At 36.1% G+C, this 272,686-nt stretch overlaps 1 protein-coding gene across 1 annotated transcript; it reads right to left on the minus strand.

Annotated features, from left to right (window-relative positions):
• Positions 1–45,801: 45,801 nt before the first annotated feature.
• CDH7 (cadherin 7) lies at positions 45,802–162,590 on the minus strand. Its single transcript, XM_021686406.1, is given in 12 exon segments — positions 45,802–46,295; positions 72,866–73,117; positions 76,326–76,443; positions 77,103–77,224; positions 78,054–78,190; positions 89,744–89,859; positions 89,861–89,998; positions 104,964–105,151; positions 107,719–107,886; positions 116,001–116,120; positions 119,575–119,869; positions 162,381–162,590. Coding segments are annotated over 12 exon segments (2,358 nt in total).
• Positions 162,591–272,686: the final 110,096 nt, after the last annotated feature.

Here is a 272,686-nt window from a genome sequence, read left to right on the forward strand (position 1 = left end):
AAAAAAAAACACAATATTTTATTAATTTCTACCACAAAACACAAAATCTTTTCCCAATTAGTTAAATATATTAAAAGAAGGGCTGGCATATATCTAATTTGTCAAGATTAAGTCTATTTCTGAATAGAGAGACCATTTCTGTAATGTCAGACCAAGTGCCTTGAGTCCATATATTCATGTTGGACCACACATGTTGGGTCATATGGTGTATGTGCTGACATGGGAAGGTCTGGAACTGACCATCACTCAGAAGGAATCTGAAGACCTTTTTCCCAAGTGGCTTAGCATCGGTTCAGCCTCGCTTACCCCTCCAACCCTGTATTCTAACAGTAATTGAGTCCCTGCTTTTTTTCCTCTTTGAAGAAGCTATGCCTTCAAATTATGAAAGACCAGCATTTCAGAATGTTTCCTCATGCTAGCATCCTACCTCGATTAATTTCCCATTACTGCTTTAGCAAATGACCACAAACATAGTGACTTAAAACAGTACTAAGTTACTATCTTGCAGTTCTGGGGGTTCAAAGTTCAAAATGGGTTCCATTGGGCAAAAAATCAAATTGTGAGCAGGACTACATTCCTTTCTAGAAATTCTAGGGGGAAAATCCAATTATTTTCTGGGCTTAAGAGGCAACCTACATTCCTTTGCTCATGGCCCCCACCCTCTGTCTTCAAAGCTAGCAAAGGCCAGTCATGTGAATCTTTCTGAGAGCACATCACTCTGACACTGACTCTCTCCCTCTTCCAAATCGAAGGACCCTTGTGATTATATTGGATCTGTCGGTATAATCTACAATAACCTCCCTATTTTAAGGTCAGCTAGTTAGCCACTGTAATTCCGTCTGCTGCCTTAATTCCCCATTGTCATGTAACTTAACACATTTACAGGTATTGGGGATTTGGACATGGGCATCTTTGGGAGACCATTATTCAGTCTTCCATACAAGTGGTAGAACACTTTAGGGTAACAAATGTATCTGGGGGCACCTGGGTGGCTCAGTCGTTAAGCGTCTGCCTTCGGCTCAGGTCATGATCCCAGGGTCCTGGGATCGAGCCCCACGTCGGGCTCCCTGCTCAGCGGGGAGCCTGCTTCTCCCTCTCCCACTCCCCCTGCTTGTGTTCCCTCTCTAGCTGTGTGTCTCTCTCTCTCAAATAAATAAATAAAATCTTAAAAAAAAAATGTATCTGAAGCTATCACTGTGAATAAGATAACTGCCTGAAATAAAAACAATGTATTCAAAGAAGAAAAATAAGTAAAATTTATGTTAAAAATCTACCATAATTCAATGCCTTGTCTGTAATCATCACTTAACACTTTGCCTCATTTGGCTTTCTTTCAAGGTTAGACCAGCATCCTTTTTTACCTCCAAACTATCCAGCTCAGTGTCCTCCCACACACTTGAGGGAACAGACATTTATCCACTCATAAACTCTGTAAATATATTTTTTGTAAAAAAATCAAAACTTGGCAGTTTTTTTTATATTACTTAAAATGATTAAAATTGAGCAGCTCTCTTGGGATTTTCCTTATCTTCCTAATTTCAGATATATTCCTTTCTCTGTCATTATCTTTTAAACACTGAACCATCTTGATCCTCTCTCACATATGCCTGAAGCTATTTTAACTCATTCTCTCAGGGGAGGCAAAAAAGACCTTTTAGAACACAGACCACTCTTTTTCATTGTTTAGTAGATAAGAAATCAGTCCTAATAATGTTTTATACAGTATATTTGGATAGGAGGATCAGTTTACAATGACTAGGAATAGAAAAGATTTGTATTTGAACTGCAATTCACATATGCGCTAAAATCTACTAATTTTTTTTTTTTTAAAGATTTTGTTTATTTGACAGAGACACAGCGAGAGCAGGAACACAAGCAGGGGGAGTGGGAGAGGGACAAGCTTGCTCCCCGCCGAGGAGGGAGCCCTATGTGGGACTCGATCCCAGGACCCCGGGATCATGACCCGAGCTGAAGGCAGACGCCTAATGACCGAGCCACCCAGGCGCCCTAAAATCTTCTAATTGTTAAAGTATAGGCCCAGTGCACCGTTCATAAAAAGATGAGTTATACATCGCATAATCAGCAAAAACCATAAAGACACTAAAGTTTTAATAATTATATTTCACCAATGGTAATTATCATTTAAAAAGCACAAGTAGAAACATTTTAATAAACACTTCAAGATTATAGTTACAGTGCATCCATAGGAGGAGTTCCTAAAATTTCTAGGGTTTGCTATCTAGCTATCCATCCAACCAGCTATCCACAACAAGAATCACACACTTGCTAATGGTTGTATGGCAATTAAAAATTCATAGAAGAAAACTGCTTTAGAGTCTTCAGTAAACGTATCTCTAAACACTCTAAAATTATGAACACCTAATTTAAGTGACCTTTAAAAACTGATTTGCTTTGGACTTAGGAAGGCCAATAGTTATAGGAAAAAATGAATTTTTGTGAATATATTCAAAAGAACAAAAAGAATGAATTCATAATTTGGCCACTTAATGGCATAGTCACAGGATATTCATTACCAGTTGTGTGTAGGTAAACTGGTTTCCTGAAGTATAAAAGGCCTGATTTGCACCATTTACCTATTCCTGTGATATAGTAGTCTTACCAGGGCCTATTTCATGCTATCCACATGACATCATGGAACAGATTGCTGAAAAGACAGGCCCACAACCTGCTCTCCTGAGCTGGCTGCAGCCAACCTGTAGCTAGGTTCACACTTTGAAGAAATATTGTTCCGTGGTTAGTGTATATCCATCACAATCAGATCCCAGTGTCAGAGAGACTGGATCCATAGTGTAACTCTCTTCTTTGATATCAAACAACTTAACACCCTCTACAAACCAGATAACTCCTCTGTTAAATGAGGATAATTATACCTTCTTAATAGTTTTGTTGTGAAGATTCAATTATATAACATGTGAAACGTAATGTCCGCTGAATACATTAACAATGTTGCCATTGTTGCAAATCTGCTCTAGAGAATCATAGACTGCGCTACCTCAGATCTAGCATATCAAAGATACGTGCTGCACAATATGAGTCTCCTAACAGCATAGCATGATGTACAGAAAACTCATGGAGCTTCAAGACTAACACACACACTCACACCTACATATACAGCCTGGCACCTTCAGAAAAACCACTATACAAATGCCTTTATTAGCTAATTTTAACACTCGATAGAAAAGGATGATAAATATAAGAACATGGTTATTTACAAGCATCTTGTCTCAGGGCACCTGGGTGGCTCAGTCGGCTAAGTGTCAGACTCTTGGTTTCAGCTTAGGTCATGATCTCACAGTCGTGGGATCCAGCCCGTATGCGGTTCTGTACTCATCCTGGAGTCTGCTTCAGATTCTCTCTCCCTTTCCCTCCCTCTCTCTGCCTCCCTCTCCCTCTCCAAAGCACACACTCTCTCTCTCAAATAAATAAATAAATAAAATCTTTTTAAAAAATAAGCATCCTGTCTCTACATAGTTTGACTTATTTTTCTAAAAATACATGGAAATTTTACTTAGCAAAGACATTTAGATTAAATGCTTCTGAAATGATTTTCTACAAACCACAAAAATAAAAAAAAAATCATGAAGTATTTTGAAAACCATCTTTTAAACAAAGAACCTCAAACACTATTATGCTTGCAAAAAAATAGTCTACTTCATGAAATTGAGTAACTTCTTTGCTTGACAGAAAATGGCATTTTCTCTTATAAAAATAAGTGTGACGTCTATAAAAATGTTTAAATTTCAAATTATCTCAACTTAAATCTGTATGCCATCCACATAATTATATATAGCATTTATTATTAATCTGTATGCAATATAAATATATATTAATATGGTTGCTATATATGTAATTATCTGGATGCTATAATATACCATATTGGAATATAATAAGCATAAGAGAAACAGATACTTATTTGTTGGTGAAGAGTGGAAGACTATGTTCTGTTTTTCTCTGAAATCTCATTATGTGGGTCTAAATTCATTTCTTTTTCCAAAATTTCTAATACATGATTTGTAAGGTTTATTTCCTTCCAGAAGGAATAGGCCTGGTACTGACTAGTTGAATAAAGCCTAATATCAAGCCATTACTAATTTTTCCAATACTCTTAATTGAAGAAAACATGTACTTGTATATACATATATCCATCACAGTCCAAATCTATTCCATTTCAAAAGCCAAATAATGAATTCAGATGCTCTGTTTCGATTGCAAAGAACATTGTTGAATTGTCTTTGATTCCTGAATTATAAATAGCATGTAGTGAGAGCTGAAGTTATCTAGCAATTCATCTAAAGATGTATTTGGTTCCAAATTTGAATTGTGGTTCCTGGAACTAGAGTAATGATGATAATAACAGCAATAATTGCCCTTATTATTACTTGCTCTGTGCAAACACTATGTTAAATATATCTTTTAATTCTCTTGGAAATCCTGTAATTTACTGGTTATTGTTATAGCTGTATTGTAGTTGTGAATACAACCACGAAGTAGGGTGAAGTAATTTTTCATTCATAACAGACAAGTGGCAGAGCTATGTTTCAATACTCAGGTGTGTGTAGCTTCAACATAATATAAAACACTATGCTGAGTTGTCTCTAGTTTCGTCTGAGTTCTCTGAGTCCTATTTCTGTGACATAATTTGAAAGATTCATGTCATGTGGTAATATTCCTCCCTTGTGAACTATAAGCACCAACTATGGACCGATTATCGTTTAGTGCATTTGGCACAGTCTCTGCTCTTCAGATGCTTAGAACAACATAAAGAGTAGACACAAGTTAAGAAACAACCAAAATTCCGTATGATGAGAGAGAAAATCAGGTTGAAATGGGAACATCTTCATCAAATTTATAAGAGAATACTCAGAAGTCTCCCTAAGAAAGTGACTTTCCAGCTAAGTTTTGAGAGATAAGTAGAAATTAAGCAATGTAGTAATAGTAGGGGACCTCAGATAAAGAAAATCAGAGACAAAAATCAGAAATGTATGAGATGAGATCACCCGACTCATTTGTAGATTGCCTCTGTGAAGAAGCATAAAAGCAGAAAACACACTAGAGATTTCAGTTAAAATATTTAATATAAAGAATAGGTAATTACAAAACGTTTGGACTGAGTGAGTTTCCAAAAGGACAAAGAAGACTTCCAGTGATTTCAGAAACTTAGGATGTGATAATATTTGCAAAAAACTAACACCAGTGAATATGGCACTGATATGTACGGGAGACATCGTCGTCACTAGTAAATCTGTATCTGTTTCAGTCACTATTAAATTTCTGTCTGAATTTCACACACCTGTCCACTGGTGTCAGAGGAACATTGGTGCTTTCTGTTCCTAATCCACCATCCAAATCTTTCACCAAGGCCTTACAGACATTTTCTAAATTGGAACTCTGCTGACAATGGTGTCTGAGAAATGTGGTCTCTAGCCCGTGAGTTATAGAGGAAGGGTTGATTACAAGTGTGGGGATAATTCTGAGGAACTAGCAGATGGCATCCAGCACAGACGTGAAGGGTGCATGTGGGGAGGTAGTGGGTGAAGAGGTAGAGAAATGGCCAGATTGCCTACCTAATGGGCACTAAATATTAAGGAGGTGAGTTTTGGTGTGCCTGGGTGGCTCAGTCATTAAGCATCTGCCTTTGGCTCAGGTCATGATCCCAGGTCCCTGGTATCGAGCCCCGCATCGGGCTCCCTGCTTGGCGAGAAGCCTGCTTCTCCCTCTCCCACTCCCCCTGCTTGTGTTCCCTCTCTCGCTGTGTCTCTCTGTGTCAAATAAATAAAATCTTAAAAAAAAAAAAGGTGAGTTTTATTTTATTGCAGAAATTACAAAAGCCCTTGGAAGGATTTCAAGCAGGAAATTGCCATGCCGTGGTCAGATCTGCATTAAAAAAATAATTACGGGAAAAGATTTCAGGTTCAGTTGGTTGGGCTGGGGTATGGAGAAAGGAAAGCAGATGAGAGATGGGAATATTAGTAAAGATGCTATTATAGTAATTTAATAGGTACAAACTACATTATCATTCATGGTAATAGAGAAAAAACATAACGGATATCCCAGGTCTTATCAAGGAAGAATGTGCCTGACCTGGGGATTGGTGAATGAAGAGAAGAGTCCATGTGAGCTCCCAGTGTTCAGGCTGTGTGTTGGGTTCAGGTATGTTTGCTGTGTTTCTCATGGAGTTAATCAGGCTGAAGGCGCTGTGGCTACCTGGGGCATGTCCTTCTCTTGACTAATTACATGAGCCATACAAGCCTTTCTCAGCCTCTGCTTGTAACCAGACCACTCATATTACATTGGCTGAATGAAGTCACATGACTAAGCCTTTAATTAATAGATGAGTCATATATGCTTCTCCTATTTTGTGAAAAGCACTGCCAAAAATCCCTGGGCAAAGTTATGGGTATATAATTCTACCAAGAGAAATTGAAGGTTCGGAAAAATGACTTGACAAAGAATTAGCAGGTTGCTCTATAAAATGGCTATACCATTCCCATGATTACCAGCAGTGCTGTGACCTCAGCTTCCCCACATTTCTAGCAATACTTGACACATCAGTCAGGTTTTGTTTTGTTTTTTGTTTTGTTTATACAATCTGAAGACTATGGGCTGGAATCTACATGTTTTAGCAAGCATTTGTTAGTTGAAAATTAGTAGCAGTGATCTTTATATTCTTTTGAATCATTTTGAGTTTGCCCATTTATAAATTTATGTTTTGTCTCTTTTCTTGCTAATTTTTAGGACTTCTTTTTTTTTTCTTTTTTTTTTTTTGGTACTCTAAATATTAAATGTTCCTTTACCTTGCATGTGTGCACATATCTTCTAATCAGTCCTTGATCTTTTAACCTTGTCTATACTATTCTTTTAAACAGAACTCTTTAATTTTGATATAATCAAATCCATTATTTTTTTAACTTTATGTTGTATTTATGTTGTAGGTGGTTTTTGTTATTTTTTTGGTTTGTTTTTTGTTTTTGTTTTTATCTTGTTTAGCCAGTTCCATGTGGAGCACAATGACATTCTTCAAGTAATATTACCTGTATGCTAATACTTGTCACATTGAGATTTTTAATCCATCTAGAGTCAAAAGTAAGAGTTAAGTTTTATCTTTCTCTTTTTGACAAACTACTTTGCCCCAAACATTTACTAGTTCATTCTTTCCTTTTGATTTGGGGCTACTTTGTCATAAGCTAAGTTATTGTAAAGTTGTATTTTCAAGCTATGTCATGACTTCACTGATGAAAACCTCCAAAGCTTTCATATACTTTAAATGACAAGTTCTTTAACATGTAATTTATTCTTTATTTATTCTGAAAACATCTGTTGAGCTTCTATGTGTTAAATACCATCTGTGCCTTCATGCATCTTCCTGGCAGGTATGACTACCATGGACTGAGTGGTTACCAATAGATGGTGTCAGGAAAAAGGAGGACCAGAGTGCTATCAGAGCATGCTGGGGCACCAATGGCAGTCTGGGGTCAGGGAAGACCACACTGTGGGAATGGCACTTTTACCTGAGAGGCTAAGTAGGAGTAGGATGTGGCCAAACATAACACCTATGAAGCAGATTTCAAGAAAACACTTCAAAAAACACTTTTGAAGACCCTGGGGTGCATGGAGGCTGTGGGCTGCTTCTCTAGCACAGTTGAAGTAATGAAAATGACTGAAGTCTCTTATTGTACAGAAGTGAAAGATGTCTTCTTTTCTCATGGGCTCTGATCTCAGTAATTCAGGTGTATTTTAAGATTTATGCATTTGAGGGAGAGAGAGCAGAGAGGAGGGGCAGAGGGAGAGGGGAGAGAAACTTCAAGCAGACTTCGGCTGAGTGCATAGCCCCACACGAGGCTTGATCTCAAGACCCATGAGATCATGATCTGAGCTGAAACCAAGAGGACACTTAACAGGCTGAGGGACCCAGGCGTCCCCAGGTGTACTTTAGATCTCTGGCTACCATGGCTCATGAGGTACCAAACTCTCTCATTTCAAACCAAAATTCATCAGGATTGAAGTCAATTACTTGAATTATGCTGAGTGATAATCTAATATTTTCTCAATACCCAGGCATCTAGTCATAGGTTCCTTGAATAGGTAAATCCATATTTATTTTGCCATTTGATTTTTTCCATAGAGCAGTTAAAAACATTAGTTTTAAATAGTAAAGTATAAGACTATAGAATTATAAAAAGAAATTTATGAAAAATAAATTCTAGTGTTGAAGTACTTTTAAAGGAAGCTTACACAAGGGCAATATTTAGCCCTTAATAAATTCCTATGGTGATAATGAATAGATTAAATGAAATAATGGTAACTCAGAGATTGTGAACCATATATAATGTTAACAAATATTTTATCCCCAGCCAAGACATAAGCTAGAACTAGTTAAAAATCTTTGTATAGTTCAATACACTATATGTTTATAGTTCAGATTCTAAAGAGACATATCTAGATGACAGTCAACCATATGCATCCCTTTCACACACTCTTCTCCATTTTGATGCTGTGTTCTCAGTAATAAATTGATTGCTGCTCCGTTCAGCCACAGAATGGAGCACCAAGGGACCATGACTACAAAGTGATGTGAGAAGGTCAGCATGAATCATAGCAGCTAATTTGAACTTCCATACATGGAAAAAGATAAAAGCGACAACCTATCCATAATTTTCATATTATTCCAGAGTGCAGGACTAACAGATAGAGACAGACTATTGATGTCATGCCAAGCATTTATTTTTCCAATCCATGAAAGTTTATGTAAGCATAAGGTATCATTTTATGTCGCTATGGCAGTCTTTGGAGAATGCACACAAAATGGGCTGCCAAGCCATACACAGAAGAATTGAACTTGTGCCCTTAGAGGGAGAGAAGATAGGAAATGTGGCAATTGGCCAGAATCAAGAGTACATAAGGTTAAAAATAAAAATACAGGATTGAAATTTTAGAGACTTAAGCATTTGACAACATTTAGATGATCTTAATTTTGAAACAGACTAAAGAAAGAATCCATCCAGTGCCATTATTTATACATCACACTTCAAGGAATAGATAAAATTTAGTAGTTAAAGAAATATTTGAGCTAACATCAAACATGATGGTCCTTCACTAGGGATTGGAAGGGGGCTGAAAGAATGTTAATTTTTTTTTTCTTTTCAAATGGGAGCGGTCACCCTGCAATATAAATGAGTAAGAGAAGCAATTAGCATAGAGTTTTCACCTGTTGTTAAATGATCATAGTATTTGAAGGAGTCATAAAGTTTGGATCATTATATACGGCTCTTACATATTTTCAATGCACTTCATGGTCATTCACTAGCAATTAGCAGAGAAAGCTTCTTACTCCAGGGAAATAGATAAAAATATGTTGTTTGCCCTCCTGACCATATGAAATCTCCTATGTAACTTTACTTAGCTTGTAGTTGATTTAATTCCTTGTTTTTCTCAGTATCTAGTGAAAGTCTAAACCTCTATGATTTGTACTGGTGTATTTACAGAAAGATTTAAAACATCCTTAAGAAGTTAGTGTTCAAACATTATTAAATATTTAAAGGGATGTTAAAAGTTAGCTTCTGTTCTATGAGAACAGCATTAAAAAACACAGCAAAAACCTATTAAGACTGCAGAACCCAAGCGCCACTAAAGTAAGAGAATCAGAAATTAAAATCATTGTCCCAGGGAAAACAATGACTAATGAAAATGTACTGATCATTGTCTTGCAAGTAAACTGCTTTTATTGACAACCACATAAACTCACTACAGGAGGTGGTGAGGGTTAGAGTAAGGACAGAAACCAACATGAACATTAAATCTCACAGTAACCATTTAAAGTAAGTATTATTACATTAATTTATAGATGAACAAACTAAGAGATTAATAGTCCAACAAAATAGAGTAAGTGAACATCAGAACAAAGATTCCTAGTTTATCTGATTTGAAATGGGCTCCTCTCCTCTGTCTTCTGTTTGCACTGTATCAGCTCTGCTACATGCATGAACAGAGTTAACGCTGGGTCATGCTCTAAGGATTCTGTCCCCCGGAAAACATGGCATGTCTCCAAGTTCCTGTAATGTAAGCTTCCAAACAAATATCCTTCAAAATGTGTGGAGTGATGGAATAAAAAAGAAAAGCCAAAGTTATATTGTTATTGAAAATTCTACCTTGTAGCAAAGCAGAAGTGATTTTCCTATACTGCCTGTGTTCTTCATTCAGACAGGAATACAGAGGCACATTCAAATAGAACACCGGAATAGTATATAGTGCTTCGGAAATGATTAGGCAACTGCCATGAGTAATTCATGTCTATGAATTCTTGAACCTCAAACATGCCTTAACTCTTACTGTCTCTGTAGATTCATGCCCATGCCATGTATCTAAGGGGGTACTCTGATGGATTGATCAGAGCTCCAATTTCTATTGCTATTACTTCTCACTATATTGAAAGCTGCTAAGTATTGGAATCAACTGTACTAACATTACCATTTTATAACAGTATATTGAATTGGATTCTTTGAGATTCTTGTTTTCTAAATAAAGGAATAAATATAAACTATGACAGATAAAAGAAAGAACAATAACTTGTTAAATAACTTTGCATAAGACTATCTTTAAATAAAAATTGTATGGAATGATTTAGCTTGGTCACCTTCACTGGGCAACATTTTTTTTTTTAAATCCTTTCTCATTGAGGGCATATATATTAATAAAAAATACATGCATTTTAAATTGATCAGTTTTCACTATTAGTTATTTCTAGCTCAATATATAAATGCACTCAATAGAGGTTGATAAGCAGGTTGAAGAAAGTAATTCATTTTGGGGGGAAATATCATGGTTATTGGATCATTCTTTTGCTTAAATTTTTCAGAAACAACTATTTAAACTTATTTTACAAGATGCGGTATTTACTGTATCCTTAGGTGTCTAGCCTACATTTGATATCATACAGTTTCATCTTTATGAAGATCTATTTCAATCATATTTTCATATTGTTTGATACAAGGAGTTTTGTATAGGTCATCAGTTAAATAGACTCACAGGCTATTATTTGAATCAAGTCAACTAATAAATAGTAGACATTTCCTATGGTACTTCACTTTATGGCAGTCTCAAAACTGTTGAGTTACAAAGTAAGATTATATATAGCAGTGGTCCTCAAACTTTGGCTTGCTCAGAATCACCTGAAAGACTTGTTAAAAGATTGTTGGACTTTGCTCCAAGTTTTTGATACATTAGATTTGGAACAAGGTACAGGGTGAGAGGGTTTGAAGCAAGAATTTGCATCTCTAACCAGTCCCAGCAGAAGACATTGAGAACAACTACAGTTGAGAAGCCACTGAAAGTGTTTAGCCACCAGAGTATTCCACAAAATATTTCATAACAAAATTCACCAAACCTATCATAGTAAAGTAATTGTGAACCCATATTAGAAAAATGTGATTATAATTAAATTAAAATTTACAATGTATTCCCACTGGGTGAAGACATTTTATGATGGGAACGTATCAACTAAGTATTTCTTTGAGCTGACCAATCAGATTTGAGGGGACCACACAGATGAGTCTTCTCAGGCCATGAGTTGACTCACCAATGTAAGCTAGACCTAACTTTTAAGCAATGAGGTTAAAACTTTGCTATGCATGGAACCCAGAAGCCCAAGTGATATTCTACTCAACCTTTAGTCATTATGAAAAAAATAGAAAACAAAAATGACAGTTATTCATTTATTTCTATTCTCTCTGAGATTTTTACCTTTTTTTAAATTTTTTTGTTATGTTAATTACCATACATTACATCATTAGTTTTTGATGCAGTGTTCCATGATTCATTGTTTGCATATAACACCCACTGCTCTACTCAGTATGTACCCTCTTTAATACCCATCACCAGGCTAACCCATCCCTCCACTCCCCTCCCCTCTTGAACCCTCGTTTGTTTCTCAGAGTCCATAGTCTTTCATGGTTCATCTCCCCCTCTGATTTCCGCCCCCCCTTCATTTTTTTTTTTTAATCTTATAACCTGACAGATTTTGGTCTTCTGTGACCTCTTGTATGACTCACTCACATCAGATAACTTCTTGATGGGAGATAAAAATGGTGGAACATAGAAAATAGATGAGATACAGGTGTTAAGCCAACCATTCACTCTTATGTGTTTGACCATGATCAGAATGACAGAACTTGATGAAATAAGACTTGCTCAGCTTATCTTTGTTACAATAGAGGAGGTGATAGATTTGAACAAAATATACTTGATTCATTAAAGGCAAATATTAATGTGATAAGTTTATTACTTTAAGGTGAATTTCTGTAATTGATTTTTGTTTATAAACTCAAGGGTAGCAAATGGAAAAAGAAAGCCTGCTACAACCATAATTCAACACAAGGAGGAATTAAAAAACTAAAAATTCCCTTTGACCAAATAAAAGGCAAATTATGAGTTAATTATCCAGGAACTAGACGCAAAGCAGAGAGATAATGTTTAAGACCTAGAACACACCTAACAGGTAGCTGATCAGTATCATGGGAAATATAATTTAGAATCTTAATGTATAATTAGGAAGTTTCTAGTTGATTTTCAACCGTGTTCCTCTCTTCCTTTTACTTGTGCTGATAGCTTCTATTGAGGTTGTAGTTATGAATTCATTTCACCAGAATCACCCAGCTCCCTTTTTCACATAGTCCTACAATGTGAAACACTTTCAATAGTGTGAAAATTATGGTGATAAGGGGAAGAGCCCCAGGGTAGGTATCTGGGATTCAATATGTATATATATTGCTCCCTTAAATTAAGGCACTCCATAAGCAGGTTAGCCACAGATGCTAATTATTAATTCCCAGTCATCTGCCTGGGCCAAATGGGAGTACATCTGACAAAACACCAAACTCTTCAACTGTAGCAGTTAGAGAAGATAATCAGTGACTTGAAACAAAGGCTAATGATAGTTCCATGAATAGATCCAAAGCTGGAACCTGGGTAAATGTCTGCAGATACAGTAAAAATACTCACTATAACAACTCCAGCAGTATTAGAGAGTAAATTCCACATCTTTAGTGGTAGAGAAATTCAGAATAATTGTAGAAACTCCATATGAATTTATTTAGTTATATCTCAAGGGTGGGAAAATGAATCAGCATGATAAAAATAGAATGCCACATATAGAAGTGTATGGTCCTTGGAGCCCTTTGATGGTAGGACTGAGTAGCGTGGAAGGGAGAAAGAAATTACTGAAACATTTACTTGGACATAAGTGAGTGCTATGTAGGTAAAATATACATGGATTCATTTCAAGAAGGCTAAACATTTAACTGTGCAGATAAGAACTTCTACTTTGGCCAAGATGGGACTGGACTTACTCTCCCACTTGAAACAATTTTAAAACCAGACAAAAGGTAGGAAATAAAAGCTTTCATAGCCTTAGACACCAGGCAATGAAGAATGGTGATCTGTGAGAGACAGAAAACAAATTAGGTGAACCACACAATTTTCTCAGACATTTCACCCAAAAAGATATAGAGATAGCAAAAAAAAAAAAACACATGAAAAATGCTCAAGGTCATTGGTGATTGAATAAGTGCAGATTAAAACTATAATGAATTCCTACTATGAATGTCTTTAAGTGTCTAAAATTAAAAAGACTGGCCATACTAAGTATTGGTAAGGATATGGGTCACTGGAAGTTCATACAGTACTAGTGGCAATGTAAAATTGTAAAACTATTTGTAAAACAGTTGGCAGATTCTTATAAATTTAAATATCCATCTACCAAATGACATAGCCATTCTACTCTTAGAGAAGATGAAGGCATATGTCCATACAAAGACATTTACTCAAATATTATTGCAGCCTTTTTTTTGCAATAGCCAAAAACTGGAAACATTTTAAATGTCCACCCATAGGATTGTGCTATATTAATACAATGAGATAATACTCAGCAATAAAAGGAAGAAAATATGGACACATAAAATGATGTGGATGGATATTTAAACATTTATGCTGAGTAAGAGAAGCTCAATAAGAAAACATGTGATTCCATTCATATACAATACTAGAAATGCAAACTAATCTACAGAGACTGAAAGCAGATGAGTAGTTGCCTGCAAGTGGTGAAAACATAAAAGGTCAAGAGAACAAGATTACAAAAGGGTACAGAGAAATTTTGGGTGCCGATGAATATTTTCATTTTCTTGACTATGGTGATCAATATGGTGATCAATCTTGATTATGGTGAACAATTTCACAAATGTGTGTGAAAATGTATTCTACACTTTAAAATAACGTATATTGCAGTTCAGTTATATCTCAAAGCTGTAAAAAATGTAAAATTGGAGGATGTGCGGGCAATCTGGCTATGACATCTATCACCCCATTGATTGCCAGGGTTGATTCAGCTGATTTGGCTGGCCAGACGGGTGCCCTCTTCCTCCCTCCCAGCACCAGGTGCACCCCTCCTGAAGGTGCAAAGGTACACCCGTGGTCCAAGAGGACAACCTTCCCCAGTAGAGGAGGACTGATCTTGGTTGAGGGTATATGAATAGTGGTTCTCCCCTGCTAGAACCTCCAAACAAGCTCTCAAGGTCCATTTGTAGGAGAATGTAGGGTAGTCAAGCTTCTAAGTCTCCAGACACATCCAAATGAGGTGCTGCATGTGGCAGTCTGCCTTTCTTTAAAAAAAAAAAAAAAAAAAAAGGAAAACTGTAAAAAATAATACTCTCATACAGAGGACATTGCCGGTATGACCCATTTCTCCTTTTTGTTTAGGAAGTGGGGACAAGTTGTAGGAATCCAAAGAGTTATAACCATAGCTCAGTATGTAAGAACCTTTGGTTCTATAGAACTCCAAAGAGTTATCTGCCCAATGACCTACATTTCTGGATTCATAAAATTGAATCTTAACTGTATGACTGAAAATGTGGAAATAATTTTTCAAGAATAAATGATACAATTTGAAGACTTTAGTAGGAAAAAGAATTAGCAATAACTAGAAAGCTAATAAGAAAATTAGATCAAAGTTGTCCTTCAATTTTTTTGCACTGATAAATTTTGCAGCCCCAGCTGTGTGAAAAGAAGTAAGTCATGACTGTGAAGTGGCAATGTCCAACGTTTGCAAAGTCCATCTCTGCATATTGGTGGTTTCGAGCTATTGTATTAAAGGTGTAATGATTAAAAATCTCAGTGCCACATGTCACACAGCATTATTCACTGTGAGTTTGATTTCTCTGTTCAGCTTGAGAGATGTAGCATCCATTCTTTGAAAGGTTCATAAAAAATTTATTACTGCTCTTAGGAATAACTTGTGGTATATTTGGCAGTGGGAGAAAATAGAAAAAAAAAAATTCTTACATCAGATGGTTTGATTACTGCCTAAAATTACTTTAAATGTGTCTGTAACGATAATAACCAATAAGACTAATTAACAGCATGAATTTATTAATTGAAAGATAATGATGCTCTTTAGGAGTTCAAAATATCTGGGTTAAAATGTCTAGGGGTAAATATATCATCTTGATCCCAAAAACTAAAGTAAATTGGGATATACAAAAACAGTTTGTAAATCAACCAAATATTGATCAAATGAAATAGAGTTTAAAATTTACCCATAGCATTTGGGGCACCTGGGTGGCTCAGTCGTTAAGCGTCTGCCTTCGGCTCGGGTCATGATCCCAGGGTCCTGGGATCGAGCCCCACATCGGGCTCCCTGCTCGGCGGGAAGCCTGCTTCTCCCTCTCCCACTCCCCCTGCTTGTGTTCCCTCTCTCGCTGTGTCTCTCTCTGTCAAATAAATAAATAAAATATTTAAAAAAAAATTACCCATAGAATTTAAAAAAGCCCATACAGTTTAAAATTTACAACTCCATGGCCAAACGTATAAAATTAATAGCAATTTTAAAGGTGCTGCAAAGATTAAAGTATCCATTATGCTTGGCCATCCTTGGCTTGTGTCTAATAAGATGTCATTATTTTAATAGTCTCATTATATTGACCTGCCATCTTTTAAACTCTGCCTTAGGTAAAATCTCAAACAAGGATGCAATTGTGCAATAAAAGGTATACCATACAATCTTTATAAATTATAGGTAGAATTGAGAAGTATTTCAATTATAGAAAGTGAAGGGAATAGAAGCATGCATTGTTTTACAAAATATATCATTGTTACTAAGAAATTCTAGGTGTTTGCGACTTTAAGATATTTCTCTGGCTGAGTAAAGAAAGCCAGCTTCTCAGTAGCCCAAACAACAATAGCAAAAATTTATAATCATTTTCGTTACGGAAGAGGCCCTACAACGCTTTGACTTGAACAGTGATCATTTTAAATCCATGGGAATGCCTGTAGATCCAGCTTTCTCTGCTTGGGCTTCCTGAGACACAGACCTCTTAAACAAAACCATCCCTGGTTTAGTTAATTAATCATTACTTAATGTTGTCCTGCATATAAAATGAAAAAAAAAAAGTAGAAGAAAATTTGGAGATAACTTGGCATTGTGAATTTTTCCTGCACATCTTATGAATAATGAACTAAGTAATCCAAAACAGCAAAGAAAGAGGCCCACTCTCTTCTTGACCCAATTAATACCCTTGACATCTCTTTTCTATTTAGTGTACTTGGGAGTACAAAAGTGGTTTTTCCTAAGACTAGATTTACTTCTGTAGGGTTCTCAGCAGAAGAATACTCAGTGGCCAATGTTGGATTGTATTAAACATCTTCAGTGATTCTTTTAATTTTGAATGCAGAGCAGTAAGCTCATTGTTAACTTCTAGGATTTCTTTCTAAATAAACTTGGATCAGCATTTGGATATATCCTCTTTTAATAGGACAGTGCTTTTTCTTCTTAGTGCTCTAAAAGTATTGATCTCAAACACCACCTTTTGTCAAAGTTTGCATCATTGTTAATTATTTTCACACATAGGGTACAGTATACATAGAGCCAAAATGATCAGTTCTTTCTGCTCTGTGTATACTGTGTGAGCCAAATGTGAATTCATACTCTGTATATGACTAGTTTCATCCAAGTGTTAAAAAATACATCTTAGCTCGTAAATGTGACTGATTTTGCTCTTCCAGCTGTATGACATCAATTTGATGTGCATTCAGTACTGTCCTTTGACAAATTTCTACTGGTTTACAAATTCTTCCTCAATAATATTTCTTGTTTCCATGTTGGCGATGATGCATGCCACTTTGAATGCACCTTTGTAAATTTTGTGTACTTTTCTAACTTTTGATGTTAATTAATTCCCAGCAGGAAGGGTATATTATTATGCCTCTTCTGGGGAAAAAGTTACTGATTTATCCAAGACTCTGTAAATAATGCTAAAGTATTAATAGTCCAGCTCAAGCTATTTGGATAAAGTGTCATAACTGATACTTCTATGGGAACTAGAGCTCTAGGAATTCACAGGCCAAATAATTCGATGTCCTACTTTACCTTTTTTTTTTTTTTTAGCTGCCTGTGTGAATTATCACCTCCACAGAATCACCTGTGCAAAAACATGCGGATTTACATTCTATACTTGCACCAGGTCTTGATTATTTCCATTAATAAATTTAAGTTGTAGTCTTTATGTTATTAAAAATCACTGAATTTATACTTCAGTAACCTACATTTTCACTAATCACCTAATTGATAAATTGAGGATTTAATAGAATTTAAAAAAATCAAATATGCATGCTTAATAAAATAAAAAATGACACACAAAAAAGGTGTGAATTGTCAAAATACCTTCTATTACTTGAGTATTAGCCAAGACCAGCTCAACAAGGCAGGCCACATAGCATGATTATTATTATTATAAATGTGATAGGGTTTCCACAAAAGTTACAATAAACCTTTGATTTCATTCTGTGAAATGAATGTAAATTTTTGATCCAAAATCTTTGACCCATCTAACATCACAAAATTGCTCAGGGACCACCTAAGTTTTGAGAAGCATCGCCTTTGATGACCTGCTGCCTCAATGTTAGAAACTCATCTTCTAAACATAAACTTTACAATTACTTTTTAAAATTCATTTTAGAGAAAAGATGATAGTAATCCCCCTGTACACTCAAGCTATATTCTACCTATATTCTGAAAAGATTTTTCCACTTACATATCGACATATATATATATGAAAGTCTCGGCACCTCATTCTAAAAAAAAAAAATCTTGCTCAATCAATGGTCATACCAAAGATGTCAATAATACCACTGTCACCTGGAGATTGTGACAAAAAAGGAATAACAGAGAAAAAAGGAATAACAGAAAAGATGAAACAAACATTTATGCAACTACAGGTATATAAACCTACACCTAAATGAGAAGCTGTTCAAGATTATTCATTTTGTTCCTATCTGGTTTTCTTGAGGCACATTTTGCTTATTTTTTGATTTTTTTTTTTTGTAAAGGCCAGTATCACATAGATAATGTTTAGAAATTTCTATGATAAAAACAGTTTATAGCCAATCAGATAATGTTTGGGATCACACCGATATCTAATGGGGATAGAACAGTAGGATATCAAAAGAACTCAAGGACAAAAAAAAAAGGAGAGTAATAAATCAAAATGAACAAAAAGAATGGGACAGACCCGTTTTCTAAACAGGGTAAGATGAGGCAAATGTAGCCTACAGAAGTAAATCTCATCTTTCCCGACAGTGAGAAATGAAAGCATTCTGCGCTTTTCTGCCCTCACATGCTTATTATTGATAGTGGCATAGAGGTATTTGTATAAGACAATTTGCTAAAAGGAATCTGAACTGAGCTGATCTGACACCACCTTCACCTTTTTGGCTTAAAGCCAATGGAACTGAAATACAATGAAAAATTACAGTTCATGGTAGTGTTTTTTACATAACACTAGGAAAGATCACTGCATTCTAACAGATTGTGAGACATGACAACAGCCCTTGTTTCAAATTAAATAAATACTGATGGGGAAAAGGAAGTAAAAATTAGTGGTTTTTAATTAATTTTATTTTTTTTTTTTAAAGATTTTATTTATTTATTCATGAGAGACAGAGAGAGAGAGAGAGAGAGAGGCAGAGGGAGAAGCAGGCTCCCAAGGAGCAGGGAGCCTGATGTGGGACCCGATCCCAGGACCCTGGGACCATGACCTGAGCCGAAGGCAGACGCTTAACCATCTGAGCCACCCAGGCACCCAGTGGTTTTTAATTAATTTTAAATGCTTACATATTAAATGGTAGTGTTGTATTCAGAATCTTTTTTTTTTTCTCTAGACGGTGATGAGGCGTAGCCACAAATATTAACAGTAGTTATTACTTCATTATTAGGATTTTTACAGTCTTTGGGATTCTCTTTTGCTGCTTTAAAATAAAAAGTGTAAGTGAATAAATTTCCAGTCTGTTTTTGTCACAGGGTAACCGAAAATATAGAATAACATTTTAAAGCAAAATACTCTGTTCATGGGGGAAAGGGGGGGGGAGTGACTGTCAAAACTTAAAGTGCTCTACACCTCAATTCACCCCAGGGTCCAGCAAAACCTGGCTATGCAGATAATGTAGAACTAATAATCACATATGAGTTGTAGGATATTTGAAATTTAAAAGATTTCAGATTCATTGGTAGTATTTAAAACATAAATCCTTGATTTTATTAAAAACTCTTGCTTTTCTTACAATGCTTAGGTACGTACGTAGCTTTAAATGAGAAATCCAATCGTCTCTCCAACTGATAGCTGACCACAGCAATGAAATGGCAGGTAGCTATTTTAGAAGCCATCATCAGTTAATTCAGTCTGATTTGTAGCACTTCTAGAATCCGATCACAATTCAGACTTTAAACTGGCACTTTCTTGTGGCTCGTATTCTACAAATTGTGCATTTTTTATATTCTCCCAAACAGTTACTTTTAGAGACCAGTAAAGACACAGGATATTCAAAGTCCCAACTAATATTTTACACTTCTCCAGCGCTTGTTTGAAGTTAAGCTGATCCTTTAAAAATGATAGGTTAGTAGCTGCAAATCACTGTTTCAAAAGTTTATTTTGATCAATTCTTTAACATGAAAAATGTTTACATTACTAAGAGGCTATTTCTCCCCACAATATGTATCAGTTTTTGAACTAATAAATTTTTCCAGCACTAGGCCATTTCTTACTTAGTACAATTATATGCAAACCATGATTATGAAAATAAGTATCAAAAATATCAAAGCCTGAATCCTAGGATTTAGAAATACTGACTCTTCCTCTGCAATTTTTATCTTTCTTGCATGAAGATTCTGTATCGCTCAAGGCAAGTGCAAGAATTGTAGATGCCCGTCCACATGCTAGTTTGGAAAATCCTTCACATTTGCAAATCCATTATTTTTGAAAGTCAATAGCATATACCCCGAAGCACTACTTGCCTGAAGTTCTGCCCAGGAAGGAAAGAGTTTTTCAGAATAAATAAATAATTGCTATTGAGGGCTGCTAATATGCCCACCCTGGGCTATAAGCATTTTAGATGTATTAACACACTGATACTAATAATGGGTACAAGGTCATTAAATAGGAACATTTAGTCATTAAAAGCACCAGGCAATAAGAAATCTCCCAGGAATAACAGATTTTAACAGTTGAACTTCCAATGTCCATTTACTGTTGTTTGTTGTTTAACTGTTGCCAGTTCTTAATCCTGTTGTCTAAGATGTAACCCTTCTCATTCCCTTGGGGAATCTTGTTTCTTTTCTTAAAAGGTAAGAATGTATTTCCCCCTACTTCTAAAATTCTGTCTTTAAAGTCCTATTTAGTTATAGCCAGTGACCAACATGGCTTTCAAGTTCTCAGCTTGACTAAACTTTCCACAGGCTTCTTCAATCTAGGCTTCATCTCTCTTACTTACATTAGAAAACTTGTAACTGTAAATCCTTCTTTTACCCCTTTGAGATGTAAATTTGTAAAAACCTCTGGCCAGTTTTACAACCCAGCATTTTTTTTTTTTTCCCTGCCCCAAGGATCTGGCCCATCCCTTTGAAAAGTAAGCATCTTCCAGCATCTGTCAGAGGGACAGTACCTAAATTTCGAGGCACTTTGCTCCAAGTTATAAAAATCACTTGTTGTTATGAAAAGAGGGAAGAGTTTACCTTCCCTTAAGTAGTTGCTAAGGCCAATTAGCAAACACAAATGGGCTTTGAGACCCTCATCCCAACTCTTAAAATCTTTTTGCCCTTTGTTTCAGGATTGTTGAGCTCAGACTGAGTTCTGACCTCTCTCCCTATCTCAATAGCCTTGTACAGTCTTCCTTTCCTGTTCAACTGCCTGCCCAGTGCAATTTTTGTTTGAAACAGTGTCTCCTAATAACAGGGTTGCACACACTTAGTACTTTTAATTTTGAAAGCATTGTCAATGCACACTCTACAGTGCATCTTCTGCACAGCTTGGATATGAATAGGAAAAGTTCTTGGAAAGGAGTGACTGTCAAGTGTATGGTACTTGCCCAAAGTCACAATGAAAATGGCTGCTATTTGTGGATCTCTTCACATGTGTTAACTAGAGGTTCAGCCTAATGTCAATGTTAAATTATTTAGTTCCCATTACTGCTCTGTAATGGAGGGATTCAACTGCTTCAATAGGAAAATCAGTACCTTTAAGTGGGCCAGATTTCAGCTTTTGAGAAGCAGCAGAGAGTGTTCTGGGGAATAGATTTCCAGATTTTGCCTTTCATGTATGACTAATAATTTTAAAGGAAGAGGAGATTAATATTTGACTTTGAGTAAAACAGATTGCCCTCCATAATGTGGGTACAACTCATCAAGTCAGTTGAAGGCCTTAATAGAAAACAGACTGACCTCCCCTGAGGAAGATTCTTCCAGCAGAGGGCCTTTAGACTTGAGCTGCAACATCAACTCTTCCCTGGATCTCCATCCTGCTGGCTTACCCTAAGAAATTTAGACATGGCCGCCTTCACAATCATGTGAGCCAATACCTTAAAATCAGTCATTCTTTCCCTAGAGAGATCTCTCAATAGCATCCTATTTCTCTGGAGAATCTTGATAATACAGGACATCAGGACATTTTTATATTAAAAATTTATTCTTTATTTATCTGAAATCCAAATTTTAAATAAGTGTCTTGTGTTTTTTTCTGGCTACCAGTTTAGAGGAAAGTTCCAGGAAGGGTCAGATAAACCAAATGTGATAGATCAATTTCATTAATGTCCCCAATTCTTCTTCAAGGACCTTTATCATGTGATTTTGAGGCTTCTTTCATAAGGACAAAGAATATTTCTCCCCTCATCTGACTCTCTTTGGTCAATAGAATGTGGTAGAAATGATGGACCTGCAGTGCAGAACACAGCCTCAGGAACATGTGTTTCTGTCTCCTCTCTTGTGCTTCATATATTACCATGAAAGCATGCTGGATGATGAAAGAGAGGTGGCGCCAAGCTGAATCCATCAGGTTGTCCCAGGTGAGGCCAGCCTAGATTTTTGACAGGTTGCTGAACTTCAGACATGACAACAGTCCCACATAAGATCAAGGGGAGATGCCGAATCAAAATCCACTGACCCCAGATTTATTACCAATAAACACTTCTATTTGGATGCTAGGAAAATACATGGTTGTTTAACATACAGCATTACTGTGGCAATAGTAACTTAGGTACTGGCTTATACATTAATTTGGTCCCTTGCTAAAGGCTGCGGGCATCATCCTATAAGTAACAAATCATACGGTCATGGAGGTTAATAAATGGAAGGGACTACCACTTAGGAAGACTTTGAGGTATTCCTGATGAAATGAGGATCCAGTCTAGACTTTAAAATTCTAAAAACATTCCTGAATAAAACAGCATTTGGTAACATATTACATATGAGGTAAAGTAACACAAGGAGTTGCAAGTGATGAAAGGATTTCTGCTTTTGGCTGGCTGGATGGTGATGTTATTAATGAGCTGTGACAAAAATAACAAGCTTGGGGCACAAACTCTGATGAAAGAGTATATTTTTCTTAGATACTTTGAATTTGAAGTTTATTGAGGCATCTGGTTTTAGAAGGTGAGCTCAAAGTGTGTGTCAAGATCTCAGGATAGAGAATGAGATGAAGACATAGATTTGAAACATCTTCATACAGATATTAAAAAAAAAGATCCAAGAAAAGGGAAGCGATTGTTGGAAGAACACTGAGAAATATTTTATTTAAAGAGGCAAGGAGATGAAGTTGAGACACAACGAGAGTGCTAGAAATAACAGTGAAGTAAAAAAAAGAAAACAGGTTGAGTTGGCAAATAGGCATATGAAAGATGTTCCAAATCCTATGTCTCCTGGGAGATGCGAATTAGAACCTATACACACCTAGTAGAGTGGCCAAACTCCAGAACACTGACAACACCAAATGCTGACAAGAATGCTTTTATTATATTTTGATGAACTGATTTTTTTTTATCATTACAAGTGTCTCTCTCTCCTACGACTTATGACTTTGAAGTCTGCATTTGCTGATATTGATGTAAAGACACAAGCTTTGTAAGCAGAAAGTGTACCTGATGTACCTTTTTCTATATTATTGTATCCTATATTGTTAATGTGTACATTGTTTATACACAGCATAGAGCTATTTCTTGCTTTTTCAAAACCCAGGATGAAAACCTCTGCCTTTTATTGGATTGTTTTTGCTATTTATATTTAATGTAATTTTGATATTATTTGGTTTAAGATAACCACCTTAATGTTTGTTTTTCACATATTCTTTGTTTCTCTTTTATTTCTTTCTCACCTTCTCTTGGTTTAATTGGCTATTTTTAGCATTTCATTTCTTTCATCTTTGGGCTTTTTAGTCATATCTATTATAATCAGTTATGCTAGATTAATAATATTGAACGTTAATTTATCAGATCGCATAATTTCAAAATTTAATTACTTCACACTTCACTCATTGTGCTCCTTTTTTTTTCAACGGCCAAAGAATTCTCTTTAATTTCATTTTACTTGTTTTTACCTTCAAATAATGGCTTTTCACATATTTTCTATAATGTGTAACTGTTATCTGCAGGATGATTTTTCTGACATAAGCTATTCCACTATTACCAGGAATGGAAGTTCTCATTTAATTTTATACCCGGTAGAATTACTAGGATTAGAATTTTCAGAATAAATAACACAACAAAGGTATCAAATATCTCTAGCATGTTGTTAGGACTACTCCACAGAGGTTTTGTTTTGTTTGTTTTTTAATTTCACATTGTGATGTTTATGCTAGATCTGGGATTCAGTGCTTTGATACTCAGGATTGAATGAATCTTTAATCAATCACTTAGAGTGTTTATTCAAACTATATTAATAGCCTCACCTTTTTTTCTGCTAGTTTGCTTGTTCAAAACAATAAATTTTAGGTGTGTGCTACATGCAATTCTTCATGTTTATTGAGTGGAAAAGGACATAGAAAGGGCATCTTCTCTTCCCTGAAGAAGTTTGCCATATAGTTGAGTATATCAAATATGTTAAACTAACCTTCAGATTTTTTAACCCAGAAAGAACATGTACAAGGAGAGTACAAATTTATTGGTCATAAGGTTGAATAAGGGGGATAATTTTTATTTTAAACACATCATTCTATCTTCTCTTGCTGTAAATTAGCTTTTAAGCTAGGACTCTTGAAAACCACTCACCAGTTAGAATTTTGGTACAGTAATTTGGATCCATGCAAAAGGTATATTGGAAAAAAAAAAAAACTTTTTGAATTGAAATTGAATTGAAAGGACTTCAACTCTTTTATAAGCATTCCTAAAAAATCCCCAAGACTACAGAATCAGAAGTTCACACTTTGACATATTCTGCTTTTCTTTGCTCTGTGGGTATGTGTGCATCCATTTATATGTGTGTATTTGTATTTAGAAAGAGTGTGGTGTAACCTATAACCTTTCTGGATTTTTCAGATAATTAACAATTAGCTTGATAAGGACCAAAAAAAAAAAAAAAAATAAGAATAGTACTCAATAAATTTACTGTGCATTTAATCTTCATACTATATCTAGATAGTTAAATGTTATTACATTATTATGATTATCAGGGAGCTAAAGCATTTGCATGGACAAATGAATTTGAAATATTTCATCCAGAATTGAAATATATTTGGTAGATACAGCCCTAATCTGAAAACCCAGTTTTCTACTCTAAATAATGGACTGTCTGTGTACTTCTGAACTATAATTTTTATGAAGCTTGTGATCATTCTCCAGAACACTGTGTATTTCTTCTACATGAATATCTGATTTGTTTATAATATTGCACCATCAAAACACAAGGGCAGTTTTAGAATACGATTAGCATCATGCATGTAAGTTAGTTACTTTTTAACACATTTTATACCATGAATATCAAACTTATTTCACATAAACTTAGCTCTTCACTGACTGGATTGTGAACATCTCATATAAAGGGTGAAAGAGCGCAACACAGAGCAAAAGAATCATGGGTCATGTGAACCACCATATATTTTCTAGTTGCTAAGGAGCCAGGCAGCCTTTTAAAATCAGCTATTGTGTTCTACCTTGTCTCTCTTCATCCCTCTGTGTATTTTATGCTTATTGTGGAGGCTCAAAAGAGCTGTATTTATTTGCTTGTAGAATACAATTTATATTTTGGTCTCCTGTGTTCAATTTTACATTTTCCAAAGTGCACTAAATTTAATCAATCTAAGTTAGGAGTTCTCCAATGAATACAGGCAATTGTCAACACAACATCCTATTTCTGAGCTGTTCAGAGGTTGTGGCACAGACTCTAGAAGCATGACACTGGAGCTGTATGAACACATTATTCAAAATGTCTTTGTTGCTTGCAAATGATAAACAATTAAAAATTAAATCATTTGATTTTATTTTAACTTCAACCATAAAGCTTGAAAAATATAGAACATTCAGAAATCAAAGACTGAGGATTAAGACACCTGCAGAAATATTCAAAGAAATATATTAATACATTTTCAGATAGCTCTATTATATGAATCCTTGAATTATATCCTGTTGCTCTGCACAAAAATAATAAGTATGCTACTTGAAACAGTATGCATTTTATGTAGAAAGGAGCTCTTTAAAAGTAAGCCATATCCACATCTTCAAAACAGACTTGAGGAATAAAAATAGACGAATTTCTTTCATATTAATTCATAGAAGTGACTAGAAAAAGCAAGTATTCATGTAAGATCTTTTTAGTGTGATGTAAAAGCTTATCCCAAAAGATAACAAAAATTCTTAATAAAATAAAATGAATTTCATGGAAGCCATTATATAAATCTCTTTCCTACAAATAAAAAAATGGTAAGACATCTTTAAGGACCTTTTAAAAAATATTGTTTACATAATGCCCCTTACGCTCATGTGACCAGGTTCAGTAAAACATTCAGTGTGAGTTTGCTTTATTTTCCATGAAATATAAATAATTTAATTATCCTAGCAAATTGCAAAGGGACAGTAATCTCTTGGCTTGCAAAATATTCCATTGCTTGTTATTCAGAACTGACTCTAGGAATCCAATTTGAGTACAATGGCATAATACATTATACATACACACATACACATATACATACACACCTAAGGAGATGGATATTTGACAGCTAGCTACTTTTCTTTCATGAGCAATTCTAGTGGTGTTTAAAACTTCAAAAAACTTTCTAAATTCCAGTCATTTGCATAGTCTGATAAGTAAAATAATGCATTGACTTTATTATCTGTAGCCTAGAAAAATAAAACTAATTTTCAATATTAAATATTTGAAATAAGTTGATTTTATTTCTTTGTTCAGGTGATATTTCCTATTTTTAATTTGTTTTTCAGAAAGATAATTTTGTATAGTTTAGAAAGATTTTTTTTTCCTTGAAGACAATGTCCCAAAGTCACATCCTCCCAAAGGGTTTAAAGTTATTAAATATTTTCCTTATTCCCATATTTCAGCCTTGTTATCAAATTAAGCTATATTTACTCTATACATACAGAAATAAATGAATAATTACCAAGAAGTTTAAGATAATGTCTTCTTAATACATTTGCCATCATCTCTAGCCTTGGCAAAGGAATAGGTATGGAAGAACAGAAACAGACATTGTTCAACCTTTTATTTGTTCTTAGAAGAAAAGGAATGTTTTAATTTTTATACAATTCACAAATCCTTACAGTGTCCTTGAATGTAAAATGCAATGTAATATCACACAAAGTAACTTTTATTTCTCTGTGGGTATTGCCTGTAAAGCAGGGCAAAATTCTTTGAGAAGAAAAAGAAAAGCTTTGAACAGCATTTTTTAAAGTATCTCCAATGAGAATAGAGGATCAGTACACTTAAATGCCCTGTCGTATTTTAATAGAAACTTATTTCTCATGGGTAGATCTCAGCTCTTCCTGTGAAGATACTAGGCAGTTCTGAGGCACTCTTCTTTGTCTTAATGCTTCGCTTCTGATAGAGGTGGACTTGGACAACTTTAAATTATTGCTAGCCCCAAGTACTTCATTAATAAAATTACCGCATAATGTTTTACTTCAAGAATTTGTAGATATTTGGAATGCCAGGATCAATAAAATCCCTAAGAGAAATCTTTTCTTTTAGAAGTCTGATTATTTGAATTTTTATAGATGTGAGAAATAATTTTCATTCAGTAGACCTGGTCTTTTAAGATTTCCTAGAACCTGTGAACACATATTCTTTTTAAACAAATCTTTAACCATGCAAAACCAAATATTTAACCATAAAAGCCATTGAATAAATATCTCAACAATTCAAAATTAGTATTAAAAGTTGAGTAGTCAGATAGTAATTTAGGCTTTCACATTGGGTCTGTACTTTGATATCTCAGGATAATCCTTAAGAACATTCCATTAAGGAGGGCACGTATTGAATGGAGCACTGGGTGTTATACGCAAACAATGAATCATGGAACACTACATCAAAAACCAATGATGTATGGTGATTAACATAACATAATAAAATTTAAAAAAATAAAACATTCCATTAAGTGGACAAAATCAAAATAAAATAATGCATTGTTAAAAGGGCTATGTTTTGGTGGTAGGTGTAGAGAGTTGTTGGACAAAACCATCATAGGATCTCTCTCTGTCATAGAAATAAAGTAGGCAATAATGCACTTTTCACCTTATAATTGGCCAAATTAGTAATGTGTTAATGCACTTATAATTGATTGCTTCGTTATCTGGAACTGAAATTTTCTCCAACTTTTAAAACAAGTTTTTATTAATGCTTTTCTAGACATAATTTAGAAAATGATGCAAGAATGCTGGCGCCAATGGAAAGAGCATTTTCATTCATGAATGGCGTCAGAGTTCTATGATGTAAGTCATTCTAGTTGCCAGCCAGGATCTAGACCACAAAGACTATCCCAAGTGACCATCAGAAATAATCCTGTCAGCAAATAGGCCATGAAGATAGGCTACTTCTACTGGTTCACCCATTTGACTTCATTGTTTTAAAGCAACTCAGGAAAAAATGATGTAAGATTTAGTTGATAAGGTTCTGTTTATTTTGCAAATGCAGTGCCCGCTGTTCGAAGTACTTTATAAGTATTAACATTTTTAACTCTCTCAGCATCCAGATAAAGTAGATTCTATTGCTAAGCCTACTGCAGAGATGAAAATTTTGAACCATGAGGAGGCAAGTCTGTTGCCCAGAGTTATGCAGATAATTGGCCCAGATCCAGAAATTTACATCTAGAAGCTGTACCTAGTGGTGTTATGCTGTCCCTCCTAACAACTGCTTCTGAAAAATCCACCTCAAGGTGTGTGTGTGTGTGTGTGTGTGTGTGTGTGTGTGTTAACAGCTTGATAACCCTAGCAAATCAGAAATTAGAAAGTTATTACCCACCTTTTATAAAAAAATTTTTATTATGTTAATCACCATACATTACATCATTAGTTTTTGATGTAGTGTTCCATGATTCATTGTTTGTGCATAACACCATGCAGAACGTGCCCTCTTTAATACCCATCACCAGGCTAACCCATCCTCCCACCCCCCTTCCCTCTAGAACCCTCAGTTTGTTTTTCAGAGTCCATCGTCTCTCATGGTTTGTCTCCCCCTCTGATTTCCCCCCCCTTCATTCTTCCCCCCCTGCTATCTTCTTTTTTTTTTTTTCTTAACATGCCACCTTTGTTTTAAGAACTATATTGGTGAGTGCTCTGAATTGTCTAAGACTGATGAATCACAGACCTATACCTCTGAAACAAATAATACATTATATGTAAAAAAAAAAAAAAAAAGGGAAAAGTGAGGGGGGGAAATCGGAGGGGAAGACGAACCATGAGAGCCTATGGACTCTGAGAAACAAACTGAGGGTTCTAGAGGGGAGGGGCGTGGGGGGATGGGTTAGCCTGGTGACGGGTATTAAAGAGGGCACGTACTGAATGGAGCACTGGGTTATACGCAAACAATGAATCGTGGAACACTACATCAAAAACCAATGATGTAATATATGGTGATTAACATAACGTAATAAAATAAAAATAAAAAATAAAAACTACATTGAGTGTGTTGGGATTTGGGAATGTAGGGACAATTTTGATTTCTGGTCATGATCAGTAAGTTCAAGGGTTCTGAGCTCTTACTGCTGCCATAGATCCCATTGCCTTTCTCTAGTTCTTTCACTCTTCTTTCTCCCTAGAAGTCTGCTTCTTATCCTTTTTCTCCTTATTTATCAAGATGTCCTTCCCCTTGATCATTTTCTGCTGATGCCTGCCGTCTAGCTCACCAAGAAGAGCAAGAGTAATTAGAACTTCCGCATGTTCCCACTAGCACATCAAGCTGTGTTGGTAGCAATATGCCCTATCTTCCTTCATTATACTCATTATGGACGATCTTTTTCTCTATCTAAGGCCAACCATTAGGCACTAGACCCTTCCCCTCTCATCTCAGAGATATCCCTTAAATTATCTCCCTTGCATCAGCTTCTAAAAATATTGTATTTGTGAAGTACAAATCTGTGAAAAAAACCTCCCTTGACTCTACATTCTCTTCCAGCTACTTCATTTCTCCATTACTGCCGTCAATGCCCTATGGCCAAAGACCCCCAGTAAGAGATCTGTAGGTCACCAAAGTTGGATTTATTTACTCATTGCAGCAAAAAAGAACCCACACAGCAGAGTTGCTGGGTATCTTAGTAAGATGTTAGACAAGACATTATTGGAGCTTGTGTTAGATGATTAGGGGAAGAGTTCAAAAAGGCAGTGCTTTGATATGAATTAGATGCTGTCAGGAAGTGAGGATAATTCTCTGATTGGATTTCTTAATAAATCTTATCTAAAGCAGAAAGAATGAAGAGAAGAGAAAGCCATTTAGTAAATTATACACATTGATAGTGTAATCAAGGGCTAAGAGATCATTTAAACTTCTTCAGAGAAAAATATTTAACAATATTAATAGTATTAATTGCATCTAAAATTATATAGTAACTTTGCCACCCATTAAAGTAGATAAAGTACAGGATCTTCCCATTTTATTTCACTTTGTTAGAGCATACTTTGCCAATTTTGTCATCGGCTTAAATGTAATAATTTATATTTATTAAAAATATTTTAATGTACAAAATGCTTCACTCACATACTATGACTCTATCAGTTAGAGTTTTTGACAACAAATAATTCAACACCTACTTAGCAATGGCTCAAACCATTAGGCCATTTATTATTTGCTTAAGTATAGTGAATGATAGACAAAAGTCACAGCATAATGTTTGTTAGAGCAGTTATAATTCTATAGTCAGCATTTTCTAAATAAAATTTCTAATCTTAATATAAAGATTTGCACTAAGTGCAAATCTAGTCCAATCCAGTCAGATATTCTGTCATTCATATCATAGAAAAATGATAATTACGGTTACATACATTATAGACCATAATTTGAAAAACTGGATTTCTGGGAAAATTAGCTATTGCCAACTTGTATTTTGTTAGTGGAATAGAAATACCTTATGAAGCATCTCTTAGAATTTTATAACAAAGAATATACTGGTATATGGAAAAAGAACATAGTGATTAGTGGCAGTTTGGCAATCACCATAGAAACTATATCCAAGTTTGAATTATATGTATTAGCATTGCCATGTGAAAGTCTCATACAATGTTTTGTCTTAATATTTTATCTTGGGCACTTAGATACCACTATCTCTATTTAATATTCTATTTCTACTGTATTCAAGGATTCCCTTGTTATACACAAAATATCTAAAAGTGACTTCACATTGTGGTTTGGCAGAGGCTAAGTTGACCTACATGTTATAATCTCATAAAAATATAGTTTAAAAAAAAAAACATGCCTTCTAACTTTGGAAGTAGATGCATTGAATTTATATCATTTTATTTTCCTTTAATCTGGAAAATCCTCTAGCTTTTAAAAATTTATTGGTCTTGACATTTTTGAAAAATACACATTCACTATTTCAGAGGTTATTTCTCAATTTGGGTCTGCACCATGCATTTCCTGATTAGAAACACATTATACATCTCTCAAGAATACCACAGAAGTGATGTTGTATCCTGCTCAGTGCATAATGTCAAGAGGCATTTGATAAGTTTGTCTTAAGCTTAGTGATCAGATCATTAGCTGATTAAGGGAGCATCTGCCAGGTTTCTCCACCATAAAGCTATTATTTTCCCTTTGTAATTAATAAATATCTTGTGGGAAGAAACCTGGAGAGAATGTAAATAATATGCTTATTATCAAATATTACACAATAGTTTTAATATCCATGGATAACTTCCTAACTTTATTATCCCTTCAATATTTATTGGTTGTCATTTGATTGCAAGGAAGTACTTTTACTTATCCCTAATTTGTTTTGTTGCTGAAGTATAATTAGCATACAATGTTATTTTAGTTTCAGATGTACAGTATATTGATTCAATAATTCTATACATTTACAGAAAGGGAGAAGATATTTGCAAATCACATATCTGGTAAAGAGTTAGTATCCAAAGTCTATAAGGAACTTATCAAACTCAACACCCAAAAAATAAATAATCCAGTTAAGAAATGGGCAGAAGACATGAACAGACATTTCTCCAAAGAAGACATACAGATGGCTAACAGACACATGAAAAGATTCTCAACATCACTTGTCTAATCAGGGAAATACAAATCCAAACCACAATGAGATACCACTTCATACTTGTCAGAATGCCTGAAGTTAACAACTCAGGAAATAACAGATGTTGGCGAGGATGCAGAGAAAGGTGAAACCTCTTACACTGTTGATGAGAATGCAAACTAGTGTAGACACTCTGGAAAACAGTACAGAAGTTCCTCAGAAAGTTAAAAATAGAACTACCCTACAACCAAGCAATTGCACTCCTAGGTATTTACCCAAAGGATAAAAAATATGATTCGAAAGGGAATGTGAACCCCAATGTTCATAGCAACATTATCAACAATAGCAAAATTATGGAAAGAACCCACATGTTCATCGACTGATGAATGGATAAAGAAGAGGTGGTATTTGTATATACAATGGAATAATACTCAGCCATCAAAAAAATGAAATCTTGGCTATTCACAATGACGTGGATGGAGCTAGAGGATATTATGCTAAGTGAAATAAGTCAGGGAAAGACAAAAACCATATGATTTTACTCATACGTGGAACTTAAGAAACAAAATGGATGAACATAGGGGAAGGGGAAAAAAAGAGAGGGTAACAAACCATAAAAGACTCTTAACTGTAGAGAACAAACTGAGGGTTGATGGAGAGAGGTGGATGGGGGGATGAGTTAAATGGGTGATGGGTATTAAGGAAGGCACTTGTAGTGATGAGCACTGGGTGTTAAATTCAGCTCTTGAAACCAATATTACCCTATATGTCAACTAACTAGAATTTAAATAACAATTTGAAACAAAAATATTAAGGAGTTTACTTTTGTCAAATAATTAATTCTATACATTACTCTGTGCTTACCACAATAAGTGCAGTCACCATACAACATTATTATAATATTATTGACCATATTCCCTACACCTTACTTTTCATCTGTGTGACTTATTTACTTCATAACTGGAAGTTTGTATCTCTTAATCCTTTTCATCTATTTCACTCCTCTCCCAGACCCATCTCCCGTCTGGCAACCATCAGTTCTCTGTATTTAAGAGATTTTTTTGGGGGGGGGCACCTGGGTGGCTCAGTTGGTTGAGCGACTGCCTTCGGCTCATGTCGTGATCCTGGAGTCCCTGGATCGAGTCCCGCATCGGGCTCCCTGCTTGGCAGGGAGTCTGCTTCTCCTTCTGACCCTCCCCCCTCTCATGTACTCTCTCTCTCTCTCATTCTCTCATTCTCGCTCTCTCAAATAAATAAATAAATCTTTAAAAAAAAAGATTTTTTTTAAGTTTGTTTTTTAGATTCCACATGTAAATGAAATAATATGCTATTTATCTTTTCCAGTCTTAGATATTTTACCTTGCATACTACTCTCAAGGCCCATCCATGTTGTTGCAAATGGAAAGATTTCATTCTTTTTTATGGCTGGGTAATTGCCCACACATACACGCACACACAACATATATTCTTTATCCATTTATCTGTTGATAGACACTTGGATTGCTTCCATATCTTGGTGATTACAAATAATGCTGTAATAAACACAGGGGTAAGTAAATCTTTTTGAACCAGTGTTTTTATTTTCTTTGGGTAAATACCCAGCAGTGGAATTACTGGACAATAAGGTGTTTCTATATTTAATTTTTTGAGGAAACTCCATCCTGGAGTGGTTGCACAAATTTACATTGTTGGCAAGAATGTACAGGATTCCCTTTCCTCCACATCCTTACCAGTACTTGTTATTTCTTGTCTTTTTGATAATAGATATTCTGACTGGTGTGAGGTAATATCTCAATGTGGTTTTAATTTGCATTTTCCTGATGATGAGTGATATGAGCAACTTTTCATCTGTCAGCCCTCTGTATATCTTCTTTGGGAAAATATTTATTCATGTTCTCTTCCCATTTTTTAATCGGGTTGTTTGTTTTTTTGGGGTGTTGAGTTGTATACGTTCCCTATATATTTAGGATATCATATATTATTTGCAAATATCTTCTCCCATTCACTAGGTTGCCTTTTGTGTTGATGCTTTCCTTTGTTGTGCAAAAGCTTTTTATTTTGTTATAGTTCCAATTGTTTATTTTTGCTTTGTTTCCCTTGCCTGAGGAGACAGATCCATAAATATGTTGCTAAGACCCATTTCCAAAAGATTACTGCCTATGTTTTCCTTTGGGAGTTTTATGGTTTCAGGTCTCACATATAGGTCTTTAATCCATTTCACCTTATATTTGTGTATGGTATAAGCGAGTAGTCCAGTTTTCTTCTTTTGCAGGTAGCTGTCTAATTTTTCCGACACCATTTAGTGAAAAGACTATCTTTTCCCCATTGTATAGTCTTGCCTCTTTTGCCATACTTTAATTGACTGTATAAACATGGGTTTATTTCTGGCCTCTCTATCCTGTTCCATTGATTTGTCAATTTTTGTGCTAGTATTGTGTTGTTTTGATTACTTCAGGTTTGTAGTATATATTGAAATCTGGGATCGTGATACTTCCAACTTTGTTCTCTCTCAAGATTGCTTTGGCTATTAGAGGTTTTTTGGGCTTCCATACAAATATTAGGATTATTTGTTGTTCTAGTTCTGTGAAAAATGCTGTTGATACTTTGACAGGGATTGCTTTGAATCTGTAGATTGCTTTTGGTAGGGTGAACATTTGAACAATATTATATCCCTAATTTAATTTTGTATTAACTTATACTAGCATGGACTCATGGATTTTATTCTGTAGTTTATAATCCATATTATTAGAATTTATTTTGATATTCAAACTCTGAAAGACAAAATTACCTTTCTTACCCAATGTAGAGACCAGTCGGATCCATGGATATTTTTAGCATTAACATGTAATGAATTTTATTGTCTGGTCTCCGTGGCAGAGAATCTGACAGAGGTACCAGTTTGTATTCTCGTATGGTAGCTCTTGATATTTCAGAAGACGATATCCCAAAATACAAAGGTTCTCACTTCCAGAAATTCTAATTCAGTCCACATTATTAAATCTTCAAAGATACATTTTCTTAATAATTTAGGTAATGCAGGAATCACATTCAGAAAAAATTTTCTAGCAAATGTGCAGTAATAATGCCTAACTCAACTATTATATGACCGGCACCCATTTTACAGTAAGCTAAATGAGCACTTCTAAAATTAAGAATAAATGTTTGGATTTGGAAAAGCTGAATTGAAGAGGGAGGAGGGATTTTGACACGAAGTAAGGCTATTTTGAGTAACCATTTTCAACCAATACTGTACTTTTAGTCAGCATTTTCTGAACCTCTCCTTAAAAGTGTTAGAATGGGAGGCACCTGAGTGGCTCAGTCAGTTAAGCGACTGCCTTCGGCTCCGGTCATGATCCTGGGGTCCTGGGATGGAGCCCCGCATTGGGCTCCCTGCTCTGTGGGGAGCCTGCTTCTCCCTCTCCCTCTGCTGCTCCCCCTGCTCGTGCTCTCTCTCTGTCAAATAAAATCTTAAAAAGTGTTAGAACCGGGTTCAAGAACTATAGACATCTTTTCCAATTTGCTTGTGTATTAATAGACTTCAAGAGGATTTCAATTACAAACATATAGTAAGGCAATTATTGTAACAAAACTCTCTCTTGCCTATTACTGATAGTGACATTTGTTTTTAAGTCAGTGTGTTCAATATTGGATATTCATTTCTAAGGCATTGCTTCTAATTCTAGCCCCTGTCCATAACACTTAAATCTTCCACTCTTAAGGTTTGCGACTGCCCAAATTATCTATTAGGATTTCCTTTGTAGTCGTGTTTGGTTTGCATATATACCATTATCATGAAATAGTATTTAAAATTTAACAGTTTTGTCTACATAAATGTGACTATGAACCCATTTCACATGTTTTCTCATCTAAACACTTTAAGGGATCACATTTTTATGGATTTTTCCCCCCCAATGGGAGCATGTTAACCTAGAAGGAAACAATAAATTTTAATCACCTCTAATTACTTGCCTATTGAGTGGGCAATACATATATGTTTAATAGGTGAAATGATAGTATCATGGTATTCAGCTTCAAATTATGAGCAATCATAATAGTGTTAAGAAAGAATGGCCTTAGCCTAGTTCAGGTTTCTGGTCCATCACTTGGTGTTTTTGGAATATTGGCCAATTCATTGAACCTCTTTGAGTTACACTTTCCTTGTAGGTGAAATTCTGATAATAATACATGTCCTCAGAAAATATATGTGCAGTAACAGTAAAATTGACTTCATATAAATATGTTTCTTGAGCATTTGTGTGATTTAAGCCTCACCTGATATAATTATGTATAATGAAAGTAATAACACATAATGCATATTAAAAAGAAATACTCTCATTTATTTTTATATACTATTTCACTAATTATCTTCAATTTAGAGGCTAGATATTAGCCCAAGTTTCAGATAAGGGAAAGTGCCTATGAACCATTTTTAGGCTTATACCAAAGAAGCTTCTTTGGTCCCTTCCATATGATCATAGGCCTATGTATATTCCATTACCCCACCAGAAACTAAAAGACCAAAGTGTTATTAAGTTTTATTAATTTATTCTCTCTGGTGAGGGAAATAAGTGCCCTCAAGTACAAAGAGTATGGGATCTGTGTCTGTCATAAAACCCTGGCCTTGTTAACTTCTTATGAGACCAAGCTCTAGTAACACCACAACTCACCTCTGACCCTCTTTTGATGGTCAAAAGAAAAAAAAAAGTAACAGCAATTTTTACCTGGAGTGAGTGCTGAGAGAATCCACTTTATCCCCAAATGTGAAATGGCAAAGCACGGCTCAATTATCTTTATGAAATTTTGAAATAAATACATCTATGACCCCCCCTAGGCAGGGTACAGGGCCAAATTAGTAACTGACATATCACCTGAGAGCTGAAGAATGACTTAATCTTCAACTGGCTGTTTTCTTGCTATAGAACACATTGATGAAAGGATTTCTGGAGGCCAAGTGGGGCGGGAAAGAGTAGTTGGAAGCAAAATAACAATCATCTTCCTTTATGCCACTTATATCCTTATTATATTGCGTCCTTTCTGTCCAATCTAAACAAACTCCCTCTATCAGAGGAAAGACGGAAGGTTGCACTTTGGTCTTCAGTAACTACAGATGAAATCATCCAGACACCCTCGGGAGAACAGATAAATTAAAACACAGAACCTATTTTTAATTATCTGGCTTTAATTCAAATTGCTTAGGCATCCCGCTCACTTTTCATAGGTATGCCCCAAGTTTTGATGAATGTACACAATTTATTTTCACTGGAATTGAGGCTTCATTTATAACAATATTTGTTAAATGGATCAGCGAGCTGAATAAAACTGTGAAGGGCAGAGTGTGTACAGCTTGCTGTAAAGTCAGGGGAGCTGGAGGCCTCTGGCAAAGTTAACCCATCACTTAAAGATGGGAGTCAAAAAAGTCAATTGAACATTGTGCTGGAAGTCTGAATAACAGAGATCACAATGGATAAAGGCATGCTGGACCTTCCCTTTTTATCCTCGTCCCTTATGCTTTTATAGATCACAGCTTTTTTTCCCCTCTCTCTATGCCACAGCCTAGGTAATTTCTTCTGATCTTTTAGTTTACTGAGTCTCTCTCATGCAGTGTCAAATGTCATTTGTACTCTGTCTGCTTTCTAGCTTCAAGATGGTGTGTTATTCATGTAGAGATGTACCATTTGGTTCCTTTGCAAGCCTACCTCCATCATTGGCAAGGTCTTTATTTGTGTTTCATTCTCACTTTGATTTCCTTAAATATTTTATGCATGGCTCTTTCTATGTTTTTGATAATTACAATATCTGAAGTTCTTGGGGTTGGGGTTTTCTGTGAAACTTCTCATTCATGATGGTTCGTGTCCTATATCGGGATTTTTAATTGTTCATTTATATTTGATTGAAAATAATCTGGGACCCAGGGACACAGCTGGCCTCAAATGATGTTAATACCTCTGTGGGTCCTGGCTTATCGCAGGTGCCAGGCTGCCTTCCACGAGCTCAGTACTCCGTTGACAGCTGTCTCAGGGCAACTTCAGTGTCCCTGCATGTTTATAATTCATCTTCATGGTATTCAGCTTTTTTTTTTATTATTATTTTTCTTTCTTTCTATTTATAAAAGTATAGGACTTTTCAGGATTTTCCTTACACTCCCAAGAGACAACAATGCAGTAAAATGCAGAGAAATCTACAGAGAGGGTGACCCTCAGAATATCTACTTTACCACACTGTTACGGTATTGCACATTCTTAGGACAATGGACCCCCTCAGAGAGATAATAGGTGATGATTTGGAACATAGTGTTGAAGTATGGGATTACTGACAATATAAATATTTGTTTTCTTGCTACTTTGAAAACACAATTTAATGTCATTTTCCCAATTAGGATTTCCTTTTTTTTTTTTTTAAGAATAAAGAAGTCTTATACTCTTTGTAAGGAAACTAAAGCTTAATTAAGATTAGAGAGCCTGATTTTGAAATGAGTTTCAATTGTCTTCTTATCCTCCCAAACTGGAACACCATTTTTTTTTTTTTTGGAAGTTTACGACAATAGAGAATATAACAAGCAAAATATTTTTTCTTTTTTCTTCTCTACCACTTATTCCACATGTCTTCTCGGATAAGTTCTAATTGTTCTGAGTTTCAATTTTTCACCATTGAAAAAGGTGTAACAATGCCTTCCTTGGGCAGTCCACGGGCTTGTGAAAAAATTGAAATCACATATTACATTTGATCTTTCTGAAACTTAAAGTGACATATCAATGGAACATTTTTATTAAGATGATTTTATATAAAAATCAGTCACTTAGAAGAAAACATTGAAATTTAATTACAACGGAATTCATTTTCTATACCAAGTGGTCAGGAGGTACAAATTGGAAGCCAAGTATTACCGTCACAGTTGAGAATGAGGACTAAAGAACTAGCCATTGCAAGTCTCAGGTGTTTTATCAAGAATTTGGGAAATTATTTTATTCTGCAATAAATTAATTTGCAACAAAATTTCTTAATATTTTTAAACACAGCAAAGCACACATCAAGAAATCATGGCAATAAACCAAGCTCTCATATTATCACTGCCTGGTTTCCCAAATTACTTCATATTCGTTGTGCACTTTGTGTACAGCCATTCACTTGCATAATTATGAAATGGTACTTTCCTTTATTTGCTAAAAAAAAAAATCTCAAATAGTTAGTACTCTAGCTCACTAGCTGCCTGAAAGGCAGTGCTTGAGTTGAACAAAAATCTCTCTTCAGGGTCTGACATACATTCAGAGCTCAAGGTTTTACTTGATGTCTCATTTCCAAGGCTAAATGGAACTACATTTTCAGGACTGATTTTTGTAGTTAATTGAATTAGCATTTTAAAAACTATTTTATGTCAATTTATTCAAGTGACTCTTGTGTGAGTAAAAACATTGCAGAAAAAAAGGATCCAATTCTTTTTAATAGAGACTCTTAAATATGCACTAATAGTTTCATTGAAAGATATGCTATATATTTTACTTATATGAATTGCTCATTTCTCTAACTTTTGTAAAAAGAAATTCTGGAATCTATAGGAAGAACAGCTTAACAAATGTGCAATAGCATTTTTCAGCATTCCCATGTAATTTAATTGTAGAGATTGCATCTAGTAGCCATAATTATCTTTAAAAAATGTTAAAAGTTTCAATTTAACATTTAGCCTCAGATTGTGTGTGTGCATATGCTCATATATAATGCTCAATATATATATGCAGTTTGAAACATAATATATATTAAATTTGTGTAGTAAGTCCTTTTCTCTTTTCCTTTTATTTTTTGCCTTTAAAATCATTACAGGTAAAATGCAACTGCTGTATAGTGATCTGATCTGTTTTAAAAAATTGATTACTTTTGAAGTATTGATCACACATTCAGCATACTGTATATGCCAGATCTTGATATTAAAAAAATAGTGTTTACTCACAAAAAATACAGCATGAAACAGTAGTGAAGCATACCATTTTTACAGCTTATAAAAATAAAAACCATTAGCATCATTTCATGAATTAATGCAATAAAAATGTAAGAGTTAATGCCTTTGAGTACGAGTATGCTATACTTTTCAACATTCTCAGTAATTACATAGCTATTAATGTATTTGTTTATAATGCTTGTTCATGTGAGCTTCAAATCCAATAACTAATATCTAAAGTTGAGTAGAAAGTTTATTAATGCTCATTTTATGAGCAGATTGTCACTGACAAAGCAATAATATCCTATGTATATTATTTTTTAATCTCTGATGGCTTCTTCATTTATAAAAGGCTAAAATAAGCTACTGTAAGATATTGGAAGTATTTTTAAGTCATCAAAACAAGAGTACAGGATTGTTTTCATGTTAAGTCAATATTATTGTACTTTGAAGTGTATAAATTATTAGTTATACATAGGCCACTCATGACTGACAAAAACTTTGAACTCCATAGAGCCACATTCCATTTCCTCTGGGTGTCTGGAAGATCTCATACCTTACATTCATTATCTTCTTAAACAGATCTCTTCTGCTCCCATATATTTGTGTTCTGTAATGAGTCTGGGATCAGCTAAAGACCTTCATGTTTCACTTAGCATCAGGGGTGGGAAATACTCGTTTTTTACTTGTAATTCCTTGCCCATACTGATATCCTTAATTCTTATTAATGACTGAACTGGTTTGAATTAGACCCCAACCTTTAAAGACCTTATAAAAATGATCGTTTTTAAGTAGTGGCTTCACTCAATTATGCCAATTGTTTCTGAAAATTCTTTCCCAATTTAGAATACTACTTGCATATTTTTTTCCTTAATGCATGCTCCCCAAAACAGACATTATCTGTGTTTACCATATAACAATACATATAATCAACCTTATTATATAATTTCCATAATTTTCCATAATAAAGCCTTACATTTTTTACAGCATTTTACAGTTTACACAGCACTTTCACTTAATCAGCTCACAAGCCTCTGCAACAGGATAGTAATTAACTCAATTTTAATCATGAAGATATAAAGATTCAGAGAATTAGAATGGCATCCAGGGCATAGCAAAAATGTGCTAGAACTGGCTTCTGACCCAGATTTTATAACCACAGACCAGGGCTACTTTGTAGTAACCACACTGATAGTCAAGGCCAAAGCTCAGTGACATTCCATAATAAATAATTCAAACTCCATAGTCCGTGTGAACAGCGAGATCACATCTACGCAATAAAAATAAAATGAGGCAATTATTTAGATAGTTCAGCTAAATGCTTTCCCCTTAATACCAAAATCCTTCTCCTTAAATTAAATTTTTTAAAGCAAATAAAATATTGCTCCCTTCAGTCCATATCAGATATCCTAGTCTTATGGCTTATCAAGAATTTGCAAAGGACAATAATATAATGGCATTAATAAGATAGTTTTGGACCAGTTTGCTTCAGAATACTTCCCAATGCCTCCCCATCACACACACACACACACACACACACACACACGACCTTTTGCAGTTTAACTCTGAGCCTGTACAAGCTAGCATTACAACGAAAAAGAACCAGAATGCCACACACACTGGCTGTCTTGTTTTTGCTTGAAAAATTACCCCTAGAACTGTACTTTACAATGGCTGCCAAATCAGAGTCAAATAACTCCCATTTTTCTTGAGGCTTTACCCCAGTCCTCTGAAACAATTTCAATTACACCCAAAATGTAAATGCTATTACTCTTTCCTTGCTCTTTTGGTTATGTTGATGATTAGCTAACATTACTGCATTAGTTTTGCCTGTGAAACTCATACACCATCGTATATACACATAATATACATTATTAATAATTTTTAAAAACTGTATAACAGAAAATGAATTTCCTTCTCTACTGATTGTCATATACACTGTCTGTGCCTCCAGCCATCCCTGACCAGAAAGAATCAAAAGTTGGAGCTTTCTTATAATCAACATTAATTAGAGCAACTGTAAATAAAGCTTTAAAAACAATTAGGTTCTGATGAATCACAGACCTGTACCCCGGAAACAAATAATACATTATATGTTAATAAAAAAATTAAAACAAAAACCCCCGATTAGGTTAATTAAAACAGTTTGTAAGTCAATAGATGTCAAAATTGAAAGTTTGAAGATTAATATTTACAGCTAGTGCTTAAAAACTTTAAAATATATTGCAAGAGGCAAAAACAATCTAAATATTTTAACTTATTTTAAGCTCCCTCAGATTTTATATTTGGATATAAATGACAAGTCTATTCGCACGGAAGTTCTTTGGGCATGTGGGCCATAACACAAATATCACTCACACCTTATATAACTACACTTTTTACACGAGAATAATTGGCAGTGCCTGCTCATCATCTAGTGTAGTAAAGGTAATTGTGCATGAAGTTAAAATAATTTAAAACATTCTCAGAGGGCAGAGTGAAAAGGCAGATATCATTACCTACACACGATTACTTCCTGTCTGTATCCTGCAGTTACCTGACCCCACTGCGGTCAGCCTCGGGTGTGAGCTTCAGGTCAAAGAAGTTTACCAGCTTCATCTGATTGCTTATAGAAAGATCTACTCATTGCCTTCACAGAGGTAATCATTTCTTGTTGTCTCCTTAATTTTGGTCTGCAATTGACCTTAGAGTATTGCTTTAACATAGAAACTGATCTGTGAATCCAGAATGATAATTTAGGTCTGATCAGCAAAAGCCCACTTTCTTGATAAGATTTAGTTTTCATATTCTTTATGCTGGTTTAAAATTACGCAGTGATAATACAGAATTGGGGCTTGGGCATATTTCCGTGACATAGACAGTAACAAGTAAAATGCAAACATTTTTAAGAAATTAAAGTGTCCTTTGTGCACCTTGAGTTTCTAATGGTGCCCCCATATGGACAGATGGAAAATATTTAAATTTATTGGCTTCCCAGACTACTGTCTGCCATTGAAATTATTAAGCCATTGCTTCCCACAATGAAATGGATCCTTTCCTTTCTACTTGTAGCTCCAAGGACTTCATACCGGGGAGTATCATGTGCATCTATATTTAGTAGTAGGATAGAGTATAAATTCCTCGCCTGTCATTACTTGATATTCTATTCATTCATACTATATTTACAATCATGAGGTTTCCTTTTTAAAGCAATGTAAGCAGTGAAATGTTGGTAAACATTTAACAACTGGTTCTCCAGGAAAAACAGGTAGTGTTTGCTGATTTCCATGGTGGTCCAGATACTACCCATGGCTAACTTCAGTCCACCAAAATGCTCTCTCTAGAAGGAGGGTTGAGAAGAGATGTATGTCATTTGTTCTTGGGAGTTGGTTCTAGCTGGTTCCAGTATATCACTGAATTTTAGTAAAACTAGATAATAGGTATTTATATAAATGTTTTTGGAGAATGTCCTAACTAGGTTTAACATTGATTTTAGCAATCAACTATTCTAGTGTGTCTCTCAAGTACTACAGAGATAATCATACATAGCATTAGATTTAAGGAAAAAAAAAAACTAAAATAACCAATTCACCTCCATTACAGGTGAGCTTAGCTAGAGTACTTCATATAAATTTCATCTAAATTAGGGACATTCTTTCAGCCATCTCAAGTGTTTTTAAAACATACCACTGAATCAAGTTTATACTCTGTAATTGTCCACACATAAAAGCAAGATTTCAAATCTTTATTTAAATTTGAGCTTTTCTTTTCCCAATCTATGACCCACAAATATGAAAAAAAAAAAGAAAAAATATATACTTAAAAACAAGAGAAAACAAGGTGAATGATGTGATGTTTCTTTTCTAAAATACATTCAAACCTCCATTTAGTGATATGTGCAACAATCAGCAGTTTTGACATCATAATCCAAATGTACTAAACTATTTTATCTTCCTGCAGACAACAAGGGGATTATTACAAAACTGTTTTCTCAGCACCTTGCTGATTTAACACCTATATAATTCCTGCCCCACATTCTGCTTTTATTGAATTCGGTAAGTGTACTATGTATTTTTTTTTATCTGAAAAACTTATATATGTGACTGAAAATCATGAACAGAACCTTTTACTGTTACAAGATTTTCATATATATGTATATTAATCCAGCAAGAAGCATATCTATCTAGTCCTGAAACAGTGTTTACAAAACTTTATTCAAATGAAAGGGCTGTTTGCGGATAATCAGATTTATTAAATTATTTATTTTGATGAAGTTGAAGGCCACTTTCATGTACTTTATTTCTAAAGATGAACTGTAGGTTTACAGACTCCTAGCTTCTCCTCATGTAATCAAAATACTGATATTCTAATTCCAGTGTTTGTCTTTCAGAAAGAAGCACTTTTAAAATGTAATTTCCTATACAGTGTCCACTACCTGTAGATTTATTAGGAACACAATAAATTATTTTTAAAAGGAGAAGTGAAAGAAAAAAATCCATTCTTACCGAAATATATGCACATTAAACTAGTACTATTCTAGGAAAAAATGATAGATGGAAATATTTTAGTCATAAAATTCTAAGAAGCCCATCTCAAACTTAAACACATGTGATCCCTGGAAATTCCTCTCCTCATTTTGGCACATCTAAACCAGTACAGAAATCCTACATTGCTTGGTTAATTCTTGAGGAACAAATTTGCATCAGAATTTAAAGATGGATTTTTGAAATCTGTAACATTACATTGTTTAAGATAGAGTTAAAAAAAAAAAGTCTTTTACCCAATACGTTTACAGCAAAAGAGGCTGGGGAAAACAAATTCTCAAATTCTTTGGAGCATATAGAACTTGTGACCTTGAAAAATAAATCTTGCATCAAAAAAAATCTCAATTCTCTCTGAAATCTTTCTAAAATACAAATATTTTATTCCACTGTTTGGTACATTCTAATGGCTCAGATGAACAACTTCTCCTCTCTGAGATGTGAACTGCAACAAGGCTCAACTGCTCTACTATTTTTTCTCCATTTCCATGCTTCATTTCCTTCGTGTAGCTCAGACTGGAGAAAAATCAGCATGTTCTGACGAGCTTAATGCTATGAGGCAGTCAGATGGACCTGAATTCAGTGGAGATTGGAGCTCCAAAACAAATAGACCAGGTGTCAAATAAAAAAAGCAAAGATAGTCTCCTGTATAAATCAGAAGAGATAATAAAAATCAATGAATAGACAGCAACTTTTTTCATACCTACACAAGCATCTCAAAAGGACTGCAAACTTTAAGAATGATTTACGTTTTTTCTTATTTGGAATGCTTCGTAATTTATTTGCTAAACAACGGTTTATGTCGCCTTAAACCAAATTTTATTGGCTTGTATTGGAGGATTGGGGAGGATTTTCTAAGAATTTATATATTGCTAAATGAAATATATTTGCTACCCAACAGCAATGAAATTCTGCTGGATTCTATAATCTAGCAAGCTAACCACATCACTGTAAATTAAATTTGTCCCAAGTTTTGATATGCAAGAAGTTCCAGGACTTGTCAATGACTCATCGTGTTCTGTTCTTCTCACTACAGTGCACACTTGGTTCACGGACAACACAGGGCACTACTTACTCATTGAGGTTAGGTGCTTTGCAGGTATCTGAGAGTTGCTATCTATTCACAAACCACTGAGCATTTCATTTTATCAAAAAGCCTTCAAATGCTCAGAGTCTGTGGTTAGATAAGTCTAATGAAGATATGCTTCACCAAGGTGAAAACCTAAACAGTTAAAAATGGAGAGATATTTACAACCATTTTCTCTAGTAAGCTGAGTTCTCGTTTTCTGTATGGAGTGGGGTTTTTTGCTTTGACTTTTTCTTCAGTATGTTTCAAATTAAGGTTCCGGGGCTATGAGTACAAACTCTCCTGGCCAGTTCCATACATATCTGCAAGTCGTTTAAAGCGAGGCCCCCAGTCACTTAGGTAGTCATAATTCTGATCAGAGTTTGAGCTGATGGAATCTAAGGAGCTGAGTGATTCAGCCACTGAGCCATTTCCTTCAAATGCATACGTCTGCAAGGAATCATAGGGGGGAGCACAGGGATCCACATCAGCTTCTTTCAGTCTTTCCCAAATAAATTCCCGAAAAATGACATTATCTGGGATGCTTTTAAAAGTTGGTCGACTCAAGAACTGAATTTCTGGAGTCACATCCCTCCGAGTCTTGGTATCTCTGATGACGTTGAGATTTCTTAGTGCGGCCATGTCGAAAGCTTCTGTGTCTTCCTCTCCCCCACCTTCGTCATCATATCTCACAATATTTTCTCTGATATCTCTCTCCTCATCAAAAATGAGAGGTTCTTTTTTCCTTCTTCTCATGGTGATGATCAGGAGGATCAACACTAAAACAATGAGACAGGAAAGGGAAAGTTTCAGTAAATCACCAACTGCCCCTCATCATGGTGAAATTAGGCCAATGATCTTGACTTATAGATTTCCTGCTCTTTAAAGGGAAATGAATTGGCCACCCACTTGCATGGGAATTCACAGCAGTAGATGTGCTAAAATTGCTAAAATGCCTTTGAAATAGGACACTTTTATACATCAAGAAACCCTTTTCCACACCTGTTCAGAACTGATGTCTCCCTCTTTAAGGCAACCTCCAAAGTATTTGCTAGAGCAAATTGAAGGGCCAGTTCAGGATAAATATAGTAATTTCAAAGCTATGCAACACAAAGGGTTTTTTTTAACTCCTTAATTGCTGGAAAGGCAAAGTGACATTTATAAATGTTTTAGGTCTAATTTAACAACGGCAATTTTAGAAGGAAATGGATTTTAGCATTTGGTCAGGTTCTTTGAAGAAATGCCTTGTACTTGTCTAAGAAACTCTGCTGTTAAATAAAACCCAGTATGTCAGGCCATATATGAAGATTAAAAGCTTTTCTATAGTAAATTGAATCTCACTTTCTTTCTATAGTAAATTGAATCTCACTTTCAGGATGAAATACTGAACGTGGTCTTTACACATTCTATCTGGAGAGAGAGGTGGTGAGATTTTCAGCTTAGCCAAAGAGAGATTTATCAAAAATAATAAATAATAAAGCACATGGTGGCACTAGACAGCTAAAGGACACCAGATTCACTGGCTATTATTTGGGTTTAAACCACCTGAATATACTCTTTGTATTTTTAATAAGTATACACTACTAAGAAAGATTCTGCTTCACTCAGGCTATGGATGACTGTGATGCTAGCTGAATTGGGAACACATCAGATTTCATGGGCGCTTGAATTAAGGTAAAAAAAAAAATTCTTGAATTTTGGAGTTCAAAATATATAAAGAATTATCTTTACTTACCTTTTTATTACATAAGCCAACTTTTTTTTCTTGAAGATCTAACAGGCCCAAAGGGACCATTACTCTCAGCCTGTTTTTTAAAAGACACTTGAAATATTTATATTTAAAATATAAGGTTTTAGTTTGGCATTAAACATACAAGCCAAGAAGGACATCACTGTAATTCAGAAAAATTAAAAGCAATGACTAGATGAGACATCCTCTACCTCAAACTAAAAAAAAAAAAAAAAAAATCTAAGCACTTGATTAAATAATGCCTTTTCTATTGTATAGCTTTGCTGTCAAAATGGCCTTGGATAAAAGTCCAACCTTTTCACATATTAGCTGTGTGATTTTGGGCAAGTAACTCAAACTAACAGAGCCTAGCCACATATGATAATTATAGACAAATGTTATGAGGGTAAATTAGAGAGATTGGGGAATAATGTAAGTAGAATTAGTAGAGTGGCAGGCACTTGTTTGTGTGCCAAAGAGAAATTATCATTGTTATCCTCTGGCTAACCAAGAATGTGAACTCAAAATTTCTCCTCAGACCCAAGCAAAACAATGAAATTAGGTACAAAGTAGAAGGTGTAGCAAATATATGGCAAGGCATGTGCACTAAAGATTAAATGAGAGACAGAAAAGGCAGTAAGGTGAAAAATGGAGGTCTGCAAATAGGACTTATCATTTGGCCCTCAGGATAATTCTCTGGGGTATGTGTCGTCTTGTTTGATGATGTCTTAAGCATGTGAAACAACCTGCCTATGGTCAATGAAATAAAATGCAATAGGTGGGAATGAAGTGTCCTCTACTTCCATCTGCCCCAGAGCCTTTGCACTTTCTAGAACACTATGAGCCAAGTGCTCCGTAGAAGGTAACTGAGATACAAGCTAAGAGCTCAAATGACAATTTGCTAGTTCAGAGAAAGACACACCAGTAAATTATAAGACATATGGATGAATAACATTTTAGATTAATGTATAAATAGAGCTTCTGAAACTTTTTATACGGTTCCCCCCAAAATAAAAGTAATTGCAACAGAAAGATAAAATAATACTTCCTGAGAAGTCAGGTAGAGAGAATGGAAAGGTGAGTATCAGAATCATGATGGTGGGGGCAGGAATATGAGAAATCTCTCACCCACACTGGAAGCAGAATTGAGGGGGAACAAATATCCAAACGAGTGCAAGAGGATACAAGAAATGAATGGGCATAAAAGTGAATGAGGCTATGAAGAGAGTAAGATATTATGTAATAATTAGATGCTTTTTTTTTTTTATTTGACACACAGAGAGAGACAGCGAGAGAGGGAACACAAGCGGGGGGAGTAGGAGAGGGAGAAGCAGGCTTCTTGCCGAGCAGGGAGCCCGATGTGGGGCTCGATCCCAGGACCCTGAGATCATGACTTGAGCCGAAGGCAGATGCTTAACCAACTGAGCCACCCAGGTGCCCCTAATTAGATGCTCTTTTAATTTAAATCTGTATTTAGGCAAAATATTTCAAAATTCCCAATTCTCTTCATATAATTACAATGAATCTTGTCATATATATATAATATATAATGATTTTTATAGGTTATATTTGTTTTATATGCTATTTTATTTTAACATATAAGACAAGTATTTCTTACATTCTATTGTAAACATATTTTCATGCTACTGATAAACTTACTTTTTGACACTCAAGTATAGTGCTCAGTAAAACTGAAACATGAAAGAACCCATAGGTGTGTCAGCCCTCAGGTTCAGTACCTATTATGAAAGAACCCATAGGTGTGTCAGCCCTCAGGTTCAGTACCTATTAAGGATATTAATATCTTATAGAGTTTATTTTATTTCTCAATCTTGCCTGAAGCTGAGAAAAATGAAGTGTTTTAGAAGGTTAGAAAATTTAACATTTCAATGACTTAGGAGAATATTAATTTCTAACTACATGAGCACATATAAAAAATAAAATTTAACCTTTACGTAGAACAAGTATTAAGTGCTCTACAGGGTCTATGGAGATAATCCCTGTATTAAAAAGAATATTTTCTGCTTAAGTAAGTACAAGATTATATAGTTTAAGAGGTTTTTCTCATATGTCTTTTCTGTCATATGGACAATACTTCTGAGTGCAGACAGAAAAGATTTAGTCTAGACACATGGCACTTATAATGTGTTGGTTGTTCATGAATTTAGATACAGTTAACAAATGTGTGTTAACCATTTATTACAGGCATTAGGTATGATGATGTAATGTTGCACACAGAAGCAGGCACACTTCTCATGGAACTTACAATGAAATGGGCAGACTATTAAATAATGAGAACTAAATGTAAAGGTAGAACTGTGATAATTATTCCCAATCTTTTAAAGGTCTATAGTAGAACAAACAGATCCACACAAGGCAGATTTATGCATCCCTGAAGGCTGATGCTAGGATGGGGGTGGAGAGGTGATATGGAAGATTATACTTGGCACAAGCAAGCGGTTAGCAAGGGTTGGAGCTGACAAGGCTGGGGAGTAAAGAAAGAGGTGGGAGATAACCAATGTGGTTTAAGGACTGCATGATATGATCATACATGTTTTAAAAAAATCATTCTGATTGGACTCAGGATGGGAAGAGAAGATGTTAAGAAAGCAATTAGAATACTACAGCAGCAAAAGCATACTGGGTTAACTTAAATTTCTATTTTAGAATTCAGTTCTTTAACCGAGTATCCCAGTTATGTAAGCAATAGGGCTGGTTATTGGCAAAATCATGAGAGAGGATCCCTGCAGCCAAGCAGCTCAAACTTGGTAGCTATATATTTACAAAAATAAATATAGTATAAATCATAATGCAATTCACTGAGAAAGTACAGACATACACAGGTACAAAGAAGCATGCAGACCAGAAGAGCATCATTCCCCCAAATTAAAAGAAATAAAAGGGAAGATGAAGAAAAATAGTGTAAAACACATAGCATACTATAAAGTAGTGGTCCCCTATATTCTCATCACTGTAGTCTGTGACAGATACATATCCATTTTTACTTAATCATCTTGAAAGTATTTCAGTCTCACCTAACACACTTCCTGGAGGTTAACCACAGTATTGGCCCATACAATGAAGAAACCCCCTCTCCAATAAACTCCCATCATCAAGTGTCTTATTTTCTTAAAGACAGCAGACACTATTTGCTCTAGAAGCTTCAACATCTCCTTGTCATCCTGAATCCCTTGCACTGGATTTTCTAAACTTGCAAATGTCTGAATTCTCAATATTCAGTTTTGGTCCCCAGAACATTTGTACAGACGTGGTACAAACTGGTACCCCTGCTAGATAAGCCTACTTATATTAAAGAAAAACTATTTCCCTTATTTCAGTCAATTCATTTAACTACCATCAAGCCAGTTCTTTTCCATCCTAAAACTCTATAAAATGTTCTTGCTTTAAATCAATTTGCAAGACTATTTACAAATTCATCACCTGTTAAATATCATTTTGTTAAGTTTAACCTATTGTTTTGAGACTCACCAAAAGTTAAAAACTAAATTTCTTTTAATTCAACATTTTTTTTTACTGGGCATTGATTTTCTACAACTGTAATCCCTATAAGGTCAGTGATTTTATTCTCCACAGGTATATCTTGAGCACAAAAAGCAATACTTGATAATAAATATGCAGTCAAAAAATATTTGTTAAATAAACTATGGGTTGGAGATATGCAGATAACTCTTGCCATTGTGAAGGTCAATATTTTATATAAGGAAAAAGTAAATATTACATAATGCAACAGATTATATAGCAATATAACACATGCTAGGTAAATATGTATGGGAAGGTATGTTTTGACCAGGATGCTCAGAGACAGTCTCACAAAAGAGATGACATGGAGGTAAGACTTGAAGGATAAGCTACTGTCACCTAGAAACACTATTTTCTCTATGGTCTCTATGAATAATCAGAATTTATTAGTCAATAAAATGGTTTCTAAATCTTCACTATCCAACATGGTAGCTACTAGCCACATGTGGCTATTGAGCATCTGAAATGTGGATATCCCTATTTGAAACATGAATCGAGATGTGCTTTTAGTGTAAAATAGACATGTGATGTTCAAGACAATTGTTTATATTGATTACATGTTAAAATTATAAGTTTGTTAGTATTGCAATAAATATGTTATTAGCATTTACTTCACTTGTTTCTTTTTAGTTTTGCTAATGAGACTACCTGAAATTTTAAAATTACATATGTAGTTCACACTTGTGAATCATAATACATTTCTTTGGGCAAAATACTAGAAAAATCTTAATTGTGTATGATCTTAAGGTATACTACTCTAAAATTTTATTGCCAAATGACATATTGAACAGTGAAACAACTATTATACTACAATTATTACTGTGTCTATTAGGTGTAACTGAAAAAGGACCTACTCTAAATGAAAAATATCCACATCCAAGTGCGAGTAGAACTTAGCCCTTCAATAAATTTGTTTTTTAAAATCTTCACTGTCTTTTGATCCTGTTGATTTGCATAAATATTACTAAAAACCTAAATATTACTAAAATTTTCTGCATTTGGCTGGTTTCTCTTAAGTTTCACAAATTTTAATTTTGAACTTGAACTTTGGTGGCTTCAGATCAGAAACAACCATGACAGAGAAACATCTCAACACCTTTCAGTAATTCCCACCACTTTCTCCATGCCTGGAGCTACACCAGAGTTCCATACTCTCATCAAAAAACAGGTCACTAAGTGAGAATTTTCCAATCATTGATTTATCTTCAACTACATTCAATTTTACTGACTTTTCTTTTATAAAAGTAGCCTATTTCATATTTCCACATTCTTATATCCTGATTGCCCTGAAGCCAGAGTTTTTCTGGATTATTCCCCTGAGACTAAGGTTACCAATGGTCTTGTTGACATCTGTCAGCCCTTAGTTTACATGGCATGTCTATCATATTTGACACAGAACTTCAATCAGAAAACATGGGTGAGTTTTCTTGAATTAATAGAATAGTAATTCTTACAATTAAAAAAAAAGTTTCACTCTCTCCTTTCAAGTATGGTTTGGTGGCTGCTCTTCTCTAGGTAATACCTTGGGTAAACCTTCCTCAAATTCTGTACTTGGCTTCTTCCTTTTTCACCCAACACTCTTTCTACATGAGCTCAATGAAATCCAATAATTCAACTATTTTCTATATATGGCACTTGGTAAGGGCTCTGACATATAAATCTCCTATCTATCTCTTTGAATAAATCAGACCATATTCATAAATGACTAGTCATAATTTTTATTGATAAAAACATATGGACTGCTCAGAATATAGTAAATACTTAATATATGGCAATTATAATTTTTAATTGCTACTATCACTTATTTTGCTATAACAACTTTCTGCTCAAATATCTCTTTCCAGATTTCAACCCATTAACTTCAATCTGTTTCATATCTTGTGTTCTTTTGTCAAAAGAATACCCAAACCAGAAACTTCCAGGTCATCGTGGACTCGAACTTCACTTCCTCCTTGTATTTACCTCTTGCTCATCTCACTACCTTAATGAACCAATTATATAGTGTAACCCCTGGAGTATACCTCAAATCCCTTGCTTAAACCCACATTTACACTGACTCCCTGCCTCTATTTACTGAATATGTGGGCTTAGGATATTTTACTTTGCCCTGCCTCAGTTTCCTCCTCTCCAAAATGGAAATAATAGAACTTAACTCATAAAAACTATCTTATGGTAGCTTTATAAGGATTGAGTGTATAAAGTTTAAAAATATATAGTAAGCACAATAATAGGTTATATATGATTAGCTTCTATAATAAAATGTTAAGCAATAAGTTCCTATTCCTCTGGATCTTGCTAAAATTTGACTTATATAATAGGTACAGAAAAAGAAAATATTTTACTTGATACGTGTGATTTTTGATAACTCCCTATTAATTTAGTTATTTGATATCTATGCTATTCTATTTATTGGATGGTAAAATAATAGTATTCTGGAGAAGCTTAAAATATGTGGCAAAGACAGGAAAATGAACACAATGTGATAAATACTATTTACAAATTCATCCCAAAATATTTTTTCCTCCTGCATTCCCTATATTAGGCCGCAAGAATACACTGGTTTAAAAAGAAAGATTAAGATCAGTACTCTCAAGGTGTTCTTAAATTTGAGCAAAGCGAATAAATATGTTTACAAATTATAACTGACACAAAAGAAATAACGTTTCATGATAAAGAATTGTAGGTGTTGATGCAGCATGCCCTGGCATCCCTGGCCCATGCCTACTCCAGCTTCAACTCTCTGGCCAAGGTGTCCCAAGCATGGCATGCCCAGGGACCCCTCTCCCCGGGTCACACCCGGTCTAGATCTAGCTCCAGGCATCCCACTAAGGCAGCCCCAGCACAGTGTGCCCCAGGATCCCTAGTTTCCCAGACAAGTAAAACCTAAAGGAGTTCATCATCACTAAACCAGACTTCCAAGAAAAGTTAAAATGTCTTCTTTAAGTGGAAAAGGTCATAACTAAAAATAAAATACATGAAAGAAAAAAATCTCACTAATAAAGGCAAATATATAATAAAGGCAATGGATCAGCCACTTAAAAATCTCATATGAAAATTAAATCAAAAAGATGTAAAATATGACATCAGCAACATAAAATGTGTGTGTGGGTGGGGGAGTACAAATGTAGTGCTTTTAGAATGCACTGGAAATTAAGTGACTATCACCTTAAAACAGACTGCTGTATTTATAATGTTGGTATATGTGAACCTCACAGTAACCAAAACCAAACCTACAAAAGAACCCCAAAATCCCAAAACCTACAAAAAAAATAAAGAAAACCATCAAACCACAAGAGATCAAGAGAAGAAGAAAGAAACAGAGAAGAACTACATAAACAATCAGAAAACAATAAAATAGCAATAAGCATATACCTATCAGTACATTTTTTTTTTTTTTTTGAGAGAGAGAGAGAGAGAGAACATGAGGGGGGTAGGGTCAGAGGGAGAAGCAGACTTCCCGCCGAGCAGGGAGCCTGATGTGGGACTCGATCCCGGGACTCCAGGATCATGACCTGAGCTGAAGGCAGTCACTTAACCAACTGAGCCACCCAGGCGCCCCCTATCAGTACATTTTAAATGTAACTAGACTAAATGATCCAATCAAAAGGCATAGGGTGGCTGAATGGATAAAAACAAGATCTATTTATATGCTGCTTATAAAAGACTTACTTTAGATCTAAAAACACATGCAGATTGAAAGTGAAGGAATGGAAAAAGATATTTCATGCAAATGGAAATAAAGCTGGAGGAGCAGTACTCATATAAGATGAAATACACTTAAAACAAAGACTGTGACTCCAAGAAGACAATATAACATTTGTAAATATCTATGCGCCCAACATATGAGCATGTAAATATGTAAAGCAAATTTTAGCAGACATAAAGGCAAAAATTGACAGTAATACAAAATAGTAAGGGGACTTTAACACCCTACCTGCATCAATGAATAGATCATCCAGACTGAAAATCAATAAGAAAAAATGGGCCTTAAACAACACATTAGACCAAATGGGCTTAACAGATATATAGAGAACATTTCATCTAAAAACTTCAGACTACACTTTTTTTTTGAAGTGCACATTGAACATTCTCCAGGATAGATCACATGTTAAACTGCAAAACAAGTTACAATAAATTCTAGTAGATTAAAATTATATCCAGCATCTTTTCTGACCACAATAGTGTGAAGCTAGAAATCAATCACAAGAAGATAACTAGAAAAAAACAAAACATGTGGAGACCTAAAGCACATGCTACTAAACAATGTGTCAATAAAGAAATCAAAGTTGGAAATAAATGCCTTGAGACAAATGAAAATAAAAATGAAAACACAGCTTTTCAAAATCTATAGGATACAGCAAAAGCAGTTCTAAGAGGAAAGTTTATAGTGATACGGGCCTACCTCAAGTAAAATCCCAAATAAACCATCTAACTTTACACCGAAGAGTAGAAAATGAACAAACAAATTCCAAATTTGGAAGAAGAAGGAAATGATAATCTGAGTGGAAATACATTAAATAGAGACTTTAAAAATAGAAAAGATCAATGCACAACTAAGAGCTGTTTTTTTTTTGAAAATATATTTAAAAACAAAACAAAACAATAAGCCTCTAGGCAGAGTTTTCAAGAGAAAAACAGGACCCATATAAATAAAATCAGAAATAGAAGTTAAACTGATACCACAGAACTATAAAGGATCATAGCAGACTACTATAATTATACACCAACAAATAGGATAACCTAGAAGAAAATGATAAATTCCCAGAAACACAACCTTTCAAGATTGAATTATGAAGAAACAGAAAATCTGAATAGGCCAATTACAAATAATGATACTGAAGTAGTAATTAAAAAAACTCTCCAAAAAATGAAGAGGAAGGACTGCTTCCAAACTCCTTTTACAAGGCCAGCATTACCCCGATACCAAAACCAAAGACACTGAAAAAAAAAAAATTACAGGCCGATATCCTTGATGAAAATAGATGCAAAAATCCTCAACAAACTATTAGAAAACCAAATTCAGCATTACATTAAAAGAACTATACACCACGGGGCATCTGGGTGGCTCAGTCGGTTAAGTGTCTAACTCTTGATTTTGGCTTAGGTCATGATCTTGGTGTCCTGGGATCAAGTCCTGCAATGGGCTCCCTGCTCAGTGGGGGATCTGCTTATCTCCCTCTCCCTCTGCCCCTCCCCTGCTCACTCTCACTCTGATATAAATCTTAAAAAATATATAAAAGAATTATACCCCATGATTATGTGGAATTTATGCCAAGGATGTTTCAACATCTGCAAATCAATCAACCTTATATATTACATTAACAAAAATGAAGGCTAAAAATCATGATCATCTCAACAGATGCAGAAAAAGCATCTGACATAATTCAACATCTGACATTTATCAACATGATAAAAATTCAACAATGTGAGTATAGAAGAACCACACCTCAACATAAGAAAGGTCATATATGACAAACCCTCAGCTAACATCATACTCAAGGGTAAAAACTAAAAGCTTTTCCTCTATGATCAGGAAAAAGGCAAGAATGCCCACTCTTGTCACTTTTATTCAACATGGTACAGGAAGCCCTAGTCACAGCAATTAGGCAAGGAAAAAAAAGGCATCTAAATTGGAAAAGAATTAAACTGTCACTATTTGCAAATGACATGATACTGTACACAGAAAACCCTAGAGTCCACCACAACTACCAGAACTAATAAATGAATTCAGTAAAAGTCACAAAAATTAATATACAGAAATAGGTTGCATTTCTCTACACTATAACAAGCTATCAACAAAGAGAAATTAAGAAAATCACATTTACAACTTCATCAAAAAAAATTACTTAAGGGGGTGCCTGGGTGGCTCAGTCAGTTAAGTGTCTGCCTTTAGCTTGGGTCATGATCCAGGGTCCTGGGATCGAGCCCCACATCGGGCTCCCAGCTCAGCGGGGAGTCTGCTTCTTCCTCTCCCTCTACCCCTCGCCCTAGCTCGTTCTCTTTCTCTCTCTCTCAAAATAAATGGATAAAATCTTTGAAAAAAAATTACCTAGGAGTAAATTTAACCAAGGAAGTGAAAAACTTGTATTCTGAAAACTATGACACTGATGAAAGAAATTGAGGATGACTCAAATAAATGGACAAATAAACCATGCTCACGGATTGGAAGAAAATTATTTTAAAATGTCCATACTATCCAAAGCGAACTACAGATTCAATGTAATCTCTTCAAATTACCAATGTCATTTTCCAAAGAATCACAACAAAGAATCCTGAAATGTATCCGGAACCTCAAAAGACCCCAAATAGCCAAACCAATCCTGAGAGAGAACAAAGTTAGAGGTGTTATGATCCCTGATTTCAACCTACACTGCAGAGCTATAGTAATTGAAACAGTATCGTACTAGCACAAAAACAGACACATAAATCAATGGAATAGAAGAGAGAGGCCAGAAATAAATGCACACAATTATGGTCAATTAAACTATGACAAAGGAGGCATGAATATACAACAGGGAAAAGACTGTCTGTTCAGAAAATGGTGTTGGGAAAACCTGACCACTTTCTTACGCCATAAACAAAAATAAATTCAAAATGGATTAAAAGACTTGAATGTAAGACCTGAAACCACAAATCTCCTAGAAGGAAACATAGTAAGCTCTTTGCAGCATGTTTTTGGACCCACCTCCTTAGGCAACGGCAACAAAAGCTAAAAAAATCTTTTGTTGATGTATTGGGAATACATCAAAGTTTTTGCACAGTGAAGGACAACATCGATAAATGAAAGGGCAACCTATTGAATGGGAGAAGATATTTGCAAATCATATATTCGATAAGGGGTTAATATCGAAAATATACAAAGAACTTACACACCTTAATATCAAAAACAACCAAGTAAACAACCCAATTAAAAATGGGTACAGAGCTTGAATAGTAATTTTTCTAAAGAAGACCTACAGATAGCCAACAGGAACACCAAAAGATGTTTAACATCACTAATCACCAGGGAAATGCCATTCAAAACCGGAAGATTACCTCACACCTGTCAGATTGACAACTGTCAAAAAGACAAAAAATAAGAAGTGTTGGCATAGATGTAGAGAAAACAAAACACTTACACACTGTTGGTGGGAATGTAAATTGGTGTAGCCACTATGGAAAACAGTATGGAGTTCCCTCAAAGGTTAAAACTACCATAAGATCGAGTAATTACACTTCTGGGTATTTAGCCGAAGAAAACAAAAGCACCAATTCAAAGAGATATGTTTTGAAGAATTTCCATACTGTGTTCTCTCTCTCTCTCTCGCTCTCCATATATATACATGACTGTATTATGCTAAGTGAAATATCTCAGAGAAAGACAAATACTGAATGATTTCATTTGTATGTGGAATCTAAAAAACAAATTGAAACAGAATCATAGGAAACAAACTGTGGGTTACCAGAGTAGGGAGTGACTGGGAGGTGGGCAAAATAGGTGAAGGAGACTAAGTTGTCCAATCCTCCAGTTATAAAATAAGACATGGGAATGTAATGTATAAGGAATATATTCAATAATTTTGTAACAATTTTGTATGGTGACATATGGTACCTAGATTTATCATGGAAATCATTTCATATAAAAATATCAAATCACTATAATGTACACCTGAAATTAATAGGATGTTGTATGTCAAATATACTTCAATTAAAAAGACAAAGAATCATGGTTGTGAACAGTGCTTAATTTAATCAGTAGGTAAGACTCCCCCCTGAGAAGGTAACACTGAAGCTGGTCAAAAAGGATAGTGTGAGCCCAACAGGTGAAGGGATTCAGGAAAATTCTTTCAGTAACAGGGTGGCATGTTTGAAACTAATGGAGAGGCAGCTGTGTGGTTCTTCCTATAGGGTGAGTGAAGGATTAGACAGCCTGATACCTTCACAAGGTGAGCAGGTGTCAGAACATGTCTTGCTTTGTGGGCCATGAGAACGATTTGGATTTTATGTAAGTACATTTGCTGCTTCTGAAATGTCTCAAGCAAAGAAATAATTTATGCTTTAAAAACTGAAATGATAGGAAAAATACAGGGGTACTAGTGCAGTCTGGTGATCAAAGACAGATGTCATTGGAAGTGACATCTAAGCTGAGATCTAAAGGATGAGAGAATTCAACTTGTCATTTTTGTCTGGATCTATGTGCTGTAGAATAAGAGAGATATGCAGATCCTCAGTCACAGAAGGCCAGAATTTGAACTTGTACTTATGAACCTACTCTATTATTTATAGTCACAAAGAATAAATGAAGATTTATATTTGATAAAATCCAAACATGTGAATGAGGTAAACCAGATATCAACTATAGCATTTTTAACTAAAATTTAAGCTGACTTTTAACAACAAATGCAGTATCCCTGAAATATCTACTGCAGTATTTTCTTTATCTTTGGATAGATTAGGAAAATCATATATTCAGATTTATTTTTTCTTGAGCCCTTATAGATCTCCAAGGCCATTAACCCAAAAATATAATTTAAATATTTTAAGTGTGTGCCATATCCACCTTATAGAGAAAAAATTAAGAGACAGGATGGATTTCAGACAAAATGCCCTAAAATCATATAATCTTAGGAAATGGGAAAGTCTGGGTCCAATGGAGATAGTACTTATGGGTAAGGACAAGAATAAAATCAAACCTTCTTTTCCACTAATGAATACATTCAAATCATTCATGGTCTTGTTCAGCATGCAGGTATGGCAGGCCCTCTACATGTCATATCAGCATTTTATGGCTACATACATAATGATAAAATTATACTCAGCCCCTGACTCTAAAAGCAGGAGTCTACTGGAGCACACAGACAGACAAACTAATGAAACAGGTGAGTCAGTCATGAAGGATGCTATGGTATACACAAGGTGCTATGGGGCACGCAGGAACAACACCCAACCTGGACTCTGAAGCAAAACAGGGGGAAAGGTGTTCAAGGCAGAAGGAGCAAGTCATGTGAGAGCAGGTAAGACAAAGCTGGATGAGTCTGAGAAAGAGTAGCTCCACAATTTGGCTGAAGGTTGAAATGGTAGAGAGCAGTTAGGTCATAGAAAGTCTGTGATTTTCATCTGTAGACCATTGGAGCCATGGAAATCTTATTTTAAGTGGGTGTGTGTCACAGTCATGCTTGGTTTGCAAAAGCTTGGTCTGCCTGTGATGCTGGTGGATTGGATCTGGTAGACACAGGAAATTGCCTAATTCAGAAAGGCGGTGACAGACCTGGGGCAAAATCAGGTGCAACATGAAGGGAGAGCATGGCATAGATTCAAGAATCAACAAAGTAAAATTTCATATTTTGGGGTGACTGATTGGCTGTGGGAGATGGAAGAAAAGAGTAAAGTCTGATTGATTCCCTTCCAGAAACACGGAAATAGGAACTAAGTTAGGAGGAGAGGTAGGGATGTAGGAAAACTGTTCAGGATTTAATAATTCTATTCGAATTTCTAATGCCAGCAATCTGTTAGAATGATGAATATGCCCATCCCAGAGTTCTGCAAATCATCTGCACAACAGAGATGCTGCTAGGGGCGCCTGGGTGGCTCAGTTGGTTAAGCAACTGCCTTTGGCTCAGGTCATGATCCTGGAGTCCCGGGATCAAGTCCCGCATCAGGCTCCCTGCTTAGCAGGGAGTCTGCTTCTCCCTCTCCCGCTCCCCCCTCTTGTGCTCGCTCTCTCTCAAATAAATAAATAAAATCTTTAAAAAAAAAAAAAAAAGAGAGATGCTGCTTTCTATGTCTCATCTTGAGACAAGGAAACATTTCATTATAACCAAAACTCAGCTTCCCCTTGCCCCGCAAAAAGTATCAGAGTTCCTCACCATTAAATGTGCCAGTTAGAATTATTTGAGTATCAAGACAGACATAAAACTGACCTAAGTACAATGAATATTGTGTGTACAAAGACAACTGGTATACTATATATTTTGGTTGTAATGAAGTATAATCTCAAATTTATCATATACAATTCCTGATGTGTTCTCTCAAGGTTGGAAGTAATTGGAGGATACTGTAAATTAGACAGTCAGAGTTAACCAAAGAAGTGATGAAGCTGCTTTGTAAAGCAGATCAAAGATTCTGCTGGTTCTAATTTGGCAGTACCTGGGCTGCGATACCCACAGATTGACAGGCATTTCCCAGAGACGCGGAAGCCTCTCCTATTGGAAAACACTTAGAGAAAAATACCTTAAAAAGGACATCCAGAAGGCAGTCCCACCTGTGTTTGGGTCCTGGCTGTGACACCTTATAACTTTGTGCATGTCTCCTCTAATTTACAGTTTTCTCATATAAAAAGTGGACATAATACTATTTACTAATACCTGCCTAGGAAATGTGTGGTGAGAATTAAATTAGACCATGCTCATAAAGCACTTAGCTAATGTCTAGCACTTAGTATGAGCTTATTAAATGTAATTAATTTTTTCCTATGCTTACACTTGTTTGAAAGACAAACACATGTGCCACCATAAATTAGCCACTTCTGTCCTTTATTATCACTAGGACTATCATTATAGATTATGATGGGGATCAATCTTTTGCATAGTGCTATCATACTGTTCTCCACTATCTAATATATATATATTTTACTTAGGTAATACTATCACTTACAAAACTAGGAACATATTTTCCTGTTGAACAAAATCATGAGTGGTCACAGTGAGAGGAGCAAATATGATACAGCACTCTGTAGACCAGGAAAGAAAAGTGAAAAGATGCATGACAGCTGGATGTCAAGCTGGCAATCCTGGACACACTGAAAGAACTTGAATTCTATGTAGTAAATAGTGGTTTCCACAACTGATTTATTAAACCTGGAGCTGGGCCAGTCTAACTAATCCCAGTTGTGGTTAAAGATCAAGGAGCTAGAGGGAATATTATAAGACTTCAATTACTTGGATCTAAAGGTCCAAATATGGAAAAACAAAACTTAATACAGTAAATGCAGTGACAATTTTAGTGTGCAGGAAAACGCAGCAGTCTAACAAAGAAACTAACTGTGCAGACTAACCAAGAAAATAGCTATAATAGGGGCGCCTGGGTGGCTCAGTTGGTTAGGTGACTGCCTTCGGCTCAGGTCATGATCCTGGAGTCCCGGGATCGAGTCCCGCATCGGGCTCCCGGCTCGGCGGGGAGCCTGCTTCTCCCTCTGACCCTCTCCCCTCTCATGCTGTTTCTCTCTCTCTCTCTCTCAAATAAATAAATAAATAAAATCTTAAAAAAAAAAAGAAAATAGCTATAATATTCTCAGGATAAATGTGCAATATTTAATATTGAAACATATTTTAAAACAACTGAAATTCTTTCTGCTCATTTCTCAAAATCCACTGAAGTAATAATTTAGTGTCAGTCATTCATAATTTTTTTTAAAGACTTTATTTATTTGGGAGAGAGAGAGCAAACAACTGGGGGGAAGGACAAAAGGAGAGGGAGAAACAGACTCCCTGCTGAGCGGGGAGCCAGCTACAACGGGACTTGGTCCAGGACTCAGATATCATGAACTGAGCTGAAGGCAGGTACTTGCCCAACTGAGCCACTCAGGTGCCCCAAATTTGTTTTTTTCTGAAATGCGTTCAGCTTGGTTGAAAAATAACCATATAGGTCTAGTCTGAGGAATTCAGCTAGGTAACTATCAAACCATTCTGAACACCTACGAACGAACTCAACAGGAGAGCGAAGAAAAGAATAGCAGCAACTCTCTGAACAGAAAAGCTACCACTTTCTGGAAGGTAGGACGTGCGGAGAAGTGAATCCGAGGCGATATTCGGGAGGATAGACGGCGGGGGAGGGAGCCTCCATCAGCCGCTACCGGCAAGTGACAGAGCAGCGGAGCACAAAATCGGAACTTTTAGAAATCGCTTCTGCTGAGGGATGTCACTCCAGTGGCTAAGCAGGGGGTGGAACCCTCCGGGACAGTGTGGTCTCATGACCCTCAGGGTCACAGAAAGACTGGGGGTGCCCGAGTGCAGCAGAGCTCCCAGGTATCGGAGCAGGGAAGCCGGCTGCAGAGACAGAGCCGAGGAGTGGGCTCTCAGCTCGGGGTTGCCATAAACTGTGATCCACGGCACAGTCGGGCCACTGCTCTTCCAGCAGAGACCCAACAAGCGGCAGATCTGGGGAGACGCCCCTTCCTCCCCTGGGAGGAGCGGCGTGGGAGCCACCGCAGGGATCTGCTGGGTTTGGAGACTCCACCCGGGGTTGGGTGCCAGAGATAGAAATGCGCGGTCACAGGCCGGGTGAGCACAGAGTACGGCCAGAGACTGAGGAGACAGGAGTGATTTACTGCTTTTCTCTGGGGGCGCACTGAAGGGTGGGGCCCCAAGTTCTCGGCTCCTCCGGGGCGGAGATTGGGAGGCCGCCATTTTCACTCTCCTCCTCCAAAGCTGGGCATAAAGCTTGCAGGGAACAAAAGCTCCCGAGAGCAAACCCGAGCAGATTACTTAGCGCGGCCCCCAGCACCGGCGGAACAATTCTGCCTCAGTGAAGACTTTTGAGAATCACGGAGAATCACGGCAGCAGGCCCCTCCCCCAGAAGATCAGCAAGAACAGCCTGCCAAGACCAAGTTTACGGATCAATGAGAACGGCAGAACGCTAGCACTAGGGGAATACTGCACATAGAATTCATGGCTTTTTTCCCCATGATTCTTTAGTCTTTCAAAGTTAATTTTTTTAATTTTCTTTTTTTTCTTTTTCTGTTTTTTTGAATTTTTACTTTTTCCTTTTTCAACCAACATCTTATCAATCCCTTTTTTAAAAATCTTTTTTATTTTTAAATTTTAGAGTCCTAGTCTATCCCTTCAGTGTAGTTAATCTTATTTTTTGTATATATATAAGTTGTTCTCTCTTTAAAATTTTGGTATATGTTTCTTCTAGCAGACCAAAATATACCCTAAGTCTCTAGTGTATGGCTTTGTTCTAGTCTCCTGCCTGCTCACATTCTCTCCCTTTTTTAAAAATTTCTCTTCTTTATTTTTTCAACCAACTTCTTATCAATTCCTTTTATAAAATCTTATATAATTTTTGTCTTTAAGTCATTTTCCATCCCTTCATCATATTTACCCTTATTTTTGTACATATATGTTTTTCTTTCTTTAAAATTTTGGGAGGCAGTTTCTTCTAACAGACCAAAATATGCCCAAAATCTAGTGTGTGGCACTGATCTATTCACCAGCCTGATCATATTTGAACATATTCTTTTTTTTTCCCTTTTTCTTTTTTCTTTCTTTCCCTTTCTTTTCCCCTGGTTTCAGGTCTCTTCTGATTTGTTTAGTGTATATTTTTCTGGGGTCATTGTTACCTTGTTAGCATTTTGTTCTCTCATTCATCTATTCTCTTTTGGACAAAATGACAAGATGGAAAAAATCACCTCAAAAAAAAGAACAAGAGGCAGTACTGACTGCCAGGGACCTACTCAATACGGACATCAGTAATATGTCAGAACGAGAGTTCAGAGTGATGATTATAAAGATACTAGCTGGGCTTGAAAAAAGCATGGAAGATACTAGAGAAACACTTTGAGAAAAAAAAAGAACTAAAATTTAACCAAGTCAAAATCAAAAAGGCTATTAATGAGGTACAATCAAAAATGGAGGCTCTAACTGCTAGGATAAATGAGGCAGAAGAGAGAAGTAGTGATATAGAAGACCAAATGATGGAGAATAAAGAAGCTGAGAAAGAGAGAGAGAAAGAACCACTGCATCACGAGGGCAGAATTCGAGAGCTAAGTGATACCATAAGACGAAACAATATTAGAATAATTGAGATCCCAGAAGAAGAAAGAGAGAGGCAGAAGGTATACTGGAGCAAATTATAGCAGAGAACTTGCCTAATTTGAGGAAGGAAACAGGCATTAAAATCCAGGAGGCACAGAGAACCCCTCTCAAAATCAATAAAAATAGGTCAACACCCCGATATCTAATAGTAAAACTTAAAAGTCTCAGAGACAAAGAGAAAATCCTGAAAGCAGCTCAGGACAAGAGGTCTGTAACCCACAATGTTAGAAACATTAGATTGGCAGCAGCCCTATCCACAGAGACCTGGCAGGCCAGAAAGGACTGGCATGCTATATTCAGAGCACTGAATGAGAAAAATATGCAGCCAAGAATACTATATCCAGCTAGACTGTCATTGAAAATAGAAGGAGAAATAAAAAGCTTCCAGGACAAACAAAAACTAAAGGAATTTGCAAACACGAAACCAGCCCTACAAGAAATATTGAAAGGGGTCCTCTAAGCAAAGAGAGAGCCTAAAAGTAACATAGACCAGAAAGGAACACAGACAATATACAGTAACAGTCACCTTACAGGCAATACAGTGGCACTAAATTCATATCTTTCAATAGTTATCCTGAATGTAAATGGGCTAAATGCCCCAATCAAAAGACACAAGGTATCAGATTGGATAAAAAAACAAGACCCATCGATATGCTGTCTGCAAGAGACTCATTTTAGACCCAAAGACACCTCCAGATTGTCAGGGGATGGAAAACCATTTACCATGCTAATGGACACCAAAAGAAAGCTGGGGTAGCAATCCTTATATCAGACAAATTAGATTTTAAACCAAAGATTATACTAAGAGATGAGGAAGGGCACTATATCATACTTAAAGGGTCTATCCAACAAGAAGATCTAACAATTGTAAATATCTATGCCCCTAACATGGGAGCAGCCAATTATATAAGCCAGTTAATAACAAAATCAAAGAAACACATTGACAAAAATACAATAATAGTAGGGGACTTTAACACCCCGTTCATTGAAATGGACAGATCATCTAAGCAAAAGATCAACAAGGAAATAAAGACTTTATTTTTTTTTATTATGTTAGGTTAATCACCATACATTATATCATTAGTTTTTGATGTAGTGTGGAAAAAAAGACTTTAAATGACACACTAGACCAAATGGACTTCACAGATATATTCAGAACATTCCATCCCAAAGCAACAGAATACACATTCTTCTCTAGTGCCCATGGAACATTCTCCAGAATAGATCACATCCTAGGTCACAAATCAGGTCTCAACTGGTACCAAATGATTGGGATCATTCCCTGCATATTTTTGGACTGATATGCTTTGAAACTAGAACTCAATCCCAAGAGGAAAGTCGGAAAGAACTCAAATACATGGAGGCCAGAGAGCATCCTACTACAGAATGAATGGGTCAACCAGGAAATTAAAGAAGAATTAAAAAAAATCATGGAAACAAATGAAAATGAAAACACAACTGTTCAAAATCTTTGGGATGCAAAAAACGCAGTCCTAAGAGGAAAGTACATAGCAATACAAGCCTTTCTCAAGAAAGGAGAATGGTCTCAAATACACAACCTAACCCTATACCTAAAGGAGCTGGAGAAAGAACAACAAATAAAGCCTAAACCCAGCAGGAGAAGAGAAATAGTAAAGATCAGAGCAGAAATCAATGAAATAGAAACCAAAAGAACAGTAGAACAGATCAATGAAACTAGGAGCTAGTTCTTTGAAAGAATTAATAAGATTGATATACCCCTGGCCAGACTTATCAAAAAGAAAAGAGAAATGGCCCAAATAAATAAAATCATGAATGAAAGAGGAGAGATCACAACCAACACCAAAGAAATACAAACAATTATAAGAACATATTATGAGCAACTATATGCCAGCAAATTAGATAATCTGGAAGAAATGCATGCATTCCTAGAGATGTATAAACTACCAAAAGTGAACCAGGAAAAAAGAGAAAAACTGAACAGACCTATAACCACTAAGGAAATTGAAGCAGTCATCAAAAATCTCCCAACAAACAAGAGCCCAGGGCCAGATGGTTTCCAAGGGGAATTCTACCAAACATTTAAAGAAGAATTAATTCCTATTCTTCTGAAACTGTTCCAAAAAATAGAAATGGAAGGAAATCTTCCAAACTCATTTTATGAGGCCACCATTACCTTGATCCCAAAACCAGACAAAGACCCCATCAAAAAGAATTACAGACCAATATCCCTGATGAACATGGATGCAAAAAATATCACCAAAATACTAGCCAATAGGATCCAACAGTACATTAAAAGGATTATTCACCATGACCCAGTGGGATTTATTCCTGGGCTGCAAGGTTGGTTCAACATGTGCAAATCGATCATAAAAGAAAGAACGAGAACTATATCATCCTGTCAATAGATGCAGAAAAAGTATTTGACAAAATACAGCATCCTTTCTTGATTAAAACTCTTCAGAGTGTAGGGATAGAGGGTACATACCTCAATATCATAAAAGCCATCTATGCAAAGCCCACAGCGAATATCATTCTCAATGGGGAAAAACTGAGAGCTTTCCCCCTGAGGTCAGGAACACGGCAGGGATATCCACTATCACCACTGCTATTCAGCATAGTACTAGAAGTCTTAGCCACAGCAATCAGACAACAAAAGAAATGAAAGGCATCCTAATCGGCAAAGAAGAAGTCAAACTCTCACTCTTTGCAGATGATAGGATACTTTATGTGGAAAACCCAAAAGACTCCACCCCAAAACTGCAAGAACTCATACAGGAATTCAGTAAAGTGGCAGGATATAAAATCAATGCACAGAAATCAGTGGCATTTCTAAACACCAACAACAAGACAGAAGAAAGAGAAATGAAGGAGTTGATCCCATTTACAACTGCACTCAAAACCATAAGATACCTAGGAATAAATCTAACCAAAGAGGCAAAGAATCTGTACTCAGAAAACTATAAAATACTCATGAAAGAAATTGAGGAAGACACAAAGAAATGGAAAAACGTTCCATGCTCATGGATTGGAAGAACAAATATTGTGAAGATGTCAATGCTAGAGCAATCTACACATTCAATGCAATCCCTATCAAAATACCATGAACTTTTTTCAAAGAAATGGAACAAATAATCCTAAAATTTGTATGGAACCAGAAAAGAGTCTGAATAGCCAGAGGAATATTGAAAAAGAAAAGCAAAGCTGGTGGCATCACAATTCCGGACTTCAAGCTCTATTACGAAGCTGTAATCATCAAGACAGTATGTATTGGCACAAAAACAGACACATAGATCAATGGAACAGAATAGAGAGCCCAGAAATGGACCCTCAACTCTATGGTCAACTCATCTTTGACAATGCAGGAAAGAATGTCCAATGGAAAAAAAACAGTCTCTTCAACAAATGGTGTTGGGAAAATTGGACAGCCACATGCAGAAGAATGAAACTGGACCATTTCCTTACACCACACACAAAAATAGACTCAAAATGGTTGAAAGACCTAAATGTGAGACAGGAATCCATCAAAATCCTAGAGAACACAGGCAGCGGCCTCTTCGACCGCAGCCGAAGCAACTTCTTCCTAGAAACATCGCCAAAGGCAAGGGAAGCAAGGGCAAAAATGAACTATTGGGACTTCATCAAGATAAAAAGCTTTTGCACAGCAAGGGAAACAATCAACAAAACCAAAAGACAACTGACAGAATGGGAGAAGATATTTGCAAATGACATATCAGATAAAGGGCTAGTATCCAAAATCTATAAAGAACTTATGAAACTCAACACCCAAAGAACAAATGATCCAATCAAGAAATAGGAAGAAGACATGAACAGACATTTTTCCAAAGAAGACATCCAAATGGCCAACAGACACAAGAAAAAGTGCTCAACATCGCTCGGCATCAGGGAAATCCAAATCAAAACTTCAATGAGATACCACCTCACACCAGTCAGAATGGCTAAAATTAACAAGTCAGGAAAACGACAGATGTTGGCAAGGATGCGGAGAAAGGGGAACCCTCCTACACTGTTGGTGGGAATGCAAGCTGGTGCAACCACTCTGGAAAACAGTATGGAGGTTCCTCAAAAAGTTGAAAATAGTGCTACTGTACAACCCAGCAATTGCACTATTCAATATTTAGCCCAAAGATACAAATGTAGTGATCTGACGGGGTATGTGTACCCCAGTGTTTATAGCAGCAATGTCCACAATAGCCAAACTATGGAAAGAGCCAAGATGTCCATTAACAGATGAATGGATAAAGAAGATGTCGTATATATATACAACGGAATATTACGCAGCCATCAAAAAAAAAGAAACAACGAAATCTTGCCATTTTTAATGACATGGATGGAACTAGAGGGTATTATAGCTACGCGAAATAAGTCAGTCAGAGAAAGACATGTATCATATGATCTCACTGATATGAGGAATTCTTAATCTCAGGAAACAAACTGAAGTTTGCTGGGGTGGTGGGTGATGGAAGGGATGGGGTGGCTGGGTGATAGACATTGGTGATAGACACCTGTGTGAAGCTATTTGAAAGCTATGTGCTATGGTGAGTGCTGTGAATTGTGTAAGACTGATGAATCACAGACCTGTACCCCTGAAACAATTAATACATTATATGTTTAAAAAAAAAAAGAAGAAGAAGATAGTAGGAAGGGAAAAATGAAGGGGGGAGAAATCGGAGGGGGAGACAAACCATGAGAGACTGTGGACTCTGAGAAACAAACTGAGGGTTCTAGAGGGGAGGGGGTGAGGGGATGGGTTAGCCTGGTGATTGGTATTAAAGAGGGCATGTATTAAAAAAAATATATGCCCACAATTATGAACTTAACTATGATAAAAATGCATAAGAAAATTGGTGTTGGGGTAGGGCTCAGTCATGTGGCTCAGTCTGTTAAGCCTCTGACTCTTGATTTTGGCTCAGGTCATAATCTCAGAGTCGTGAGGTGGAGCCCCATGTTGGGCTCCATGCTGAGCATGAGCATCTCCCTCTGCCTTTCCCCTTGCTTGCATGCTCTCTCTCTCTCTCAATAAATAAATAAAATCTTAAAAATTGGTGTGGCAAAAATATTTAGTCAAACATTAGAATACTAAAGTATTTTGCCATATACTGATGAAATGGTTCTACTTGCAAAATAATCACATCTGATTGATAACTTTATCATGAACTTTGAATATGACCATAATCATTCCCATTCGAGGTATATTCAATGTAAGTAAAGGAAACTTCAGGCTCTAATTTTTGGGTCTCTTTCATTTAGAAAATTCAGGTACAAATAAATTAGAAAGGGTGAGAACAAAGTTAGGATGGGAGAAAACTCAGGAAATAGTTCACCCGTAAAGGTAGGAGGACACAAACATGAAGTCGACACGACCAACTTCAGACAACATGACTTTTCAACTCTGAGAAAGAAAGGACTATGTGTGAACAATTTTGAAAAAAAAATATTTTCAAGGTGTGTTTTTTTTTGTAGTTTAATCCAAAAGCAGTGATTCATGATAAAGAGACCTAGAATCTTATGGCATAACTTGTTATATGAACTCCCGAAATCCTCGAACCCAGTTTTACTTCCCTTTTCCCCTCTGCAAAGTGCAGAGGTTTGGGCTAGAATTGATTTCTATGATGCCTTCCAGCATGAATATTCTGGAAACTTCAGGGCATCCCTTTCTCTCATCTTACAAATAGCTTTAATTTGAAACATCACTGGAAAACAAACTTGCCATACAGGGAAGCACCTTTTCTTAGGGATTAAAAGCCCAGGTGCTTCTCTAGTTTCACCCTTATAGATTGAACTATATTCTCAAGTAGTTCTTCCCTATTTCCATCCCTTTGCTTTTTTTTTTTTAAACCATTTTTTAAGATTTTTTATTTATTCATTTGAGAGAGAGAGAGAGACAGAAAGAGAGAGCACGAGCAGGGGGGAGATTCAAAAAGAGAGGGAGAAGCAGATTCCCTGAGCAGGGAGCCGACATGGGGACTCGATCCCAGAACCCTGAGATCATAACCTGAGCTGAAGGCAGACTCTTAACCAACTGAGACACCCAGGCACCCCTACCCTGATTTTTTCTAGCAATATTTATTTAGAAGCCTAAAAATATTGAGTTACAAATCCTGTTATCTAGTTCTAGGAATAACCCACCTCACCTCTTGAGGTGTAAAGGTCATTCGTGCACTAGAAGTCGTGACCCATGCCAGGCTGTGTATCCCATCCACAGCACCCCCACCGAAATACGCGGTCATGTTGGCTTTGTCACATGTTGTGTGAAAACCCAGAGTCTGTAATTGAGGAGACAGAACCAAAAGAATATGCAACGTCCTGATCATCTGTTTCTAAAGACTCAGGAAATAAGGCATAAAAAGACTCAATTCTGAACAGGAATACCAGTATTTTAACACACTGATGACTGAGCAAAGTCCTCACTGAGAAATGAAAGCCACTAGTCCTCAAATGAATTTCAGTACAATAGGCTCTGTTTGGACTTGTTTTGGTAGACTTGGAGAAACTTTAAAAGATGAGTAAAATATAAGACATAAACACCTTATCCTAAGAAGTGGAAGAGGTATTCCTAGTCTGGTATCTGTTAAAGGAAAAGGCTCAAATATAACTAAATTTTGACGAAATCCACAAAAACCTATAATCTTACCCTGAGACAAATGTATACACACATGTACTCTTATATGTCATATGCAAGAATAAAATCTATAAAACTCTATTTCACTTATTTTCAGTGACAGCTAGGTAATGATTCTTAATTAGAACCATCAAGCCACTTAGCCTGCAAGGAATCCTTAGGTCAATGGTAAAAGTATGTTCTAAGCATGAAGAAGGCTTCATTAGATAGACAGCCTTAAAAAAAAGTCAAAGGTAATTAATTGTTGGGTGTGATTAAATTGTGAGGAATACAATTTTATCTTACTTGTTTGAAGTATGACATAATCTAAATTGTCTGTGATAAACTGGCCAGGTTAAGTTCAAAAAGAGTCATCCATATACCATCTGCCTTTGCAGTGGTTCCATCTTTTTCAAAATTTACTCTAGTCCTTTGTATTCTATTCTAATCAGGCTTTAACTGAGAATTACTTACCATTTCTAATGAATTTGAGATTTTCCATCACCTGTGTGAAGCTATTTGAAAAAAAGTTTTTTTCCTTTCTAGATTTATTTGGTTAGCTGAGGTTATTGAAGTCAGTAATTTCCATTTGTATGAGATCATTTACAGTGTATTAGTAACTAGGTCTTAGCTTGGTTAATAGGTTGAGAATTCAGTTCATCAATAACACTTAAAAGTTATCGCATGTGCACTATATGGTAGGTACATGATTATCTCATTTAATTTTTACAACAACCTTACAGTCTAATTCTATTATTTTTCCCTTCTAGATTAAATAGCCCAGCTTTATAATGTTCCCCTGGTGAAAAGCTAGTGTATGTTGGGAACAGTAATAAAAGTTAGGTTTACTGAACTTCATAAATCTTGTTTTTAAACATTACACAATGATGATTCACATTGCCAAATTCAGCTTTTACAAAAATCTATTATAAATGGGTTCACAAATTATATTAGACCCCAAGAAAACACACAGTACGGTCTCAGATGTAATATTAAACGCTTGTTGTCCTTGATGTAGGAAGTTCTACTCTGATAGACAATATAGCTAAGGAATAAACCCATTACCCAATGCCCATGTTGGATGTCTCCCAATTTTTAAAAGGGTACTGCATAATCTCTTATAAAACTAATTCTAAGTTATAAATCTTATTTAACCATGCAATAAAGTAATCATGGAGAGTATAATTAAATATGCTAATTCTTGGGAAATTATAACTTTTGCATTGCTGAAATTGCAATCTTTTCAAATTTGTGAATAATTTAAAAATCTACCTTAAATCTTTTCTGAAAAGAGGTGGGATATAAAACCATAATTTCTGAAGTAATCACATTATCAAAACAACATAGAAAATATTCTGGTCTAAAATATCTCCTCTGTAGGGTATTCTAAAACAAACAGCTGGGACACGGTAAATTTGGAAAAAAAAAAAAAATCAAGTTTAAACAGTCATTTATCTTCAATGTTGTTTTAAAAATGAAATTGATATTTTTTCCGAGTTGTATTTTAAATATACCATTGGAAAGTGTGGCCAACGAACAAGGGTTGCTCATTGAACAAAACACCATCCAATAGAATTCTTGCATATGTTCTCAAAAAGGTACTAAAGGCAAAAGAAAAGAGAAAGGTCATGATATATGGTTGGTGCGATTGCTCTTACAGAGCAAGCACTGGAAACAGTACCTACCCAGTAATGTCAAGACACAGGCGAGTATCGCGATCAGGGCTCCTGTGCTGAGACCCGCGGGTAGGACGTAGGCTTCCGCATTGCAAGTCTGGGCGATCCCCTCGGCATCACAGTCGCAGACGCGGATGGTGAGAGTGTTGGTGCTGCTGAGGGAAGGCGATCCACTGTCCACGATGAAGATCGGCAAATAGTAAACAGATTGTTCTTGTCTCCGGAAGCCATTTCTCCTGGTGAGAATGGAAGCTGTGTTGTCTAGGATAGAGAAAACAAATGTGTAACACAAAACTTCTGGACTCAGTCCTGCCAAACTTACCTGATTTAAGGGGGTGGGGGGCTGGGCGAAATAGGTGAAGGGGATTAAGAGGTACAAACTTCTAGAAGAAACACACACACACACACACACAAATTTATGTGATTTAAGTCATTCTGTTAAGTGTCTTTTGTCAGAGAGCTCTATTACCCAGTACTGGTTGATTTTAATATATTTTAATGTATTTACGTCATGCTACACAGTTATGACCAAAGGAAACAGTTATCCAGTAAAACTGAATATGAAAATTTTTGTTCATCCCTTAACTGCAACTTTGTAAAAATTACATAGAATACACCCTTTTCTCCTAAATTTCAAACCATACACTTACAAAGAGGATGAGTCAAATTAACAGGATAAATATTTTTGCAGCATCATCAGATAACACAAATAAAAATCCCAATTCATCCTCTCCTTGACAAGTTCCAAACCCAATATAGAAACAAGTAAAATAAGACAATCCAGCTTTATTTGAATTAAGTATACATAGATATTCAGGAAAGGAATTATTGTGTAGTTTTTAAAAATCCATATTGGTATATACCATCACCCAAACCCCATGTATATAAACATTTTGTTAGTGATAAAATAGGTCATTTGTGTTTAACTTATATTCAATATTCTATTTTATCTAACATTTAATTATGAAGCTTTTACCAGTGATCAATAAGTCTGTATCACACAACTGTAATTTCTATATCAGAAATAATTTTTTTATCTACTAACAATTTACCCAGCTACTGTCTTAACTAGAAAATTTATGTGATCCTTTAAATTTATAGCAATTAAAACATAAAGAAGGAAAATAGGATCATAGTTTCATCTAGTGTACTTTAATATGTATCTCCTTTCCAAGCTATCAAAAAGATATTTATCCAATGTTTATCAGAAAAGAATTAACAATGCTCTAATGAAAGAGCAAGCTGAAATCTATTCTATCCAAAGAGCACAAAACAAGAAGCTCATAGGAGCCTGGAGAAAACATATAACCTCCACTCATAGATGTGGCAAGTATAAAACTGTGATTTTTAGGTTCTGTCTGGTAAGTTTTTATGTAAACAAATCTTTTAAGACGTGAATTTCAGGTGTTCATTAAAAATCTATACATGGAGTTGTAGAAGGATATTATTTTCAGTATGTTTCCATACACTTAATAGTAACACACACACGTGTCTATTTCTTTACCTCCCAATCATTAAGATATAGGTATCGATGATTTGATACACAAAGTTTTTTCAGAGCTGCTGAATTGTAATCTAACATGACTGGCATCAAATAGCATGCGTGTGTGTGTGTGCACGCACACACACACACACACAATGGATTGTGAAGCACATGCATAAATGCCCAATATGTGAAAGAAAGCCCTAATCTCAGGAAGGAGATCATAAAATTCATCATGTTCTCTATGCAGTTCCTATGATGGAAGCTAATATAAGAACTGATCTTCTCCAAGGTACATGCTAGGGAGCTCTGGTCTTGAATTAGGGAAATCTTTCAATTGTGCAGCAGTGGGGATGTCCTATAAATCCATACATTTTAGTGCATGTACTGTTCAACAATTGTGGTGGTAGTGGATGATGACACATGGGGGAAATATTCAGACTCTTCTTGGCAAGGTCATAAAATCCTCTCTCTACACTTGTGCTGGATGAATCCAAGTGCTGAGAATTGTCCCAAATATGATTAAGTCAGAGAGTCTAGGATTACCCACATAGAGAATGCTCTTCCTTTTATATTACTAAAGGGACAAGATAGTGTTCTCATTTAAGCAGAAAGTGGGATCAGGAAAACTATTATTTTCAGATTGAATTTTTGAGGTCAAAGTTGGATTTTCTACACTAAAGAAGATGGTGGCTTCAGGCAAAAAGTACTTATCATGTCTACCTTCTGAGTAAGTCTTTTTAGATGAGCCAGTGTTTGACTAGCAAATCTATTTCTACATTTTTTTTTCCCCCTGAAACCTGATTCACACATTCAACCCAAAGGAATTACATTTTCTGTATTGGTGGAGCATACTCCTCTCTCTCTCTCTATATATATCAGTTGAAAATGCCCTTCCGTTAAAATAAATACCTTGAATGAAAACACCTGTGAATATATAAATTCAAAATTAGAGGACAGATAGCAGGTTCTCTTACTTTAAAAGTTCTTATAATTGTCCATGTGTTGTCTATAATGATATATATATATATATGTTGTTTATATTATAAAATAATTGTTTATATATGCCTATGTCAGTCTATATATATTTATAAAATGTAAATATATATGTGTGTTTCTGTCTATATATAGATTTTTAAAGCAAAAATGTGTGTGTGTATTTTTTTAAGCAAAACCAGAATATACTTACAGGTACTTATAAAAATATTCTATAATGAAACTTAGGGAACTGAGAGAGTGTTTACCTTTGAAGCAGAGAAATGAGATTTAGGATGACAGGAAATTCTTTTGTTTTTTTTTATACTTCCTTGCATCAGGAATATATCTGTTAATTATTTGCATGGATTACTTCTATTTTTTTGTTAAATAAAATAACTGATGCTACTATTGAAAATATATTTTTTTAAAGATTTTATTTATTTATTTGACAGAGAGAGACACAGCAAAAGAGGGAACACAAGCAGGGGGAGTGGGAGAGGGAGAAGCAGGCTTCCCACAGAGCAGAGAGCCCGATGCGAGGCTCAATCCCAGGACCATGACCTGAGCCAAAGGCAGACGATTAATGACTGAGCCACTCAGGCGCCCCAGCTACTATTGAAAATATTAAGTCAAAGTTGATTTAGGTTGATATAAAACTGGAAATACCGATTATTTTCCTAATGTCTCAAGTTATACCTATGTAGTATATAGCCTTGTTAACACATTTAGCTGGCTCTCAAAGGTCTAAAAGAAAAGTCAGAAAGAGATGTATCTGGCTCTCCCCTATTTGGATTTAGGCCTGAAATGATTTAAGTAGCAGCTGCTTCTTCATGACAGCAAATCCATAGATAAAAATTACTTGAGGTGCTCATTGCCCTTTAATTAATGTCCTTGCTAGTGTGTGTGTGTGTGTGTGTGTGTCTCCATAATCAGCATTCCTGAGCAAGAAAAAGTATTTGCCTAGAGAGTTTGTACCTGCTGCCTCCACTGGTGACAATAATTCCTTACCTTTGTTATCTTTCAGTGAAAAGTTGTGGTTATTTGTTGCATCGGTTGTTAAGCTGAAATAAAATTGGTGTCCATTGGATGGCTCATCTTTATCAATAGCACTGATCTTCTGGATAACCTAGGGATGGAGAATTAAAAAACATGACAGCACGTTGCTGTGCTCTTCTGCATTCTGTGCTATAGGACAGAGCAATTTTATACCTTATAATAAATACCATCCTCCTGGGGGGAAGGACCAGATGTACTAATATGAACCCAATCTAAAAAGGGCTCTGAAAACTCAATCATGTCCCTTTGAAATTTCATGTTTGCATTTACTTTTGTGAACCTGAGAAAGAAGCTGTACCAACTGATGACATTAGCCCAGTACACATCACAAAACCCCGAACGATACGGATGAGTAGAACAAACCACACCAAGATTAAACTACACTTAATTCTTAGAAGTTCAAGGTACGTAAGCCCTGCTGTGTAAAACGGGGAACAGCCCAATCAAGCTTCATATGCTAGATTTCTCCTTAAAAGAGTCAAAGCCCTCAACCATTTACCATGGCTTTTACAATGTTCACTCTTCTTCTTGAGAAATTTCATCATCCCAATTAAACCAGAATTTTAAAGTTCCTTCAATATTAGTTTATGCTACACATCAAAGTGTTAGTTTTGCTGAGACGTGCTGATTATGTTTTATCTTAAAGCTGGCAGAATTTCAAAGGCAACTGCGGCTGGCTATTTTTAAAGAAATCCCAAGCTAGGAGCCTGGTGTGCTGAGAGCTCTTACCTGCCCTGGCTGGGCATTTTCACACACAGTGGTCTCATAGTCCATAGCAAATTCGGGGGCGTTGTCATTGACGTCGAGTATAGTAATGGCCACATAGCCTCTTCCGACTTGAGATGGATTCTCTAATAAAGAGGAAAATGTCTTACCATTTACTCTGAGAGTAAAGCTATTTTCCACTGCCATTTTACTCAAGCAACTCCTATTAAAAACAATTAGAATTATTCAAAATAGTTTGCCTCTTAAATCATGATTCTAATAAGAAAATGACCAAACCATGAATGAAATCTAGAAACATAACACTATGTTTCTTCAAAGGGAGCAACAGAAAATTTGATCTAAACATCATATATATGTATAGTACATGTGTGTATTTATTTGAGTTCCTGATGAGAAAATCATTGAAAGAAAGAACCAATAAACCATGAATTTCAATATTCTTTGAAGCTAGAGTACAGATTTGTATGACTATACACATATATTATATAAATATTATCTATGCACATATACTATATATGTAGATAATATGCATAACATATAATTATGCATTGTTCTTTCAATATTTTTACTATAAGGGGCTAAAATCAGTTCAATATCAATATGCTTATCTGTGTGTATTGGTTAGAGATCAAGTTACTACTTTTTGTAAGCTCTTGGACCGACTTTATATCAGCATAGATGCAGCTTATGAAATAAGACTATAATACAACAGGAAGCCATTGGAAGATAACTCAGGCCCATTATTTTATAGTAATCTCTTTTCATTAACTTTGTGAGTATTGGCAAATAAATGATATAAGTATATTTCACAGCTTGAAATTAGGGATTTTCAAGATTTTGCTCAATTAAAATAAGCATGTAATGTAACTCAAGCAGAAATTAGCACCTCATGACAACCCATTCTCTACTCTCAATGACCTCCATCCTAATTTAATGTTAAACCTTACAACTTACGGCTCTCCATTGCAAGAACTGTGATATTATGAACAGCATTTGTCTCTCGATCCAAAGATTTGGCAGTTGTAATAACTCCACTGTTGGCATCAATATTGAAGTATCTCTCCAAGTCTGTGTTTCTGTCAATTGAATACCTAGTTGAACATTAAAAAAGAAAGAAAAAAATACTTCAATATTTGTTTGATTACAGTTTGCTAAATTTATTTCATTAATTGCATAGCCAACCACCAAATTCTGCTGACTCCACAATCTGTCATATTAGTAACATAAATACATGCTTAGTTTAAAACTTCACCAATGTTATACTCAGCTCATAACTGCTTGTCAGTAATCTTTTTGCTTTTCTGTCAGTAAAAAATAAATACCCTAGTATAGATATCTTCACAGTGGATTGTTTAACTAATAAACTTCAAATTTATTTTATTATTATTTTGGCTCTCGAAAATCATTTACAAAAGATTTAGTAGCCCTTGTCACGGTTATAGGTCCCTCTAAAAAGAAACAGACAAAGACGTCTTGCCCATTCACATACACTTAGTAACATCTTTTGTCTTGACAACACCAGCCTAATCTTATTCCTCCAACTTTTTTTAATTAATTTATTTTTGATGTAGTGTTCCATGATTCATTGTTTGTGCATAACACCCAGTGCTCCATTCAGCACGTGCCCTCTTTAATACCCATCACCAGGCTAACCCATCCCCCCACCCCCCTCCCCTCTAGAACCCTCAGTTTGTTTCTCAGAGTCCATAGTCTCTCATGGTTCATCTCCCCCTCCAATTCCCCTCCTTCATTTTTCCCTTCCTACTTTTTTTTTTTTAACATATAATGTATTATTTGTTTCAGAGGTACAGGTCTGTGATTCATCAGTCTTACACAATTCACAGCACTCACCATAGCACATACCCTCCCCAATGTCTATCACCCAGCCACCCCATCCCTCCCATCACCCACCACCCCAGCAAACTTCAGTTTGTTTCCCAAGATTAAGAATTCCTCATATCACTGAGATCATATGATACATATCTTCCTCTGATTGACTTATTTCGCTTAGCATACTTAATCCCCCAACTTTTAAAACATTTTCCACTCAGGATCTTGACCAGGATTCCATAGATATGTTTCAAGGTAGAACCCTTAAAATTACATGAATATTTTGGTGTGTAGAAGCATTTTCTCAAAATATTCGCTATCCAAATGTCAGTGAAAAATGTTATTATATATATAATAATATATATATTTATATATTCATATATATATATATATATAAATATACATAATTCCATTATGCTATTATTTGTTCCATACACAAAATTCACCCACCTCCAATTAATGACTATCTTCAAACACCACAGCCCCACCCCCAGTGGTTCTAGTTGAGTGAAGGAATCTCATTTAAAAGCAAACAATTAAACAAAAGAACAGATAAGCAAACACATACCAATTTAAGAACGTATTTTATGTTTCCATAGTTTTCCAACTACTATTATTAAATAGAATCATATACTTCTAGTCTGATGTATTATAAAATGCTAGACACATAGCAAACATAGCAAGGAAAGAGGAGGCATTAGAAAATATTAGAAAATTAACCACACACCAACAAATACTGTTTTTGTCCAGCAATAGGTATTTAGGTGTTAAGAATATTAGGAACTTATTTTCTGATGGTTTCTATTTTCTTGATGGCATATGAAAGAAACAAGGTTATCAGCTGAGGGAGCAAAGAGGAGAAGGTAGTTTGAGAAGGAGAGAGAAGTCATTTATTATAAGGGACAGAAATATATATAAATATAAATACACACATGCACAAAGAATAAGGAATGTATAATGGAATGGCTACACATTGTGGATTGGCACTTTGAGATTTATGTTCATCAATTTAATGTGAGACCAGTCATCCTGCCTATCTGTCTTGCTCTGTTGTCACCCATGTGTTTGAAGGGGCACAAAGAGCATAGGGCTGGATTTAACTAGTCATGGACAATGGAAAGAGAGAGGGAAGTAGAGATGATAGGAACATGTACACAGGAGTGATAATAATGAAGACCCATGGTATAGAAGTTCATAAGAAAGCATTAAGGAAATAAGGGAAGATAGATTGATATTGAGAAGATTCTGATAGCTTCAGGTTGCAGAATTGCTAGAGTGGGAGGTGGTGGACAAGGAATGAGATCCTTGAAGTAGATTTTCAGTAGTAGCATATATATGAGGGCTGACAAGTCAAGAGTATGTTTTTAAAAATCTATGACTAAATCAAGGCAGAAGAACAGATCACTGGAGTCAAGAAGACCAAGAAAATAAAAGGCCAACATGTTTAATGAGTCATCGGTATAATTTAATCAGTTACCAATCATCATGCCAGGAGTTATTATGGGAAGGAATAAAATGATACAGGGACTAAAATCTTCAATGAATTAATGTGATTACTGTATATTTGGTGGTTGATAGCAACATGGAAGATTCTAAGTCTAATGATGCATTCCACAGAAGAGTTGAGGGCTTTGAAGGAAAAAGAAAATTAAATTGTTTAAAATGATAATGGCAGTATAAACAAAATGTACTCACACTTCCAAGATCTGTGGTACATGGGACATGAGGAAAATAAATCTTACTTGAGTTTCTCCATACCCTCTTCCTTACCATCCTTCTATTATTGCTTAAGTGTTTTTACTCATATAAAAATCAAATTGGGGCGCCTGGGTGGCTCAGTCGGTTAAGCGACTGCCTTCGGCTCAGGTCATGATCCTGGAGTCCCGGAATCGAGTCCCGCATCGGGCTCCCTGCTCGGCAGGGAGTCTGCTTCTCCCTCTGACCCTCCTCCCTCTCATGCTCTCTGTCTCTTATTCTCTCTCTCTCAAATAAATAAAAAAAAAATCTTAAAAAAAAATCAAATTGTTCCACTTATTCTGCACATCCCATGGGCTCTGACCTTCTCAAAAACGTTTTTCCTTGGAATAAGATATTTTCTCTCTGTACTTTATTTGAATTGAAAGCAAGTATGTTTTCTACTTTGCTAGTCTCCTATGTAGATGTGGTATTGGTGTCTTGACATTGAAGTTTTAGCAAATGAAAGTTGTTGAGTCAAGCATCACTGAAAAACTCTTTAAATGACAGGACAGAGCTGTTAATTCAGCTGGCATTTGATTTCTGCCCCTTCCCCTCCATCACACCTGGGACATGAACACAATGGGAAGTGGTCCAAAAGCCAAGTTGTAAATATGAGGTGATGAGTGCTTGATATGAGAAGCCAAGGTCCTTGATGACATTATACTGCCAAATTGTCAGTCCTTGGGTGTATAGCTCCAGACTTCTCATTAGTAAGTCATTAGTGTAAAGCTTTGTTGCTACTAGCCAAGCACAATTTCTAACTAGGGCAAGCAGGTAATATTATTATGGTATTTCAGTACTGGATACTAAAGTCTCACAGTTGGTTGTTGATGGAGCCAAGACTCAGAATCATGTCATCTGAGCCATCTTTCCATTATATACCACCACCAGACTTATATATTGAATTACCTGCTTAATTTCACCACATGGATATACGACATGAACTGAAATGTAGCATGTCCCAGCTGATATTGTAACTCCTACCACCTTATTTATTACCTATAAATAAGCTTTTAGTCCCTGCCACTTATAACTCTACAATTCAGCTTCTTTTCACTTTTTCCCAATGCTCTTCTATCTAAACGGTAGGTCAAACTGATGTTTTAACTGATAATTAAAAAGATCATGTGTTATCTCCATTTCTTATTCTTATGTGTATCCTCATGTTGGTCCTCCTGTACTCCATTTTTCCTCCTTTCCAGTTATTTTAGTTCGGTGTTCCTTGAATAGTCCTCTACCATTAAGGCAGCAAGCCTCTCCAATTACATTAAGAAAAAAAAGTTTTTTTGTTTTTTTTTGTTTGTTTGTTTGTCTTGTTTTTGTTTTTGTTTTTTATACTCAGGGAGTCTCCAAGTCCCTCGATATGGAGCAGGCACAGAGGGTTGTCTTGCCTTCTCTAACTCATCCCCATCTTTGAATGCCCTTAGAGCCCTCACACCTGAGACTTAATTGCCATCCTGGAGAACTGCGCTCCTGCCTAAAAGCAGAGACCCTCAGGCCTCAGAGTTTTGGGGCTTTGCTTGTGGAGAAGAGCAAATGGTTTAGAATGTGGTTAGTTTATTTGTGAGGAAAAGGAAGGCTCATGGGACAGGGTCCTGCCATACATCATTTTGAAGAAAATGGGTAATGGTTGAAAGCCCAAGAATAGTATCAGAAAGCAGAAAGATTTAAACCTAAAAGCTAAGATTTTTAAATTTTTATCAATCCAACAGTTTTCTTCACACTCAATCCACGCATCTCCCCCCTGCCCCCACAGTATCAAGTTTCTCTTATATCACACTAGTAATAATTTTGGAAATTATCATAAAAATAATGTAGAATGATGTGATGTGACTATGGGACCCCAGGATTCAAAGTCAGGAGACCCTGGGATATTAGCACCAAGCTTGATCTGACTACTTGTGGGAACTACCAGTCATTTAATCCCTCAGCTCAAATTTATTAATCAGTAAAGTGAGTTGAAATAGAGATCTCTAAAATTTTGTATGTGTCTGATCTTAGCAATTGTCCTACATTATCACAGAGAGTCACTGCATATTTTTCTAACTGTAATTTCCCTAGGATCAAACCAAAAATTAGTGCACTTAGTACAGGGAAATCAAGGGTGTACCTATAGTATATTGCCAAGAAAAAAAAAATTCTTAGTCAAGGCAAAATCTCTGAAGTTTAGTTCACTAAAGCCATTCTGTTTTTAAAAATATAACAAACACATATAATCCATAATTGGCCTTTCTTGGTTTGTATAAAGAATACAGGCTGTCACTAAAATTCTTTAATGTTTAATGCAGTGAACAGTTGGAGGACACATATTTGGATCTCCCTGTTCCTTAGATCTTACAACTTTAAAAAAAAATTATTTTATTTTAATTTAAACTAAAAACAAAAACTAAAGCAAAAACAATTTACAAATTATGCCTTTTTAAGAAACTCTGCAGTATGTAGGATCTGTGGACTTTGTGCTCACAACCACAAACCACGTAGTAGGAATGAAAGGACAAAATTTATAGCCACGACCCTGCCACTAACCTACTGTACTTATCTGAGCTTTCCATTGACCATTTATACTCTTCTGTTTCTTTAGCTGCAAAATGAGAAGGTTTTATGAGATGATTTCTCATTTCCAGATTTAACATTAGATGTTTTAAAATAAGTTTTTGTATACAGTATCTTCTATAGCTAGATAACAAGAAGGCTGGGACCACATCTTAAACATCTGTATATGCTTAGTGTTCTGTACATCTGCTATAAAATGAATTCCTTAATAAGCACCTGTTATCATCATTGCTGCTGTTTCATAAGCTATGGAGATCAATCAAAATGCTCTTCCCAAGGAGCATTCTTATTGCTCAGCTATTGATATGCATGTCAATGCTCTAAAATAGGACATGTGGGTGAGTGAGCTAGATTAACACAAATGTATCGCTGCTACTCCCCACATGGCCAAAGATAATGTGATAAATATACATGGACAAACCTGAACAATGGAAATAGCTGAATGATTTGAGTTGAAACCTTAATCTCTTAAGATATTTGTGTGTGTGTGCACGTGTGTGTGTGTGTGTGTTTGTGTGTGTGTGTGTGTGTATTGCTGCAAGGAGTAGAAAGGTTCTGATACAGACATTGCTAAAATCCTGGAACCACATGTTCTAACTGTGTGACCGGGGGGGGGGGCAGATTAATTACAATAAAGAGATGATAATACTTGCCTTATAGGACTTTAACCAGAAATTTCTTTAAAATAAACCACTGAGTTTCGTACTTAGTGATGCCACTGTTTGCATTCTCACCCCCTTCTGATAATGACAACTCAATATTCCTTTGGCGATTTAAACCTTCCCAATCTCATGCAATCTTGACAGTACTCACAATCAACATGCCCAGAACTTCCTGGGTAAGAGATAGTACACACGTCCTAAGACAGGCCAAAAAACTTTCCAAGAAACTGTGAACCTTAAACAGAGGGCCATGAGAAAAGAAAAGGGTTGGCATGGGTTCGTCCCACTGCCGCATCCTCAAAAGACTATTTGCTCATTCTTGCTGCTCATATTTATAGAAAAACCTTACTCCTCTCTTTTCTGAGGACCGGCTATTCAATTTTTCCTTTAACTCTGTGAGCTATCCCCAATTATTTCAATAAATTCCTTTTCCTTTTTTCTCAGTTACCAACGCCAATTTCTGTTATTGCAACTAAAGAATGGTAACAGTACAGTTCAAGATAAATATAGCTCCTTAATCTTTCCACCTCATGTATAGCTCCCAAAGACTCACACCAAAAACATTATGGATTTTGTATTCTTCTATTCATCACACTTTTCAATAAGCATTTTAAATGTGGAAAATACTATAAGGGACAAATCAAGAGAAATGTAATCTTTAATAAATTCATTTTACCCGGAGTCTTCAAAAAAGCTAACTCAGAAGACCTTTGCTCCAAGCCGAGTTCTAATTCCAGAGCAATATCATAAAAGATGGAAAAATGGATCAAATAGATTAGGAATTTCCTACTTAACACATTTTGAAAATTATCTCTAGATCTTAATTACATTACTATAACAAAAAACACATTTTTAAAAATTTTCACCATACCCGAACAGATATATTTTCATTTTTAGTGCTAGTTATATTAAATTGGGCAGCATTTTGAAATGGATTATAGCTCATGTTTTCCTGATAGAATTGATTTCTGTTACTGTTCACATGAACCACTATTTTTCTGTATGTTACTGGCTAATTTCTTAGAAAATCAGATAGTAACAAATAATTTAGATTAAAGTAATATGTATGAATATATGCATGCATATAAGCTCCTTAAAAAACTACACACTGAATTATTCAAACATCCCAAATGCGTTCATACTAGTCACACTACATAATGTAATATCTGATACTATTTTGTTACCTTTGATCTGAGAACATATAATACCAGGAATGCCAAAAGAGCCTGCAGGTAAGTATTATCGTGGTATCCTTAAGCATAAATACAAATGTAGTTCTGTATTTAAATTGTTAGAAATGCTGAAAATACTCCCCATTAATTTTTATGAAACCCTCTTCACATCTGATCTTATTTGTAATAATATCATGTTTCAATCCATTGGCTATTTTTAGTATAGGGACTTGGGGCTTGTGCTGCCTATGGAAGTAAATCTGCTGATTTCATAAAACAGCAGTAGACTCTTAGTATATAACTAAATAAAACATAAACAGACTTTGCATAATGTTTTCTTGGTTTGTTCAAATCCTGCCATCCCTCAAAGCCCTGCTTATGCTATCACTTCTTCAAATGAAGCCTCCTGTCCGGTGAGCTCAGAGTGATTACCATTTATCTCACAATTGGCCATGTTACAGTTCTGACACTGTCTTCCCTCATTGTGTTTAACTTTTATGGGATCTTATGTCTTCAACCAGATTCTAAGTTCCTTGAGGTCAGAGAAAATGTTTTATTCATCTCTGTTTTTCCTGTCAATATTCTCCCTAGCACTGTGCACAAAGCAGGTTCTTAATAAATGTGTGTTGATGCACTGCTCCATCTCCCAGTGCTGACATGAGGAATGAAGTGTGCTCCAGACTCTAGGCTGCTCTTACAACATCTACCACCTCACTGATGAAGGTGAAGTTTCTACCATTCAGAAAGATGATCAAAATCATCAGCAGAACATGACCTGTCCTTCCAAGTTCAACAGATAAACCCTGATATTTGGTATTCAGGACCAAAATTTACATGAACTAGTAAACAACTACAAAAACATAAAAATCAGAAGTATGCTAGACCATAATTATCTACTTTTGCTTTTGAAAAAGCCTCTTCTTGTCTTGTCTCCACCACCCACCCCCCGCCCCGGCTAAGTAATCTCAACTATCATCAAATTTCCACTTTTGGCTTCTAGTTTCTATTTGGAAAGAGGAAAACAATGTATACATGACACGGTGGGGGAGGTAACAAACCTGGATGCTAGACAAGCTATAACGAAGATACAACAGTTCACAATGATGTTATAGTCTTGCTAAGCAATGGGCTCTGAGTTCATTTAATCTTTCCACCTAGTGCTACTATACTTCTAGATGGCCAAAATGCTTTATGGTGATGTAGGTGTCTCAGTCCTCTTTAAAGAAAGGGCAGATGCACAGAGAAGAGTTACTCATAGCTTTGGCTGGTGTCAAAAGTAGGTAAAAATAAAAAGTGCTGAGCAAGGCAGGGATCATGTAAGAGGAGGCTCTCAATTTTGCCTTGCTAGAGGACAGTAAATGTATTTCTTTCTAGAATTCTAGTCTCTCACTCCACATATTGGTAAATATTCCAAATATAAATAGCATATGCTAGATTTTAGTATTATACTACAAAAAATGTCAATAAATTTAAATACTAATTATCCAACTTCCCATCCTGGTTTATAATTCAAGTACTATTGGCCTAATTTTAAGCAATTACAATGAAACAAATACTACTTTCCCATTCCTCTAAGAACCACAATGTGAGCACGAAGCTCACAATCCTAAGACTCTTCAGGTTCTATCTCAATCTGGAAATTCACTTATCCTAGGATCTCAGCAGACCATACCCCCTGCCCATCCATGGCATTTGTTGAAGGAGGGCTTACATTTTGATAGGAACTTGAGTGCCCAATGCAAACACATATTTACGTCCATTAAACTGTGTATATTGTCTCTATATTGGAACATATGTGAATACAAAACAAATTTCAATATGGATCGCCAATACAATTGCTTGTAAAGTATGTCTCCTTTTGCTGACTTACTGACCTTGAAACAAAAATGGGATGCAAACACAAAAAACTGTAATAATAGCAATGTACAATGATAATACTTCCTAATACTAAAGTCATGATTCTCAGTTTAAAATCATTAGTTACTTTCCCTTTATTACTTAATCTTCAAAAACTTGGGATAAAGCAGGGATAGGGTTTGCTTTTCCTTCTTACTGGGCATAGGGAACCTTAGGTGGCTAAGTGGCATTCCGTAGGTCACTCGGTAAATAGCAGCACTGAGAAGAGAACCAGTATTCTAGAAAATGCACAGGAGTACACACTCATCAAACTACAAGATGAGGAACTTGGCCTCTTAAAGGATATCACAAATAAACAGGAGAGGAGAAATATATCAAAGACAAATCCAGAAAAAAAATCAGCCATGAATGACAGAGCGACCTTATAAAAAATAGTATAAAAATGTTTCAAGAATACAAGTAGTAAATATTAAGTCAATAAATTAATTTTACAAAAGTAAAAGAAATACACACACACACAAAAAAAAACCATTTTAGTCCACTTGGAACAAAGGCTGTACCTCTTTAATTGTGAGATTAAGGTGTTCAAAAACTGACATAAGCTAGTATTAACCTGACCTTTCAGGTCACCTTCATCAGCCTTAAGAAAATGAAAATGAGGTGAAAATAAATTCCTGGCCAGCCTCTTTCATTGATGAAAGCCACAGAGATCTTTACCTCTAAAATCAGCAGAGTTCACTTTCTGACCTTTCTATATCTGTGCTTCAGTGAGGAGACCTGGAGGTCACTTCATCTCTAACTCAAGTCACTTACCACTTGGTCCTACTCTCCCTTCTTCCCCAAATTATTATATAATGCTGCATTTTTTCAAATAAAATATTATAACAAGTGAAATATCGATGTGGAGAGGCTTTAGCAGGCTGATACACAAGGAAACGGGTAAAGGAAAAAGAAGAAACAAGATTTCTTAACTTCTCTCATTCAAGTACTGAATTATGTTATGTATTAGTATCTCTTTTTTTATATCTCCAACTTCATGAAAGCATTCTCTTTCTCCCCATGAAATTAAATGATTTAAGCAGAAGTGAGACTATTGCAAGTAGCTGATCTATGCCTACAATCATGCTGTGTCTGATCATAAGAGGAGGAGACTTACGTGTTTCAGTAAGAGAGGTGATGCTGTAACAAACCCCAAATTCAAGTGTTTGCAAGTCAACAAGACTTGGTGGATGGAGCTATGCTTAAGTCAGGAAACTGTTTTGGCAATGAAGGCTGGGCTATTACAGGGAGAAAGGGAAGGCTTGTTCTATCTGGTACATTTGTGACTTTCAAATGTTCTATTACACAGAAGATTATATTCTTAGGAATAGTTTATGATCATTGTGTTAAAAATAATATAGTCATCCATAGAGCCTGAATTTATTGTATAGATGGAAATGATGAGTATGACCTCATTTTTTTTTTAAAGCTTTTATTTATTTGACAGAGAGAGACACAGCGAGAGAGAGAACACAAGCAGGGGGAGCGGGAGAGGGAGAAGCAGGCTCTCTGCGGAGCAGGGAGCCCGATGTGGGACTTGACCCCAGGACCCTGGGACCATGACCTAAGCCGAAAGCAGACGCTTAACAACTGAGCCATCCAGGCGCCTAAGTATGACTTCATTTTTGAACTGACAATTATTTTATGCAAATTCTACATTAGACTATGATATTAATAACAGACAAAAGAGAAGGAAAGGAGAGCAGTTATATATGCCTAAATAAGCTTATTATTTTAGGGAGGTAAAAGATTATGCTTTTCTTAACTAAGAATCATTGTCTAAATTACAGATATTTTTCATTACACTTTGTCGTCAATGTCCAAACTTAGCTCAGACGTTAGCTCAAAAGCACTTAGCATTGCCAGATAGCAGTTAAATCTAAAAAACTGTGGTTAGCTTATAAGCTAAATATATCTGAATATAAAACCTTAACTGATTTTTGTACTTTATTAGACTTTGTAAAAAAAAAAAAAGTCCAAAATGTCACATTAAAAAGTTTTACTTATGAATGCAAATTAAGACATGTAATACAAAGTAATTTCAAGTATATTCTCTGTAAAATATTCACCTAAAAAGATGTATCATATGCACACACATACTAACACACACATACACAAAAACATACATGTAGATCTCAGGTTGTAAATTAGAAGTAAAAAGTGTGAAACTGAATGTTGTGGTATTCTGAAGTGCTTATCTATCATCACTCTGTTAGTCGTAAAGAGATCAGTTGCTTAGAACCATGTGTCTAGTCTTGATACAGGACTATTGATAAAACATTTGAAAAATAGTCCTTATACAGTATTATTTAATTTTTTACAAGTGGAAATAATAAACTAAAAAATATGCTACCCAAATAGACCAATATGTAAAAAAAAAAATGATTTGCTTAAAAGTTAATCCCTAATTTTAATTGTTTATAAAATTAGTTTTCTAATATATGTCCATATCCTACAACTAGGACATACATCGCTTCATTTTTGAACACAGTTTGCTTTGAAAGAGCTCTGGATAATTGATTCAATAGGAACATCAGCTATGGCTTGTGGATGATAATGAATGCCTAGGAATATTGCTACATAATAATGGCCTTGAATAATCAGGTGAAACTTTTTTAAATTAGTAAAATGTCAAGTTGTTCTGATCCTGTTTCACTTCCACTGCTATGGCTCAATATATATACAAAACTGGTCTTCATTTGCTGTGAATCAAAAGCATCATAATATAGAAACATGAGTTGTGAATAAAGCACATTGTTATAAACTGCAGGAAAGAAGAGCAATGAGCTTTTACCTCACAGGGCTGTTGGAAGAATCTGGGTCATGAGCTGCTACAGTGCCAATGATATTCCCAACTTGGGTAGCTTCCGACACCTCCATGGGGTACAAAGGTGAGGAAAACACGGGGGGGCTCGTCCACATCTTCCACAATTATCTTCACTGTTGTCGTGTCACTGAATGGCCCCAAGCTTAGAAAGCGAGGGTCGGCATCTTTGTTTGCAGCTTCTATCCGGAGTGTGTAACTTGTTTTGGCTTCAAAATCCAGGTCCTATAAAGAAAGTTATTAAGGAAATTAAATTACCAATTAAATAGTCAGCTAAGCAGAGCCTTTTCATTTATGAATGTTAATAAGCATAGAAAGGACTCAGCCACGAAAATGCACCATCAGCATTCACAAATAATAAATAATAATGCCAATCAGAATCCTTGCTGTTTTTCTGGCTCATAGACAATGGTAAGTGCTTTGGAGCTAACTTAATCCACTCTGCTGCCGTGCATTGCATGGGCAAAAGCAAGTCTTTAGAATATTATTTGAAAGACAACCGATAAGGCTGAAAACTCTTTCCAACAGGGACATCAATATAATATCCTTCAACCATGTAATTTAACTGCACTATCCAGGGGTGCACATTAAAAAGAAAGAAAAATATAACTTTCCACTGGATTTCTCATTTAAAAGGTCATCTTTATTGATTTCAGGGACTCCAATGCAATCCTGAGCTTTTAGGTGCTCCAAAGGCAGCCACACTGCATAGGTGGGATGTTGAGTTTGTGCTGTCTGAAAACACAGCCAATTCTCGATGAAGCACAATTTCTTTCTCCACAATTCCTCAACCAGTATACACTGTGTCTCTGTTTGTATCTGATGGTTGAGAGTTATATTCTAAAATCTCAGTTCTGCAACTTTCCAAGAGGATTAACATGTCAACACTTTACTCAAAAATAGTGACCCAAGCTAAACCATTTGGTAGTTTTAAAAAGTTGTAAGGGCAATTAAATGTTGTCCTAGGAAAGCACCATCTGTGAAAAAAAAATTATATATACAATATGCTGAAGTTGTTTGTGACAATAAAATGCTTCTCTTTTTCAAGGAGAAAGAAGAGAAAGAGAAATGCTTTCTCTATTTTCAAATACAGAGTCACAGATTTTTATGACTTTTTTTTTTTAAAGATTTTTATTTATTTATTTGTGAGAGAGAGACACAGCAAGAGAGGGAACACAAGCAGGGGGAGAGGGAGAAGCAGGCTTCCCATGGAGCAGAGAGCCCGATGCGGGGCTCGATCCCAGGACCCTGGAACCACGACCTGAGCCGAAGGCAGATGCTTTAACGACTGAGCCACCCAGGCACCCCAGATTTTTATGACTTTTGATCTCAATCTCAGCACTGAAAAACTGTCCCAAAATATTCCTTACATTCAAGGAGATAAAACAAAAATAATTTTTTAAAAAGTAAAGAAATGGACCGAAATGCTACCAAATATAAAGCATGGTTTACTTAATTGTAATTTTTACCTAACGGTTATGTATCAGAAAAAGTATTAGGGAAAAGGGGACTAAAATAAACAAAACAATGTAGTCATGTAAATAGAAAATAGGATATATATAGAGAGACACACTGTATGTATGTATATGTATGTCTATATGACAAACAGTATATATATGTACTGTTTATATAAAACATAACATGTGCACACAGAAATCCATGTACATACAAAATATACAAATATAGATGTGTGTGTATTTGCAGATATATGTTACATAAAAGTCTCCATGGCTCATCTCCGATTAATACTGAGGGAAAAACATATAAATCAATACTCAAAAATAGGTTTACAGTATCTAGATCAGGGAGCACTTACTAAATGTTTACTAGCTTCACATCTGTCTCATCCAATAGATTGTAAGCTCCAGACTGTCTTGTTAATTACTAGCATTCCCAGGGCCTATTATGAATTCAGTACATAGAAGGGGCTCAATAAATTCTTGTTGAATTAGAAAAAACTAGACCACAGATATCCAGGACACAGAGCCTTAACATTGAACTCTACTTTTGCCCCAGGGAATCCTGATAGCCAAAAGGAGGGGTGGGAGAAGGAACAGTTAGGTATATTGGTTTTCTTTACCACAAAACACTTCTTAGAATTGCTACAGGAAAATGCAGTTTTAATTTTCCGAGCTTTCATATGAAAATGCAGGGGCATGTGGTACACAGTGCCCTAAACACCACCTTATTAACAAATTCAGTGATATTCTGATGATGCTACCTTTTTTGTCTATTACCTAAAAATATTTCCAGTGCAATGGTTCTCAACCAAATGTGAGGATCAGAACTACCCAGGGGAGTTTTCTGACACATGTGTGGCCCCTTCAAAGAAGATTTTGATTCAGCAGATCCAGGAAGAAGCCCAACCATATGTATTTTTAAAAGGGGGGGCTCCTGGGGGGCTCAGTCAGTTAAGCATCTGCCTTCAGCTCAGGTCATGATCTCAGGGTCCTGGAATCGAGTCCTGCGTTGGGCTCCCCACTCCCCGCTCCACGGGAAGCATGTTTCTCCCTCTCTCTCTCCCCTGCTCATGCTCCCTCTCTCATTCTCTCTCTCTCAAATAAATAAATAAAGTCTTTAAAAAAAAGAAGGCTCATTGGGTAATTGTGATGCAAAGCCTCTTGTAAGAAGGCTGACCTCTGCATTAACACTGTGTTGTACCCATACATGTAATCTAGTATTTAATTTGGGTATTGCTAAGGATAAAAAAAATTCCTTACCTAAATGCATTTACTTATTCCAAACATACAAATAGCTTGGATATTAACCTGTGTACTTTGTTCTTATATTACCTATAAAACTGACAAATAATGAGAGAAATCTTATTTTTATATCGTATGTGTCTCTGTATGACAGAAGGTGTCTTAAAAATCCTATTTACCATCTCCTTTTAAATCAATTCAAAACCACAACCACTTTTAAGATATTCATTCAGCTCTATCAAAAGGGATAACAAGTATTTCTGTATTCAAGTAAAAGTTTGGCATATGAAAGAAAAATGTAAAATTTACTGCACAAATGAATGCGATTATCTTATAGCAACTTTTTTTTAATGTGTCTAAAAGGCAACAACATGAGGTATAGACATCTGGATGCCACTGAGTCATAATGAAACACAGTATCATGCATGATGATTGGTTGCCTAAGAGCTATTATGACAATAGAGCAATAAAAGAATTTGTATGAAAGGCTATGAATCAAGACTACAGACAAAAGAAATTGCTACACAAAATGATTTCCAGAGCAAATCAGAATCAACCAGACATCTACTTTTCAAAGAGGGGTGTGGTGTGATAGATAGGGTTGTTAAACACATTAAAGAGAGAGCTTTTGCAATAAAATTTTAATTCCTATTTCTCTTTCTTACTGACTTCTATCTAAGCAATACGTTCCATAACCATTAGATTTAATGAACAGGGTTTTACTTGGGGGAAAAAAAAAAAAAAAGTTTAACAACTGAGGAAACACAGAGTAAAAGGAAGAAGATAAAGGTAATGTCTAAATAGATTCTATCCAATATTGGAACTACATGTCACTGGGGACTATATATAAGTGGAAATTAAACCAAAACATTCTTCACACTGTGGCCCACAATAGCAAGCAATAAAGGGTGAATAAGAACCCGGATTCAAATGGGAGTCACGCAGACCCAAGCCAGTGACCCCACAGAGCCTTTCTGGGACCTGTAGAAGCTGTGCTTTCATCTGTCAAGTGACATGTATATCAGAGACACTGAGAGAAGAAGCTTGTTTGGTATATTATTTCCTAGACTATAAAATAGATCTGTTTACATTTTTGCCATCAGAGATGATGAACTGCAGGATTAAAAAAAAAACCAAAAACTACAGAGAACACACTGATGGTTAGCAGAGGGGAGGTGGGTGGGGATGGGTGAAATAGGTGAAGGGGATGAGCCCTGAGTAATGCACAGAATTGTTGAATCACTCTACTGTGCACCTGAAACTAATATAACACTATGTAAACTATACTGGAATTAGAATAACACAATTAAAAAAATAAGCAGTATATCTAAGGCAGGGGTGAACAACCTTTTCCTGTAAGGAAATAATACTAAATAATTAGGCTTTGCAGGTTGTACATTCTCTGCCACCTATAAATGAATTAGTGTGGCTGTGTGCCAATAATGCTTCATTTACAGACAATGAAACATAAATTCTATAGAACTTTCACATATCACACATTCGTCTTCCTTCCATTTTTCTCAATCATTTAAAAACATAAAACCACCCGTAGTCCTTGAGCTGTACAAAAACAGGCAGTTATTTGTCAACACTGATCTAAGGAGCCCAAGATAATAAGCTTCTTTTTCCAGACTAGATGCTCACCCTTCTTCCTCCCATCCCTTTTACCACAATTGAAATGAACTATTCACTAGAAGCAGCACACTTTGTGTCTTCCAGTTCATATCACCTGCTGGTTCTCCTTTCACATAATTTTGTCTTCCATTTGTCTTATTGAAATCTCATGGAGACCCACTATCACCTTCTTTATTAACGTTCCCATAATCCCCTTACCTAATGAATAGTAAAACTTCTTTATATGGAAAGCCAACCATGAACAGGAAGTTTTATACACATCTTTAACGTGCATTTAAAAAAGATGCAGGGCTGGTATTATTAATCGATGTGAAATCCAAACAGCAGAGAGTTCCAGTGAAAGTCCAAAGTTACATGTGTAGAGGGGAAAGACACACTATGTGAAGTTAAGGCCATGTCCACCCACCACCCATTTCCTTCCTGCTATAGAAAGCAGGCTCCAAGAGTAACTGTTTCTTATTATATGGCATTATCACATTTAGGCACCTGCCCACCTGACCAACCTTATAGGTTTGCTGTAGAGTATTCCTAAATTTAAAACACTTAGAACATCAACTGACACTGAGTAACTGCTGTATAAATATTCCCTTTGTTACTATTATATTATTCTTAGTGCCATTACTTCCTGCTAGGTTATAAACAAATCAAATGAAAGTTAAAATCATGTCTTCCTCCTCTATGTTTCGCCTGTGACACTTAGGCCTACGTCTTCAGTAAAGTCAGTTTATAATATGATGGCTTGAATTAAAAAAAGCAAAAAACAAAACAAAGCAAAACCTATCATTAATAGTGGGGTCTGAATAGTTCCCCTGCCATTTTTAGCCTTTTGAAAAGTAAAACCTAAGTTAAAACATAATCTTGAGTCCATTTAATAAAACCACTGCAATGCATTTTTCTTTCTCCATATAGCTTGGCTTCTGGTCTACAGCCAAATGTGCTCTCATTAAGCTCAATGGCCTCCTTTTAGATCTTGCACTTTTGGGCAATGCTGGTGTTGATGTTTAGGAATCGATCCAAGTTAAAGTCTTCTTTTGGAAATTGTTCATTCTGCTCTTCTAAACGTGGCATGGTCCCAACAGGGCTGATGAGAGAGAGAGTGTGCGCACACACACACATGTGCCTGTCTATATATTTAGTGTCTGTGTTAAATGTTGATTTTGTACAAAAGCACTAAGACTGTTTGTCATTTTTAAAAACACTTCTTTTTCTAGAGATTCCAGCTGTCTTTTGGATCAAAGCATATTCTGTTGCTTTCAATATCTTCCCTCCTTGTTGATCAAACCAATATAAATCTTTTTTCCCCTAAGTAAATGGGCCTAAATGAGGCCATACCTATGGAAAAATAACCCTCAATCACAATTTTCCCTTCACAATTATTTTACTCTAAATAAACCTACTGTCCAGATCCTTAAAAGTGACCTATAACCTTGAAAAAGGTCTCTCCGCAAGAATAATTTTGTACAAATACAATGATAAGAGTTCTAAAGTGACTCCCAGCAAGTACTTTTCAAAAGCAAAAAATACCTTTATTATGGACAACTACTCTGCTGCCTTTGTTTTCTCCCTTCCCAGGGTTGTGCCGGAGAGTCTTAATGTTTTCCCCCCTTGCCTGAATTTAGACAGGCTTCTTCCTGCTCTTGGCCCCTGACCTCCCCTTTCTTAGAGCAGTTAGTTTAGAAAATAGGTATTGTAAGTCCATTCTTTGCCCCTTTGAGATGGAAATTTTTTAAAAAGTTTCTTGACATTTTTACAGCCCAGGAATGTCTTCCTCAAGAAAAAGAGGGCACGTACTGCATGGAGCACTGGGTGTTATACACAAACAATGAATCATGGAACACTACATCAAAAACTAATGATGTATGGTGATTAACATAATAAAATTAAAAAAACAAAAAACAAAAAACGGGGAGTCATTTCTTTGAAATGTCATCATCAAGGAAGATAGAGCCTCTAGTTGCTAGCTGCTGGGAGGGTAGGAGCCAACCTTCAGCCTGAGCCTTGCTCCAAGTTGTAAAACTACCTCCTGTCATGAAGATACAAGAAAATTTACTTTTCCTTTAGGTAAAGCCGATCAGCACATACAGATGCCCTATTATCCCCCCTATCCATCCACACTCTAGCTCTTAACTCGCCAGCCCTCTGTCTCACCTGACTTGAGTTTAGACTGAATTCTGGCCTCCTTCTCCTATTGCAATATCCTTGAAGCCTGTCTTATCCTGTTTAAATCTGTCCAGTACAATTTTTGTTGATAGTTGCAAGTGATTTTACCATCTTCTGAAGCTTTTGTCTTGAAAACTTTTGTGAATCATGAAACCTATATCCAGATTTGGGCAATAAGCTATTTTTATAGAGAATAAGAGAAGGGAAAGATATGTTCCAAACTGTAACATATATAAGATTCTATATTTGGATGCACCATGTTGACACATTAAAAAAAAAATCTAGGCACAAACAAATCATCTAAAAAAGCAAAATAAGTATAAGCAAATTTGGAACAAGCAAAAAAGGATTACTGGGTACCTCCATGTCCAGTTTATATTTCTATGAGAGTCATTATTTTAACTTTTCAAAAAATTATACTTTAATGCAACTCTTTATCAGGGACTTGATAACAAATACTCATATTTTGCAAACAGACTATTATCACTACACAGAAAGTATCTGGTGTTCTACAGGTAAATTAGGGCCTTAACGAAGATATGAATAAATGCAGAAATGTTTAAGTCTGAAACATTATGTCAACATATTAAGAATAAAGTCAGGATACAAATATCAGGAATAATTATTTCCATTATCTAGCCACACAAGTGTCCTCTGGCTTCCATGAGTACTTAAATTAACATCTCTTAACCTAGATACTAGAAAAAAGCAATGAAGCAGATATAACACATCTCCATTTTCTAACTTAAAAAAATCGAAGACCATCAACTAAATGCATATATGTTTCAGATTTTTAGTTGAACTTATCTAAAAGAGGTAGAACCATAAACTGCTAAATGTATTCCCTATTAAAAATGCACATTTATATAGTCCTTCCCATGTGCATTCTACAAGTTTTACAATATTAATTTATTAACTGCTCACACTCATTGGTTCTCACAAGACAATACTGTAAGATAAGATACCTCTTAACTGATCTTTCTGACAAATCTGGAAACTGAGCCAAGCACAGACTGAGTTCCTTGCTCATAACCACACAGGGTGGCCCCAGTGTCTTTGTTCCCACAGAGTAAGAACAAAAGATCAGAATGAATTGGAAGTATGAATCTGACAATCTAAAACAAAAAGAGTAGTAGTGAATCTCAAGATGATGACAAAGGAAGAAGGTGGGATAAACCATATAAAACTGATGTAGGAAATAAGCAGTCCATACTGCAGTGGTGAGAGAGAAATTGAGGGCTGTTATCACCAAAATGTCCACTGCCATCACGTATTATTTCAACTTGAGCACAGAATGACTAAATCGGGAATTACCCAGATTCTTATCCATACCTAGTTAATTAATGTCTGGCTTTCTCTTTTATGTTCTGTTGTTAGGATTAGCTATTCCACTCACAGAAATGTTCAACTATGACTTCTGTGTTAATTTCCTACTCTTGCAGTAGCAAAACACCACAAATGTAGTGGCTTAAAAAAACATCAATTTATTGTTTTACCATTTTGGAGTTCAGAGGTCTAAATCATGGTGTTGACAGGACTGTGTTCCTTCTTAAGGCTTCAGGGAAGAATCAAAATAATTGTGCGGATCAAAATAAATTAATGTTTGCTGCTGTTTGATAAAGGCTCCCAAGAAAAATATAAGCTAAACTGCCTTTGGGTCATAATCTGGATTCAGCCTGCCAGAAAATGTGTGAGACCCTTCCACACAAAGTCACTGGGTCTAGTCATGGTGCATGCTGGGAAATAGGGACCTCTGCCTGAGCTGTTGTGTGAACCACGTTTTAGATGCTGGGCAGGAATATAGTCATTTGCAAGGCTTGTTTTCTATTTTCTGCTTATGAAATAATAATAATAAGAAAACCTACTGAATTCACAGTAGGAGGTTGTGGTACACAGAAGAGTGTGCCCTCCTTCCCCCATCCTAAAGATATCCATGTCCTAATCTCTGGAATCTGTTGAGTAGTTTACCTTACATGACAAAAGGAATTTTGCAGATGTGATTAAGCACAATTATTTTGTGAGTAACGCTGAAACAGGAGAGAAGACTATAGCCTAAGTCAGCTGACCTGAGATTCTGTTCTTACTTTTGCCATTTCATATACGTGTAAACTGAAGACTTTTTAGTTTCTTCGGAGCACAGCTGGGACTCAAAATCTTTTTTTCTACTTTCCCAGCATCCACAGTATTGTACAGCTCCTCTCTTTTCATGTGTTTTTTTCACTCACTTCTCAAATCTGGCCTGACCTCTCTCGCTTTGATGAATGTAATGTGGCAGCAGAGATTGATATTGGCTTCAAGAGATCCTGTAGCTTCTGTTCTTGCCATTCTTGGAACAAACCCAAGCTAGCAACTGGATGCTCTGAGACACATTTCTAGCCCCCCTTGGCTCAGCAGATGGACAGCCACCTCCCTAGAGTCACAGCCACCAAGATGACCATGTGTGAGCCTACCTAAGGCCAGCAGAAAAAATCAGCCGGCTGAACCCCCACCAAACTGCTCACCCACAAAGTCATGATGTAAAGAAATAATGTTGTTTAAAGTGGTTGATTGCGGGGGTGATTTGTTAAGTAGCAATGAATAGTTGACACAGCTGTGGAGAGAAATAGAATAAAAGTCAGTGGCTTCGGGTTTTGATATGTGATGACAGCATATCCAGTGAAAATGAACCAAAATAGCCTTGAAATGCCCAGATGAAATAGTGAGAGAGAGGTCATATCTAGACATGTGAATTTCTTTGAATTCCAGGCCCTTGACTCTTCTAATCATTTCCTTATTGGTTTATATCCTGTCTTCATTATCTAAAATAGATTCCAGGAACCATCAGTTCCCCACTCTACTGATAATATATGCAATTCCTTTTCTTTTATTTATCCGAATATATTTAAATTTTAAGTTTGCTTTGTTGATCAGTTATTTATAAACTCTCTTAAAATACCTCAGTCCTAAAAGGATAAAACAATTTCCCTTCTCTGAATCTTTCCCTGCCCTGCTAACTTAAATTTTTAGTTTCACCAAGTAATGTCTAAAGCATTCTTCCCCTCACTTTTTTATGTTTTTTAAGTAATCTCTGTGCCCAATGTGGGGCTTGAACTCATGACCATGAGATCAAGAATTGCATGCCCACTGACTGAGCCAGCCAGGCACCCCTTTCCCTTACTTTATATACATGCTTTAGTGATATTCTCGAGTGTCCCTTTAATTTTAATTATCATGCATATGATTATGCTTCCCAGGACCAAGTTTGTACTCGAGACCTCTGCCTGGAGCTGCTAATCCTTATTCATGACCTCCTAGATGTTATTACCCAGATATCACAGGCACCTCACATGTATTCCAAACCATATTAATCATCATCACACACTCCCATTCTAAAGGAATGACACAATTATTCATCCAGTTACTCATACTAGAAAGATTCAGTTTTGTCCTTAAATTCTCTCTCCAACTTTCTTATACAATCACTAAATCTTATCTCTTTCTTAAATATGCCTTTCTTGGAAGCCTACCCATTGAAACTAATTTAAGAAACAACACACAATGGAAAGAAAGACAGAAAGAAAAAACTGTACATTATCTGTGACTTGTACTAAGCAAAAAAAAAAAAAAAAAAAGTGATGGACTCACTGGAAAATGTCTTTGACATACACATATTCCGAGAACACTGCTCTGATAACTGTCAACATCAAAGCAAACAGAAAATACTCATAAGCGAACACGGCCTTTGCCTCTTTGATCAAGACTGTCCTGTGTTGACATTTACATTACTATCAACTTCCTTCAAAGAGTGTCAATTTCTTATTTCCTTTTTAAGCCCCTAAATGTATCTCTAATCTTGGATTCAAACACTGCTAAATTTATACCTTAATAAGCAGATAGCCTATATATATGCATACATGAGCATAATGATTAAAATGATATAAGGATATACTTAAATATACACAGGAACAATGGGTTGAATAAATTGGAAAATACAGTCTGAAATTCAGAAGTTAAATAAATTTGAGTTACTGTATTAATCTTATCACAGTCAGCCTTTAAAATTAAAATAATCCAAAATGTATGCCTTTTCCCAGTCCAATGAGAGAAATATCTTTGTTCTATTTTGAGAAATGTGCCTCTACAGCACCAGGATTAATTGAATTAAATCTTTTGAAAGAAAAATGTAATAATAAGAAAAATAAATTGGAAATGTTTTCGGTTTGACACACCTCCACCACACATCAGCAGCATTTTGTGAAATGCTGAAATACATACTTGACTCTGGGAATTAGCTCCTCATTATTGCAAGTAGTAGACAAAGGACACATTTCAATAACAAAATAGTAAACCCCAGAGCTTAGAAATCCTCATGGCAGAGTTGAAGGCTGAAGGGAAACTGTATATTCTAACTCTTTCTCCCTCACAGTGAAAGGATGTGGGCCACCTTAGAAATACTTCTACAGTGATGCTCTATTATTTGATGGCTTTGGCTTCATTTTTAAAGGTATGGATATAAGGAGATTATGAAGATAGCATAGAATCGGCCAGGAAAAGCTAAAATACGCTGTTTGACAGTGACAATGTGAGCCTCCAAACACCATCCATATGCCAGAGATGCATGTGTACTTATCCTTCACAGGAAATGCATCTTGAAAATGTTCATTTTTTACTGTACTGTAACTCTAGAGTAATGTATTTTATAAAAGCAGAATCCCATATTTAATCCCTCCTGAGGTCTTATATTGAAAACTGAAGTACATTAGAGGAAAGATTCTCATATCTCAAAGGAAAAATAGGAAACTAAAGTTCCTGCATTGTAAATTATGATGCAAAAATGTAAGCAGAAAAAATTCCAGGTGGAAAGAAAAACAGTTTCACTCACATGGGATAATACTCAGGTTTACATTTTGTGAATTTGGGAGCCCTGTGTAATTGGTCGTAGAAGTTATTAAATCATTCATAAATGGCCAAAGCAGGAGCTTTGTCGTCTTAATTTGAAACAGTATTTAAACTATATAATCATGTTTATAATTCTGTGATAATACCTATAAAAACCTTTAGCCTTGGGGATTCTGCCTATTTGGTCATATTTATAAACATTTTCTATATAAGACATTGGAACAAAAATAACATAAGTGAAGGTTATCTTTCACAATTCTGTACTTATTTTTCTTTTTCTAACATATTTAAAAAAGACTGGTTTCTTGTTCTCTCTCTGCTCTGAAGTTCACTCTATGTGAAGTATAACATATGTAAATGTTTCAAAATATAATAACAGTTTGCTCAAACTGGAATAAATCTCATTATAACCATGACAGTGCATTGTTTATGACAAAGAAATGAACTGAAGTTTTATTATACTATAGAGTAGAGAGAAAATAAGTTCACATGATTATCAAGCATGGTCCACAGGTACAAAATACCCTACTTCCAAGAGAAATGGCATATAAACAAACAGTGAAACTCTGTTATCCACATGTGAAATAATATTTAGAGACATTCACAATCATCAGAATACATTATGTCAACATCCTAGAAGTGCTGGTGGTAAATGTTTTCCTATAGTTAGGAGAGACTAGAAAACCCATCAAAAAGTGGGTCATTTTTTGGGACTGCCCACAGCATTCTACTGTATATCTAAATGAAAATTTTCAAATATTCTAAGAACAATGGAAGAATGCTTCATTTGTTTTCCTTCAGAATTTCTTGGTTCTAGTAAGAATGTCCTTGTGACTCAGATCAGAATTCCATTCTGGATTTCATAGATGATTCCACTATTCTATACAGAAAGAATACCGAATTTATGGGACCCATATATGTTTTTGCTGACTCCACTCACTGTAAGGAGCCTCTGGGAGCATTTTACCTGGAATGAAATACGGAACCTCATTTCACTGAAATTGTGACAAATAAAACTGAAAATCAAAATGCTGTCCTTGAGGACCATATGCAATTGTTAGTTCTGACAGAGGGAATCAGAAAATCTTAAGGACAGACCTTCTTCATTCTGAAAAACAACAACAACAACAACAACAAAACACTCTAAAGAGACTATTTTTTTTTTAATGTTAAGCAAAAACACTCTTCTGAAGTAGAACTCAGGATCCTGTTGGCTTCATGATGGAAAAACACTTGGATGTGGGGTTAAAGACTGCCCTTATGAGGCTAGTGGACTACACTGCTTTAAGATGGAGGGTTTTCATGAGAGACTATGGACTCTGAGAAACAAACTGAGGGTTCTAGAGGGGAGGGGGTTTAGCCCAGTGATGGGTATTAAAGAGGGCACGTACTGAATGGAGACACTGGGTGCTATATGCAAACAATGAATCATGGAACACTACATCAAAAACTAATGATGTAATGTATGGTGATTAAGATAATAAAAAAAAAGATGGAGGGTTTTAGGGGTAGTGGGCCAAGTACGGATATTCTATTTTTCATGAGTAGAAGCCACTTGCCTTGGATTGAAGATGAAAGTTTGTAACAACAGTTCTTACGAACTACAGCGAATCTACTCATTTTTAACTTACTTTTGTAGCTATCATTATTGAAAACTCTTGTTAATTCTAACAATCCTTCAGTAAATTCTTTTGGAATTTCTAAGCATATAACCTCATTAATGATTATTTTACTGCTTCATTTCAATTTGTTGTATCCCTCTCTCTTATTCCCTTAGTATAAGGTAGATTGCTTTCAATCTAGTTGGACTAATAAAGTATTTTTGAATTTTGAACAGCAATTTAAAGAAAGGATGGATTTGAGAAGCTAGAAATAGGTTGTAAACTCAGGAGCTATTAAAATAGTTTTGGAGTGAGCAATGATAACCAACCTTAGGATAATGCTAAAGAGAACAGAAAAAAACATATAGCCAAGAGCTATTATGGATCAAGGAGGAACAAGAAGCTAGAAATGACTTCAAAGCTTTAAACTTAAAAAAAAAAAAAGTGTGTGATTTGACTGTGACCAGAATTAACAATTCCCTAAAACTTTAAAAAATAATATTAAGAAATTGAAGAGGGCGCCTGGGTGGCTCAGTTGGTTAAGCGACTGCCTTCGGCTCAGGTCATGATCCTGGAGTCCCTGGATCGAGTCCCGCATCGGGCTCCCTGCTCAGCAGGGAGTCTGCTTCTCCCTCTGACCCTCCCCCCTCTCATGCTCTATCTCAGTCTCTCTCTCAAATAAATAAATAAAATCTTTAAAAAAAAAAAAAAAAGAAATTGAAGATAAATGTTATTACTGAACTAAATATATCAAATATATATATCTGTGTATATGTTTCTTCAATGCTTTATGCTCTCTATGTGAAATGTATGTGTTCAATAAAAATAATTTCAATATATATTTAAATTCTAGAATATGAACAGATTGATTTCAGATGAATCTTTGAAATCTTTGAGCAGCATTGTACCTTATTGCATTCCTTTTATTTTAGACAACAAAACAAAACATTTTGCCAACAGTTGGCCTATCCTAGTTATTAAAACTTTTTTACACAGATTGTCACCAGCTAAGCTAAAATAGCAGCTGTCCACTGGAAATAATTGCAGAAATGTTTTGCCCACTGGCCTGAAATCAAACATATGTTTTCCTGTTAACAACTAAAATGTAACTCTCTTTACTGACATGTGTTAATTATTGAGGAGTGTTAATTACAGAGTTATACACCTGGATTGTCAGACTGGCATAAGATACCATTATTTAGAGGGTGGGGATTATCACATATTTTAATTTTTAGCATTTCAAATAGTTGAGAAAGTAAGACTATATTCTACAATAATTTTTTTAACTTAACATTTGTCTAAGATCATGTCTATACAAAGCAGAAGGAATAAATAGCTCATTTCCCCCCATATCTAATCAGTGTTGGGAGCTAATTTAAATATACCATGACAGAGTCTTTAGTTCGGATTATAGGGATTTTCTACCTCCTTTGCACTTATATTTAGGGGATTATGATAAGCTTCACAACTTTCCATGCTCTGTATGAATTCTTCAAACCCTTCAATTAGTATAAACTGTAAAAAGGAATAATTGATAATGTAGCAAGTCTTCAACATTTTGGTTTCTATTTCTAACTTTGCACTGCTTTCACATATATGGACTGTCTGTCTAGTTTGCTGATAAGGACTTTTAGTTGATTTTAGGGGTTTCATGCCTGGAATAGTCAACAAAGAAACACACTCCTCTCTCCACATAGGTCATTTATTTATTTTTTTTTAAAGATTTTATTTATTTATTTGACAGAGAGAGTCACAGCAAAAGAGGGAACACAAGCGGGGGGAGTGGCAGAGGGAGAAGCAGGCTTCCCACGGAGCAGGGAGCCCGACGCGGGGCTCGATTCCAGGACCCTGGATCATGACCTGAGCCAAAGGCAGACGCTTAACGACTGAGCCACCCAGGCGCCCCTCCACATAGGTCATTTAAAACAGTACTTTTGCCAATGTGCCTACTGTCAGTCATAACACAGCAGATAAGGGCTTGTGGGATTGCTCAGAAGAGACCCGTTGGGGCATGTTTACAAATGTCCTTGAGGATTCTTTATGATTCTGACAGCTAAAAATAAACGCAGAGCTTCTCTTCCTAAAGTTAAAATATTAACAATTCCACATGGTCATTTACTTTGTCTAATACGTTCTTCCATCAAAGCAAACATGGATTGTCAGCATGGGCAGTGGTGTTACCTTCACAGAAAATAAAAATAAAGGAAATGTTACCTTCTGTATAGTGATGATTCCTTCCTGTGTGTCTTTGTCAACAGAAATCTTGAAAATTCCCAATCCGTCACCATCCACAATTCTGTATTCCATTTCAGCATTAGCTCCTATATCTGCATCAGCTGCTTTGATCCTGGCCACCACGGAGGCCACTGGCAATGACTCTGGGACGTTATACTGGTAAGACCCTGTGAAATTCACATCAAGAAGTGAACAAACCACATGGAAGCTAACCAATAAATACTTAACTATCTGGCTGCTTTGCATCATCTTTGCTTAGTTTGTTTTTATATTTTACTAAAAAAGATGTTAAGGCAATATGAGATGAAGGACAAGTTTCATATAGACTCAAGAAATTTCTTGGTGATAATCTAAAATAATTGATACATGACAGCAGAAACAGCCTGAGGAAGGCATGATAAGAGTGTCCATTCCTTCAGCGGGGGGTCTGCTTCTCCCTCTGACCCTCCCCCCTCTCATGTGCTCTCTCTCATTCTCTCTCTCTGAAATAAATAAATAAAAACTTAAATCTTTAAAAAAAAAAAAAAAAAAAAGAGTGTCCATTCCTGTATTTCTAGTGGTGAGAAATAAGCAATTTTTAATAATACAATTTAAAATAATTATACATAAGATCAATATGTAACCATTGAATCTAAATAATTAAAATATAATAATATAAATATTAAAAAATAAAAACAGTATAGCTTAGGTTTCAAGTGGGCAAATACAAGCCTAAATAATTCTGATTACTTATTGTTAGGATGTACATAACAGTGTCTTTTACTAAGAAAGTTTCAGACAACTGGACAAGGACATTGATGAAAGACCACATTAGCCTTGTTTCAGCTCATAAATTTATCAGGAATGAGAGTTATCTCTGTGGGTTGTATGATTTGGGACACAAAGGCACAAGAGCAGACGTGATATTATTTGAACAGAAGGAAAGAAAAGTAAAATAGAAAGAGAAGCTTTTTAACTTTCTTTTGTAAAAATTCCTCTTCACCATCCTGCAAGTCAAGAAAAAAACCAAAAAAAACCAAACAAACAAAACACAGTTTGGAAAGCAGATGACCATGAATCATCCCTTCGAAACTAGAAAACTCCTCAGAACCATTTTTCTCTAATCATCTGTTTTTTCCTGTTTCCTCTACCTATTCCATTCCCTTCAGGTTGTTAAATGTGGTGTACTTTCACTTTCTTATGAAGAGAAAAAGATTCTCTTCGAAGGAACTGAAGGGACCCCATTTTCAGCTCAGAATTACTATTGTTAGCAATTTTCTACATTTTGTGAACAGTCACTGATTAAAAAAAAAAATAATGACAATATATGCTGATGACTTTTGAGTGATCCCTTTTACAGATCCAGAAGCACCCTTAGTAAAATCCAGAAATTTTAAGGATAGAATATTAACTACATATGGTAGAGAGAATCCCAGCAAAAATGAAAACCCTAATGACATACCCTTGGCTTCCCTCACTTTAATAAGTAGGAGAGTATCTAATATACGCTAGAAAACCTGTACTGTATCTTATCAAATCATGACAACTGAAATAATGAAAATTCTAAGTATCAATTCTTACCACTCTAGGCTAAAAAAAATAGTTAATTTTATTATGAGCCCAATATAATTACATTATTGTTTTGCTTATTCGACAACCTTCCTCTCCTCTCCCATTATAAGCTATCAAGGGCACGGTAAGGATGAGTTCATTTTTTATGAATGCTAAACTTAGAGTAAACTTTATTTTGTTAGGAAGTATTAAAATGTCTGTTGTATAACAATATCATATAATAATATTACATATTAGAATATGTAAAATAAAAATGAAATATCCAAAGACAGAGTATTTGCAGGAAAACACAGTGACTTTCATGTTTGCAGAGAAAGCTTCTTTGACATTGGTCGCTTCTAAGATCTGTTTTTGTAAGGGAGCTTCATTACTCATGTCTATCAAACAAACATTTTAGAGACATCACAGTCTATACAATTTCCTTATTTTCCTGAGAGTTGTAAAGAAATACCACATACACTTACAAAAGAAAAAAGAAAAACTAAAAGACAGTGAGATGAAATGCTTTTCTATAATCAAGACATTTTTACCTAGAATTCATCCCCCCCCCCTTTTCTTGGCTAAGTCAAAAGCCACTTTGGTCATAGAAACTAAATTGAGGGCATGTGGTTTTTCTGGTTCTTTGAATTGACTTCTTTAGAAACACCGAATGTTTGCACAAGAAAGAGATGATAGAACTGCTAAAGCAATGTTTAATGTGCATGAAGTGGTAAAGAAAAAAAAAAAAGTGTGGAGTAAAAAATGAAAAAGTTTAGTGCTCTTCTATTTTTATCTTTAAAAATGAATCAATACTTTCGGTGTATAGAATGCATGAAATGTATCTGAAGGTTACAATTGGCAACAACCTTGTAATGTACAGAATGTGTACAAAGAATATATTAGAATGAAAAGATGAATATATAAATAAACTTAATAACTGGTATTAAAAATGTGAACCAAAGAAAAACCGTATTATATTGAAGACAGAAGTAATAAAGATATGATTGCCTCTTTTCATTTTCAATACCCTTATTATTCCACATTTCTGAATTAAAACCATGCCCCTGATAAAACAAAATTGTGGGAGAATGTAGTAAGATAATCACTTGCTAGAGAAGTATTTGGAAAAATTCCTTTTAAAAGACATTTTTATAGACTGGCAAGGAAAGTTAGGGCACTTGCAGCATTTAACAAAATAGCTTACTTCGAGGAAAGCGAGGTGGGTTATCGTTGACATCAGTTAGGGTCACGGTGACTGATGTAGTTCCCGAGAGCCCTCCATTTTGACCAACCATATCCTTTGCCTGAATAACAAGCAAATACTGGTCTTTAGCCTCTCTATCCATGTTTGGAAGGGCGGTCTTGATGACTCCTGTAAAATTTCAAATCCCAGTAAAACGCATCATGAATCATTGCATTTATACTAGTGAAGAACACTGATATAGGTAGCAAGTCATTCCTGAGTTGTTGCCTTTTGTTGTTTTATTTTAAATAATCTTACTGCCTATTAAAGACCAAAGGGACATAATAGTTATATACAATATTACAAAACACAGAGAGTGCTGTAACATGGAAAAGCAGAGCTTCTCGATATTGGATAGAGAGGATTGTCTTTCAGTTTTATGAAAATATGGTTCAGAAATACCAACTTATAAATAAATAACATGAATGTGAACTCCTCATCTAAAGTAATGGGCAGTAACCTCTGCAGGTACATGACAATGAAACTCTCCTTTTCTTCTCTTTCACTCTCTCTAACCACGTAATTCCCAGGTGATGTGAAATCAGTATAACCTTTCAGTTATGGTTCCTATTACCTCTCTTTGAGCAAAATGGCTGAAATAGTCTAAAAATAAAAAAATGAGAGTGATTTATGTTGAGTAAGAAAAACACCATTTCAAACTATGGCTATGGTTGTGGATTGTGGTTATGATGCAGGATGATCTTATGCTTTATCGAATGATCTGAGATAAAGTACTAAAGACGAGAATGACTATGTCAATATAAATCAGCAACACTGAAAACATTCATGTGTTTTGTTGTTGTTTCTAATCAATTGCATTGAATATTGATCACCCTTAAGGCTTCAGATATATGAGAAATTGATTTCAGAGTTTCATTTTGCTTGATGGGGAAGCTTGACAGAATAATCACTGGTATAGTAAATTAATTATTTTATAACTATTTAATTACTGCCTAAGTATATTAGGCAATAATATTTAATTATGGGATGAAATTTAGTTTAATGTTAAATGATATATATACCTAACATACTTAGTATATGTACATAGAGGTGACATCAAATAAAAATGTATTTAATATTGATCTATACAGGCCTTGAAACTAGCAATATGAGGTCATCTTTACTAATTAAATATAAAGAGTTCAGAATCCTACTTAATTATTTCTTGCAATTTCATCTTTTCCAACAAAGACTATGTCTTACCTATCCACCTAGGACCATAGCTTGAAAGATGTCTAATCTATTTTATTAAACAGATTCTAATTTTTATGGGGAAGTCAGGATTTAAATCCTCACTGACTCAGACCTGCAGAAGAAAAACTCTGGTATTAAGGACTTTTCAGAAGCAAAACAGCAAAACTGGGTTGCCTGATAGAGGATGGTTCTTCAGGAATAAAATAATTGCAAATAACTGTTTAATTTGGGATGAAGGTTCTTTCTTTCCTCATGTTTAGCATAAAAATGTTATATCCTTCCAATTTATAATTTTTTAAAAGCTGACAATTTAAATTGTTTAAAGGCTGATTATTCGATGTACACATGTAATAATGGTGCGCTATATGTTATATATAAAATGTGTTATATTTTTTTTTTAAATATTTTATTTATTTATTTGAGACAGAGAGAATGAGAGAGAGCACATGAGAGGGGGGAGGGTCAGAGGGAGAAGCAGACTCCCCGCTGAGCAGGGAGCCCGATGCGGGACTCGATCCCGGGACTCCAGGATCATGACCTGAGCCGAAGGCAGTCGCTTAACCAACTGAGCCACCCAGGCGCCCCAAAATGTGTTATATTTTATTTATAGTGTAGGTTATATTTCAAAACCAAACACAAGTCTAGGGGAAAGCATACGAGGCCTTCCCTATAATTCATAATATTCTACAATTTGGTAACTGTTCTAGGGGTGGGAAACAGATGAGAAAAGCTTTTCAATAGCATAGGAAAAAATTAAGCAATTTGTTATTGGTTCACAAGATTCCAAGTTAAACAACACTCATCCTGTCTTAAGTAACTATATTTTTGTTTAGTCTGAGCACTAGCTATCAAACACAAACACACCTACACACTTTACACACATCAACAACACGTTAGTATTTTAAGTGTTTAAATTATGCTTCTTTGAGTTAGGACAGTTTTGTTTTGTTTTTATTTTGTTTTTTTTAATTTTTTTTTTTAAGATTTTATTTATTTGAGAGAGCGAGAATGAGAGAGAGTACATGAGAGGGGGGAGGGTCAGAGGGAGAAGCAGACTCCCTGCCGAGCAGGGAGCCCGATGCGGGACTCGATCCAGGGACTCCAGGATCATGACCTGAGCCGAAGGCAGTCGCTTAACCAACTGAGCCACCCAGGCGCCCTCTTTGTTGTTGTTATTGAGTTATATGAGTTCCTTACATATTTTTAATATTAACCACTTACTTGTTATATGGTTTGCAAATTGTTTCTCCCAATCTATAGGTTGCCTCTTTGTTCTGTTGATTGCTTCTTTTTGTGCAGAAGCTTTTTAGTCTGGTGTAGTCCCACTTGTTAATTTTTGTTTTGTTGCTTGTACTTTTGGTTACATAACCAAAAAAAAAAAAAATCATTTTCTAATGAGGCTAATGTCAAGGATTTTGTCTTTATATTTTCTTGTAGGAATCTTACATTTTTCATAACTTACTTTAACTTTTAATCTATTTTGTGTTGATTTTTGTGAGTAGTGTAAGATAGGGGTCTAATTTCATTATTTTATTTGTGAATATCAAGATTTCCCAACATCGTTTAGTGAGTGACTTCTCCCATTGAGTATTCTTTTTTTTTTTAAAGATTTATTTATCTATTTGCGAGAGAGAGAATGAGAGACAGAGAGCATGAGAGGGGGGAGGGTCAGAGGGAGAAGCAGGCTCCCTGCCGAGCAGGGAGCCCGATGCGGGACTCCATCCCGGGACTCCAGGATCATGACCTGAGCCGAAAGCAGTCGCTCAACCAACTGAGCCACCGAGGCGCCCTGTATTTCAGTTTTTAAAAAGATTTTATTTATTTTGGGAAGGAGAGAAAGATGGGGGAAGGGGCAATGGGAGAGAGAATCTCAAGCAGACTCCCTGTTGAGCGTGGAGCCGGCACGCGGGGCTCATTCTCACGACCCTGGGATCATGACCTCAGCCATAATCAAGAGTCGGACGCTTAACTAAGCCTGAGCCACTCAGGCGCCCCTCATTTTTTTTTAAAGGTTTTATTTATTTGAGAGAGAGAGAATGAGAGACAGAGAGCATGAGAGGGAGGAGGGTCAGAGGGAGAAGCAGGCTCCCCGCTGAGCAGGGAGCCCGATGCGGGACTCGATCCCGGGACTCCAGGATCATGACCTGAGCCGAAGGCAGTCGCCCAACCGACTGAGCCACCCAGGCGCCCCTTGTTTTGTTTTTAAACGTTGACCACTTTTTCTTATCGGGCAGTGTTGCCAAAAGCACGGCAAATACAGGGTCAGTTTAAGTAACTCCTTCCCTGAATTCTTTTTTATTTTTTTTTATTATGTTATGTTAATCACCATACATCACATCATTAGTTTTTGATGCGGTGTTCCATGATTCATTGTTTGCGTATAACACCCAGTGCTCCACGCAGAACGTGCCCTCCTTAATACCCTTCCCTGAATTCTTTTGGCCATCTACACACTGCTTATAGTTAATATGTGAAATATCAAGGAAACAAAAATCATTAGAAAGAGTCACATACTAATCTGGTTTGGTGGATCAGTGTCTAACACATATTCTTCTTAGTGTCATAATGATTCCATGTGTATTTCATGTTTGTTCTTCAATACTTCTGTTAACTCTATAATATAATGAGTGCTGATCTCAGTAATAATGCTACTGAGCCATTCCACAGAATGGAATGCATTTGTCTAAGAGCTCTGGGACTCACATCTCTCTGTCTTTTTCCCTTCTTTTGTTTCAGATGTTAATCATTCTTTATTTGTAACTCCTTTTTTTAATAAATTGAGGATTGGCTCTCTTGAATATTTGATCATTAAGTGTATCATTAGATGACAAAACATTAATGAATTATGTTCAGAATCATTTCCTATTCATTCGGTTTATTTATTTATTTTTTAACTTCTGTGCCTCTCTGATTTTTCCGCCCAATATCAATAGGTACAAGTGAGCTTACGTCCTTGCACCTTTATAATGATGGAGAGAGGCCTTAATATTTCAACTAATCAGCAAGGAAAACATGGCAGCCTTATCCTCTCATGGTTTTGCTTGGTGACATTATTTTTTTAGGTAACACGTTATTAAGAAAGAAGTCTGGTAGTCAAAGTTATTCACTTATTTTTCACACTTCTAATTGTTTCTTTACAAGTGATCCTATAAATAGCACTTATCCAAAGTAAAAATCATCACAAAGTTTTAGATGTAACCAGGTGGCAAAGGTAATTTCCAAATACCTCAAATATTAAACATATTCTTGACAAGAAGGAGTAATTGGGAGAGAAATGAATTTAAATAAGGACATTCAAAAATAATAGATTTCCAGTCCCATGACTTTTGCGAGCTCTTTAAGTAAAACTGTCTACATTTGGAAGAGTTCTCATGCACTGGATTTGATTTGCACTTTGCTATATATTATGGAGAAACACATGTACAGCGAATTGCTAATGCTACATCTCTGAAGTAGTAAAGGCCAGTTTTGTCTAGCCAGATCCCTACAGTTCTGTTAAATTTTCATGGAAGACAACATTATTTAATTTCAATATCAGCCATTTTAAGCCACTTATGATGAGAAGAATATTTCCTGTAGCTCTTTAGGAAAGAGATTGGCTCAGATTTTAAGCTTCCTGAATAATAATTTTTCTATAGATGTATCATCTGACCCAATAACCCAGAACTTTCCATTTATTTATAATCCGTGGTCACAAAAAGTACTGTGCATATGAAACAAATTCATTATCACTATTGCTCAACAACTCTCTGATTTTTAGTCTGGGAATAAATTTTTAGATGATTCTTTAATTTCCTAACAGCCACTGATGATTTTTTTTAAAGCATATTCTTTTACCGTGAAACTTCTTAAGAATGTATATATGTATTAAATGTAAAAGATAAGAGCTGGTTCTGAAATCCACCCCAGTTTAAGGAACCAAACAATCACCGAGGCCTGGTATCTACACACTCAGATCTTGGACTGGGCCACATGACCCAGGTAACACAGGGCTATGGGGCTTCATGCCATGTGGATCTGAGACACATTAGATGTACATGGTGAATCCTTCCTATTAGTTTAACTTCTTTCTAAATTTTGCATCTAAGCTGTGTTTATATTTGGTTTGTCTCCCTGTAAGTGAAGCATATAATAGAACCATAAAAAGTCAGAGGAGAACCAATGATAGCAAATATGGAAGCTTCTAGAACACTAAAGTTTCAGAGTTGGCATTAAATGAAGAGTCCCTGAAGAAGGGACTCTTGTAATGTCTGAGAGGACATCCTCAGCAAGCCCGACAGGAGTGAGGGTCCTCCACACCATGAGCCATTTCACAGAATGGAATGCATTTGAAGGGCATATTTGGGGGGGGGGGGCTTTGTTATGACAGTATTACTTACATAAAATTATGACATAACAAGTGGGTATGTAATATATGATGCAGGTATTGTATAGTCACACCTCTTATGTTCAAGAAGGAACTCCTAAATGACAAGTGGTGTTTTATCATTCAATCCATTTTTCGGGGCCAGCTTTATGGCCATGTGACCTGTGAAGGGTCACAGGTCCCATGCTTGGTTTCTTGTTCTGTTGATAAATTCTTAAAATCCTATTAATTTTAGAAGACAGGGCCTGCATTTCCATTTTGAGCTGCAAATTATGTAGCCAGTCCTGCCATATATCAAATAGACTGAAACACGGGGTCTATCCGCTTGCAGGTCACAGAGTAGATGGACACCTTAGAATAACCAACCACCAGCCTCCCAACAGTTTGTGGTCATTATGGAGATAGGTGGTGGGATTCTCCACAGTCCTTTTAATGTTGCCTTATCATGCTTCTAGTACCATTCTGTTTGCTTATTAGAGCAAACTGTTAGCATTGGCTTTTGCAGCTACTCACATTCTTGTCTTATGGATGAAGAAATAAAGGTGGAAAATACAGTTACCCTCTGGTCACTTCTGCGGTGGGTAGTGATACGTGTGTAATATGTGACTGGAGGTTGTAGCCGTGCTAGGTTCATGATGTATGATTAATAAATGGTAATGGGGATTATTAATATTAGGGGAAAAAATCAGAAGTTAAACTTATGGAAATGCACGTAACAGTGATTCCCTGTGCCTGTTTTTACAAAATCTTGACTTAGCATATTTTCAGTATTTTTCCTACCAAAAATTTTACTTTCTTTTTAAAAACTCTTAGATTCAAAGATTAAGAAATTCATGTGATTCCTCACATAGATAAAAATCAGACTTACACCAGCTATGAAGACTAAGTCAGACTTGATTCACAGATACCCACGCCCTTAAGGATTGAAAACTTCTCATTTTTATGAAAAAAAAGGTATTATTTTTTTGCAAACAATACACTATCCATATTATAAATTAACAGAAGACAAAAATTCCCAGGATATCTCTGCACTAATGACTCTAGAAAGAGAAGTCCCAATGATCACTATAATTACGTATGAAAAACTCTAAACCAAACAAAATTAAACCTCTTCATCTCCTACAATACACAATCCTTGAGATTCTGAAATTAGAATTAATTTGAAATACTAATAATGTGATCCCATGACATAGACTATTGTCCACTTGCTCAGAGACCCTCCCTCCACAGGACTTAAGAAAAAAACGATCATCTTACCACAAAGCTAAAATCTCAAGCCAATCATTAGTACCAGCAAAATATTTAACCCTAGGGATTAGTGTGTGCTATTTCTGGACAGGTTATATAATGCAGGAGTGTATAATTTGTGAGCAAATTGTCAGAAACTTGTCAATGTCTTTGTAGGCTGTAAAGAGTAAATTTATAAGGGAATGGGTGGGTGTTTGAATTTAGGCTTCTCAGATCTCTCATTAAATCAACCACAAGCACACGTTCTACATTCATAGGATTCATATCATAAATCGAATACTTTTGTTTACTTCTCCTTCAATACTTGCTTAATCAGAACTTTGTATTCTCTGTTAGACTTTCCAGGTGGCTTCCAGACTCTACCACTATATTGGTATAAAATATGCAAAGCAATCTCTGTAAAAACTCTAATGGTGAAGTAGGATTGAATTTATTTTTCTGTTCATGCACATTACAACTATCATTTTCAAAACACACTTAAAATATTTATCCTCCACAGTGATTTGAAAATGAATTAATATTACGATTTATATGGAAAACAGCCTAAGTACCATTAAAATAATCATTTAGGGTCACATGTACTATCCAATAGTCATAAACTTGGCTGTTTGAAGAAGTTTTCTTCATGATAAAGATAAAATTGTTACAATATGGAGAAATTTTGGATTTCATGGTAAAGAAGACCAGTGGCACAAACCACCCATCTCCACACTCACCCCTCCTCCCTCCACCCAGAGCCAGAAAAGCAGACTAGATAAAATGTTATTTTAGGACCACGACAACAGTGCCCCAAATTAGGGTGTTACTTAATGTAAACTATTTCAGCTTAAAAGCAAAACAGAACATCTAGCCAACCAATCACATATTCTACCCAGGCAGTCAGAAAACTCATAAAAAATATGTTTTTTCCCTTCTAAAATTAAAAAAATAATCACTTAATTTAGTTTTTGATTTAGCAGATCATCATCCTAATTGTTACGTTTAAACTAATTCTCCTGAGTAAACCAGACTCTGAAAGGATAAGCTGAACTTACTACCTATCCTACTGCAGGGCAGGGAGGTTTTTGCTCGAGATTTAAACTCAACTGTGTGTGATTCCTACGTGAATTAGTTAAAGAAAGCAAGATAAAAAGAAAACGATGTAAATTGTTTTCTTATATAGTCAGGGCATAGCAGCTGAATTTTTTTTTTTTTAACACGTAATACTTTAATTTTGGTAGAAATTCTACTAACTGTAATAAAATAGTCTTGGAAGATGCTAATGCCTGTATAAATTATATGCTGTTTACTACCCCAGTCCACATATTGAGAGAAGCACAATAGCAATGTAGTGTCTGTTTCCAGTGCCAACTATATAGAATAAAAATAACAATATTAACTTTGTGCCAAGATATAAATGATGACATTACAAGAAGAGTCACATTTCAACGTTTACCTGTCTTTGGTTCCACTGAGAAGTATGGCTGTCCTTGCAGAATACTGTAGACCACCCGGGCACTGTTACCATACGTAGGATCATCAGCATCCGTTGCTGTTACTTGTACCACTGAGGTCCCTACGTGCCAATCCAAAAACCAATGCATTTAAAACTTCCAAATGCCACAAAACAGAATGATTCACAAAATGCTGAACATGCTACATTTGTTTTTAATTCTCTTTTTTCAGGTTTCAAGGCATGTGAAAAATTGACGCATTTTTCGTAAAAGACAAACCCAAAATGAAGATAAATGCTAATTAAGCCCTCAGAAAGATTTAAGGGATACAAAAATATGTTAGCAAGAAAAAATAATAATAATAAGATTGATGATGCACATTAGGAGGATACTCAGAATTGGAAGGGACTCAAATTTTAGGCATCTCATCCATCAGGGTCAGGTAACAAGTATTTATCAAGAGCGATCTCTATAAGTCTCAATTACTGTCCAGAAGGCAGCGTGACAAGTAACAGCATCTTGACACCCAAGTCACTGAGGGGATCTCACTATTACAGCTGAGCAGAGCCAGACAGAAAATGAAATGTCATTAACTGAATAAAGAATATCTGATGGATCCACTTAACTGAATATTAGGGGCATGTTTTCAGGAATAGTTTTAGTTTTCATTTGAGTCTATGAATTGATTTAAAAATAAAAGCATTCAATGAAAATTTACACCACCACCCCCAAAGGAGAAACAAGTATGGCAACTTTAAAAATTGCATTATTAGTTGTTTTTCTATATTTCATGTGATAGAATGTCCTATGGCTTCTGCATTTATTATGTATTCACTTATTCCACATGGAAAGCATTTACTGTGATGTGTTCTTTTTATTTCCATTTGAAGCAGAATCTTAAAATGTTAGCCACATTTACTTAGTTTACATATTTAAGCACATACTATTTTATCATTTATGTCCTATTGATGGGAATGGAACAAGTCTCTTTCTTTTTGTATTCTTCTAAGGTTTTAATTTGTTTCTAATAATTTATTGAAAATATTTTTAATCAAATATCTCAATATATTTCTAAAGAGATTTCCCTAAGCCCTTTAAATAAGTCATTAATGTCCATCTTGTTACAAATCTATTGTCTTTTCAACACAATGATTTTCCTTACCAATCCCATTTTCTTTAAAAGTGGGTGCATGTTATGAAGCTATGTATAGAGCACTGTTTTTTAAATTCTGATTTTTTTTTTAATTTGACAGAGTTAGTTGATTGTGCCCTGCAGATGCCTGGTAGGACCAAACAGCAAATAATGCATATTAAAAATATTTTTAAAAATTAAATTTTGATTATTTTAAAATATTAAAATTAATGGCATTGATATTCTCTATTTTCTCCACAATGCACCATCTTTACAGAAATATTTACTCTGGTGACATGCTTAAGTATTGATTTCCTACTTCATTTGAAAAGGAAAGTGCCTTCAAATAATCAAAACTACTTTAGAAAATTTGGTTGTATATAATTTTTTCTAAAGCGTTCACTAAGAAATTTACTTTATATATACATATACATACACACAACACATATATTTTTAAAAAACTTTAAATTGTCCCTGCTCATCTATGCTCTTCTGGAAATGAATGAACTATCCTAAGGGTTTACTAGTGTGTTTTCAATCTTGAGGTCAGCATCCAATGGAAAACACAGCCCTGAATATTAAACACTGAATGCTTTTGTTGTATCTGCCATACTACTTAGTGGCTATTATAACTATTTGGCTATAATTAAACCCTTTGATAAACTCCAACTCACTATAGATCCACATAACATATTTAATGTAGTCATCCATTGATCTTAGTTCAAATTTCGATATTATTCCAGAATTAATTCTCAATTAATGCGAATTAAATCCTGAAGGCACTTGAAAATCATTTTCTAAAAAGTTCTGAACCTGTTGGAATCAATCAAATAACTAATATAACTTGCATGTGTGCATAATAATCATGCTGTTTGATATCAGAGCAGTACAATCGAAACCAAAACTACAGTGTGCATTATTTAGCCTCTAAAAGAACAAAGTTCACATTAATCCAATTTGCATGGTTACATTGTGTGTAGCAAAAGAAAACCATAGCAAACCAATGCAGAATGCCCAACATGCCCACATGAAAATGATGGAGTTGAGCTGAATCGCTCAAACACACCTCAAAGCTTCCTGTTTTTCTAAACATTACTACTTTGGGGGAGAACCTTCTCTTTTCTCTAAAACCTGCAAATCTTGTGGCTGCTGTCTCCCTAGTTGTTGTTCTTGTTGTTAAGCAACAGCAAGCAGCACTGAAGATGTGGGCAGTATTGAGAAAATGTGAATAAGCCTGTTTGGTCAAAGAAATGCTCACTTAGAAGCTAACTACAGTGTGATGCTGCCTCTGTGGTTCTGAATCTTCTGGTTCATTTTCTGCTTCTATTTCTTCAGCAGCTAGAGCAAGGGTGCCCTAAATAATTTTCACTCTCCCGTCTGCTAGAAATTTAGGGTCACCAAACTGTGGTTCCCCAAAAGGGCACACATAATACACATCTTTGCAATTCCACTTCCTAACATAGTCGATCTGTGGGCTGAATGCTGGAATGAATGAAGTGACCTTTATTTAATATAAAACAAATCATGTTGGGTAAAATGTTCGCCTGTTAAAATACAAATTCAATTATTACTTTAAATAACTGTCTTACTTCAGGACTAAAAGTGACAGGAAATAAATATATAAATCAACTGGTCTATTTAAGCCCCATATTTCTTTTATTGTTTTGTAAGATCATCTAAAATTGCATGCTGGCTGAAAATTCTTCCAAAGGTATGTGAATCAATTGTTTAAAACTGAGTTTTTATCATTTGATAGAAATAAAGTATATACTGGAAGTACTTTACTTTCTATTTTTCCAGTAATGGGGCAATGTGAAAAGCCCTCTGAATAAAACAGTCTTCATGATTCTTTTATATACCTCAAGCTGAGTATCACTTTGCCATTATTATCAATCCAATATAAATTTTCACGCATCTAAGTTTCTGGAGATATTACAAAAAGATTAGTGGTGGCATATGGAGGGACATTTGTGGGTTCAAGCCTACTCTACAAGCAAACAGACCCACTGATCCAAACATTAGATGGGCTGCCTGATACCTTGGACCCAGAAAGATTCTTAGAAGAGTGAATCATTAATGCTAACCAGGAGAAAGAAAAGATTACCACAGGCCAATGTCTGCAAGGATTTTCTTTTTTAATTTCTTAGGGATAGTTTTAATCTTTTTTTTTTTTTTTAAATTAAAAGACATGAGTAATGTACTAAAGACATTGAGATCCCTGTGGAAACGGAAAATTTTCCTAATTTTCTATAGAAATAAAATAACTATTTGAATAACTAGATTTGGACACTGGATCTTAAGGCATCTCAAACTTCCCCCTCATCCTCACTAGAAATTGCCTTACCAAAACTAATGTGATTTTTTTTCACTACTTATGATGATCTCCTTTTAAATACAGACCTCCTGAAATCAAACCCTACCAAAGCAGCATGTTCTTTACTTACCCACAGGAGACATTTCGGGGACTCCCGCCGTGTATGGGCCATCCAAGAATTTGGGTTCGTTGTCATTGATATCCTGAATCTTGATGACAAACTCGGACTCAGGCTCCACAGGCTTGTTGGTGAGCCTGTCCAGGGCCTGGGCTCGGAGCGTGTAGTAGGCCTGCTCCTCCCGATCCAGCCTCTTGGTAGCATGAATATCCCCAGTGTTCTCATCAATAATGAAAATGGAACTTGCCCCTTCGCCTGACAAGATGTATTTGATGGAACCATCTCCTTTATCAACATCAGAGTGAAGCTGGTGAAAAATTCATGTGAGATGAGATTAACTTACAAGAGAGTCAGCGATATGGAGATATGTAAAAATAATTCTTATGTCAGGCAGCAGTACATGAAATCTTATTGTTCTTGGAAAGATAAGCTGATGCTTATTGTGCACAGCAGAAAGGCTATTAGAATGTGTCAGCTTGCACTCGTGAGCAAGACAATTTCATTTCTTCCTGTAAACAGTCTCATTTCCAAAGGTATTTTCTATCATTCCCAAAGTTAGAAACTTGTGGTGGTGTTAATTTTTATTTGGTCTGTCCTTGCCAGTTTTAGCCATCTTCTTTGAACAGAGCATTCAGTAATCATGTATAATCGGTTGATTTGATCTTATTCCAAGCAAAGGGACTTGCTATAGAAAATTTGCAAATTTAGATCTAATGAAGTATTTAATATGCTTAGAACTCCCACATTCTTTAAGGACACCCTTCCCTCCCACGCCCTTTCATGATTAACAAGTATGGATGGATGTCCAGTCACTAAATCCGCCTCCAGATCTTGTTCTGTATTTTAAAATTTGAAGCCGAGAAAAATTACACTGCTCTCTGAAGTACGAATTTTAAATCAGTATGTGCCTGAGACTTCAACTCAAACCTTTCTTGAAATACCAAGAACTGCATTAGATTTGCATGATTAACCCCAGCAATCGGCAGCAGGGCCAGCACCTACTGATTTGCATTTTGTATCTGGAACTGTCCCTGCTGTATGTCAGAACATTATGTTGAACAGAGGAACCTAAGGAAACTCAGACATAATTACACATTTTCCTGAACTTCATAACCTGAAAAACACAGGACTCAATCTGCCGTCTCCACAATCTTTCATCCCCGATAACCACCATCATCTGGACTTCAAGTAAGATGAATGCAAAAACCCAATTTACCAAATAATAAAGGCTCTTCAGAACTAGGTTTGCATTCTTTAAAAGCCGAGGTGCTACAAACAGAAAATATGGGCAACGACTTGGGGAGGGGTGACTGTAGAACGTTTTCTTCCTTCTGTGGTAGGTGTGGAGGGTACCACTCTTTACACCGAGGTTTCTGTAAGCGGTTCTTCCCCCACACTGTAACAGCTGTGTTTATACTCTGCTCTAGAATACTTAAGGACCTGATTTCTCCTCTAGTTTCTATAGGGCTCAGTAATACAAAAAATTAACTACCGGCATGAGTTATAATTTAGATTTGTTCAGTGTGGAATTATCTAGTGGATCACTGTACTGCATGTTGACCCACCCATCTGGAAAGGTTGCATTCCTGAAATAAGGTGAATTGCCTAATTTTCTTAAGTCGCTGTCAGGGTTACTGCTGCATCTATATCTCCCTCGAAGAAGAAAGCAAGCTGAAAATCACTATAGTTTGGATTACTTGAGTGATTCCTCTATGTCAGGCACTATTCTTGATGTTCTCTATATAGTAACTCATTTCATGCTCACATTGAATGAATTCATTATCCCTACTAACAGATCAGGAAACTAAGGTAAAGAAAGGCTGAGTGCCTCGCCTGAGGTCACATGCCCAGTGCTTTGTGGCTGCATCAGGATAATGAAAAACAGGGGCTGCTGGAAAGCTCGATCTCCACTGCCTGCAATAAGATCCTGCCTCTGGAGGGAGACATCTGTGGTCCAGTGAGGTGGGGACATTAAAAGCTGCAGCAGAGGACAATTCAGAGAAAGAAGAGTGCATGCAGCTCCACCCTTGATCACCCCCAAGTCTTAAAGAAGCTCGGTGCTTTGAGTGGTTTCCAACACCTTTTATGACTTGACAGAAGGGTCCTTTCTTGGCATTACAGAACAGCAAAACATCCTACCACCTTCAACAACACAGAGCAAAAAACTTGACTCCTGAGACAAGTGCAGATTATGGACGAAAACAAGCTGTTTCATGCCACTGACACCTCAAGTACCCCCACCCCTCCACACACTTCTCATGGCTACACTCCTCACCCCTCCTCACCCCATCCATGCCTCTCAGCGTTAGAAGAGTCTACACGCTACCACTGGACCTTGGTGTGAAATATTAGAGGGCAATCCAATGACCATAGAAATACTTAAGTGACATACAGGTTGTGTCTTTAATCAAAGGCTTGCTAGGTCTCTAAGTCTCATTAGGGACTACCATTTTTAGAACCAGCCCTTACGATTCATTTAACTAATTCCTGTCAACTAATTGCTGTTTCCATCCCATGGTGGTGATACAATGCTCCTGTAGTATCCACGTAAGGGAGAGAGGACATATTCCTTTTCAATACACGACACACATTCAATCCTGAGCTGATCTTCAGTGGTATTGTTAACTGATCTCCATCACTGACAGCATAAGAGCTCAAAGGAAGAAAAGGTTCATATTGCTTGTTTCTCCAATCATTTGAAGATCGGGTTTCTTCTTTTCTACCCCCCCCCCACCACCATCACCACTACCACATACACACACACACACACACACATACACACACATTCCTCTGTCTCTGGAGCCCTAAACTTCATCATCCTTCCCATCACTGACACTTTTCTACCAGCTGGGACCATCACTACGCTTGTAATCACTGCCAGAATTCACAAGCAGAAAATTGCTTTGAGTGTCCTTGCAAGGTTAGTGTAAGCATCTGTATTTAAAAGTGGATGACCACCTTTGAGATGCTAAGATAGATACCTAATTATCAAATGCATTCAGACATTTAATCTGAGACTATGTGTACTAATACTCTAATCTTAATAGGCAAAGTGAAACCCATGCTGTTAACGAAAAACTATTATACTTCTCTGCTTAGAAAAAATGCTCAGCAAAGAAAAACTTGCAAGTGCAGAACTACTTAATAGCGACCTTCAGTAAAACACGTCTGTGTAGGTGCACACACACACACACACAGAGGTACACACCATCTTTGTGAATGACTATGAGAGAGCAGAGAAGCACTATTCTCCACAGTGAGAACTTCTGTGCAGTAAAAAATAAACATTCTATGGTCCCACCATATGGCAAATGAATAAACAATAAATGAAATACACAATTGAAAACAAATATTTGTACTCTTATTTTGGGCAGAGTAGAACTTATGATGCTATGTCTATTTCATTCACAAATACCCTTGTAAATGTGGTCTTGTGATTCACCTAAACCATAACAGCAACAAAACCTTGATTCATTAATCACCATACAAAACTCACCTTTACTGCATGGATTCCTAAATCCTCTTCAAAGTATTTGTTGTGACTCCAAAGTAAATGTTTACATTATTATTATTATTATTATTATTATTATTATTTTGTAAATAAACCCAAACAGTGAGGAGCACACACATACCTCTTAGCTGGGTCTAGCTGAAGACAAAAGAATCAGTAGAGAAGGAGATTCAATCCTTATGTGTTTCCCTCCATGTCACTATGACAGCACTGTCTATGGTAACAGTGTAAGGAAATGTCACACTGTGTTAGAATCTTCATCAGCTACACAGGCCAAAAATGTAAAGCACCCTTTACATGCCCCTAAAATGTAGTATGTTTATTTTTTTAAAGATTTTATGTATTTGACAGAGAGCACAAGCAAGGGGGAGGCCACAGAGGGAGAGGGAGAAGCAGGCTCCCCGCTGAGCAGGGAGCCCAACATGGGGCTTGACATGGGGCTCGATCCCGGGACCCTGAGATAATGACCCGAGCCAAAAGCAGACACCAGGCACCCCTGTAGTTTGCCATTGATAGAGCCATTGACGATGGCTCTATCATCCCCTGCTTGACAGAATACCTACTCATTACCTCTAATAGAGCAACTCTTTCTTTTCAGTCTTTCAGCAAGAACCTGAATTTGGAATCTTAAAATCTTTCACTAGAGCTATTATAAAACTCTCCAGTTATTCTCCATTTTCTGTCAGAAATTATCTCCCTAAAATGCACATTGAATTTTATCATACCTCATCAATTACTTTTAATTGTTCCCCGTGGTCTAGGGATTTACCCCAAATTCTAAGCATGGGGCTCCATGTAGCCCTACGCTAGCTCTTTAGTCTCTCTTTTCCATCACGTCTCAGAAGGCACTCCATGTTCCAGGCACATTGGATGGGGACCACACTGCCTGAACACAGCACGCTGCACCATCCTTTTCAACACAAGTCCTTCATCATCTTGCCTACCAACTGACATCCAGCTCAGCTTAATGCAAGCTCCCTTGTACTGAAGTCTTATCAATCTTCCTATTCCCCCCCCCCATGGCATGCTGTTTGCATTTCTCTGTTAAGATGCATTTAATTCTGCTTTATATTGAAAATCTGGCTTAGTTGTTTTCATCCATCCCTTTAACTTCTAAACTCTTTATGAGCCAGGTTCTTTTTATATCACCATATTCCACATGCTCAATAAATAGTTCATTGTCTTAAATTTGGTAAATTTATAATCCACTTTGTAAAATAGTAGTGCTTGTTTTCCTTCAATTTCTATCCTTTTAAGTTTTAATAGCATCCAGCAAAAAGACAACAAACTAAATAAAAAACATCCCTTATCTCTGGATTGTTCTCCGTAATCCTCTGACCTGCCTAGACAGAGCTCAGATACCTCATTTTGAATGCCCATGGTAACATTTGGCTCATTATTCTAAACTTGCACATTTACACATCTGTGTTCCCCAGGAGACAGAACCCTATAGGGGCAGACATGCTTTCTTATTCCTGTTTCCTAAGTTTTATGCAGTAGTACACACACACACACACACACACACACACACACACGTGCTGGTAGAGAGTTTTATAGACCTTTGGAAGAAGGTCTATGATGGAAGAATTTCAATGTCCTTGATTAACTTTTTAAATCTACTATTTAGTTTTTAATTTAAGATTATAAAGACCAAAACTAAAAACAGATCAATGCACTGCAGTTCTGACAATTTTCTTACATCTACTTAATCAACTAGGGCCTGATACGAACTATCTGGTCTAGTACTGTCAATCTATCTGCTTGAAGAAGAGTCTGAATATGGTGAATAAATCTGTTTAGCAAAGACCTAAGCTAAGAAAAAAATCAAGTCAATATGTTGATCAACTTTTCTTCCCTCTGTCAACATCTGAAATTCTGCTTGTTATTTGATCGTACTGATGACCTTGTCTTTTAGTCACCTCCTCTGCAAAATGGGAGTAAAAAATACCTGTACTGGGATTTCATTGAACAATTGTGACAACTACTTGAGGTGATATAGAACACAATTCATTAAGGTAAAGCACTATAATATCAGGATTGTACTTTGTAATGTAACATACTGAATTTTCATGTGACAAAAAAACGGAGTAAATCTAGACATAAGATGAAGCTATTTGGAAAGAGATAAGGTTTATCATGAAAGCATTGACACTAAAAAATAAAACTAAAGTCAACAAAGGTCTCTGTGATCCTCACTGATCTACAGATGGTGAAGATGGAAATAATTAGAGTTTATATTCAACTTCCCTTGTAATGAACATTTGAGTAAGAAAAATGCAAAAATTATTACAAAAATAAAAAAGTTCATACTACTACTACATCTGTGTACAAAAATGGAATAATGATGGCTGAGCAGCATGTTAATCAATCTGAGAATGATTTATATTGAATATTAGCAAAGGATTTCTAAGGTGGCTTTCCTACCATTGGCTTATTAGTACAGATTCCCGATTTTTTAAAGTTTAAAAATACATTACAGATGGCTGGAACTCATGTGATTTACTAAATTTCCCAAGGTTAAAACTGTAAGTATAGAGGGCAGATTTAAACAGTAACTGGTAGAAATATAACCACTTGTATATACACATTCCATGCAAGTTTTCTTTTCTCATTATGCTTTTTAATAGATATTTTCCACATGCCACTGGATACCATGTAATTACCAAGTTGTTGAAGAAATATTATAGATGAAAACAAGTGTATGAGTCATTTCTTTCTGGTTGAAGTATTTCTAATTTATAATTATCATTGTGGTCCAGGGTAATGGAACACAATTTACTTGTGAGGCATCTCTGATGAAGATGCATGGTTTACAAAGTAAAGGTATTAATTACGACACATAGAGTAATACAGGAAAGGGATGCCATCCAGGACGTGCTTAGGTAAGGTTAAAACTGTCAAAATAAGGTTTCATTTCTTTATTTTTTTTTAGGCAACAATAGGTAAAAAGGAGGAACTATTCAGATTCAGATTTTGATTTTTTTTTTCCCCCTCAGAAAACGTTCACACTAATTCAGTGGCAATGAACATGCATTCTAGGGTCTTAGTTCACTTACTTAGTAGTTGAGAGATACAATTGCTAGGTCACCAGGGCAAAGGAGCCAGAAGTATGGCTCCTGAATCTCCACTCTGCCCTTTATTGTGATGCCTTGATCACCCTTAAATCACAGTTCATTCACCTGCTATACATCAGCATCCATAAAGGTACAGTTGTCCTTGCATGTTGAAGTGAGGATAAAATAAAGTAATGCATTTGGAAGCATTTTGTAAGGTGTAACTTTCTATCCATATTTATAAGTTCACCTATAGGGGCACAATAGAATTATCTGCACCCCGGGGGGGGGGGAGAACCTTGCTTTTATTTGCAATGTTTCTACATTTATGCCTATGGCGTGGTTACTCAGAACTTCACACTAAGAGCTGCATCTTTGTCATCAGGGACCCAGTGATAACATCTCAGAAAAGCATTCTCTATTCTACACAGCTACACGTGCCTCCCTAAAGAAATCTCCACAGCGCTCATCTCATCCTCTCTCTGATTGCTGTCTCCAGGCCACATCCAGAACTTTCAAACAATTTAGGAAATCTGCCTTGAGTCAAATTGTAACTGATCAAAACTTCTCCTGATCCAAACTCCTCCTCGTCCAACTCCTCCTCATCCAATGTAATTGTGAGCACATCATGTTCTCTACTTCAGGGCTCCCCCGTAGTACCTTGCTCACTTAGTTCTGAACTCCAAGTAGTCAACCACAAGCAGATAAAAAGCAAAGCCCTGGAAACATCAAGCTTTTGGGGGGCTAATTTTCAATCTTGCTTTTTTTAAATGGGGGCCGGTTGAGCAGAAAATGTTACAGGAGGCTAACGCAGTACTCAACATGGGGTCCAAGGACTGGGTGCCATCTGTCCAAATCGAGGTAAGTACAGAAAATTGAGAGGAAAAGCTTTAGCAATTTTCATAGTCATTTTATAGAGTAATTTAATGTCTGTCGAGCCCAACAATAATGGAAAAAATGAGAACTGAATTTTCTAGGTAATTCATTTTTAATATAGTTACAAAATTATTAGGAGGTTATAAAAAAGTATGTTCTATGTTCTTTAAAAAACCAGTAAGTTTGCAAATAAACAAGAAAAACTTGGCTCTTCACTGCAGATGAGTTGAGAAGCACTGGGCAGTGGATAAAACCTATGTGAAAGCTCTTTTGAATGCTTCTAGGCAATAAGCAGTCCAACATTCTTTTCCTGTCCTCACATTAGGCAAAACATGAGGTTACTAACTACCAGGGAGGCAGAGGACAATTGAAGAGGCTATCTTTAAACATGCACAGATATTCTGTACAAGGCATTTTCGAGAAGGCATTCAGGTCCATGTTGCAGAGGGTAATAGCAGAGCAGGTTTGCCAAATACTTCCTGAAGTCATTTGCATTGTATTGCCTTGTGCATTCAAAAATACAAACAATAATGGTTAATAGAAATATAATTCTGGAGTCTACGTTTGGGGGAGAAAACATCGATGCTTGTATAATTTAAAGAGAATCACTGTGTATGATCTTATCAATTCTGCTACAAGGATTCTTTAAGTCCAGTGTGACTTGTTAGAGGCCAATGAATGGACAAAGATACCAGATATGGAGAAACACAGAATTTCAGAGATTACATGGAAGTAGGAGGGTGAAGAGAGAAAAGGAGCTAGTCCAAGAGGAGAACAGAGAGTAACTGGTCATTCTTACGCTTACTAATAAGATCTTAGTAAGGGGGGCTGCTGGTTAAACTTTAAAACCACAGTAAGTATACACATTATTTGTAATTTGTGATAACTATTTGGTAAACTTGTTTTCAAATACTGTCACTGAGTATTTAATGTTTGTCTAGCTGATCCTTTCTGGCATCTTTATAAAAATCACAAGTATCTCTTTAGTTGTTATTAAAAGTACCAGGTGAGAAATAGCACTTTAGGGGCACCTGAGTGGCTCAGTCAGTTAAGCATGTGCCTTCGGGATCGAATCCTGTGTGAGGCTCCCTGCTCAGTGGGGAGCCTGCTTCTCCCTCTCTCTCTGCCTGCCGCTCTGCCTACTTGTGCTCTCTGGCAAATAAATAAATAAATTCTTAAAAAAAGAGAGAGAGATATAGCACTTCAGCTATTAAGCCTAAACTAAAGGGATACAATTGACATCATCACCCTTGTGCACAAGCTGGACTGTCCTGGAAAAACAGAGATCAGATCTGTTTCTGTCTCCATCTAGAAACTCAACATGTGGGGCGCCTGGGTGGGCTCAGTCGTTAAGCGTCTGCCTTCGGCTCAGGTCATGATCCCAGGGTCCTGGGATCGAGCCCCGCATCGGGCTTCCTGCTCAGAGGGAAGCCTGCTTCTCCCTCTCCCACTCCCCCTGCTTGTGTTCCCTTTCTTGCTGTGTCTCTCTGTCAAATAAATAAATAAAATCTAAAAAAAAAAAAAAAAAGAAACTCAACATATATTAATCATCTATTAAAAGAGAGTATGGAGTATATTTCCTCTGGGCCAGGTGGATGAGTGTGTATGAATGAAGACAAGAGAGGCAGGGTGGCGAGGGGTAACTTAAAGCCTGGAGCCAAACGGTGCCCATTTTCATGAGCTCACGGTGAGAAAGCCTGTCAACGCAGCAGGCTGTCAGTGGACCAGGTTGAACAAACAACTGTAATTCTGATGACCATAAAAAAAGCACCCATGGAATGCCAAGAAATCATCTGACAGGAAAATCAAACCGAGTTCAGAGGTTCAGGGAAGTGCTTTTACAAGAAATGATATTTAAGTTGAGACAAGAACCTATTACTAAGAAACCATCTGACAATGAAGGGCAGAACTTGATTTCCAGGAAGGCACTTGACTAAGGATGGAATAAATTCCTTTTAGGAATCTTCAGGCTGAGTAATACACAGGATCCACTAATTTATAATAGAGAATAGTTTTTGCATGTGATATAAAAAAGAAGCTTTACAGTGTAAATATATCAAAATCTATATTCTGTAAACATCTGTTTAAATAACTAAAAATTTTTAAAAGACTACAGAACAGTTCACTGATCTTAACCTACTGTTTGGCCACTGAAGTTATTATTTATTGAAGTTCAGAATGTAGATTTCCTCCATCAACATTACCTGAGATGTTGGTTAAAAATGCCGATTTCTGGGCTCAGTCTCAAGTACAAAGAATCAGAATCTCTTTGTGTTGGAACCAGGAATATGAATTTTCAGCCAGCATCCCAAATGGAAAATTCTGGTCTAACAAATATAACCAGTCACATACAAACCTCTTCAGACCAATAATGTCATGGCTTTAAATTGTTCCTCACTGTCAATTAATTTGTAGCTATAATTTATTCTATATAAGATTACTGAATAAAATTTTCTGTGTTAATTTGTTTATATATTTTACTCAAAAGGGAACTGCCCCTTCTCTACCCAAAGTTATAAGGGAAAAGTAAACAGTATAAATTTCTGTATCCATCATATACCCTGTGATATTTATTATATTATCAAGATGCAGAAATGATCTTGGGCTCTGGGAATCCCTCTGGGTTCAGAAAGACAAACTAAGATTAACAGAATGTCCTGCTTATATTTTACATGTTTACCTTGGTTGGAATCAGACATTCTGGTGGTATACTGTATTTTTTCTTAAAGAAATACTTCATGTCTGCTCAAAAAAATTAATAGTTTCGACTACTGTATGTTTATTATTAAAACGTTGGATATATTAGAGCAAACACAAAAACTGATAGTAGAAAGAAAATATGTATGATCTCAATTAAACCTCAGAGGTTATTCCTCTAGGCATCTGTAAGTGTGGCACTTTCACCCACCCCACTTTCACCTTAAGGGCTGAAACACTTCCTCAACTTCTGGAGGTTCTGGAATCCTCTGGCTCTCAGCCCATTTCCACTTGCTTTATGAAATGCTGTGTACTAGAGAGAAATGCCTCATCTAATGCCATGGAGCTTCCTTGGTTAGGTAGAGTATACAAAACCAGGAAACAAAGGGGCAGAGCGGGCATGTCCATGTTATCCCTCCCTTCACTTGCCCCACTTGTGGACTGTGTGCCTCCCATTCCTAGAGCAGGGTGATTGCACCAGGTTCATGCTCTCTCCTTGTCTCTGAACTCCCACCACACCAAGGGACCACCCTCCCTGTAGGTGTAATTGGCCTTGCTCACCAGCAGGAGGTGGGCTTCTCCCACATAATGGGGAAGAATAGGTTTCGCATCTGGGTCACCCAAGAGACTTGGGTGTCTCTTGATACACCCTTGCTCCATTTTGATGGTAAACGGGCAAGTGCAAGACCCCAGCCTGAGACAGGTTAGGTGGTTAAAGGAAACAGGGTGAGTATCAGTTCTAATCTGAAAATCAGGCTCAACAATAGGGGCTGCAATTCCTCCTACTAACTTCCCTGTAAATTCCTCCAAGAAAAGAGGGTAACATGTTTCCATAGGAGCTGCTCTCCAAATGGATTACATGAAGTGAAGGGATATTAGTGGGGCGGGCTCTAGGGGATGTCAAGGCAGCCTCTCAGGTCAACTCCTTTCCCCAACCAGTGAAACACTGGAAGTGTTGGCGGCTGACATTTCTAAGTCTTTCCCCCAAATTTTCACCTTTGAGACATTTACAAATTTGGCAAGTTGCAAAACTACCAACAAGAGCCACTTTGCCAAAGGTAATACTTCTTTCTTGGGGGCACCTCACATCCAATCTAGCTGATGGGGGGCTTTAAATCTCCTTCTTCTCCCCTAATTCAGGGAAACTGTGAAGAACCTTTCCAGCTCCACAGCTCCCCAAAGCTTAGCCATGTTCTAGGTTGCAACTGATCACATGTTCAACACTTGCATCTGCCTGATCCTACTTTCCTCCCTGCCTCCCAAGCATTAATTCCAAGAATGCACTGCAATTAATACCCTCCAGGCAAATCCCTGTCTCAGAGTCTGTTTCTGTGGACCTGACCTACAGCATGCACATAGGTAAGGAGCTCAGTAACTAATGAGTGGCAGAGCTTGGCTCTCTGCGGACATCTGTCCTCACGTATACCACGCGGTCTCCTACAGAGACCTAGGAGAGGGAGAAGCTCATTTACATAATTTGGTGAGAGGTGTGTACTTGTAGATCAGAAGCAGCAGCAGCTGAAGAAGCTGCAGAGTGGCAACATTCATAAAAGACATAACCCCGGGCAGAGTGCTGCTTGTTTCTTTCAGTCGACACCTGATATACTCATTTTTTTCCATGCTCCTAACCTCTTTGATTTCTAGAAACTTCATCCTGTGAGTGATCCAGTCACCAGAGAGAGGAAGATTCACTGTGGTGTTTTCATTTGAGAAGAGGAAGCAGCAAAATGCTCTTAACTCAGTGAGCCCAGAGCTAAGTCTGCATGTATTTCTCCTCATAGGACACCCTTGCTCTCCGCACTCAAGGTGAGTGTCTTATGTTCACTCAAGTGGTATGATGCCCAGACCTACTACAGAATTGTTCAATCAGAATATGAGTCCATGGGCCCAGGCTTTTTTTTTTTTCCCTTTTTAAAAAAAAAAAAAAAAAAAGCTCTCCAGGTCATACTATTATACACCCGGTATAAGAATCACTGGCCTAAAAGAAAGAGAGAAGAATCTAATGGAAATGTTCTTGCATTTTACTGATAATATTGCTCTGAAGGACAGAGAAAAAATTAGGTTTATTAACTAGCTAAAAAAGAGAAAATAAGCATATCTGTGGTGCTTAGCCAGTAATTTGCTTTATTAAAGGGTGCAGATTTTAAAATCATACCTCAAAAAAATTCCCTGGCAGAATTTCAATAAACACAAAGCTTCCTAAATGAAAAAATAAACTTGTTTCACATGACAGGACTCTCTATGGGATATGTAATTGCCTCATCTAAAATATAGCAGGTTTAAGAAATAAAAAGACCATATTCTGGTTCAGGTGACCTAAGAAGAACTAAATCATATTTTCTTCTCTAAAGCAAGATATCATTTAGAAATAAATGAGAAAAACAAAGTTCCTTCTGAGCCTTCTTAGCTAGTGCCCAATGCAACCACAGTGACTGCAAAATCCTGACTTCCTACCACTGACGATCTTGATTGCAGTGTTTAAATGCCCTAAGGATAAAAGTTTCCATAAACAAATGCAATAAAATTAGTAAACCTGGAAGAAGAAAAAAGAGAAAAAGGGAACAAGAGAGTGAAGTAGAAGGGGTGGGCAGCAATAAGGCAAAGTCGATAACTAGCTGACACAAGAGCGAGACATTCTCAAATTGCTCTCAACTCAAAGAGCCTAGAAAGGCACCATTAGTTTTCCCAGGAGGACTGCTCATGGCTGTCTAGCTTTGTATACAGGTTGTTCTGGTATTACCAGCAGGACTCCCGTAGTATCACTGAGAGAGAGAGAGAGAGAGAGAGAGAGAGAGGTGTGGCCACATTACCCCTGCTAAGGTGCAAGCAAAGGAAGATGAGTAACTACATTGCTTAAGAATGATTTTTGCAGTTCTGTTTAGCTTTTAAACTGATGACGTTCTAATTTTGAAAATGTTATCTGAGTACTTTCTGAACAGCACATTTATTTCATAGTACGACTCTGTCCCTTCTTCTCAAAAGAGTATTAAATATTAGAGCTCTACTCGGCTATCCATTAATTCGCAGAACTGGGATTTAAAATGAATAAAATAAGCTCTTTGGCAGCACAATCACAATTGCTAAAGTGAATCAGGATCATACTGAAACCAATTCACATCTGTATTAAGCACCCCAGCACAGGGACAGGACAAGAACCAGGGAAACTGGGGTCAGTGCCGTGGACACTGTTCCCATGTTGGATAATCCTAAAGATCTGGTACATTCTTGGGATTTTAGTTCATCTACAAAATGGATTGAACTAGGAGGTCTTAAAAGTTTCCCTTTTATCCCTAAGACTCTCCACTAAGTAAACATGGGTGAACCACAGCCATCCATCCAGATTCCTAATATATCCTGTCTTACTCCAGGAACTGCATACGACATTGAGAGCTAAGTTTTAGGTGTATGATAATGCCTTAGCTTAAACTAATTTATAAAATCACATATAAGAATTGTGTAGCTATGCCACCTTGGGAAAGTTGGGAGTATTTTAGAACATGTTCAGACTATTGTATCCTCAGAAAAATCCCAAAGGTTTATAAGATTCTTTCCTATAATTTCAAAATGTCTGTTATATAGTGGCTCATGGGGGAAAAAAACACATTAAGACATTTATTTCTGGGCACTTGGGAGGACCTGTTTTACATATGTATAATCACTTGAAATTTGGTTAAAATAATTCAACGGAATTAGTTTTTAATTTAAAACTCTATGTTAAGAATATACACAAGGTATCTTTAAAGGGTATGTCAAAATAACATGCTACCTAAACACAACTGTTTGGACAAGTGCACTTATTTAAAAGGAAATACTCATGGTATTTACTTATAATTTGTCTGATATGCACAAATTCAATTAGTATCACTTACAAATATACACACGAAGGATCCCATTTGCTCTTTCTTTCCCTGAGATTTACAATGTTACACATTTTCTCTGTACTTCATCCTGTCACATTACAGACACATGGTTCAGATGTATTATTATATTTCAGTTTGAAAGAGAACTAGGCTGTATGTGATAATAATGATTTCCTGGTAGAAGCCTGCTACTGATGGATACTAATACAGAGAAACCTTCCTGGAGGGCATCCTTGTGGGTGGTTATTTCCCCCCTTGCCTTCTATGCTGCTTCTATTAACTAAAACTTCTTTCACTCTAGACCCTGAAAAAGGAAGAAGAAAAAGAATGCTGACTGAATCTCCTTCCTTTTAACTACTTGTGATTTAAATAAATAAAGACTCCTGTAATGGGACAGGCATGTGTTGTTGCATCAAATATAAAACAGTAATCACTATGACTAGCTGAGTCTGGACTGCAATACTATGTGAAATGGGACCAATTTAACCGTGAAGTTATGACAAAATTTTCCTGCAGGCTTCATCCAGTCTAACTCAAAAATCTCATCCCTCCTGTTAAAGAATATAGATCCTCTATTCCTTTCTGTAACCTTATATTTCTTTGCTTTATATTTGCAATCCTGACTTTTATCCACCTTGCTTCACATATTGTTTTATAGCTCTCTTATTCAAATAACTAACAGTGAGAATTAATATTTATTGAGTGTAATTATGTGCCAGACACTGTGGTAAAGGGGCCTTTAATTCTCTTGACAACCATCTATGGTAAGCATTAGTGGCCTAATTCTATACATGAGGAAACTATGCTTTAACAGGATTAAATGCTTTGCCCAAGCTCACACAATAATGTCCCAGACTTGATCTAGGTCATACCAACAACAAAGTCTGTATTCTACCCATTCTTACCTAGACTGCTTTGCGCTCACCCCTCTCCTCTTGTGAGAGATGAAGGACCTGGAAGATCCTGGATTCTTGCCCTCCCCCGTGTGAAAAATCCAGCCATTAGTGAGTCAAAACATGACTTTATAGCAACTGAATTTTCCAATTTCTGTTTCTGATCTCTCCTTTTCCTTCACCCCCTCCCCCAGTTGTCAATTTCCAATATTTCACCTCAATAGTCCACCAATTTTGTCATTTTGTCACTACTCTGTCCATCACTGCTCTGAATTGGATTTCGTTATTTCTTATATATATTAACAGCATAGAAATTCGACTTTATGAAAAACTTGAGGACTTTTAACTGTTCTCCCCTCCTTAAACATCTCTAACACATAGTATTACATGGCTGTCATATATATGCATCTTACTACCCACACTCACTTTATTGCTCTCCAGCTCAGGGTTATGGATGGCCCTCTACAACTCCCCATACTAAAGATCAGCTTAGCATTCAATGTCTCCAGTGACATGAGCTCGATGACTGTAATATGCACGATAATCATATATTCCAACACACAAAAAAGAAATATTACAATTTTAAGATGTAAATTAATTGTACCTGGCATCCCAGTTTCTGAGGGTAAAATGTGAAAACAAAATGTATCTTATAACAGGTAGAATGTGCTGCCTACTGGTTTTTATCTCTTACTTCCCACTTCTAACTCTCCCATATTCTTCTTCTATACCCCCCTTCTGAAATGCAACAGGCTTTGCAAAGCAAGAATACATTGCCTAAGGCTTTCTACAATCAAACCCATCAGATTCCATGCCAAAATTATCCATATTTTACATTTATCTAACACAAAAATCAAGGAAAGCCAAGTAAAAGTGAAAAGAGCACATGAAGCACTGAATATTATATGTTGCTCAAAGAAACGTAATGACAACAGCTTCAATAAATGACAGCATTTTGTTCAGTACTGCCACAGCATGCGTTTTCTCTAGAACATCTTTTAAAATAATCTTATTTTTATTTTCTTTACAAAATCAAGTCTCCATTGCAATCACGCTGAGTGACAGTATACTTCCATGACAAGTACAGTGTGATCTGATGTGGTAAGCAATTCACAGTTCCACCATTAATGAAAAAACTGATCTAATTTCTGGGGTACCAATCTATAGAATGGACTGTGATAATACTATTATAGGGGCTTTTAATCCAGTGAAAATGTTTGTTTTGTAATGACATGGAAATAAGTGTATTCACTGCAATTTTTCATACATCTATTTATGTAGAAGAAAGGTCTTAAAAAATTTGTGGGAAAGAGACTGAGCCATCCACCTCTTCCTCACAAGCACTCCCATTGTAAAGAATAATTACTAATTCCTTTACTACAAATAAACGCGAAGGAGAAATCATAGCAGGATGATCCATGGAGGAAGGGAGAAGAACAGCCATTCAAGCCTTTTGATAGGATCTCAGAGATGGCCCAGCCAAGGACGAAGGTCAGATGAGGGGGGATCTGTTAAGAGGAATGCTATATGGCACTCTCCATGGCCTCACTTAACTTTAAAAATGATTTTTCTTTAACTGTTGTAGGATTTTTTTTTTTTTTTTTTTGGATGGCCATTAGTAAAGAGCTGAGATTTGAGGCAGGCCAGGCCAAACAAAATCAGGTTGCATGGATGAGATGTGTCCTGGAAACTGAGTGGCAATGGACACAATGAAGAGAGAGCCCTTCTCCTGTTTGCTGCTCTAGAGGGCCCAAAGCTACATCATGATACAACTCCGCTTCCACATGAAAAGAAAAAAAAAGCTAAAAAATATGTTATTCTAAAATATGATATTATTCATATGCTATTTACCTTAGGAAGAAGATACACATATTCTCCAATCTGTACTTTTTTTTTTTTTAATATAAGGTAAGAAAATTGAAACGTAAAATGGCTAACACACAGCCCTAGAGTGGAATACTGCGTGCTGCTTCACCTACAAGCTTCTGCCAAGGGCATGACAATGGAGCTCTTTCAAGGTTTGGGCATTTGATTCTTCACTTGTACTCAACAGACACTGACCTCCATTTGAGCCTTAGATGGCACATTGATTCAGTCCTTGGGAGTACAAAACCCAGAAAACCCTCTTTTGTCTTTTTGTCTCTCTTTCAAATTTTCTATGGGGTCTTCCATACACTTCACCGCTCTTCAGAAAACACTGGCCACAGCAGCCATGCTGGGGCTCCATAGAGCACGGCTAGAATTTCTAAGAGCCATTTTTTTTTAAAGATTTTATTTATTTATTCATGAGAGACAGAGAGAGACAGAGAGGCAGAGGGAGAAGCAGGCTCCCAAGGAGCAGGGAGCCCGATGCGGGACTCGATCCCAGGACGCTGGGATCATGACCTGAGCCGAAGGCAGACGCTTAATCATCTGAGCCACCCAGGCGCCCATCTAAGAGCCATTTTTTAGTGCACAGAATATCAGCCTTAGGGGCACTTCAGAAAAATGTAACATACCACCATAAAATAAATAGTTAATGTCATTTTCATATCCAAGTACCATATAAACAAATTAGCATGCTAACCAGTTAGTCAAATGTCATTTAATTAAAAGCCAGAGATATCAATTTAAAATAAAGGCCAAAGAGGAACAGATGAAGAAAAGGAAGATTAGAGAATTCATTCAACTATTGCGGCAGAAGGAATCCAGACTAGTCAACTTGTATTTGTTTTCCCAATAATTCTGTCATATTCTAAACAAATTACAGAACTAGTGAGAGGATTTACTGGATAGACTCCCAGAGCGAACATTAAATTATTATTATATATTATATCATTTAACATGGCCCCTAAGAATTCTAGTGGAACGACTGGCATCAGTCTAAATAGATAGTGACCAACAGTGAAAAGGAGAACATAGTCTGTGATCAGAATGCCTGGGGCCAAGGCTTGACTCCATCGCTTAATAGCTATGTATGTAACTTTCAGCTTTAATTTTCTCATATAAGGAAGTTAACTAGTGATAATGTTTTCCCCCAACCTCAAAGAGTTTTTGTAGGACTCAAGTGAGATAATGTGTTAAAAAATATGGCTTATAAACTACAAAATAGTAAATAAATAGCAGTTTTTGTTATGTTAATGCTATTTAAGAACTCCACATAGAAAGGACAGCGTCTCAGGACCAAAATATTTTTCCAATTTGTGTGTGTGTGTTTATATATATATATGACATATATATAATGTCATATGTATGTCATATATGTCATATGTATATATATGGATGTATATGAGTACAAAAAGCTGATTAGATGTGTAATACTGAAATATCCACATGCAAATATCCATATGTGTATATATATACATATTACCTCATACATAAACTCATAGATACTTTATGTTTTAAATGGAGATAAGGACTAAAGATCTGGGTAGACTAAAATATTTTATTCCTAGTTTTCAGATTAGATCCTTCTTGAAGCATTTTGCAAATTTATAGGGATCGTTGCCTCAAAAGCAAGAACCTTAATGAAATTTTAAACTTTTTCATAGTTCTGAATGCACTTTTGTAAATTGATTTATCGGTTCAAGGTGTCTAAATAATGTACTATATTACACACAGTGACTCACTGTAGTATGTACTTCATAATTTAGTGGATATGTTTTGAACTAATCAATCACCTTTCATAAATAGTCCATACCGGTGGCTTTTCTACAAATCATACTAAGATCATTTAATGCAGTATTTAGAAAAAAGAAAAGTATTTCTGACTACTTGGATGAACAGGGAAAGAGAATGAAAATATCAGCCTATTGTAGAATACTTGCCTTTACCCTTCACTCCCAGAGGGCCCTTTTATGACCAAGCTTAAAAGTCCGTTCTTCTTCACTAAGTCATCAATCTTGAATGCTTCACCATCAACCAGGTTCAAGAAGTTGTTTTTCTCGCCTACCTTCTACATTTAGGGATTTGAAGGTTTCATTAATGAACATCTCCATGTGGCCATCCCTCAGGCAATTTCAAATTCAACAATGTCAAACTGCAACTTAATCCGGTACAGCCTGTTTTGAGCCAGAAACACGGATTTACCATCCACTGCATAACACTTACTACGTGCAAGGTACCTTTGCTGATTGCTGTAGGTACAACTGTGATAAGACAGGCAACCTCTCTTCTCCCCTTCTGTATCCCTCCAGACGTTCTCAGCTCCACAATTATAATCAACATCATACCTATTCCACTTTCCAAATAACTGTTATTCACTTTATCCTTATTCTACCATATTTCAGTCCTCACCATCTCTTGCCAGGAATATTTAATCATTAACTAAATTGAAGGCTTCAGTCTTCTGCCTCCTATCTTGCCTCCTTCAATTTAAAAGCCTTTAACACTGGCAGAGTTGGACTTTCTGAAATTCCGATTGGCTCAAAACCAACCTTCAAATGTACCAAAAGACAAACAAGTAAGAACAAAAAGAAAACAAACAAATAAATTCCTTAGCAAGTACGTTAACATTTCATGGTGTGGCTCTTGATTCATGAATGCCACACTTCTTTTGTCCTCTTTGGCATCTGAATCACTTATAGACCCCTAAAGAAATTATATTATCTCACAAAGTCATGCCTTGCACAAACTACTCCTTTGGAACAGGAACATCTTTTTCCCTTATCCCATTTATTTAGGGACCACTTTCTCACCCTTTAAGGCTCAGCTGAAATATTATCTTCTCTTTAAAGATTTTGCCTGATCTCCCCAGGCTGGTTTTTGTGTTCTTGCCCTTAATCTTTCATTGCACATTTATAAAATCCACTATCAGACAACACTGAGGTTATGTATAAGTTTCCTCATCTTATTGTGACCTGCAGAAAGGACAAGAATCTTTCTTTGTATATTTATATCCCCAGTATATAGCTACATGAGTGTACAGCCCATGTACAAATGTTTGATCAAAGAGCAAATTAATGCATACCCTGAACAATCTCATGACGACATGATTTCTTACAGGACCATTATAGACCATGGATTTCTTTTTTTTTCTTTTTTTTTTTATTTCCTTATCCATAAGTTTGGTTCTCAACAGGCAAACTCTCTTAGCTATAGGCAAAATCTAAACTTGGATAAGGTGAAACTGTCCTGAGTAGATTCTTATTGAAGACTGACTCTCACCACCTAACCATCTTAGACTCACTAAGACTTGCATCTTAGTGAAAGCAGGTCCTACTCTGCTTCTCTTTCTTCCCATTTCAGGACACACAAAAATAGCTTTCACTATGCTAGTCTCCAGATTAAACACGTGTCCGGCAAGCAGCATGATGTGAAAAGTCTAGCTGGTCAGTGAGGTGGTGACTTCAGGAGGCTGTGAGCCCCCAGAAACCCGAGCTTTTGTATTAGTTGAGCAGATGGCATATGGCCCCTATGCGTTTTGAGCTAGAGCATTTATACATACACCTGCTCATACCACACCAGTTGGCTTACAGCTACACAGAGAGACTTTACATATAATGTGGCAGATAGGGGTTTCCTCTGTCATTCTTCCTTCCCTCCCTCTTTCTTTTTCTCTCCCCTCCTGCGCCACCTTTAATTTCAGATACTATATGTGTTATATAGGATGAATAGATTCCATAACGCACCCAAAAGCCAACTATTAAGTGATGATCCCAAGTACTTTCCTGTTTTTATGTTTTTTGGTCTTTAAACCTCTTTAATGGTTTGAGCCAATAATGTAGACTTTGGCACATGGTAGTAATAGCTGTAAGTAATAAAAACTTCCACTCTGTTCAAGGATTTTTGAGGGGTAGAAACTGTGTGCATTAGTACTTAATAAATGTTTATTGAAATAACCACCTATTATTCTGGGTGCCTGTTTGAGCTGAGCCTCTGCACCTAACCAGCCACTGCCCAGATGGTTCAACTTTAATGCACTGTCCACTTAATGGATCTGGATCAATTCCTGATTATACAAGTTTATTTTCAGTGTGTTCAAAAGGACAGAGTTCAGCAAAATATTGAAAAAAAAATCCTTACAGCTAATATCTGCCTTTCTTCTTGCTTGATTTCAGTATTTTTGTCCTGCCAAGATGTATCCTGCTAAAAAGCAAATGTGATTTACTCTTCTCCATTCTTCACACTAACTGCTTACTTCTTTTGCCTTGAATTTCACCAACTTATTTAGGAAATACATTACCTACATGTCTCCTGAGTGCACAGTCCTATTAGTCTCAGTCTACTTAGAAACTGTAGTTTCTTAGCTATATTCATCTGTGTAATGTATTTTAAAAATACTTACATCAGACCATCTGCTCAGTGCTGAGAATGTAAAAAATGAAAGACACAGATCCTCCCTCAAAGAGTTCATGCAAGAGAAGAGCCAGTCCAATAAACAGGTAATTATAGTTCTGCCTTATTACACTGTTGTTCCTGCCTTTATATATCTGAACAGCATATCAGTCTTTCACGGCACAGATTCCAAAACTAAAGCACCTCTAATTTTGTTCTTCTGTCTATATCCTGATCACCTAGCCCAAATCTCCTGAAATTTAGACTATGAATTTCTTAAAATGTGTTGCTGATATTTGAAAACTACTCTCCATCTTCATGCTTTTAAGCATACTCCTGTATATACTCCTGTATATCTTGTAGAAGGAATGGCAAAGACTCTGTAAATTCTTATTAAAGTACATTGAACTGACACCAAAACCACCTCTACCATCAGCCCCAGCAGCTGTCACCATGGTAAAAGCCCCGGCAGCCACATAAATGCAGAACAGTTGATAATGCTGCTCCAAATCCAAGTTTGAGTAATCCTTCTTAGACCCATAGGCACCTAAATATACGTGGTACAATTTAATTAATTCAAAACATCAATTAAACAAAACGTTTTGCCAGAAAAGTTTTCTTTCTATATATACATGCATATGTATACATATCAAATCTCTACTAAAATTAAGTTTTGATAAAAATTTTCTAAGTATTTTATGCATGACTCTTGACCTGCATTATCAAAGAAATGTTGCTTATGATAATGACCCTTAAATTGTTTTAGCAAAAACAAAGTATGACAGGCTTGTGTCAGAAATAATAGGTTTTCACTGAGGGGCAGGAAACCAAGGAAATTATCTGACCCAGAGATGTACTGACCCTTAAAGTTATCCTTTTACAACACTGTTTTGAACAAGAAACCAGTCCCTTCACAGACATATATTAATATAATCAATTAAACATTTTCAGTAGAGATTTATGGTTTGCTATGAAAAGGTGGATTTATTCTGAAGCTAATGCACCTTAAGATTTAGGGCTCTGTACCTGTACAAGCCATTGCCAAGATGCAGACACTGGGGGGAAGTTGGACCGGCAATGTAATGATAATTTTGTAAAATATCCAAAAACAATTTTTTATATAATATATATTTTTCCTTATGAAGCTTTAGAACCCACAAAACTCATATCTTTCTCCTGGTTATCACTTTTTTTTCCAATGTTAAGTATGCTCCTGAAATATCATAGGTCATATCAAAATGTTTAGCTTGAAAATTATTTCCTCATCAATCTCCATTATACAATCAGGTACATTCACTGTAGAAACACAAGCCTGAATATGTGTTAAATGCTACAGTGAAAATTTCATCATTACCTATTCATGTTATACCATATTAAGGGGCAGCTTTAACTCAGATTAACGACCACCATTTACTTTATGCTAGGTCACATCTCTGGACCTAGGGAACCAAAGATTTTGCATGCCAGTGGAGGAGAAACATGTAGTTGCAATGAACACTACAATTATTTATATAGCACATTTTAAAGTGAATGTTCAGTATCTTACTATAATATGGTATTTAAAATTTTTGTTGCTTTCTTTATGATTACAAATTTTATTTTGCATATTTAAAAGTTAATTCTGTTGTAATCTTTGTTCTTTGTTCCTTGTGTAGGAAATAAATCTCATTTTTAAAATTTTTTAGAGAGAGAGCATGCGAGCTGGGTGGGGAGGGGCAGAGGGAGAGGGAGAGAAAGAATCTTAAGCTGGCTCCATGCCCAGGGCGGAGCCCAAAGCAGGGCTCCATCTCACGAGTCTGAGATCATGACCTGAGATGATATCAAGAGTCAGACGCTTAAACTACTGAGCCACCCATGCACCCCAGAAATAAATCTCCTTCTAAATCACAGTACTTCACCATCATAATTTTCATGTTTTCTTAGATAGTATCAACATCAGAATAAAATTAGTAAGTACTCCATCCATGATGTATATGATGAACTCTAAAATTAATGCCACTAGGAAAATGATATAAACGAAGTTCCCTAAACACCATTAGATAATTTCTCATTAAATTTTGTCATTTGTTCCCCACCCCAAGGGTTTTATATTTACTCCTATATATAATATCTACTACATTGGCTACAGTTGTCTTAAAATGTTGGCTAAGAATTTACTGTTGAATTTTCTACAAATAAGTATTTTGAGTTAGAGAATGTGGTTATTAAATGACCAGATTTTGCCTCAACAATGAGACAATGAATTTCATGCTATCATTTTAACCAAACATATTTTAACTAAATTGAACTAAAGACAGTATATAATCTTCTCTACCAGACTGGCAGCAAACTTTAAGGAGATGATCCTGTTTTCATGATATTTCTATAGAGAACTATATACATGTCCCTTTGGTCCAATACAAATATGTGTATTTTTAAATGACATATATATGACACATATGCTTATTTTTAATGTATTCGGGGTTCTCTAATAATTAGTTTCATAAAAATTAGACTACATACAACATATTACATTCAGTCAAATCATAGTTTAAACCGGTTGCTTTGCAATTGGATTGTTGTAATAAATTAACCAAATTCTAGTTAACCAAAGATCAATCCAAAAGCCATTAATCAAACTGCAGTTGCTGCAAATATCATAAAAGAACACAAGTTCAATTTCCTTATTATCTATTCCTCTACCTACCTATATACTGAATACCTTGTTCTAGAAGAGACTTATGGTGGCTCATAAAGGTACTAGATATAATGAGATAGCATAAACGAACAGCAAGGGCAACATTAGAATATCCCCCAAAATGATTAAGTAATAAGGAATCAAAAGATGCTACCAAAACCTGATAATAAATTAAGTTCTAAGCATCCTGGCATGTTAAGGATAATCTCCCTACAGCAGACATAGAGATGGGTTTCCTAGGACTTATTTTCTCATAGAATATTCGAACTGTAGTTCATTGTTGTTATACCAAAGAAACCTAACAGGAATTATAGAGCCAGACAGATAATCTGATTCCCCTCTCTTCTCTTCTCTGCTATCACATGCTGCTCACTCCAGTCAGCCATAGTAGTCATTTTTATTTCCTCAAACATATCAGCCACTCTCAGCTAAGAGTCTCTACTCTTGCTGTTTTCTGTTTGGAATTTACTTTCCCTGGGTGTCCACTGGGTTCATTCTGCATCTCCCCTTGGACTTTGTAAAAATACCATTCTCAGTAAAGCTGACCACCCTTTTAAAAAATTATAACCTCTCTATTGATAGTCTTTATTCCCATTCCTTTATATATTTTTCTCTACATGATGTATCAGTTTCTGCAATACTCTTTATTTTTATTTATTTAATTTTGCCTGTGTCCCCTACCAGCTGTGAGCTCCATTATACCCTTGGTGTCTTTCTCCATCTGCAATTTCAGCTGATACCACTGTTGCCTAACTTGTTCTGCTCAGGATTTCCAACAAAAAGACCAAACTGATAAAATATGACATCAGACATTTGTGAGCACTCTTTGCAATGTCTAAGTCAGTGATCCTCAAGCTGTTTTCTTCAGCCACCAACATTCTCCTGAGTGGCCATAAAGAGATGGGTCATAATTTCCATAGAAATTTCTGTACCATTAAATTGTCCATAGAAACCTTTTGCACCACTAAGGGTTAGTACTATTACCTAAATAAATTTGGTATTTATAAACAAAAGTTAGGATGCAATTATTATTTATGGATTCTAACTCAGCATTCTATAAGAAACATGGTTGCCATGAAACAGCACAATGTTTTTGCCAACCTCTTTTGTCACATACGTGCATAGAATTAACTGAAAATCATACCATTTTCAGAAAGGATGCTATATTGTCAGTGATGTTTTGAGCTTTTCAGAATATTCAACTACTGCTACTCATTTCATAATTATCTTACTGTTAATTTATCTTCATCATTATCAATTTACTTTTCCTCTGGTTTATTTACTTGCGGGGATTAGTTGCCTAATAACTTAATATTAAACTGTTCATGCATTGTGCTCGAAACAGGACTCATGCATACCCTCTTTGCTAGAATAGATATAGTGGATCTTCAATATCCCAGATCCATATTTGTGAACTCACCTACTCACTAAAATGCATTTGTTCTTGGTCATTCATGGACATGTGCAGAGCAACAAAAAATTTGAGTCTCCTTGTTCACCCATACCCAACACTCTGCCTTCCTGTTTCAGCTCTCATATTGTATAATGCACTTTTCCAAATCTATGTAATGCCATATGTTCATATTTTTATGCTTTTTATTAGTGCTTTTGCTGTTTAAAATACACCCCCTACCCTGTGTATTGCTGAAGTGCTATCTAGTGTTAACAAGAAGGCTAAGGTGCCTTAGGGAAAAAAATGTGTGTGTTAGTTAAGCTTTGTTAAAGCATGAGTTACAGTGCCATTGGCCATGTGTTCAATCCTAACGGGTCATCGATCATCCATCCATCCATCCATCCATCCATCTATTTATCTATCTAGATGTCTTTAAACAAAAGCACATAAAACAAAGTTATGTGTTGATCACAGGATGAAAATGTGACCAGAGGCTCACAAGAACCTAACCCTGTATTTCCCCCAGGAGCAATGGCTCAGTATTTTCTAATTCAGCATTCATGGCAATTTTATAGAACATAATTACCATAAATAAGAAGAATTAACTGAACATGCATAACCACTCACTCAACAGAAAATTTTGTTCCACTTTAAAACTTGTTATCCTTAAATTCTATTTCTACCTACAGATAAAAATCAACAGAATAGAAAAAAGGTCCTTTGCCCTATTTAAGAAAGTAGCTCCTCCTCTTAAGTGTCAGATATTAAAATGTGATAGAGGAAGTATAAGGAAAGGAGGAATAGAGGAAAGAGAGAAAAGGAAGTGGAAAAGGTAAAAGTAAAAAGAGCTTGAATTGCATATTCTATTTTGTATTTCCTTCCTTCTGAAAACATCGCCTTTTAAAACATCTGAAAGGTTGACTTGTAAACACAAAATTATTTTTTCTCCTGTGAAATAGCTCTAAACCAAGAAATCACATTCAAATAGTACATAAAATGCTTAGAGTAAAAATAGTTATCATACGTACATTTGCATATATTTACATAAAATTTATACATATGGTCAGATTATATTAGTCTATTTCAGAGAAAAATTTAAATGTTATTAACCTGATTTCTTACTTAAATCAATGTTTCTCAATTATTTTTTATCATCTACTAACTGTTGCCATAAAATTCAGCACATCTGAAATATATAAGAAAACGAATGGTTGAGCAGGGCCAATTTAAGTGAAGGGTACTAAGTACCACCATCAAATCTGAGGATTCAATGTCAATTCTCTGATAAAATATCAAAGATGTAGCCATGAGACAAAAGGAAAACTTGGCAGATGTTCCTTCCAGAACACTGAAAGAGGCTATCAATTCTTCCCATTCTATCACTTCTTAAGCAGTTCTTTGCTTGTACTTTATAGCTCCACTGACTTCCGAAAAGTATTGGTGAGGACCATATGTGGCTCAAATGGATACTATACTAGTGCAACTGAATCAGTATTAGAGAAAGAGAGGAAAGTCCTCTTCTTTGCCTCTCACCCAAAAGGCTGTGCCTAACAGGAAGCAAGTAAGGCAGTTAAGGGCACACAATTTAAGAACAAACTCACTCTCAGTTTTAGGCAAGTACTAACCCTGCCCTTTGTTTCCCTGAGAGCCAGAGCACTGAGGGCACAACTTTTAAAGAGGTGCTCACTCTCATTCACACAAGTTCTATGGGTAGAATAAAAAGACAAAGGACAGTACATATTCCTGGGAACCAAATTAAACCAGTTTTCTTGCTGCAGGTCTATATTAATGTGCTATTGAATCAGCCCAGTACCAGTGCTTGATAAAAATGATAAACACTTAGCTATAGCATTTTATTGTAGATCAGCATAAAGTAAATATAAAGGAAAAGTCAATGACTCCCTGAAAAATACAGATTAAAATCACTGAATGGCTGATGACACATTTCAATGAGATATAATCAAAAGTAAAACAAATGTGAGTAAAGAATTGTTTCTCTAGGCAGACATTGTTACAAATCCAACAAAAGGGACACTTGAATAATCTTGCGTACGTTTATTTTTACATTATTGTGTCATGTTTTATGTACTTACTTTAACTTTATAAAATTCATTTTTATTTAATTATAAATTTTATATACAAAAACTATGTACTTACTTTTAAGGTGAATACTTGTTATACTCTGGTGGTGGGTGGGAGCAGGGTGTGATTTATTAGAATTATCACATCATATATGGCAGGGGATAAAGAAAAAAGAAATTACCCTAAGGTAACATATTCTCTCAACTAGATGCTTGTATTTGCATGGATAAAACATGAATTTATCCATCTGAATGGATAAATTTGCTCCAGCCTGAGAAATGTTTCTTTTCACCTATAAGCTAGCCTCACTGCAAACATCGTACAATAAGCAACCTATGAGCTTTTGGGTGAGTTTAGCATCCATTTTATCTAGAAACCTTGAGGTTTTTCATGGTCAGATTGTATAGAACTTGTCCTAAACCTCACATGGCTTTCATTTAGGATGTAGTGAGCAGACATGATTATTTTTGTACATGAAAAAAATACTTAGCTACAGAAGCATTTCCTCAGCTTTACATTGTTGAACTCTATTTAAGGAAGCCCTTCTCCCTTTGTATCACATATTCTTTGGATGATTTATTTCAACATCTTGTCTTTCATTTTTTTTAATTTATAAAAAAAGGAGGAAAATAACCTCTGTCCTTCTTTTTCCCTCCAGGTTTTCTTTAATTATATTCTAGAACACCTGCCTGCCTGAATAGACTCCTCTGCAATGGCAATTCCTAAAAGCTGGCTGTATTTCCCAATATGAACACTCTCTATCCTACCTCCTGTACATTGGTGAAACTATCAGAATTGTAAAATCTTTGGTTTCTCTTTATTTATCTAATGACATGAAGGGAAAAAAATACCTGTTTAGACAAATATTCAAATTACATCAAGATGTTCTCTCAAAGTGTCAGAATTTTACTACTCCAAAAATGTTCTGCAAGCAGCACTAATTCTCAATCCTTAGGCTGGAGATATTTAAAAAGAGTTCCATTTTTGGAACTAAAATGAATTAGTCAAATTCAGTTTCTGAATTCAGAACTCAATGAGAATAGGTAAACCCAAATAATAGGTTTGAGCCAAACTTCAGACCAAATAAAGATGAAGTTCAGACCTAAGTTATCATCTTAAAAAAACAAAAAATAGCAGAGATTAACAAGCAATCTCATTTATCTAGTTCCATCAAGCATCACTGTTATTCAGTAGAATCCTAATGATACTGGAATCTCCTGGCTCCTTGGAAACACTCAAAGAGAGCTTTCTGGATTTGGAAAGTATATGAGAATAAAGCAATCCTGTGTGTGTGTGTGTGTGTGTGCTCTGCCCTTTCTGCAAATATGTGGTTTGAAAAGTTGTCTTATGTAATTTTAAATCTGATTTGATCCTGAATATATAATATTTAAAACAACAGTCAAATCCTGAAAGCATTTTTATGGTACATATCAAAGTATTATTTATCAATGAGGTACAAATTCTGTTCCTACCCTAATATTTTACAAATATAACTAGTAATTACTCTTCCCATCAGAAATAACTTCAAAGTTTAATAATTTATATATTTCAAAGCACTTTAACAGATGTCACCCATCGGAGGTTCTATTTACTGTCCCCTTGTGATAGGTAAAAGAATAAGGAGAGGTAATTTAAAGGACTTGTCTGTGGTCACAAAGTATGACAATGTGATGAATCCTGCTTAGGTTTATCTCTGTTTTCTCCTTAGACTACAGATTGTTTTAAAACATATATTCTTTAAAAAGAAAACACCTGACTCAGGTTAATTATAGAAAGTAGAGATTGAAAGCAGAGTAAAAATATGTATCATTATTATTATTATTATTTTAAGATTTTATTTATTTATTCATGAGAGACAGAGAGAGACAGAGAGGCAGAGGGAGAAGCAGGCTTCCAAGGAGCAGAGAGCCCGATGCGGGACTCGATCCCAGGACCCCGGGATCATGACCTGAGCCGAAGGCAGACGCTTAACCATCTGAGCCACCCAGGCGCCCTGTATCATTATTATGAACAATAACAGATAACCCCTAATGTTTTCCATGTACCAACATGAAGCACTTTACAGTTTTAACAACGATTACATAAGGCCTATTATGAACCCATTTTAATGGAGATTAAGCTGACAGAAACATTAATTTCTAACTAAATGGTGATGCTGAGATTCACACTCAGATCTTCCTGACTTATGAGCCTGAGGTAGGATTTAACAACTAGGCTAAACTTCCTCTCTATGCACTTGCATAATCTACCAGTTCATTACCACTCATACTAGGTAATATATCCTCTACATGTTTATCAGAAAACTGAAATATTCCTTCTATCTTTAACACTGAACACTCCAGACAGCTCCAAAGTAAACTATCTCCTTCCCCCAACCTTTTTTCTCTTTATTTATTCCTTCTGCTGGGTTATGGCAGATTTTAGAGCAGGGTCAGGCCATCTTAGGAATTAGAGAGGTGGCAAAATCCATGACCATGGGTCATCAGGATGGGAGAACCATCATTCAGATCAGGCCTGTCTCTCGGGCCTCACGTCTTACCAGTGGACTGTATCCTGGAAGTGGTCTGAGAATTGGTGTAGCTTTAGACACTCACACTGACAGCCCTGAGGGAATGGTGTTCACTTAGATGCATCGGACTCAGTAACATGTGGAAAATGCCCCATAGTTGTGGGACGTATTAACAACGTGATAAGCTGTCTCTCTGCCTGGAATGTATGAAAAAGATCGTTTTAACTTATAAAACCACAGAAGAATGCAGAGACACCTGAAGGGAAGGGTATAAGAAAGCCAATATGGGTAACCTGTGCAGAAGTTTTCAAGAGTGTGCTCTGGAAGAAGAGTTACCAGGCTCCTCATTTAACATTTTTCTGAGGAAAACAGTATTCGGAGAGATCAATTTTGGCTTTCTGAGTTAATATTCAATTTTATTATAGCTTCCTTTTGTGTATTCGCTACTTTACGATCATATATGTTTAGTTTCGAACCCCAATTTTTTGCATTTTCTTCAAGAGATGATCATTCTAATAAAAATACTAACAATTATAAGTAATGTAGTTATAGCTGTGTTAACAGCAGAATTCATACTGAGGGAAATTAAAATCTCCATTTTTCTTGTTTTTTTTTTTAAAGATTTTATTTATTTATTTGAGAGAGAGAGAATGAGAGACAGAGAGCACGAGAGGGAAGAGGGCAGAGGGAGAAGCAGACCCCCTGCTGAGCAGGGAGCCCGATGTGGGACTCGATCCCGGGACTCCAGGATCATGACCTGAGCTGAAGGCAGTCGCTTAACCAACTGAGCCACCCAGGCGCCCTCCATTTTTCTTGTTTTGAAATGACTGGATCAGTTATAAATTAGTGAAGTTTAATCCTGATTGTCATATGTTGAGACACTGAGAAACAAGCAAAGTATGAGGAAAATTCTGGAAATCATGTCATAAATGAAATGCTTGAGATAAAGTTAATCTTTTCAAGTATTTAAAATTGGGGGGTGCAAAATACCTGCCTTCAAATATTTTATTTTTTTAAGATTTATTTATTTGAGAGAAAGAGAGAGAATGGGTGTGAGCCAGGGGAGGGACAGAGGGAGAGAGAGAATCTCGAGCAGACTCCTCACTGAGCGTGGAGCAGGATGTGGGGCTCGATTCCAGGACCTTGAGATCATAACCTGAGCCGAAACCTAGAGTCAGATGCTTAACTGACTGAGCCACCAGTGCCCCTGCCTTCAAATACTTTTAAGAGCCAAATATAACTCAAGTTCCTAAAAATTTAAGAGTGTCCTAAAGCTCTTCTCACCACACCTCCAGTGCATCCCATTTCTGTGAGTTTCCTGTGCATTTAACAGCTGTCAATCCAGTACATCCAAGCACCACGTTTGTAGTGAACAAGATCTCTTTCCTCGGGAAGCTCACTCACTTTCGGAAATACACTCTCTCATTTTCATACTTTATTGTATGCTTTTGTATTAATTCTATCCTTCTTTTTATGCTTGCAACAGCCTTGTGAGGTTAATATTGTTGTTCCTATTTTATAAGTGAATGAATGAGAAAAAATAAGTTATTTGCTTAAATTTCACACCATTCTCAAGTGGTGGAGTCACTATTCAAACCCAGCTCACATGACTGAAAAGTGTGTTTTTACCACCATTCCTGCCCCAACTAAAATAGACCTACGGCTACCTGATCACCCATCATATTACTGCATAAGAATTTCTGAATTCAGAAAGAGATTATAGTGAATGAGATTTAAAGCCCCAGGCAGCTCTAATATTAAAAATAAGTTTTTAAAAAAGAATAGATTATTTTTCTTTTTGATGAAAATATTTGATATTTACATAATATTTAGATTTCATTATTAAGGAAACGTGATTTGCAAAAAAAATCTTTGTGATAATGCATATTTCATAACCAAAATTGCACAAAATTTGTTTTTGCTAAATTCCAAGAGAGGTCATTGCTTGAAAAAAAATAATAAAAAGAGCTATCCTCTGAAGTAGTTTCAACTCCTTCCTCCTTAAAGCTTCAATTTCTCCCACATATCCTTCAGCTCAGGGTAGAAAGTTAAAAATGGAGTACTGTGAAAAATTAGACTTTGTCAGTGTGCCCAGAGTTTACAAAGAATCAAACTTAAACATAAGTCAGAAACCACTGACAGCGTGAAGAGAGTAGCACTAAAAAATATATGTATTACAAGAGATTAATAATTGGAATATTAGTTCCCTATGTTTTTCATCATAAATTCCACTGTGAAATCTTAATTGGATCTGAAACAGAATGCACCACCTCCTTCTGACCCTAACCCTGAATCCTCTTCATTCATTTGTATATACCTTCCACAATCAATTGGACTCATGTTTCCAACAAATGACCTAATCAATGGGAAAAACAGTCTTGTTTCAGATCATTACACTCCACAACTGCTCTCCCAAATTCACTGAACATAGCTGTTATACCACAGGTAAAAGTCTATTTGCAAATGTTATAATGATCAACCAAAAAGATAACTTACCCTTTGCAATAAAGCTTGTATTTTTAATTTCAATGTCAAGCTTTATAATACCATCCCATCATTTGATACTAATCTTTGTAGAAAGCCCATTTCCAAGGTTGCGTATCTGCCGTACAATTCAAGTTACTTATTTTAGACGTGGCTTTGTATCTCTTTATATACTCCATGTGTGACTAGCATGACAAATCAGCTCTCTCCATGTGCGACAGCCATGTGATATTCCTCACCTAATTCCTTAGCAATCATTTTTAACTGATGGTAGCTTCACTTTTCTTATATATAATTACATTGAGTCCCAATGACTATAACTCACCGGTATCTGCTTCTCCTGAATAAGCAAAATTAGTTAGCCGCCTAAATCCAGCTCTGTTATGATTCAGTTGAGAAAATTATATAAACTCTGTCAAGGATAGAGTGGGTGTGAGATACAGAACTGAGTTTCTCAAATATGTTATGAAAAAGAAAATGCTGACTTTTATTTCTTCGTCACTTCAAACCAAGTGCAGAATGTGTAATCTTTTACTCTCCACACACATTCTGCTCCAATGTGGACCCTTAAATGACTCACAAATCAGAAAAATCTAATTTAAGTAGGGTTTGACTAATTTCACTAGTGATCATCACAAATCTTTCAAACTCACATCTGTTGAGCATTATGTATGTGTTGTCCAAATCTTGATTGTGTGTTTTCAGTTAAATACCTTAAAACATGTCAGCATTTTAACTAAGAAGATAAGTAAATATTCTAAGGGAAGCATTCTTATCAGATAATTGCACACTGTTTACACACAAAACTTGCTGGAATGATGTTAATCATTTTGGTTCTTGTAATTACCATTCCGGTAACAGAGCCCCATCTTGAGAAATTAGTCTTCTGCCTTTATCTTACAGAAGACAAGGATTCTAACTTGACTAGGAACATAGATGGCCTTACCGTACTATCTTGTTCCCCCTTACCCCCACCCCAACACACATATACACATCTTTTGGGCTCTATCTCTCTCATTCGCTCTTTTGCTTGTATAGTGACAGCTCTAAGGATAATTCCCAGGCTTTTGGTCTGAGAAGACCTAAGGCTGGCTGAGCCCAACATGAGTATTTTCCTGACCATTTCCTTTTCTCTAGATGCCATATACTGGGATGTGTTCAGACCTTCCCTTATACTGAAATAGTAAGCCATGAGATGCAAAAGTAAACTCCACTAACTTTGGAGCCTGTCTTGCTCCAGGTCTACCTAACAAATACTCCATGGGCCCACACTAGCTCAATGGAATATTGCCCTGCAAGGTAAGGGCAGTTGGTTACAAAACTCCTTTATCTCTTTTATAACCCCCTCTGGGATGGGCTACTGGTCATCCCACTTGTCTGAAAAGGTAATTTTATCAGTTAAAACTCCTTAAGTATATTGTATATTTCATATACCAAAGATGAGAATTTTTAAAGGATGACAGTTTTAAGAAAATGGAATGAAAGTCCTAAATACTTTCTTCCCAGACTCTCAATAGTTTGTTCTTTTTGTACACCTTATTCTGAAAATTTCAGTTCTACAGTTCATTTTTTAATATTTCTGTGTCCTGGCTAAATACCATTTAATCTCTGCATTACTACCATTGCTTATTATTCTAACCATATTCAGTTTCAAGACTTGTTAAATTTTAGTAAGTAGTATAAAATGATTTGACAGCCCCGTATGTGTATTTGTTCTTTTTTGAATACACGCCATTTTAAAGGTAAAGGTTTCAAAAACTATGTTAAAAGAGCTTGGCAGTAACACAACATGATCAGATACTTTGCAAGAAAACAAAATATATTCATAGACCTAAAACACCTTATTCACATTTTTTCCAGAAATTTACTTCTCAGAATTGATACAAGCATCCAGATTTGTTTTCTAACCCTTCTGAATTATAGCTCTAATGATTGTTCCCTTACTCTACTTATTTTACTTCCAAATGTATCAATAACCTCATTTCTAATAGGAGAATGGCTCCTTTCTAACTCTGAAGATTTAATCAGCATTGACCATGAAACAGAAATTTTATAGCCTCTAAAAGGGATCATCAGGAGAAATTGTCATTACTAAATCTTTTCAAACATTAAATATAATTCTATTCATTGTTTAGATTTCAACTCTCCTGTGACTATATTAAAATGTACGACATTCGATTGCACTCTCTTGAGCTACTTCTTCTACATTAGTGAACTCTGAGTATCCATTATTTTCTAAAACAATGTTTATGTACAATTATGAGGTTTAAGTATTTGTGGCTCACCTTCCAGTGTAAAATGGTTCATTATATTTTATAAACAATGGAGGAAAAAGCTCTTGTTGTTAACTCTAGATCAATAAACATCTTGGAATCCTGGACTGTAGAAAATATTATTGCCTGAGCTCGAAAAAAAATCAATTTCCCTGAAACATATTAAATTGATGTGCTTTTGAGAAATAAGATCAATTATTATATAAAATTATGGACATTACCTGATGGTATTATAGATTTAAACTTGACCCACGTTTCAGATGAATCCACGCCTCATCCCTAAAAATGGGCAATGGACCATCAGCCAATAAGCCCCCCTCAAACGAGTTGTAGTATTTATTCCAATTCATACTGACAGCTTAGATAGTTTTATACCTCCTTCAAGATTTCAAAACTTTCACATGTATTCTCAGAAGAATCCAGCAGACACCACCTTAACCAAGCAACCAAAGTCAACATCACTACTAATGAATATATCAACATCCGTATCTCCTGACAGAATGCACTGAGAAGTGCACAGCATTCCTTCTGTGGCATCCTTGGCAAAACTGCATCACTTAAAATGTCTCCATTAGGAAGAAACATGAAACTAAGCTAGGTTGTAAAATATGCTACCAAATGGTCAAGAATGAAAGACCGAAGAACTAGCCCAGACTGGAAAAGACTAAGGAACAAGATAAATGCAAGATGTGGCAGTGGGTAGGCTCCTATCAGAAAAAGTACTGTAACAATTAGAAAATGTTGAATACAATTTGTTGATTAGTAAATAGTATTATACCAATGTTCATTTCCTGGTTTAAATAGCAGGTGTCATCATGTAATGATACTAACATTTGGAGAAGATGGGCTTAGGAACAGTACTCAGCAACTTTTTGGAAGTCTGAAATTATTTTAAAATAAAATGTGTTAAGGGGCGCCTGGGTGGCTCAGTCGTTAAGCGTCTGCCTTCGGCTCAGGTCATGATCCCAGGGTCCTGGGATCGAGCCCCACATCGGGCTCCCTGCTCGGCGGGAAGCCTGCTTCTCCCTCTCCCACTCCCCCTGCTTGTGTTCCCTCTCTCGCTGTGTCTCTCTGTCAAATAAATAAATAAAATCTTTAAAAAAAAAAAAATGTGTTAAATGTTCACCTACTTGATCTCCATTTTACAGTGTGAGGATAAAATTTTATTATGCTTTAAGAGCATTGCTCAAAATGAGAAACTTGTAAGTATAACCTAGGGTTTCTATTCACTGATCTTTCTACTATATAAAGTTTCCCCCAATACAATTTTAAAAGACTCTGTCCTACTTTCGAAGAAAGTGATTTTTTTTTTTTGCTTTGATTTGAAGATTGTATAAAAGGATTATGAAATCACAGAGGTATCCTCATACAAGCATTTGTTCATGGATCCATGAATTAGTTCCTCTGTTTTTCCCACCTCGACAGCTGTAGATTACCTGTAGAATTTACTACTTCCCAATGCCATCTGGTTACCTGCTTGGCTTATCAAACAGATTAAATTTTATGAAGGAGAAGAGGTTTTTTGTTTTGTTTTTTTATTTTTTTTATTTTTTAAAGATTTTATTTATTTGGGGCGCCTGGGTGGCTCAGTCGTTAAGCGCCTGCCTTCGGCTCAGGTCATGGTCCCAGGTCCTGGGATCAAGCCCCGCATCGGGCTCCCTGCTCTGTGGGAAGCCTGCTTCTCCCTCTCCCACTCCCCCTTCTTGTTTTCCCTCTCTCACTGTGTCTCTCTCTGTCAAATAAATAAATAAAATCTTAAGACACAGTGAGAGAGGAACACAAGCAGGGGGAGTGGGAGAGGGAGAAGCAGGCTTCCCACAGAGCAGGGAGCCCGATGCGGGGCTGGATCCCAGGACCCAGGGACCATGACCTGAGCCGAAGGCAGGCGCTTAACGACTGAGCCACCCAGGCACCCCTGTTTTGTTTTTTTAAACTATGATACCTATCATGGAATAGGTCCTTGATAAGTATTTGAAGAAGAAAAGAGAGAGAGAGAGAGAGAGAGAGAGAAAAGAAGAGAGAGAACACAAAACAGCTTTACAGCATGCCAAAGAGAATTTGGGGGATATAATGTTAAGCGTATTTATACAAACCACGCTTTCTCTCTGCTGATCATAATCACAATGACAGATAATCAATATAAATCATGCAAAATGATTAGGATGAAATTCCTTCCAATATAGTTCTTATCTATATATGCTTGAACCAGCAAAGGCTTGGTGACTGTCCTGCTGTTTACCTAATTCTGTCATTTATCTTGGTGAGTTACAGAGACTGCTGCAATTTCTGCGACTCTGTATTAATGAGCCCTGCATATAAAGCTTGTCAAACAATTACAGTGCACTTACCACAGAAAGGCCCGATATCATCATTTTAGGTTATCTCCTGTCTTTTGCACTTAAAAACAGCATGCGTACAATGTGAAAACACAATGGTATATCAGGAACGTTATTTTAATTTTTGCTTCTCCCACCACCAAACGTATGACATGTAAAATATGTACCAACAAAAACACATGTTAAAGATGACAGCATTTTTAAATGACTTTGATCAACATAATCAGAAAATTTAGAGCTAATCTAGACTATCTAGTTTGACTATAATTAGGTTGATAACTGTAAGCTTCCTTTCCTCCATTTTAAGCCGTGTAGTCAGTCTCACCTGATAAAGCCTCTGGTAATTATAACCTTCATTTCTAACCTAAGATAACGTTGAAGAGAAAATGAGCAATATTAAACTGAATTAATAGTAGGCTTTTTTCATTTTAGTGGCAAATCTGACATGTTTTATTTCCCTCATAGTTTAAAGGAAATAAACAAAGACTCTGAATTATTGATTTTATGTGAAGAAAATGCACTTAATACTTTATAGTTACATTGGATATTATAGGAACTAAAAATAACTGCCAAAAGAATATTTCTAAAAATCTAAACTTATTTGTATCCCATAGAGCTGATACATGTGCAAATTCCTTCCGAAGCCACAAGAGTTCCACATTTCTGTCAGTAAAGAAATAAAAAGAACAAGGGTCTTCTTAATTCACTCTGGTTATAAAAATAGTATGAAAATTGGTTTTCCATATATACAGAAGGAAAACAAACTATTTGCTTTCTTCTAAGACTGGAGCCAGCCTTAAGTAATCTACATATTTGGAGAACACTTTTGCATCTTTCCCCTCCCAAATGTACAAAATAGAAATGTTACCATGATGAACATGCTCCTCCCTAAGTAACTAATATTTGTGATTATTTTCTTTTTGTGTATTTAATATAAATTTGCCCAATTACGGAACCTAATTCAGAATTCAATTTTTAAACACAATCTATCTTCAAGATGAAAATTTCTGGGGGCACCTGGGTAGCTCAGTCAGGTAAGGGTCTGCCTTCAGCTCAGATCATAATCCCAGGGTCCTGGGATCAAGTCCCACATTGGGCTTCCTGCTCAGTGGGGAGCCTGCTTCTCCCTCTCCCTTTGCCCCCCCTTTCATGTTCTTTCTTTATCTCTCAGAAATAAATAAAATCTTTCTTAAAAAAGAAGAAAATTTCCTTTCTGGAACACTGAGCATAGCTTCAGTTATCAGGAGACAGAGAATCTCTTGGTAGGAGATAGTGCTGAGGTGTAATTAAATGCACTAAAAATGCTCACCAACACTTTCCAGCAAGCTTAAATTTATTTTTTTTTTCCAGCAAGCTTAGATTTAAAGCAGAGTGAATTTCTGCATTTCTATATATTTGATTTTGAATGGGATAACAGGTATAAATTCTCCCTGAATGAGGAGGGAAAAAGGGGGAGTAGCAGAAAAGGCAAGAGTGATGTTAACAGCTAGAGAAGCAGACATTTCAGTGAAAGTAACAGCCCAGAGCGCAGGGATCCGCTGGCAGCCCATTATGGTAGGAGAGATAAAAAACGCATAATACCCAGAACAGAGGCCGAGGCCCATGGGCTTCTCTAGGCATTTTTTTTTTTTGTCAGATGAGTAAGGGACGTTAAGTGAGAAATGCCAAGGTGAGGAAAAGACTAATCTAGAAAAGTGCCTTGTGATGCAATGAGATGGCTAGAAACGGCTACTTCCTGTGTACTTCAAATAGCCAATTCAGGAGGCATTAAGTCACAGGAGGAAAAGAAAGGACTCTGTCGCCTCATTCTCCCTGTAAAAGGACAAGAAAACAGGAATGACGGTAATTAAGAAATACTCTTGGGGAATGGCGCACTGTTACTCTTTAAAACGGTACTCTGCACAGCATGGCGACTACAGTTCATGATCTTCCACTGCATATCTGAAAATTCCTAAGGGAAGAGATCTTAAAAAGTTCTCATCGCAAGAAAAGATAAAATTGTAAAAATGTAAGTATAAGGTGACAGATGTTGACTAGGCTTATTGCAGTGGACATTTCACAATACACAGAAATACTGAACCATTTTGTTGTATGCCTAAAACTAATACAATGTAATATGTCAATTATGCCTCAATAATAACAACAACAACAAAAAAGTTCTGCCACAGTAATGTCTAGTGATTGTTTCCTTAAGTCTATACATTTAGATTCAGGAGTTTATTAGTTGGTATCACAAGAATAAGGTGGGATGCTAATGATAAATGCCAAATTCTAACACAGCCCAGAATTGCATACCATAAAGGTCTCTTGGTGAGGGTTCTAGAAGACCTCCTGGTCCCCTTCAACAGACTGTTCTGCTTTGATCTTGACTTATTATGTTAGACCCAGTAAATTGGCTAAAATAATAAGGTCACAGCATCTTCTGACTTCATTATCCTCAATGTCCTAAAGACCATATTTTATTTACTGTATAGTCATTTAACTGATCTTGTTGCCCACCAGCCATAAATATGATCTCCAAATTTAACGGTCTTAAAAATTACAGGTATCATTTCCCTGACATTAGAATTCAAGATAGAATCATCTGCTTAGACTATTTGCCATAGTCTAATCATACACAAATATAAAAACATGCTGTTTTTCTAAGCACACCCAACACAGACTATTCTCCTAAATAACTGCAATAAGTTTAAATACTACTTAGTACATAAAATAATGCCTGTTTTCACCTGAAGGATCACAAATACAACACTGGACATATAATACAACAAATCATCCAAATGCGGTCATCTTATAAAAAATATGTAGTAGATAAACAGAATGTCTAGGTTAAATGAATACATGTTCCGAATATTTTTATCTCATTTATTCTCAGAAAGAGACTTGAATTATAGGTATCGTTGTTCCCATTTTAGAGATGAGGTAAATTTTAGTAATATTAGGTAATTTAACCCAAATTCTATAACTACTAGGAAGTGGTAGAGTCCACAATGAAACTGTAGTCAATTTAACACACACTGTAATATCCATTATGTGATCAAATTAAGCTATCAAGTTTATCAAGGACATTATATTTTCCAAATTAAGTAACTAGATTTTGTCAGGAAGACTAAGAGTCCAACCATCTAATTAGTATAGGTTTAAATACATGTCTGTAAAAAGTAATGATTGCATTCCTTCTTTTCTTCCCATGAACATCTGCCTCTACAGGTTTCCACATCTTCATTTATATTTTTTTTCATTTTCTAGGTCTTGTGAAAACTTTTGTTCATAGCCATTTCCTCCCTCAATTTAAAAAAAAGGAAAATATGTTTATTCTACATAACCCAAGTGATCGAAAATGTAGAGGCCAAAGTCATTATTATAACTTTCTATTCAGAGCACCAACCTAAGAAGAATCATTTCATCCTCTCATATAGACAATCTAAACTATTCAAGTTCTCTGCCACCTCCTTCCGAGCAAATATAAATTGCTCCTTTGAAGCCTTTTGTGTCTATCAATTCCCTTTCCATCTCAAATTATTTTACTGTCCTTTTTCTGGACTTGTCTGTTTTTGTCAATCAAGGCTTTATTTTTCGTTTTGTTTTGTTTTTAACCTATTTACCATCCTGGACATTCTTTTTACTGTGAATGACAGTATTGGACTCCCAATATACAGCCTGCCAAGAGATAAGCACAAACTTGTTTCCTGTCACATAAAATCTACTAAGTGACGGTGTCCGATTAATCGAAAGAAAAGCACAGAATATCTCTTTCACTAATCAAGAAACCACACAATTTCTCTTAGAAAAATATCAATAGAATTGCCTAGTAGCTTTATATGCATTTGGAATTTAAGTCACCTAGGGGTATGCATTTTTGTAATTCTAAATGGCCTTACAGGGATTCAATATGAGCATTCTCAATTATGATGTGAAAATTTTAAAATTTAAAATAAGGGTGTTTTTAAAATTTTAAATTATGTTTATTTCAAAATGTCAACCTCACTCAGGCAACTCCATTTAAAACTAAATTAACGGGAATATTTCAGTTGTCTTTAGAAAACTTTACATTCCCATAAAAGTGTGATTTCACCCAATAACTACTGACTCTTTATGAATTCATTGAATATTATATACCTATCTACTGAAAAAAGTTTGATGAATCTGTTAACTATGCATTAAAAATAAATGAAATTAAGGGCCTGATTCCTAGTCAATAACACTGCATAATGATTATTGCTCTCACTTTGTTGACAAGAAAATGAATGAGAGATTGAGAGAGAACTGCAGGAAATGCACAGTCTATGTGATGGTACTATTGAAAAAGGTACAATGGCTATAAAAAATATATGCACAAAAACCCTTGTGTACTTACATATCCTTTCTTAGGGCAGAAAAATGCTACCACTGGGCCACAAAAACATCCTAATCCACATCCCTAGAAACTCTTTAACTTGTTCAGGTCCTCTTTGTTTACAATACAGTATCAGTCAGTATTTATAAAATATAGAGGCATCAAAGGAATAAAATAATAAAGATTACTTTGACTTATGTAGATACTCCATCAACAAAAACAGATTTTTTACTCTTCCTTAAGATGTGTTCAAATGAAACAATGGCCCATGGAATAAATAACAAAGATTCTTTCTCAGTTATTCAAAGTTGTAAATTCACTCATGGATAAATTCATCAGTTTGCTGTGCTTCATTTTATCAGGAAGAGACGCAGAACACTGGCCAAGTGAAGAGCAGAAATGCAGATGTATAGATATCTGGCCGGCGCGCGCTACTTAGAAACTCTTTACCAGTACCGAGCACCAAACTGAGAAATTTGGGAAATGTTTACATAAGCAAACCTGCAGTAGAGTAGAGACTGGGAACATGTTACGAGGATGGTAGGGCCATGCTCTCTCAAAGGGCCCTTCAGTTCAGAAAGCACTTGAATGGAAATCCCCTACCCAAATATTCACACAGAAAGAAGCTGTGAAAAAACATCCCAATTTGGCTACCACTTGGCCCCCAAACACGTAGCACAAACTGCCCATTTTTGTCTGATACCAATTAGAAACTGACTTCTGTTCCCATTCATTTTTAACTGAAAGGAAAATCCAAAAAAAGAAAACAAAACAACGGATCCATCTAAACAAGACCACCACTAAGAAAAGTGGGTCAGAATTGCTCATAATTGAGGGACAATAGGCTCAATAATTTCACTTTGCAGTCTTTAAATTACAAGTATCAGAAAAGCAGTCTTACACAATTCACAGCGCTCACCATGAGAGACTCTGGACTCTGAGAAACAAACTGAGGGTTCTAGAGGGGAGGGGGGTGGGGGGATGGGTTAGCCTGGTGCTGGGTATTAAAGAGGGCACATACCGCATGGAGCACTGGGTGTTATACACAAACAATGAATCATGGAACACTACATCAAAAACTAATGATGTAATGTATGGTGATTAACATAATAATTAAAAAAAGAAAAAAAAGTTAATGAAAAAATAAATTACAAGTATCAGAAAAGCATATATAAGCATAAAGTTAGTATGTGCATTATTTATATAGTACTCCCTGCCCCCAAAAAAGAAGCTAAAAAACCAACTGCCTATAAGCACCCACTACTCTTCATTTATTCGTGAATATTCTTGTTCTAATTTTGGAAATAAAAGTTTTACTAGTGTGCCACAATCATGGTTAACTAGGCATCTGTAGACTCCTCCTCTGTTTCTAGAAATAAACATCACTCCCTAAATTATGGCTTCAACGTATGGATAACAATCTGGACTATAATTTCAAAGTGGCTAATGCCAAGAACTTCATGAACTATTTCACAGGAGTAATAATTTACGTTTTCCACCCCCAAAGCAAAAAGAGCAGTTCTCCATCCAAACACAGACATTCACAATAATCATTTGTGACTTTGAAAGGCCAAATGCCCTACCTTTCCTACATAGAGAGGGTCTGAACCCATGTATTCCTCCAGCACAAAGAACTGATTCCACACCCAGCTGCGCTTGGTCCGGGACCTCCCTGATTGGAAATAGGGCTTTGATCTGGACCCGGAGAGCTCTGCTTGACTCATCCCAGACAAACACAGGAAAAGAGCTATTAGCTGCAGAAAATGGCAGAACTCCACTTTGCCCAACTTCATCTTTTTTTTTTCTTTCGTTTTCCTGTGTAAGAAAAAAACCTTGACAAGAGAAAAGGCACAGTTCCAGTTGGCTTAGTAGCTCTTGCCTCCGGCAGGGTGTCAGCTGGGAGTCCAGAGATAATAATTTGTAGAGTGTTCGATTGCAAGGGGTCACCACTGCTGAATAACCTTCGCCAAAGAATGGTGTAATAGGTACCTAGCAGAACAAAAAGAAAAGCTAGTGTCAGAAACCAAAACACATCATAACTTTTAACTTTCATTTACTTACTATTGATTTTCCCAAGATACCATCATTTGCATAATCATTAAATTATTAATTATAAACTTATACATTTACAATGACTTTGCCATATGTACAAATCACATAAATACTGCTGATACAGAATTATCCTCATTCCACAACACAATCTTAAAACTTTGTGTTTCTTCTAGGCATTCTATTTGAACATATGGTTTACTTGATACAAATGGAGCGACATCAGTTAAAAAATCATTTTAATGCTAGCCTTTATTTTTTTCTTTTATATTACAGTCAATTTCATTCATTGGTATTAGAATATGAAAGCAAAGCAGCTCAAAGCAGGGATTTAACCAAATGGGAAGGACATATGTTGGTTTAAATCTCTTCTGTGAAACTGTAAAGAAGTATGAAGTGATTCAAAACCGGTTGATTGACTCTGAGTCACAGTACACCAGCTGTTTTGATGTGTTCTGATTTGATTGTGATCAGCTGCAAAGCTCAGTAGTTTCCATTTTCCACCCTTCAAACCTATTGTCATGTCTGCTGTGCCGCATGTTAGGTCACACTATAGCACAAATTATCTATTGAACATCTTACAGCATGACTTGTGCATAGTAGGGCCTCTTCCCTAAATATTTATGGAATTGAATAGATCATTAGAGAGGTGTGCAAACAACTGTATTTGTGAGCCCCATTCACAGTGAGTGTGCACCCAGAATGCTCCAGCAGCAGCCTGAAAACAAAACAACTTTTATTCTAAAGTCTACATATTTCAGATACAGAATTCTTGTTTATGCAAGAGATATAAAATCAGTTACAAAACAAACTTCCAAATATACCCCCAAAACACAGAGGAATAAGAATTTATGGCAAAAAGCTTGTTTAAATCACTATGCTGTACTTCGGTTTATAAATTCATTTGACTATAAATAAGTCAACAATAGGATAATTTGAGGTGAGGGTTCACATTTGCTTTTTTTTTGGGGGGGGGGAGGAAGAAAAATAGAGTTTTAAGGACATGAAGCCAAAAGATAGTTCCCTATCAAAGTAGCAAATTCACTGTCTTTATATTATTAGCTTTCTCATCTTCCTACCTGTCTCTCCTGTAACAAGAGTGTCTGTGACTCATTAGATGATTTCTGACAGTAAAGTTGCTTATGGAAAATGCCTTATCTAATAGAAGAAAAATGAAATGTATTAAATATGTTAAAATAGTCGACACAACTGTTAAGAAACAGGTTGCATTGACTTTGAGCTCTATTCAAATGAACATATTCATGTGAAAAATATCCCTATCAAGTTCTGAAATTCCAGAGGGCATTACAGAATAATCCAATGTACAGCTAATTGATGTATGCTGAGAACCACCAGAAGACTAAACTATTATTGGAGCATATTACTGCAGTCTGTGCAATGAACACCTCCTCTTAAAATCCAAATCTCTCATCTAAGCATCTAAAATGAATTTGGTCCATTTAGAAATCACTCTGGAAGGATTAGTTGTTCTAAGACTTGGAATTATAAACAAGAAGTAACTTGGGGTCGTATCTTTATGTTCCAACGTAGGCCCCTCCATTAGTCTGAAAGTAAATTGCAGGGAGGTCTGAGCTAACCCACCTGAGAAGACAGGTTATCTGTAGTTAAAGAAGGCAAGTAGGTGCTTAGACTGGGAAACAGAGACTAGTATGGACTAGTCTATAATGAGCTAGGAGTCATGGCCAGGAACTCACAGGTAGTGGCCTTTGTAGGAATGTCATGTGGAGGGCCAAGATTATGTGGTTCCCTTCATGCCAGTGGCAAATCATGTTTCCAGGGATGGAAAACGATGAGTTGTGGTGAAGGATTGTCTAGCATGGGAGACATGTGGCCAAAGAACATTTCAGTTTCACTGCTCATTCGAGTGAGAATGTGCTTTCTCATAAAAACAAGGAGATAAATACTTTGGTCCCTAAGACAATTTTTTTTTTTAAATGTGATATAGTTATATTATTTAAGCTACTTTATGGCTTAGGTGAACTTGGTAACATTGTTACATAATGAAATGCATCCAACTTCAAGAAACAAAGTAACAAATGAACTTTTGGAATTCAAAATTTGGGTATTTAATATATAATTATATATAATATATAATATATAATTATAATATAATTAATCAAAATTATACTGGGAAAAAGTGCAGGCACCTGTATCAGATAAAGATTCAAATGCTGACTCCTGTCTTAGCTATGCATTCTTGGACATGTGACTTAAATTTTAAGATAAGTTCTAAAGATGAGGCCTTAAACCTCTAACTTGCAAAACAAAGATGGTAATAATTGTATCTACTTCATAGGATTAAATAAGCAAATCATGAAAAACTAAAAAGCCCTAAAAAATTTAAAAAAAAGCTGTTGGGGTTATTTTGATATTTTCTAGTTATGTTAAAGTTAGTTTGTGTTTTCATTTTAATGTTATTTATAGGAAAATGTTTTAGCCAACTCTTACACAGAATGAAAACATTCTTGATAGTTCTAGTCTCAGTGCCATGGAACTATATGGGTCATGAACCCAAAATTCTAGATGAATATAAACAATGGCACCAAAATACTTTTAAAAAAAAAGAACGCAATACTTTCTTTCCCAAGGCATGTCCTCTGTGATTTTTATAAGTCAAAGACTGGCATCAGAATTGGAGAGATTTGAGTTCACTCAAAACTTTCACTAATAAGAAAAAGAAATATAATCTGGACCAGGAATAGGATCAGTGGGGTCTTTGCTTTAAAACCTCTTTTATTTGCTGTATGACCTTGGATCCTTCTGGGATTTCATTTTTCACATTTGCAAAATGAGGGAGATGAACTAAATTATAAAATCTTATATGTATTTTTTACAGATGTAACTTGTCTGCTTTTGACAATTATAGAGAATTGGTTTTGTTGGCTTTTTTTGGGCTGTGAAAAAGTGCACACTGTTAATAATTAAAGGATGGAGAGATTTAAGAAAGTCATAGGACTGTAAAAGAAGCATTTTTCACATTTACGAAATTTAGCGTGAATTTTAACATGAGATGTTTAAATTACTCTTGCCTCTTGAAGACCCTTTCTTTTCCATATGAGATTGTGAAGTTATCAAACCAGCTAGAACATAGAAAAGAAGTCAGACACAGAACACACTATGGATTACTTTGAAGTCACTGAGTTAATATTTGTGAAAGAGACCAGAGAGTTCTGTACTTTCCTATTTAAATGAAGTGCTTTAAAGGCAGCTATTATTAACATAGACCTTGATGAACAGGAATGTCCACCCTGTCTTTGTATCATAGTATCTAGAACAGAAGCAGACATACAATTGACTTTTGGAACACATTTACAAAATGTTTCATTATGCTTATTTTTTTAATATGGTAAATTAACCATGTAAGTCAATATATAAATTCCTTGGTAGCTCTTCCATGTTTATGGGTCACAATCCCTTTGAAAAAAAATTCCATTATATTGCTCTGCAGTATTTGAAGTACCTGCCAGGCTCTTGAGCTAAATTTTCTCTACCTTTCTTGAAGGTCTATAAGAGTGTACAAGGATACTTTAAGTGGCTTTGTGTATATAACTGGAGGATAAAATTCTCTTTCATATGGCAGATAAATGATTCTGTAATGCCTGTTGTAGAATGCACTTAGAAAATCAGAAACTCATGTGTGAATGACTGTGATTGGAGTAGGGGGGTTTCATATGTATTCATCAACATTTTTGATAGTGACTAACTCTGCCAGGAATGAACACCTGATCCAACAGGGGGAAAATCACAGGACAGATGGCCCTTCATCAGGCTTCCCCAAATCCTTGCCTTCCTTCACAAGCAGATTTGGTTTTTCAGCCCAACTCATCCTGACCTATGTTGAAGTAGCATGGAAGAAATGAGGGGCCCTGACCCATTATGAAAAACCTTCAGTTATTTGTGGTCTTCAAAGAGAAGCCATCAAAATGTGAACTTGAGATTTCCTACTGCAAGTAGGCTTCCTATCTTCCCGTAGATGTACACGTGTATCAAGGCACCACGATAACATTTATTACATATAAATCAATCACAATCATTGTCATTTTTTCACAATGGGTTAAATACTGACTCGCAAATCCATGCCCCAAAGCCAAGCTGTGCACCCTTCCCTGCTAGGCTCCCCTATAGCTTATCTTCTCCCTTCCTTCTGCCTCCCAAGTTTGATAGACAGGCATTAATAAGGGGAAAGTCACATTAGAAACAGAGACCCCTGCATCCAAGCAGTGTCATGTGTCATTGTATCCTCTGTGGGAAAGCTTAAGGGTGTGACCCACTGGAGGTCTGGAGAGCCGACCAGTTCACTATTGCTGGCTCAGAAAAAAAAAACAGTGCAGAACAATGATGTGTTGGTAGACAGTTTAGGTAACTTCTGCAGATCTAAGTCAACTTCTAAACAGTTACAAATGTATAGCTTTATATCTAGGAGAAAAACAACAGGAATAGGTTCTCTCTGAGGAGAAAAGAAGTGAATAGGAGCCAACCAGATGTTTGAAAGACCATGGTGGCTGCTATTGGATTAATAACTTAAAATGTTCTCTCTCTGATATCTTAAAGCTAAAACTTATAGGGAATCAACCCCATTTACAACTGAACCCAAAACCATCAGATACGTAGGAATAAACCTAACCAAAGAAGTGAAAGATCTGTATTCTGAAAACCATAAAACACTGATGAAAGAAATTGAAGATGACAAGATGTCAATGGAAAAACATTCCATGCTCATGGATTAGAACAATATTGGTAAAATGTCTAAACTACCCAAAGCAATCTACATACACACTGAATGCAATCCCTATCAAAAAATAAACTTATATTTTTAAACATACATTTTTTTTGCCAAACTAAAGATACATGTAAATCACAACTTATACTGTGATCAGCACAACACACCTTAATCCAGAGAATACAAAATGAATCCTCAAAAAAGAAATTTTAAGTGGATTGAAGCAAAATGGAAAGAAAAGGGGTGGCGATGAGACTCAAACAGTATTTACTAAATCAACATCATTTATTTGACCTGAAATCACTTTACCATGCTACTTTTTTGTTCCAATTATTTTTGTTCAGCTAAGCGGCAAAAAATTATTTCCAAGTAGATAGTTTATTATTCATTTAACCTTAATAGCTAATATTATTTTATCCAAACGAATTCATTATTATAAAATTTTCTTGGATTTTCTGCTCCACTTAACATCTCTGTGAAACCACTTTTAAAAATCAGATCAAGTGACTATCATACTCCTAATACAATGTTTTGTTCATACCTAAAAACAATGGCTAAAATTCCCTTAATAACAAAAAATACTTTTTATGCATCAGCATGCCAATGACTAACCAGTAAAAGCATAAATGTTGTAGAGCCTGTCCCATCTAAATCAAAGGCAACATGCTAAACACATGACAAGTAGCATGAAATGTATCATATTCAGCCAATCACATAAATATAGAATAAGAGTAGTTTTAAACACATGCCTAATTACCAATTAATTTATATATGCTAAACTGCTTCTTTAAAAGTGCTAAATGCCTTCTAGAAATAACTCGAGCTATAAAATGATTATCAATTATGTTAAAACGAAATATATTGCTATTTTAGATCTTGTGGCAAAGTTAAAGTGGAACATTTTCTTTGCAGTCCAGTATAAATAACCGATGGCTTATCTCAGTTAAAGACTATCAATCAACACAGTTTCTCTAAATGACAGGCAAGGGACAGATGTTTATGCTCTCTGTGTCTGGAGTTGTTGCATCAGATACAGGTCTGAAACTGTTTTTGAAATATACTTAATGTATACCACACTAACACATGGTTTATTATCTACTGGCAATTTAAAGAAGATTTGAAGAAGTTGTGTCTCTCCTCTAAAAAATCAGTACAATTCACAATTATGTGGAACATGATATCCCCAAAATACATTCTGTCATTTGCATTTTCTAGAAAAACAATTGTAATGACATTTGAGGAGTCAGTGTACTTGATAGAAAGTAATCAATGAAGAATATGAAAAATCCATAGTGGATGACTGCCAAACATCTCTAGCATCTAACTGATACTCCCTAAGATGTTTTGCTCACTAATTTATAAAACATAATAGTACCAAAAAAACACAGTTGTAACAATAACAAAAGAAAACAAAAAATCTTGCTGTTGGCCTTTTGGGAAGAAACTGTCATTTCCAAGACTGCTTTAAGATTGAACTACATTTTGACAAGCAACACATTTTTAATGGATCCTTATGGAGGGAGAACAATATACATGTTCAAAAGCAGAAATGATACCATTTCAGTGGTTAGAACGCATGATGACAATATTGCCATTGTTTTAAGAACAACCTTCCATATATTAGTTCTTTTGTACAGTCTGACAAAAGATGCCTTTTGAGAATACTCCTTGAGTGTTTAATAGCATTATTTAAATTGAAAGAAAAGACTCCTCCTGCTTCATCCAAGGCCTTCTCTAAAGACTTTCATTTGTCCTTGTTTTCCCCAGGACAGCAGCCTCCTGTCACCACTGAGGTCCTCACTGTGATTTATCTCTGTACACAAAGTTAGGGGAGTCTGCTTTTAACAAGGATAATACTTGTCCATTGTTGCTTTTGTTTATTTTTAAAGTAGACCCACTTAATGCATTTGGGCAATGCAAAAGAGAGAAAAGATATTCTAATCTCCCATTCATGAATGAGCAGATGTCATAACTCCAAAACAGAAAGTAATCCAGGACAAGGAGTATTTCAAGAGCTGTGGCCACACTTTTTTTTTTTTCCCCCAACCACCACATACAAGCAGAGCTTTTAAAAGAATAATGTTTATGGGATAGAGAAAATGTCACATCGGTGCTGAAGAAGGTAATCGTTTGGTTCTCCTGAGGGTTCATGTTGGGAAAAGAAAAACAAAACAAAACAAAAAAACAAAACAATGTAAAGAAGTCCCTAAACCCACTGCTCCTGATGTTTGAAGAGTGGTGGAACCACAGAACGGGAACAGACATCAGAAAAACCTAAGGTAAGGCAGTCTCTTCTTTCTTTGCTAAGAAAACCAAAATCTACAGAATTCTAGTGAAATGTCCAAAGTCACACAGCAAGTTCCTGATGGCACTGTGCGTGACTGGTTACAACAGAAAACTGAAAAAGTTTGTTAAACGTTTCTCATGCTGACACTAAAGATCTTTTTTTTTTTTTAATCGTATTTCTCCAAAAGCCAAGAAAAGTAAATTTATTCCTACTCAAATTTCTATATGATCATGAGTTTGAATTCTCCAAGTAGATCATCAGGATTCCTATCCAGAAGGGTCAGGAGTACAGAGTGAGATTGGGGGTGAAGGGATCTGTTGTTTAGGATTGTAGTTCATCTGATACACAAAAAGCACTGTGAGGAGGATCCAAGTTTAAAATCACCTCTCCCTTCTAAATCTGGTGAGTGATCAAAGAATACCTACTGGGCTGTGACACTATAGTAACTGTTTCCACTGAAATGTAAACAATAGCTCACTGTTTCAGAAATAGGGTACCAACTCAAAAAATATCTTCAGATATAAGAATGTATATGTATATAAAGTTATTTGGTTGTTGCTACAAATCCTATATTTTGAAAGGACTGTCTGCTCCTAACTTACTGTAATCATTCTAGATTTAATATTTCCATCTTTAGCTTCTATTAATTTCTTTTATCTGTATACCATTAAAAGTTTAATATTAGCTTCAATAATGTTAATAGTGATGAAACAGCCCTCTTCTTTTTTACTTAAAAGGTCTAATTTTTTACATTTTAATTAGTGAGGCTGGGGACCCTCTGTGATATGTGACTTCTCACGTAAAGAAACTGTGATCAAATCCATTAGCTCCCTGGGCCAGATAACATTACAACCACAGACCACAGCCTCCTACCGTTAACTGGCCTAAATATTCAGGCAGGGGCCTTGGAAATGAATCACACAGGCTGTAGTGTGCATCTGGCTATTAGACATGGAATGAAAACTTCTCTGAGTGGATTGCAGAGTCAATTTTAACTAAGCACAAATAACTTCTGTCATAGGTAAAAGGAATGAAAAACAAAGAGGAGCAAGAGTTTATAATTAACTGGAAGAAGCCCGTGTAAATTAAAACAAGAATGAAAAACCACATCCTTCTGAGCTTATATAATATCATATGTAGTATTATATATAATGTATGCACTATACATAGGCATGTATAATTATAACAGTAAAATTATATTTAAAGTGTTTTTCCTTTGTTCTTCGACAACATATCTCAGCTATATCAATTTCAATTTTTAATTTACCTTAGCATTTACATTGAGCCAGGTATGATTCATGTGACTTCAATAAAAGGAATTATGTTTCAACAAACATTCTGCAAAAGAAACTAAAAGAAATTCTACCAAAATGAAAATCTAGAGTATAATCTGAGATGAATATATGGACAGATGTCTGCATAGTCATTTGCACTGATAATTTTGTCAGCGAGGGATCTTGCAGAACGACAAGGGGGAAATGTTTGCAGGGGTAGCTTTCTGCAAAACCAGCAAATCCCCAGAGGAGGCACTCGAGTATTGCTGGTTACAGCTAGATCTGCTCTGCTTGTCAGAGGCTGAGAAGATGGTCACACACAGGACTCTGATCACATGTCCCTTTTCCTTGTCCTCAGCTCCCCTTTATCACCCCATTTAGAAGCAAGGGATGCCTTCATGCCAAGGAGAAAAGCCTCCATCACAATCCATTTGCAATACACTAATGTGCATTAGTTATTTTAGAAGTTTCTGAAACTCCCATTTTAAACTAAGACTTTGAAGCCTTCCAACCAAGAAAAAAGGGGAAAAAAAAAAAGGAACATATATGTGTATGTGAAAACCGTGATATGCTACAAACCACTAACACAATAAATGCAAAACCTTATGAAATCAGGGAAGGTAAAGATCACTCAAGCATAAATACAACACTGAACAATTTATGGGCTCAGTACTTTATAAAAGATTTCTAAAAGATTTGACAAAGAAAGTGTTTGACTCTACACCAAGATGTATTCACTTCCTCATATCAGCATACATTCTGAGAAGTTTGTAACAGCTTTGCCATCGAAACAACTAAAATGCTGAATGTAGACCAGCAAAGAAATCATGCCTGAGGTGACACAGTGGGTTGATTTTTAGATCTAGGAAGGCTGAAGAGTAGCCAAAACTCAGTATGCTCCCTACCCTTTCTTTTTCATTGGACACTAAAAACTAGAGTCAATTCAAGGGTAAACTGCAGTAATACAGATGCTTTACAATTACCCTTTTATAAAAAAGGAAAAATCTCTATGCTATTATTTAAAAAGTGACTTAAGAAGAGTTGTGAGTCTGTTAGCTGATTGTTAACACAATTCTAATGACCTTATGGCAGCCCTTAATTACAGTAATATCTCACGTTGTAAGCGCACAATGCCCTTTTATTAAAGCTGCAAACCGTAATAGCTTTTAGCACGATGATGGTCCACACTACTGATTATTGTTTTATTTTTCTAACCACAGACTTTACCAGATAAGACTATTAACACTGAATGCTATCTAATTGTTTCTGCCACTCCACTCCATATTAAACACTAACATACAAGCAAGACTTTCACAAAGTTGCCAGTTTTACTATTTGCCTCAATTCTTTTGCATTTTTATTCATACTATTCCAAATAACCCTAAAAATGAAGAAAAGGATTCTTAATGTATTTTCCTTTAACATATAGTAACAAGAGCTTGGGTAAACATAAAGTCTAACCAGTTCTTTGGGAAAAAAAGTAATTTCTGGTGAGTTACTGAAAGCTTCCAATGTAATTACTTCTTTCCTTAGCTCCCCCCCCAACACCAACTTGTCTTTATAAAGACACACTTAAAACTATTTAGATGTTGTTGGCAGTGTATCAATGCAAACTTTCCTTTAAAAAAGGGGGGTGCTACTGCCCCTAAACTCCCTAAAAATGTATGTTTTTGTGCTGTTAATTTGATTTTTAAATGTATACTTGTCACTTAGTATCAGCCACATACTCACATGCTACTTACATTTTTCTATTTTCCCCCCATAAAGTTCTGTTTATCTACTTCTGTATGGAAAATGACCTGAACACCTGTCTGGTTACAGGAATTATGAAGGACGAGTCTTACTTAAAGAGATTTCACTTAAATGATCTAATAAAGAGAAGATATATCTTGCAACATAAAAGGCGTCTTAAGTATATTCACGGTTCAATTTGCAGATCTCCAAAGCCTTGAGACACCCACTCCTTGATGATTTCTTCACAGGTTCCCAAATGCCCACTGCTGGGTGAACTCACTGCCAATCTTTACTCACCTGAACTATATCTAAGAAATCCGTAAGGTTAACGACCTAAAACGTGAAGGCAATACAGCAATAGGTCCTTTCTCATTAATCCACGCTCGGAGGTTGAATACCAGCAACTAGCCGTGTAGCAGGTGCACCCACGAAGAAGCCCACCATGCATTCAGAGAAACAGGGCGCCCTTTTCCCAACGCAAACCTAAGGTACAGCCAGGCGGAGGGGAAGCAGGGCGCTGCGCAGAGGCAAGCCCTGTAGATGCACCGTAGCAGCAGAATACTAATTACAAGAAAAAGCAAAACACCCTCAGATGAGTTCCACCTTCTCCAAAGGTAAAAGGAGTCTAGTGCGGACGGTTAAAAGGACTCCTGTACACGCAGGCACACACCCCCTTCCAGTCTCGGACCGCGGCAGAACCTGGCGGCCCAGCCGGCGCGGAGTTCTGCCCCCATCCATCCCCGGTCCAGGGGGCCCACTCGTGTTCCTCTTCGAGGAGAGCGGTCCAGACTCTGCGTTTACCACGTCATCTGGAGCGCGCTGGGATCTGCTCTCACCCTGAACTCGCCAGCACTCGCCGCACCTGGTGTCTGCCACACAGGCTCTCTCTCGGGGCCGAGCGTCCTCGGCTCGGTACGCACGTCTGTCCTGCCCCGCCAAGCAACGTCTCACGGCCCCACAGCAGAAACTTGGGGACGCCAAGGGAAACTCCACACGGATCCCCCCGCCCGCTCTCCGCTCACTGAGGAGTCCGGCCTCAGAGGCGCACGCCCAGGGCGCGCTTCTGCCCAGCGGCGCCTTCCCCAGCCCCCAGCAGGCAGACGCACTCACCTGGGGCCTCGCTGCCCTCCCGGCGGCGTCCGGCGCTAGCGACCCGGGTGTTTGCAGCCGAAAGGGCGCGCGCTCAGCAGCCTGGCGCCCGCGGACGCTTCGGGACCCAGTGCGCGCAGCTCGGCGCTCGGGGCGGACTGGCGGCGTCCGCGCGGCCCCCTCTGCGGCCGGCCGGGCACGGGCTCCTGCTCCAATCACAGCCCTCTCCGCGGGGCGCGGGGCGCGGGGCCGCTGCCCCGGCCGCGGGCGCCCCCGGCCCGCCGCCTGCGCCTGCTCCAAGGGGCCGGCCGGCTCTCCCGCGCGGCTCCGACGCCAGGTCCGGAGCGAGCGGGAGCGCGCGTCCGGGGAGAGGGCGAGAGGGCGAGAGGGCGAGCGCCCTAGAGAAGGAAAGAGGGCGCCGGGCCGGGGCGGGAAGGAGCGGAGAAGGCGAGGGTGGTCGGCGGCGACGGATGCCTGCTGTCAGCGCCAGGCGACACCGGCCCGGGGAGCCACTGAGACTTGGGCACCTCCTGGAGACCCAGTGAGGGCTATTGGAAAGGAAGACGCTCAGCCGCCACGCGCACACACACGCGCGCGCACACACGCGCACCCCTCCTCCAGCGCCCTCCTGACAGATCCGTACAGATGGAGTCCTTCGCAGGGAAATCAAGGAGAGCGGGGAAAGTAGGAGGGGCTGCAGCCCATCCATCTCTCCGCCAGGTATTTGCATCCGAAAGCGCGAAGCTGGAGGAGAGTTTTGAGAATTTTTTTCAAGCGCCCTCCCTTCCCACCCCCAACCTGTCGTAGAAGCCGTGATCAATTGAGCTCCTGAGGCATGAAGGCAAAGTCATAAAACTAATCAGAACTTACAGTTTCCTTGCGTGATAGTTTTGCCCTTTCGATCTCCTCGGACTGCCCTAGTTCTACTTTCTTTACTTGCAGAAAATTTTCTCCCCTGCTGGGTTCTCTAATGCAAAAGTTCCGAGGTGCATGATTTACGCGCGCGGTGGGATAGAGGACCCTGGCGAGGTGGGGAAGGGGATCTGGTCTTTGAGAACGCGCTACAGCCAGGACAGTTGAGCACGCTTTCTTTTCCTCTGCTCAGGTGCTTGATTTAACCTGATGGCGAGGTGTTCTGTCGTGAGGGCTAGGAAGGTGAATTCCAAGTACGTTCCTTTTCATTTTTTCTTATTCTGTCCGTGGAACTTGCCCTACTTCTCTTCTCCATCCTTCACAGCGATCCCCTGTATACCAGTTATATGGGTATGAGGCGTGTCAGCACCTCTGCTTCCCGGTTCTTTCAGATACACTTGCATTCTCGCATCCAGTCCGCCTGCCCATTTAGCTTGCATTTTCCCTCTCACGTAGTTAGTATTTAAAATTGAGTCGTATGCTCCTTACTGTAACAGCAAATATTTTTGGAACTCCTGTTAAGTTCCAGATACCTAGCAACGCTGTTTACTTAACGTTGCTTCATTTGTAAAGTTCTGTCTTCAACCCCAAACCTCCCCAAGTCCAGGCCTGCTTGGAGGTCCACTTGCACTCAACTGTCAGTCATCACCCAAACTCAGGATGTTCAGAACAGACCTATCTCTTCCTGGATATCACCTTGGATTTCCCGAGTATTCTCTCCTCTGCCAGGGACACTATCATTCTCCAGGTACACAGACATTAAACCTTGGCTTCATCTTTGAAGACTTTTACATATTTTTCTGTATTAAAGTCCTTAATTGGGGTGCCTGGGTGGCTCAATTGGTTAAGCCTCTGCATTTGGCTTGGGTCATTATCTCAGGGTCCTGGGATGGAGTCCCAAGTCAGGCCCCACATGGGGTCCCTGCTCAGCAGGGAGTCTGCTTCTCCTTCTCCATCTGTGTGGCCCCCCTCGCCCATGCGCAGACTCTCTCTCAAATAAATAAAATCTCTAAAAAATAAAATCCTTAATTATTCCGGCTAATATCATACAATCTAGAACTTTACATTTTTCTGATGACCTTACATGCATTTGCCTTGCTTTGTCTAATGAACGCATTGCTGGGATGAGACCCATTCTTATAATTGTTCTGGACTAAAAGCTTCAGGAAGACAAAGATTGATATTGAGTGTGATCGAGACATGGCACATATTGGGACCATAGTAAGTATCTGTTACATGAAGAAGGGAATGCTTGTATCTCATCCAGCAATTAACACAACTCTGAGGACACCATGCTATTTGTAAACTGCTCATAGATTGTCTGGCTCTTTCATCTATGAGATCCAATGAGGAAACAAGTACTGCACCATATTTGTTGAAATCAAAGGACCACGTACAAAGGGAAAAAATTTGGAGACCATTTTTTAAGTTTATTTCCACAATTTATCCTTTTCTTATCTTGTGCTTCCCCATAAATATTGATCACAAGTTTGGGTTCCATCCTGAACCACATGTTTCCATGTGAATTGCCTTCTTTTTAAAAAATTTCCTTAAACCAAAACCTTTACAGGGATTCTGGGAGGGGTAAAATGGGTTCAGTTAACCAGACTCCTAGTTTTGGTTCTCACAGTCACAAGACATTCATCCTAGAGGAAGAGCTATGTGTCTCTCTACCTGGAGGACAGGATTAAGAATGGGGTGATTCAGATGAGAACTGAGGGACACCCCTTTACCTAGGACATCAGGGAGGGCCACTCTGCAGAGATGGCACTTAAGCTGAGAGCTGATGATGAGAATGAGTTGCATTTGTGAAAATATGAAGGGAAAATAATCTGGACAGAATAAACAAGGACAAATCTCTGCTGAAGGCAAGAGTTGGGTGTGTTTGAGAAACCTAGAGTACTGTAGGAGGAGAAAGTCAAGATGGATTAAGTTGGAGTGGTGGGCCAGGGACAAATTTGCAGAGCCTTCTAGGTCCCTGAAAGGTGTTTGTTATTTTATTCTCAGGAGGAAGCCCAACATTAGGAATGGCAAATAAAACAAGAGCTCCACAGGTTTAGGCTGTGGTCAAATCTAGGACAAGACTTGTTTTTTTTGTTGTTGTTTTGTTTTAGTTTTTTAAAGATTGTACTTATTCATTTGAGAGACAGAAAGAGAGAGCACGAGTGGAGGAGAGTGGGAGAGGGAGAAGCAGGCTTAGCAAGGAGCCCAATGCAGGGCTCTATGGCAGACCCCAAGATCATGACCCGAGCAAAGGCAGACACTTAACCATCTGAGCCACCCAGGCTCCCCAAGACTTGTTTTTTTTTAGATTCTTCTCCCACCCCCCTTTCTTTCCCTACAACTCTGGCTGATTAGAATACCTAGTTTCCTGTGAAACACAAAAATTGACTATACTAGATAAATCCTAAGGTGCTGCCAAATGTTTAAGATTCTGTGAAATATAAATGTAAGTCATAACAACATATGCTTACTTATGAAATTTCATAGTGTTTCCATGTAATTCTCAAATTTATGTTTTAATATTTCCATTCTTATATATAATAATCTTTTTCAAATCCCCTAAGTCAAAGGTTTTATTTCTTCAGTGTCATATAATGCTGTGCACAAATTAGATAAATATCTCCTTTTCTTCTCTATTTAACAAAAAACCCTCCTGGAGTGCCTGGGTGGCTCAGTTAGTTAAGCATTTGACTCTTGATTTTGGCTCAGGTCATGATCTCAGAGTCCTCAGATCAAGCCCTCTGTTGGGATCCACACTCAGCGGGTAGTCTGCTTCTCTCTCCCTCTCCCTCCGCCCCTTGCCCCACGCCCTTTCTCTCTCTCAAATAAATAAATAAAGCTTTTTAAAAAACCCTCCTTTCAATCTATGTTTACTCTTGATTAAATCAATTAAATCAGCCGCATGAGAATTATACTTTGGAAAAGGAAAAATCAGAAAAGATAGGAGAACTCTGTCATGCTTTCTGTCAGTGTGGATGGTATTTCCCTACATGTTTTAGCTCTCAAAGCAGATTGGGTACAAGTAAGAAAGTTCTGATGAAATTGCTAATTAGGTTATATTCATAGTCATTCCATCCTGAACCTACCCTAAAGCCAAAGATGAGTCCCAAAGATCCTGGAGCTAAGAGCAGAAGAGAGCTAACCACTGAGAACTAAGTAGTTTTAAAATTCAGGGGCTATGGTAGGAAAACAGATGTGACAGTAGGTAAGAAGCACCTATATTAGGCAAACTGTCAAAAAGTGGGGCCATTTAAATTTTTTTTCAATATAACCTTGTGGATAATAAAATACATATTTTTTAAGATTTCATTTATTTATTTGACAGAGAGAGCACAAGCAGGGGAGCAGCCGACAAAGGGAGAGGGAGAAGCAGACTCCTTACTAAGCGGGGAGCCTGACTCAGGGCTCAGTCCCACGACCCAGGGATCATGACCTGAGCCAAAGGCAGACACTTAACCAATGAGCCACCCAGGTGCCCCTAAAATATTTTTTCATTATATCATGCTTAGCTTTTTCCTGAGGATGTCTATGTTCTTCAATTTATTTTATTTAATTAAGCATACTTCCATCTTCTACAAAATAAAGATCTTAGTAGGAGAGATTCCAGCTGAATATACTCATTTGCTAATTGGGTAATTATTAATTGACCCCTTTCTGGATGATGGGATACAAAGATGAATTTAAGATGTAGTTCCTATCCTCAGGACCCTTCCAACTTGTGAAAATAAGGAGATCCATATACCTTGATAAACATGGTGATGAAGTATGAATAAATGTCAAATGTGGGAGAACATAAAAGTGGCCACGTGGCAGAAAGTTTTGAACAGGGAGAGAAAATGTTTGGAATGTGCCATGAGGGCAACGGGCATCACAAGGAGTTTTATGAAGGAGAATCATTATCATAATTTCAGTAGAAGAAGGAAGACCCTGGCAGCCTTTTTAAGCCATTCTTGGACTGGAGGTGAGAAAATGTTTAATTATTCCAGAAATCCAGATAAGAAACATCTTGGCCTGGACTCTACTTGTGGCACAAATGTGTGAAAATCTCTTGGATGTAAACAGAAAATCTATTTTTGTCTATCTATCATCTATCTATCTCTCTCTATCATTTTTAATGATTTATTGACACCAGTTATCAACAAGAGAGCATAAATGAACACTAAAAGAAGGTAGACATGTGCCTACAATTAGCATCATGGAATCCCCCCCTGCCAACCACATCCCATTGATGACTGTATCCCTCACGGAGTACTGGACTGGAAGAATTAAAAGTCTGAGCTAATACAACAATTTTGTTGCTTGGGATGTTTGCCAGGGCTCCTTTTCATTACCCAGAAAGTGAGTCTGTTCAAAAAATGAGTACTTGCAGAGTATACTACTCAGTTGAAGGGTCCTGAAGATATTCACAGACAAGAGAGCTGATACGTCAGCACAGAATTATTTAGAAAATGCAAAGATGTTTATTGGGGTCTAGGGAAGTCATTCCTTAAAAGTTTCTCTGTGTGAAGAAGAGGGCATCAGGCCTTACAGAAGCCTCAGTCCTTAAGAATGCAGGATGCTGGGCGCCTGGGTGGCTCAGTCGGTTAGGCGTCTGCTTTCAGGTCAGATCATGATCCCAGGGTTCTGAGATTGAGTCCCACATCGGGCTCCCTGCTCAGCGGGGAGTCTGCTTCTCCCTCTCCTCCCTGCCTGCACTCTCTCCTGCTGTCTCTCTCAACTAAATAAATAAGATATTAAAAAAAAAAAAAGAAAAGAAATGTAGGATGCTCGGTGATCCATGGTCTGGGGAGAAGCAAGTGAAAATCAACCAGGAAGGTTTCTCTAAGACTCTCAGTTTGTGCTGCCCAAGATTTTGCATTGGCTCTGAGATTGCAGGCAGCTAACTCCTCATGCAAACCACTTACAAGAAACCCAAAGAAAGAAAATGGGAAGAAAATGACATAGTGGGACCAGAACCCAAAACTGAAGAATTCATGTTTCCCCTGATCTAAGCAAAGGACGTGGTCCTGACTATCATTCCAGTTTCCTCCAGATATTCAGGGCTTCTTCTCAAGGCTTGAGACGCCTGAGCTGTTGTGGGTCAATGGTTATTATTTGAAAGTAGAATTTTCTCCTGCTACATGTCAAATTTCTCAGCATTTTCTTTCTGAAGAACAAACTCAAACAGATCAACATCTGATTTGGATTTGGTATTAAATGCCAAAGCAATGGAACACTTACTTATTTAAATAGCATATGATACTACTGATGTGCAGTTGTATCGCTGGGTTCGGAATAGTTGGAACACAAATTACTTTTTAAAAAGCAGCTCAAATCAAAATTGTCAGAAATAATATAGCTAGGCCTGTGCTGTCTCTTGAATTATAGTTGTTCCATAAAAGCCTTCTGAAACCTTTAGAGAAAAAAAGCAACAATGCAAATTTCTGCTGTACATTGCACTATCATTCTGCGATAAGCTATAGAACCTTTTGAAAAATGTGGATTTTCTCAATAAACACATTTCAAAATATTTATTGAGTGTGAGCTGTGAACTAGGTTTAATGTCACAAGTTGCAAAGGCCACAAAGGACAGTAAGGCCACGACCCCACAGAATATTCCAGGCACATAGCTATAAAAAAGGGAGAGATGAGGCTGAACTCAGTAAGAGAGCAGTGCTCAATGAGGTACCAGACTTAAAGGAGGAAGATAATAGTTGCTATTGGAGAGTCCTAAAAGCATAAACCTGTATGATGTTTCACTTGGGTCTAGGATATGATGAGTGTAAAGACAGTGGGATACAGGAGAAAATCAGGAGAATATTCACAGGACTTTAAATAATCTCCAAGGAGCAAAGGGATTTAATGGGGGATTTTTTTTCAGATAAAATTTGATTTTTATACATAATCCTCTGCTCACCTAGACAGAAAGAGGGCTCCCTCAGCATGCATTCGGTTGTTTGGCTTGTATTTGGGACACTGTTCCTCCACCCATGCCCACTGAGCTCCTCTGAGCAACACTAACCTGATTGTTCCCTGCATGGAGATCCAGAGAGCTGTGTGCCCTGGGTTCTGTAGGTTTTATAGCTGGTGCCACTCAGTTATATTTAGTGCTCTCTTAACACACATAAAATGTGCATTAGGAATGACCCTACTTCTAGCAGCTGCGTGGAGCTACGTGACTTTGAGGCTAAACTCATGTTCAGAAGGAAAATCCAGGAGGAAAAAATATGAGCGACTATATACCATAGGAGGAAAGAGGAGATGAAATGAGCCAGTTTCTTAGAAGGTGAATTTTTAAGAAGGCAAGCATGCTTAATAAAGTACTGAAGAACCACTGCCCTGGAAGATACTTATGGTTAAGAAAAGTAGTAGTCTTTTTATGAACTTGAACTACTTCATGCACAAAGGTGAAATCTGAGGCTGTCATTGTCTTTGTGAACTGCAAATGGTTCCACTTTCCACTTTAAGTCTGAATGATTAAAAATGAATAGAACAAGCATCTCTCTTTTGTTTCATTCCCCATCTAACAAAATGGTTACTCTAAAGTCCAAATTAAGGGAGGGCCCCTTCCTGCAAAAGATCAAATAAAGAACAAACTTGATTCAGACTGACACGATTATCTTAGGACCAACATAATAAAAACAGACTTCATGGACAAAATAAGGCACACTATTTCCTCATGCATTCATGTGTTTGTGGGAGAATAGTTGTGGTTGAAATGAGTACTCATTATGCCATTTTTATTAGCTAGGGCTTTTCACATTTAATAGTGACAGGAAAAGTGTCGTGGTAAGTAACCTAAAGATTTCCTTGCAAATATATCTGTGATACAAATACTTGTCTGAAAGGGTTAATGAGCCTTGGCAAGCCACTAAATTACCACTAGTCACTGAGGATAATTGGACTCAATACGTTATGCATGAAATGACCTACATAAGACAACTTTGAAGACATTTAAGCATATTCCCTTATTTTATCAATGATGAAACTGAAATTCAGAAAGAGATTGGTTTATACTCTTATGATACATTTCAGGTATGGGAATAAGAATCAAAACCCAGTAATAAAAGCATGCTGATTGGTCCATACTGCAATATCCAAAGCAGGATTCTTAAAGATCCTAGATATTCAGACTTAATTATTTTGCATTTCACATACCAAGAAGGATTTTTTGTTTAAATTCCATAACTTTTCTGGGGCGCCTGGGTGGCTCAGATGGTTGAGTGTCTGCCTTCGGCTCGGGTCATGATCCCAGGGTCCTGGGATCGAGTCCCACATCGGGCTCCCGGCTCAGCGGGGAGCCTGCTTCTCCCTCTGACCCTCTCCCCTCTCATGCTGTTTCTCGCTCGCTCACTCTCTAAAAAATAAATAAAATCTTTAAAAAAAATTTTTTAAAAATAAATAAATAAATTCCATAACTTTTCTAAGGCAATAGAAAAATGGTTGTAGCCTTTCTCATTTTTAATAGGGTATTTTTAAAAAAGATTTATTTATTTATTTGAGAGAGAGAGTGCACAAGCAGGGGGAGGGGCAGAGGGAGAGGGAGAGAGAGAATCTCAAGCAGACTCCCTGCTGAGTGTAGAGCCCTACGTGGGGCTGGATCTCATGACCCTGAGATCATGACCTAAGCCAAAATCAAGAGATGCTGGCTTAACTGACTGAGTGATCCAGGTGCCCCTTAATGTGATGTTTTTTACAGCTCAGACTGTATTGACTTTATAATTATAAAAATTGAATGTATATTATAATTTTGTTGATATGGCTCTCTACCACACCTTAAAATTTTATTTAAATACTAATATAAATCATAACTCTCATATTCTTAGGAGAATAAGAATTGAATGAGTCACTTGCTCTAGGGTAAAATGCCTGTATTTTGGAGGACTAAAAAGGCAATGGAATAGTTCATGGCAAGCAAGCCATTTGCTTTTAGAATCCACACTGATTGATAATTCAGTTCCTTTATCATATGAAATATAAGTTTCCACCCAAAAGTTAACTAATCAAAAAAACTAAGTTTATTTAAAATATAGCTACAAATAAAAGTAACTCCATGACTTTTTAGAAAATTATTAAATACCTTTAACCATTCAAATATTCCCCTATAGATTAAGACAAAATATATATTTCTACATTTCTGAAAAACAGCTCCTTAACTGACCTTGAAAATTTGCCTAGATGGAGTCTCCTGTTTGAGTGAATACAAAAAAGGAGCAAGACCAATAATGTTTTAGATGTTTTAATTTGTTTAACCAAGGTGTACTAACTATATCCATCCTTCACATAAGTTTGGCTCACGTAGAGGTTTTCTTTTTTGTTTATTTGTTTGTTTTTTTAATGTATCTTCCAGTATTTGTTATTGGAAGATTATGCATGCAAGTCTCTATTTTTAACTTCTATTTTATATACTAGAATTCTGACCAAGCTAGACTGCAACTTCATATTATAAAGTATGATTGAACTTGAGGACTTTCTATATCTTTTTTTCAAAATTAATACGAAGGGTTCCAAAACATACACCAGGTCAATAAAAGTATAGATATTGGAATTGACTTTTGTTTGTTTGCTTTGTTTATTTGTTTTAAGAAATGGAAGGCTTCAGGAATTGTACACCTATCAGCTGTATCTTATCTCACTTATATGAAAGGATGCCATGGTTGGAGTGAACAAAATTGCTTATGAAAAATACCCTGCAAAAAAAAAATCAGGTAACTGTTATTATCTAAATTCAATACCCAACATAAGATAATTGGAGTAAGATGAACACATCAAATTCAAAGGAAAAAATAGTCAGTGTGAAATATTCATTTTGGCAAAAAAAAAAATGTAAGAGCCTAACAATTGTTCTCTAAACTTTCTGGACTTAGTATAAAAATTAATTTAAAAAACCTCAGAAGTAACAGATGTGAAAAAATGCAAAGCATAAATTCCTTCACACTCCTGAATAATTAAGCTTAAGATTGAGGTATGGAGAATAGAAGCAAGGAGGGGGAAAATGTAACTTTTGTACAGTTCTTTAAGTCCATTAAGCACTATTTGGGAAAGTTTTTTGTTTTTTGTTTTTTTCCTGGCAGTTTCATCAGGAAAAAAAAAAAAAAAGGAAGAAAAGTTTCTCCATACCCATTGGGACAGAAGGCACAAAAGGGCTCAGCTGTGTGGGGAAACATGTCCACACTCCCTTTAGTGGAGAGCTTCTATTTTACCACTGTCAACAGGAACTCAGTCCCCTTTTGGAACTTATTGTCCTTAGCTAAGACTCTTGTGAAAGGCAACAGATGTTACTAAGATTATACCAGCCTGTCTACTACCCTGTTTCATTTTTAAAGGAAGAAACAGAGAGAGAGAGTGAGAGAGAGAGAGAATGAGACAGAGGAAAGAGACCAACCCTTGCTTTAAATCATTGGACCATTTTGTACTTGAGCAAATCTGTTTGCACATGCTCTGCTGGCCCGGCAGGAAGGACTGAGCCTTTTACATTCAGCTTGAGGTCAATCCTAATGTGGTGTTCAGTGTCCTCACGCCTTTCACATGAAGCAGCTGCCTCTGATTGCCAGAACAAATTGAGGTGATTCAAGCCACCAGCAGGGCATAAGTATAACTCCCATTCACTCAGAAGGGAGGAAAAAGCTCAGAACAGACCAACCAGGGCTGCCCACAATAAACCGTAGGATTAGATTTGATACACTGGATATTAAGACATGGTCATATTGAAAAGTAGGCCATAAAGACATAAGAAACTACAAGATGGTTATATGAATGACAATAAGGAAAAACAGTCCTTGGGCATTTATTAAGTTACACCTAATTATCAAATGCCTTATATTTCTGTGTCTTTGTGACACCTGAGGAATTCTCACTGTCCCTCGGTAGGTAACAAACTCTTTAGGTGCATATGACACATACAGAAGACTGAAGACATTTATAAAGAAAAAAAAATCCATTAAGCAGTAAGTGTTTTTAAACAAAGTTATTGTTGGGCAAAGTTGGGTAGATTGTCTCCCAACTTAAGCATAGGAGTATATAAACAGTTTAAAAATAATAAGATGGATCTATTCCAAAAACAGAGAGTAAAGGAAAGTATTGTCAAATAGTAACAGAAATTAATTACATAAAATCAGCATAAATTGATTTAAGTGGCACTATCATTTTAAATCAGGGCTTTTGAAATGGTTAAAAAAAAAAAGGAAATTTTAAGAGGACATGTTTCAAAGATCTCATATTTACTTTTAAAATAAAATGTCCCTGATGCATTCATTAGGCAAATATTATCTAAGAATAAGTGAGATTCTTTTCTTTTTTGATGGAGTTATATTCCTTAAATTAATATTGTCAATTCCACACTTTCCAGTTTCCAACATTTATTATTGTGTTAAAAATTCAGGGTTATTATTCCATGAGCCCTATTCAATCCCAGATCTCCCATCTATAGGCAATGGTGAAATTTTTCTGTTACAACTTTTGCTTCAGAACAGTGTTCTTCCTATCCCCACTAGAATTGCAGTTACTGAGGATGGGTAATATTGCCTGTTCATATTCAAAGAACTCAGTAGAGAATCTTGCATAGCATATGCCAGTCAGTCAGTAAATGAATTATATCTAAATATTAAACTACTTTAGGATATAATAACATCACAAAAATAAACAAATGCAACTATATGAAAGACATTGCACATTTTGCCAATGGTCATTAGGCATATAGCATATTTTTCAACCAAAGTAGTTACCTCTTAAATGAGGTTCAAATTACTTTTGTAAGTGAGAAGTCACTGGCCTTTGCTTTACTAACGTGAACGCTGACCTTCAAGTAAATTTCATGGTCATTTAAATAGGGATTGACTCCATTATTTCTGAAAGGATGATCTAAATACTGAGTAGTATTTACTATTGAGCTCTTTCTTCCATGTGGCTTCCATATTTTGTTTCTCTGTGTAGCTCTTTTCATGATTGGCAATTTCTATATTCTTCACCTTGCTCCTTTCCTAATAGATCTTAAAATTATCTTATGCCAGGAAATTATGTCCCTACAGTCTAGAATTCACATGGACATTGGAATTTAGCCACAAGTTCTTTTGATGTGTGTTAGATGCAAATAGAAGTATTTCTTCAAGATAAATACACTGTGAATAATGAAGATGGGGAATGATATCTCTGTTTGGGAAGTTAATTACCCTGCTGATATTCATGCTAATAGCTCCCTACCAAATATAAATTCAGTGTATTGATCTGTTAGAGTTGAGTCCAGAGGGTATCTGGTAATACAATGAAATTTACGTGAAATTAGCAGCAAGAAAGTTAGTTCATGAGTATAAATTGTCATGGAAAATAAACAAAGACATTTGGCATAGGAGAAATGGAGACAATGATATACTTTGGGAAAAATTACTTTATCAATGCACCTCTCAAATCACTGGGGGCGATATAGAATATAAATAGAACAGTTTTTCAAAAAAAGCAGGTGACCTGTAGCTAGTGAAACAAGAAGGAACAATGTATTAAACATTCATAAGTAAGGTTTATTTTTTTTTTCTTAGAATAACATTCAAGGATTAACAACATTTTTAACCTGTGTAACTCTAGGCAACTGGATGTGAGTGAGAGAAAATGATCCTAAAGATAATTAGAGATTCATATGAGGAAGAGTGGCATCTGCAGTTACAGTACACTAGCTAGGATAGAATTACACAAGCTATCAATCTTCATGCTTGAGGGCAGAAGCTGTTCACCAGATGGGTCAGGAAGATATTCCCCCCCATGGTATAATATTGTGAAATTAAGTATATTATGGGAGGTTTATTCCTCTTCATGAAACATCTGGTATTGGCCACCAGATGAGATGCACCCTCTGTCTGCTCAGGATGGTAACTCATATTTTTTCTCACACAAGGATTGCTTTATGCCAGTTGAAGTCATATGATCTTCACTTTCATGTCACAACCAACCCTTCAACTCCTAAAGAATTTTGAGTTTGCGCTGAACATCCAAAGGAACAAACGGGGGGTTATTTTGGAAATAGTTCCCAATTATTACTGAATTTTTATTTGTCTTTGTTGAATAAATAATAATAATACAAGGAAAGGATGAAAAATATCCACCATGCCTACATGGCTAACACTGGCAATTCCTCGTCAATACTAATCTTTCTCTTACAGTAAGCATTTGAATGGGGTACGTTTTTCAGCCTGCCTTGAACTACACAAGGTCAGGAGCCCAAGTTCTCCTGAATGGAAGGTGAGTAAGACTGATGTGTGCAACGTCCATTTCTCTTGCATATGAGGAAACCCCTACCTCTACTCCTCTGTTCTTCCCTTTTACATTGCCTGAAAGGACTATGTCCAGAGTGGAGTTGGAAGCTCTGTGATAAATACGGCCGAGCCATTGTCAGCCTATGTCACTGGCTGGTTTTGTTGCTCAGAACCCGCTTATCTTCCCTAAACATTACCTGAAAGAAAAATAACCTTCTATCTTTTTGATCCATGGCTTTCCGGTTCTCTCCATCATCAGTTTGCCTACCTTAATGCTTTAACAATTTTCATTTTCATATGTTCTGTTTTTCTGTCATAGGAATTCAGAATCTCTAACTGTAAGTATAGTACAAGTGCAATTACTTGCTAATATTTTAATACTTAAAATATTTAATATTTTAAAAATGTATTAAATACATGTAACATTAAATTTAAATATATCCTACTCAATTTGTTTCTAGTACTTCCCTTTTAAAGTCCTTCCCCTTCTACTGGTAGACTGAGGTGCTCCTAATTTCATCACAAACTGTCTAGGATTGGGCACATATTGAAAGTCAATAAGCTTGGAAGACCATTTATTTCACAGAAATTGTAGTATCTATATTAGAAGCCAAGAAGACGTGTATGCAGCTTATTTCTTGGCTGTGATCTCTATGATTTACATTGTTGAAGTTACTTACACTGGAGCTTCTCTCTTTGGAATCAATCTTCATAATGTATTTTATACAATCATTGATATTGTAACAGAAAGCAACCTTAAACATGGAGCTGATTTTAAGCAATAAAAATTTGCTGTTGAGTTTTAAATTGTTTTTCTATATTTATTCACTCACATGTTTATGTTTTAATTTTAATTAATTCCATTTTAAGAAATTTAAAATGTACTATTTAATTCCACATGATTTATAGCAGCTGTCTCCAACTGTAAAGTGTGCTCAGAGGAATCTTTTTCAGCAAATGAAGTTGTACCCTGACATCTCACTTTACATACCATGGGGACTTCAGCATGACTGTTCTCAGTGATAAACCTGAACTAAAGACAATCAGGAGAGAAAGGGAAACCCAGTGTAAAAATTACACAGTTGGAAGTAGGAACTCTGATTATGTATGTGCATATATATATGTATATATATATATATATATATAATACTACATATTATATATAATAGATAAGACAAAATATATAGATATACATTTATATCTCTATAGTTAAATTAATAAAATAAATAAAATTCTGTATATAACACATAGTAGTATTATGTTAAACATATTATATTATTTTCTAAAACATATATTTTTCTCTCTACTAGAGCCTTGTGTAAGCCCCTGTGATACTCAAAAAAATATAATATTTCTGCTTTCCTCAGAAGCATATGGGCCTCCAATAGGGGTCTTCACTGCATAGGTACACAAGTCTGTACGAATTTTAGAAGGGGTAAGGTGATTTTTTAAAAAAAGGACTATCATGAAAAATCAAATGAATTCAAGAAAATTGAAATAGTACAAAAATTATAAGTAAAAAGTAAATGTTTCTCCTTCCTTTTGATTTCAATGCCCTCTCTCCAGAGAAAACTTTTAAATCTTCGACAGTTTTGTATAGACCTAAACTTCATTTTTTCTCCCTAGGGAATAGATTTCCTCAGCTAAGACACAGCAGATACAGAATGATCTATGCACAACTGAGGTCACCAGGTCTGGAGGTCATCCTTAAGGGTAAAGTTTGCTTATGCTATGGAATGCCAAGTGCAAAAACCCCAAGGGAGCTGTCCCAGAAAGTTCTGGGAGGGTTCTATGTTTGGATGACAGAGAAAAAACTGTATCTTTTGGTACTGGTTCATTATAGGTTCACAACAGAATCGTAATGAAAATATCAAGTTCACTCTCAAGATTGGTCTAGCAACCTGAGTTGAGTAGGGTGGCCATGTACCATGGTTTTCTTGGGAGAGTCCTCTTGAAAACTTTTATTTTTTTAATTCTGTTCTCAAATTTGCTGGGTGCTCCTTTGCATTCTCAAATGGGATCTGCTACTAAATTCTAAATTACATGCTCACCCTGGTGATAGGACTGTTCTGGGTCCACCATGCTACCATGTAGTTTCTCTAATTCTGAACTTCACTCTGCCAACAGTGACAATTATTAAAATTGAATTCGGAAAAGTTGTGCTCAGTGAGATGTTGGGAGCCCTAAAGGAAGACATTTATATCTATCTCCAAAGAAGTTTCACGGGGAGGCAGGCTTAAGTGCATTATGGTTCAAGGACTGGCTCTAAGCCTAGGTGGGTTACAAAGCTGATTTATCAACATACTAGGAGCAGGAGTAATCTCAGATTATCTAAGCTCAAAAGGAATGATGTACACCAGTTTATCAATTTATAATGAGCCATCTAATTGGAGAGGCAACCAGGCACTCCACCTGCAAGCATGCCACACGGGAAGCTACATTATTATCAGGCTGCTACTTGGTGAGCATGAAGTCTGACTGAGGATTGTTAGTTATGTGATTTAAAAATATAAAGATGTCTGGCTAAAATAGACTCATGCACATCTAACCCAATAGCTTATTATTTATTATTCTGCTTCCATTTCTGACTAACCTCTTTTTCATATTAAGACTTTACTTCTCTTGGGCGCCTGGGTGGCTCAGTTGGTTAAGCCACTGCCTTCGGCTCAGGTCATGATCCTGGAGTCCCTGGATCGAGTCCCGCATCGGGCTCCTTGCTCGGCAGGGAGTCTGCTTCGTCCTCTGACCCTATCCCCTCTCAGGTGTTCTCTCTCTCTCATTCTCTCTCTCTCAGATAAATAAATAAAATCTTTAAAAAAAAAAAAAAAAAAAAAAAGAAGACTTTACTTCTCTAGATATAGTGACCAGTTTTGTTTTGTTTTCCCAAGCTCTGTCTTATCTAGGTGTTCTTGTCTTCTCTTTAAAATGCTTCACTGATGTCTAATTCAAGCCATCAAGTACTCAGGAGGGGAGTCTCCCCAGTTCTGAAGTCCTTCTTTCCCTACTACCTCTACCCAGAGCGGTGCCAGAACGGTGAGCGGGAACATTTCCCAGTGATTGTGCAATGAAGAGATGGTAGGTCATTTGTCATATAAAAGCCCAATAATTACAGAATTTAGAATTAGGCTGCCATATAGAAATAAGTCTTGGAGTCTGAGTGAGGGCCACCTGGCTGCTTCTAAGGAACAACAGCAAAAAAGGAAAATATTAATACTTGGTGAAAGACCTCATGTCAGATTGTTATCATCAGAGTGAGTAGAACAAGTGGCTTCTGAAAAGTGATGTTGGAATGTGCCTGCATATTAGTATCTGTCTATTGGATGTGAACTTCGTTTTACTGATCTGTATAATATCACATACAGTGTCACATCCTACCACACATGAAGTATTATGAACAGCTGTGTGTTCATTGGCAGATAATGTACACGATACATTTTTTAAATGGTAGCATTCATTCAAGAACTTTGTTTTTGTATTTGCTAATAAAGTCCACAGACAATACTGATACTTCTATGATACAATTACCACTTCAGTAAGTCATAATAGAACCCCCTTTATATTTTGAATGACTCTTTAAACCAGCCAGGACTGTGTCATGAAAACAAGTTAGTATTGACTGGGGGTGGGGGGGAGGAGGATAAGCTTTTAATGCTGATATCACCTCTACTCAGTGTGTTCCAAACCAAATTCATTGTCCTCTCTCTAAACATTCAGTCCTCCGGAGTGATGTTCTTTCCTTCACTTATTTTTTTAAAGTATTTATTTATTTATTTATTTTAGAGACAGAAAGGGGAGGGGCAGAGGGAGAGAATCTTAAGCAGGCTCCACGCCCCAGCACAGAGCCTGATGCGGGGTTTGATCTCACAACCCTGAGATCATGACCTGAGCTGACATTAAGAGTCAGCTGCCTAACCGAATGTGCCACCCAGGAGCCCCTCTCCTTCACTTATTAATATCATCCATATGACGAGGCTTGAAGTCATCTTTTCCTCTTTGGTTTTCCTTGCCCCCTACACCCACAGTTAGGAAATACCATTTTCTCTCCTATCTGCCTTCCTCCTTCCCATTCTTGCATCAGTGACTGGCTTCAGTCCTGCCGTGTCAACTCACCACTGGATTATGGAAGAAACTCCTCATCAGTCTCCCTTCCCCTTTTCTTTTTATTTGCTCCCCTTTTTATCCCTTACATTGCTGCCAGTCATTGCCCTAAACTAATCTGGATGATGCCAGTGCCTTCTCCCTAAAACATGCAGGGTCTCCTTATTGTCCAAGGGGACAGGTTAAAATTCCTAAGTGTGCCATTAAAAATTGCCCAAGGTCTGGCCATATCCTGCCTGTCAGCTCCATCTGGAAGCACACTTCAGTGCTCATATTGACTGCTTATTATTCCCTGAACATGGCCACATTTTTATGGCAATTAACTTTGTTCAGACTGTTTGCTCTCCTACTATATCAAAATCTCATTTGACCCTTAAGCTTCTATTCAAATGTTATTTCTTTCATAAAAGCTACTCTGAACACTGTTGTAAGAATTGTTTCTCCTGCAATTCTATAGCATGTTATTTGTTTTCTAATACTACACCTATGACTTTATGATTTATGCTCACATGTCTTTTTCTTCCCTGACAACCGTAAGTATTACCTTCTTGAGATAGTGACCATGTGTATCCTTTGAACATTCAGTTTCTCACAATGTATGTTTTCAGTAAATATTAGCTGAGCAGATTATTATAGGGTTTTGAGAGGTAGCAACACTGATTTCAGACTTTTTCACCCACGTGCTCCTACTCAGATGACTTACTAAACTTAGGAAACTAGGAACCTGGCTAATCAAGGCTGTTAAAGAAACATTGGAGCTAAAGGAGGCCTCACTTGCCCAACCTGGAAAGGGGCCTCCTCCCAGTTAATAATGTGAGTTATTTTATACCAATTCGTCTGACTCCTCTAAGATCCAATGATTTCTTCCAGAATAAGTGCTTTATAATAGTCATTTAATATCCTGAAAAAAATTTATAGATAGTAAACCCACCTATATACTTATAATAACTAAAAAAATCAATATGATGTTCCAACAAAAAATAAATGAGACATAAAAAGCAATTTATACTAAAATAATGTCTATTTCAATATGCAAATGGTTGGAGTGGAGCAAAACTGCCCCTACCTATGTCCAAAGTGCCTACACCAAAAATGATTGATTTAGATGCATTTTGGAAGTGTGGAGGGATTGTCTTTTTTTGGGATCCAGAAAACCTATCCCTGGCCTTTTGTGATGCATTCAGAAGAAACAAAGTGACTAACAACTAGTCTCAAGAACAGAATGCCCTCTCCTTTGTTGTATTTAGGAGCAGAGAGGTAGCTGATCAGCATTTGAATAGAGAAAATGGGGGTCTCCTGCAGTTAGGATAATCAGAAAATTTGGGAAGAACACATAATGTCCAAAAATGTGGCTCATTTGCCTTAAAGAATATGCAGTTACTTGTTTGTTTCTTCAAATCCGTAATCTAGAGTTAAAGCAGTCCTGCAGATCATCCTCTAACTGGGAGTTATAAAATCAAGGGGAGTCTTTTGCATCCTCTTTTCTTTTTCTTTGATCTTTAGATTTCCTCAGAATTTTCCCTTTTTCACCTGAATGAATTGCGGAGAGGACAGGTAGGGACATGCTTCCTGTTTTGAAGTTGATGTCTAGATGGAGGCACCATGATAGCAGGTAGGAAATATCCTGGGGCTTCTTCCTTCTCTGGAGAGCCCATTGAGTTGCCCCCTTTTTGGTGATAAGGCTTGAAATATAATTAAACTCTAGAGTCAAAACTTTTTCATTGGTAAGTCCATTAGACATCGTGTAACTCAACCCTCTCATCTTACAAGAGGAGAAAGTAAGTCCCCAAGAAGTTATGTGACCCCCCCCCCAAAGATCTTTCAGTTTGTGAATATCTGAGCCTGGCCTGGAACCCACAGCAGTTGCCTTCAGGCCCAGGGCTCTTTTCCTCATAACTCACAGCCTCCCTTAACTGCAGGTGGATTTAGCTCTTCCAGAACTCTGCCAACACACAAAGCCTTTGTAAGCCACCTTTATTTCCTCAAATATTTTTTCTTCCCATGGTTCCCCTCCAGGCACATTTCTTCTAGTAACCTGTAGAACAAGAATAAATATAAAAATCTATGAATCCTCATCTGAATTGGCCTCCAGAATGTATATCTTCCTTCTCTCTATATATCTATATTCTTTACTTTCAATCGGTGCTCCAAGCCAACTGGTTTGACTTCATAAAGAGAACATTAAACCCTTTCCTACCTTAGGCTTGCTGCCTTATTAGGCATGTGATTATTGTTATTTTAAATATTTATGTATTCATCTGTACAACTGGGGTAATAATGTATTTCCTAGAGCTCCTGAAAGGATCAAATGATAGTATGATGGCACTTGGTAAACTGTAGGGCATTTACAAGTATAAAATGTCTATCTTTCCCTACATCCAATTTCATAGTCATAATAAATGCACTCTGGAACCTCCCCTCTGTCATTCTATTTGAGGGTAAGCTTAGGCAAGATGCATTCCCTCACTCTGCTGCTTTTCCATCTGCTGAAAAAATAAACCTTTATTGCAGAATTATGGGGAGTAATGTTACAGGGCATGAATCCTTTAGTAAGGACCAGGCACATAGTTCAGTAAATAAGTAGGATTATTATTGTTATTATTTCCTAAAACCTCTTTAATTTTCTGGTTTTCCCTATTCATGTCTTGATACTTGTCGCATTTCCATGATATATTTGGACGGGTCATTTTGTTCCTATTTTAGAATTGCAGCATCTTGACTCACAAAGCTATTACTGAGCCATCCTGTAGAATTACTTAGTGGCCATAAATGAGGCAGATGAAGAACCAAGCTATGATGTCGCTTTACCCATTCAGTCACAGTAGAATAGTGGACATATTGAATACAGCATATGATTGCTGAATGCAATTTTTACCTCTTTCCCAACACTTTTTTATAACACACTTAAGCAAAAGGAGATATATGTGGAAAAGCTGAATATCTTATTTGCTCACTATGCATATTGTTATTGATAAATCCTATACCATAAAAAAAAAAAGAATTTAAAAAAGAAAGCAGAGGGATTATCTCCTGAAATACTTCATCTTAAAGCTGGCGTTCTTGACAATAAACAAATGAGAAGGAGAATTTAAAAAGAAAAGAAAAAATATCATTCAACGTCATTGACCTCTTCTTTTTTTTCCAAATTAGATACTCCAATACCCCTGTACCCCACTCCTCACATTGGAAAGAGAGTCTTGCCTCTCTGATAGAAGAAAAAACACAAAATAAAAAATTTAGAAATATCACTAACTGGTGTTTCTTCATTAGAACATCATCTGATTATAATCTGATGCTGACATCTTTGTGGTATTACCATTTTTACTTGTTATTTCCACACTTTTCCAAATGTACATGAAAAAGGGGGAGCCTCTTCTTATACGTGGAATGCATTTTTAACACAATTTTTCACACTGTCTATAAAATACAAAAGTCTGAGCGAATGGAACTTTTCATTGTGCTGGATTTCCAGGCATTGAATCCCTTAAACAGACTACTATATAATACTACATTCTACCTGAATATAACATTTGTATAATGTACTCATTTAAATTCTTCATAGATACAAGCATTTTCCTCAATCTAAAGAAAATCAGACTAGGCACAAATCCTGTAAGAAATCTGGAGGTAGAAAATGGCTCATCTGTTTTTAAACACTAAAGCTCCTCTTTCCCTCTTTAAACACTCCAGCTAAGGGCTAATCCCCACTCATTCTCTTTAAGTGATTATAGATACGAAACGGCCACAATTATGTTGCTGCATATGAATGTGCTGTTTGATGAATGTAACTCCAACAATCACAAAGCAACAGAAGCAAGGAGAAAAATGCAATAAACTATCATTTTTTTTAAATTGTCACACTGAAGCAGAATTATCATACATACTCAGAAAGACCAAAAATACCCAGCAAATAAGATCTATTAGAAAGAAAATTTTATCATAAATGGCAATGATAAATTGGTATTCTACTTTCTATTATATGGATTAATGATTATGTTTAGTCCTCGGACTGTGTAGCGTGTATGTACGTGTGAGACAGATTCTATTTAACGCGAAAAAAGATACATGCAATTAATACATCATCATAGAGAAGGTATGCTAGATAATGAGAATTCAGACCTTCCCTTAGAATCTGAATTTGAACCTTCCAATTTGCTTCAAAATATGAACTAGGAGAAACACTTTTATCTCTGGCATACTTGTCAATTAAGTCAAGGGCCTCCTACAAAGTGTGCACTTTTGCGCCACCCAGTGGCTGCCTCATGAATAGCCACTGTTCCCATGAGTAAGAGAGTGGGGTTTGGTACTAGAAACACAAGGGCAGAAGCTGTCCTTGTGGCAGCAGCCACTCACACAGGAGGCTATCATTTCCATCAATAATTCGGCCATCTGCACTGAGCTGTGGGGCAAACTCGCCAGAGTGCCAGAAGCTTCGGGGCCACCACCAGATGCTTCATCATAGAAGAAGATCCACAAAGTCAGCTATGCATTCATCCAGACGATCATCCGGGAAGAGGAGACACACATCCAGGTTAATAAAGTTGGATTGGTCAGAGGAAGAGGGAAGAGGCAAGTGATGAAGTGAAAAACACTACAGATGCAGAAGGTTTTACTCTATGCTAACTAAATGAATTTCACAATTCATTTAACCCGTTTCCATGTCTTTAAAACAAGAAGGGTTATGGTTTCCTTCCTCATACATTACTGCAGGGAGAGAAGTGACACATTTTAAGTATAATACAATAATTGGGAAAAGGCAAAATGTCTACAAAAATTGCAAGATTTTGTATCTGTATTCTGCTGGCCGCATGTTATTTTTGTGTGTCCTTCATATGCCTGCATGTATGCAAAAAATCAAAGACCTAATTTTAAAATCAATACAAAACCATAGGAAATTAAATACATACATACATACATACATAAAAATGTGATGATAGAATCATCCTGTCAGAGGTTGGATGGAGGTATAAGAAGTCTTACTATAAGACATCTAGCTGTGTGACTAGACAGTATTTTTTATTATGTTGTTTTTTTCCTTTCTTATTTCTTCTACCGTATTCAATTTAGGGAATAATTCAATTTAGGGAATTATTTTTAAATAGATTAAATTGTTTTTATAAAATATTTTTTCAGATCCTAAATACTAAGAATAGTATAAGAGCAATGCTACCATTGAAACCACATTAGCAAACTGAAAAAAAAAAAAAAAGGAAAAAAAATCTTGTTTTTTAACTGTCTGGGATAGAGGTCTGTAAGATGTGAAATTATTCGCCATTGTAAATGAATACAATTTTCTCACTCCCTATCCTTTCAAATCCTCTCAGAACATGGACACTTCTATTGTCTCCAAGTCTTACAATATTCCATTTTAAACAGAATTTCAAATATTTTCCTTCGTCTGCTCATTCCATTAATCATTCATGCATTCATTAAAGAGTTATTCATTGTGCTCTTAACTTGTGATTTGGTCCTAACTAGTGAAAGGACAGCATTTCTTTTTCTTTTTTTTTTTTAAAGATTTCTTATTTATTTATTTGACAGAGAGAGAGAGACAGCGAGAGAGGGAACACAAGCAGGGGGAGAGGGAGAGGGAGAAGCAGGCTCCCCGCTGAGCAGGGAGCCCGATGTGGGGCTCGATCCCAGGACCCTGAGATCATGACCTGAGCCAAAGGCAGACGCTTAACGACTGAGCCACCCAGGCACCCCAGGGACAGCATTTCTGATGCCTCACAAGAGCTGTCAGTCTAATGAGTGAGAAGAACAGTAAGTAAAATTGATTATGATATAGGAAGGATAAAGATAAGCCAGGTTTTGTGGGAAAACAAAGACTTACCTATCCTGAAATATGTATATCTGAGATTGTTTCCTAACAAATGTGTCATTCATATTAAGTTCTGGAGAATGAATGTAAATCTAGCTAGAATCTATATGTGCCATAAGTGATGAGGATTTTTTTGTAACGTGGTTTACAGATAGATTTATGGTTTCAAAGGGTGGCTAGAAGTCCCCTGGGGTCTCAGACTTTTTCAGGGGTCAGTTAGATCCTCCCTGTCTGGCTACCTATCTGTGTGAGGTTGGATTTTCTTCATATTCTTCAAACAAAAACATATCTTAACAAATAGAATGCAGAGGCAAATATGAGAATCTCTGTGTCTTTTTTTAAAGCCAGACATTAAACAGATTTGCAAAAATGTAAAATAATAATGGACACATTTTTTCCCAAATAATGGTTTTACACAAAGTACTTATGTTAACATGAATATCTATTTTTTAAAAATTAGTTTATAAATCCATATTTTAAAAATATCTGTTTACATTTATAATATACTAAATATCAGCAAGTATAACATACATTAATGAAAGTTCTTAAGGCCCTCAATAATTTTTTTAAAGATTTTATTTATTTATTTGACAGAGAGGGCAAGAGAGCACAAGCTGGGGGAGCAGCAGAGGGAGAGGGAGAAGCAGACTCCCGATGAACAGGGAGCCAGATGCGGGGCTCGATCCCAGGGCCCTGGGATCATGACCCGAGCCAAAGGCAGACGCTTAACTGACTGAACCACCCAGGTGCCCCAGGTCCTCAATAATTTTTAAAATATGAAATTATTCCTGCCCTTAGAAGCTCATTATCTAATAAAATTATTTTGATCAATTATGTGACTTTATATTTTTAATGCTTTCTAAAAGTCATTTCAGAAAAATCAGAATTTCATAAAATTTTTGTTTTTATTTCACATGAAATATTACATTTGATGAAATAACTTGTTAATCAACTACTTTTTTGTTGTTGTTGATTAACTTCTTATAGGTACATTTCTGTAAGTCAAAATTGTCTAATGTTGCACCTAATTCCTGATTTGCATGCTTGTTGTTATTGTTGTTTTACTTATTTTATGTTTTGGTGGATTGGGAGATTTCTTTTTTTTAATTGGCACAAACACATAATACAAAATTTGTCATTTTAACCATTTTAAGTGTACTATTCAGCATCACTGTACATATTTACAATGTTATGCAAACATCACCACTATCTATTTCCAAAGCTCTATCAACAACCCAAACAAAAGTTCTGTAACCATTATAAAATTAGTGTCTATCCCTCCCTTCCCCCAGCACCTGATAACCTCTAATTTACTGTCTATATCGATTTGCCTAGATATTTCATGTAAGTGGAGTCATACAATATTTGTCCTTTAGTATCTGGCTTATTTTCTTGAACATATTGTTTCAACATCCATCCATGTTGTAGCATGTATCAGAATTTCATTCATTTTTTTCAGGCTCATATTCAATTATATGTATATGCTATGTTTTGTTTATTAATTATTTGTTGATAGGCACTTAGATTGTTTCCGCCTTTTAGCTATTCTGAATAATCATGCAATTAACATTATACAAGTACAGATCTTCTTTTACTGGATTATGTCCCAATAAACCCATCATAAATTAATATTATTGTAAATCAAAATGCACTTAATATATCTAATCTACCAAACATCATAGCTTAGCCAAGCCTACCTTAAACATGCTCAGAACACTTCCGTTATCCTATGGTTGGTCAAAATCATCTAACACAAAGCCTATTTTATAATGAAGTGTTGAATGTCTCCTGTAACTTACTTAATACTGTACTGAAAGTAAAAAACAAGATGTCGTGTGGGTACGGAACAGTTGTAATTATATCAGTTGTTTACCTTTGTGTTTGCATGAGTGACTGGGAGCGGCAGCTTCCTTCTACTACTGCCCAGCATCCTGAGAGTATGGACCACATGTTACCAGCTTGGGAAAAGATCCAAATTCAAAATTAAAAGTACAGTTTCTACTGAGTGTGTATCAATTTGGTATCATTGTAAAGTTGAAAAATACTTTAGTGAACATTGTAAATCCAGAACCATCTGTAACTGTTCTATTTTTTTTGGTAAATATCTAACAGTGGAGTTGAAAGATGATGTGGTAATTCTATCTTCAGCTTTTTGAGGCATTACTAAATTGTTTTCCTTGGCAGCTGTACCATTTTTTATTCCTACCAGCAACTTCCTCTTTTTGTCTTTGCCTTTCCAAAATTTGATTACAATGTTTTCTGATGTGAGTCCCTTTTACTTCATCTTACTTGCAGTTCTTTGAGCTCCTTGGATATTTATATTAATTTTATATTAGATGTTGAGGTTCTCAAATGTTTATATTATTTGTCTTCCATCAAATTTGAGAAGTTTTCAGCCATTATTTTTTTTTTTCCAAATATCCTCTCTGGCCCTTTCTCTGCTTCTTCTCTTTCTGGGACTCCACAATGTGTATGTTGGTTGGCTTCATGTTATCCCACAACTACCTTAAGCACTGTTTACTTTTCTTCAATCTGTCTTTTTTTCTGTCCCTCAGACTTGATATTATCTATTGCTCTGTCTTCAAGTTCTCTGATTCTTTTTTTGCCTACTCATATTTGCTTTGAATCCCTCAAGTGAGCTTTTCATTTCACTCACAATTTTTAAACACCAGAATTTCTTTTTTTCTTTAGGTTTCATATCTCTTTACTGATATTTCCATTCTGTTTATACATTAGTTTCTTAACTTTTTCTGCATCTTCCTTTAATTCTTTCAGCACCTTTAAGACAGCTCTTTTGAAGTCTTTGTCTAGTAAATCTGCCAGGACATCTTTTTAAAGGATAGTTTTTGTTAATATTTATGTTTTCCTTTAAATGGGTCACACTTTCCTGTTTTATTATATGCCTTGGGATTTTTTTTGAACATTAGATATTTGAATCTAATAATGTTGTTTCTCTGGAAATCATATTGTCTCTGCTATTTTGTCTTATTTTTAAAAAATTACATTTGTTTGTTTGGTTATTATAGGCTGTCTCTGTGCCAAGGATCAGTCTGAGTGTAAATTTTAGGTCTTCTCAGGTCCTTCTGAGCCTGTTCTTTTCTCTGGGCATGTGCAATCATTTCCTAATTTTTCCTGTATATTAGTTGTTTCTGAATGTCCTAGTCATTAAAGTCGGCTTCCAAAAGGTAAAAAAGGAGAAAAATGAAGGGGCAGATAATGAGTACTGCCCCTTTGAGTTCCCTAGAAGTCACTTCAGCTGAAGGGGGAGGGGCTTGCAACAATGGGGCAGGTGCAACAAAAATGGCTACCAACCTCTTTGTTTTTATCTCTGTGATCAGAAGCAGCAATCACCAATGAGAACACAGACTGACCACATTTTTAAGACAGGGTGCACTGCAAAGTGTGTGCAAACTGATTCAGGAACACATGCACAGTTGCCTGCCAAGAGACTGAGGGATGAGGGATTGGTAGCTGTGTCTGTGCTTAGAGCTAAAATTGACCGAAATTAACTGCAATTTCCCCTCCAAGGTTTCCCCTGAAAGTTGCAAGCCTTTAATACACTCCAGAGTTCCAAAAAATTTTGGAATTATCTGTCTGATAACTATATCAGACAGATTTTGCTAGTGCGATTGTTGTCTAGTTGGGAGAAAATTCCTGCTGCTTCCTACCTCCCAGAACCATTTTATGTATGTGTTTTTAATTTTTATATTGTCTTGACAAATCAACACTTTTATGAATATATAATATCTTTTCTCTTGTAACCATTTTTTCCTTATGATCTATTTTTGTCTGACATTGGTATAACCACACCAGCTCTCTTTTGGTAACTACTTACATATAATATTTTTCCATCTCTTCAGTTTTTTTTTTTTTTATTTGACAGAGAGAGACAGCGAGAGAGGGAACACAAGCAGGGGGAGTGGAGGAGGGAGAAGCAGGCTTCCTGCCGAGCAGGGAGCCTGATGCGGGGCTCGATCCCAGGACCCCAGGATCATGACCCAAGCCGAAGGCAGATGCTTAACGACTGAGCCACCCAGGCACCCCTCCATCTCTTCAGTTTTAATCTTTTTGTCTCTGGATCTAAAATATGCCTCAACTAGACAGCATACAGTTGAATCTTTAAAAACAAAACAAAACAAAACATCTATCAACCCCTATCTTTTTAACCCATTTTCATTAAAGCAATTACTGATAAGGAAGGATTTACTTCTGCCAATTGGTATTCGTTTTCTTTATATCTTATAGTTGGTTTTTGGGGTCTCTCATTTTCTCTATTAATGCCTTTTTTAAAATTAATGCCTTCTTTTGTGTTTAGTTGATTTTTTTAGTAAACTCTTGATTCACTTCTAACTTCCTTTTGTGTACATTTTTAAACTATTGTATTGTGATCTTCATGGGGATTTCATTTAACATCAAATTTAGTAACAGTCCAATTCAAATAGATACCAACTAAACTTCAATAGTATACAAAATCCAAGCACCTATCTATAAGCTCTGTCTTACTGCTCTCTTTTGTGTTGTTGTTAGAAGGTATTCCTTTGTATGCTACAAACCAAAGAGTATAACTTTATGATATTTTGTTCATTTATCTTTTAAATCCTGTGGAATTTTTTCTTACTTATATCTTACTTTTACTGGGAATGGAGTGTCTTATGTAATCTAATTTTTACAACATTGCTCTGTATTTTAAGAAGAATCAGCCATTCAGGATTTCTTACTGTGAACTAAATCTATAATGCTAATTGCCTTGTCATTTTTTTTCTACAATCAGGTCTTAAAACTGAATTGGTCATGAAGTGTTCTCTTCTCAGTTTATTGTCTATTAAATATAATTTCACACCCACTTTCAATATCAGCTTATTATACACAGACAAGTGAACTGAATTATCAAGCACTATGAAAATCTAAATATCAAATAATTTTCCATTTTAGAGAAAAGTAACTTTAACTTATTTTTGCAAGTTGTTAAATTGATAAGATTAAAACAAGAATAAATAAATAAACAATAAATAAATAAATAATAAAACAATAATAAATAACTAAACAATAAAACAAGAATAGTTCTATTATGACACCATTGATAATTATATCACTGACTCTCTGAATGAATGTTTTATGTTTTAATTTCTCCAGATTCAAATTAGTAACTATAATGGATAACTATTTAAAGGAAAAATAGCACCATTCTTTTATTCTAAATAATAGAAGAATAATAGAAATTAAAAAAGAAATTCTTTTTTTAGAATATTCTTTTTTATAGAAATAAAAAAAATTTATAGAAATAAAAAAGATAATTCTTTCATTCTAAAGTTTTCTGATATATGTAACATTTTTGAGGTTTGAATATTATTATTGCATTATAATTGATATTAAAACATATTTATAAACCAAAAAAATATTAAGTGCTTGTCTGGTATCACTTTTATTATGTAAGTCCTTTTCTTTTTGGTTTCTAACACTAAAGGTCCTTTCTAAAAGATTTTAAAGCCTAAGGCAATATTTAAAACAGGTGGGTTCTCATGAGTTTTATGACCATATTGCAACACTCTCTTAGCTAGTGCATTCATCTGCTAGCTTCTCCTTTCCTAGGTCTGTAATTTTATTAATTTACAGTTAATTCCTTTAAGTCTATCAACATACATAGGTTCAGTCAACTCAATCAACATGATAGACCACATTAAGAAAACAAAAGAGAAACCATATGATTATTTTAATAGATGCAGAAAGACCATTTGACAAAACCCAATACCAATTTATGATAAAAATTCTCAACAAAATTGGTAGAGAGAGAACAAACCTCAACATAATAAAGGCCATATCTGACAAACCTACAGCTAACATCATACTGAAGAGTAAAATTGAAAGATCAAGAACAAGACAAGGTTGTCCACTTTCATCACTTTTATTCAACATAGTATTGGAAGTCATAGTCAAAGCAATTAGGTGAGAAAAAGAAATAAAAGGCTTCCAAACTCGAAAGGAAGAAATAACACTGTCACTATTTGCAAATGACATAACGTTATAAATAGAAAACCCTTCTGCCTCCACCAAAAACTTGTTAGAGCTAATAAATGAATTTAGTAAAGTTTCAGAATACAAAATCAATATGCAGAAATTTGCTGCATTTCCATACACTAATAATGAACTCTCAGAGAGAGAAATTAAGAAAACAATCCAATTAAAATTCCACCAGAAATAATAATTTCCTAGGAATAAACTTAATCAAGGAACTAAAAAATTTGTACTACAAAATCTGTAAAACAGTGATGAAAGAAATTGAAGATGACACAAACAGATATACTGTGCTCATATATTAGAAGAATTAAAACTGTTAAAATGCCCATACTACCCAAAGAAATTTGTAGATTTAATGCAACCCTATCAAAATATCAATGGCATTTTTTACATACTAGAACAAATAATCCTAAAACTTGCATGGAACTACAAAACATCTTGAATAGCCAAAGCAATCTTAAGAAAGAAGAGCACACTGAAGATATCATACAGTCAGATTTCAAACTATACTACAAAGCTATAGTAATTAAACATTACCAAACTGGTAAAAAAAAAAAAAAAAAAAAAACAGACAAATACATCAATGGAACAGAATACAGAACCCATAAATAAGCCCAGGCTTATATGGTCAATTAATCTATGACAAAGGAGATAAGAATATGCAATGGGGAAAAGACAGTTTCTTCAGGAAGCAGTGTTGGGAAAACAAGACAGTGACGTGGAAAAAAATGAAACTAGACCACTTTCTTACACCATACATAAAAATAAACTCAAAGTGGATTAAAGATCTAAATGTGAAACCTGAAACCATAAAACTCCTAGAAAAAAACATAGGCAGTAATTTCTTTGACATTGAGTGTAGAAACATTTTTCTAGCTATGTCTTCTCAGGCAAGGCAACAAAAGCAAAAATAAACAATTGAGACAAGATCAAAATAAAAAGCTTTTGTACAACAAAAGAAATCATCAACAAAACAAAAATGCAATCTATTGAATGGGAGAATATATTTTCAAATGATATATCTGGTAAGGGGTTAATATCCAAAATATATAAAGAACTTAAATTAGACCAAAAAACAATCCAATTAAAAAATGAGCAGAGGACTTGGACATTTTTCCAAAGAAGACATACAGATGGCCAACAGGCACAAGAAAAGGCACTCAACATGACTAACCACCAGAGATATGCAAATCAAACCACAATAATATATCACTTCACACCTGTCAGAATGGCTATTATCAAACAGACAAGTTATAACAAGAGTTGCTGAGGACATAGGAAAAAAAAGAAAAAGAATCCTTGTGCACTGTTGTTGTGGATGAAATTGGTGCAGCCCCTGTGGAAAACAGTATAGTTTCCTCAAAAAATTAAAGATAGAATTACAATATGATTCAATAATTCCAATCCTGGGGGTATTTATCAAAAAAATGAAAGCACTAATCTGAAAAGATATATGCACCCCTATGTTCATTGCAGCATTATTTACAATAGTGAAGATAGAAAAATACCTAAATATTCATTGATAGATGAATGGATAAGGAAGTGGAATATTAGTCATAGAAAAAGAACAAAATCTAGTCATTTGGGACAACATGGATGGACCTAGAGGTTATTATGCTAAATAAATAAGTCAGGTAGAGAAAGACAAAGCACTGTATGGTTTTACTTATATGTGGAATCTAAAAAAAAACAAAACAAACAAAACAGAAACAGACTCATAGGTACAGAAAACAAACTGATGGTTACCAGAGGGGAGTTGGGTAGGGGATGCACAAAATAGGTGAAGGGTATGATTAAAAAGTATAGTTATAAAATAAATAAGACATGGGAATGTAATGTATGACATATATGGTATATAGTCAATGATACTGTAATAGCTTGGTATGATGACAGATTGTAACTAGAATTATTCTGGTAGTCATTTCATAATGTATCAAATCAAATGGACCTATAGGTCTATCCATGTTGTCCCAAATGGCAATCATATCAAATCACTATATTGTACACCCAAACTAATGTAATACTATATGTCACTTATTCAATTAAAAATGAATATTTGCCTGGCTTTTTATCTTATTTAACATTATTAGGTTCTACTATGTGCTAGGCATTGTGCCATTGGGATCAGCAATTTCATTTTTACCTTTTTATTAAAAAAATAATGGACATATTCTAATTTAATTTATTTAAATAATATCCTACTATATTTCTCCATTACATTAAATCTTCTACAAGCTCAAACTGACAATTTTCTAGTGCAAATTACACTGCTTGTGTTTTTCATCATTACAAATAATACTGTAATAATTAGCTTTGTGCATATATCATTTCACATCACTTATTGCTATGATAACATCCTAGTAGTTTAACTACTGAGTTGAAGCTAAACTTCATGGCATATTATCAAATAATTTGTTCTGAAAGCATATAAGTTTATACAGTTACTAGCTGTGAAATAGAATGCTTATGTCACCGCATTTTTCCATTCTTGAATATTCTTATCAAATAATTGCATTTAATTTTTAAAATGTTAATTAATTAATATTGTGTTAAGGACACTTAACATGGGGTCTCTCTGGAAAAATTTTTAAAAAGGTTTATTTATTTATTTACTTTAGAGAGAGAGAGGGAGAGAGTGTGCATCGTGAGGAGGGGCAGAAGGAGAGGGAGAAAGAGAATCTCAATCAGACTCCCCACTGAGTGCAGAGCCCAAGACAAGGCTCTATCTCATGACCCCCCAGAGATCACAACCCGGGCCAAAACAGTCAGATGCTTAGCCCACTGTGCTATCCAGTAGCCCCACCCCTGGAAAATTTTTAAGTACCCAATACACTATTGTTAACCACAGGCCCAATATTGTACAGCAGATCTTTAAAGCGTATTCATCTTGTATAATTAAAACTATACACATGTTGAACAGCAACTCCCATTTTCCCCACCTCCTAGCCTCTACAACCACCAATCACATTTGTGTATATATATATTACATTTTCTTTGTTTATCCATCTGTCAGTGAACACTTTGGTTGTTTCCATGTCTTGGCTATTGTGAACAATGCTACAATAAACATAGGAGTGCAGATACCTCTTCAAGATCCTGACTTCATTGTTTGGTTACATACTCAGAAGTGGAATTACTGGATCATATGGTAGTTCTATTTTTCAATTTTTTGAGGAAACTCCATACTGTTTTCCATAGTAACTCTAGCAGTTTACATTCCCACCAACAGTGCACAAGGGCCCCCCCCCTTGTCCACATTTTCACCAACACGTGTTATCTTTCCACTTTTTGATAATAGCCATTCTGAGATGATATCTCATTGTGCTTTTGATTTTTGCATTTCCCTGATGATTAATGATGTTGAGCATCTTTTCATATACCTGTTGGCTCTTTGTATGTCTTCTTTGGAGAATATCTAGTCAAGTCCTCTGCTCATTTTTTAACCAAGTTATTTGTTTTTTGTTTGTTTTTGCTATTGAGTTGTATGAGTCCTTATATATTTTAGATGTTAACCCATTGTGAGACATATGGTTTGAAAATACTTTCTCCAACTCTATTCATAGCTTTTTCACCCTGCCAATTGTTCCTTTTGCTGTTCAGAGGCTTTTCATTTTGATGTCGTCCCACTTGTCTACTTTTGCTTTTATTGCTGTGCTTTTAAGGTGTCATATCTAGGAAATCGTTGCCAAGATCAATGTGATGAAGCTTTTCTCTTATGTTTTCTTACAGGAGCTTTATAGTTTCCGGTCTAACGTTTAAGTTTTTAATCTACTTTGAGGTTGTTTGGTGTATGGTGTAAGATACTGTTACATATTCATGCTTTTGCATATGTATATCCAGTTTTCCAACATCATTTGATGGAGAGACTATCCTTTTTCCATAATGTGTCCTTGGCATTGTTGTTGAAGATTAGTTAACCATATATGTGGTTTTATTTCTGGGCTCTCTATTATTTTCTATCTGCCTATTTTCTTTTTATGTCAGCATCTCACAATGGTGCATCTCCAAAACATTTGAATAGTTTAAATCATTCTGAACCTACCACTTTTGGCAGGATTTCTGTCCATTTTTAATTAAGATTGACATAATGACTATGTACAATGTGGCAGATTATCAAGGCAGTTTACTGAATTATCAAAAGTTTCCTATGTTTCTGAAGGAAGTAGTGCCAAATTAGTATGTTATTGATTTCCTCTCCTTTTATTTAACCATTCTTGGATGCTATGAACAATCCACAAAACAAATACAACTCTGATCAGTTCTTTGGAATTAAGAAAGTTTAACAATATATTTGAATGAAATGCTATGGCCTTTAACATGCTACTTTATTTTTGAAGCTACTTTCTTTTACCATTTGCTCCTATTAATGAATATTTGCCTTTAGAAAGTTACATGTGAAGGGGTGTGAAATTTTACAACTGATGTGTGAAACTAATCCAAAAGAGAGATCCCCTATAAAGCAGATAGAAAGTGTTTAGATAAAATTTATAATATCAAGACCACATTTTTATAATGTAAGATACTGATATTTATTTTTTGAATTGCCAATAAAAAATTCATCATTTTATACTAACCCTATTTCCAAATGCCATGTTACAGTTTAAGATCATATTGCATTCATTTATAGAGGTATCAGATTGTATTAATTCACATAAAACTTTATACATTGTATGTAAAAATTAATATATGAGTACTGTCTTATTTGTAAACTAAGTGTATTATAGCTACAGAAACAGAATATATACTTTTAAACCATTTCCATGAATAAGTATTCATTTGTTACCTACAAAATAATTAGAATTTATCAAAAACTTTGTTTTCAAAATGTTCTCAATATGTCATCAGAGCTGGAATATATATCTTAAGGAATTTCTACAAATTGATATTCATTTACTCTATCCCAAATTATTGGAATTCATCAAAATGTCTCTTAAATTTCTGAACATGTCATTATCAAAATCTAAATACATGCAAAATTTTATTAAAATTGAAATGAAAAGTAACAAAGAACAAAAAATAAATTTATATATACCATATCTTCTTTATAGAAGATAAATATATATGCCATATATATGGTGTGTGTGTGTGTGTGTGTGTGTGTGTGTGTATGGCATATAATGGAATATTATTCGGCCATAAAAAAAGAATGAAATCTTGCCATTTGCAACAACATGGATGGAGCTAGAGAGTATAATGCTAAGCTAAATAAGTCAGTCAGAGAAAGACAAATACCACATGATTTCACTCATATGTGGAATTTAAGAAACAAAAATTAGCAAAGGAATAAAAGAGCTAGAGAGAGAGACCAAGAAACAGACTCTTAACTACAGAGAACAAATGGATGGTTACCAGAGGGGAGGTGGGTGGGAGATTGGTGAAATAGGTGAAGGGGATTAAGAGTATACCTACATGATGAGCACAGGGTAATGTAGAGAATTGTTGAATCACTATAATGTACACCTGAAACTAATATAACACGGTATGCTAACTATGCTGGAATTAAAATAAAAATTAATAAATAGGGGAAAATAAGTAAATTTACGTGTTAAAAAAGTACCACTCTTTAGTGGGTTTAGTCAGTTGGACAACTAATTCTGCAACTGCAGCTGAAATAGCCAGTTAAGTCGGAAAATAATGATTGAGAAGGAAGTCAGACAGAGTTTGAGTTAACCATTGTTTAACTCAGTGTCAGCTAAAACACATGAACCACTGTGGAAATACACAATGTCTTCTATATCTTATTATTGATATGGGCACAACAGACTCATTAAATTCAGCAAGCAGTTCTTTAAAGCTTGAACTGTGCAATTACTCAAACACTGCTTCCAGTGTCCTTTCAAGTATTCCCTTCATTTCGAAGCCACTTGACTTTTGGAGATAACATGATCATAAGCCATCAATTATTCTTATATCTAGGAAAGATTTTACCAGAAGAATACACTACTAAGTAAATGAATGATTAAGTAAACAAATAACTAAATTCATTTTAACCAACTAATAATGGATGATTAAAAGGTATAGTAAGGTACTAAAATAAAATAACCAACACAAAACATATCTAGTCATACTTTTCTTAAGTATACAAAACCATTGCAAAAAATGAGTGTTTAAAGGTCACTATACATATACACTGTGTATACACTGTACATTAGCAAGTAAAATATAATAACATGATGATGGAAAACTTTGGAAAAATATAAAGACTTTGGAAACAAAAAAATTCAAACTCCACTTTAAAGAAAATATATGCAACAGGATATAGCACAAATGACTTACTAACTTAAAGTGGTTTTAGGTAATGGCAAAAATTTAAGAGAAAATTGAACAACTTAATCAGTTGTGTCCATAGTTTTGTTTATAAGAATCCAAACCACTAGATTACACATTTTATTTAGCAGTTTGATGTTCTACAGACAATTTTAATAGATTTATCACATACTATAAATGAAAGGTGTGTTTTCATTCTGAAAGAAATTAATTTTGATTTGAAGAAGTAATCAGCTTCATCTCAATTACAAAAAATTTGCTACATTTTTTTGTATTTAAAGAAGCATCTTCGCACAAAATTATTAGGCAAGCTGTAAAATGTCTCCCTGAATCTCTGTTAAGATTCACAGAAGATTTTTAGCTTATTTTTTTGTTTTACTAAAAAAATTCTTTAGCCATGATAAAGGGGAGTATTCAAGTTGATGACCTCTCTTTTAGTGCCATTATATAATAAACAATGAAACATTTCTTCCTTTTGCATTTTGCTCTTCTTTTAACAATGTTCTACTTTGAGATCTTGTTAAAAAAAATCAGTATTGTATATACCCACACACTAATTTATGAATATTTATATTTGATTTCACAAATGACATCTACTTTAAGGAATACAAACATCCTTTGAGAAATTTTTACAATGCTTACAAACATTTAACTGATGGGCAAAAATCAATTTTTCCAAAGCAGCCGCAACTCCTACTTCTTGTTTCTAAGACTTCAGTGTGGGGTGCATTTCCCCCATTATTTTGTCATCACTCAAGACACCCACGGTCAATATAAAATGCAAAAATCTAATCTGAAATTCAATCTTTATAAATATAAGTAAAGTACAATAAAATTTATGAAATGTAATCTTCATAAATGTGGGATATATTATGTAGTCTCAATGTCTGTAATTTGTAAATAGTTTGCTATTCAAATATGTAAGTAGAGGGTGCCCGAGTGGCTCAGTCCATTAAGCCTCTTGTTTCTCCCTTTCCCTCTCCCTCTGCAAGCTCTCTCTCTTTCTTTCTCTCTGCCTCTCAAATAAATAAATAAAATCTTTAAAAAATGTATGAGTAGGTATCCATTTATTTTTTAATAAAAAATGTTACAATAGGAATAATCTTATTGGTTAATGAAAATGTCAACAGCATGTCTATAAACATTTGGTCTCAAATATTTGTAGTCCTTACATACTTAAGAACTGAAATATAATAATGATATATAAAAATATCACATACATGTAATATGAAATTAAACATATAAAATTAAAACCAAAAATATAGATTACTTAGACTGGCCCCTGGTAAGGGCGGTGCAATTCTGCGTCAGGCAAAGACATTTGAGAATCACTGCAACAGGCCCCTCCCCCAGAAGATCAGCAAGAACAGCCAACCAAGACCAAGTTTACCAATCAATGAGAATGGCAAAACCCCAGTGCTAAGGGAATACGGCATATAGAATTCATGGCTTTTTCTGATGATTCTTTAGTCTTTCAAAGTTAATTTTTTAAATTGTCTTCATTTTTTTCTTTTTCTATTTTTTAGTTGAATTTTTCTTCTTCCCTTTACAACCAACATCTTATCAATTCCTTTTTAAAAATCTTTTTTAATTTTCATTTCTAGAGTCATATTCTATCCCTTCACTGTATTTAGCCTTATTTTTTGTATAGATATAAGTTTTTCTTTCTTTAAAATTTTGGGATACAGTTTCTTCTAACAAAAATATACCCTAAATCTGGTGTATAACTTAGTCCTGGTCTCCAGCCTAATCACATTCTTTTCTTTTTATTACATTTTTTTCATTCTTTTTTCAACCAACTTCTTACCAATTCCTTTTTAAAAATTACTTTAATTTTCCTCATTACAGTTGTATTCCATCCCTTCATTGTATTTACCCTTATTTTTGTATATATATAAGGTTTTCTTTCTTTAAAATTTTGGGAGGCAATTTCTTATAACAGACCAAAATACACACAAAATCTAGTGTGTGGCTCTGTTCTATTCACCAGCCTGATCATATTCTTTTTTTTTTTTTCTTTCTTTTCCCCCCACTTTTGGGTTTCTTCTCATTTGTTTAGTGTATATTTTTCTGGGGTCATTGTTACCATTTTAGCATTTTGTTCTCTCATTCATCTATTCTCCTCTAGATGAAATGACAAGATGGAAAAACTCACCTCAATAAAAAGAACAAGGGGCAGTACCGATTGCCAGGGACCTAATCAATATGGACATAAGTAAGATGTCAGAACTAGAGTTCAGAATGATTATTATAAAGATACTAGCTGGGCTTGAAAAAAAGCATAGAAGATACTAGAGAATCCCTTTCTGGAGAAATAAAAGAACTACAATCTAAACAAGTTGAAATCAAAAAGGCTATTAATGAGATGCAATAAAAAATGGAGGCTCTAACTGCTAGGATAAGTGAGGCAAAAGAGAGAATTTGTGATATAGAAGACCAAATGATGGAGAATAAAGAAGCTGAGAAAAAAAGAGATAAACAACTACTGGATCATGACGGGAGAATTCAAGAGGAAAGTGATACCATAAAGTGAAACAACATTAGAATAATTGGGATCTCAGGAGAAGATGAAAGAGAGAGAGGGGCAGAATGTATTGGAGCAAATTGGAGCAAATTATAGCAGGAAACTTCCCTAATCTGGGGAAGGAAACTGGCATCAAAATCCAGGAGGCACAGAGAACCCCCCCCTTAAAATCAACAAAAATAGATCAACAACCCGACATCTAATAGTGAAACTTACAAGTCTCAGAGACAAAGAGATATCCTGAAAGCAGCTCGGGACAAGAGGACTGTAACCTACAGTGGTAGAAACATTAGACTGGCAACAGGCCTATCCACAGAGACCTGGCAGGCCAGAAAGGACTGGCATGATATATTCAGAGCACTAAATGAGAAAAATATGCAGCCAAGAATACTATATCCAGCTAGACTGTCATTGAAAATAGAAAGAGAAATAAAAAGCTTTCAGGACAAACAAAAACTAAAAGAATTTGTGAACACCAAACCAGCCCTACAAGAAATATTGAAAGGGGTCCTCTAAGCAAAGAAAGAGCCTAAAAGTAACATAGACCAGAAAGGAACACAGACAATATACAGTAACAGTCACCTTATAGTCAATACAATGGCACTAAATTCATATCTTTCAATAGTTACCTTGAATGTAAATGGGATAAATGCCCCAATCAAAAGACACAGGGCATCAGACTGGATAAAAAAAACAAGACTCATCAATATACTGTCTGCAAGAGACTCATTTTAGACCCAAAAGCACCTCCAGATTGAAAGTGAGGGGGTGGAAAACCATTTACCATGCTAATGGACATCAAAAGAAAGCTGGGGTGACAATCCTTATATCAGAAAAATTAGATTTTAAACCAAAGACTATAATAAGAGATGAGGGGGTGCCTGGGTGGCTCAGTTGGTTAAGTGACTGCCTTCGGCTCAGGTCATGATCCTGGAGTCCCGGGATTGAGTCCCACATCGGGCTCCCTGCTCGGCAGGGAGTCTGCTTCTCCCTCTGACCCTCCTCCCTCTCATGCTCTCTGTCTCTCATTCTCTCTCTCTCAAATAAATAAATAAAATCTTAAAAAAAAAAAAAAAGAGATGAGGAAGGACACTACATCATACTTAAAGGGTCTATCCAACAAGAAGATCTAACAATTTTAAATATCTATACCCCTAACATGGGAACAGCCAATTATATAAGCCAATTAATAACAAAATCAAAGAAACACACTGACAATAATACAATAATAGTAGGGGACTTTAACAACCCCCTCACTGAAATGGACAGATCATCTAAGCAAAAGATCAACAAGGAAAAAAAGGCTTTAAATGACACACTGGACCAGATGGACTTCACAGACATATTCAGAACATTCCATCCCAAAGCAACAGAATACACATTCTTCTCTAGTGCACATGGAATATTCTCCAGAATAGATCACATCTTGAGTCACAAATAAGGTGACTCAGGTCTCAACAGGTACCAAAAGACTGGGATCATTCCCTGCATATTTTAGGACCATGATTCTTTGAAACTAGAACTCAATCACAAGAGGAAAGATGGAAAGAACTCAAATACATGGAGGCTAAAGAGAATCCTACTAAGAATGAATTCGTCAACCAGAAAATTAAAGAAGAATTTAAAAATTTTATGGAAACAAATGAAAATGAAAACACAACTGTTCACAATCTTTGGGATGCAGCAAAGGCGGTCCTAAGAGGAAAGTATATAGCAATACAAGACTTTCTCAGGAAACAAGAAAGGTCTCAAATACACAACCTAACCCTACGCCTAAAAGAGCTGGAGAAAGAACAGCAAATAAAGCCTAAACCTAGGAGGAGAAGAGGAATAATAAAGATCAGAGCAGAATTAGTTTCAATGAAATAGAAACCAAAGAACAGAACAGATCAATGAAACTAGGAGCTGGTTCTGGGCACCTGGGTGGCTCAGTTGGTTAAGCGACTGCCTTCGGCTCGGGTCATGATCCTGGAGTCCTGGGATAGAGTCCCACATCGGGCTCCCTGCTCAGCGGGGAGTCTGCTTCTCCCCCTGACCCTCCCCACTCTAATGCTCTCTCTATCTCATTCTCTCTCTCAAATAAATAAATGGAATCTTTAAAAACAAAAAACAAAAAACAAAAAAAACTAGGAGCTGGTTCCTTGAAAGAATTAGTAAGATTGATAAACCCCTGGACAGACTTAATAAAAAGAAAGGAGAAAGGACCCAAATAAATAAATCATTAATGAAAGAGGAGAGACCACAACCAACACCAAAGAAATACAAAGAATTATAAGAACATATTATGAGCAACTATATGCCAGCAAATTAGATAATCTGGAAGAAATGGATGCATCCTAGAGACATATAAACTACCAAAACTGAAGCAGGAAGAAATAGAAAACCTGAACAGATCCATAACCAGTAAGGAAATTGAAGCAGTCATCAAAAATCTCCCAACAAACAAGAGCCCAGGGCCAGATGGCTTCCCAGGGGAATTCTACCAAACATTTAAAGAAGAATTAATTCCCATTCTTCTGAAACTGTTCCAAAAAATAGAAATAGAAGGAAAACTTTCAAACTCATTTTATGAGGCCAGCATTACCTTGATCCCAAAACAAGACAAAGACCCCATCAAAAAGGAGAACTACAGACCAATATCCCTGTTGAACATGGATGCAAATATTCTCACCAAAATACTAGCCAATAGGATCCAACAGTACATTAAAAGGATTATTCACCATGACCAAGTGGGATTTATTCCTGGGCTGCAAGGTTGGTTCAACATCCACAAATCAATCAATGTGATACAATACATTAACAAAAGAAAGAACAAGAATCATATGATCCTATCATTAGATGCAGAAAAAGCATTTGACAAAGTACAGCATCCTTTCTTGATTAAAACTCTTCAGAGTGTAGGGATAGAGGGTACATACCTCAATATCATAAAAACCATCTATGAAAAACCCACAGCAAATATCATTCTCAATGAGGAAAAACTGAGAGCTTTCCCCCTCAGGTCAGGAACACAGCAGGGATGTCCACTATCACCATTGCTATTCAACATAGTACTAGAAGTCATAGCCTCAGCAATCAGACAACAAAAAGAAATAAAAGGCATCTGAATCAGCAAAGAGGAAGTCAAACTCTCACTCTTTGCAGATGATAGGATACTTCATGTGGAAAACCCTAAAGACTCCACCCCAAAACTGCTTGAACTCATACAGAAATTCACTGTAAAGTGGCAGGATATAAAATCAATGCATAGAAATCAGTTGCATTTCTATACACCAACAACAAGACAGAAGAAAGAGATATTAAGGAGTCTGTCCCATTTGTAATTGCACCCAAAACCATAAGATACCTAGGAGTAAATCTAACCAAAGAAGCAAAGGATCTGTACTCAGAAAACTATAGAATACTCATGAAAGAAATTGAGGAAAACACAAAGAAATGGACCAACATTCCACACTCATGGACTGGAAGAACAAATAATGTGAAAATATCAATGCTACCTAGAGCAATCTACACATTTAATGCAATTTCTATCAAAACACCATCAACTTTTTTCAAAGAAATGAAACAAATAATCCTAAAATTTTATGGAACCAGAAAAGATCCCGAATAGCCAGAGGAATGTTGAAAAAGAAAAGCAAAGCTGGTGGCATCACAATTCCAGACTTCAAGCTCTATTACAAACCTGTAATCATCAAGACAGTAAGGTAGGCACAAAAACAGACACATAGATCAATGGAGCAGAATAGAGAAGAGCCCAGAAATGGACCCTCAACTCTATGGTCAACTAATCTTCGACAAATCAGGAAAGAATGTCCAATGGAAAAAAGACAGTCTCTTCAACAAATGGTGTTGGGAAAACTGGACAACCACAGGCAGAAGAATGAAACTGGACCATTTCCTTACACCACACACAAAAATAGACTCAAAATGGTTGAAAGACCTAAATGTGAGACAGGAGTTCATCAAAATCCTAAAAGAGAACACAGGCAGCAACCTCCTCAACCTCAGCCCCAGCAACTTCTTCCTAGAAACACTGCCAAAGGCAAAGGAAGCAAGGACAAAATGAACTATCGGGACTTCATCAACATAAAAAGCTTTTGCACAGCAAAGGAAACAGTCAACAAAACCAAAAGACAACCGACAGAATGGGAGAAGATATTTGCAAATGACATATCAGATAAAGGGCTAGTATCCAAAATCTATAAAGAACTTATCAAACTCAACACCTAAAGAACAAATGATCCAATCAAGAAATGGGCAGAAGACATGAACAGACATTTCTGCAAAGAAGACATCTAAATCGCCAACAGACACATAAAAAAGTGCTCAACGTCACTCAGCATGAGGGAAATACAAATCAAAACCTAAATGAGATACCACCTCACACCAGTCAGAATGGCTAAAATTAACAAGTCAGGAAATGACAGATGTTGGTGAGGATGCCGAGAAAGGGGAACCCTCCTACACTGTTGGTGGGAATGCAAACTTGTGCAGCGACTCTCGAAATCAGTATGGAGGTTCCTCAAGAAGTTGAAAATAGAGCTACCCTACGACCTAACAATTGCACTACTGGGTATTAACCCCAAAGATACAAATGTAGTGACCCAAAGGGGCATGTGCACCCCAATGTTTATAGAAACAATGTCCACAATAGCTAAACTATGGAGAGAGCCTAGGTATCTAGATGTGGTCTATATATACAATGGAATATTATGCAGCCATCAAAAAAAATGAAATCTTGCCATTTGCAATGACATGGATGAAACTACAGGGTATTATGCTAAGCGAAATAAGTCAATTAGAAAAAGACAAGTGTCATATGATCTCACTGATATGAGGAATTTGAGAAAGAAGGCAGAGGATCATAGGGGAAGGGAGGGAAAAATGAAACAAGATGAAAACAGAGAGGGAGACAAACCATAAGAGACTCTTAATCTCAGGAAACAAACTGAGGGTTTCTGGAGTGGAGGAGGGTGGGAGGGATGTGGTGGCTGGGTGATGGACACTGGGGAGGGTATGTGCTATGGTGAGCACTGTGAATTGTGTAAGACTGATGAATCACAGACCTGTACCCCTGAAACAATACATTATATGTTAATAACAAATTTAAAAAAATAAAATAAAACCAAAAATATAAATTATAAATATCCAATTAAATACAATCCTTAAAATAAAGAGGAAACTTAGGGACACCTAGGTGGTTCAGTCATTTAAGCATCCGACTCTTGATTTTGGTTCAGGTCATGATCTTGGGGTCATGAGATTGAGCCCTGTGTGGGGCTTACACTGGATGGGAGCCTGCTTAGGATTCTCTCTCCTTCTGCCCCCCTCAACTCTCTCTCTCTAAAAAAAATAATAAAAGAATAAAATAGGAAAACTTTATTGTTACCTTATCATATAAACTTTAAAGCCTATGTAGAGATATTTTATCATTGCTCTTTGTAGTAAGCCAACAACTTCTGTTAACTATAGAAGTAGCAAAATTTATATTTTATTTCTTTAAAATGTATTAAACAACAATGTAATTATTTCATAATATTTTTTCAATCAACATTTAGATTGTTTTCAACTTTTCATTATTATATTTTATTACAATACTTGGACTAAGCATTTTAGTATTTGCAGAGAAATCAAATTTCTTATGATGAGTGATCTAAATGTAAAGATTCTTTTTAGGACATGCACCATTTTCACACCAAGATTATCCTATTAATTGTACCAGTAACAACAGCTTTTATAGCTATCAACCCTGAGGCATTCACAGGCATGAGTTTGGAAGGTTACTACTAGTGACTATTCTTTCTTGTGCATTCCTTAATTAATAAATGGATAACTCCATCACCTCCTCAAATATTGGCTGAGATGTCACATTCTCTTAGGCCTATCTTGACACCCACTAAAATTACAAATCTCTAGGATTCCTCAGTCTCTTTACTTTATTTTTTTCTATAGTCTTTATGTCTATAGTCTATAGTCTTTCTCACATACTCCATATGTATTATAAGAACAGAATATCAACTCCAAAAGGAGAAGTTGGTATACAATATTTGGTAAAATTTTGAACAAAACAAACAAATTTCCCTTCATGTATATCATAGCTGCTACTTCTGGAACTCTCAGTATATAATACACTTGCAAAAAGTGGTGGGCAACACCTCAATCAGAGTTATGTCCTTCACTCATATTGTAAATGAATTTTCCCCTGTTGAACTCTAGAGAGATATTTGAAAGTCATGGCAGGAGAGGGGAAATTTCAATGAAAGGACTTCCTTCCACATTTTAGAACTTCTTCTTCCACTGATTTCCTCCCAGTGGATGCCAGTAACATTCATCCATCAGCCACGACAACTAATAGCCATCCCCTATTCCAACCCCTCTTAGATATAGTGCTGCTTTTATTGTGTGTCCCTGCTTGGACAGGAAAGACACCTTTTCCTTTACAACAGGAGGAAATAAAGACCAATGACAATATAATTTTTAAGTTTTGTGATAAAAAGTGGAATATGTTCTATCTGATGAGCACTGGTTAATTTGTAAAGCAAGGTCCTGTGATGAGAGGAAGGGAGAAATTGGGATGAGTTTGAAGAGAGTTGAGAAAATATGACCAAACCACTCCACTCTGTGTGAAAGAAGCAAGAGTATAAAAAGACTAGGAAAATAAATATATACATACATATAACATATGTATAAGGTTACATATATATTATATATGGTATATATAATAAATATATGATACTTATAATTAGATATATATGGTTTATTTTCATACTCTATATATAATTTATGTATGATATATAATCAGATATATATTTGTATCTATACTATCTATGTATATATCTATATTTATAAGATCAAAGGCCCATCAGTTTAGGGACTAGGCCATACTCTGTGATTATATAGTTTCCCCTAGCATGGCTCAGCAGACTTGGTATAGGCTTAGGGAATGCAGATATTGCATCTATCCAACTTGGAACATATTTTAGGAGGCTACAACTAGTAAGAAGGAAAAAGCTGAGGTTATTCACAGTAGTAAGGTCAAGGAAGAGACCCTGGAGTCTGCACTGGATAGGAGCGATGAAAAAAAAACGAGTTAGAGGAAGGAAGAGGAATTCAGGGTTTGGGGGTCTCAATAATGATGAAGATCAGGAATAAAGATGATAATGCTGCAGAACAGTTGGAAGATCTGGGTTATGTGGATGTAGAGGATGTTTGATTGTATGATTTCAAAAAATTAATCTTTGTATACAAAATCTTTCTCTGAATCTTAAAGCTACTTTATTCCTTATTCATTGCCCTGTACTATTTTTTTTCCCCCACAAGTCTCATGTGGAGCTTTGGTTTTGTTTACTTACATTAGAATGAAGAGTTGACTAGCACATTCAGTGTTTCCAGGAAAAAAAAAAAAGAAAAAGTGTTATGTCTTATCCTGTGTTTTCTCACTGTCCATTGGGTATACTTCTCAGATAGCATCAGAAAAAAATTGCTGGACTAAAGCCTATGTTTTCATATTCAAGCTTCAATTTGGCTAAGTTTTGTGTGGTTCAAGCCAATGGAGTAAGGGAAACCATTTTAGCATAAGTGACTTTATAACATTTGTTTTCTGAACAGAAAGCTCACACACCAACCTGTCTAGTGGAGAGGAAAAAAGCAAGCATGCTTTGCTTCTTGATTTGTATATATTAGATTGATGACAAAGTTCATAGGTCTATTTCCTGTGCTAAAAAATATTTAGGTACTTTAATTCTACTCAACTGAGGTATATGGTCTCAGAAAACCAGAACATCTTTTTCTGTCACTATGCTAAAAGATTTCAGAAAAAAAACTTTAGTCTCCAGCAGATAATAAGGGTGACATACTTAATGATCTTTCCCACAAAACAACATATTGTGTCAACACCTCACAGGATATACTTTATCAATCCCAGGATTTCTGCCTTCATTCTTGCTTTTATAATTTTACATTATGCATCGTGAGAGGTACTCGCAGCAGGGTAGCAACAGAAAAGCAGGTATGCTTTGGTCCCTGAAAATCTTATATCTGTGCAGTGGGAGGGCAGCTTCCAAGTTTTCTGTTGGCATAAATTCTGTTCCCTTACCAGGGGGAGGTTGTGGCACAGAAACCAAATCATATCTATACCATCTGCTCCAGTTGGCAAGGCTCATGTCAGCTGCCAATTGTGATTCTCAATTTAGCCCCATAGGTCTTGTACTTCCTTTCAGATTATTGTAATGTTTTATAGTTTTCAGTATTCTTGTGAGATTTGGTGTTTGAGTCACTTCAGGTGTTTTAAAAAGTTGGTAGAAGCTCAGTACATTTTAAATTAAAACTTACACGTATATCATTTAAAAGTATTATGTTTCCCTTTTAGGTTGCCATTATTGTTTTATATATGTTATCCATTTTTAGTAAAATTTTTTATTCTCTAATTTAGTTTTCTTCAAAAGTTTTCAAATTTACAAAATTCTTTCTACCACAGGAACCAATAAATATTTGCCACTCCTATACCTTAGCTTTTTATTCAAGGTTTTTTTTTTCCATGATGTTTAAGATCAAGGGGTCAAATAACCTTGGCTAAAATTATATTCTCTGATTTATTACGATGTAACTGTAGGCATATTATTTAAACTTTCTAAGTCTATCTACCCAAGATTATAAAAACCTAATAGCTCCTGAGCTTTACCAACATCCATAGTTACATTCCAATTTTCAGATTACTTGACTTATATAAAATTTTTGATAGAAGATCCTATCTATTGGTATTTGTTTTTCTTACTTTTGCCTACAATATAACATGGCATCCTAAGAGTTTGTTTTGCATGTACCATTCTGCATTCTCTTTTTTCTGTCCATACTTTAAGTATTAGCATTCCTCAAGGTTCTCTCTTTCCCTCTGCTTACTCTCCCTGCATAATCTTAGTTGCTTTTATGGATTGAATTTACAACGATTCCCAAATCCATATCTCAACTGGAGTTTCTCATTAGCACCCCAACCTGAATATGTCTCAAACTCAATTTACATAATCCAAAAAAGCCTGCCCTTCCTCTGACTTTATTTTTGAGAAGTCACCATCAGTGAACCAGGCACTAACATGAAAGTCATCCTTGACTCCTTTCTTCCTCTCATATCATGAATGAAATCACTGACTCATCCTGTTTTGTTCTCTAAAACATTATTTGATCCTTTCTCTTTGTTTTCATCTCCAGGACCTTCTTACTTTTCACCTGGACCATCCTAGTAACATGCCATCAAGTCTCCAAGCCTGCAGATGTAACCATACTATTCCTTCTCCAAGTGGCAAAGATTCTGAAAACATGGTTTAGCTATATTTCTGCATTGATTGAATACTGTCAAAAGGTTTCATAAGAATAACTTTTGGGTAATTGTCTAGAATCTGCACATGAAAGATAGAAACTAGTTATATAATCAAGAGAATGCTGTTGTTGATAGGAAGAATTGTTTTCATTTTGTTTGGCTGGATCTATATGAGGTTGAACAAATACTAATAAAAACAAAAATAGTGACTAAAGAAAAAAACAAAAAAATCTGAAATTATAAAAGTAGATGAGAAAAGCATGTATATATTAACTCAGATCATAAGAACTAATTCATTCCAAGAGAATGTAAAAATATTTATATATGTTATAAATGAATAGGTTTATATGAATAGGTTGCAAAGTAATGAGGATTATATTTCTAAAATATAATGCAATCGATCCTATTTGGAGTTAAGTACAAACAGAGGGAACTCGAAAAAGCAATTGTAAAATACAAAAAGCAATTTTGACACAAAGTAATTAATGAAGCAGAATCACTTCATGTATTAAGGAGGAGATAATCTACAATGAAGTTATAAGAGACTATTTCAATATAAGAAGTTTGTCAATCTTTAGAAGAATGTGCAATTTTTATATTAGAGCATTTGTAGGTAACTATATCTCCCTAAAAGCATATCTAGTGAAAACACACAGGAATAGTGTGATGGGCAGAATAATAGTTAGGTGAAGATATCTATGTTCTAATCCCTGTAATCTATGGATATTATAATCACAATGCCCCCAAAAAGCAGAAGAGGAAGACAAAGCATTGGTCAAAGAGATGTGTTGATGGAAGAAGAAACAGGAGAGATGAGCAATGAGGACTCTGTTGTTGGTTTTGAAGTGAAGAAAGCCAAGAGCAAAGGAATGTGAGTGGCTTCTAGAAGCTGAGAAATGGTGTCAGCTACCAAGGAACTGGGGGCCTCATTGCCAACAGTTAGAATAAACAAGAAAATAGATGGGCACCTGGGTGGCTCAGTTGGTTAAGCAACTGTCTTTGGCTCAGGTCATGATCCTGGAGTCCCAGGATCGAGTCCCGCATCGGGCTCCCTGCTTGGCAGAGAGTCTGCTTCTCCCTCTGACCCTCCCCCTTCTCATGTGCTCTCTCTCTCTCATTCTCTCTCTGTCTCAAATAAATAAATAAAATCTTTAAAAAAAAAAAACACACAAGAAAATAGATCCTAACCTAGAGCCTTCAGAAAGAAACACAGCCCAGCTACACCTTGATTTTAACCCTGTATCCAAGTCAAACTTATGACTTATAGACATGAAGTATCTTCTTCCCTGAGTTACCTTAATGTTAGCATTTATTTTAGTATATTGAAATTGCCTATTTACTTATGTTGCCCAAGTCCAGGAAGTCTAAAAGTTTAGGTATATGGTATGATTATGTTTATATCAGAATACATAGCACAATAGCTAACATATGGTAGGGTTTACCAAATATTCACTGACAGAAGATGTGAATGAATAATTGAAAGAATAATTGAATAAGTGAATTAATATATACTTATATAGGACTAATAACAATATTTTTCTCTTCTTTGTTTTATACTTTTGCATCAACAGATGAGATAACATCCTTAGGCCTTTTTAAAGATTGGTTATTGGGGCGCCTGGGTGGCTCAGTCAGTTAAGTGTCTGACTTTTGATTTTGGCTAAGGTCATGATCTCAGGGTTGTGAGATCAAGCCCCACATTGGGCTCTGCCCTGGGCGTGGAGCCTACTTGTGATTCTCTCTTCTCTCTCTCTCCTTCTGCCCCACCCCTCTCTCTCTCAAATAAAAAAAATTGGTTGTTTATCTGTGAACTGACAATTTTTTTCCCCAAATAGGCTTATTGGCTAAAGGAAAATGGCTATGAGGAACAATCGAGGAAAAGGTGATTTGTTATCCTCATTTATACCCTATAATGAATCATTTGTCCAACAAATTTCAATTGGAAGTTTTTTTTTTTAAAGATTTTATTTATTTATTTGAGAGAGAGAATGAGATAGAGAGAGCATGAGAGGGGGAAGGGTCAGAGGGAGAAGCAGACTCCCTGCTGAGCAGAGAGCCCGATGTGGGACTCGATCCCGGGACTCCAGGATCATGACCTGAGCTGAAGGCAGTCGCTTAACCAACTGAGCCACCCAGGCATCCCTCAATTGGAAGTTTTAAATGTATGATCACTGATATTTTTTTTTTAAGATTTTATTTATTTATTTATTTGAGAGAAAGAGAGAGAGACAGAGAAACAGCATGAGAGGGGAGAGGGTCAGAGGGAGAAGCAGGCTCCCCGTTGAGCCGGGAGCCCGATGCGGGACTCGATCCCAGGACTCCGGGATCATGACCTGAGCCGAAGGCAGACGCTTAACCGACTGAGCCACCCAGGCACCCTCACTGATATTATTTGGTGACTGTTAGTAAATTGGTAATTATGTATCAGTAGCACTTCTTGTCAGAATTTGACTGTCTCAACAAGTGAATCAGTGAGCCTTGTCAAAGAAACAAATAAGTATACAGCCCTGGTATGGGCTATGCTTTGGAAATACAGTAGATATTTTATCTTTAAATTTTAAAGATAATTTTCTTCTACACCTGGTCTGTATATCGTTTTTTCTTTGACAGTGGTCACCCATTCATCTATTGGGACAAGTTAAATTCTGGCAAGAAATGCTACTCATACATGATTACCAATTTTATCTATCTAGCTAGCTAAACACATATATATAGATATAGATACAGATATAGATATAGATTATAGATATAGATAGATATCTCCACTAAATGTGAAGAGTTGAATGATAAATGGGATCACAAGTTGGCCATAATTTCTTGAGGCTTAGCCCTAATAAAGCATCACCTGTATTCTTGCTTACTGTGATACGTATATTTCTTTATTCAAATGAAATTTGAAAAATCAATATTTGTGTGAAGGTTGAGTCATTTTTAAATATGAATACTTTAATGATACAAATGCACATCTCTATTTTTTAATAGAAGGAAAAATTATTGCTAATTGGTCAAAGTCATCCAACTCCTCCTCATCTATGTCCTCAATTGGCATCGGATTTTTTTTTCCCCACCAATGGAAGCAGTGCATCCTAGATGCAATCTCCATGATTTCACCCATTAAAATGCTTCCTAATTCAGATTTCAAAAGAGAAGAGCTAGCTCACTCTGTTTGAATAAGCCCTAGTTTATTACAGGCAATGAGATGATCAAATAAAAGCCCAGCTGAATCTCAGTTACAGAAGAGATCTATTCACTTATTCTGTGCACTTAAATGAAAGCTGTGTCAGCGTATGATGGTAGTTCAATAATACTAATCTTGATAACCCATTATATTTTTATAACAATTATCTTTCTTTCTGTTAGACATGCAAGTAGACTTGTTAATCCATGCCACATTAAGAAAACAAAACAAAATAACTTTTCTTTCCAAGAAGATTAATAAATTTGCCCTTACTAGCTTTGTAATTAAAAGAGAAAATAGCATGTAACACCAATCAGATAAAAACAAACACTGTTAATTCAATTATATATAAATACAATTCATCCCTCAATTTCACCTGAGGATGCTGACTAGCAATTTTACCTCTGTTTGTTAACTGAGGCAGAGATACTGGGTAAGAATGATTGGACTTTCTATCCCTTTTGGACTTTATTTCTATGAACAAAATAAACTCAATAATGTTACTGCAATACATAAGGATCAGAGTACTGTTTCTTTTATAAATCTGTGATTCACCTCTGGTAACATGGTAGCCCAAGTATTCCTCACTTATCAGAATTAATCAGTTCCTAAAAATTGACTTGATAATGAATTTTCAGATAGTGGGCATCTATAAACTATTCATTTAAATGGTAAATGTGGTAATATATTTCCAATCTATACAAAACCTTAGATTTTTTCACATATCTTAAAAACACTGTAAAATACTTGTGCAAAGCCCAAAGGAGTTGTAAAACACAAATTACCCAATTACTTATCAATTAATGATCTTTGGTAAGTATTCTTTTTTGCATAGCATGATACTGTATACAATATCAATACACTCACTTCTGTGAATGTATATTCAGAATATACATTCACCTTTTTTTCCTCAACTACAACAAATATATGCCATAAATACTAAGACTTTGTCACTTTATATACAGACCACACCAGTTTTGAGTGTGATGTGGTATTAAAATTATACTAGGACTATAGTCATAAACTGTGATGGATAGTCATCCAATTCTAATGCTATTAAAAATCAAAATAACATGATAAAGATGTCGAGGAATTCAAAAACACTAAGCAAAATTGCTACTTAATGATGGTTGAATTACTTAAATGAGGTTTGGTGATGATAAGAGAGAGACAAAGGAAACAGTTACTATGAATATGGGTGGCAGAGTAAAGTGAGTGTCAGTGAAGGAGTCAGGCAACAGTAAATGCCAGAGATCAATTACCAAATCCAAGAAACCCATATACTCAAGACTCTTGATAACTCCAAGAATCCTAAGAGCTTAAGACCAGCTTGTCATTACAGATTTTTAAATGTAAAGCATCTGCTCATGCTGATTATTCTCACTACAATTTTTTATTACCTAAAATTTCAACTAAATTATTGGTATCTAGTATGCATGACTATTCATATTCTTTTTCCTCTGATCAATGATAAGAATCAAATTAAATATATCAGGAGTAAGTTCTTCATTATTTTATGCTAACAGTATGTGAAAAATGTTGAGATTTTGTATAGATTAGAAATATACTATCACAATCCCTATTTAAATGAAACGTATATAGTTGCCTACTATCTCAATTCTTTGAGAGTAGGGTGGTCAGACAGTTCATCAACACCTTGGAAACCAAGAAAACAGAAAAGAAAAAAAAAAAAACAGTTTCTCTCATTCTCTGACCTTAATTTTAATGCTTTTATTTCAAGCCTAAAGTGTCTCCTTGATGCCAAAACTCTTTTGTAAATCCTTCACTGAATCAGTATCATCTCCATCAGCACCCTGGACCAAATACCACTTAGAAAATGCTGTGATGGTGGTGAATACAATTTGGTCCGAAAAGTTGCGATAATCATGAATTATGAGGCAAAAAATTCACTTCAGTATTATCTTAATAAATCAATAAATGATTTTTGAATCAATATATTCCTAAAGCTCTATTATCAAAGAACATAGCTTTGAGATTTTTCTTCTTGCGTTCTAAATTTCTTCAACGTTGAATGGCATCCTTTCTCACTTAGGCTTTATAATATGAACGCTGTATAGCAGGCTGTGAGCTCTATAACATTATTTAAAGGGCCTCACAGCTTAGGGAGTCATATACTAACAAAGTTTGACCTCCATCTTCACAATTTCTACTCAAGAACAGGGTGAGCCTGTCTTTGGGCACTGAAAATGCCAGTACCTGTTTTCATCTTCTGAGATGATCCGTAAAGATGTCATTTATTTCCAAAGACTCCTGTCTTAACAAATTAGAATATCTGCTTTGCAATGAAGCCAGCTTATGCTACTAGGAAAGCATAGCGTAGCCTAACTTTTTCCATAAGCTGCTAAACCATCTCAAAGTTGCTTTGAAATTCAGTCTTTCAATTCTTTTCTTGTTCTATCCTTCCCCCGCCTTCAGCTCTTCAGTCTTCCCAATACCTTTTGCTGTATCAACAAGATGTTCAGTGGTATCCACATTGCCTATGGCTTTTCAATCTTCTGTAACAAGGTTTATCTGGTACTTAAAAAATATTACAAAGTGTTCAAGTATCCTAGTGAGAACATTCAGAACCAACAAAACTCTCATGAAAACTTGTGCATGGCTAAATTTTGCGTAGGTACACACCTCTTTCAATAAATTCCTTTTTTTTTTATTATAGTTGACACATGATATTACATTAGTTTCATCTCAATAAGTTTCTTTACCAAATTTTCTTCTATTTAATTAGTTTTTCTAGGCCACTTTATTCTCAGGATTTTACACTTCATATGAATTTGTTTGTTTGTGGAGCCCAACATGGGGCTTAAGTAAACTCATGACCCTGAGATCAAGACCTGAGCTTAGGTCAAGAGTCAGACACTTAACTGCCTGAGCAACTCAGGCACCCTGACTTTTTAAATTTTTATTTAAAAATGAGGTGCCTCTGAAATGCTAATGCACAAATACAAGTACAAGACGCAATTCCATCAAAGGTACAGCTGAGATACAACTGTAGCTCACCTTCGAACTTCTTTCTTGGATTTACACAACTTAAATGATTGCCCTTGCATGAGCTTGCAGATTTGTTGTAGCAGAGATTGAGTTTTGGATGTATTTTACCAGTTGTTATTGGCAACTGAAAGAGGACAGTGAGGGGTTTCTACGTCTTTTATTTCAGGGGTTTTAAAGTGAATTCTAAAACAAAGATAAAAGGCATTTTAGATAAAGTCAATTTGGTCCTCCCCAAATTGAAACAATTATCTGTAACCTATATCCATATCACAAAACCAAAACAAAAACAAGCAAATGCTCCATTAGAAGCCAAATGGTCCATTTCAGTTCAGCCACTGAGAAGCTTGTCAGCAACTGAATGGGGGTAACTAGGTGACCTGGATGATTTCTTCCAATCCCGAGAGTTTTTAATGCAGTAAATTTTGATCTTTGATAAGCCATGTAATCTGATAACTTTAAACTGTGAGATCAGATTAGACTTCAAAATCTCTGACATTTTCCCATTTTCTTTTTCTTTTTCTTTTTTTTTGTAGCCAAGACAGCATATAAAAACACTTTCTCATATACTAACCCTAATGCTTTAATTGGGAGATTAGTATTGAAATGATTTAGGTTTGTTTATCAAAAATTTTGCCTACATTTGTCATCCATGTTATTACAAATTGGATATATATTATTTAAAATATTTTATTTATGGTATCTACTCACTTTGCCATGATTATATTTGCCTTCTTTAATTTGAAACATACTTATATCTTCCTTTCTGAATAGATTATGAACTCACAAGGAAGATGAATTATGTAAATTCTCCTTTATATCTTTCATAGTACATATCTCATTAGTAAATAGGGAGTCAAATTCTACAATCCTTGGTTTCTACATTTGAAAAAAATGTGTTTTTTCCCCCAACTATATGATCTCCAAAAATAGAAAATTTGATGATTCTGTCAATTTTTTTAATCAACTGATTATTTTTATGATTTTAAAAAGCTTTATATGATGGAGGTTTTACATCATACAATACAGAAAATAAAAAACAAATTTATACTAAGGCTGAACATTTGTCTTATTTCTCAATGACAAAAGAACACTGCCGTTTTATGTTTATTTTACATTCGTTAGAGATGTTCTGCATAAATCTGTTAAGGTAACTCAGTCTTAGTAGTTAAAATATGCTATGCCATTCTGTCTTCTAACCAGAGAAGGGATAGTTATTTAAAGGTATTAGGTATTATTTAAATGCTATTAGTATTTCATAAACAACATGGCATAAGGCTGATCATTTAATAACTGATGATAAAGAATATCACTGAAAAATCTTCACAATACTGTTCAGATTATTTCTATCCAAACCAATTCTCTGTAGGAAATAATGCCAAACAATAACACTATTAAATATGATGGGATTCCTTTCAACCAAGCCTATTCAGGAATGATATTTTAGTTTTTTTGCAATTGAATATAGCAGAAATTGAATTTTTCTCAGTGCCTGCAGTGCAACAGCTCAGCAATAATCTGCCAAAGGTCTGCTTTGGCTCTTAAGAAGGCATTTTATTTAACAACAAATGTGTAAACTTGATGTTATTCTATGCATTTCCTGTGGCTTTAAACTATGCCAATAGAGAGAACTGGAAGAGAAGGAAATGATTTTTTTTTTTAAACTGTATGATGTTTTCAACTGATTTAGATCTTGCAAGTTAAATATTATGACTGTGATTTAACCATTAATGTTTTTCCCCCCCTTAAACTATCCAAATAATTGGTCTTACTCTCTCTATTACACTTCACTCCTTATGTATTATGCCATTCTGCATGATTTAAGGGAAGTGTACAAACTGAATTGTGTCTCTCCCAAAATTCATATTTTGAAGTACTACTCCTCAGTATCTCAGAATGTGAGCTTCTTTGGTGATAAGGTCTTTAAAGAGGTAATTAAATTAAAATGAAGTCATTAGAGTGCGGGCTAAACCAATGTAACTAGTGTCTTTATAAGAAGAGCAAATCTGGAGATAGACACATACAGAGAAGATGTGAAGACAGAGAGAGAAGATGACTATCTATAAGCCAAGGAGAGAAGCCTTGAACAGATCCTTTCTTCACCACCCTCAGAAGAAACCAGTCCCAGTGACACTTTGATCTTGGGCTTCTAGCCTCCAGGGTTAAGAGAAAATCAATTTCTCTTCTTTTAAGCCCCTCAGTTTCGTTTTGTTTTGTTTTGACTTTATTATAATAGCCCTAGCAAACTAATACAGAAAATAAAGCAATATTTATATACAGATGGTCTCTAAACTTATGATGGTTTGACTTAGATTTTTTGGCTTTACAGTGGTATAAAAGCAATACTCGGGCGCCTGGGTGGCTCAGTTGGTTAGGCGACTGCCTTCGGCTCAGGTCATGATCCTGGAGTCCCGGGATCGAGTCCCGCATCGGGCTCCCTGCTCGGCAGGGAGTCTGCTTCTCCCTCTGACCCTCCCCCCTCTCATGTGCTTTCTCTCATTCTCTCTCTCTCAAATAAATAAATAAAATCTTTAAAAGCAATACTCATTCAGTTGAAACCATACTTCAAATTTGGAATTCTGATCTTTTCCTGGGCTAGCGAAATGAGGTACAATGCTCTCTCATGATGCCGGGCAGCAGCAGCGAGCTGCAGGTCCGGCCAGCCATGCAATCATGAGAGTAAACAACTGATTCACTGAAACCATCTGCACCCATACAACCATTCTGTTTTTCACTTTTAATATGGTATTCAATAAATTACGTGAAATATTCAAGGCTTTATTATAAGTAGGCTTTGTGTGAGATGACTTTGCCTAACTCTAAGCTAATGTAAGTGTTCTGAGTATGTTTAAAGTAGGTTGGGCTAAGCTCTGTTTGGTAAGTTAAATGTATTAAGTGTATTTTCAACTAATGATGGGTTTATATCCCCATCGTAAGTAAAGGAAGTTCTGTAATTAAAAAGGTTCTAAAAAGTATCCAACAATGGGTGAATGACAGAAATCCAAGTAGGACAACTTATCTCTCAAATACAACTGAATATAAAGCCTTGCAAGGAGGATTTCTGTGGTCAAAGTTGAACATCATTCATAGGCAGAAACTATGAGCAAATGATCAAAGAGAACACAGAAGGAAAGACATGGCTAAAATAGGAGAACGAAAATAAAGATGGGGATGTAAGTGGTTACATTTTATTATGAAAGAGGACATCATGAAATGGAACTTAAAATGAGTAGACGTCTTATAGGTTCGAATGGGAATATGACCATACATGGGCATAGACACAGTAAGAGGAAGGTATAAAGGTATAAAGGTATGGCATGACAATGCAAAGTCAGGTGGGGAGTAATGAGCCGGAAAGTTCAGAGAAGAGTTAAGGCTGGGGGAGGTTGGTAGAAGGTAGGAATGATTTAAAAGAGGAGATGTGAAAAGTGCCAAATCACTTATACTTATTTTTGAAAGCAACAGGAGACCCCCATATGTTGACCTTCTTAGACCTAGTTTTAAGGAAGACGATATCCTTGGCACTTTAGACAGAGTTGTGGTGAAGTGAGGACAGATTGGAAATAAGTCCCAGGATTCCTGTCATTGGGAATACCGAATGTATGAAAACATGCCAGTTGGGGAACTTTTCATTTCATTAACGTTCACTTATTTGCCTTTTTCTTAGAATTTGTTGAATGTCAAATATAGGAATGCATCCTAATTTTGTCATGTGTTCAGTAATATCTTGGGCTGTTCTAGAGAAGGGAGGGAGAGAGGGAAAAAACACATCATATCACCCCATGTCTCATTCAGCCTTTTAAGGAGTTTGGATTCTTTAAATGGAAACTGATAACATAAAGAGGCTGAGGAAGACATGGATTAGGTGGTCTGGATTAGAGTAGTGGTTTTTAGTGTATGTGAGACTCTCCTGGATGGTATGCTAAAAAGAAGGGGAAAAAAAAGGGAAAGGGAAAGAAAAAGCAGATTTCTGGGCCCTACTTCCCGAGTTTCTTGTTCAGTTGGTATAAGACGGTAAAGCAGATGCTGCTAGTTCTAGACAACACTGGGAATATCAGCTTAGCAAAAGGGAACTAGGAACAGAAAGGAAGTTTCTCAAAAAATAGTGTTCATAAAATAAGAAATTTTATAAAAGCCACTTTTCTTATCCTACTTCAGAAAAGAAATGCACTAGGTGTGTTATTCATATCTACTGTGAAATTATTACTGATATTACTAGATAAAATCCAGTAACTTCTTTTTTGATGATTACTTTCATTAGCTTAAAAGATGCATACATCTAGATGTGTTTTTAAGAAATTGGTATGTAATTAAAAACAATATTCCAATCAAGGAAAATTATGCCATCATGTATTGGAATAACAATCAGATTCTATAAGATATTTAACATCAATTATTATGTATTGCTGTGGATACCTAGAAGTTCACTATTTTTATGAACACATCAGAGCATTAGCAGATAGTTACCATGGTCTAGTAATATGAATGATATCTGTCTCATGTGATTTTTAATAAAGCATTGCAATATCCAGTGGTAGTTTAAATTACTTTAAATAGCTCTTTACCTCTGGTAAACTTCTGTACTAAATCCCAGAAAAAGGGGCGCCTGGGTGGCTCAGTCGTTAAGCGTCTGCCTTCGGCTCAGGTCATGATCTCAGGGTCCTGGGATCGAGCCCCGCATCGGGCTCCCTGCTCGGCGGGAAGCCTGCTTCTCCCTCTCCCACTCCCCCTGCTTGTGTTCCCTCTCTCGCTGTGTCTCTCTCTGTCAAATAAATGAATAAAATCTTTAAAATAAATAAATAAATAAAATAAATCCCAGAAAAATAAAATAACATTATAGAAGTTGTCTGTGTTATTCATTTTAAAAAGTACTTTCATATTCTACAATTTTGCTGTACAACTCAAGATGACCTCTCTTCCAAAAGGTACTTTTTGAAGTATAGGCAGCATATAGTGTTCTCAGAATACTCTCTCACTCTCTTGCTTGTTATATATTACTGCTTGACCAAAAGATAATAGCATTTCTCAGAAACAGTGAGCCTCTTGTAATTCAATTAAGTTCAATTAGTTATAACATAGTCCCATATGTTCTTTTAACAGGCAACCAGAAAAAGAATCCATAGAAAACTCTATAATTCATGTCTCACCTGAAAGGAAATTTAAGGCAGTTAAAAATTATAGTCACATGTATTAAGCACTTAATTCTCAGACTATGTCTGTCTATGATATTTATACCTAAATGTGCTAAAATTTTTCTTGAATTGCCTGCATTGCATGATACCAAACGGTGAGAAAGCATACTTTATTTTCTTTGTGTGTATATCATTATTGCTTGAAGAAGTAAGTCTAGGGGCATGAATAGTTAACAGGAATAGCCAGCTTTCAGTTATTATTTCTAAAATCCAACAAAGAGACTTAATTGGCAGTTGCAAAAAGATACCTGATTAAATAGGGAATACTTATGGTGAACTATTGGCAAACTGGATAAATCCATGTTTAAGCATTTTTCACAAAGAATTTCTATATTTTTTTCATTGTTGATTTGGGGCTATTCAAATTCAACATATAAAATAACAACTGTAGTTTTGCTATTGATGGTAGATCAAATCAATTCTATCTGATCTACTAAAAACTATTTTCATCTAGTATGGAAAATATTCATGCAGAGATTTAACAGGAATTTGTAATTACTATAAACCATTAGTAAAATGTAATTGTGAACGAAAGAAAATCTAACACAGGAGTCATTCGAGAGATTCAACTATAACTCACTGCCAAATTAAACTTGGGGGCTTTTAGATGCAGCTATTATCTTCTGGAAAACAAATGAAGGAGAAATAGTTAAATAAGTATGATCTCTGTTTAAATCAATATGAATTCATAGGGAAAACACTGAAATTGTACTGAGGCTTGCTTTTTTTCCATAGAATTTCAGCTGATAAACTATTTTCTGTGAATTCTATTGTTCTTGCAATTAATGAACAATATAAAGAGAATAGCAAATATTTCTAATTTATAGGCTCATATATCAAGTTTTCAGAGTATGTCTCTATGTAACCTTACCAAACTTCTTTCATCAGTAGCCTTTTAGCAAGCTGTTCCATGGAGAATAGCATTTTTACATAAATCTATTTGTGCTTGGATATAAATCAATCACGTCATTATCACCCATAAAGAGAGATGTTAAGACATTGTTTCAAGCATCTTGCAACAGTGATGATACAGGAACAGAATGTCAGAATATGAGGGAAATTTCTCAAATTCAGTAAGATATTTGTACTTCATGGTAGATAGAATAATGACCCTACCAGGATGTCCACATCTATAATCCCAGATCCTATAATTATGTTAGCTTAAGTAGTATATTTGTTTCATACAGCTGCCATAAACAATTACCACTAAACAGGGGGCTTTGGACAACAGAAATTTATTCTCTCATTGTTATGGAGTCCAGGAGTCTGAAACCAAGGTGCTGGAAAGGTTGATTCCTTCTGGAGACTCTGAGAAAGTGAGAAAGAACCCATCCCCTCACCTTCTACTCTGTCTCCATGTTTAAACTTTTTCTGTCACTTCTATGGACTTAATCTTCATTGGATTTAAGGCCCAGCCTAATCCGCAGTGATCTCATTTTGTAACTTTAGTTACAGTGACGAAGATTTTTATTTTAAATAAAGCCAATTCTGAAGTTCCACGTGAGCATGTCTTTTGAAGTCTACTATACAACCCAGTAAACATGGCAAAAGAGACTTTGCAGATGTGATTAAGTCAAATCACTTGAGACGGGAAGATTGTTCTGTATTATCTGGATGGGCCCAATGTAATTACAAAGATCCATATAAGGGAAAGGGTGAGGCAGGAGAATCAACGTCAGAATTGAGATTCGGCAATGGAAGCAAAACTGAGAGAGAAAGAGAGACAAAGATAGATTTGAAGATGTTGTGCTGCTGGCTTTGAAGGCAGTGATGGGCTGGGAGTCGAGGAAGGCAGACAGCCTATAAAAGCTGGAGAAGAGAGGACACAGAGTCTCTCCTAGAGCTTGCAGGAGGAACACAGTCCTACCGACACTTTAAATTTAGGACTCTGAGCTGTAGAACTCTGAAATAATGAATTTGTATGGGTGTAAGCCTCTACATTTGTGGTAATTTGTTACAGCAGGGTAGGAAACAAATACGTATTCCTTCTCAAGTTCATGTAATGAAGTATCTACGCTCTACCTTCCTATAGTAGGGATCCTTATAAATTGTTAAAATTCAGATTTCTAAGCTACAATGATGATATATGTACAAATAATTACAAATTAGTCACCTACTGAGTTTCAAAGTCATCTTTATAAGAACTTGTTATTAATAATTTTTTTTCTAAATGTATCTTTGTTGTTGACACAAAGCCAGTATGGAATTATGAAAAATAATTAAATGCTAAGTATAGATTTCATGTGAAAAAATAAACCTATTTTTATTTTATAGACACACCTGACAAGTTCTTATTGTCTGTGGATAGCAATAATATGTTTCATCAAATTATGGAACCAACTTAATACTAATTGTTCTATTTATCTCCACATTGCTTTCTAATGTAATAGAGTTTTACATTTAGAAAAAAAATCCATTACACTTTCACATCTGACAGGTTTTTGCCCCACAAAACTTTCAATTTATTTGAGCACTAACATTGCAGCTAACAACAATTTTGGAAAGTTTAATGCTAATGCAAAAAAAGAAAATACTCTTGCAAAATTTACCACAATTGTTTACTTTCTGACAATGAGCACTAAACCATTTGAATAACATCTGCACTGCTTGGAGGGTTGAAACACTAAAGCAATTAGCTCTGTATTCTATAATGCATGTTGCAACTCAAGTAACGTTGAAGTTGAGCTAACTTAATATTTTGTTAGAAAAGTCACTCTATTTGCCCTTTACTATTAGTGCTTCTTTAAACTACCCGATTATGGTTAATGTGTTAAGAATCTTGTTTTCAAGACAGTTCCAGGAAATACCATTTTAAGAAAAAATCTCAGGGACATTCAGTTAGTCTTTCTAATATGTGTTTGTTTACAACTCCTTTATGTTCTTGAGTACTACAGATTTTACACAGCAGTTCTACTATAGTAAATAAAGCTGCGAGTCTATGATAAGAAATTATAAGAAATAATTTGTATTAGTGATATGACAAAATAACAATGTTATCTAGATTAAATGTGCTGACCAGTACTTTTGAAGTTCTATATAAATATCAGTATCTACAATTTTATTTTATGTTGTTTTTTTAATATTTTATTTATTTATTTGACAGAGAGAGAGAGAGATAGTGAGAGCAGGAACACAAGCAGGGGAAGTGGGAGAGGGAGAAGCAGGCTTCCTGCTAAGCAGGGAGCCCGATGCAGGGCTTGATCCCTGGACCCTGGGACCATGTCCCGAGCTGAAAGCAGGCGCTTAACAACTGAGCCACCCAGGCGTCCCCTACAATTTTATTTTAAAGAATATATATTATAACTAGGCAATCATGTTTCATTTTGTTTTTGAATAGTCATAAGATTTGACAATAAAGTGTTTTCTGATTTGGAAATACATTTAAATTGACAATTTAAAATTTATTATTAAGCCACATTAAATAGTGTATTAAAATCATCGTGATTAGATGTACTATACCTTAAGTCTAGATATGTCATTACTATGTAGCTATATATATTCTACAGGTGAACTTTAGTAATGCAAATAAAATATAAATGAGTATTAACAATTCTGCTATATTAGAAAGGCAGGAGTCATTTCACAGTTCAGCAGGGCAACGTTCAAACAATTCTGTAAAAGACCTAAGAATGCTAATGAAATATTAAGCAGATATAATAAAGCATATTGTGATGTGTGGCTATGCTTACCAGAAAGAAAGAGAAGTTACAGCTACGAGACCTGAAAAGGTTCACCGATAGGAAGAATGGTGGGCTCTCAAGTTGATGAGGGCAGGGTAGGTTATCGTGATTTGGGGGGAGAAGGGTCAGGTGATACAGAAGTGATTACTGGGATTCAAAACTCAAAGCAGTGAAAAGAAAAGGGGTAAGGATTCTAGGTTGTAAGATGGGGAGTTAGAACCAAAACCTCTGCAAAACCTGGGACCCAGAAAAAAGGCTACATGCTTTACAAAAAAAAGGTAAGCACATCCATCTACCAGGGGCAAAGTAAGAAAGCTTGACTAAGCCGTGTGTCCATGTTCACAATAGTAAAATATGGCAACATTCTCTTGAGACACTGAAAACCACAGCCCCATCTTTATCAGGTTTGAAGTTAGAATTTCCACTCCTACAGGGTGAAGGAAAGTTGTAACCTGGGATAGTTAAAGAGGAAGCCCAACATCCACAGGTCTGGTCACATTGTTTGGCTGATTATGAAGTGCCTCGTCTGCATGTGGGGACCTTTGGAGAGCATCCACACTGGACACATAATCTCCTGTATCTGAGTGCATTGACATTCCTCTCTCCCAAGACTCCTTGTTACCAGTAATGTAATCTTGCTTCAAGTTCCTGAACATCCAGGCAAAATCTTAAGCCACTGTTCAGTTCATGCTCAGGTCATTGCTCCTTCCAGGCAAAGTGAGTAACTAGATGTGTTAATCAAGGCTGATCCTTAATGAAGTAGTTATTCTGTTATTGTCATCCTGAAGATGGTACCCTTTATGAGACAGGGATTTCTCTAAAATCAGGCTTTTCATGTATTTTCCACTTCAGTAATTGGGTCACAGGGAAGTCCTCTGGAGATTCAAAGATTGATTATAGAAGGAGTGGCCATCTAGTATTGTGGCAGAAGGAGGCAAGTTGGGAGTTCTAGTACAAATTTATTTAGCTTTAGTACTTACTTATAATTTATACTATATAAACTATTTCTAAAGGACCAGGACCAGGAGTACTGCTCCGCACACCCGCGTTTGTATCTAAGTGGATCAAATGACAACCAATTGATGCTGAGCAGGTTTGCTTGTAAGACACCTGGAGTTTCATAATTTGGCATTTAATCATTTGGGGAACTTAATAGCAAAGCAAGCAATGTTTCTCAAAAGTAGAGTAGTTTTTAGGAGAATAGACATGGTTGTGCTCTAAAACTTTCTGTGCAGCCACTAGGGTTCCGATAAAATGCCTATTTGCATAAAATATCTTGTCCATTGACATGCACAACAATCAATTCTATTGGCTTGATTATAAGGGCCAAATGTTAGACCTACTCATACTCTAGTCTGAACCAGCCAGGAGCTTTTATTATTTTCTTGTTCTGCCTTCCAATTAAAATACAGCTTTCTGGGCGCCTGGGTGGCTCAGTTGGTTAAGCAACTGCCTTCGGCTCAGGTCATGATTCTGGAGTTCCTGGATCGAGTCCCGCATCAGGCTCCCTGCTCAGCGGGGAGCCTGCTTCTGCCTCTGACCCTCCCCCCTCTCATGTGCTCTCTCTCTCTCATTCTCTCTGTCTCAAATAAATAAATAAAATCTTTAAAAATAAAAAAATAAAAAAATAAATAAAATACAGCTTTCTGGGGTGCCTGGGTGGTTCAGTTGGTTGAGCATCCGACTAATGGTTTTGGCTTAGGTCATGATCTCAGGGTTATGGGATTGAGCCCCACATTGGGTTCTGCACCTGGTGCAGAGTCTGCTTGAGATTCTTTCCCCCTCCTACTCCTTCACCCTCTGCTCCTCCCCCTGCTAGTGATCTCTCTCTCTCTCTCTCAAATAATAAATAAAATCTTTAAAAAAATACAGCTTTTTGTACCACTTATAAGTAGAATGTCTAATATCCTTAATTTTAGAGTATGTTTCTTCCCAAATGCAAAGAGCTCTAACAAGATATGTGTGCCTTTTAAAGAGGTAGTGTCACTTGTTGTGATGAGCACTGGTTATTATATGTAAGTGATGAATCACCAAATTCTACTCCTGAAAGTAATATTACACTATATGTTATTTAACTAGAATTTAAATAAAAATTTGAAACTAAATCAATAAATCAATCAATAAATGGGTAGTGTCATATAGTACAGTATCTTTCCTTAAGATGTAAACATAATATCCAGATACATTCCTCTTCTCTTCTCTGCACAGAAAGCATATCAAGGCCCAATATTTTCATGGGATTCGTTTCTATTCTCTAAGCCCTGATGCTTTCTGTTCTCTAATTTCTATTAACATGCTATCATCAAAAGAATAATTTGGCTTGATGTTATTTTGATGATGAGGACAATTAAGTTCCTTTTGGACTAAATGGTAGACAGAGTCATAGTTTGATGCCAGTCTCAGCACTGTGAATGGAGGTGTATTGCTGTATCTGCCATGTATAAATCTCAAACAACTTCTAGTGTGTTTGGTTACTAATAGAGAGGGAGGGAAACAAACATTCACCAGATCACTGGCTATAACAGATGCCAAGGGCTGTTTATTTGTTTTAGTAAAAACAGACATCTGGAGCAATAACTTCAATTGGAGTCACCAGTTAATTAAACTTAGAAAATGCACTGTTGTTCTCTAGTCTCCCACCATCTTTTGCACTTACAGAAATGGGCAGTTAAATGGAAATGTGATAGAAAATGTGACTATCTTTGAATCATTTTAATCCTTATAATCATAATAAGATCTCTGATGCCCCCTTGGATACACAATTTCTTTGCTGGGGAGGGCCTTTGGAGAGCTCAGGAACTAAGGAACTAATGAGGTGAAATTGTGGTTCTACTGGGAATATTGTTAGTTGTATAAAGTAAAAGCTCCATTTCATTCCTGACATCAAATTGGCCTCCATTCTGACAAGTGAATCAAGGAATTAGTTTTGGTCCCAAATTAATGTTTCAGACTCATAATTAATGTCAAATAGTCCCCCAATAATATGCCCATTTCTATTTTCCCAGTTCATAGTTCCCCCAGTAAATGGTTGCTAGACCATTGAGAAATGTGGGAAGGAAGGTTCAGGGCACTTATGATCTTTGAGATATCTGAGCTTTACTGATCCTCCCTGCAAATAGGAGAACTACCATGACACATAGACACAGGCATCTCTGAACAACTTATGGTACAGACCTGCAGAGAAGAAGACCTGTTCCCTGCAAGAAGCTTACTTTCAAGAAAGAATGAAGGAAAAGGACTGAGCAATGCACAATGATAGAAATCAATGAAATATTAAATAAGTTATAATATAGAGCCTTAACGAAATGCAAGTAAAAGATGATATAAAAGAATATATATCAGTAAATATTTTTAAATTTATGAGAATGTTATGTAACTACCTTGATTCTGTAGCTATAAAAAGTATGGGACGATAGACAATTTTCTAATGACAATATTACAGAATATATAAACTGACTCAGGAATGAATAAAAAACTAAATAGATTTATAACCATTGAAAAAATTGGGTAAGTGAAATAAATTACTTAAATTCTATCAATGAAATAAACAAATGATTTGGAACTTTAAAGAACATATAATCACCATCTTGTAAACATTGATCCAAAGATTATGAATACACACACACACACACACACATACACAGAAATACACACATATTTGCAACCTACCTTCTGAATCTTATATAACTTTTTTTTAAAAGATTTTATTTATTTATTTGAGACAGAGAGAATGAGAGAGAGAGAGCACATGAGAGGGGGGAGGGGCAGAGGGAGAAGCAGGCTCCCCGCCGAGCAGGGAGCCCGATGCGGGACTCGATCCAGGGACTCCAGGATCATGACCTGAGCCGAAAGCAGTCGCTTAACCAACTGAGCCACCCAGGTGCCCCCTTATATAACTTTTATACCAAAGATAGTAGGTAAAAGAAAAATTATATTCATGGTCAATAAGAAACATAAGTATAAAAATTGTAAATAGAATATTAACAAAATTAAGCCAGCATATTGTGTTTATAAAATCTGGTCATAGAGGATTCATCCCAGTTAAAGCATGTAAGAATTATTTGACATTAGGAAATATGTATTTTTGCCACATTAACAGAATAATATATTATCGCAATTAATACAAAAATCATTTAATAAAACTGAATATATATTCATAATAAAAACTTAAAAATATGAAATAGAAACTTCTCTACAGATCCAATATAACCCCTATCAAAATTCCAATGGCATTTTTTCACAGAAATAGAACCAATAATCCTAAAATTTATATGAACCACAGAAGACCCTGAAGGGCCAAAGCAATCTTGAGAAAGAAAAACAAAGCTGTAGGCATCATGCTCCCTGATTTCAAACTATATCACAAAGATATAGTAATCAAAACAATATGGTATTGGTATAAAAACAGACATAGATCAGTGGAACAGAATAGAGAACCCAGAAATAAACCCACACTTTTATTTTTAATTAATGTATAACAAAGAAGCCAAAACTATACAATGGGGAAAGAACAATCTCTTTAATAAATAGTGTTGGGACAACTGGACAGCCTCATGGAAAATAAAACTGGACCAGTATCTTACACCATATACAAAAATTAATTCAAAATAGGTGAAAGACTTGAATGGAAGACCTGAAACCATAAAACTAGAAGAAGAAAAAAATAGATGGTAAGTTGCTGGACATTAGTATTTTTGGTGATTTTTTGGATTTCACGCCATAAGCAAAAGCAACAAAAGGAAAAATAAACAAATGGGACCATATCAAACTAAAAAGCTTCAGCACAGCAAAGGAAACCATTAACAGGATGAAAAAGAAACCTACTGAATGAGAGAAAATATTGGCAAAGCGTATATCTAATAAAGCATAAGTATCCAAAATATATAAAGAACTCATATAGCTTAATATAACACAGTAACAACAACAAGCAATCCGATTTTAAGATGGGCAGAGGATCCAACTAGACATTTTTCCAAAGAAGACAGACAGATGAACAATAGCACATTAAAAGATTCTCAACATCCTTGTCATCAGGGAAATGCAGATCAAAACCACAATGAGATATCACCTTATATATGTCAGAATGTCTATTACCAAAAAGACAGGAAGTGACAAGTATTGGCAAAGATATGGAAAAAGGGGAACCCTCGTGCACTGTTGGTGGGGAAATAAATTCATGCAGCCATTATGAAAACCAGTATGGAGTTTCCCTCAAAAAATTAAAAAGAATGACCACATGATCTACCAATTTCACTTCTGGGAAAGAAGAAAACAACACTAACTCAAAAAAAATAAAAAATAAATACATCTCTATGTTCATTGCAGCATTATTTACATTATCCAAATATGGAAACAACCTAAAGGTTCATTCACAGATGAATGGACAAAGAAAATGTAGTATATATTTTCAATGGAATATTATTCGGCCATTAAAAAGAAGGAAATCTCGGTAAGATAAGATAGTTTCAAACTATGCTAGTAAATGTGTTTTGTTAAATGGGGAAACTGGGCACTGGGAGAATGGAGATGGAAAATTCAACATTGATTTCCTGATTTCAATGCTGAGTTTCTTTGAACAAGACAATCAGAAGAATACAATGTTTTCAAAATTCAGATATACCTACTGTTGCACACTAAGTAATTTTAGTAATTACATTTACCTTGTATTAATATGCTGCCACATCTTTTTTAAAATTTTTTCAAGTTTTATTTGTATTCCAGTTATCATATAGTATAATATCAGTTTCATTTGTATGCCACATTTTTTTTATTTTTATTATTTACTTATTTATTTATTTACTTATTTAGACTTTATTTATTTGAAAGAGAGCGAGAGAGAGAGCACAAGCAGGGGGAGAGCAGAGAGAGAACAAGAAGTAAACTCCCCACTGAGCAGGGAACCCAACGTGGGGCTTAATCCCAGGACTCTGGGATCATGACCCAAGCCAAAGGCAGACGCTTAACCAACTGAGCCACCCAGGTACCCCGCCACACCTTTTTAATAGTGAACCTTTTTAAAAAATTTACAAGGTATTTGGATAAATTATTGTTTTAATGATTTTATTTTTTTCCTTTTAGCTACTGCTATAATGCAATAGAAATTTGATATAGCTCCATTTTATATGAAATAAAATTTTAATGTCATAAGAAATATAAGAGATTTAGTGACTGACTCTTTAAAAGGACCACAATAGAACATCTTTTCTAGAAAGGTATTTCTCAGTGTATTTTCCACTGAAACCATTGGGACTGGACTCAAAACTTTAGTTCTTATTGTTTCTAACTAAACTTTTTTTAAAGATTTTATTTATTTATTTGAGGGGGAAGGGAGCAGAGAGAGAATCCCAAGCAGACTCCATGCCCAGTGGGGAGCCCAAGGTGGGGCTGAATCCCATGACCCTGAGATCATGACCTGATCCAAAACCAAGAGTCAGATGCTTAACCCACTGAGCCACCCAGGCACCCCTCTAATTAATCATAAAGAATAATTTCTAAATTCATAATATTATAAGATGAACACATATGAGACCTTCATATTTCAGCATTTTTGAATCTGGGGATGTCTTCAGTATTATCAGTATCACTCTCCTCAGAAATAAACAAAATACTAATCTTAAAACCTAATATATTAATAATGTTATCCAAAATGATCTGTTATCAAAATTATATTGATATTTTTACTATAAAACTAAAATTTCTTTTTAAAGAAGTTAAAGTTCCTCAGTGTTTTTCACTAGGTTAGAATGATTGTTGTTGTTGTTGTTTTAAAGATTTTATTTATTTATTTGAGAAAGAGCGAGACAAAGACAGAGCATGAGCAGGAGGGAGGAGGCAGAGGGAGAGGGAGAAGCCAACCACCCGCTGAGTGGGGAGCCTGATGCAGGCTTCCATCCTAGGACCCTGGGATCACGACCTGAGCCAAAGGCAGATGCTTAACCAACTGAGCCACCCAGGCATCCCTAGAATGATTGTTAATTTGAATTTATAGCTGCTCATATTGTTCAAATTATATACAACCAAACTGCTGTATAAGAAATTGTAAGGATAAAAAAATAGAGTAATAAATAGCACTGTTAAAATTAAAGAATATTAAGATAAAGATATATATATATATTTTTTAAGATTTTATTTATTTTTTTATTATTTTATTTTTTTGACAGAGAGAGACATAGCGAGAGCAGGAATACAAGCAGGGAGAGTGGGAGAGGAGAAGCAGGCTTCCCACGGAGCAGGGAGCCTGATGCAGGGCTCGATCCCAGACTCCGGGATCATGACCTGAGCCAAAGGCAGACGCTTAACGACTGAGCCACCCAGGCGCCCGATAAAGATATATTTTTAAGTAGGCCTAAGTTACAATCACTTAAAATTCATACCACAAATATAATTTTTATATGTACATTTGATTAAATTTTTAAAATTGGTTTAAGAATTAAAGAAAAAAATAACATAAAGCTGAAGTTAATTTCAATGATGTATTTGTTAATTTTTTTACTGAAAACCTTTAAATATAATTTAATTCCAATGGGTTTATTAAGTATTGGATTCCAACACTTAGGTACTACTTTATTATAAATGTTGTTCTTTGACCAAATATGTGTTTACCACAAAATACACCAGGCTCAATTCTATAATAGTCTCTTTTCAAAATAAAAGAAAAAAAATACAATGAGATTTCTTAAGAGACTCAGCTTCTGAAAACACATTTTCAATAGTCTTTCCAGTTTCACAGTTATAAACAGCTGGTGGTAGAGGGCATTGTTGATATAAAGAATAGTGTTGTGGGTCATGTTTTCAATATTTGTTTTAGCTTGTTTTCTGACCAACAACCTTACTTCTATTTAGCCTGACCTAATTTATTTCAGATTATAAATCAATACAAGTTTACATGTCTAATGCAGGAGGCTAGAATGGAGAAAAAACTGAAATTACCAAATAATTCCATAAATTTATATTTACTTACAAATGTGCAGCTATAATTCAAAGCAGAAGGCACTGACAGATATTATAGAGCAACACATTCTGTCAGTGGGTATTAAATAATAGAGTAAAAAGGGGCGCCTGGGTGGCTCAGTTGGTTAAGCATCTGGGATCAAGCCCCGTATCGGGCTTCCTGCTCGGCAGGGAGCCTGCTTCTCCCTCTCCCACTCCCCCTACTTGTGTTCCCTCTCTTCGCTGTGTCTCTCTCTGTCAAATAAATAAAATCTTTAAAAAATAAATAAATAAATAAATAAATAAATAAATAAGTAAGTAAAAAGTTATTAGTCCTTTTAATTATGAAGTAATCTTTAAATTATAAGAATTGGAAGATTATAGGGGCGCCTGGGTTGCTCAGATGGTTAAGTGTCTGCCTTCGGCTCAGGTCATGATCCTAGGGTCCTGGGATCGAGTCCCCCATCAGGCTCCCTGCTAGGCGGGGAGCCTACTTCTCCCTCTGTCTCTGTCTCTCTCTCTCTCTGACTCTCATGAATAAATAAATAAAACATGTAAAAAAAAATTAAAAAAAAGAATTGGAAGATTATAAGCAATTTGCTAATTTTAGATTAACTTTTGATCATTCCTTTATTTCAGGATACACAATTAACTCCCCTTTCATATCATTATCATATCACCTTTAAATGATAAATATCAAATTTATTTTATGCAAGCAATAAAACAAATATAATTACTTTTCTTTCTCATTATCTCTCTGTATTCTGTACATTGTTTGGTTACCAAGCTTGTTAGGGCATAGTTATTTAAAAAGATTTCACCTACTCCAAAAGAATAAGGGCAAGTAGTAAGAGAAAAAATTATGTGTGCAAATGTACTTGGGGCACTTTCTGGTAGCGGGAAGGACTCATGTCTTCCAAGGGAAGCAGGAGAAATATGATTACTCAGCACATGGACATCAAGACACAAAAAATCAGGTGTTCCATGGGGTAAAGGTTGCCACTTGAGGGATGGACTACAATAAGGCTGCAGAGATTGAACAGCATGTGCCCATTTTCCATAAGAAATTTTAAAACTTCTTTAAGAATTTTTGCCTTAACCACCTTTAACGTCACAGTAAAATATGCTTGGGAAACTATCATTCATCTTTACATGTATTTATAGCTCAAATATGTATTTGGGATTTTCCATTAAGAATAATATACTATTCTTACTTTGCCTGAATTCACACAGGAGTAATTCTCTACAGAACTACACTTCATTTACTTTTTAAGTGTGTAACTCTGGAAATGATTTGAATATAATGAAAATGCTATTAAATGCACTTTTGTTGAACAGCATGATAAACCTCACTTTAATAACCAAAATGTAATCCAGTCATTTGTCTTCTTGGAGAACATTGCACGCCTGGTACAAAAGGTAAAAGAACTCTGAGTGTGCCTTTTCCTCTATTTTTATGTCCAAAAGCCAAGAAAGAATTATAAGTTATGACACATGCATTGTTTCTTAAAGCCAAACACACAGCACTGTATTTATGCCCCAGATGAGGAAATCCTCAATGGATAGAAGCTTAAGAATGCCTTTATTTTACAACTCTACTGGTAAGAATAGCATAAAGGGTATGTAAAAAATGGTGGAAATTCTAAGACATCTTGGGGAATTATAAAGAAAAGTACATAAAATTATAGTGGTGAGGACATTTGAGGAAAGTGTTTTGTATTCCTGAATTCTGGTGAGACACTGATGCAAGGGTGGAAGTACCCATTCAAGCCTCTTCAATTATAAAATAATAATTACTTTTATTTCCCTTTTGTCTAAAACTCCCACATAAATATGCTTGGAGAAAAACATTATTCTTTCCAGAACACTACTGAGATTCGAAGATTCGATGGTGAGAAGAATGTGGAGTCTATTTCAAGACAGAGGCAGCTTTTAAGAAAGAATAAGACTTCTCTATTCCATGGTCTACTCTTAATCTCTCCCGAAATAGAGTATGTTGCTATGTAATAGTCTCTTAATTTGAATATCATCATTTAGAAAACTTCTCAGTTAGAGTTGATGATCCTCTCTTAGCATCATGTGGACTTTGATTGCTTTCATTTCAAAAATAATATAATTAATTGCATTCTTATTAAAAAATCCCACAAAACTAAATTTTTAAAACCGCCTGGCTGCATCCATGTTAAATACTCCAATGACCGTTAGTTATTACAAACATACAGATATAATTACATGTAATACAGATTATTTGTAATTAGCTACACTTACATTCTCCACTGCCTGCCCAGACCAGAAACCACAGGACCAACTTTGATTCCATCTAGTCCCAAATCTGCTAAGACTGTCTTCTTTACTTACTTGCATTCAGAACACCATCATGTTTGACCTGGATTGCCCTGGAGGAGCCATGAATTTAAGCTCTTTATAGACGTCCTGCTTGAGGCACAAGAAATCACAGTTTGAAATATGAGCAGGTTAGGGTTGTTGAATACGCTGTGGCGGTAGCTCTCAACCTTGCCTCCACATTGCAAGCACCTGGGAAGCTGGAAAAACAAACAAAACAAAACTGAAGCCTGAACGCCACCCACCCTGTGGTTCTGATTTGATTGGTCTGGGGGTGTGTCTTGGGCAAAGGATATTTTAAAAGTTCCCCGGGTGATTCAAATGTGCAGCCAAGTTTGAGAACTACTTCTCTTAGCTTCTAATTGCCTTACAGAGAGAAATGTGAGCATTACTGGATTTTGAGAATGTATATGGAGGAAAGAGGAGAGACTCTGGACTTTTTGAGAGGGAAGGATGTGATGATTACTATGGGAAGAGAATTTTTTAGAAAAAAAAAATAAAACCTGTTGGAAGGGAACATTAGGCAGTTTTGCTGTATCGATGTGTCACATGGTTCTCTGTTCTCATATTCAGTCAACACTGTTGAGTCTTGGTTACTTGGGGAATGGCAGTAGGTTGGCTGGGATGATGTTCTACTTCTACCAATCTCCCAAACATAAGTCAGGGTTGGGGGGCCCTGGAAGGTTCCTCCACACTCTATTTTAATTCCCTAGTTTAATTGTCAGTGTCCTGCTTTAACTTGAAACTCTTCATGAGAAATTTCATCTTTTTTACCACTGTCTAAAGAACCTTGTATTGTGTCTGAGAACCAGCTAAAATACAGTAAAGTTTGTTGAATAAATATTGAATAATGACCAAGTTGAATGAATAATTTAAGATTATTTTTGCAACTAGTTCAGTCTTTGTTAGGCAAAATAAACAAAATATTCCAACCTAAATGCTGATTTTTCTTTCTTTTTTAAAAAATTTAAGAAGTTTTAAAAATTAACATTCTCTTATAAAGTCTCAGATGTACTGTTCTGAGGCCCATGATTCAGCTGGGGTCTCCTTTATTTTCTCCTTTATCCCTTTAAAGAGGCTTCTGAAATAAGTAATATGAAAAGTGACATCAAGTATAATAAATAATACTGTGAATTCTAGGAAAGCATTGTCTTGATAAGCTTGTCAGACTTAAGTAGTTCATCTTGGCTATCCAAGAGTCACTCTACTCTTGGGAAGAACTGTACGATGTTAAAAGATTAAGGTAGGGTGGCAATGCCAGTTTATTTGAGGAAATATTCTCCTTCACAGTCAGCCCCATCTTCTAATTTAACAACAGATATGCTTTACCCTTGTCATTTGGAAAACAAGGACTTACCCTGATTGTTCCAGCTGCCTTCTATTCTACTCTAATATTGTCCCCATTGTTACACTTGCCCTCTTTCTCTTCATTCTCCCTTGTCATATTGATGAACCTTCTTACTCATCTCTAGAACCCACATTAACACTTGTAAAAGATTAATCATTTCACCCCATCCTGAAGTCTTCTATTTTGAGTGTCATGGATTCCAGCAGTCATCCTTTGGACCCTGCTACTGTCATCAAATCCCCTACCTTCTTTGAGGACTTTGGCAACAGTCTTCTTGCTCATGACAACACCTCTCATTTTCCTGTCCCACTGTTGCTACCCAGTTGTACTTTCTGTCCATAACAACTTCTCTTTCCAACTCATGCTTCAGATAATCTCTGATCAAAAACTCCTATGTTTTGATCCCATTGATTTTGTGCTTTGACACAATTCAAAATTCTATTCATAATCCTTTTATCTTCCACCTTTTCTCCTATGGATGCAATGGGCTTTATGTTATATAATTTCAACAACTGTCTTATTGTTATACTCAATTATCTCCATATCATATCTTCCAATTAGAACCAAGCTATGACCAGATCTATATTTAACAAGATATTCACTGTCTGATATGGCAACCACTAGCCATATTGTCTATTGAGCACATGAAATGTGATTAATTTAAATTGAAATATACTAGATGTGTGAAATACACACCAGAGTTCATTGACTTAGTATGAAAAAATAATGTAAAATCTCATTACTTAATTTGGTTGTGGTAATCAATTCACAATATATACATATATCAAGTCATTACATTGTACACCTTAAATATATATACTTTTTGTCAATCATACTTCAATAAGGCCAGAGAAAAAGAACATTAGATATATGGTTTGCATTATATTTCTGTTGAGCAGTTCTGATTTACATTTGTCAAGGTATGTATGTCCTTCACTATTAGCTCCTGAATATTGAACTTGGTGAAAGAAATCATAAATATATATATAATATACATATATATTATATATATATATTTCTAACCTAAAAATGTCCATTTCTAGCTTAAGATGACCATCACTACTTCTTGGCTAGCCTTTAACTTGTCCCCAAGGAGCTCAAGCCCTCCATTACATATCACAATTTATACAACAAATAGGCTTTGAATGTCTACTAGGCCAGTCATCAATTTAGGAGCTGAGAATGGAGCAGTGAACAAAGGGTAAAAATCCCTACCTTCATGGTGGAATCAGAGAAAAAACAAGGCACATTAGGAAGATAGATAGTATGTTATAAATTGGAGTGGCTAGTCTAAACTGAACATATGACTCAGGCAATGGGGATAGAAAACATCAATGTAGGAATGCTTTAGATTTTTTAGAAATAGTGCTCTGATAGGGCCTCAGTGAGATATGGCATCTGAAGGAGTGAAGAAGTTGAGCTATGATTCTTGGGGAAGAGTCTTCCAGGGAGAGGGAACATTAAGGGCAAAATTCTGGGTAAGAGTGGAGATCACTTGGTGGCTTTAAGAAAGGCCACTGTGGCTGGAGCCACAAAGCCCAGGGCAGAGAGTAGATGGCTCAGAGAGTTTGGGAGTGAGGGGGTGGGTAGAGGGCAGAACATAGGCAGATCAAATAGGTCACTGTATAGACTTTGGCTTTAATGTCAAGTATTTGGAGAATTTTATGCAGAGGGGTAATGTGAGGAGGCTTAATTGTAACAACACTCTGGATACAGCATTGAAAAAAGAGGGAAGGCGGGAGAGGTTCAATTAGGCAAAATGATTATGAGACCATTGCAATAACCCACGTGAGAGGTGAGGGTCATAGCAGAAGAAGTAAAGTGACTTCTCCCACATAAACAATTCAAGCCTCTTGTTTGAAGCACTTCTCTGTGTCCAGATACTTTGCCTGCACCACAGCCCAGCCATACCTCTTTCTTTTTCCCAGAGGAAGAGTACCTCATCCCCTATCTAAAGCTAATCCCCTCATTGTTTTCTGGATCCAGTCCACTTACTGCTTGTCACTTTGTTCCATTAACTGTAATCTTTATGTTTATCTCTAATTTATCTTTCCCTCTTGGTTCAACAACTCTAAACTTCATAAGTTCTCCCTCAAACATTCATTGTTTTCCTATCCCAGCGCTAGCTCTATTCTTTTCTTTCCTCTCAGAAGTTTGCTTCCTCAGAGTATTAGGCTATAATTCCTGTCTCCAAAATCTCACCTCCCCATTAAGTTTTCTACCCACTGAGCAGTGGATTTAGTCACACCATCATACAGGGAAATCCTATTGACCTTCCAAGTTGGAACTTCTTAGGTAATTTTAAGTCCTATTTATTTGACATCTTTGTGACATTGGATATTACTGATTATTCTTTTTTGGAATTTGGACTTTCTTCTGTTTACATTTATGTCTCCACTGGTACATTAACTACTGGAAAGCAAGAATCATATTCTACTTAATTCTGGTCTCAAATATGATGTGTATAATTCACTTTTAGTACCTGAAACTCATAAACACACATATATACATATATTTATTTATACATAAAATATTATACATACATATGTAATATTTATATATATTTATACATAATGGATAACTATATAAGAACTTTCAGTCTCAGTTAATATAGAAACAACTCTCTTCCATTAGTCTTTTATTTCTATCTTTGAAAGAATTCAGCCTTCTCCATAGTCTGTGGTGCCCCCAACGCCAAAATGAATGGAATCGTTTCCTCTTGCTCATAAATTGTTTTTAAAGACAGAGACCTCCTTTCTCTCAAGGAAAGAGGATTCAGTTTTTTTGTTGTCGTCGTTATTTTAGAGGATCCAGGTTTTTAGTCACTAATGATTTTGGTCTCTCGGTCATCAAGGTCCATTGTTAAATATAGGGTCATTAGCATCCTCCCCACTTCCCTGCTTTGTGTATGGATGAAAAAGTTTCAGGTTAGGAATCATAAGTCAGATCAGGAAAGGGGTGGGTGAGGGAGAGGTTGCCGGGGAAACAATGGGTTAGTGGATCAAGAGATGTCCTGGGCATTGAATGAGGTCCCAGAACACTAAGCCCTCTGGACAGCTGGGCCAACTTCAGCTTTCATGTATATGAGATCTTCCCATCATTGCACTTAAGACCTATGACTTTTATCCCCATCTTTGTCTCCCCAGTTGTCTGTCCAATGGGGTTTGGCTCAAAAGAGTCTGAATACCCTGACTGGACCACAGTTCAGTGCTCAGCATACCTGTAAGTCCTACGTTTGGAAAAGGGTAAAGAGGTGGGGCTGGAAGTCTAAAACACTGCTATATGTGCATGTGCATATTGAGGAGGGGGAGAGTCCCCACACTGTCATTAGGGCTGGACTGGGGCAGCTCTAGCAGGTGCTCTGGTATCAATAACAGTTCTATCTGGATGGCCCTCTTCTCATCACCACCGTTCAGATTATTCCTAGCTTAACTCTCTTTGGTGTTTAGCTATAAATTCAAATGGTTAGATTCTTCATAGCATATGGATCACAGAAATAATTTTAATAAGGAGAGCTTTTGCACATAACAAATTAGAACAGATAGTGAAAATCATTTTGTAAAAGAAAACGGTTACTCTGTTTCTAGTACCTGTTATGACCTTAATTGATTTTATTAACTTAAATAAATTACTTTAAAGCAAAAACAATGTGACAAGCAGAAAGGGAGGCTTTATCCAGGAAAAACAGAATAGGAAAAATCAGAATAGCCAACACTTATTTATCAAACACACTTACTGAGGGAGATGATATTCTTAGTTTTACTTTTAACCAGAGATAGACAGACCATGGAGGTGATGAAGCCCCTAAGCCACAGGCCTTTCACTTCCAACGCCCTCAAAGAGGCCCTGTCAATGTATTCACGTGGTCATATACATTTTGCTTAATTAAAAAATAAAAATTATGTACTTTAACCAAAATTAGTTAAGATTGCTTCCTCTTTGCATTATGATTTTCCTCAACAATATCCTTCCTTATTTGGAGTTGCACTGGAGTGGACCCAGCATTGTGAAAAGGTAAATAGTCTGAGAAACCTACAATTTGAACAAACCTCATGGGGAAAGTTTCAATAAAATAAGTAAGAAACTACAAACTCCTGAATTGAAAATACACATGAATATTAAATTTACTTAGAAAAGACGAGAGAAAATGTAGATAAATTAATGCAGTGCAAAACAACAATAATAAATTGAAATAATTCTGACATGGAGGAGCTAATTGTAATGAAAAATGATTTCAGATCATACCAAAAGTGGTAACTCATGGAAAGGAAGAGATAAGTTTGAACACGAGAAATTAATAGGCTTTTGTATTGTTTGATAGTCCAATTAATGAAGTGGCATAAATCATATGACCATGTTGGAAAAATATTTAAATTTCTTGCCGCTGTGACATGAAATACTAATATGGACCAGGATAACATAAAAATCACAATATAACACTAAACCAGGACAGCAGTGACAAATGGGTTAATGGTTTTTATCAATTCAAACAGTGCTCAAGGATAGGTACTATAGAGGAAAATATGAAGTGTCTTGAAGTTCTACAGCTTACATGCAAAAGACACTCATAGGAGTTTTCTCAGATTTGACAAAAATTCTAGAATATACTTGAATTTATAAATAATGGGAAATAGAAATTATAAATAATAACAAAAACTTCCTAAAATCTTCTAGAGTAAATATTTAATTACCTTTCTATTCTCTCTGTAGAAAACATTTAAAAATTGTCAAATGAAGAGTCATTCAAGGAATATTCAACGAAAACAATTAGAAGAAAAGTGTTACAGAAATGTGCCAGGGACTAATTAACAAAAGTACATTGTTCTCAGTTTGATGATGTTTAATATTTACTAGCTTTTAATTTTAATTTGTTGCTATATACCTTTACAATCTATTCATTTTATTACTAGTTTTGCATTTATAATTTTTCTATTCTTTTTTATAAAGAGTCTACTTACCCCTGAATTGATATAAGCTTCAGTGCTCACAAAACTGGATCTGCATTTGTCTTTGCCTATTTTTCAGGCTTAGCTAAGCATATTAAAAACAAGAAGAAGAATGCAGTCAGAATATATAAATTTATAAAAAGAAAATATTTTTCTTTAAACTGTGTGGGATATTTTCAAATAGGAGATTTCACAAAGCAATACTGACTGAACCCAAAATGAGTTTTCTACTGGCCATTTCTTAAAATTTTGTAAAAGATTTTTGTTTGGAAAAGACTTTAAAAACAGGGAGTGGGGGCGCCTGGGTGGCTCAGTCAGTTAAGCAACTACCTTCGGCTCAGGTCATGATCCCAGGGTCCTGGGATCGAGTCCCACATCAGGCTCCCTGCTCTGCGGGGAGCCTGCTTCTCCCTCTCCCTCTCCCACTCCCCCTGCTTGTGTTCCCTCTCTCGCTGTGTCTCTCTCTGTCAAATAAATAAAATCTTAAAAAAAAAAAAAACAACAGGGAGTGGTTGTTTTTTTTTTTTTTAAAGATTTCATTTATTTATTTGAAAGAGAGAATGAGAGAGAGAGAGAGAGAGCACATGAGAGGGGGGAGGGTCAGAGGGAGAAGCAGACTCCCCGCCGAGCAGGGAGCCCGATGCGGGACTCGATCCCGGGACTCCAGGATCATGACCTGAGCTGAAGGCAGTCGCTCAACCGACTGAGCCACCCAGGCGCCCCGAGTGGTTGTTTTTTAAATGATTTTATAGGAATATGCAGCAGACCATGGCTTGTTCACAATTTCTGAAATACCTACTCTGTGCCAAGCACTCTTGAGGACTTTTAACTAAGATGCTCAATGATACCTTCTTTTTTTTTTATTTTATTTTACTATGTTAATGTTAATCACCATACATTACATCGTTAGTTTTTGATGTAGTGTTTCATGATTCATTGTTTGGGTATAACACCCAGTGCTCCATTCAGTACGTGCCCTCTTTAATACCTATCACCAGGCTAACCCATCCCCCCACCCCCTCCCCTCTAGAACCCTCAGTTTGTTTCTCAGAGTCCATCATCTCTCATAGTTCATCTCCCCCTCCGAGTTACCCCCTTCATTTTTCCCTTCCTACTATCTTCTTCTTTTTCTTAACATACAATGTATTATTTGTTTCAGGGGTACAGGTCTGTGATTCATCAGTCTTACGCAATTCACAGTGCTTACCATAGCACATACCCTTCCCAATGTCTATCACTCGGCCACCCCATCCCTCCCACCCCCCACCACTCCAGCAACCCTCAGTTTGTTTCCTGAAATTAAGAATTCCTCATATCAGTGAGATCAATGATACCTTCTAATCCTTTCTTTCAGTGGGGCCCGGGAAGAATATAAAAGAATAAATATAATTTTTGGTTGTACATGTATGTTCAGGCTCCTATAACAAAAATAACATAGTCTGGGTGGCCTAACCAACAAACATTTATTTCTTACAGTTCTGGAGGCTGGGAAGTCTGTGTTCAAGGACTGACAAATTCAGTGTCTGGTGAGAGCCTGCTTCTACTCCCTGGTTCATTGTGGAAAAGGTGAGGGAGTTCTCTGGGATCTCTCCTTCTAAGGGTATTACTCTCACCCATGAGGGCCCTTCCCCCACAATCTAATCACTTTCCAAAAGCCCCACCTCCTAATACTCTCATATTGAGGGTTAGGATTTCAACATATGAATTTGGGAGGAACACAAACATTCAGGCCATAATGAATGAAACAGTACATAATGAATGGAATAAACAGAGTCCTGCACTAAAGTATAATGGGAGAAAGAAATGCTATTTTAGGTAAGGAGGTAAGAAAGTCTTCCTAAGAATGAGAACTAAATGTTATATCTAAATGACGAGAAGGAGGCAGACATGAAAAAAAAAAAAAATACCAGGAAGAAATTTATACACAGGAAAGAGCAAATACAAAATCTATGATAATATGTGGGTACTTTAAGTTTGTGCTTACTTTTTTTTTTTAAGATTTTTATTTGTTTGATAGAGAGAGTACAAGCAAGGGGAATGGCAGGGAGAAGAAGCAGGCGCCCACCAAGCAGAGAGCCCGACATGGGGCTCGATCCCAGGATCCTGGGATCATGACCTGAGCCAAAGGCAGACACTTAACCGCCTGGGCCACCCAGGTGCCCCTGTGCTTACTTCTTAATATACTTCCAAGTATATTGGTAAGCATATTTGGTTTTAATTAAACAGATTTTTGTAATACTTCATCTAATATAGTATTCTTCATGAACGATACTTAAATATGTTGAGGAATACCTAGTACATAACAGTTTTGCCCACCTATGCTTCAATTAATAAGTCTCAAAAGACCCTTGGAATTCTGTTTAAAATGAGCTTCCATGCAACTCAATATTTGTCTTGAATTAATTATGAAGCAACAACATTTGATGAGAACTGACAACTAATTGCATCACTAGCAAAGGAAGATTCCTTGTTAGGGCTGTGACAAGACAAATCGTGACCTTAGTGCTTTTGAAGAAATTTTATACTTGACAGCTTGCTGAAACAGCTCTCTGAAAAGTAATGCAGCAATTCATCACCTTCATAATTGATAATATATCCTATAAAATAATTTCATTTAAGGACAGACAAATAAAGGATATCATTTGAAAGAATGTAATGAATTTGAAAAATCAAAGAAATTTGAAATGGAAAAGCACACTAGGAGAATAATAGTGTGTGTAAAGTCTATTAATATGCACTTTATACTAGTCATGTGGTACAGAGTAAGATCTCAGGAGTCAGTCTGTCTGAGTTAAGACCCCTGCTCTTTTACTTACTAGCTCTTTAACCTTGAGTAATCATTTATAAACTCCTTGTACCTCAGTTTCCCAACAATGAAGTAATAACAATATTTACCTCATAAGTTTATTGTAAACATGTAATGAAGATCTTTGCAAATAATAGCTACTATTATTTTAACTGTTTTTTTAAATACTATATTTTCTAATTTTTTACATTTTTCGACAACTCCAGTAAGTAGAAATACATCATCTACTGGTAAACAGATTTGGTAAAACATACTGCCTTCAGGCTACCATCTTAATTATGACCCCTTCCCTTTCCTTTCCTTTCATTGTATTTAAAGGTTTAGACTAAATGAAATACAATGCAGTTATATAATGATAAATAAAATAATGATAAATCCTGTATTGTCCATTAAAAATGAATTTCAGTGAACTGCACTAACTGAAATTTACTATCTTATTGCAACACTACTCCTGTGGTCATTCTTGGTGATGTACACATAACATGTATGACCCTTCCAATACTCCATGGCCTCTCTTGCATGTAAGCTCTCCTTCAATGATCCTGTTCTTCCGCATTCCTCAACCTCTCAACTCCAAATCATGTTTTAGACCTTGTCATTATCAGTACCTGCAAGAGCATCTTGCTTTCTAGTCACCATCAGATTCTACTCCAGAGTTTCCCCTTGTTCTGATATAAATAAATAAGTCCCACCTGAAGTTAGAATTTATACACTTGATTTTGCACTTCCTCACTCCCTTCATTGATCCACTTCTTCCCTTAGGAAGCTTAAAGTCCAATTATAATAAGCATTTTCTTGCATCCCCACCTCACCTCTCTTATCCTATCCCTAGTTTTATCTTTGTTTGGCTAACCCTCAACTCCAATTAAATCTAACTCCACCCACTCTGCATCTACACCAAAAACTGTGTGGCTGAATGTGACAAAAGGAAACACAATTAACTGACTGTCCTTATTAAATTCAGATTTTCAGTTCAGTCTTCAATGTCCCTGGCAATTACACAATGTTTTCCTGGTTCATTCAGACTCACACATGCCAAGAAGACTACTCCCTGGTCTGTCCTCTCTCTTTAAATCTCCAAACTCCCTGCCCCCATCTTTTTTATCCACTGATTACTTAGCTTTCTATTTCACTGAGACAATGGAACAGTCAGAGTACAACCTCCATAAACCCCATAACAACAACACTGTCTACCCACTTGCTTGCAATTATGCTAATATAATTTATGTTTTCTCCTGATAATATGGATTCACTCTCTGTGCTTCTAGCAAAGCCAACACACCCATCTGTGTCCTTGATTCTATCCCCTTTCAATTACTCAAGGACTTAAGCAATTTTCCCTTTTTCTTTTTTTAAAGATATTTTTTATTTATTTAAGAGATAGAGCAAGCAAAGCGAGAGCAGGGGTGGGGGCAGAAGGAGATGGAGAAGCAGACTCCCTGATGAACTGGGAGCCAAGACATGGGGCTCATTCCCAGGACCCTGGGATCATGACTTGAGCTGAAGGCAGACGCTTAACCGAGTCACCCAGGGTCTCCTCCCTTTTTAAAATAGATTAATTTTCCCCCTCTACTGGATTTTTCCCATAAGAATATATACTCAATTGTATTTATATCAGCTTAAAAATCTATTGGCCACATTATTACCTTCAGCTACCACACAATTCTCTCCTGTCCTTCATAGTAAAATACCACAAAAATATATCTTCAGTAGCTCTGTGCTCTTCTCTCATTCTCCCTTGAAAAACTCCCAGAGGGCTTTCATACCTGTCAAACAGCCCTTATCACCACCACAAATCACCTCCACTTTCCTGAAGCCAGTGGTCACATCTAAAGCTTCTTCTCTCCCTTGACACATCAGTGTTTGACATTCCCTTCTCTTTAAACATTTCTTACATGGTTTCAGGACATGAAAATCTCTTGGTTATTATTTTACTTATTTGGCTTTTACTTCTCTGTCTCCTTTCTCTGTGTCTCCTTTCCTTCTGTAACTCCTCATTTCCCTGACTCTTTTGTACTGGACATATACAGGACTCCACTTTCTCAATCATATTTCAATATGTAAACACTCCATCACCAAACTCACCCAGGCTAATGGTTTCATGGTTTTCCCCTGAGTATTAACTCAGGGAATTTTCATTTGCTCTTCCTTCTGCTTGGAAAATCCTTCTTCCATATATTCACATAGCGGAACCCCTCACTGCCTACAGATCTTCAGTCAAAATGCCCCAATCCCTTAATTTGTCTTCTGTATCATCCACCCTTTTCTCTCTGGGGTTCAGTTTGGACATTTTTTCCCCTGATACTATCTTCCAGTTTATTGATTCTCTCTTTAGTCATGTGGACATTTTTTTCCCTGATATTATCTTCCAGTTTATTGATTCTCTCTTTAGTCGTGTTTAGTCATCTATTAGAACTATACACTTTGATCTTGGCTTTGATTATGGTGTCTTTAAGTTCTATATTTTTTTTTTTTTTTAAAGATTTTATTTATTTATTTGACAGAGAGAGACACAGTGGAAGAGGGAACACAAGCAGGGGGAGTGGGAGAGGGAGAAGCAGGCTTCTCGCATCGCAGGGAGCCCGACGCGGGGCTCGATCCCAGGACCCTGGGATCATGACCTGAGCTGAAAGCAGACGCTTAACCACTGAGCCACCCAGGCGCCCCTAAGTTCTATATTTTTTGTTTCTTTTTTATGACTTTTATATTCTGCTACATTATGAAGTCTTGTCTTTATTGTTTTAAAGATTTATTTATTTTAAAGAGAGAGAGGGATGGGGGAGGGGGCACAGGGAGAGGGTAAGAGAGAATCTCAAGCAGACGCCCTCCTGAGCACAGAGCCTGATGTGGGGCTCAATCTTACAATCCTGAGGTCATGACCTGAGCCAAAATCAAGTCAAAAGCTTAAGCAACTGAGCCACCCAGGCTCCCCATCTTTTATTTTTTTTAAGTATATTAAAGATAGTTAATTTAAAGTTTGGGCTTCAGATATAGACTACAATATATGGAATTCTATAGGTCTGTTTTTTTTTTTTTTTAAGTTGTTCTCTGTGTGTTTGTCCTTGTTTCTCTTGTTCTCTTCATGCAGTCTATTTATTTATTTATTTATTTATTTATTTATTTATTTATTTATATTTTTTTCTTCATGCAGTCTTGTCTCCTTTCATGCCTAATTAATTTTGAGTGAATGCTGGACATTACTTACGCAAAACCAGTGAAATAATTTGAGGCCTATTGTTATGTTATCATCTCCATTTCATGTCCATTTGGGAAGTGGCTGATTTGATAGAATTTGGGGATAATTTTAATCCAATTTCAAATATTAAGATGATTTGAAGCTGAAACTTAGTTTCTAGAAGGACCAGCTCTCTTTCTGATCACTCTCAGTTTTAAAATGTATGCATTTGAGTTCTCAAACCAGAGTGTAAGTGGGAGTTATTACAGACACCCTCTATTAGAGACAAAGAAAAATACAATTAAAAGCAGTCTAAAAAACTTTGCTAAGAATAAGCCTATCTATTTCCTGGAATCTCTCTTTGCAATGCACTCTCTGTCAAACTGAGACCAAGGTGATGTTTAAGGCTGAATCCTCCCTCATTGCTCTCAGTAATAGGAAAAGCAGAGACCTAGCTATGTGATAATAACAATGAACACTGTCAACTAAGGCTCATATACCTGAAAAATTAGCATCATAGACTAAAATTTTATGCATTTTGGTCCTTCCTTGAGAAAAAAAAAACCATCTGTTCCTGCTTGCTCTTGCATGTTTCTTATGAATATGGAAAATAGAGTAGAGCTCTAAAATTCTCTAGGCCCTTTTGGACTAAATTTGATACGGGAAATTGAGAGAAGATGAAGGTAAGGGTATTATAGAAGACTAAAAGATATTTTCTTGTGTTTTGTATTCAAAAGATGTGTATGTACATTTGTCTGTCTTTTATTCACATTGCTCCATAAAAGGTATCACCTATGTAACACTAATCATTACAGACTTCCTCTTTAGTATCCCCTGCTGTGCACTTAGCAAAATACCCTGTATGAAGTGCAGAACATATTAAGGAAAAGAAGTTCAGACATAGCCATAGTAATCTTCATGACTCCTATGTACTGTGAAAATATGGCCAAATTTAAAATATCTGTGGACCTCCAGGCTCCTTCTTTTGCATACCTGTTTTCCGAACTATGAAACTCTATCAGATTTTTAAAAATTTTTCTCTGAAATGCTTTTCAACTTCATCATTAAGTGTTTTTCAACTTCATCACTAGGCCGATCTATAGTCCCCAAAGTTTTAATCAAAGTTTTAGGTACTGTGTAGATATAATTAAACAGTACACCTTAAAGATAGATTATCTTGGATGGGATACAATTAGTTAGTCAGGAAATCTTGAAAGATTTCTGCTTCCTCAAGAGAGAGGGATGGAGGGCGCCTGGGTGGCTCAGTCGTTAAGCGTCTGCCTTCGGCTCAGGTCATGATCCCAGGGTCCTGGGATCGAGTCCCACATCGGGCTCCCTGCTCTGCGGGAAGCCTGCTTCTCCCTCTCCCACTCCCCCTGCTTGTGTTCCTGCTCTCGCTATGTCTCTGTCAAAAAAAAAAAATAAAATCTTAAAGAAAAAAAAAAAGAGAGAGAGGGATGGAGGGAAGGTGGTGGGGCGGGGAGGGAAGAGAGAGAGAGGAGAGAAGGAAAGAAATAGCGATTGATTGAATTCAGCCTCTGGATGACATCTCCAGTCCATGCCTGTGGGTTCCATCCAGTCTGCTATCAATCTTCCCTTGTTTGCTTTGTGGACTAAGGACTATGGATTTAGGACTTGCCTAGCCAGACCCCACTACTGTGTCAGCCAATTCTTTATCATCAATCTCTGTCTCTGTCTCTATTTCTTTCTCCCTCTTTACCTGTCTCTGTCTCTCTTTGTCTCTCTCTCTCTGTCTCTTTTTCCCTTTCTTCTCTATAGGTTCTGCTTCTCTGTTTGAACCCTGACTATTAGTACAAAACTTTTCCATAAAAATTACCTGTATTGAAGAAAACACATTTTTGAACAACTCAGAGACTAAGATGCAACAGAGAGTTTTTAAAATTTTATTTTTATTAACAATTTATTTCTTAGAGCAGTTTTAGGTTCATAGCAAAATTCAGAGGAAGGTAAAGAGATTTCCCATATATCCCTTGTCCCCACCCATGCACAGTCTCCCCTCTTATCAACATTCCCCACCAGAGTGGTATATTTGTGACAGTTGATGAACCTGCCTTGACACATAATTATCACCAAGGCCCATAGTTTACCTTAAGACTTACTGTTGATGTTGTACATTCTGTGAGTTTGAACAAATGCATAATGGCATGTATCCTTAATTTTAGTATCATACAGTCTTTTCACTGCCCTAGAAATCTCCTGTACTCTTCCCATTCATCCCACTACTCCCCTCCCCTGCAACCACTGACCTTTATACTGTCTCCATAGTTTTGTCTTTTCCATAATGCCATACATTGTAATCATATATATATACATTTAAATGCAAACTTGAAAACAATTTTGTTTCTTTCACTTAGTACTATGCATTTAAGTTTCCTCCATATCTTTTCCTAGCTTGATGGCTCATTTCTTTTTAGTTCAGAATAATATTCTATTGTCTGCATTTACCACAGTTTATTTATCCACTTACCTACTAATGGGCATTTTGGTTATTTCCAAGTTTTGGCAATTATGAATAAATCTGTTATAAATGTATGTGTACAGGCTTTTAGGTGGACATAGTTTTTAACTCATTTGGATAAATATCAAGGAGTCTAGTTGCTGGATCATATGATAAGAGTATGTTTATTTTGTAAGAAACTTCCAGACTGTCTTTCAAAGTGGCTGTATTATTTTGCATTCATACCAGCAATGATAGTTTCTGTTGCTCCACATCCTTGTCCGTGTTTGGCATCGTCTGTATTCTGCATTTTGGCCATTCTAATAGGTATGTAGTTGTATCTCATTGTTGTTTTAATTTGTGTTTCCCTAATGACATATGATATGGAACATCTCTTCATGTGGATACTTTCCATCTGCATAACTCCTTTGGTGAGATGTCTATTAAGGTCTCTGGCCCATTTTTAATGGGATTGTTTTCTTACTGTTGAAATTCAAAAGTCCTTGTATATTTTGGATGGTAATCTTTTATCAGATGTGTCTTTTGCTAATATTTTCTCCCAGTCTGTGTCTGTCTTTATATTCCTGACATGGTCTTTTTCAGAGCAGACATTTTAATTTTAATGAAGTCCAGTGTATCATTTATTTCTTGGGTCATACCTTTGGTGTTGTATCCAAAATGGCATTGCACACTCAAAGTCATCTAGATTTTCTTTTATGTTACCTTCTGGATGTTTTATAGTTTTACATTTTATATTTAGGTTTCTGATCCATTTTGGATTAATTTTTATAAAGAGTTTAGGGTCTGTGTCTGGTTTGTTTTTTGTTTGTTTGTTTGTTTGTTTTGCATTTGGATGGCTAGTTGTTCCAGCACCATTTGTTAAAAACACTTATAGTATATATGGTGACTAACATAACATAATAAAATAAAATAAAATCTCTTTGTTTTGTTTTGTTTTTTAATGCATGTTTCCATTGACTTTCATCAAGAAAAGGGCAAATCACTTCCTTTATTTCTTATACTGGGCTTGGTCAAGATCCAGCACAGTGATTTTCTTTCTTCCTTACTTTCCTTTCTTTCCTTTCTTTTCTTTCTTCCTTCCTTTCTTCCTTCCTTCCTTTCTTCCTTCCTTTTTTCCTTCCTTCCTTCCTTCCTTCCTTCCTCCTTCCTTCTTTCCTTTCTTTCTTTTTTAGTCTAGAGGAAGGAAATTATCTCACATTGCACTCAGGTCTGTCTCCTTACAATGTTGTCAATTTCATTTCTATTTTAGACATGCTAAATGGAATAAAATTTAATAAACAAAGTAAAAATTCTTTAAGAAATAATTTTCTCTCTGCTACAGAGAATATGAAATATTTTGTCCCATTTTATAGTATATACACATCTCCTAGTTTGTGGATTAAGCACATTCCAGCAAATTTACTATAAATTATACATAGATAATATATAGACAATTTTATTAGTCCATGGAATACCAATGTAGTTTTCCCACGAATATAAGATTACATTAAATAGTTTTGGAAAAAGAAAATGATATGACAGGGATTTTCCTGTATATGACATAATGTTAGACAGAAGTTGATTTTAACTGCAGAGATTTGTCACTTACAAAATCATGTTCCCAGTATTGCAAGTTTTTGGCCTCAGTACCTTTCCTATCATTCAGTTTGGTACTCTTATGGACCACAAGAATACCTCATATACATAATGAATATTTTAATGAGCCTCTGATTCTAATCTTAGAAAATTGATTTCCTCTTAGTATTTATATTGCCAAAGGAATTTAATGATGACTATTTGTGCCTCAAAATTCTTTAAGATTGAGTGTTATGGTTTCAGACCATAAATTAGGTTACTACTTCAAAACTATATCAAGTTCAAATAGTTACATATTACGTTTCTGAAAGAGTATCTGTAGCTTACAACACACAGGATACGTTTTCAGTGTATGATTTTAAATATAATATTTTACAAATTGTCAAACAGTGTTTTTATTTTTGGTTACTCCATATGTGAAGAAAACATACACAACTCTTTGAAGAAAAACTGATGGCCTTAATATTTGAAACACAGTTGCAATTATTCATTTTAATGAGCTTCTAAAAGGTTATATACATTTATAAAATGACCATTTGCTAGAGGTGGTATATATACTTTATCATTATAGGAATTAGTTATATGAAAATAGTGATGTAATGATATCTTAGAACAGTTTCAGTTTTATTTAGAAGAATATATCTATATTAAATCTATATTTTTAATAACACATTTGTCTACATAGAACAGAAACCCTAAGCAAAGAGTGTCTTAAAGAAATAACAATTTATTTGTTCCACATAACAAGTTGAAAGAATTGCAGAGCTGATGCAGCTGTTCAGCTATGCCCTCAGTGATCAGGCTCTCTCTATGTTTCTGTCTGTCATCCACAGTGGGGGTAGACCCCTACCACCATGCTTGTCAATTAATGGAAGCAAGAGTTCTGCTATTCATGTGCATGTTCCAAGAAGGAAGAAAATATGTTTAAGAGGGAAAAAAAAAGTTTTTCATGACAAGACTTCTCTTTCTCCTTCTCTTCCTCCTCCTTTTCTCCCTCCTCATCTCCCTCTTTTCTTTTTCTTTCTTTCTTTCTTTCTTTCTTTCTTTCTTTCTTTCTTTCTTTCTTTCTTTCTTTCTTTCTTCTTTCTCTTTCTTTCTTTCTTTCTTTCTTTCTTTCTTTCTTTCTTTCTTTCTTTCTTTCTTTCTTTCCTTTTCTTTCTTTTTCTTTCATTTGGGAAGATGCTCCATATTCAGGGACTTGAACCTGTATCTCGTTGGAAATTGGTATATATTGCGAATCCCCTATTTGGAAGGGATGTTATTAGATGAAGTGTTTATTTTACTAACTTCTAAAGTAGGAAAAAGGAAGCACGAAGAAAGTTGGTAATAGATGTTCAGTGAATTAACTTTGTCAAATCCTTCTGTTTTGTTTTGTTCTGTTATTTTTTCTTTACTGTTATGTAACAAACCATCTCAGAATCTAATGGTTTCAGTGATTTTATTTGATTTTTCAGATTTTATTTTCAAAATTTTCCAAGGAACTTAGGAAATGGCCAAATGCTGAGTTTGTTTCTGATCCACATGGCATGGCATAAGATAGGGCTCTGGGAAACATGTCAGAAGATCACAGCACAGAGCAGTCAAGCTGTCAGAGTTTCTCACAATCTCTCAAAGCTACAGAAGCAATATCTTGACTTTGGAGATGCCAAGGAGCTCCAAACTTGGAGGTCCAAAATCCCAGAGAGAATGGAGATGTAGAGAAGTAAATCTAGGGGCGCCTGGGTGGCTCAGTCATTAAGTGTCTGCCTTCAGCTCAGGTCATGATCACAGAATCCTGGGATCGAGCCCCGCGTCAGGCTCCCTGCTCCACGGGAAGCCTGCTTCTCCCTCTCCCACTCCCCCTGCTTGTGTTCCCTCTCTCACTGTGTCTCTGTCTAATAAATAAATAAAATCTTAATAAATAAATAAATAAATCTGGCATTCCAGTTTTCCCCTGGAAGCACATGCCCATTTCTTAAGCTGCACAGGGCTAAGAGATAACAAGGAAGTAAAAGGCTTCTAAAACACAGAGAAGAGTTTTCATCAGTCTTAAAGTGCTAGGGAGACAAAAATTGGAAATAGAATCTGCCAAAAAGGAAAGAATCTAGAATATCCCAGCTCCCAGATAGGATAAATATTAATATAGGGATTATTCAGAAGAAGAATCTTACAAAAAATCTTTTTAAAAATCTTAGAAAAACTGTACTAAACTTTAAGTGAGGTCAGTTCCTGCTCTATCCCCCTTCAAAAAATAGATTTTACGCACTCTGGAGGCAATGATATTTTCAGAATTTTCAAAAACATTCTATACACAATATCCAACTGGACTGTATTGAACTGTATACCCTAAAAGATATGTTCAAGTACTAACCCTGGTACCTGTGACATGGGGAAAAAAGCCAACGGTTGTATAATTGGATTCCCGGCAAAGTAGGGCGGAGAGAATGAAGCAGAAACAAAATTTGAAAAGATATTGGGGTGACAAACATCTCTCTATATCCTCAGGACACTCTTTTGAACACTGATAGGGTGAATAAAAAGGAGACTCTTAGATTTTTACATCACAGTTAAACAGTCAAACTCTGGTAACAGAAATAATATATAAGAAGAACAACACGGAAAGTGCAAGTTTTAAAATAGGCAAAAATCTTATATACTCACTTTACAAAATAGGAATCCAAATTGTCAATAAACACACACACACACAAAAAGAAAAACAGACTGAAACTTTTAAGTACCCAAAAATCCACAAATCAAAACCACAGTGTGATACCACCAATGTGACAACCACTGTAAGAACAAAAGGCAAAAGCCTAACAATCAAGATTGAACAACTGTTAAGAATGAAGAGCACCTAGAATGCTCACGTAATATTGGTTATTCTTGCTCATACCACTTTGCAAAATTCTCTGTCATATACTCTGTTGCAGCAATTTCCATTCTTAAGTAAATACCCATCAAAATTGCTTCCATAGTTAACCAAAAGATACGTACAAGGATGTTCATAGCAGTGCCACTCATAATAAAAAAAGTGACACCAAATGTTTATCAACATTGGAACAGAGAAAGATACATAGTGTATTACAGCAAAATGTCACACAGCACTGAGAATGAATGAGGAATTGCTGTACTCACAACAAATTTGAATGTCACAAGCACACCGTTGAATAGGTGAAGACAGATACGTGTACGTACTGAATAACTCCATTTATCAAAAAACAACATCACAAAATGAAACAAGCAACAAACCTGTATTGTTAGAATTCATGATAATGGTTATTTTTTAATAAAGATTTTATTTATTTATTTGAGAGAGAGAGATTGAGAGAACAAATGGGAGGAGGGGCAGAGGGAGAAGCAGACTCCCTGTGGAGCAGGGAGCCTGACTCAGGACTCAAACCCAGGCCCCTGAGATCATGACCTGAGCCGAAGGCAGATGCTTAACCAACTGAGCTACCCAGGTGCACTGGTTATTTTTTATAAAGATTGTATTTATTTATTTGAGAGAGGAAGAGAGAGAGAGAAAGAGAAGAAACAAGCCAAAAGTATTTTGCATTGTGTAGCACTGAAAATATTTTTAATTTAGTCTCTGTGGCCAGTGTCAGTAACTATGTTAAAATTCCGAGATACTAAATTGAATGATTCATAGCTGGGCAACCCATATTTTTATTTGCTAAATGTGGGGGAGAGATGAGAGGGCCAAAAAAGTTTTTTGTAGCCTAATCTCAGAAGTGACATGCTATCACTTTTGCATATTTTGTTTGTTAGAATAGAATAACTCAATGCCATGAATACCGGGGGTGGGAATCTTTGGGAGGTCCTTTTAGAGGATGCCTACTGCACCCCTTACCATGGATCTTCACGGTCAGGCCCTGACTCTGCTCTGTGCCTTCACCTTAAAACGCAGCCCCTCACCCCCTCTGGCTCTTATTTGTTTCTTTTAGACTCTATGTCTCCTGCCACAGTGTCATTGTTCATACATTTACTTCTTCCCAGAAGGCCTCTCCCTTCCACCTCTGTGTAATTAACTCTCCTCATCTTTTGGATTTTACGTTTATTTCATTATACCCTTTTTTTTCTCAATTCGACCTTAGGTCTCAGGAGTAGGACCAGATAAAATATAAGATGCCCACTTAAATTTGAACTTCAGATAAAAAATGCATATATAATCTTTATCTAAAATTCAAATTTCACTGGCATCCTGTATTTTTATTTGCAAAATGTAGCAACTTCACCTGTGAAAGACATAATAAATCCTTGAGTTCCGAGGTCAGGTCTGGCCTATAGGGGATTTCCATAAATATTTGTTGGGTCAGTAAGTGATAATTTTTATTCCTGTAGGTTTTCAGATGTAAATCAGGAGTACAATGTTTCTTAGTTGCTTAATAACTTATTATGATTTAGAAAGATTCACTTCTATACTTTTAGATAGGTCTCCTTTTCAATGAGCTGATATCAACTATTCTTAATGATTTCATAACTTGTGTCCAATTTCTTCTTATCCAGAAAATCCTGGCCTTAACATGCACCATATAGTAAAGAGGGTAATCATCTTTTAAAGTCATTTCAGAGACAGAATTGTAAAATACAAAACCTTGTAATCTCAATAGAGCAACAGAAATATTTTGTGCCTTAGTTGTTTTTCTTTGTGAGTAGGAATGATGTGAGAACAAATTGGGTGGATCAGAATAAAGTAGTGAGAACACACGGCATGTACAAGGTACGTAATGAATCCCCTCTTGAGTCCTTCTTCCCTCCTCATCGTGTACATACTTTAAATTAGCCAAGACAAAATATACTAATCATGGTGAAAATAGGAAGCCTCTAACAATAATGGAAGACCTCAAAAGCAAAAAAACATGTCTTCTTTTACATTTCTAATCCATTTACAGAATTAGCCAAACCATTGTAAATAAAGGTAGTTGAGACTTGAATTAAGTTTGAATTTTTACTTTTTTTTTTTTTTTTTGAGAGAGAGGGCACAAGAGGGGGCGAAGGGGGAGGAGAGAAATAGAGGGGAGAGAGAATCTCAAGTAGGCTCCACGCCAAATGTGGAGGGCTTGATCTCACCACCCTGAGATCATGACCTGAGTCAAAATCAAGAGTTGGATGCCTAACTGACTGAGCCACCCAGGCGCCTCTGTTTTACTTTTTTAAATTCATTCATCCATCCATTCATTCACACCAGAGCTGAAGTATACAACAAATTTGCTTGGGAATAAAATGGGTATATAGAATACAAAGAAATTTTCTATGTATGATTTAAATCTTGAGCTCTGACATGAAATAATAATGAGCTTAAATAATGTCAGATTAGGGAACACAGAACAGAAGGATCACCATGCAAGCGTAGGCAAGCTTGTGGTGCACCCCCTTCACACACAGACAGCATCGTTTAATTACTGGTTCAATGCTAGGTTAATAATCACTATCAACTGTCACATTTACTTAAGGCTTTTCTGAGAAGATATTAACACAGTCATTGACATTGTAGCTTGAGATTTCTATCAAATAAGTACGCTAGGCAGGAAGATTATGTGGGGGACTTCATTATACAGTATGCAGGCAAATGTATATTTTTGGGGGGGGTTATTTTATTGAGGTATAATTGACATGTAACATATTAGTTTCAGGTGTACAATATAACGATTCAATATTTGTATATATTAGTAAAATGATCGCCAGAATAAGTCTAATGTTCATGTTTTTCTTGTGATGAATACTTTTTTGTTTTTTTAAGATTTTATTTATTTGATAGAGAGAGACACAGCGAGAGAGGGAACACAAGCAGGGGGAGTGGGAGAGGGAGAAGCAGGCTTCCCACCGAGCAGGGAGCCCGATGCGGGGCTCGATCCCAGGACCCTGGGATCATGACCTGAGCCGAAGGCAGACGCTTAACCGACTGAGCCACCCAGGCGCCCCGTGATGAATACTTTTAAGATCTACTCTCTTAGCAGATTTATTGTAGTATTTTAGTTAATATAAATAATGTTTAAAACAAAATAAAAATCTGTAATTTTTCATACTTTATTCCTCCTAATGGAATCTGGTTAGGAAGACTGCCAGTCAAGATAAACAAAATACACCATAGTTGAAGATTAGATTTAGGTTAATATATTTATTCTCTCTTTTTTTTTTTAAGATTTTATTTATTTGTTTGACAGAGAGAGAGACAGTGAGAGAGGGAACGCAAGCAAGGGGAGTTTGAGAGGGAGAAGCAGGCTTCCCGCTGAGCAGGGAGCCCAATGTGGGGCTCGATCCCAGTCCCCTGGAATCATGACCTGAGCCGAAGGCAGACGCTTAACAACTGAGCCACCCAGGCACCCCATATATTTTTTTTTCCAAAGGTGAATTAAAGATATTTATTTTATTATTTTTAAAGATCTTATTTATTTGACAGAGAGAGACACAGCAAAGAGGGAACACAAGCAGGGGGAGGGGGAGAGGGAGAAGCAGGCCCCCTGCTGATCAGGGAGCCCGATGCGGGGCTCAATTCCAGGACCCTGGAATCATGACCTGAGCCGAAGGCAGATGCTTAACGACTGACCCACCCAGGCACCCCATGAATTAAAGATTTTTAATAGAATATTCTGAATCATTATCCTTAGTCATATTACAAATGTTTATTTGTATGTTCATCTAACATCCTGTCTTTCAGTAAGTCTTGTTACATTTATGTTTAAACTATAGACCAATTGGGCCACATCTATTCACATTCACTGCTAATAATATTCTGGCACAAGCTTCCACTATGTGACACTTGCCAGGACTACTTCCTGGACAGTTTATATGCTGAATGTTCTTGACCTTCCTTCAGTCTGTTCTCCAGTTAGCATTCAGAATGCTCTTTTATAAACAGATCAGAGCATGCCACTCCCTTAGTGAAAAAGACTTCTCATCTCATAAAGAGTAGTCAAGTGTTTTAAATAGCCTACAAAGTCTTCCACAACCTGGGTATTTTACACTTCACTTAATATTCTTCTTTCAGCTCCTTTTAGTTACACTGAATTTATGCTGTTCCTAAAACATACTGCATCTATTCCTGCCTCAGAGAATACATGTTTTTCCCTTTACCCAGAATACACTTCCTGATATTTTATAGTGTCAGTCTTTCCCATTATTTATGCCTCTAATCAAATGTCACCTTCTCAGGAAAAGTTTTCCTGACTACTTCACCCTAAACAGTATGATTTCTTTCAAAGCAAAAATTTGTACCAAAGTTAAGCAGGCAAGGAAGACCATATTTAAAGATATTGATATAGGGGATAAAGACCATAACTGAGTTTGAATTCAACTTCACTGAAACAAAAGGAATACACTTTGTAAGAGCTGGGGTAAGGGAGGCAAATCTTAGGCCATTTGTGATTATTAATTGGCTTTATCCAAAGGAAAACAAACTTTTCATATCTTCATGACAGGAGATAATTTTACAACTTGGAGCAACATCCTACCTCAATTAGGCTCCAACCCTATCTTCCACTGATGACATTTCAAAAGGATGGCTCTCAGGTCCTTGACAAATAAATCCATGGATTGTAAAACTGGAAAGAGGCTTTAAAAGGATTTATATGTTAAAGGGGCAAAGAAAGAGTTTATGATTACAAGTTTTCTAAAGTAAATGTTCAAAAAAGGGAGGTCAATCACTTCCCTCTATACTTGCAATGAACAAATGGAATTTGAAATTAAAAACACAATACCATTCACATTAGAACCCCCCAAACTGAAATACATAGGGCGTAAATCCAACATAATACGTACAAGACCTATATGAGAAAAACTACAAAACTCTGATGAACAAAATCCAAGAACTCAGTAAATGAGATATTCCAAGTTTATGGATGGGAAGACCCAATATTCTTAACAGGTCAATTCTTTCCAACCTGAACTGTTTGTTCAACACAGTCCCAACCAAAATTCTGGCTCATTATTTTGTAGATACTGACAACTGACTCTAAAATTTATATGGAAAGGCAAAAAACCCAGAAGAGCCAACACAAATTGAAGGAGATGTAGAAAGTTGGAGGACTGCCACTACCCAACCTTAAGACTTACTACAAAGCTGAAGAAATGAAGGCAGTGTGTTATTGGTGGAAGAATAGACAAATAGATCAATGGAACAGAATAGAGGGTCAGGAAAGAGAGTCTCACAAATATGGTCAACTGATCTTTAGAAAAGGATCAAACACAATAAATGGAGCAAAGAGAGTCTCTTCTACGAATGGTGCTGGAACAACATCCACATGCAAAAAGATGAATGTAGAAACATACTTTATACACATTTCACAAAAATTAACTCAGAATGCATCACAAACCTAAATGTAAAATGCAAAACTATAAAACTCTTAGAAGATAATGTAGGAGAAAACCCAGATGACCTTGACAATGACTTTACAGATACAGGACCAAAGGCATGATCCACAAAAGAAAGAAACTGGATTTCATTAAAATTAAAAGTAGTATCAAGAGAATGAGAAGATAAGCCAAAGACTGGGGAAAAGTGTATGCAAATAATGTCCTAATAAAGGACTGTGATCCAAAATATACAAAGAACCCTCAAAACTCGACAATAAGGAAACAAGCAACCTGGTTAAAAAATAAGCCAAAGACTTTAATAGATACTTCACCAAGAAAGATACACAGCAAATATTCACATGAAAAGATACTCTATATGTCATCAGAGAAATGTAAGTTAAAACAACAATGAGATACCATCACACACCTATTAGAATGGCCAAAATCCAGGGCACTGACAACAACAAATGCTGGTGAGGATGTGGAGCAACACAAACTTTCATTCATTGTTGATGGAAATGCAAAATGATAAGTCATTTTGGAAGAAAGTTTGGCTGTTGTTTGTTTTTTTTTTCTTTTTCAAAACTAAGCATACCCTTACCATGGAATCCAACAATTGTACTCCTTTATATTTGCCCATATGACTTGAAAACTTATGTCTGCACAAAATCCTGCACACACATGTTGGTAGAAGGTTTATTCATAATTGCCAAAATGTGGAAGCTAACAAGATGGCCTTTTGTAGGTGAATGGATAAATACATCCAGAAAATAAAATATTATTCTGTACTAAAAAGAAATAAACTGTCAAGTCATAAAAAGGCATGGAGGAAGCTTGAATTCATAATACTAAGAACTAAGTGCTAATGTGAAAATGCCATATACTATTTGATTCCAACTATAAGACATTCTAAAAAAAGCAAAACTATAGAGACAGTGAAAAGGTAAGTGGTTGTGAGAGGATAGGTAGAAGGAAGGGATGAAAAGGTAGAACACAGAGAGATTTTTAGGGCAGTGAAATACTCAGTATGAAAATATATTGATGGAGGGTCGCCTGGGTGGCTCAGTCGGTTAAGCCTCTGCCTTCAGCTCCAGTCATGATCCTGGGGTCCTGGGATTGAGCCCTGCATCAGTCTCCCTGCTTGGTGGGAAGCCTGCTTCTCCCTCTCCCACTCCCCCTGCTGTGTTTCTGCTCTCGCTGTGTCTCTCTCTGTCAAATAAATGAATAAAATCTTTAAAAAAAAAAAAGAAAGAAAGAAAATATACTGATGGATACATGTCATTATACATTTGTCCAAACTCATAGAATGTACAACACCAATGGTAAACCCAAGTCTAAACTATGGAAATTGGGTGATTATGATGTATCAATGAAGGTTCATCCATTGTAACAAATGTAGCACTCTTGTGGGGGAAGCTAACAATGAGGGAAGCTGTGCATGTATAAGGACAGGGAATATATGGTAAACCTCTCTACCTTCCTCTCAGTGTTACTGTGAATCTAAAATGGCTCTAAAAAAATAAAGTATATTAAATGATATGTATTTATATTTTGTAAAAAAGAAAAGAAGGAAGGAAGGAAGGAAGGAAGGAAGGAAGGAAGGAAGGAAGGAA

Source organism: Neomonachus schauinslandi, chromosome 14 (genome assembly GCF_002201575.2).
Source record: "Neomonachus schauinslandi chromosome 14, ASM220157v2, whole genome shotgun sequence".
NCBI lineage: Eukaryota > Metazoa > Chordata > Mammalia > Carnivora > Phocidae > Neomonachus > Neomonachus schauinslandi.